Source organism: Tamandua tetradactyla, chromosome X (assembly GCF_023851605.1).
Source record: "Tamandua tetradactyla isolate mTamTet1 chromosome X, mTamTet1.pri, whole genome shotgun sequence".
Taxonomy (NCBI): domain Eukaryota; kingdom Metazoa; phylum Chordata; class Mammalia; order Pilosa; family Myrmecophagidae; genus Tamandua; species Tamandua tetradactyla.
The window spans coordinates 58,745,498-59,015,050 of NC_135353.1; the positions used below are offsets into that span (position 1 = coordinate 58,745,498).

The following is a 269,553-nucleotide window of genomic DNA, read 5'->3' on the forward strand; positions in this document are numbered from 1 at the left end:
CCTTACTGGCTCCTCAGTCTCAGTCTTTATAAAAATACAGCGTTAAAATTATCAAAGCACTTACATGTAAAGCCCAAGCCTGGGTCATTGTACCCTACCTGCCATCCCCAGTCCTTCTCCAGGACTGCAGCACCCTGCTGAAGACAACAATACCAGCATGTGCACTGGGGCCACATTATCCCCAAATTCAACTTAATTCTCAACATGGAACCATCCCTCTATCTGTCTCACCTCCTCAGCAATCTCTTTCATTCTCCACAGCCTTTTAAACTTTGTTGAACCTTTGTTAGTCTCTCTACCTCACTGCCATCCTCTCTCCCTCACAGACTGTCTATAAGTTTATCTGTATCTGTTTTCTTCTTTGCATCTGATTTTTTAGGAAAGGGGTCCTTTCTCCTGCACAAACCTCATCATCACACCTGTACATGGAATGCTTCCTTTTCATATTCTGAGCATTCTGTTCCATTCCTTTTCCCTTCTTTCCCTGGTAATTTCAGCCACTGCCTCTCTACTAGCTCCTTCTCATTTAAACATGTCCATATATCTACTATCTTAAAAAATGCTTCACAGTTGACACTTTGTTCTACTCTAGCTCCTACCTTTTATTTTCTTCAGATGAGTTTTCTAAAAGAAGCTCTTATTCACCTCTCAGCCACTTTATCTTGTTTTTACAAGATCACCAATGACTTCATTTTGTAAGGTCACCAACGACTTCCTTGTGCTGGACACATAGGATAATTTTATTTTTTCATGTATTTATTCATCCTTTATGTGACTCTTGGTCAAGAAGAGGAAGAAAAGTAGCTGATATTGCTATCTCCATGTTACGAAAGAGGAAACATTGAGGCTTAGTGAGGTTAAGAAATATACCCAGGGTCTGGTAGGTGTCCAAAGTAACAGTCAGGATTTGGACTTAGATCTGTCTCCTGGGTTTCCTACTACCTCATAGGTCACTCTTTCTTGGTCTCCTTTGTTGCTTCATCTTCATTATTAGAGTGCTCCAAACCTCAGCTGTCAAACCTTGCATATCTGTCTAGACCCTCTCCCTTAGTTATCTCAGTCAATTTCATAACTCTAAGTATTATGTTGGATCTTTGTCTGCAAAGATGGTGGAAAACACCTTTTCCTCCTATGCATATTGTTACTCCTTTCAGGAGGTGGAGTCTATTTCTCCTCCTTCTTGAATCTGGGCTGGTCTTGTAACTTGCTTAGACCCATAGAATATAGTGGAGTCTGGCAAAATTGGAATGTGCCAGTTTTGGGACTAGGCCTTAAGAGACTTAGCAGCTTCTGCTTTTGCTCTTCTGGAAGCCAACTTCCATGTTTGAAGCTTAGGCTGCATAAGTAAACAATGAGAAATGATGTGGAGAGAGAGAGGCTACATGGTGGAGAATGGAAGTGCCCCAGCTGACAGTGAGCACCAAAATCTTAGAAATGAGAGTGAGGACATTTGAGATATACCAGCTACTGCTGAGTTCCCAGCTAAATGTAGCCACAAATCATGAGATACCTAAACATTTATGGAAATAATAATTCATTGTTGCTTTACACTTCTAAGTTTTAGAGTGTCTTTTAATATAGCAATAGAGAACTCAAAACAAATGCCATCCATATACTGATGATTCTCAAATTTATATGTGCAATTCCAATCTCTCCCCTGAATTCATATATACCTGTTTACTTGTCATCTCCACTGGATGGCTAATAGGTATCTAACATGTTTAATACCGATTTTTTTTTTCCGCATGGGCTGGCACTGAAAATTGAACTCGGATCTCCGGCATGGCACTGAGATGCCATGAGCCATCACTGAGTGATGCTGCCACTGAGCCACCATCGCACCATCCTACAGATTGTTTTCTAAACAGATTTATTGAGATATAATTCACATACTATACAATTTCCCCTTTTAAAATTGAATAATTTTTTGAATGTTTACAGAGATAGGACACAGACTCCTGATTACCACTCCACCACCCCGCCATCCAAACAACACTACTCCTATTTTCACTCATCTAACCCTGTTTTTTTAAGCCCCAAATCTAGGAATCATCATTGGCTCTTATTACTTTCTAGCCCTCACCCAGCAAGTTCTGACAGCCTTAACTTTAAAACATATTACATATCTACTTCTACTTCCACCTCTCCCATCCTAGTCACGCCAACATTTCTTCTTGCCAGGACTACTGCAATAACCTAACTGGTCTTCCTATTTCTCCTTGTATACCCCTCAGTCAATTCTCCATAAAGTCGAGTGGTGATTTAAAAACATAGATCAATAGTGGTTTTATTCACAATGGCCAAAAGATGCAAGCAAATCAAGTGTCCATCAGCCAATGAATGGATAAACAAAATGTGGTATATATATATATAAACAAAATGTATATATATATATATATATATACACAACGGAATATTATTCAGCCATAAAAAGGAATTAAGTTCTGAAACATGCGATGACTTGGATGAACCTTGAAGATATCATGTTAAGTGAAATAAGATCCAGACACGAAAGGACAAATATTGTATATTTCACTGATATGAAATAATTAGAATAACTAAACTCAGAGTCAGAATCTGGAGTATGGGTTACCAGGGGCTGGATTGTGGGTAAGGAATGGGGAGTTAATGCTTGAGTTGTACAGAGTTTCTACTTGGGTTGATTGTAAATTTTGGTAATGGGTGGTGGTGATGGGATCCCAATATTGTGAATGTAATTAAGAGCACTGAATTATATATGTGAAAGTGGTTAAAAGGAGAAATTTTAGATTGTATATATGTTCTGGAATAAAATTTTAAAAAAAACAACATAGGACTATATAACAGAAGCAGTGAACCCTATTGAAATGATGGATTATAGTTAATAGCATAATTATAGCTAATAGTACAATTTTTAAAATGTTCCTTCATGAATTACAACAAATATAGTATGCTAATGCAAAGTGCTAATAATAGGGAGGTATATAAACTCTGTATTTTATGTATTTTATACACAGCTTTTATGTAAACCTACAACTTGTCTAATAAACAAAATGTACATAATGTCACATCCCTGCTCTAAACCTTTCAATGACTTCCAATCACAGAATAAAATCCAAACTCCTTGCCATAGCCTAAAAGTCCCCTGATTATATTTGACTATTTCTCCCTCCACATTCTCCCTCATTCAGCTCTAGGCACCTTTATTTTGTTTTATCATTCCACCATGTCACCAAACTCATTCTTGTCTCAAGGCCTTTTTGCTAACTGTTCCCTCCACCTGGAGTGCTATTTTCTCAAAGTTTTCCCATGGCTTGCTTCTTTCCTTAGTCAGATCTCTGTTCAAATGTCACCTCCTCAGAGAGGCCTTCCATGACCATATTATCTAAAATAGAAGACTCCCACACACTTCCAAACAAAAGTTGTTTTTTATGACTTTACCCTGATTTATATTTTTCTCTAGCACTTATCTGACATTATATTCTACATTTAGTTTTCTATGTATTTGTTGCCTATTTCCCCCATGGTGGTGGCTATGGAAATGATTTATTCAGATCTCCTTCAAGAGAATCTGCTTCATGCAGCTGACATGCCTCTGGATACACCACTGTGTTTTTGCCAAGGCCATACCTCTTCTAGGTGGCTCCTAGCCACTGATTATGTTAGGTATGCTAGTACTGGCCCATTCCCGAGGGATGTAGGATTCCTCTAATAGGTGACTTTGGCTTCCCCTTGGACCTGGCCCAAACTTTCTTAGAACTGTGCTGCTGTCAGAAAGCCTTTTTCTTCAAGTTTTCTTCTTTCCCTGTTTCCTTTCACAGGGGTCAGATCTGCTCTGGGGTCTGAAGACTCTTCTTGCCTACTCCTGCTCCCTCTTCTTTGGTTCTCCCAATAAATCTCTTGTACGTTTAAGCCCCTCTTGGAGTTTGCTATTTGAAATGTCCAAATCAACTCATCTGTCAAAGCCTCAGAAAAGGGACATGGAGATGCTACTAGGAGCAGTGAACTAGCAGAGGCCTTACTAAAGGGACCTTACTATCTAGAGGCAATACAAGAAGCAGCAGTGGATGTTATTTCATGTCAAAATGTCAGATGGAACCACTTACACTCAGGGTATGCCAGTCCAGAAACCAGATCAAACCAGACATCCAGCAGCAAAGACCAGAAGAGGCAAGCAGAGAGGGATGACATTGAGAACTGGTTATCCCTCCAATTTTTAGGAAGATCTGTAAACTTCCCCCTACTTCGCCCTATACTACTGGAGTGGGAGCTCCTGAACAAGATGAGACCACTTACAATAAGGAAATAGGCCTTATGTTCTCTGTATATCTATGTCTAGTATATAAATTATTCACCGTACAGAAAAGTGGAGATCAACATTTTTAATTCACCTATATCATTCCAAGCCTCTTTGTGGCCTCTGGGTCAACTTTCAAGCCAGTTAATTGATACAGATTAATTGAAAGACCTAATTCTAATACTATATTTGATTTTTAACAGCTTTATGACCTGAAAACCTTGGTAGCCTCTCAAAGCTTGTTTCCTCATCCATAAAATGGGATAGTATATCTCTTATCTGGCTCACGTTATTATGGTGAGGAAACATCAAATATTTAAAAGCCCATAGTAAATTTATTTTAGCTTACATTTTGCTAATTTTATAAATTATTATATGAGCATAATGCTGTTTAAAGGTTCATTACAGCTTGAAATGCTGATCTATTCTTTAGACTGCTTTTTCTCCCTTCTGTCTACCTTTTATAAAATGATGCCCTCTGCTGTTTTCTTGTATATCTTAACTTCAAACCATACATGAGACTTGTTCTATATGAGCATTCAAAGATTATTAGAGAGGGGATGATCTTTGAAGATGTGAAAGTAAAGCACAGACATATAGTAAGTTATATAAAATTAGCCAAGTCAGGACAAAGTTTCTTGACTGAGTTGAGTGCTCTTTAATCAGAATTGCCAATATAGAAGTATACAAATGAGAGTGAGTCTGACTTAAATGCCCAAATAGACTTCATTATCGTGTCCCTAAATTTATTCTTCCTTCTAAATTGATTATGACCATTAGATGAGTGTTGGTGCCACCTGCTTACTCAAGACAGAAACCCCAAAATCAATTTTAATTCTGTCTTTTCCTTTGTCCACCACATAAAATATGTTACAGGATCTTGTTAATTCTACCTTCTAAGTCTCTTTTGCCCTCCTCTCCATTTTGACTGGAAAAGCTATATCTTATTTATTTATTTATAGTGGTAATACTTATATAACACGAAATTTACCACTTAACCATTTTTAAGTGTACAATTCAGTGGCATTAAATATGTTTACAATGTTGTACAATCATCACCCCCAGTTTGCATCTTTCTTAGCCTTCATTATTTCAATAACCTAAGTGTTTTACCAGCCTCCAGATTCTCTCATTCATTCATTTATTCATTAAAAAATTCTTTTAACCAAGAAAAACCTTTACAATGTTCACGCAGTATACTAGATATGGAAAAATTTTAAAACAAAGCATACACAATTTGTGTTCTCAAAACGCTTGAACCTACAGAGGAAGACCAACATGTAAACAAATGTGGAATTCTGGTTCTTTCAAAATATCACCACAAAGTCCATTGATAAGTCAAAGCTGAGTTTATTCTCTCTGCATTAAGAGGACATTATTTCAACAGAGACTTGGTATCATCTATAGGTAGAGAGGGTGAATATATATATTCTGGCTACAAAACCCTTATCAGATATATGATTTACAAATATTTTCTTCCATTCTCTGGTTTGGTTTTTACTTTATTAATAGTGCCCTATGATGCAAAAGCATTTTTAATTTTGAAGAAGTTCAAGGTATCTATTTTTTCTTTTGTCACTTGTACTTTCGGTGTCATATCTATGAAACCATTGCCAAATCCAAGGCAATGAAGATTTACTCTTATGTTTTTGTCTGAGATTATTATAGTTTTTGTTTTTACATTTAGGTGTTTGATAGAATTCTAGCTAATTTTTGTATGTAGTGCGAGGTAAGGATTGAGGTTCCTTATTTTTTTCTTTCTGTATATAAATATCCACTAGTTCCATCATCACTTCTGGAAACTAATAGGATTTTTTTTTCAGTTTGGAAATTTTTTTTTTAATGGACATTAATACTCAATATTTATTTACATCTTAAACTATCACACAATTTTGTGAAAACAAAGTATACAATAGTACAACAGCAGCAGACACTGTTTATTAACTATTAAGTATTTCGTGAAGCCATATCCTTCTATCTAAACTATGAACAAAAGAGTTTAAATTAACTAAAGTTAATAAGTAAATGATAAGACTAGTTATAAATACCAGATCTTAAACAGTTATTTGCAAAAGTTTTACTACATGAGAATTTTCACTCAAAGTAGACAAAATACCTGGTAATCCTAAACTTGGAGGGTAAAAAGTTAATAGATACACTTTCTTAGTTGAGGCCTATCTAACTTCAGTAACATTATTTCTGGGTGAAGCATAAAATTACTATTGTATATTTAAAAATAGGATGTCCGGTTGCATTTTGTCTAATTTTCATTCCTCCTCTACATTTACAATTTTGGCAGCAGTATTATTTTGTAGATTGCCAAGACTGTCTTCATTTAACCCATTGACTCTTCCTCTTTGTGATTTTCACCCGTATGAACCTCTTCAACAGTCAATGTTATTTCCTATGGACTGACGGTTACTCATTGTAATGCTGCTTGTTTATTTCTCCCAATGCTTTGTTGCGCTCCTCTTGTGAAGCTTCTACTTGACTCAGAAGCAAACTGCTCACTTTCAAATTAGTTTGACAAAAAGGGATCTAATTTGTTAGCAGTTACATCACGGCTATTACCTCCCCTACCTCATCATTATTGCTAATAAATTCTTCACGAATACTAGGAAGAACAAACCAAATTCATTTTAAACAGATCTGAACTTCCTTTTTATTTCCCAGGTTTCAGCTCTGTTAATAAAATCCTTAAATTGCCATTAAGGGGATGCCTTATGTGCCCAGTGTTCCATGTGTCTGATTAACGACTTCAAGTCTTCAGTCTCATGACCCCTAACTTCGAATTTTGCTCTATCAAATGAATGCCTTAGGGCTGGAAGCTCTCTTTCTGAAATTAATCTCTGAGCATTCAGTTAGCATATGTTTCTTTTACCTATTCACTTTGGAGGTACAGGAAGGGCTGGTCTTCTCTCTGAAACTTCTTCAGGTTCAGCTCCTTCAGCATTCTCTGTCTCTCCAGAGTCTAGATGTGGGAAAAGTGGAAAAGTTTCGTCTTTTCCATATTCATAATCTAGAAAGTCAATCAAGCTGTTCTTCTGTAGTTCAGCATCTTTTTCTCTCACCTAGACTGCAGAAGACACAGACTGGTGCTTGCTGTAGTGGGCAAGGAACCCCTCACATGAGATTCTGGAGCTTCTGGTCTCTACTAGTATTTTGCTTTCCATCAACCTTGTGCCCATCATTCCACTAAACCTGGTGTAGTCTGTAACATCAGTGTGAGGGTGTTGCTCAGAGAGGTTAACTTTTGCATCATGTTTTAGGAGAGTACAGTTATTTGGGAGAAGCCTTACTTTTTGAGTGAACAAGGTAGGATATATTGGCATCTCCCTCAGGCTGAGCCTCAGGCCAGAGTGCACAGGTGCTGGGATTCCTCTTCACAGTAGATATTTAGGGTGTTCATGCTGCCCTCCACCTGCCCAACATTTACCTAAGGTGGAACAATTGGCTGGGACTGGGGCCTGGCTGCTCTGGGCCCAAGCAAAGATCTGTCCCTTCTCTCCCATTCCATTCTTTCAGAACTCTATTCTCTGCTTTCCAAAGTAGCTGCAAATTTCCTGAGATCAACCAAGATATTATTGATGATAGGGTGGTAGTAGTAGTAGTAGTAATAATAGCAGATAAAAGAGATTGGGGGAAATAAAGAAAATGGAGTTTGCAGGAGGTGAAGAGGAGGGAGGAATAGAGAAACTAGAAAGTAGCTAGGAATGAAAAAAAAAAGAGTATCCAGAAACCCAGCTAGGAGGCTTTTACTTTTTGCAGAGAAGAGATAGAAAAGAACTTCAGTATTGCAACAGCTGGTCACGACAACATTGAAGCTGGAGAGTGTTGCAGCAAGGAAGAAAGCGCACTCAAATATATTAATGGAAGGGGAGCAAAGAAAGGGAATCTCTCACTGTAGAGGAATTTGAGAAATATGAATATATGTGAGCAATAGAGTTGGTTCTCTCATCTGGTATACATTACCCACAATCCCTTGGGGCCTGACCTCTATCTATTAAGCCTTGTTAGAAAACCAAAGACTCACCGATACTCTTGCCCCAGGTAAGGGCTGAGAAAGATGTATCTGGCCCCTGCTCAGATAACATATGCAGTTTATTGGGGACTGAGATAATCATTTGGAGACGAGTGTGCAATTCAACAGTATCATTCAAATTGTGCTCTGGGAGGAAGTGTGGTAGAGTTGAAAGAGCACAAGATTTGTAACCAGACATAGATCCAAATCTTGACTCTGCCACTGTACTCCTTATGTGTCTTTAAACAAGTTATTTAACCTCTCCAAGTTTTGTGTTTTCTCTATCTAATATCTATAGAGATTTCATAGAATTATAATTCTATGGAGAATTATAGAATTATAATTCTCTATAATGCAGATTATGCTTTCTGCCTGGGTTTTTATGAGAATTAAATGAGAGAATGTAGACAAAGCACTTAGTACAAAGTCTGGTACATAAGTTAGGTGCGTAATATATGCAGAGCCTCCCCCCAATCACTTATCACTGATCACTGCATTCTAGGCACAAACTGAAGTTGTCACTTCTTTTTAAAGTCTTTGATCCGATAATCCTACTTCTGAAATTCTATTAGAAAGAAACCACCCAAAGAGCATAAAATATTTTCTGGTCAAGTATGGGTTTGTTAAGAGTAAAATAAGCATATATATTTGTCTCCTGAGCAACTCAAATGTCTAAATGTAAGGGAATGTTATTAAGGATGACATTCATAAAGACTTTAAATAATATAGTAAAGTATTTAATATTATAGTGTTAAGGTAAAAAATTTATATATACAATTCTTTATTCAACTATCTTAAATACATTGAAAAACAGATATAGAAACAAAATAAGAAAGAAATATGCCAAAATATTAATGATTGTAGCCTTAGGATGGAAGGCTATGAGTAACCTTTTTGTTTCTTTTTACTTTTCTGCCAAGCGCATACATTATTCTTATACTGAAAAAATTAATAATTAATTTAATTACAGAATAATTTTTAAAAGGCTATCGAGGAACACTATACAGAATGAGAATATGGATGGCTTTCACAAGCATAATGTGCAAAAGGAGGCAGAAACAAAAAATATATAGTGTATGATTCCATTTGTATAAATACAAAAACAAGCAAAACTAATCTATGCTATTAGCAAACAAGTTAGTGTAAATCTTGGAGGTGATGCAGGTAGTGACTTTTGCATCTGCTTCCTTTTCCTGAATGTTTGCTAATGTTTTGTTTCATGATTTGAATCCTAGGTATGCTTAGGTTTTGAAAATCCATCACCTTCACAAATGGTGCACTTTTATGTATGCATGGTATACTTCAATAAAAAGAATTAAATGGCATAAATACACATATATATCAAAAATGTACAGAGTGAATGCAAATCATTGGCGCCTTATCTGGAGAAAATCATCTTTAGTACAATGGAAGATTTTGGCCACAAGATGGCAGCATTAGACGCTTGGAAATCACATTACAAGGTGCTTTAACATTTTATGAACCAGACATTTGATGTATTGCCTTAGAAGAAGAGAATTTAGACAGTTTATAGTCTAGCTTTCTCTAATTGTCCACATAAGGAAAATAAAGTCATAGAAGGATAACTTGCCTAAAGTCACACTGTCGATTAGAAACCTAGGCCTAACACCCAGGTGTCTAGGCTGTCAACTTGCTCTGCCACACTTAGCTACTTAAAAACTCCTATTTTTCAGCTCTGGCTCCCTCCTACCATGCCCTGGAAGAGTTTATTTGTAAAGAAGTGCCCCTCCTTTTTGAAATTCAGAAAAGAGAATACTCGAATGTAACAGAAAATTCGTGACTAAAGTTAGCTGTATTGACAGGCTGTATGTGAACTTTCTTTATATTGACATTTTAAAAAATCATAAGGCCTATCTGCCTGAGCTGGCTTAGGTTTCTTCTTCTCTAGATGTGGGAGATAGGCCAGATGGTGTCCTCTCTCTCCCTTTCTTTCTCTCTAAGGTTTTTTTTTTTTTTAATCTCTATTTAAGTCACTGGAACCACCAATGTTTCCCATGACCAAAATAACAAAATCTAAAGCAATGGCTCTCTTGAATAGACTACACAGCACCTCTGTGTCATGATTCCTTTGTCACTGTTTCAGAGGACATGCAGTAGAGACCCCATGTGGGAGATGAAAGTGTTAAGCAAAGAGGAACTTTGTCTTTGTAACCTGTATCTTATGAGAGGCGCCGTGATGGATGCGGACATCTGCAAGCAGAGAAGGAAGACCATTAGCAGACTCAAAGGTATGCACAGCAATCTGCTTTGATAATCTTTAATTGGAAGGTGGGCTCATTATAAGGGGGCCAGATGGGTTGAAACAATGGGGAAGTTATTTGCCCCCCAGGGCCATTTGGCCATGTCTGGAGACATTTTTGATTATCACAACTGGTGGGGGGGGATGCTATTGGCATGAAGTGAGTAGAGGGCAGAGATGCTGCTACACATCGCACAATGCAGAGGACAGTCCCCCACAATCAAGAGCTATCTAGTCTCAAATGTTAAAAGTCCTGAGGTGTTCTTGCCTGTCATGCCAGAGACCCAGGTTTGATTCCCAGTGCCTGCCCATGTAAAAAAAAAAAAAAAATACTGAGGTATTGTAATATACAATAATGTGGCACTTTCAAGGATATTTCTCATTACTCACATTAGCTAGGTACAAGAAAACAAGGAAACAAATAAATGAGGCAGTGTCTGCAAAGAAGCCAGGGTGAGGATTTATAGAGAGATGATGCAATTGGATTAGGGTTAATTAATATTTTATTACGTAATTTTGCTTTTTAACTTCTTCTTAGGCAAGAAGCATTCAAGTCAGTTCGTTAAAAATTATTGAGTGCCTGCCATACACAGTTCTGGTTCACCAAGGAGACTCTCCCAAGGTCTGAGTTACAAGGTAAGGGAGCTGACCTCAGCCTGATACTTCCCTCTCTTCTGCTCTTGTTCTGAAATGACAATAGTTTAATTTGAATCTGAATATCCTTTGAGAAACCTGATAACCCTTCCTGGCCTTGCTCATATTTTATATATGAACAATGTCCCTCCTGACACCTAATAATAAAACATGATTGTCAACCCACCCTGTAGTCCACTGTGTCCAGACTCCAGTTATTCCTACTTCTATCCGTAATACTGATTCTTTTCACTAACAAACATAAAGGACACAGGCAGAAAAGTTTATCAGAGGTAAGTCCTAGTTTACCAGAACTCTTGGTGGCTGAGAGAAGCATTCTGGTTATTTTGTTTTCTTAGATAACTGAGGAATAGCCAGAAAAAGCATCTTTTTCTTTTTTTAACCTTGGTGGCTAAAAATCTTTCTAATATATGTGTCCTGATTTTTACTTTGGGAAGTAAGAAAATCTAAAGAACATGGTTCAAGCAGATGTTTTCACAGCTTAGACATTGTCTTGATCGTCAATGACCGCTATCCAGGCCTGGAGATCATAATTGGAATACAAGAAGTTTAGAAATATTCCAGTTTCTTATTTTACAAATGAGGAAACTGAGGCCCAGAGAGGGAAATGAATTATCCAAGATTACAGGGATCATAGATCCTGCATGAACTTATTTCTTCAAAAACTGGAAGGAAAGGAACCTTGCATATTTTGAAAGTACTGTATAACTTTAAAAGAAGGCATGTATTTCCCTGTTCCTCATCTCCTCCTTTTGAAAGTACCAGCCAGAACTCTACTGATGAAGTAAAGGATTGAAGCAATTTTCTTAATCATTTGGGCAGAAACCCCATTGCATTGCTATAGCCTTTAAATAAATATGGTCTGGCTATAAAGCAACGTGACCAGTTTCCACAAACCACACAAGAAAACTGAACACACTATTATATATTTCATACTGCATGCTCTGGATTTTCCATGAATACATGGGACAGGAAATCCAGAAATAACCCCTAATTTTTTTCTGAAGCCAGTTTCTACCTCCACCTTCAATAAACCTTGTGCAATAGGCCATTAAAGAGAAGTAGAATTAACTTAACCATGCCCTTACATTTCTTCTTCCTTTTTCTCTTGTCTGTTCATCATCTCCTGTTGTTAATACCAAGGCAGGTGGCAAAAAGATTTAAAGAAAAAAAGAAAGGGCGTAATAAGGAGGTTGCAAATGAAAAATATTCTGCTCGTGGAGTTAAAGATTTAAGTCACATAACACTGCCTGTGATAACTACTTTAAGAAATAAAGGCTTTGTTGGCTTCTCCCCTTAATTATACTTAATACTTTTCCTACACAAGGTGTAGTGTGAGGACAAGCAGCATTGGCACCACCGGGGAGCTTATTAGATACGCAGACTCTCATGCCCCTACCCAAGGTTTGAAGTTAAACAAGATCTCCAAGTGGTTTGTGTGTACATTAAAGCTTGTGAAGTATAGAGAGAATAACTCTGGATTAGAAATTATTACTCTTCCTGCTCCTGCCATTTATTGGTTTAATAAATTTATTCAAACCATTTCCCCTTACTCTTAGATTTCTCATAGGTAGAATGAGGGGATTGGACTAGAAGACCTCAAGGGTCATTATACCTCAAAATTCTGTGTTTTCGTGGTTCTGGAGTTCGGGCAGGGTTTGGTAGGGTAATTATTTTGCACTTCGTAGTATCAACTGAAGTCACTCAAGGGTATTTAAAGTGATGGATGGGATAGTCTGAGAATCCAAGATAGCTTCACTCCAATTTCTGTTGCCTTGATTGGAAATGGTTGGAAGACTGAATTTAGCTCAGATTGTTGCTTAGAGCACTTATATGTGGCTTCTCCAGCATGACAGTTTTAGGGTAATTGGACTCTTTTCGTGGCAGCGTAATCTCAGCGAGATTATCCCAAATGAACCAAGTTGAAGCTGCATGGCCTTTTATAACCCAGCATCAGAAGTCATATAATGTCACTTCTGCCATATTTTATTTGTTGAAGCAGTCAGAAGCCCACCTTGATTCCAGGAGAAAGAGCACAGTTGCCACTTCTGGTTGGGGGGGAGTGTCAATTAATGTGCAGACTTTTTTAAAAAACCCCTACAGTAAAAACATGGATGGAACACTCTTTACTTTACATTGGAATATATATGCTCAGAATAACTTCTTTTTCCCATTTAGCTTGGGGCTCATACAAGAGGCCAAGTTCAGTAGAATGCTCTTTGGTCCTTTTCTTTGCAGGCCACACTGTATTTGTTCACTGGATTTTAGAACTTTGGCCTAAAAAGAGGAAGTGAAGCTATAGGGAGAAAAAAAACTCTCTCTCTCTCTCTCTTTATGAGAACTGAAGCTTAGATGGTCTAAACCACTCATTCTTTCTTATTCTTAGAAAGAATAAAAACAGCAAACTATGCATAAATGAAGGGAACCAAAGCAATCGTGTGTTTACCTTAGGGCAGTCCTATTTGTATTTCCTAAACACCACCCTTGCATGGTGGTCTAATTGTATGGCCCTATGGACTCCAGAAATCCATTTTATTCTTAATCTGCAGTACAGCTCTTGCTCTGATTGGGAGGATGGAGTTTGAGCCTCACACTTCTCTTCCTTCAGGAATTACACTATGTGCCACTAAACTATCTATTGTTGGTCTCTTACACTGTGCCAGGCACTCTGGCAAATACTTTACATCCATTACCCCATTTAAGCTTCATGACAACCTTATGAATTGTATCATATTTTTCTTGAGTTGCAAGTGAGGAAATGAAGGTTCAGAGACCTGAAATAACTTGTTCTGTCTCACAATATTAGTGAAAAGCAGAACTTAGTTTGAAACCTAAGCAATCTGACCCCAAAACCTGGAAAGTGGCACTCTCTTGGTGTTTTACTCAGCTGAACAACAGGGGCAATCACAGTTACCACAAAGCTATAAAACCAATGTATTTAAAGTCAAGAAGACTGTTACTTAAGGGTTATGTGCAAGTAAACTAGTATAAATAATCATTATCAATATGAGAAGTTGTTTAAGGGGGACTGGGTTAATAATAGCAGCTCACATTTACTGAAAATTTATAATGTGCCAAGAACTAATGAAAGTATATATTCATTCGTTACTCACAAAATCTTGGGTGGTAGGTATTTAGGACTACATTTTATAACTGAAGAAAATGAGGCACAGAGAGGTTAAATTGCCCAAAGTCAAATGGTGAGTAATTGTCACAGCAAAGATTTAAACACAGGCAGTTTGATTCAGGAGTCTGTGTTCTTAGCCATTATGCATACTACTTCTCTTGATTGTATCTGCCTTTGAAAGTTGAAATCATAGACATTATTAAGCTTTCTGGGAAGGTGAAGTTAGGTAGCCAACCCCAGAGATACAACATATTAAGCATCTAAGAGCTGTTTTGGTTAAGGTTTTGCATTACCCCTGAAATAAATGGTTGTGTGTGTGTTTTTTTAACAAACTCAATACCAATACTTTGTACATAGTAGATGATCAATAATCAATATCTTGATAGTCTTATTTTACCCAGTCAACCCTACTCTCAGAGCTTCAAGATCATATGAATCAGTAAGCTATGTAAAAGCAAATAATTTCCTTTCCACACAGATTTTTTGAGCATTTTCTAGGGCACAATTTGAAAGACACAAGTATTAAATCAGTCATTGATAGCTCCTTAAAAGTTTTTGGTCCTAGGTGGATCACTATCTATCAAATAGACTCCATATTATTATTTAGTATATCTTGACAGAACTACTTGTTTCCTCTAGAAAGATTATCTTTCTATTATGACCCCTGAATCCTGGAGTTTTACACCACCATGAGTTACTCTTGGTCCAGACTCCTATTCCTACCACTTCTCTAGGCATGATCTCTGTGTCAGTTTGAAACTGCTATGTACTACAGAAAAGCCATATTCGTTACCTAATCCAATCTTGTGGGGGCAGACCTATTGTTTAGGGTAGGACCTTTTGATTAGGTTGTTTCCATGGAGATGTGACACATCCAATTGCTGGTGAGACCTTTTGATTAGGTGTCATGGCCAGGTTCATGTGTCAACTCGGCCAGGTGGTGGTGCCTGGTTAACAAGCACTGGCCTGTCTGTTGTTATGAGGACATTTCAGGAACTTAAATCATGATCACTTTGGCTGTATCCACAGCTGATTGCATTTGTAATCAGCTAAGGGGAGTGTCTTCTGCAATGAGCTGCACTTAATCTAATCACTGGAAGGCTTGTAAGGAGGACTCAGAAGAAACAGTCATTCTTCCTGCTTCAACCAGCAAGCCTCTCCTGTGGAGTTCGTCCAGACCCTTCATTAGATTCTCCAGCTTCACAGCCTGCTCTACACATTTTGGACTCTTCCATTCCCATGATTGTCCAGCCAGCCTCTCCTGAGAGTTCATTGAGGACCTTCATTGGAGTTGCCAGCTTGTGGCTTGCCCTACAGACCTTAAGGAACTTCATCAGAGTTGCCAGTGCTTGCAGCCTGTCCTATAGACCTTGGAATCTATATTCCCATGGGTACATGAGACACTTTTATAAATGTTATATCTACAGATATCTCCTGCTGATTCTGTTTCTCTAGAGAACCCTAAATAATAGTTTGGTACTAGGAGTGGTTCTTAAGAAACAGAATCTTAAAAATGGGTTTTTACGATTGGTTTTCTATTCTGAGTGGACTCAAAGGCACTAAGGACTCTGTTTCCTGTAATCAGAATAACACTTCCAATCCATGGGGTGAGCTGGCAAAAGAGATAGTCAAAACATCACCATTGGATTCTTCTAACGCTTCGTCTACATGAAACCAGGCTCTGGAGGATAATGTTTCTGGCACCTTTAAAGAGTTTTGTAGAAATAGAAAGTATAGAGATGTTGGCTGGTTATTGTTAGATACTCTGTATACATTGATGAGGGGAAGGGATGAGCTGAAGGCTTCAAATGAGAAGCTTATGTGCCACATGACAAATGTAAACATTTCCATGAGTGCCCTGAAGGAAAATCTTTTTTTCTATAGCCGCAGACTTGAGATCTCTGAAAATCAGACTCAGAATCCCATTGTTACAGTAGCAACTTTACAACATAAACTGAAATCTCAATCTTGGCATGGTGTCTGCCATTAAAGTGAGAGCATTAGTTTGAAAGGAGTGGGACCCTGAAAAATGGGATGGCTACATGGATTGATAATGATGGTGGTGGAGAGGTTGAAACCCTAGATCATGCTATGTCTTTTTTAGATAACCCTGTAATAGTCTGCCCTAAGGACATAACCACCCCACCTCCAGCCTTCCCTGAGGAGTTGGCCACCCACCTTCCACTTGAAGGAATTAACCCTGGAGTGATTAATCCTGTTTCACCAGATGAAACTGCAAGTGAATGCCCTGAAGTAATTGGCTTGGAAGATATTTCTAATTCTTTTCATGCCCCACCCCCACTACCCCTCATTTCTTCCAGACCTGTAACTAGACTATAGACCCGACAGGCCCCAAAAGGTGTGGTGCAAAGTGTCGCCCATGAGGAGGTACGTTATACTTCAAAAGAACTGCATGAGTTTTCCAATTCATATAGAAAGAAATCCAGGGAATATGTGTGGCAATGGATTTTAAGGGTGTGGGATAATGGTGGAAGGAACATAAAGCTGGATTAGGCTGAATTTATTAATATGGACCCACTAAGTGGAGATTCTGCATTCAATGTTATAGCTTGAGGGGTTAGAAAAGGCATTAACAGGTTGTTTGGATGGTTGGCTGAAACGTGGGTCAAAAGGTGGCCAACATTACCTGAGGTTGAAATGTCAGAACTGCCCTGATAAAATGTAGATGAGGGGATCCAATGGCTTAGAGAGATGGAAATGTTAGAGTGGATTTATCATGGAAAACCTGCTCATACCCTTGGAATGTTCCAGAGGATACACCTTTTACCAGAACTGTGAAAAATAAATTTGTGAGACTAGCTCCATCATCCCTGAAGAGCTCTGTGGTTGTCCTCTGTAGATCAGATATTACTGTGGAAACTGCTGCCACTGAGCTGGAATCCTTAAATACAGTGGGGATGATTGGATCCCAAGTTGGCAGAATCCAGTGACAGCACTTAATCGCCAAAGACAAAGTGGACATGGCTATCATAATGGACAGCAGACTCAAAGCAGGAGTCAAAATAATCTGACTGGCAGAGATTCGTGGTGTTGGCTACTAGATCATGTGGTTCCTAGAAGTGCAATAGATGGGCAGTCTACTAAATTCTTGCTTGAGCTATAAAAGCAGAAGAGTTCTAGGTCAAGTGAACAGAAGTTTAACTTGAATTACAAAAACAGAGAGTCATGCCCTTTAATCAATTTCCAGATTTGAGGCAATTAACAGGCCCAGAGCCCCTTGAATGAGGGGAAGGCCAGGTCCCTTTGGGGGAAGACTCTGTTACATTGCCATGAATTTATACTGTTAATTTTCCTCCTAGCCTTCCCCAAGGAGACCTATGGCCTTTTACCAGGGTAACTGTCATTGGAGAAAAGGAAATAATAAGGTATTTCAGGGATTACTTTACTGGCTGGGGTGATTGACCCTGACTATCAGGGGGAAATAGGACTACAACTACACAATGGAGGCAAGGAAGAGTTTTCCTGGAATATAGGAGATCCCCTAGGGAATCTTTTAGTACTACCATGCCCTGTGATTAAAATCAATGGAAAACAGCAACAACCCAATCCAGGCAGAACAACCAATGGCTTTCAAACTTCAGGAATTAAGGTTTGGGTCACCCCTCCAGGTAAAAAAAACATGGCTATCTGAAGTACTTTCTGAGGGTAAAGAGACGGAATGGGTAGTAGAAGATGGCAGTGATAAATGTGAACTATGACCACATGATCAGTTACAGAAATGAGGACTGTAATGCTATAGTATTTAAGTAATAAGATATCACGTTTAAAAGGGAATATTACCCAAGGACTTGACCCCATTCTGGATAGATTTAATGCATTTCCAGTTGTATGTGGGACAGCTAAATATTGTTAGATGGGGAAAAAATGTGTCTGTCATTGTTTTCTATTTAGAGAATAAGTGTGGTTTAAGGTGATGTGTATAGCTGCCAAGTTGACAAGGGGTGGAATGACATGGTCAGGTTCATGTGTTAACTTGGCCAGGTGGTCATGTCTGGTTGTCTGGTGGGGCAAGGGCTGGCCCGTCTGTTGCTATGAGAATATTTCATGGACCTAAATCATGATCACGTTGACTGCATTCACAGATGATTTGTAATCAGCTAAGGGGAGTGTCTTCTGCTATTAGCGACACTTAATCTAATCATCAGAAGGCTTTTAAGGAGGATTCAGAAGAGACAGTCACTCTTCCTGCTTCTGCCAGCAAGCCTCTCCTATGGAGTTCAAACAGACCCTTCATCAGAGTCGCCAGCTTTACAGCCTGCCCTACAGACCTTGGAACCTTACATTCCCATGGTTGCCCAGCCAGCTTCTCCTGAGAATTCATTGAAGACCTTCAATGGAGTTGCCAGCTTCCATCCTGCCCTACAGACCTTGGACTCTACTTTCCCATGGTTACATGAGACACTTTTATAAATGTTATATCTATGGATATCTCCTGCTGATTCTGTTTCTCTAGAGAACCCTAGCTAATGCAGGAGTTTTTCATGGACATGTGTCTCCATCCATTCAGGGTGGGTCTTAATTCACTTACTGAGTTCCTTAAGAGGGAACCATTTTGGAAAAAGCTCAGAGCTGATGCAGACAGAAATGTTTGGAGATGCAGAAAGAAAACACCCCTTGGCAAAGCTGTTACAAACCAGAAACCAAAGGACCAGCAGATGCCAGCCACATGATGGTCAGCTGACAGGGGTGTTCCATACAACATGAGCCTTTCTTGAGTCAACGTATCTTTTCTGGATACCTTAGTTTGAATATTTTTATGACCTTAGAACTGGAAACTTGTAACTTAATAAATCCTCTCTATAAAAGCCAACTCATTTCTAGTATATTGCATTCTGGCAGCATTAGCAAACTAAAGCAGTCTCCCACATGGAGATGTCTCTACATCTAAGCCTTGCCATATTCTACCTGCTAAGCCTTGGGAAGTTGCATCTGCCAACAAGGTAGTTATTAGAGAGAATGTGGAAGACCCAAAAAGGATGCAGCCTGGCTTCTCTTTCATGTGGTCATGTGGCCTCTCCAAAAAATGCCAACTCATCAGCCACCACATTAAGTGCAAATCCTTCTTTCTGATTTTCCAGGTCCTCTAAATCTGGCCACACCCTAATCCACCAACATTATCTCTCCCTACTTGTGTAGAAAGACCGTCTATCAGGAAGACAGGCCCAAGTCCCCAGAAACTCTGCTATACTCATTTCCACCTTCTTGTAGTTATGCACTCAATCTTCCTCTCCTTCTGCCACCAATAGTGCTTGTGCCAGCTAAGCTAACACTTAAGAGCATTCATATAACAGAGACCCATTATTTCATGAATCAGTTCTTACTTCCCAACCATATCATCAATCCCTTTAAAGCTCATGCCAACCTAATGTTGCACCTCTATTTCTTTATCTTCTGTGTTCCCAATCTTATCTTTCTTTCAAAGATGTCTCTTTTGTTCAAGAGACAGATTTATGGGATCTACCTCCAGAACTACTAAATTAGAATCTCTGGGGAGGTATAGCTGACTCTGCAATTCTCAGTTTTAGTAAGGTTGTCAGAGGATTCTGATGCAGCTAGTACAGTCCTTTCTCCCTGATCCACTTTACTCAGAAACCTTCCATCAACCATCTTTCAAGATTTTGTTTAGGTATCATCTTCTTTGGGATATATTTCCCTGATGATTCAGACAGCACCTGGACCAATGAAATCTCCTTGGTCCAGCAGTGGAGATATGATTTACCCAGGCCTATGCTTGCAATCTTTCTGCATCTTCTTGCTCTGGATTATACCCTGGATCAGTGTCAGTTCTAGAATATTTTATAAGGTGGATCTTAGGAGCAATAATCTGGGTGAAGCAGACAAGTGCTAGCAAGGATGCTGAGAAACATGAACACTAGTACATTGTTGCTGGTGCAGCCACTAAAGAAAACAGTTTGGCATTTCCTCAAAAAGTTAAAGGTGGACTGCCATATGACCTGGCAATCCAACTTCTAGGTATGTACTCAAAATAATTAAAAGCAGGAATTCAGATGGATATTTTTATACCAACGTTCATAGCTAAAGGTGAGCAACACAAATGTCCATCAGCGGATTAATGGATAAAACTAAAAAAGGTATATAGATACAGGCATAACTTGATTTTTTGTGTTTTCTTTTATTGCACGTCACAGATATTGTGTCTTTTACAAATTGAAGGTTTGCTGTAACCCTGTGTCAATCAAGTCTATTGGGAGGGCTTTCTACACTGCATAGGGAGGCCCTGGTTGAAAAAGTAGAAAAATTGAGATGTAGGGAACTGGCGACCATTCAGCTAGTGAAAACAACCTAATGCCCCCCTTTCAAAACAGGAGCACTCAGTAGGGCATGGTCAGGGAGATGAGGACAAGGAAGTTTCTTGAACACCCTTCCCTCACGCATGCACCCCCCATCCTGTGATTACCCCCACACATTGTGCACCTGAACCTCATAAACCACCCACCCACCATGTTCCAAGTACCCCCAGACAAATTCCTATCCCCATGTATCTCAGCCCCACACCCTTGCCTCACACATGTGTGCAAGCCTGTACTACCCTGAAACACTTCTCCTGTGCAAGTGCACAGTCTAGCCCTACCCCTCCCAAGACCCACACACACTAGTCCAGTCCCTTGACTTCCACCACCCCCTCCCTGCCCCCTGCAGGCATTCACCTGTGCATCCAAGTTGCAGGTGCTCAATTTCACACCTGGGTCCCACCTGCACCCAGCCCACGCTATCACCCAGCCACCCCCACCTCCCTGAACTCTGCACATGTACACATCAGTATCCAACCCCCCAGACCCCTACACCCCCAGACCCGTGCATGTGTCCACTCATGCCACACCCCTTCAGCTCTGGGTAAGTGCTGACCTGTGCATACAGGCCACACCAGCCCCCAGCCCATGCAAGAGCAAACCCAGACTGCTGCCCCTGAGCTCTGCGCATGTGCACACCAGGACTGTGCCCCCACCCCCTAGATCTGTGCACACCAGGTTAATAGCCCTCTGACCCATACACTGGCACAGAAACATGCTCCCTGTTGGGTACCCATGTATCTGTGCACTGATATCTTGACCAGAGCACCCAAACGCCCGCCCTACACACGTGCACATCTTACCCCACCTCCCAGCACAAGTACCCTAGTTCCACACCTGGCAGGTGCTCTCATGCACAGCTGTGCCACATAGCCCCCTCCGTGCACACATGTGCAACCTTACACCCTGCTGAACCTGCACACACACATACACCCCTACCCACTGCTGTACCTGCATGGGTTCCAGGGCTCCACCTGACATCACCCAACTCTGACACATGTCCTGCAACTTTTGTGACCTGTGCCCCATCTCTACAAACTTGCACATCTGCATTCCAGCACCCTAGACCCCTCCCACTGTGCAAGGACACACCCATGACCTACCATCCCTGTATCCAGACTTCTGTGCTCTGTACCCCACACCATGACACCCATGACCCACATGCCCCATGTGTCCATCCACATTCTGCCCATGTACCCAGCCCCAGCACCTCTGCTTAGCCCCCACATCGCCTAATGCCATGCCCTACCTCTGTTTTCCACATGCCACACCCTGCTTCTGTGCTCCAGGGTCTGCCTGAGGTATACCTCACATCTGTGGCCTCCCACTGCACCTCCCTGTAACACACACTCCAGTCTCACAGGCACCAGCATAGAGCCCCCAAGCTGTGCCTATCCTTGTACCAAAACTGGTCACCACACAGCTGTTGTCCTCCCCATGCCCTGCATCCTGTTCCAACCCATCCTGCAAATGCAAAGCTTTAGACTACAGAAGGAAATCAACATGCAAAGTAACCCTATCAAGATATTGACATGCCATGAAGACAACAGAAGATCACTAACCATATGAAGATGCAGAGAGATATAGCCCAGTTGAATGACCAAATTACAATGCCAAAGGAATAAAAACAATGGAAATAATAAAAAGATTTTTAAAAAACACCAGAGGAGAGTCAGACTTTGGAACAATTAATCAAAGGTGTTTGTATAACTCTACTAAATAAAATCAGTGGGATGGCTAATGACATAAGGGAGATCAAGAAGAGACTATAAAAACAAAAGGAGGAATTTGAAAGAATAAATAGAAAGATAGCAGATGTCACAGAGATTAAAGATGCAATAGACCAAATAAAAATATACTGAGACACACAACAGCAGATTTGAAGAGGCAGAAGAAAGAATAAGCAAACTAGAGGACAGGACAACTAATTTTGAACACACAAAAGAGCAAATGACAAAAAAGATGGAAAAATTTGAAATGTCCCACAGGGAAATGATGGACAAAGCAAAGTGCACAAATATAAGAATCATCAGTGTTTCAGAAGGAGAAGAGAAGAGTAAAAGGCTAGGAAGATTAGTCGAAGATATAATGGAGGAAAACTTTCCAACTTTTAAAATAGACATAAATATGCAAATCAAATAAGCCCAACCAACTCTAAATAGAATAAATCCAAACGTGGCTACTCCAACACACATAAGAATCAGTCTGTCAAACGTTGAAGAGAAGCAGAAAATTCTGAAAGCAGCAAGAGAAAAACAATCTACTATGTCTGCTATGTACAAGGGAAATCACACAGAAGACTGAGCTCAGACTACTCAACTGGCACTATGGAGGCAAGAAGGCAGTGGTATGATATATTTATGATCCTGAAAGAGGAAGACTTCAAGCCAAGAATTCTGTACTCAGCCAAATGTCCTTCAAAATTGAAGGAGAGATTAAAATTTTCACAGACAAACAAAGGCTAACAGAACCATCAACAAAAGGTTGGCCCAACAAGAAATACTAATGGAAATTGAGCCAGACAAAAAAAAAAAGATGGGAGAGGGAGGTGTGGAAGAGGGCACAGAATTGAAGAGTACCAGCAGTAAGGGTAACTTAAAGGATGAACAGAGAAAGACAGAAAAGAATTTATAGATCTGACAAATAAAATCCAAAGAATAAGATGGTGGATTCAAGAAATTCCTTTACAGTAATACCCTCGAATGTTAATGGCCTAAACCTACCAATTAAAAGATACAGATTGGCAGAATGGATAAAGAAATATAATCCAGCTACATGCTGCATACAAGAGACTCATCTTAGACACAAGGATACAAATAGATTGAAAGTGAAAAGAAGGAACAGGATGTTCCACACAAGCTGTAACCAAGAGAAAGCAGGAGTCACTATGATGATATCACACAAAATAGACCTTAAATGTAAAGACATCATAAGAAATAAAGAGGGACACTATATATTAGTAAAAGTACAATTAACCAAGAGAAAATAACAATCATAAATGTCTATGAACCAATCAAGGACTACCAAAGTACAAAGACAGTACTTCAATTGGCAAAACTGAAGGGAGTGATAGATGTATCAACAATAATAGTAGGAATCTTCAATATACCACTCTCCTATATAGATAGAATAACCAGAGAGAGGATCAACAAGGAAATAGAATACTTGAACAATTTGATATATGAATTAGACCTAACAGACATATATAGGTCATTATACCTTAAAACACTGGGATATAGATTCTGTTCGTGGAACATTCTACAAGATAGATCATATGTTGGGGCACAAAACAGGTCTTTAGAAATTTAAAAATATTGAAATTATTCAAAGCACTTTCTCTAATTACAATTGAATGTAGTTGGAAATAAATAATGACCAAAGAACAAGCACTGGCACAAACATGGAAATTAAATAACACACTCTTAAACAACCAGTGGGTCAAAGAGGAAATTGCTAGAGAAATCAGTAGCTATCTGGAGACTAACGAAAATGAGAATAGAACATGACAGTTCTATTCATGCATCAAAGGCTGTGCTGAATGCATCAAAGGCTGTGCTGAGAAGGATATTTATAGCCCCAAATGTCTATAGTAAAAAAGAAGAAAGCAAAAATTGAGGCCTTAACTGTTCACCTGGAGGAACTAGAGAAAGAACAGCAAACTAACCCAAAAGCAAATAGAAGAAGAGAAGTAACAAGGATTAAAACCGAGTTAAATGAATGTGAGAACAAAAGAACAATAGAAAGAATCAATAAAACCAAAAGTTGGTTCTTTGTAAAAATCAATAGAATCGATGGGCCACTAGCAAGACTGACAAAGAAAAAGAGAGAGAGAATGCAAATAAGCAAAATCAGAAATGAGAGAGGGGATCATTACCACAGACCCTGAAGAAATAAAAGAAATCATAAGAGGAAATATGAACACTATATGCCAACAAACTAGACAACTTTAGTGGAAACACACTAACATGCTACACTGACTCAAGAAGAAATACAAGATATCAACAAACCAACCACAAGTAAAGAGATTCAAACAGTCATCAAAAATCTACCTCCAAAGAAAAACCCAAGGCCAGATGGCTTCACAGGGAATTTTATCAAACATTCCAGAAAGAACTAACACCAATACTGTTCAAAATTTTACAAAAAATTGAGGAGAAAGGAACACAACCTAACTCATCTTATAAAGTTAACATCACTTTAGTACCAAAACCATGTAAAGATGCTACAAAAAGGAAAACTACAGACCAATCTCTCTAATGAACATAGATGTAAAAATTCTCCACAAAATAATAGCAAATCAAATCCAACAACACGTTAAAAGAATTATACACCATGACCAAGTGGGGTTTATACCAGGAATGCAAGGATGGGTCAAAACAAGAAAATCAGTTAATGTAATGCAATACATTAACAAATCGAATGGGAGAAATCATATGATCATTTTGATTGAAAGTGAAAAAGCATTTGACAAAATTCAACATCCTTTTCTGATAAAAACACTTCAAAAGGTAGGAATCAAAGGTGATTTCCTCAATATGATAAAGGGTATATATGAAACCAATAGGAAGCATCATACTCAATGGTGAGAGATGAAAGCTTTCTCCCTAATATCAGGAATGAGAGAAAGATGCCCCCTGTCACCACTACTATTCAACATTGTATAGAATTCCAGCCAGAGCAATCAGCCAGGAAAAAGAAATAAAATGCATCCAAATAGGAAAGGAAGAAGTAAAACTTTCATTATTTGCAGATGACATGATAGTATACTTGGAAAATCCTGAGAAACATACAACAAAGTTTCTTGTGCTAATAAACAAATTCAGAAGGTGGAAGGTTATAAAATTAATATGCAGAAATCAGTAAGGTTTCCATACACAAACAATGACCTAAGTGAGAAGTCAATTAAGGAAAAAATTCCATTCAAAATAGCAACTAAAAGAATCAAGTATTTAGGAATGTCCTGCCATGTGGGAGACCCAGGTTCGATTCCCAGCCATGCACTTCCAAAACAAACAAACGAGTGAACAAACAAATGAAAACCAAACAAACAAAAATTCAGCAAATGGTACTGCAATAAGGGGATCCTCACATGGAAAAAGAATGAAATGTGACCCCTGCCATACAGCATACAAAAAAAGAAAAAGAATCAAGTATCTATAATGAACTTAACTAGGGATGTAAGAACTTGTACACAGAGAACTACATAACGTTGCTAAAAGAAATCAAAGGAGATCTAAATAGGTGAAAGCCTTCCATACTCATGAATTGGAATGCTAAATATAGTTAAGATGTCAATTCTACCCAAATTGATCTACAGATTCAATGCAGTACCAATCAAAATTCCACAACCTGCTTTGAGAACTTGGAAAAGCCAGTTACCAAATTCATCTGGAAGGAAGAGACCCTGAATAGCTAAAAGCATCCTAAAAAAGAAGAAAAAAAACAAAGTGAGAGGGCTGACACTTCCCAATTTTAAAACTGATTATAAAGCCACAGTGGTCAAAACAGCATGGCACTGTCACAAAGATAAAATATTGACCAATGGAATTGAACAGAGACTGCAGAAATAAACCATCAAATCTCTGGTAAACTAATCTTCAACAAGGCGTCCAAATTCACTGAACTGGGACAAAATAACCTTTTCAATAAATGGGCATGAGAGAACTGGATATCGATAGCCAAAAGAATGAAAGAGGACCCTTACCTTACATCCTATACAAAACTTAACTCAAATTGTATCAAACACCTATGTGTACTACAAAGCTCTAGGAGAAACTGTAGGGAAACATCCTCAAGAACTCATCATAGGAGGTAGCCTCCTAAACTTTGCACCCAAAGCACAAGCAGCAAACAGAAAAATAGATAAATGGGAACTTCTCAATATGCCTCCATAAACTTTGGCAAAAAGGTGAAGAAGGAGCCAATTCAATGGGAGAAAATATTTAGAAATCACACATTGGATAAAGGTTTGATATCCTGCATACATGAAGAAATTATACAATTCAACCACAAAGAAACAAACAACCCAATTATAAAAATAGCAACTAAAAGAATCAATTATTTAGGAATCTAAGGTTGTGAATAGACATTTTTTGAAGAGCAAATACAGATGGTTAGAAAGCACATGAAGAGATGCTCATTCTCATTAGCTATAAGGGAAATGCAGATCAAGACTACAATGAGATACCACCTCACACCTATAAGAATGGCTGCTATTAAACAAACAGGAAAATTAAAAAATGTTGAAGAGGATATGGAGAAATTGGGACACTTATGCACTGCTGGTGGGAATGTATAGTGGTACAACTGCTATGGAAGACAGTCCAGGGTTTCCTCAGAAAACTAAATCTCAAGTGGCCCTATGACCCGGCAATACCACTACTTGGAATATACTCAGAAGAGCTGAAAGCAGTGACATGATCAGATTTGCACAACCTTGTTCATAGCAGCATTATTCACAATAGCTAAAAGATGGAAACAATCCAAATGCCCATAAACAGATGAGTGGATTAACAAAATATAGTATACACATGATGGAATATTATGCAACAGTAAGACAAAATGACGTCCTGAAGGACATGGCAAAATGGATGAACCTTGAGGATACATTGCTGAGTGAAATAAGCCAGACACAAAAGGATAGATACTGTATGATTCCGTTTTTATGACCGTGGTAAAGGTAAAATCAGAGGCTTAAAATACAGAATATGTGGGACCTAGAGATACACGGAAGCTTGAGATGGGTGAGCAGTTAGATAATGAGGTTGAAATCAATTGTAAGGGAATAGATAAAAGTGGAGATGGTTCACTAGTGGGTTGTTAAGGAATATTAGCATATTGAAGGTGAACATGTTTGAAAGAGGTTGTATAGACCTACATGTCCCACTGATGAATACTACAAATATAAATGAGTCCTTGCGTGAACTACTGCAAAGGTATGAATCTTGTGCAAAGAGTTTATAATTTCAGGGTATGGGGGGGTGCTATTGCATGCTCTGGGCTATGTTTAACAGGAATATATCAACAGTGTGCAGCAATGCCAAGGGTACAGAATGGGGGCAGAGACAAGAGTTAGGGGAAGGATTGGGTTTTGTATTTGGTGAGGCTGCATTTATTGGTTATTTCCTCTTGGGAACAATGAAATAATCTAAAATGGAGACTGATGATGGATTATTGACTTTAGACATTATACATGAGGCCCAGTAGATGGAGGTGGCTGAAAGGCGCACTGACCGAGAAGTAGAGTGGTGAACAATGGCGTATACATATGATTAAAAATTGTGCTCCTACAAGAAAAGGAATGAAGTTGTGAGGCATACAATGATATGAATGAACCTGTGGGACATTTTGAGGCAAAATAAATCAGAAACAAAAGAGCAAATATTGTATGATCTCATTTAGAAACTACTTATAGAAAACTAGATTGTATGCTCATATAGCAGTCACATTTATTCCAGAGTGCTGATTGTTATTTCTGGATTTTGAGAGGCTATACATACATATGTATAATGTGGTATTTAGAGATAAGAATGAAGCCAACCAGGTCAGGATTAAGTTAATTCAGAATACAGGGGTAAGGAAGACATTGTCTGTATTTTAGAACTTCACCTACTCTTTGAGACCAAAGGAAGAAAGCTTTATGTCCAGAACCTAAATTTTTTGTAGCACATTATCTAACACAACCTGTCTGGATAGATTATTTAAACAATCTAAACACAGGGCGACCAGACTAAGAATGAAAGCCTTAATCCTGTATAGCTTAATGTAAATCCTGGATGCATCTCAGAGTGTATTAAGAAGGTAGTCAAAAAGTATTGGCAAAGTCCCTTGATGGATAGGATAAAAAATATGGAACTATGAAACTTTACCACTGGGAAAACCTCTGATACTGTGTCAAATATTAGGGGCCCCCAAATCAATAGGCCAAGCCCTTGATCTTGAAAGCTTGCTCATATGAAGCATCTGCATATGTGGAGAAGCTTGCCCTACCTATAGGTATGCCTTAGAATCACCTCCAGGGGATGTCTTGTTGCTCATATGTGGTCTCTGTCTCTCTCAGTCCAACTCTGCCATGGAAACCATTGCCTTCCCTGCTGTGTGGGAAATGACATCAAGGATGAAAGCCTCCCTGTTGGTGTAGGAGATGACTCCCAGGGATGAGCCTGGCCCTGGCACTGTGGGGTCAACCGTGCCATCCTGACTAAAAGTGAGGAAAGAAATAACAAGTAAGTTGTCTGTGACTGAGAGAGTTCAAATAGAGTCAAGAGGCTACTCTGGAGGTCAGTCTTATGCAAGCTTCAGTTAGATTTTGCTACCTATCATAACTTGCCAAATCCCAGCCCAAACCATTCTTGCCAATCCTAAAGAATAGGTATTATTCTTTATATATAAGTGCAACAAATAAGATTCTACAAAGGTTCCATGCACTAGAGTAACTTTCTAGAAACCTACAACCTCCAGATGGCTCCCTGGACAAAGCAAGTCCTGAAATGCAGAGGGGTCGGGGTCAACCTTTCCAGAGCATCAGCTAGTCCTATCCTCCTATCCCATATTATCAACAGCCTCGTCCAACATGAATAATTTAGAAGGGGCATAGCCCAAATACCCCTAAAGAGTGTAATAGAAAGATCAAAGATGATGTTTGAGCTGTACAGAGAAGGTAGGATTTAACAAATGGGTATGGTGAATCATTATATTGATATTTCTTTTAGTCTCAAGTACCTTAGAACAGCTAGAACTAAACTCCTAAAATTGTAGAATTATAACCCATACTAAACTCTAAAATCTGTTCTACAACTAATTGCTGTGAAGTACTTAGAAATTTATTGTTTTTTGCATATATGTTATTTTTCATAAAAAAGGAAAAAAGAGGAGTATAACAGAGAAGATAGGATTTAACAAATGAGTATGACTGCTGAATCATTATAATGACATTTCTTTTTGTCACCAATGTCTTGGAGCAGCTTTAAGAAAAAACAAAAAGTCATGGAACTGTAACCCATACCAAACTTTAAAATCTGTTCTATAACTACTTGTTAAAATAGACTTTGGAATGAATTGATTTTTTGTATATATGTTATATTTCCCAATAAAAAATTTTTTTTAAAAAGCTAGAAATGATTCAGCTTAGTGAGGAAGGCATGTTGAAAGCTGAGATAGGCCAAAACCTAGGCCTCCTATGGGAAACCATTAGCCAAGGTGTGAATGCCAAGGAAATGTTCTTGAAGGAAATTAAAAGTGCTGCACAAGTGAACACATGAATGTTAAGAAAGTAAAGCAGTGTATTGCTGACATGGAGAAAGTTTTATTGGTCTGGACAGAAGATCAAAATGCCTGGAAATGTAGAGCTGTGTTCCAGTAGCCATGTTTCTTGATGATTGTATAATGATATAGCTTTCACAATGTGACTGTGTGATTGTGAAAACCTTGTGTCTGATTCTCCTTTTATCTACCTTATGGACAGATGAGTAAAATATATGGATTAAAAATAAAATAATAATAATAATAATAGGGGGCACAAATGTTAAAATAAATTTAGTAGATTGAAATGCTGGTGATCGGTGAGGGAGAGAGGTAAGTAGTATGGTATGTAAGGATGTTTTTTCTTTTGCTTTTTCTGGATTGTTGCAAATGTTCTAAGAAATGATTGTGGTGATGAATATACAACCATGTGATGATATTGTGAGTTATTGATTAGATACCAAGAATGGAATGATCACATGGTAAGAATGTTCATGTTTGTATGTTGTTATATTCAAAAATAATAATAATAATAATAATAATAATAATACCAAAAGCCTAGTAGTGAAAAAAAGTTGTAGCAGATTACCAGGTGTGAGAGGGGAATGGGAAGTTAATACAAAATAGGTGTAGGGTTTCTGTTTGGGTGAAGAGAAAGTAATGGATGGTGGTAAGGGCAGAAAACATTGGGAATATGAGTTATTTCATTGAATATGTTTGGAAATGGCAGAGATAAGAAATTTTATGTGTATGTCTATTTCCACAATTAAAATAAAGGTAATGACAGAGACAACGGTAATTAAAAGTAAACTCTGATCTTGAACTGGAATTAATAATGGAGGAAAAAGGTCCTAAAAGGACATTACTGAGAAATATGAAAAAACTTGATGAGAGACTGATAAATTTCTTGAGCTTGATAACTGTACTTAAAGTGGTTACAGAAGTGAGTATCTTTGTTTTCAGAAAATGTACATGGAAGTATTGTGTTTAAAGAGTATGAGATATACAAACTTCTCTCAAAATTTTAGAAAATAGATAGACATACATGGATAGATAGATGGATGAATCAATAGATAGATAGATAGATACATACATACATACATACATACATACATACATAGAATGACATGGCAAATATAGCAAAATGTCAAAAGTTGGTAGATCTGGGTGTCTGGTTGGGAGTGTGTTGGAGTTCTTTTTATGGGTTTTGTATAATTTTTGCAGCTGTCTTGGAAGTTTGGAATTACTTCAAAGTAAAAAGTTGAAAATGTTAAATAAAAATACATCAAAAAGAAGGAAAATTTAAAAAGTATGCCAATGTTTGTGACTCACAGCTAAAGCAGTGATGTCAGAGAAATTTTTGTCACTGAATGTGTACATTAAAAAAGAGGAAAAATCTCAAATCAATAATATAAGCTCTTCCCTAATGAATCTAGAAGAGGAGCACAATAAACCAAAAACAAGCAGAACTAATAAAATAATAGAGAAGGCAATGAAATTAAGAATAGAAAAAAGTAGAAGAAATCAATGAAACACATGCTTCCTTGAAAGGATCAATAAAATTAGCAAGCATATAGCAAGACTGAGAAAAAATAGAAGACAGAAATTACATTATCAGGAATAAAATAAGATATCACTACAGACCCTACAGACAATAAAAGGATAATAAGGGAATACTACAAACAATTCTTCATATATAAATGTGACAACTAATATGAAATAGTCCACTTCTTTAAAAAACACAAAGTACCAAATTTCAATAAATATGAAATCATTTGAATAGCTCTACAACTAGTAAACAAATTGAAGTAATAATTTAAACACTCCCCAAATAATCTCCAAGCTCAGACGGTTTTGCTGGAGAATTCTATTAAATGTTTTAAATTAACTATTTTCTACACAATGTCTTCCAGAAAATAGAAGATGAGAGACCACTTACCAACTCACTTTATGAACTAGTATTATCCTGAAACTGAAAGAAGACAGCAACAGTAAAAGCAAGAAAACATAGACTGATATGGTTTATGAGTATAGATATAAAAGTCCTTTAAAATATGTTAATAAATAAGATTTATTATATCCAGATTATTATTGAGGGGGTCTTTATTAATTAACAGAAATAGTTACTCCAAAATCTCCACTAGTTCCTATCACTGGGTTCTGGCAGTGATTTAAGTGCCAAAGAAGAAGCAGGCTAGCCACAAGGGCAATATATATAAAGAATTATACACCATACATCATGTCTTCATCAGTCAGAAATCTCCAGAGAAACAGAACCAATGGGACACAGATTTATTTAAAGGAATGGGCTTACATTATTGTGGGAGTTGGCAAGAGTGAAAGTTTTAGGGCAGGGTGGTAGACTGGAAATTCAGGCAGAAGTAAATGTTACAGTCTTAAGGCAGAATTTCTTATTCTTCAGGAAATTTCAGTTATTGCTCTTAAGGGATTCAATTGATTGGATGATGCCCAACCAATTTATTGAGGTTAATCTCATAAATTGAGATTGTAGTTGTTAACCACAGCAACACCTAGATTAATATTTAACTAAATAACTGGGTATAGTAACCTAGCCAAGTCAACACATGAAATTAACCATCACAGTGACTGTGCTGGTTTTGAAAATTTATAAACCCCAGAAAAGCCATGTTTTAATCCTGATTCCATCTTGTGGAGGCAATTTTCTCTTTTAATCCAGATTAAATAATCAGGATTGGAATGTTTGATTGGATTATATCCATGGAGATATGGCACACCTGATTGTGGGTATTAACTTTTGATTAGATGGAGATATGACTTCACCCATTCCAGGTTGTTCTTGATTAGTTTATTGGGATCTTTTAAAAGATGACACATTTTGGAGAGAGTCAGAAATGACAGAGCCAACAGAAACTTCAGAGCAGAGCCTACAGAAATGACAGAGCTTAGAGAAATGACCAAAGCCTCAGAGCTGACAGAAACTTCATAGCAGATCTGACACAGATGCAGAGATGTGGAGAACAGAGGCACAGATGTTTGGAGGTGCTTGGACCCTAGTAGATGTCTCCATGAGAAGTTAAGTAAGCCAGAACCTGGAGAAGCAGATGCCAGCCATGTGACTAACCAGCTGACAACTCCACCTAAGTCTCACACCTTTAACAAAGCAACAATTCAAAATGGCCCACAGACTTCAAGGTAAAACATGAAATTATATAATTTTTAGAAAAAAACAAGCGACCATTTTTGGGAACTAGGGCTAACCAAAGAGCACTTAAACTTGATTCCAAAATTGCAATCCATAAAAGGAAAAATTGATAAATTAGACTTAATCAAAATTTAAAGCTTTTGCTCTGCAAAATACTCAGTTAAGAGGATAAAAAGTCAAACTATGGAGTGGGAGAAAACATTGGAAAACCACATATCTGGCCACGGACTGATATCTAGAATATATAAAGATCTCTCAACATTTAACATAAAAAAACAAACAATTCATTTAGAAAATGAGTGAGAATTCCAGTTCTGCGATGGCAGTGTTAGGAGCTCCGCGGACCTGCTCCCCAGCAAAATAAGAATAACAGTGAAAAGCATATTAAAATAATACACAAGAAATAACTATTTGACATCTCTGGAAATTGTTCTAAGAACTTACAGAAAATGAAGAAACATTTTTTCAAAAAAAATCTGCTAAGATCAGTGAGTGTTTGTGATGCTTAAGTCACAACCCACTCTTTCCCTCCTTCCATCCCCATCCAGGTCAGCTTAATGGAATCTCTACTCTGGCCAGGTGTGGAAAACAAAACAGAGCTTCCTCTCTCCTCACCTCCAAATTAATAGATATAGTATATCAATGAGAGTGATTGGCTGCCAGTATTTCTCATCCCCTCCAATTCCACATTGAAAAGAGTAAATTCCTGGTGAGGGATTTTAAAAACGTTAACAAAATGACAAGGAAGAGTTATAACAGAGAAGTTAGGATTTAACAAATGAGTACTACTACTGAATCATTATACTGACATTTCTTTTTAGTCATCAATGCGTTGGAGCAGCTAGAAGGAAAAAATTGGAATTGTGGGACTGTAACCCCTACCAAACTTTGAAATCTGTTCTAAAATTACTTGTTAAAATGTACTTTGAAATTTATTGCTTTTTTGTATAGTTTGTATTTCATGATAAAAAAAAGTTAAAAAAAATTTCATGGTGAGGGCAGCCAAGAAGCCTGGGGATACCTTTCTTTACCAAGCCACATATAGGATGCAGGGTCTACCTTAGGTACAGTAGGTTGAGAATACTAGGGGCATAATCACCCTCACACCTGCTCCCACTTAGGGCAGTGGTTCCATGTAGGAGGAGCAAGCCAATAAGTCCAGAGGTTACCATGCCACCCAACTCCAAGAGTAGTGGTTCAGAGATTTTGCCCAGGTACAGAGAAACTGGGAAGAACAGAGAGTTCTAAAGCATTCCCTAAAGGAACTGAATTATTTGAAACAGAATTTGGAGACATAAAAGCTTATGAGTGCTCTTGAAAGAAATGGAGAATTTTGTGATAAGCAAATAAGAGGAGTTGGCAGCAAGTTAAGCTATATGCTAGCTACTGAACCAAACATAAACAGGGAATGAGAGAGCTAAGAAGAAGAACCCTCCAATGGTCAGAACAAATTTCAAAGATTGACTGCAAAAACTATCCCCACAGAATTTAATTGGATCAGAATGCAAAGCAATTTATGCCCCAGGGTATTGTCAAAAACAATAGATCAATCAGCCATCAGTTAGTAGACCTTAACAGCACAAAACAAGCCCCTGGAGAATTCTGTACATTCTGAATGATGTTTCTGTAAACTTACAACTGCCCTACTACTACTACTAAAAATAATAATAAAAAAAGCCCCAGAGAGTGGGGAAGAAAATCACTATTTGCATTGCTACAATATATTACCAAAAATGTCCAATTTTCAACAATAAATTACAGCTCATGTAAGGCAACAGCAAAGTGTGACACATACACAAGAAAAAAAGGTGGCAAGGGAAACTGCCTATGAGAAAGTCTATATGTTGAATTTAGTGGATAAAGACTTCAGAAAACCATTATGAATCTTTTGAAATAACTAAAGGAAACAATGCCTAAAGAAGTAATGGAAGCTATGATGACAATGTTTCATTAAAGAGTATTAATAAAGAGATAGAACTTTTTTTTCAAAACAGACATTCTGGAGGTGAAATTTACAATAAGCAAAATGAAAAATTCACTAGAAGGGTTCAACAGTGGAGTTGAACTTGCAGAAGAAAGAAAGTAAACCTAAAGATAGATCGATAGAGATTATGAAAACCAAAGAAAAGAGACAAAAAGAATAAACAGAAAATGAACAAATCTCCAGAGAGATGTAGGACAACCTTTTAAGTACCACAACAAGTGTGCTAACATATATACAATTAGACTAAGAGAGAAAATGAGAAATAAAATGGAGCAGAAAAGATATTTGAAGAAATGATGCCTGAACACCACCCAAATTTTATGATAAACATAACCTCCACATCCAAGAAGTCCAACAATTCCAAGCATAAAAATTTTTTTAAAGAATCACCCAGACACATTATAGTAAAAATGCTGAACACCAGACAAAATAAAAATCTTAAAAACAGCAAGAAAAACATGACACATCACTTGCAAGGCCAGACAAATAAAAGTAACAACTGACTTCTTACCAGAAACAATAGAGGCCAGAAAGACACTGGAATATCATATACAAAGTACTGAAAGAAACAAAAAAGTTCAACTAAAAGTCCTATATCCAGTCAAATTATCTTTCCACAATGAAGGTGAAATAAAGGCATCCAGGATAAACAAACCTGTGAGAAATTGTTCTAGAGGAACCACCTGTTCTTGCTTGCTAGTTGCCAGAATGCAATATTACCAGAAATGGAATGGCTTTTAAAAAGAGAAATTTAATAAGTTACAGGTTAACGGTTTTTAGTCCGTGGAAATGTCCCAATTAAAGCAGGTCTATAGAAATGTCCAATCTAAGGCATCCAGGGAGAGACACCATGATTCGAGAAGGGTGATGAAGTTCAGGGTTTCTCTTTCAAATGAGAAGGTACATGGCAAACACAGTCAGGGTTTCTCTCTCAGCTGGAAAGACACATGGCAAACACAGCATCATCTCCTAACTTTCTCTCCTGGATTCCTCTTTCATGAAGTTGCCCAGGAGACATTTTCCTTCTTCATTTCCAAAAGTTGCTGGCTGTTGGAGTCTCTGCTTCTCATGGCTATGTCATTCTTCTCTGCTCTCTCTGAATCTCCCCCATTCTCCAAAATGTTTCATTTTTTATAGGATTCCAGTAAACTAATCAAGACTCACCTGGAATGAATGGAGACATGTTTCCACTTAATTCAGCTTAACAACCACTCTTGGTTGAGTCACATCTCCAGGGAGATGATCTAATTACAATTTAAACACACAGTACTGAATAGGGATTAGAAGAAATGACTGCCTTTATAAAATGGGATTAGGGTTAAAACATGGCTTTTCTAGGGTACATAAACCTTTTCAGACTGGCACACCACCTTACAAGAAATACTAAAGGAAGTTCTTCAGGTGGAAAGCAAGTGACAACATATTGTAATTTTAATCCAGATGATAAAAAGAACACCAGTAAGTATAATAATGTAATTATAAAAGATGGTATAAATGCATATTTCTTCCTCTTTCTTCCTTTAACTGACAAAAGCAATTTTTTATGTTTCTCATCTGCAAAATAATTCTACTGCAAATACTATTCTAATTGTGAGTACCTCTGAAACTTGAAGAGAAACAAGAAAGTGGGTGGGAAAGTTTGCCATGAAATAATACACTGAATTATTTAAGAAAAAGGTTTATAAAGCAATTGTATAATACATTATACATGTATAATATCCTATAACATATAGAAATTCACTGTCAATAACAGCAAGAAAGAGACTGGTGGGAATGAATCTTTTTTGGAGGAAGTTAATGACAGCAAATGGTAAATAAAAGTCACAAGAACCAATTTAAAGAATCAGAAATGACAAATGAGAAGATTAATATAACAAACACTATAAATATATACTTGCTCTCTTTTTTCTCTGAGATTCTTTAGAATACATAAAATTATATAAATTAATAATTGTAACAATTGCATTATGACATTTGTAGCACCTTTAGATGTACTATGTACAACAATGATGTCACAAGAAAGGAATTAGGAATATATATATGAATAACATTTCCACATCTCAGTGGAATGAAGTTAAAATAAACCTGAAGCAGATTCTAATAAGTTAAAATATATATGGCAAGCTCTGGAAAAACCATTGAGAAAATGACTAGAATGTAATTGGGGTAATTGAGAATTCAAAAACAAACTCACATGCCTATGGCCAATTGTTTTTTGAAAAGGGAGCTAAACTCACTCAATGGAGGATGAATATTCTCGTCAACAATTAGTACTGGGGTAATTATATATACACATGCAAATGAAGGGAAATGGACCCCAGCCTCACCCCATAGACAATAATTAATTCAAAATGGATCGATGACCTAAATATCAGAATTAAAACCATAAAACTCTTAGAAGCATTAAGAATTAAAGGAGAAGGAGGAGGTATAACAGAGAAAATGGGATTTAACAAATGAGTATGCCTCTCCAGTTTTTTGGAGTAGCCAGAAAGAAAAATCTGAGATGATGGAATAGTAGCCCATGACAAACTCTGGGAACTGTTCTGTAACTATTTGTTGAAGTGTGCTTTCAAAATTGTCACTCTTTATTTCTTTGCTTTGCATATATGTTAAATTATATAATTAAAAAGTTTAAAAAAGAAAAACAAACAAAAAATAACCAATTAAAAAATAGGCTGTCTACCTGATAAAAAGGGAGAAAAGAAATATAGCAAAATAGGGTATCAATGGCTAAGAGATTTAAGATCCCTAAACTGACCATAGTGTTGATGAGAGTTCCTAAGTCCTTTTAATTGTTTCCAATTATTAGATCTATTTCACTTAAAGCTGTGGCCCTGACAATTGGAAAAAGACTTTTCCTTTTCCTGAGGCAGCCCTCTGGGAGCCCTCTGCTGCCTTAGGGAAATCCTGAAGGCGACCCTGTGGATCTTGGGCCTTTGCCCATCACACAAGTTTGGCCCCAAAGGATTATTATAGTTAGTCCAGTTTTGATAATAGTTTGAAACTAAGACCCAATTCCTGATGGTAACTGACTAAAAAGATAGAAAAATAGAATAAAAGTAGGTAGGCGAGTGTCCAAGACTTTAATCTGTTTTGCATATGATTTAAAAGTGTAGAAATATTAGTAAATTCATTGGGGATATAGATGCAGAATTCAGTTTTGATTATAGTCAAGGTTCTTCCTTGGGATGCTGTCAATATTTAAAGTCAGGCAATTCTGTAATACAGCTTTTACTCATTAGGTTCATTTTGGTATTTATTAAGGTAATACTACACAAGCTATCATTTAGCGCTTGAGTCACAAAAGTATTCAGGGCTTCTATCTTAGTTATAACATCTTCTATTTCAATAGAGAGAATAAAGGTTGCAGCAAGGTGATCATACCACTGGAACACTGAATGGTTTATTAGCTCAGAATAATGGTATGTTGGCTAATTCAGATGGAAAGGAAGAATGCACTGTTCCGTGAGCCCACAATAATCCTAAAGTACACAGTCTTAACCATCCTGGGGGCAACTAGAGCCAAAGATTGTGCCAAATATCCACTGAATATCATTTTGGGCTGACCAATATATACCAGGATACATACCAGGTCTATTGATCCAATCTGTGCCACACCAGTCACTAGTAGCTAAAGATATAGTTTGATGGCATCGTTCTGGATGTAAATGACCCATTATCCTTGTGTTTGAGAGATTATGTTGTTGAGGAGCTATTTGGCTTAACCATCTATATCTAGGTGGTAGCCACACTATGCCATCCTAAAGCTGTAAGTAACCCAACTTTCATTTGGATAGTTAAGTTTTCAGATTCATTGTCAAAAATATCAGCACACTGAAATTCCTGGACATTTCTCTGGGTCTACCTTAGTAAGGGTTATAAAATTCAAGGTTCCTTGTTGAACTTGTATTTCTTTAATTAAGTTTTTAAGCATTCACCAATCTGTTCCTTGAAGGGAAGACACCCACCAAGGCTATCTAGAGACACTAGACATGGAGAGCTGACCACAGTTTCCAACAGTTTGACTTATTTACTGTTGAAACATGTGTGTGCCCATGGAAGAAATAAATTATCTTGAGTCTTAAGTAGATTAGAGAGGAAAAGCAAGCATGTACTTGTGTGGAAAAACACAAGATTAGTCATTATTCTTTGGAGTTAACTACAATTCAACTATGACATATATTAAAAGTAAATAAGGTACAAACAAGAACTAATAGATAAATAAATACTACTGATGGCCAACTATTTTCAGGCAATTTTTTTATTGCTTCTTAAAACATATTTCAGTCCATCTAATGGTTTATAGGTATACTTGTGGTCTACAGGAGGGGTGACTGTCAAAACAGCCTTCTGGCTCAGAAGTGGTGCATCTCCTTCCTTGAAATGTTGTGGTTTAACATGAGTATGATGAATCATGGCTTAATTCTCTGTAACTTGAGGGAAGAATGAGTGACAAGTAACAATAAATATGGGCACAACCATTTAGGGTTAAGCTGAGCTTGTGGATGCTCATTTTTCCAAGTTTGAAACTATACCCAATCTCCAGGTTTGTGGTTATGGAAAGGGATGTCTGTAGGAAACTTAGTATAGTTAGAGACATAACTATTAATTTCATTTAAAGTAGCTCCTAAAGATCAAGCATGTTGTATAGTAGCAAAGTCAGAACTTGGGTGCATAGTCTCTGCATACTCAAACTTCAGAAATGGCTTCCCATATGTCACTTCATAAGGTAATTAAACCAAGTCTGCTTCTGGGTGTGGTTCTAACTCTCATGAGGGCAATGGAAAGAGCCTTGTCTTCTTTAAGGTCAGTTACCAAACAAATTTTAGCTATTACTTCTTTCAGAGTCTGATTCATCCATCCCATTTTCCCACTAAAGTGGGGTCTCCAAGAGGAATGTAGTTATCAATCAGTACCTAAAAGTCTGGACACATCTTTAACTGTTTTAGATGTGTAGACTGGCCTATTATCATTCTTTATAGAAAGTGGGAGATCAAATTTAGGAATACTTTCTTTAAGGAAAGCTTTTATCCTTTTTGTGCTTTTTCTGTTTAGCAGGGAAATGTTCCAATGCATCCAGGAAAGGAGTCTGCTAATTTGAGATCTTTGTAGTTTCCAGGCGCTCAGGACATCACTCTAAAATCTATTTGCCAGTCTTCACCACCACCCAGGTCCCAATATTGTACTGCTTTAGTTAGGTTAGGTGTTTTTGGTTTTTGTTTGGGATGTACTTTGGCACAAGTAATGCACTGGTCATTAACAATTTGAATGACTTGGCATAAATCAGGTGTTATGAGGAATTGGCTAAGATTTTTATGCAGAGTATCTTGTCCATAATATATTATTTGATGGAAATGAGAAACAAAGGATTTTACAGAGTTTTTAGGGATCAGTGTTTGTGATGATCTTCATATTCTAAGGCTCCATTTTCCCTATGGAGTTATCCTTCTTTAGTCATTTTAAGTGTACCCTCATTCTTTAGCTCTTGCTAAGTCTTATTTATGAGTAACTAGGTTGACCAAATGAATTAAGGTTTATTTCCATCCAGTTCTGGGCTAGTAGAGGGTGATTAGAGTCCTTAGGAGAAAGTACAGTCATAATCTGCTTTGAGGGCAAAGTCTTGACCACAGCTTTGGTGGCTTTATTTGCCAAGTGGTTTTCTTCAGCATCTTTGTTATTAATTGCACGGTGTCCCTGACAATAAATAGCTGCTAATTATTTTGGTCAGTGAATAACTGCTACTAATTTTAAAATTAAATCAACATGTTTTACATGCTCATATTAATGCAATCAGTTCAGCTCTTTATGCTGATGTTCCTGGGGGTAGGAACTTGGCTGCCAGAATTTCATTCAAAGTAATATCCCACTTTAAATTTACCATGGTCCATGTAGCTACTTTCATCAGTGAACAATTTCATTTGGGTTAACAAATGCTTAGATCTGACTAAAACATAAACATTTGATCTGGAGACCATTTGGCTATTTGGCCAGGAGAATACCTGATGAAGGCTTAGTTGTCTGCTTACTGTTCAGGATGATCAACCCTCCCTTTGTGAGAAAGACTGACATGACTGGGAAAGAGTAAGATTTAATTCAGTCTAATCTGCATAGCCAAGAACTGAGAAACTCAAGTGCAAAGGGTTTTACAAAGAATAAGAAAGATTTACTGCTCTGTTCCCCTTATCAAGGATAGGAAGTACTCCCATTATCAAAGATGTGAACTGTAAGACCCAGTTGCAGGGTCTTTTTCAAATTAACTATAAGGCCTAGTTGCAGGGACTTTTTCAATTCCAGAGGTGATTTCTTTCTAATGTCCAGGTTTGTTTATGGTTTTTAAGGTACAAATGCTTTGAACCTTGGTGTCTAGAGGACTTTTTTCTTCTTTTCCTCTGGGATTCCAGGAGTACTAACATATATATATATATATATAACATTTATCTTTGAACAATTTGAATAGAGCTCTTTAGGAATATTATTGTTAATTTGTTATTACCATGTGGAATATGAAAATATACATTGATGAGGCAGTCAGACACAAATAGAAAGTCACACACACAAAAACCAGAAATACACTTTTGAGAGGGACAAATAAAGGATTGAATACACATTATCTCATCCCATTTCTGCCCTCTTGTAGAGCTTTCTTTTGTAATACGATGTCCTACGTCCTATTCTATAGAACCATTTTCAGGCCATTTCTTTCCTATTCTAAATCATATAGAGGTTACAGAAATGAACTATTTTTTGTTGTTTTCTCACAGGTTCATAACCAAAATCTTTCCAATTTTTCTAAATAGAGCAGAAAGGGCTATATTCAGGAATGCTATTAAAATTGGAATTTCCCATTTTAAAGAATTTCCACAATCAGTAACTGTGCTGGTTTGAAGCTATTATGTATCCCAGAAAAGTCATGTCCTTTACTCCTCATTCAATATTGCTGAGTGGAACCCTTTTGACTGCTTCCATGGAGATGTGATCTATCCAGTTGTGGGTGGCAACTTTTGATTAGATGGTTTCCATGGGGATGTGTCTCCACCCATTCAAGGTGTGGTTCCTTATTGGAGCCCTTTAAAAGGGAACCATTTTGATAAAAGCTACAGAGCCACAAGAGACACCAGAACTGACAGAGCCAACAGAATGGACAGAGCCCCCATGGAAGCCATTGAAGATTCCTGGAGAGAAAGCCAGCAGATGTTGCCATGTGCTTTTCCATCTGAGAGAGAAACCCCAAACATCATCAGCCTTCTTGAACCAAAGTATCTTTCTCTGGATGCCTTAATTTGGACACTTTTATAGCCTTGCCTGAATTTGGACATTTTCATGGACTTAAAACTGTAAACTTGCAACTTAATAAATTAAATTCCCCTTTTTAAAAGCCGTTCAATTTCTGGTATATCACATTCTGGTAGCTTGCAAATTAGAATGGTAATCAACTCAGAACACTTGAACAATATATAATACACCCATTAACAAATTTAAGCAGACACTTGACATTTACTCTATATTTAATTAACATGCCAATCAATTAGACTGAACACACTGATTAACAATTAAATAGGCATTAAACACTTACTATACCTAAGTAACACACCAATTAACAGTTAAACAGGCACTGTACACTTAATTTCATTAAATATCAATTAATTGCTGGATTACTTATTTTCTAGGTGTGTACTCAATAGACAATTCCAGTCTAGGAGTATAATCAATAGTCAAACTCCTTGAACTCAGTGTAGAATGATACCCCCAAAACAGAAAGGCATAGAGGTCAAAGTAAAGGGGGATCATTCTAGAAGCAAGGAGTGGGCCTCTAAGCCAGGCCCAGAAACTTTAACCACCATACTGACTTCCGACCAACCTTCACCTCAATGACCCACTCACCCAGACTTGGAATGTTTTCACTCTTTGAAACTTTTGAAGGCACCGAGGATGTGGAGTGCTAGCAGAATAGAGAAAAACCTGGTTGCCAAGCCTCTAGACTAAAAAGAGTTTAGCAGCCACAAGAGGTTCAATTATATGTTTACCTGTCCCACTGGGGCTCCAGAACTTTAAGCAGGAGACTTCTTTTTAGGAATCTTGATCTGATCTGGGTTACTAAATTGATTCCAACCAAAAGCAGTGAGTTTTCTGCTTGATGCATTCAAGTAATCAATTCCTGAGACACTGGGGCTTCAAAGAGAGATAGAGTTTACTGCTAGGCATGAAGGAGGAGATCACTAGCAGCCTAAAAATCTGTCCCCCAAACTTCAGTAACTCTGATGGCTTTATATCACCAAAAGATGGCCATGTTTTAGGATAATTAGCACAATGACTCAAGATGATGAGCTAAGAGATGAATTGGAATTGGGATGGGTTACTTCTGAGCTGACTGAAGGCCTTTCATTAATAAATATTATGGGCTGTCTTTAGTGCTCATAAGACTCTAAAGTTGAAAAGCAGAATAAAGTGATATAAATGAAGGTCAGTCACAAGGTTTTTACAACCACAAGATAAAGGCTATATAGTTACAAAATCATTGGCAGAGATCAGGGCAGCTGGATTACAGTTCAGAGATTTAAAGCATTTCCCTCTGTCTATTCTAATATACCAGAAGGCAAAAAGAAATATCTATATAATGATTCAGTGGTCATAATCATCCCTTAAATCATAACTTCTCAGTTAAAATAATAGCCAGTAACTGAAAATAGCCCATATGTCCTTCATCAGGTGAATGTTTAAACAAATCATGATATATCAATGCCACAGAATACTATACATCAATAAGTAGGAAGGAGCATCGTTTTGGTTTGCTAAAGCTACAGAATGCAATATGCCAGAAATGGGTTGGGTTTTTCAGTAGGGGTTGTTAGGCTACAAATGTACAGTTCTTATGTCTTGAAAATGTCCAAGTAAGGCATCAAGAGGAAGATACCTTTTCTGAGGAAAGGCTGCTGGTATCTGGGTTTCCTCTGTTACATGAGAAGGCACGTGATGATGTCTGCTGAACCTTTTCTCCAAAATGTCTCTGAGTTTCTGTGGATGTTGTTATTTCTTGGCTTCTCTGAGCTCTCTCCAAAATATCTCAGCCTTTTAGCCCCTATAAAGGATTCTAGCAAGAGGAGTAAGACCCACCATGAATAGGCTGTGTCACATCTCCATAGAAACAATCTAATCAAAATGTCCTACCCACAGTATGTCTGCACCCACAGGTGCAGACAGATTCTTTTAGCAGGACTAAAAGAACATAGGCTTTTCTGGGGTACATATCAGATTCAAACCAGCATAAGCATTGATAAAATCAACAGCATAGATGAATTTCCAGATTTATGCTGAGAGAAAACAATCAATCCCAAAAGGCTATGTACTGTATGAAATTTTTTATTTCTGAAATGGCAAAGACTATAGAAATGAAGAACAGATTAATGGTTGCTAGAAGTTAAGAATGGGGTGAGGCATGAATGAAGTGGATGTAGCTAAAAATGTGCAACATGAGGGATTCTTGGAATGATGGAATTGTTCTATATCAATGTTAATATCTGTTCAAGTTTGCTAGCTGCCAGAATGCGATATACCAGAAACAGAAGGGATTTTTAAAAGGAGAATTTAATAAGTTGCTAGTTTATAGTTCTAAGACTGAGAAAATGTCCCAATTAAAACAAATCTATAGAAATGTCCAATCAAAGGCATCCACAGAAAGATACCTTGGTTCAAGAAGGCCAGTGAGGTTCAGGGTTTCTCTCTCAAGTGAGAAGGCACATGGCAAACACAGCCAGGGCTCCTCTCTTGGCTGGAAGGGCACATGGTGAACACAGCATCATCTGCTAACTTTCTCTCCTGGACTCCTGTTTCATGAAGCTCCCCAGGAGGCATTTTCCTTCTTCATCTCCAGAGGTCTCTGGCTGGTGGACTCTCTGCTTCTCATGACTGTGTCAATCTTCTCTGCTCTCTCTGAATCTCCAGCTTTCTCCAAAGTGTTTCCTCTTTCATAAGCTTCCAGTAAACTAATCAAGACCCACCTGGAATGGGTGGAGGCATGTCTCCACATAATCCAGTTTAACAACCACTCTTGATTGAGTCACATCTACAGGGAGATGATTTGATTAAAATTTCAAACATACAGTACTGAATAAGGATTAGAAGAAATGGCTGCCTTTACAAAATGGGATTAGGGTTAAATCATGGCTTTTCTAGGGTACATACCTCCTTTCAAAGTGACACAATATTGTTGTAATATAGTTTTGTAAGATGTTACCATTGGAGTAATCTGGGTAATGAGTACATACGATCTCTCTGTATTCATTCTTATAAGTGTATCTTATAAGATAAGAATCTACAACTATCTTAAAATAAAATGAATTAAAAATAAGGATATAGAAGTAAAAAATCATGATGGCAATATACAATATCTGAGTGATAGGATTATGGCTGGTTTTTATTTTATCCTTTGGCTTAAAAATATTTTAAAATTGTTGAAAATGAACTGAATTATTTGTGTTTTTTTTTTTTCACAAAGTCTTGTCAGAGGAGATGCAGTTAAGTGTGGGAATCATTGAAATTGTCCTCCCCTCCTCCTCCTTCTTCTTGCCTTCTGTTCCAAGACACTCAAGTTAATTAAGTGGTGTCCCCACCAACCCCCCACCATCACCCTATGCTTATCTGCATTTAGACAGGGTCTTTCCAACACTTAACAAGGATCAAAGTTTTACTTTAATGCTGGGCTCTTAGAATGGATTGCAGGCTTCAGTCTAGGAAAAATTACAGGGGCAGGATATTTAATATTTCAAAAGGGGATCTGAGGGCCTTTGCTAACCCCCTGATAAAATACACAATACACAAGCTGGGAAATGAGAGAAGGACTCCTTTAGCGAGAACCTGGGAGGTTTTTTTGAACTCACTCATACAGTTTTACTTTTTCCTTTCCAATTTGGATGCCTTTTATTTCTATGTCCTGCCTGATTGCTCTAGCTAGAACTTCTAGTACAATGGTAAATAATAGTGGTGACAGTGGGCATCCTTGTCTTAGTTCCCAATCTTAGGCAGAAAGCATTCAGTCTCTCTCCATTGAGTACAATGCTGGGTATTGGTTTTTCATATATTCCCTTTATCATACTGAAATAGTTACCTTTGATTACTATGTTTTGGAGTGTTTTTATCAGAAAAGGATTCTGAATTTTGTCAAAATGCTTTTTCAGCATCAATCGAGATGATCATGTGATTTTCCCTTTCGATTTGTTAATGTGCTGTGTTGCATTAATTGATTTTCTTGCATTGAATCATCCTTGCATTCCTGGTATAAACCCCACTTGGTCATGGTGTATAACTCTTTTAATGTGCTGTTGGATTTGATTTGCTAATATTTTATTAAGAATTTTTGCATCTATGTTCATTATGGATATTGGCCTGTAATTTTCCTTTCTTTTAGCATCTTTGCCCAGTTGGTATTGAAATGATATTAGTTTCATAAAATGAGTTAGGTAGACTTCCTTTAGCCTCAATTTCTTTGGAAAAGTTTCAGAGGATTGGTGTTAGTTCTTTCTGTAATGTTTGATAAAATCCCCCTGAGAAGCCATCTGGCCCTGGGCTTTTCTTTGTTGGAAGATTTTTGATGACCGATTGAATTTCTTTACTTGTGATTGGTTTGTTGAGATTTTCTGTTTCTTCTTGAGTCAGTGTAGCTTGTTAGTGTGTCTCCAGGAATTTGCCCATTTCATCTAAATTGTCTAGTTTTTTGGTGTATAGTCATTCATAGTATCCTCTTATAATTTTTTTTTTTCTTCAGGTTCTGTGGTAACGCATCCCTTGTCATTTCTGATTTTGTTTATTTGCATCCTCTCTCTTTTTTTCTTTGTCAGACTTCCTAATGGCCCATCAATTTTATTGATTTTCTCAAAGAACCAATATTTGTGAATGTTCTCATTCTTTGGTGGTTATTGAGATCTAGCTTCATCCCATTGTGATCAGAGGAAGTGCCTTGAATAATTTCAATGTTTTTAAATTTATAAAGTTCTGTTTTGTGCCCCAGCATTTGATCTATCCTGGAGAATGTTCCATGAGCACTAGAGAAGAATGTATATCCTTGTGCTTTGGGGTCCAATGACCTATATATGTCTATTAGCTATAATTCATATATCAAGTTATTTAACTCCTCTATTTCCTTGTCGATCTTCTGCCTGGTTGTTCTATGTATAGAGGAGAGTGGTGTATTGAAGTCTCCTCCTATTATTGTTGAAACATCTATCACTCCCTTCAGTTTTGCCAATGTCTGTCTCATGTACTTTGGAGCTCCTTGACTGGGAGCATAAACACTTATGATTGTTATAATTTCTTGGTGAATTGACCCTTTAATTAGTATATAGTGTCCTTCTTTGTCTCTTATGGTGTCTTTACATGTAAAATCTATTTTGTCTGATATTACTATAGCTACTCCTGCTTTCTTTTCGTTATAACTTGCATGGAAAATCTTTTTCCATTCTTTTACTTTCCATCTACTTGTATCCTTGAGTCTAAGATGAGTCTCTTTTAAACAGCATATAGCTGGATTATGTTTCTTAATCTGTTCTGCCAATCTGTACCTTTTAATAGGTAAATTTAGTTTGTTGACATTTAAAGTTATTACTAAAAAGGCATTTCTTGTTTCCTTCATATTATCTTTTTAATTTTATTTGACAGATCTATATATTCTTTTCCCTCTTTCTTTATGTATTCTTCAAATTATGCTTAGTGGTACTCTTCAATTCTGTGCCCTCCTCCAGACCTCCCTCTCCTGAATTATTTTTTTCAGCTAACAAAACTCCTTTTAGTATTTCTTGTAGGGCCAGTCTCTTATTCACAAATTCTTTCATGACTTCTTTGTCTGTGAAAACTGTAATCTCTCCCTCAATTTTGGAGGACAATTTGGCTGGGTATAGAATTCTTGGCTGGAAGTCTTTCTGTTTCAGGATCTTGAATATATCCTACCACTGCCTTCTTGCCTCCAGGGTTCTAATTGAGTAGCTGAGTTCAGCCTTATTTGGTTTCCCTTTATGTAGTAGTTTTTTTTCTCTTGCCACTTTCAGGATTTTCTGCTTCTCTTCAAGGTTTGATGGACTGATTAGCATGTGCCTTGGAGAAGGCTTATTTGGATTTATTCTGTTTCCAGTTCATTGGTCTTCTTTGATTTTTTAGTTTACATCCTTTGTTGAGGGTTGGGAAGTTTCCCCCATTATATCCTCAACTACTTTTCCTAGCCCTTTACTCCTCTCTTTTCCTTTTTGGGGCACCAATGATTCTTATATTTGTGCACTTTGTTTTGTCTATCATTTCCCTGAGTTCCAATTCAATTTTTTCCATCTTTTTGTCATTTACTGATTTGAGTCTTCAAAGTCAGTTATTCTGCCCTCTATATCACTTATTCTTTCTTCTGTCTCTTCAAATCTGGTGTTGTGTGCCTCTAGTATGTTTTTTATTTGGTCAACAGAGTCTTTAATCTCTGTGATATCTGCTGTTTTTCTATTTATTCTTTCAGATTTCTCCTTATGTTCTTCCACTGTCATCTTGATCTCCTTTATGTCATTTACTATCCCACTTATTTTATTAACTAGAGTTGTATGAACATCTTTCATTAGTTGTTCCAATGTCTGTGTCTCCTCTGGTGCTTTAATTTTGTCATTAGACAGGGTTACATCTGCCTGCTTTGTGATATGCTTGGTGAATTTCTGCTATGTTCGTGGCATGTAAACATCTTGATTGACTTATTTTGATAGTTGATTTCTTTCAGTAGTCTAAGGCCTTGTGTTTGTGGGAGGATTGTACAGCAGGGATCATGGCACAGGATGGGGCACTCAATACAGAAATTTCTTTCAGGTCAGGTATAGGTTCAGGTTGGGGATGTTATGCTATGCTTGTGAATGTGGGCACCCAATGGCCAGGGTGGATGTAGCTGTGTGGGTGCACTGGCCTGGGATGTGCAACCCTGGTGTGCACTGGCCTAAGGCATGGAGCTCTTTGTGTGCATGTGTAGAGCTGTGGCAGCAGTTCAGTGTTATGCCTTCATGGATTGGGGCCAGAGTGCCCAGGTTGTGCACATGCACAGTTGTAGGACAGCTGTAAAGTGTGGTTACCATAGCTGAATGACATGATTGGGGGCCCATGTGCATGCACAGGCTAGGGAGTGCAGTAAATGGATGTGCTGAGCTCAGGGAGGGCTGGATGAGGCTGTGCGACAGTTTGGGTAGAGGGCAGGGGTAGCCTAGGTATGGAGGTTAGTGCCCACAACTTTTATGCACTGGCAACTGTCTGCAGGGAACAGGGAAAGGGAGGTAGTGTTTGGGAGGGGTGCAGAAGAGGTGGGTTGGGTTACACATGGGGTGGGGTGTGGGGCAGGTCATGCACAGGGGACTGGTGTGGTCAGAGCACCTGGAGCATGGGGAATGGGAGCAGGTGATGGGGTTCAGGTGCGTAGGGTGTGGGGTAAGTTTCATTCAAAAGCCTCCTACTTTTTAATCAGGAATGCCATGTCTTCAAAGAACAGATATTCCCCTTCTTTCTTGTTTGTCTTTTCATCGTTACATCCCCAGTACCTAGCACAGAACCTGGCACATAGGAGAATCTCAGTAAGTATTTTGTGCAATGAGTTATTTTCAGTACGTCCATCATGTGGGTCAGTTTTCTACCTGCTTTAACGTCATGGGTCACTTTCACTTTGCTCCATATAAAGATATTTTAGACAAGGAATGATCCTTTGGACTGGCTGTTGATGTGAAAATCCTTTCTTGAAGCTGTTCCCTCATCTTAAGTAGGCTTAAAGTAAGCCAGTGACCACAAGCATCCTTCACACTCTCACTTTTGAAAAATCAAAACAAAACAAACAGTCACCTCCACTTTTTTGATGTAGAACAAGAATGCTATGTTTTGCTTGGTTCAAGTAAAATTTATGGGTAACTCCTTTCACTGCCCTTACACTTACCAAACTTTCTACCAGATGGGAGAAAGGTTATATCTCATATTTTAAAAATTAATTGTTAATTATATAAGTAATACATAAATAAGTAAAAATTATTACTTCACATCATTACTTTCCACAAGTTAGTCTTCTTTTTGCTAAAGTATATTTTCTAATAAATCTTTCTAAGAGTTTCTATGGGTGGTAAATCTTCTGGATTCTTATGTGTCCAAAACTTCATGTCTCCCTTCCACTTCTGTAATAGCCTGACTTAGCATTAAATGAAAGGCTCAAGGTTATTTTCACCCAACATTTGGAAGCTATTACTCCATTGTTTTTCTGAAATTGTTATTGTCAATGAGAAGCATGATGTCAAACTGATTGCTGTTTCTTTGTAAGTGGTCTTTATTTCCTCTCAAAGTTTTTAATATTTTCTTGTTATCCTTGATGCTCTAAAACTTCACTGTGGTGTGTCTATGCTTAGGGGTTTTTTTTTGTTTGGCTTGTTTTATTGTTCTTGTTTTCATAAATCACACTCTTTAGCACTCAGAAAGTCTTTTAAATCTGAAGATACATGACAATTCTGGGGAATTTGTCACTATTATTTCTTCAAACATTGCCTTCCTGCTATCATTTCTATCTTCACTTAATGTAACTTCTATAAGAAAATGTGGAAATTTCTCAATTGGTCTATTCTTCATGCCTCTCACCTTTCCTTTCATACTGTCAATTAATATCTATCTTTTTACTATCCTCTGGAAGAATGCATCCACCCAAGTTTCCAGCTCACTGACTTAATCTTCTTTCATGTCTGTCTTGTTGTTCAGTCTATCTACTGAACATTTTAATTTCACCTATACTGTTTATTTTCAAAACCTTTTATTTTCCATGTTTACTATTATTGTTCACAATTAATTGTTCTTTCATGAATGTGATATGTTTTCCTATCATTTTGAGGATATTATCATTTTTGTATTCATGTTCTCTGGGATCTATTTCTCTGGAAAAAGTATTTCATTTGTTAAGCTTACTGTCTCTATTTCATGGTACTTGCCTTCATCAAACGTTTTGTGAGCCTCTTATTATATGCTTCCTTTTGTAGTTGATATTTATTATTAAACTGTCTCCTCCTTCTCTTTATGCAGCTTATTTCAGAGAATAGGGAAAACAGAAGTAGATGCTATTTTTGGTGCGAGTGGGGGATATGAGAACACCATCAGGAAAGGTAGCCAGGCAAATTTGTGTGCCTTTCTATTTCTCTTAAATACTATAATTCACTTGGGCATTTCCTATTACCCTAGAAACTACCCTTTTATTTGCAAATAGATCCTTCTGTTACTGGTAGCTGGCTCATGTGGTGTGGGGAGGGGTGAACAAAATGTGAACTTCTGGCTTTTCTTACTGTGATATAGAGTGGTTGCTTCTAGGTCCCCTTCATGGTCCTCATTTTCACCAATTGGGATAGAGAATTCTTATGGTAGCTTTCATCATCTATAACAAAACTCTATCATATTTTCCCATACATGTCCTGGGTTGCAGTTTCCTTCTTCAATCTGGTCCCATCTACTTCCCATCTTTGAAGGATTTCTCTTAGTTTTTGGCTCATCAAGAGTTTTTAAAACAAGACTATGTATTGAATCATTTTTCTGTTGTATCAGATAGATAAAGCAAGTGAAGAACTGTAAATAACAGTGTTTCAAGTAAGTAAATGTAAGTAACAGTGGCTCAAAGAAGGTGTAAACTTATTTCTCTATTACTTACAATTTGTAACGAAGCTGTTCAGAATTGGTATGTTTGTTCCATGATCATCAGGTTCCTCAGTATATCTTATTACTCATCCATTCTCAGTATTTCCTCATCCTGGATCACTTCCTGGTTCAAGATGGCTGTTTGAGCACAAATCACCATATTCACATTTCATCCAGTAGGAAGAGAAAAGGTGAAAGGAGGTATGATGCTCCATCTATGCATACTTTCAATGAATTGTACATGGTACTTCTATATTCTGGGAATCTTATAAATGTGTTTTATATATAACATGCATACTACATTGTATTTTACATATGATGTTTAATTTACTCCTCAAAACTTCCTTTATATCATCCATATTTATAGATAAACTCCACTAACTTGATCAAGGTGATGCAACTAGTGAGCTATGGAACTGGAATTTGAACCCAGATCTAACTTCAAAGTCCACATTACTAAGTTCTTTAAACCTAATTAAAAGGTCTTCAACCTTTGCTGAACTTTAGAATCAACAGGACTAGCTTTAAAAAATACTAATGTTTTGGCCTCTCCAGATCAATCAAATATTGAGGATTTTGTACAAGTTTTCTATGTGATCCTATTGTGAATCCAGGTGTTCTAGTTTGCTAGCTGCCAGAATGCAACACACCAGAGATGGATTGGCTTTTAATAAAAGAGGATTTATTTTGTTAGTTCTTCAGAGGAAAGGCAGCTAACTTTCCACTGAGGTTCCTTCTTATGTGGAAGGCACAGGATGGTCTCTGCTGGTCTTCTCTCCAGGCCCCTGGGTTCCTCCAAAGGCCTGGGCTGAGCTGGGAGTGCTGAGATGAGAAATGCCGAGCTGCTTGGCTGTGCTACCTTGTGCTCTCTCATTTAAGCACCAGTCAATTAAGTCAAATGTCACTCATTGCAGCAGACACGCCTCCTAGCCGACTGCAGATGTAATTAGCAACAGATGAGGTTCACGTACCATTGGCTTATGTCCACAGCAACAAAACTAGGTATCCTCACATGGCCAAGTTGACAACTGAATCTAACTAACACACCAGGTTTGAGTAATACTGCATTTATTATTTTTTTCTCTTTCTGACTGTATGTTAGATGCCCTTCTGTCACATATTTTCCTGATTTCCTGATTATTTATGATCCATTGTTTATACTTGCTTGTGTAACTTTTAAAAGGTTTAAAAGTGTCTTATTTTTTTGTTTGTGTAACTTATAAAAATTATTTTGAAGAAATACTTAGAACTAGCTTATTTCTTGTTTGTGTCAAATTAAGAAAAAATGTTATAAAGGAATATATCAGGCGTATGAATTTGTACAGATTTAAACAATGCCTAAAAAGCATTTGAAACAAAACTCAACACCCACTCATGATTTTTAAAATACTCTCAGTAAACCAAGGAAATAAGGGAACTTGCTTTACTTGGCATAGATCATCCACAAAAAACCATATAGCTAATGTCATACTTAAAGGTGAAGTATAAACTACAAACTGGAAGAAAATATTTGCAAATCATGTATTTGACAAAGTACACATACCTAGAATGTTTAATAGAGTGTCAAAACACAGCATTAAAAATGCAAAAATTCCAATTACAAAAAAGGCAAAAAGCACAAAGAATCACTTAATATACAGTTAGCAAATAAGTGCATGAAAAAATATTCAGCATCATTAGATATTAGGGAAATGCAAATTAAAATCACAAAGCTATATCACTACACACATAAGAGAAAAGACAAAACGTTAGGGACAATTCCAAGCATTCATAGGACAGAGAGAAACTGAACCTCTCATACACTGCTGGTGAGAATGTAAATTATTACAGACACTTTGAAGAACAATTTGACAGTTTCTTATAAAGCTAAATGTGCAAATGCCATATGACTCCTGGGCATTTATCCCAAAGAAATGAAAACTTATGGCCTCATAAAACCTGCACTCATTGTTCATACAGCTTTATTTGTAGTCACAAAAAATTGAAAGCAACCAAAATATCTCTCAAATAAGTAAATGGCTAAATAAACTATGCTATATCTAGACCATGAAGTACTACACAGCAATAAAAATAAACCAACTCTTTAAAATCTGTTTAAGAGGATAAACAAACAAACAAAACAAAAATATTACTATAAAGAAAATTAAAAGATAGCTTGGGGGGAAATCCAACAGCTATAAAAGAAAAAGTGGCTAAGTCTTTACTAGACAAAGATCTCTTGCAAATCAGTCAGAAAACAAAAATAATCCCCTAGAAAAATGGCCAAAGGAAATGAACAGTTGTGATAAAACTAAATATAAAATGCATTTGAATAAGTATAGATAAAGATGCTGGCTGTACAGAGGATAACCACAACAGTGAGGTGAAAAGTACGAGTGAAAAAGGCTTTGTGACGTCCAGCAACTGAGGGCATGTGCATCAAAACACCAGTGATGGTTATGTAATAGCTTTTTGCTGGTTTGAAACTGTTGTGTACCTCAGAAAAGCCATGTTCTTTAATCCTGATTCAATATTGTTGGGTGAAATCTTTTTGATTAAGCTGTTTCCATGGAGATGTGATTAGGTGGTTTCCATGGAAATGTGTCTCCACCCATTCAAGGTGGTTACTCACTGGAGTCCTTTAAGAGGGAACCATTTTGGAAACAGCTTTAATGTTCATGCAGCCAGAGACCTTTGGAGATGAAGAAAGAAAATGCCCTTGGGGAAGCCTTTTAAAATGAGAGCCCTGGAGAGAAAGCTAGCAGACATCACCATGTGCATTCTGAAATGAAAGAGGTGTTTTGGAATCTTCAACTTTCTTGAGCCAAGATATATTTCTTTAGATGCCTTAGTTTGGACATTTCTATGGCCTTTTAACTGTGACCTTGCAACTTAATATATTCTCTTTTTAAAAGTCATTCCATTTCTGGTATATTGCATTCTGGCAGCTTTAGCAAACCAATACAAGGCCCCAGTGACAGAGAGGGCCTACACAGGGTAAAAGTGATCATATCTGCTGTGACTATGGCAGGATGTAAGAGGTTGTGCAAGTGGAAGACATCACAGGAAAAGTGGTTGATGATATTAGGGCTACAGTAAGAAAGGCAAGAAATGAGAAAACTTTGAACATGGAATGTCAAAATCTCCAGGTCAGGAGCCATGTGTTGTTTGAACGCATAGCAAACCACTCAGAATGAGAGTAGTGGAGAGGATGGCAGATGGCCACATAGTGATCATAGGTCATAACGATGAAAAGGACACACTCAGTGCATCCCAGGCCCAGGAAAAAGTAGAGTTGTGTCATGCAGCCCTCAAAAGAATGCCCATTACCCTTTTCAAGTCCACAAAACAGCAAGCCTCTTGGGGATATTAATGGTTAAATCCCAGATCTCCAGTAAGGACATATTAGACAGAAATAAATAGATATGTTTTGGGAGTGTGGAGTGGTTCTTTTTTGTCCACTTAAAGTTTAGGGAGCTCCAGAACTCAGTCCTTCCACCAAAACAACCATTAAATGGGCAGTAACTGTGTGAAACAATGATTTTTGAAACTCCATAGCTCAAAAGAACATCCAGGGAAGAACAGATGGAAGTCTGAAGAACAGTAAATTCCTCTGCATGCCCTGCAGCTACCAGTGCCCATCCTCCACTCTTGAAGGAGCCCACTGCAGGATCCAGTCCCTGGTTAGTTTGCTGGTGACAGAAAGGAACATAAATTCCTCTTTCCAATACCAAGGTGAGCACGGCTGATCACTGATCACAGCTTTTGATTAGCAAATTTTGATCACTTGGAGCCTAGCTCTAAGGGCAGACATTGTTTCACTCTCCCAGACAATGGAAACAGCAGCCATTATTCCTACCTGTCCTGGACAAGGGTGGTGGGTGGAGACTTTGAGGAGCCATTGGAGAAGCAATTGCCACCCATCCTGATCCCCTCCCCAGGGTGCTTTATCATGAAAGTGAAATGACAACGTACACAATGGGAGAAAATATTTGGAAACCACATATCTGATGGTTTAATATCTAGAATATAAAAATAAATCCTTCAACTTAACAACAAAATGTCGAACAACTAATTTTAAAAATGAGAAAAAGACTATACAAATGGCCAGAAAGCAAGGAAAAGATGCTCAATATCATTAGCCATCAGAGAAATGCATTAAAAATCACAATGAGATATCATTTCACACCTATTAGAATGGCTGCTGTTAAAAAACAGAAAATGAGAAGTGTTTGAAAGGATGCATAAAAATAGGAACACTCATTCAATGCTGGTGGCAATGTAAAATGGTGTAGCCACTGTGAAAGACCATTTGGTGATTCCTCAGAAAGCTAAGTATAGAACTACCATACGAACTTGAAATCCCACTAGGCATATAACCCAAAATAATTGAAAATAGTGACTCAAAGAGATATTTGTATACTAATGTCATGGCAGGATTATTCACAATCATTAGAAGATGGAAGCAGCACAAGTGCCCATAAACAAAGTAATGGATAAAAAATGTGTTATATACATGCAATGGAATGTTATTCAGCTGTTAAAAAAAGGAATGAGGTCCTGATACATGTGACAACTTGGTTGAACTTTTGAAGACGTCCTGTTGTGTGAAATAAGCCATACACAAAAGTTCAAATATTATATGATCTCACTGTATTGAAACAACTAAAATAAGTGAATTCATAGAGTCATAATCTAGAATATAAGTTATCAGGGGATGTAATGGGGATAGGGAATTAGAAGGTAAGGCTTAAAATGTGTAGAGTTCTTATTTGAAATGATGGTAATATTTTGGTAATGGATGGTGGCACAACATTGTGAATGCAATTAACAGCCCTGAAATATATATCTGAATATGCTTAAAATGGGCAATATCAGATTCATATTAGGGTAATGGAATAAATTTTTAAAAAGTCCTTGGAACTGCACTACACAAACAGTGAACCCTAAGTAAACCAAGTACCACAGTTAAACAATATAATTATAAAAATATGCTATCATCAATTGTAACAAATACTGCACATTAATGCTAGATGATGGTGATGGGGTGGTGTATGGAAATCTTGTATTTTATGCATGATTGTTCTGTAAAACTGCAACTTCTCTAATAAAGAATAAGAGAAAAAAGTTTGCAAACATTAATTCATTTAACCTTCACAATTCTGTGAGGTAGTATTATTATTAGTCCAATCTGACATCTGATAAACTGAGGCTTACAAAGAGTAAGTGATTTGTTCCAGGTCACACAGATAGTAAGAGAGGTAGAACCAGGAAGAGTCAAGACCTCAAAGCTTTCAAAACATTCAGATGACATGAAGGAGGGACTCTAGGATATAGCATGGATTTACATCAATGAAGGGGATTAAGGCTCATGTTAGGGAAGCAGTTCCTTCCTGAAAGGAAGAGGGACCAACACAGAACTCAAGAATGTCATAGCCCCTGTAGAGTGAAAGCTCCATTAACCCAGTACTTAAGAAGAGGACATGGGATTCACCTGGAAAGTAAGTGAGTGGCCGAAGGACTGAAGATTGCAATGGTTCTGAAAGTTGTGCTAACGCTACTCTCTTTTGGAATGAGAGTGGATCACTGTCCTTTAACATCAAGACCAATTAAAAAAGCTTAGATTTAGTTGGGTGCTCTGTTTGGTTTACCTTGCTATTAAAAATAAAATTTGCCTTTTCAAAACTTCAAGCTTCCTGTGGATCTAATATGGGTTAGTAGTTGGCATTTCCAATTGGGAGATTACATGCATAAGTGGTATTGTCAGCCCAATATCCTCATACGGTTATAGCTTTGGGAAGGAGTATAGAGATTAGAAAGGAGAAAGTACTGGAGTTAGCTGACCATATAGGTGTTATTTCATCTCAAGAGATAAGTAACTATTTGGTGTTAGATCTATTCCTATGTGGTGAGAAGAGGCAGAATGTACTGAGGCATCAAATGTCAACCTGCTATGTTTTTATACCTGAGTTTCTCTTTTCTTTCTTTATCTTCTCACAGCAGTATATGACCACTACTCAATGCTTGAGCCCTAGGCATTTCTCTCAATACTAGAGTACATTAATGTAACTGCAAAATGCCCATATTCCTGTTTTGCATTCTCCATCACTCCCATACTTACCATTCATACACACCATTTGATTTATTTCAAATTTTATGATGGATCAACTATGCTCCAAATCATAGGCTAGGACTTGTGGTACATTAGTTAAATAAAATATGCACTCAGTCTTTAAGGAGTTCATAATCTAGTGATAGGAATGTATCTTCATCTTTTCACCCATAAAAGTTTATTTTGCCATGACTATCCCTGCATCATACACTAGCCCTCTTAAATCAGAACCTCAAACCTATACTTGTCATTCTCAGCTTTATCCTTGATACTTTCTCCTCCATCCCTGTTTCATGTGCCATTCATAGACCTTCCTGCTTGTCCTTTAATCTTTGTTTATGCACCTTAGTGTTTGATGCTCTGGATTAAAAAAAAAATTAGCTTCTCACACATGGATTCTTAACTGGTCTCATCGACTATACTCTCTCCCCTAAAGCTCAAGTCTGACCATATACTTCCCTACTTGAAACCTTCCATAGTCCCCCACTATCTATTCAGTGGGGTCATGCTCTTTAATGAGGTATACACATACTTCATGACTGCTGCTGCAATTGGAAAAGCCTCATCTATTATATCAGCCTACATTGTATTGTGTGCCCTGCATCTCATAGAGAATGTGTATCACCTCTGTAGCTTTGCTCATGCTGCAATCTCCCTGGTCATGGCTAACTCCTACTTACCCTTAGAATTAAAACAAAAGAAACAAACAAAAAAACACCCCAGACTTTTGATAACACAACAGCATGGATGGACTTCAAGAACATTATGCTGAGTGAAAAAAAAAGCCAATACTTTGGTTGCATATTGCATGGTTCCATTTACAGAGCTTTCTCAAAATGACACAATTATATTAATGAGAAACAGACTGCTGGTTGCCAGGAGTTAAGAGTGATGAGGGGTAAGGTCTATGAGCAATTCTTATACTAATGGAGTAACTTTATATCTTGATTAAGGTGGTGTTTAGATGTGATAAAATGACATTGATTTATATACATTGTACCAGTGTCAAATTCCTGATTTTGATATTATACTATAATTATGTAAGATGCAACCATTGGGAGAAAAACTGGGTGAAGGGTGCAATTTTGCAACTTCTTATGAATCTAGAATTATTTCAAAATGAATAGCTTTTGAAAAATGTACAGAGGGCAGGCCATGGTGGCTCAGCATGAAGAGTTCTTGCCTGCCATGCTGGAGACCCTGGTGCCTGTCTATGCAAAAAAAATAAAATAAAATGTACAGAGAAAACCAAATGGAACACTCATATTCTCGCCACACAGTTCTACCCAATCACAATATTTTGCCATATTTTTAAAAAATTACCATACAGTAAAATTGAATTATTTGTTATTTATTATTTGAGTTACCACCATTATTAGAAATCAGAACAGTTTTGTCAACCACAAAACTTCCCTTGTGCTAATCCTTTATAATCACACCTTCCCCCATTCCTAACATCTGGAAAACACTGATGTGCTCTTTGTCTCTATCGTTTTGCCTTTTCCAGAATGTCATATAAATGAAATCATGCACTATATAGCCTATTGAGATTGACTTATTTTCCTCAGTATAAGGCATTTAAGGTTTATCCAAATTGTTTTATATATCAAAGGTTCAGTAATGTTATTGATGATTAGTGGTTTATTGTATGGATGTACCATGGGTAGCTTATCCATTAATTTGAGATATTGTAGGATGTTTGGGCTGTTTTCAATTTTTGGTGACTTTAGATATAGTTGCTCTAAACATTCATATGTAATTTTTAAAATTTTTATGAATTTTTTATTAGGGAACTTATAGGATTACAGAAAAATCATGCAGCAAATACGGAGTTCCTGTGTACCTCCCTCACTATAACAAAGTGTGGTATCTTTGTTACCATTGATGAACAAATATTATTATTACTGCATTATTAAATATAGTCCATAGTTTACATTAAGGTTCATTGTGTTTGTTGTGCAGTCCAGTGAATATTTACAAAATTTTAATTTTAGTACCATATATGTAATCTAAAATTTCCTCCTTTCAATCTCATGCAAATAAATAAGTGCTGTTAACTATTGACACAATGTTCTACTACCATTACCACCATCCGTTACCAAAATTTCTCCGTAGTCCCAGATAGAAATTCTGTATGAATTAAGCATTAACATCCCATTCCCTATTGACACCACAGCCCCTGTTAACATGTATTTTAGTTTTTGGCTCTATGAATTTGCTTACTCTAATTACTTCATATTAGTCAGGTCAAACAATACCTGTCCTTTTGTGGCTGGCTTATTTCACTCAACATGATGTCCTCAAGGTTAATCCATATTGCTATAGGCATCAGAACTCACTCCTTTTTACCGTAGAATAATATTCCATTGTATGTACATACCATATTTTGTTTATCCATCTGTTGGTTGATAGACATTTGTGTTGCTTCTATCTTTTGGAAATTGTGGATAATGCCTCTATGAATATCAATGTGAAAATGACCTGTTTGAATCCCTGCTTTCAAATTCTTTGAGGTATATACCTAGAAGTGGGATTGCTGGGCTATATAGTAATTTTATACTTAAGTTTCTGGAAAACTGCCAAGCTGCTTTCCACAATGTCTGCAATATTTTACGTTTCTACCTAAAATGAATGAGTGTCCCTATTTTTCCACATCCTCCCCTACACTTTTTTCATATTTTTTAAACAATAGCCATTTATGCGGACATGGTATCTCATGGTGGTTTTGATTTGCATTTCCCTAACGGTTAAATTTTGCTGAGCACCTTATGAGGTGTTTTTTTCTTACCATTTGCATATTTTCTTTGGAGAAATGTCTATTCAAGTCTTTTACATGTTGATTAATTTGTCTTTTATTCTTGAGTTGTAGGATTTCTTTATATATTCTGGATATTAAACCCTTATCAGCTATATGGTTTCCAAATATTTTCTCCTAATATGCAAGTTGTCTTTTTATTTTCATGATGAAATCCTTTGATGCAAAAAAACATTTTAAAATTTGAAGAAGTACCATTTATCAATTTTTTCTTGTTTCTCATGCTTTTGTATAGTTTAACACAAATTACTCAAGATACATGCCTATGTTTTCTTCTAGGAGTTTTAATGTTTGGGTTCTTATATTTAGGTCTTGGGTCCACTTTCAGTTAATTTACGTTTATTTTTTATTGAGATATATCATAAATTCACATACCATACATTCATCCAAAGTGTACAATCAGTGGTACCACGATATCATTGTATAGCTGTGCATTCATCATCACAATTGATTTTTGAACATTTTCATTACTAAAGAAAATAGGAATAAACATAGAATTGAAAGTAAAAAAGAACACCCAAAACATCCCATACCCCCTGTACCCACTACTGTTTATTTATTTGTCTTCTTTTTTTTTTACTCATTTGTTCATACACTGGATAAAGGGAATGTTGGTCACAAAGTTTTCACAATCACATGGTCACACCCTAAAAGCTCTATAGTCATTCAATCATCTTCAAGAATCAAGGTGATTGGATTATAGTTCAATGGTTTCAGGTCTTGCCCTCTAGCTCCTCCAATACACTGAAAACTGAAAAGAGATATCAATATATACTGCATAAGAATAAACTTCAGAATGACCTCTCGACTCTATTTGAAATCTTTCAGCCACTGAAGCTTTACTTTGCTTCATTTCTCTTCCCCATCATGGTCCAGAAGGTTTTTTCACTCTCACTTTTCCAGAGCCAGGCTTATCCCCAGTAGTTATGTTCTATGTTGCCATGAAGATTTACACCCCTGGGATTCATGTCCCACATAGAAGGGCCAGCAGTGAGTTCACCTGTGGCTTAGAGAGAGAGGCAACTCCTCAACAACAAAAGAGGTTTTCTGAGGGTGACTCTCAGGCAGTTATTTTTTAATATGATGTGAGGTAGGGGTCACTCTTCATTTGTTTGCGTGTGGATGTTCAGTTTTCCCAGAATCATTTGTTGAAGACACTATTCTTCTTCACCAAGTGTACTTGTCATCCTGGTCAAAAAATCAATTGGCTGTAAGTCAGGAAGAACTACTAGGGAAGATGGTAGAATAGTGAGCTCCAGTACTCACTTCTCCTCCAAAATAGCTACTAGACAAGCAGGAACTGTCTGAAACAACTGTTCTGGGTCTACAGAACCCAGGGGAGCACTATACAGAATCCAGGGAACAGTGGGAAGAAAAGGCCATGAAATTGTGGTAAAAAACAGTGAATAACTCTGTCTGTGGTGGCTGCCAGCACCAATGCCCCACTCTTGAGGTGGGCCATCTGGGGGTCCAGTTACTGCTGTCAGACAGAGAGGGATACAGAAGTCCTGTTCCCTAAGAACTGGGTCGGGGGACATGGTTGAGCACTGATCATATCTTTTGTTCAGTTAATTCAGATTGCTGGGTCTTAGATCCAAGCTGCTCTTTCAGCCCACACCAGGTAGGGACAGCCATGGTTATTGTTTCACCCCACCCCTGACAGAGGTAATGGAGATGGCGGAATTTAAAGACCCAGGGCCTAATTACAGCTATGGTGAAGAATTTGCTAAAGGGCACCATCTATTGGAGAGGCCAGGAATGAGTAACTCGGGGAGGAGGTCATCAAAAAAACTTCTGGTGCCTTTACTGACCCTCTCTTGAGGGTGTTTTGGAGCTTGTCTGGCCCCCTTCATGGGTCCCTGTCCCTATTTTGGCTGGGAAATAGTGACATGTGAAATTCTTCTTTGGGGTGACCCTTCTCCTAGAATTTACTCTCCAGACATAAACAGCTAAGGGAATGAAAGGGGTGTTAAAAAATAGAAATTATAGAGGCTGTGATGGTTAGGTTCTGGTGTCAGCTGGTGTCAACTTGGCCAAGTGATGATGCCCAGTTTTCTGGTCAAGCAAGTACTGGCTTGACCATTGCAGCAGCTATTTCATGGCTGTTTGATAAACCTGAAAGCTGGTGTATTAAGTCATCAGTCAGTTGATTATATCTGTGGCTGATTACATTTGTGGTCGACAAAAACATGTCTCCCACAGTGAGATAATCTAATCAGTTGAATGCTTTCAAGGAAGAAGAGAGATTTTTTTTTCACTGTTTCTTCAACCAGCAAGACTCTCCTGTGGAGTTCATCCAGACCTTTCACTGGAGCTACCAGCTTCAATGGTTGCCTATGGAATTTGGACTCTTCCATTCCCGTGGTTGCATGAGATACCTTTATAAATCTCATATTTATGAATATCTCCTGTTGGTTCTGTTTCTCTAGAGAACCCCGAATAATACAGCTTGTTACTGAGAGTGGCTCTTGAGAAACAAAATCTTAAAAACAGGTTTTTATAATTGGTTTTCTACTCTGATTAGACTCAGAGGCACTAATGACTCTGTTTCCAATAATAAAGATGGCATTGAGAGTCCATGGGGTGAGTTGGCAAGAGATACATGCAAAATATCACCATTAGGTTCTGCTAATTGTATGTTCATATGAAGCAAGGCTGTGGGTGAGAGAGTTTTTTTTTTTAACATATGATCATTCCATCCTTGTTATATAATCAATAACTCACAATATCATCACATAGCTGTATATTCATCATCATGATATTTTTTAGAACATTTACATCAATTCAAAAAATGAAATAAAAAAACAGAAAAAAATTCTTACATACCATATCCCTTACCCCTCCTTTTCATTGATCACCAGCACTTCAATCTACTAAATTTATTTTAATATTTGTGCACCCTATTATTTTTTATTTTTAATCCATATGTTTTACTCATCTGTCAATAAGGTAGATAAAAGGAGCATCAGACAGAAGGCTTTCACAATCACACAGTCACATTGCAAAAGTTATGTCATTATACAATCATCTTCAAGAAACGTGGTGTTCTAGTTTGCTAGCTGCTGAAATGCAGCACACCAGAGACAGATTGGCTTTTAATAAAAGGGAATTTATTTCATTAGTTCTTCAGAAGAAAGGCAGCTAACTTTCAACTGAGGTTCTTTCTTACATGGCAAGGCACAGGGTGATCTCTGCTGGCCTTCTCTCCAGGCCTCTGGATTCCAACAACTTTCCCCAGGGTGATTTCTTTCTGCATCTCCAATGGCCTGGGCTGAGCTGTGAGTGCTGAGATGAAGTAGGCTGAGCTTCTTGGGCTGTGCTATGTTGTGCTCTCTCATTTAAGCACCAGCCAATTAAATCAAACATCATTCATTGCAGCAGGCATACCTCCTAGCCAACTGCAGATGTAATCAGCAATAGATGAGATTCACACACCACTGGCTCATGTCCACAGCAATAGATCTAGGCACCTTCACCTAGCCAAGTTGACAACTGAATCTAACTATCACACATGACTACTGGAGTACAGCTGTACATTTTCAGGCAGTTCCCTCCAGCCTCTCCATTGCACCTTCACTAAACAAATGATATCAATTTAATGCATAAGAATAACCTCCAGGATAACTTCTCAACTCTGTTTGGAATCTCTCAGACATTAACAGTTTATTTTGTCTCATTTCACTCTTGTTGGTTGAGAAAGTTTTCTCAATCCCTTGTTGCTGAGTTCCAGTTCATTCTAGGATTTCTGTCCCACATTGCCAGGAAGGTCCACACCCCTGGGAGTCATGTCCCATGTAGAGAGGAGGAGGGCAGTGAGTTTGCTTGCCATGTTGACTGAGAGAGAAATGTCACATCTGAGCAACAGAAGAGGTTCTCTTGGGGGTGACTCTTAGGCCTAATTTTAAGTAGGCTTAGCCTATCCTTTGTGGGTTTAAGTTTCATATGAACAAAGCCCAAGATTAGGGGCTCAGTCTATCAGTTTGGTTGTCCCCATTGCTTGTGAGAATATCAAGAATTCTCCACTTGGGGAAGTTGAATTTTCCCCCTTTTGCTGGGTGAGAGTGTTTTTGATGCTACTGTGGAGTTTTGTGGAATTAAGAGATATAATGATGTTGGTTGGTTGTTGTTAGCTATGCTGGATATGGTGATGAGGGAAAGGGAAGAGCTGAAGGCTTCAAATTTACAACTTAAGAACTGTATGAATGATTTAAAAGTTTCCACGTTTACCTGGAAAGAAGATCCCTGAAACATTCAGTGAGTAACAGATAACAATGTAAACTAAAATTTCAGCCTTGTGGGGTGTCAGCTTTTAAGGTAAGGGCTGTTGTTGGAAAAGAATGGGATCCTGAAATGTGGGATGGTGATATATGGTTTGATAATGATGGTGAAGGGAAGAAGAAATACCTGGAGTCTGCTGAGCTTCTGCTAGACAGATCTGTAATGGACTGCCCAAGGAAAGAGATTCTGACCTCTAGCCTGCCTTGAGAAAACAGCCTCCCAGCTTCCAGTCTTCCCAGAGGAGTCTTCTTTCCAACCTCCACTTAATGAAATTAACCCTTCAGTGCCTGCTAACCCTGTAAACACCTCTCCTGAGGAAACAGCCCCCACTGCTCTATGTGGAGTGACTAATCCTGTTTCACTAGATGAAACTGCAATGGAATGCCCCAAGTTAATTGGCTTGAAAGACATTTCTTTTTCTTTTCATGACCCACCCTCACCACTCTTTGTTTCTTTAAGACCTATAACTAGATTAAAGTCTCAACAGGTCCCAAAAGGTGAGGTACAAAGTGTGCCCCATGAGGAGGTACACTGCTCCAAAAGAACTTCATGAGTTTTCCAATCTATATAGACAGAAAATATAGGAATATGTGTGGGAATGGATATTAAGCATATAGGATAATGGTGGAAAGAATATAAAGTTAGATCAAGCTGAATTTATTGATATGGACCCACTAAGCAGAGATTTTGAATTCAATGTTGTGGCTCAAGGGGATAGAAAGGGCATTAACAGTTTGTTTGGAAGGTTGGCTGAAACATGGATCAAAAGGTGGCTGACATTACATGAGGTCAAAATGCCAGAACTGCCCTGGTTTAATGTAAATGAGGGGATGAAATGTCTTAGAGATATGGGAATGTTATAGTGGATGTATCATGGAAGACCTGTTTACACACCCCAGGAACGTCCAGAAGACATATCTTTGACCAGAACCTTGAGAAATAAATTTGTGTGATCAGCTCCATCATCCCTGAAGAGCTCTGTAGTTGCCCTTCTGTATAGGTCATGTATTACTGTGGGAACTCCTATCACTGAGTTGGAATCCTTAAACACAATGGGGATGATCAGATCCTGAGTTGGTAGAAGCCATGTCATGACAGTTATTCACCATAGACAAAGTGGGCATGGCCACCATAGTGGACAGCAGACTCAAAGCAGCAGTCAAAATAATCTGACTTGCAGAGACTTGTGGTGTTGGCTAGTAGATCATGGGGTACCTAGAAGTAAAATAGATGTGCAGTGTACTAAATTCTTGTTTAAGCTATATAAACTGAAGAATTTTAGGTCAAGTGAATAGAAGTCTAACTGAATTACAGAAACAAAGAGTCATGGCCCTTTAATAAATTCCCAGACTTGAGAAAGTTTTCAGACCCAGAGGCCCTTGAATGAGGGAGGGACCAGGTACTCTTGGGGAAGGACCATTTCGTAGAGCCCAAAATTTACACAGTTAGCTTTTCTCCCAGCTTTCCCCAAGGAGACCTATACCTCTTTACCACAGTGACTGTGCACTGGGGAAAAGGAAATGATTAGATATTTGTGGGATTATTAGACACTGGTTCAGAACTGACACTAATTTCAGGTGACCCAAAATGTCACTCTGGTCCAGCAGTCAGAGTATGGGCTTACAGAGGCCAAGTGATTGATCATGTCTTAGCTCAGGTCCATCTCACAGTGGGTCCAGTGTGTCCCTGGACCCATTTCCAGAATGCATAATTGTAATCAACATACTTAGCAACTGACAGAAGCCCCACACTGGTTCTCTGACTCATGGAGTCAGGACTATTATGGTATGAAATGCCAAGTGGAAGCCACTAGAATTGCCCCTGCCTAGCAAAATAGTGACTCAGAAGCAATACCATATTCCTCAAGGAATTGCAAGGATTAATGCCACTCTTAAGGACTTGAAGTTTTCAGGAATGGTAATTCCCACCACATCCCATTCAACTCTTCTATTTGGCCTGTGCAGAAAACAGATGTGTCTTGGAAGATGGCAGTGGATCACTAAATTTAACCAGGTGGCAACTTCAATTGCAGCTGCTGTTACAAATGTGGTATCTTTGTTTAAGGAAATCAGCACATCCTCTGGTACTTGGTATGCAGCTATTGATCTGGTAAATTCTTTTGTCTTGGTAGCTGTCAGAAAGGACCACCAGAAGAAGTTTGCATTCAGCTGACAAGGTCAGCAGTATACCTTCACTGTCCTGCCTTAGGGTATATCAACTCTCCAGCCCTATGTCACAATCTTGTCCACAGGGATCTTGATAATTTCTCCCTCCCATAAGATGTCACAGTGGTCCACTATATTGATGATATGTTGATTAGACCTAGTGAGAAAGAAGTAGCAACCACTTTAGACTTATTGGTGAAGTGTTTGTGTGTCAGGGGATGGGAGATAAATACAACAAAAATGCAGGACCCTTCCACCTCAGTGAAATGTCTAGGTGTCCAGTGGTGTGGGGCATGTCAAGATAGCCCTTCTTAGGTGAAGTATAAGGTGTTGCATACGGCCCCTCTTACAACCAGAAAGGAGGCACACTGCTTAGTTGGCCTCTGGATTATGAAGACAACATATTCCTCATTTGGGTGTGCTACTCTGGTCCTTTTAACAAGTGACCAGAAAAGCAGCTTGACCTGAGTGGAGACCAGAAAACAGGAGGCTCTATAACAAGTCCAAGCTGCTGTACAAGCGGCTCTGCCACTTGGGCCCTATGATCCAGCAGATTCAATGGTGCTGGAAGTGTCAGTGGCAAAAAGGGATGCTGTCTGTAGCCTTTGGCAAGCCCCTATAGAAGAATCACAATGCAGACCCTCAGGATTTTGGAGCAAATCCTTACCATCTGCTGCAGAGAACTACTCTCCTTTTGAGAAACAGTTTTTAGCTTACTACTGGGCCTTAGTAGAGACTGAATGCTTAACCATAGGCCACCAAATTACCCTGAGCCCTGCATTGCCTATCATGAGTTGGTGTTTGACCCACCAAGCCATAAAGATTGACAAGTGCAACAGCACTCTATCATAAAATAAAAATGGTATATTAGAGATAGGGCACAAGCAGGTCCTGAAAGCATAAGTAAGTTACATGAGGATGTGGCTCAAATGCCCGTGGCCCCCACTCCTGCAACATTACCTTCTCTTTCCCAGTGCAGAGCTATGGTCTCTATGGTCAGTTGACTGAGGAAGAGAAAACTCAGGCCTGGTTTACAGATGGTTTTTGAACGATAAGCAGAGACCACCTGGAAGTGGGCAGCTACAGCACTGCAACCCCATTCTGGGATGTCCTTAAAGGACAGTGGGGAGAGGAAATCCTTCCAGTGGGAGGAACTTTGAGCAATGCACCTGGTTGTTCATTTTGCGTGGAAGGAGAACTGGCCAGAGGTGCATTTGTATACTGACCCATGCGTTGCTACTAATGGTCTTCCTGGATGGTCAGGGACTTGGAATAATCAGGTGGATAAGATGACCTGTCCTGTGGATACAATTCATCCTCTTTCCTCAGCCACTCCTACCATTGCCCAATGGGCTCATGAACAAAGTAGGCATGGTGGTAGGGATGGAGGTTATGCACAGGCTCAGCAACATCGACTTGCACTCATCAAGGCCAATCTGGCTATAGCCACTGCTGCGTGCCCAATCTACCAGCAGCAGAGACCCACACTCAGTCCCTGAAATGGCACCATTTCCTGAGGTAATCAGCCTGGTACATGGTAGTAGGTTGATTACATTTTACCACTTCCATAATGAAAGGGGCAGTGATTTCCTGCCTGGAAAAGACACAATACACCAGACATGGTGCTTCTTCTTTGCATGCAAAGATTCTGTGGAAACTACCATTCATGGATGTATGGAATATCTTATAAACCCTCATGATATTTCACATAACATTGGTTCTTATCAAGGAAACCAGTTCACAGCAATGAAGTGTGGGAATGGGCACATGCTCATGGCATTCTCTGTTCTCTTACATGTTCCCCATCATCCAGAAGTATCTGGGTTGATAGAATAGTGGAATGGCTTTTTGAAGACCCAATTAGAGTGCCAACTAGGTGGCAATACCTTGCAGGGCTGGGGGAATGTTCTCCAGGAGGCTGTGTATGCTCTGAATCAGCATCCACTCTATGGTGCTGTTTCTCCCATAGCCAGGATTCACAGGTCCAGGAATCAAAAGGTGGAAATGGGAATGGAACTACTCACTATCACCCCTAGTGATCCACTAGGAAAATTTTTGTTTCCTATCCCTGAAATCTTAAGCTCTGCTGGTCTACAGATCTTAGTTCCAAAAGGAGGAGCATTTCTACCAGGACAAACAATAATTCCATTGAATTGGAAGTTAATACTACCACCTGGCCACTTTGACCCTGACATGCCACTGAATCAACAGGCATGAAAATGGATTACTGTTCTGTCTGGGGTAATTGATCCTGACTATCAAGGGGAAACAGAACTGCAACTACAAAATGGAGGTAAAGAATAATTTTCCTGGAATATAGGAGAACCCCTAGGGAGTCTCTTAGTACTACCATGTTCGGTGATAAAAGTAAATGGAAAACTGTAACAACACAATACAGGCAGGACTACCAATGACCCAGAAACTTCAGTAATGAAGGTTTGGGTCACCCCACCTGGCAAAGAACCATGGCCAAATGAAGGGCTTGCTGAAGATAAAGGGAACATGGAATAGGTAATAGAAGGTAGTAATAAATATGAACTATTACCATGTGACCAGTTACAGAAATGAGGACTGTGATTGTATGAATATTTCCTCCCTGTTTTGTTGTGAATGTTTACATTTGTACAAAAAAAATCTTGTTTTCTTCTTATATGACATAAGTTGTATTGTTCATTATAGTATTTAAGTTATAGGATATGAATTCTAACAGTGAATGTTACCTAAGGACTTGCATGCTATTCTGGAGAGATGCAGTTCATTTCTTGTTGTATGCAGGACAGTTGAGTATTATAAGACAAATCATATGTCTGTTATTGTGATCTACTTGGAAATTAAGTGTGATTCAAGGTGATGTGTATAGCTGCAATGTTAGCAAGGGGTGGACTGTCATCGTTAGGCTCTGCATCAATTTGGCCAAGTGATGGTGCCCAGTTGTCTGGTCAAACAAGCACTGGTCTGATCATTGCTGCAAGCATATTTCATGGCTGGTTGACAAGCCAGAAGGCTGGTGTGTTAAATTATCAGTCAGTTGATTGCATTTGTGGCCGATTACAACTGTTATCAACTATAGTATGCCTCCCACAGTGAGATAATCCAGTCAGTTGAAGTCTTTTAAGGAGGAAGAAAGACTTTTTCACTGCTTCTTCAACTAGCAAGCCTCTTTTGTGGAGTTCATCCAGGCCTTTCCTCGGAGCTGCCAGCTTCATAGCATGCCCTATGGATTTTTGACTCTTCCATTCCCTTGGTTGCATAGGGCACCTTTATATATCTCATATTTACAGATATCTCTTGTTTAGTTCTGTTTCTCTAGATAACCCTGACTAATACAGAGCAGCAACAACAACCACCAAAAATAAAAAAAAAAGTAATAGAAGAAGAGATTAAGATTCCCAGAGAAGGAATAGAAGAAAGGAAGATTTCTTCTTCAGATGAAACAATTGCACAAATAGTACTATCTTAAAAAATGTACCCCATTTCCAGGGCAAGAATCTGATAGAGCAGAGCTGAAACAATCTGAACAGTTAAGCATAGGCAATTCTAAAGGTCAAGAATAAATTGAACCAAGAATCAAAGAACAGCCTTAACACAAAGCCAATTGACAATAAAAACCCAACTCAAGGGTGAGAAATTGATCTTCGGAGTAAAGCCATCAAGATAATCAGAAGCTTAGATATCAGAAAAAAATTACAAGGTATACTAAGAAACCGGATGATATGGCCCAATCAAAAGACCAAATTAAAACTTCAAAGGAGACACAAAAATTTCCCAAAGACCTTCAGAGAAATCTCCTAAAACTATTCAAGAAGATGAAGGAAAATATGGCTAGAGATAAAGGATATTAAGAAGATGCTGCATAAGCATACAGAAGACTTTGAAAGTATAAAAAGAAAAATAACACAAATTATGGAAATGGAAGATTAAAGATATATTAGGGGCTTATGACAGCAGATTTGAAAAGGCATAAGAAAGAATCAGTGAACTAGAAAATAGGACAATTTAAATCTTTCAAACAGAAGAACAGATAGAGAAAAGGATGGAAAAATTGAACAAGGTCTAAGAGAATTGAATGACAGTACAAAGTGCACAGAAGTATCTATCATGTTCATGCTATAAAGAGAAGAGAGGGGAAAAGGGACAGAAAAATTTCTGTGAAAATAATGGCACACAATTTCCCAACTCTTATGAGATACATAAATGTATATGTCCAAGAAGTGCAACATACTCCAAGCAGAATAAATCCTAATAGGCCTACTCTGAGATGCATACTAATCAGAATGTCAAATGCCAAAGATAGAAAACCCTGAAAGCAGCAAAAGAAAATGATTTGTCACATAAAAAGGGAATGACATTAAGACTAAAGGCTGATTTTTCATCAGATACCATGAAGGCAAGAAGGAATTGGTATGATATATTTAAGGTACTGAAAGAGAAAATCTTCCAGCCAAGAACTCTTTACTTGGAAAAACTGTCCTTAAAAAATAAGGAAGAATTTTAAATACTCACAGATAAAAAGAAACCAAGAGAGTTTTTCAATAAGAAATAATCAACGGGCCAAAGAAGGAATTGCCAGAAATATCAACAAATATCTTTAGATGAATAAAAATGAGAGCATAACATATCAAAAGTTATGGGATGCTTTGAAGGCAGTGCGAGTGGGAAGTTTATAGCACTAAACACATTATTACAGAAAAATAACTAAAATTAAAGAACTAACTGCACATATGGAGAACTAGGAAAAGAACAGAAAATTATCAAAAGCAAATAGAATGAAAGAAATGACAAAGATTACAGCAGAAATAAATGTAATTGAGAAGAAAAAAATAAAGAGAAATAACAAAATCAAAAGTTGGTTCTTTGAGAAGATCAATAGTATTGACAAACCCTTAGCTGGAAAACTAACAGAGAACAAAAAAGAGAAGATGCAAATACATAAAATAAAAATGAGGGATGGCGGTGCTGTAGTGGTGGCTCAGTGGCAGAATTCTCACCTGCCATGCAAGAGACCTGGGTTCAGTTTCTACAGCCTGCCACAAAAACAAAAATAGAGGGGGCATTACTACTGACCACACAGAAATAAGAAAAAATCATAAGAGGCTAGGATGAACAACTATATACTAACAAATTAGAAAACTTAGATGAAATGGACAAATTCCTGGAAACAAATGAACAACCTACACTGACTTTAGAAGACATAGAACACTTCAGCAAACAAAATAAAAGTTAAGAGATTGAATTGGTCATCAAAAACCTCCCAACAAAGAAAATCCTAGGACCAGATGGCTTCACAAGTGAATTCTACCAATCAATCCAAGAATAATGATTACCTGTCCTGCTCAAACTCATCCAAAAAAGTGGAAGAGGAAGCAACACTACCTAACTCATTCTATGAAGAAAACATCATACTAATACCAAATACAGGTAAAAATACTACAAGAAAAGAAAATTACAGACCAATTTCTCTAATGAATACATATGCAAAAATCCTCAATATTTGCAAGTCTAATCCAGCAGCACATTAAAAGAAGTATGCACCGTAATCAAGTGCATGATATCCTAGGTATGCAAGGGTGATTTCACACAAGAAAATCAATTAATGTAATACACCATGTTAATAAATCATAGGGGAAAACCATGTGATCATTTCAATTGATTTAGAAAAGTAATTTGATAAAGTCCAGCACCCCTTCTTTTTTTTATACTGTGTCATGGGGGTCACATTTCATTCCTTTTCCAGGTGAATATCCATTACTGTAGCACCATTTGTTGAATATGTTTTTTGGGGGGGAATAGGAATTGAACTTAGGTCTCCCACATGGCAGGGGAGAATTCTACCACTGAACTCCCCTTACACCCCCCCAGCACCCTTTCTTGTTAAAAAGGTAAGAATAGAAAGAAATTTCTTCAACATGATAAAGGATGTATAACAGGGTACTCAATGGGGAACAGACTGAAAGCTTTCCCTCTAAGATCTGGAATAAGGCAAGGATGTCCACTGTGACTCCTGTTATTCAATACTGTGCTAGAATTTCTAGCTAGTTAGGCCACAAAAAGAAATAAAACACATTCATATTAGAAAAGAAGTAGTAAATCTTTCACTATTTGCAGATGATCTTATACAGAGAAAATCCTGAAAAATCTACAACAAAGCTACTAGGGCTAATAAGATCAGCAAAGTTGTGGGATACAAGATCAACACACAAAAATCAGGAGTGTTTGTGTGCACTAATATGGAACAATCTAAACAAAATAATTCCATTTTACAATAACAAAAGAATCAAATACCTAGGAATAAATTTAACCAAGGTGTAAAGGACTTGGGCACAGAAAACTACAAAACATTTCTAAAAGAAATCAGAGATGACCTATATAAATGGAAAGACATCATGTTCATGGGTTGGAAGGCTAAATATTAAGATGTCAATTCTAACCAAAATGACTTACGGATTCAAAGCAATTCCAATCAAAATCCCAACAGCTTACTTTCCAGAAATGGAAAAGCCAATTTTCAAGTTTATTTGGAAGGAAAGGGAATAGTAAAAAAAAAATCTTGAAAATTCGGAATAGCTAAAAAATCTTGAAAAATAATGATGATGTTGGAAAATGTTCTATTTTGCCAGCTGCTGCAAAGCAATATACCAGAAACAGAATGGCTTTTTTTTTTTTTTTTGGCACAGACAGGCTCCAGGAATCAAATCCAGATCTCCGGCATGGCTGACGAGAATTCTGCCACTGAGCCACTATTGCACTGCCCCAGAATGGCTTTTAAAAGGGGAGATTTATTATGTTGTAAATTTACAATTCTAAGGCTTTGAAAATGTCTGTTAAATCAAGTCTATAAAACTGTCCAAATTAAGGGACCAACAAAGAGGTTACCTTCACTCAAGAAAGGCCGATGAAATTCAGGATTTCTCTCTCAACTGGAAAGTCACATGGCATACATGGTGAAGTCTGCTATCTTTCTCTCCTGGCTTCTTATTTCATGAAGCTCTCTGAGGGGCATTCCTTTTTCATCTCCAATGGTCTCTGGCTGCATGGGCTCTTGTGGGTCTTGTGGCTCTGTCACTTTTTCCAAAAGTTTATTTTTTAAAAGGATTCCAGTAAACTAATCAAGACCTACCTGGAATGGGTGGAGTCACAGCTCCCTCTAATCAAAGGTCAGTACCCACAATTGGGTGTGTCACATCTCTCTGGGCTACTCTAATCAAGTTTTCAACCTACAGTGCTGAATAGGAATTAAAAGAAATGAATGCTTCCACAAGATGGATCAAGATTAAAACACAGATTTTCTAGAGTGCATGATCCTTTCAAATCAGCAGAGAGGACTCACACTTTCTGACTTTAAAACATATTATAAAGGTACAGTGGTTAAAACAGCATTATTCTGACATAAAATAGATACATTGACCAATGGAATCAAATGGAGAGTTCAGAAATACCCCTTAACAGCTTTGGCCAATTGGTAATTCACAAGGCTGCCAAGTCCACTCAACTGGGATAGATTAGTCCTTTCAAGAAATGGTGCTGGGAAAACTGGATATCCACTTGCAAAGAATGAAAGAGGATCTCTATCTCACACCTTGTACAAAAATTAACTCAAAATGGATCAGACACCTAAGTATAAGAACCAAGACCATAAAAACTCCTGAAAGAAAACAGAGAATTATCTCCAAAATCTTTTGGTAGGCAATTGCTTCCTAACCTTTATACCTAAAGCACAAGCAATTAAAGAAAAAATAGATAGATAGGACTTCCTTAAAATTAAAAACTTTCGTACTTCAAAGGACTTTGTCAAGAAAGAGAAAAAGCAAACTACCCAAAGGGAGAAAATATTTTGGAAACCACATATCCAGTAAGGGTTTAATATCCAGAACATATATAGAGAAGTCTAACAAAATCAACAATAACCCAATTAAAACATGAGAAATAAAAACATTAAGTTAAAAAATTTGAAAAAATACTTGAATAGACATTTTTTACAAAGAGAAAATATAAATGGCTAAAAAGCACATGAAAAGAGGCTCAACATCACTAGCTATTAAAGAAATGCAAATCAAAACCATAATGAGATACCATCTCACACCTACTAGAATGGCCACTATTAAAAAAGAAAAGCTAAAAGTGTTGGAGAAGCTATGGAACACTCATTCACTTCTGGTGGGAATGTAAAATGGTGCAGCTAGTGTGGAAGACAGTTTGGCAGTTCCTCAGAAAACTAAAGATAGAATTTCAGTATGATACAGCAATCCTGCTACTAGTTATATATCCAGAAAGTAGAGACTCAAACAGATATTTGCACACCAATGTTCATAGTGACATTTTTTGCAATTGCCAAAAAATGGAAGCAACGCAAGTGTCCATCAACCAATGAATGGATCAACAAACTGTGGTATATACATATAATGGACTATTATACAGCTGTAAGAAGGAATGGTGTCCTGTTGCATATGACAACATGATTGAACCCCGAGGACATTATATTGAGTGAAATAAGTCAAACACAAAGGATACATTGTATGCTCTCACCGATATAAACTCATTATAATAAGAAAATTAATACAGTTAGGACCTAGAATATAGATGAATCCGCCCCTGGCAGCATGGAATTGAGAATGTCTTCCTGACCAAAAGGGGAAAAAGATGTGTAAGAAATAAGATATGAGTGGCTGAGAGTTCAAATAGAGTTGAGAGGCTACTCTTTTCCAAGCTTCAGTTAGGCATTGCTATCTATCATAGTTTACAAAAACTCCAACCAAAACCATTCGTGCCAATCCTAAAGAACACCTAGGGAATTAGAAAGTTTCTTCAAAAGTTCTGTGCACTAGGATAACTTTCCAGAAACCCGCAAGCTCCAGATGAGTCCCTGGTCAAGGTAAGTCCTGAAATGCAGAGTGTCCAGCCTCTCCAGAACATCAGTTAGTTCCAACCCCCTATCCAATATTATTGACAGCCCTTTCCAACATGAAAAATTGAGAAGGAGCATAACCGAAATACCCCCAAAGAGTGGGAGAAAGATCAAAGGTGATGGGGTTATACAGAGAAGGTAGGGTTTACCAAATGCATGTGATTGCTGAATCATTATATTGATAGTTCTTTTAGTTACCAGTATCTTAGAGCAGCTGGAAGTAAAAACCTAAAATTGCGGGATTGTAATTCATACCAAACTCTGAAATCTGTTCTACAACTAATGTTGTGATGGACTATGAAATTTATTTTTTTGTATATATGTTATTTTTCAAAGAAAGTTGACTGTGATGATTAAAAAAAATGAAATTAGACCCCCCCCTTTTCAACCTGAAAAAGTTAGAATTGGCATAGCCCAAACATTCCTAAAGATTGGAAGAGAGATGAAAGGAGAAGGAGGAGTTATAACTGAGAAGACAGGATTTAACAAATTACTATGACTGCTGAATATTTATTTATATTGATATTTGTTTTAGTCTCCAGTGTCTTCAGCAGCTAGAAGAAAAAACCTGAAATTGTGCAACTTCAACCCATACCAAAGTTTGAAATCTGTTCTATAACTACTTGTTAAAATGTACTTGTAAATTTATTGCTTTTTTGAATATATATTATATATCACAATAAAAGTGCTATAAAAAACAAAAACAGACAAACAAAAAACAATAAAAAGAACACCTAGGATTTTATATGAGACTTTACAAGGGTGCCATGCACTAGGATTACTATCCAGAACCTGCAACCTCCAGATGTGTTTCTATAGCAGATAAGTCCTGAAATGCAGAGGGGCCAAACTCTCCAGAACATCAACCAGTTTCATCCCCTGTCCCATATTATCGACTGCCCCTTTCAACATGAAAAAATTAAACAGAACATGGCCCAAATACTCCTAAAGAGTGGGAGAAATATCAAAGGTGATGGTGGAGTCATACAGAGATGGTAGGGTTTAACAAATGAGTATGATTGCTGAATCATTATATTGAGATTTCTTTTAGTCTCCAGTGTCTTGGAGTAGGTAGTAGTAGAAACCTAAAATTGTGGAATTGTAACCCATACCAAACTCCAAAATCTGTTCTACAACTAATAATTGTGGTGTGCTTTTTTTTTGGGGGGGGGTGTTTGGCCTATGGCCATTTTCCCTTTTTCATATTGGAAGGGTCTGCCACTAATATGGGGTAAGAAGATGGAACTATCTGATCTTCTAGAGAGGCTGGGCCTCTAAGTTTCAGGATTTGTCTGGGCCAAGGACCCATCTGGAGGTTGTAGGTTTCTAGAAAGTTACCTTAGTCCATGGAATCTTGGTAGAATCTTATATATTGCCCTAGGTGTTCTTTAGGATTGTCTGGAATGGTCCTGGTTGGGGGTTGGCAGGTTATGATAGCTAGCAAGGTCTAACTGAAGCTTGCATAAGAGCAACCTCCAGAGTAGCCTCTTGACTCTATTTAAACTCTCTCTGCCACTGATACTATATTAATTACACTTCTTTTCTCCTTTTTGTCAGGATAGAATTGTTGATCCCATGTTGCCAGGTCTGGATTCATCCCTGGGAGTCATCTCCCACATCACCAGGGAGACTTTCACCCCTGGATGTCATGTCCCATGTAGGGGTGAGGGCAATGATTTCACTTGCAGAATTGGGCTTAGAGAGTGAGGTCACATCTGAGAAACAAAAGTAAGCCTTAGGATCAAAGGCATGACCTATTGATTTGTCTACCTCATTTTTTAAAGAAAGCTTTTCCAGATATAAAATTCTTACTTGGCCATAGTTTCCTATCAGCACTTTCAATATTTTGTTCTCTGCCTTCTTGCTGCCATGATTCCTGATGAAAAATTGGCATTTAATCTTAATGGGACTGCTGTCTACATAACGTGCTGCTTTTCTCTTGCATCTTTTAGAGTTCTCTCCCTGTCCTTGGCATTCAAAAATTTGACTGCTATGTATCTGAGCATGGTTCTCTTCAAGTTCATCTTGTTTAGGATTTCTTGGGGTTCTTGAATTTGCATATTCATATCTTTCATTAATTTGGGGATGTGTTTTACCATTATTTCTTTGACTATTCCATCTTCCCCTTTTTGTCTTCTCATTTTGGCATTCCCATAATGCATATATTAGTATGTTTGTTGTTATTCTACATGTTTCTTAAGTTCTCTTCACTTTTTATGATTTTTCTTTCTTCTCCTCAATGTGAATCATTTCAATTGCATTGTTTGAGTTCACTGACTCTTTCTTCTGTCAGCTCCTATTTGCTATTAAAATCCTCTTGGGAATTTTTTCATATGATTATTTGATCATTAACTCCAGTATTTCTGTTTGCTTCCTTTTTAAAATTTATCTTAACTGAGATTGTCATATCATTCAATCCTCGCTTTCCTGATATTTTTCATTTTCTCTCCATGTTTTCCTTTATTTCCTTGAGTACAATGATGACATATCTTTGACATGTCCAAAGTCTAGTCTTCATTAAGGATTTCTAGATTTTTTAATTGTACATTTGAATGGGCCATCGTTTCCTGTTTCTTTGTTTGTCTTGTAATCTTTTGTTGCACATTGTACATTTTAGTATTTTAAAGGGCTACCTTAGGGATTTAGTCCCTGAGCTATCTGCTCCTTAAGTTTGTATCCAAATAGTGACATGACAGAGATTTCTTTGATTGTCAGAAGCTAACAAAAGCAAACCAATGTTCTAGGAAGATGGAAGAATAGAATAGATTGAGTTCACCTCTGCTCCAAGGAACAGTTTGAACAATGACAGAAAAATGACTGGGAGAGGGATTTCAGGGTGTAAGTACCTAGGAGGGTCTTCTATGCCACATAGGATGGCCCTGGTTGAGATGCAAGGAACTGGATACTGGTCAAATAGTGCAAACAGCCTAATGCACCCTTTTCCAAATGGAGACCCAGAGCCCTCAGGAGTGCATGGACAAGGAGATGGACACTAGGAAGTAAGCCAAGCTGTGCTCCTTGAATGCACTACAGTCAAGCACACCATCCACACCCATGACCCGTGACTCCCCCCACACCCCACGCACCTGAACACCATCACCTGTATGCTCAACACACTCCACACACTCCCAACCCAACCCTACTGCCCGTGCATCCCCATCCCACACACACACCCCATACATGCACATGAGCTTGTTCCAGCCTGACCAACCATTCCCATGCAGGCACACAGTCCACCCTGCCCAAAATCTGCAAACCTGTGTCCAGCCCCTCAAACTACCACCTAACTGCCTCCTGCAGGCAGTCACCTATGGATACGGACTGAAGACATGCACCTTCATACCTGGCCACAGCTGCACCCAGCCCATACAGTTGTTCAACTCCACCTAGGCCCCTCCGAGCTTTACACAAGTGCACAACAGCAGCCAGCCCCTACAGACGCATGCATGCACATGTACCCACTCATGCCATGATCCCTTAGCTTTGGACAAGCACTGACTTGTGCATATAGGCCACACCAGCCCTGAGCCCACATAAGCGCAATCCTGCCCCACTGCCACTGAGCTTTATGCATGTACACACCAGGGCTCTGCCCCCAACCCAGACCCACACACTGGTACAGTCACTTCCTCCTCACTGGGCACCCACATATCTGTGCACTGATGTGTTGAACCTTGTAGCCCAATCCCCTTGCTCCACACATGTGCACACTTGCCACACGCCATAGCACAAGTGCCCTGCTCACACAACTGGCAGGTGCTCTCATGAGCATCTGTGCTACATAGCCTCTGCCTTGCACATGTACACCCCTACTCCACGACCCCTGCACCTATGCACACGTGTCAGGGCCCCACTCAGCCATCATCACTCACCCCTGGCACACATCCTGCAACCTCCGTGATCTGTGCCCCAACCCTACGCACTTGTGCATCTGCATCCCCCTGAACAGGACAAACCTGTGCACTGCCTTTCCTGTGCCCCAATTTCTGTGCCCTATATCCCTGTGCTGGTTTGAAAAGAAGTATGCCCCCCAAGAAAAGCCATGTTTTAATATAAATCCCATTTCATAAAGGTAGAATAATCTCTATTCAATGCTGTATGTTTGAAACTGTAATGAGATCATCTCCCTGGATGATGTGATTTAGTCAAGAGTGGTTGTTAAACTGGATTAAGAGATGACATGTCTCCACCCATTTGGGTGGGTCTTGATTAGTTTGTGAAGTCCTATAAAAGAGGAAATATTTTGGAGAATGAGATTCAGAGAGAGCAGAGAATGCTGCAGCCCCACGAAGCAGAGAGTCCACCAGCCAATGACCTTTGGAGATGAAGAAGGAAAGTGGCTCCCAGGGAGCTTCATGAAACCGGAAGCCAGGAGAGAAAACTATCAGATGACGCGGTATTCTCCATGTGCCCTTCCAGCTGAGAGAGAAGCCCTGACTGTATTCGCCTTGTGCCTTCTCACTTGAGAGAGAAACCCTGAACTTCATCGGCCTTCTTGAACCAAGGTGTCTTTCCCTGGATGCCTTTGATTGGACATTTCTATAGACTTGTTTTAATTGGGACATTTTCTCGGCCTTAGAACTGTAAACTAGCAGCCTATTGAATTCCCCCTTTTAAAAGCTGTTCCCTTTCTGGTATATTGCATTCCAGCAGCTAGCAAACTAGAACAACCCCATACGCTGAAACCCATGATCCACACACTACATGCACCCACCCACATCCTGCCCACATACCAGCCCAAGCACATCTACTCAGTTCCCCTACCTCTGTGTTCCCAATACTGCACCCTGCTCTTGTGCTTCAAGCTTGCCTGAACTGCCCCTACCCCTACATCCCCCCCACCACACCTCCAGAACCACACAACCCACATCATATGTTCAAAGGCACCAGCATAATGACCCCACTTCATGCATATACATGTGCTGTAGCCCGTCACTGCACTGTTGTGCCCCTCTCCACATGCTACATCCTGCTCCACACCTATTCCACAAATACAAAGCTCTAGATTAGTGAAAGAAATCAACTTCCAAAGTAACCATATCAAGATATTTACATGCTTCAAAGACAACAGAAGATCCCTACCTATATGAAGATGCAGACAGATATAGCCCAGGGTGATGACCAAATTAAGACACCAGAGGAGACACAGATTTTGGAACAACTAATCAAAGAAGTTCATATAACTTTACTAAATAAAGTCAGTGGGATGGCTAATGATATAAAGAAAATCAAGAAAGCACAAGAAGGGAATAAAGAGGAATTTGAAACAATAAATAGAAAAATGGCAGATATCAAAGAGATTAAAGATGCTGTAGACCAAATAAAAAATATACTGGAGACAAATAATAGCAAATTTGAAGAGGGAAAAGAAAGAATAAGTGAACTAGAGGACAAGTGAAGAGATTTTGAACACACAAAAGAGAAAATTACAAAAAAAAGATGGAAATATTTGAATTGGATCTCAAGGATATTGTGGACAAAACAAAGCACACAAATATAAGAATCATCAATGTCCCAGAAGGAGAAGACAAGAATAAAGGGCTAAGAAGATTACTGAAAGACATAATGGGGGAAAAATTCCAAGCCTTTATGAGAGATATAAATATGCAAATCAAAGAAACTCAATGAATGCCAAATAGAATAAATCCAAATAGGCCTACCCCAAGACACATACAAATTAGTCTGTCAAATGTTAAAGAGAAGCAGAAAATCTTGAAAGCAACAAGAGAAAAGCAATCTACTATGTACAAGGTAGACCATATAAGACTGAGTTTGGACTATTCAACTGGCACTATGGAGGCAAGAAGGCAATTATATGATATATTAAAGATCCTGAAAGAAAAAGAATTCCAGTCAAGAATTCTGTCTCCAGCCAAACTGACCTTCAAAACTGAGGGAGAGATTAAAATTCTCACAGCCAAAGGCTGAGAGAATATGTCAACAAGAGATCAAGAGATTGGCCAAGAAAGAAATACTAAAGAGAATTCTATGAATTAAAAAAAAAAAGAAAGAAAAAAAAAGGCAGGACGGGGAGATTTGGAGGAGGGCACAGAATTGAAGAGTACCAGTAAGGGTAACTTAAAGGATAAAAAGAGAAAGAAGGAAAATAATATATATATTTGAAAAATAAAATCCAAAGGATAAGATGGTAGAGTTAATAAACGCCTTTACAGTAATAACTTTGAATGTTACCAGGCTAAATTTACCAGATAAATATACAGATTGGCAGAATGGATTAAGAAATAGAGTCCAGCTATATGCTGCTTTCAAGAGACTCACCATAGACGCAAAGACACAAATAGATTGAAAGTGAAAGGATGGAAAAAGATATTTGTGTAAGCTGTAACTAAAAGAAAGTAGGGGTAGCTATACTAATATCAGACAAAATAGACTTTAAGTGTAAAGACATCATAAGAGATGAAGAAAGACACTATATATTAGTAAAAGGGATAATTCACCAAGAAGAAATAACAATCATAAATGTTTATGCTCCCAATCAAGGAGCTCCAAAGTACAGGAAACAGACATTGGCAAAACTGAAGGGAGTGATAGACGTTTCAACAATAATAGTGGGAAAAAAATAATAGTAAGAGATTTCAACACACCATTCTACTCCATAGATAGAGCAACCAGACAGAGGATCAACAAGGAAATAGATAACTTAAACCATTTGATATATGAATTAGATCTAGCAGACATAGATAGGTCATTACCCCCCAAAACACCAGGATATACATTCTTCTCTAGTACTCATGGAACACACTCCAAGATAGATCACATGATGGGGCACAAAACAGGTCTTTATAAATTTAAAAACATTGAAATTATTCAAAGCGCTTTCTCTGATCTCAATGGAATGAAGCTGGATATCAATACCCATTAAAGAATGAACTTTCACAAATATATGGAAATTAAATAAAACACGCTTGAACTGTGAGTAGGTCAAAGAAGAAATTGCTAAAAAAAAGCAGCAACTATCTGGAGATGAAAGTGCAGCATATCAGAACTTATGGGACGTGGAAAAGGCTGTTCTGAGATGGAAATTTATTGTCCTAAACACTTATAATGAAAAAGAATAAAGAGCAAAAATCAAGGACTTAACTGCTCAACTGGAGGAACTTGACAAACAGCAGCAAACTTAAACCCAAAACAAATAGGAGAAGAAAAATAACAAAGAAGAGTTAAATGAATGGGAAAATAAAAGCACAATAGAAAGAATCAATAAATCCAAAAGTTGCTTTTTTGAGAAAATCAATAAAATTGATGGGCCACTAGCAAGAATGACAAAGAAAAAAAGAGTGAGCATGTAAATAAACAAAATCAGAAATGAAAGGGAGGTCATTACCACAGACCCTGAAGAAATAAAAAAAAAATCATAAGAGGCTACTATGAACAACTATACACCAACAAATGAGACAATTTAGATGAAATAAACAAATTCCTAGAAGCACACAAACACACTACACTGTTGCAAGAAGAAATAGAAGATCTCAACAATCCAATCACAAGTAAAGAGAGTCAACCAGTCATCAAAAATCCTACAAAGAAAAGCCCATGGCCAAATGGCTTCACAGGAAAATTTTATCAAACATTCCAAAAAGAATTAACATCAATCCTGCTTAAATTTTTCCAAAAAAAAAAAAGAGGAAAAAGGAACACTACTTAACTCATTTTATGAAGCTAACCTCACTTTAATGCCAAAACCAGGTAAAGATGTTGCAAGAAAGGAAAACTACAGACCAATCTTCTTAATGAACATAGATGCAAAAATTCTTAATAAAATATTAGCAAATCAAATCCAACAACATGTTAAAAGAATTATGCACCACAACTAAGTGGGGTTTTACCAGAAATGCAAGGATGGTTCAACACAAGCAAATTGGCTAATGTAATACAGCACATTAACAAATCAAATGGGAAAAATCATATGATCATCTCGATTGATGCTGAAAAAGCATTTGACAAAATTCAGCATCCTTTTCTGATAAAAATACTTCAAAAGGCAGGAATCAAAGGTAACTTCTTTAATATGATAAAAGACATATACAAAAACACTATAGCCTGCATTGCAAACAATGATGAGAAGCTGAAACCTTTTCTCCTAGGATTGGGAATTACACAAGGATGCCCTCTGTCACTACTATTATTCAACATTGAACTAGAAGTTCTAGTTAGAGCAACCAGGCAGGAAAAAGAAACAAAGTGTATCCAAATTGGAAAGGAAGGAGTAAAACTTTCATTAATTGCAAATGACATGATACTATACCTGGGAAATCAACAACAAAGTTACTTGAGCTAATATACAAATTCAGCAAGGGGACAGGTTGCAAAAATTAATGTGCAAAAATCAGTAATGTTTCTATACACAAAAAATGACTTAATGAGGAGTCAATTATGGAAAAAAATCCATGCAAAATAACAGCTAAAAGAATCAAGTATCTAGGAATGTAATTAAGTAGAGATATAAAGGACTTATACACAAAGAACTACATAACATTGCTAAAAAAAAGCAAAGAGGATCTGTAGGTGGAAAGACCTTCCATGCTCATGAATAGGAAGGTTAAATGTAGATAAGATGTCAATTCTACCCAAATTGATCTATAGATTCAACACAGTACAATCAAATTCCAACAACCTACTTTGAAGACTTAGATAATCTAGTTACCAAATTCATCTGGAAGGGAAAGAGACCCTGAATAGCTAAAAGCATTCTTAAAAAGGAAGAACAAACTGGGAGGATTAACACTCCCTGATTTTAAAACTTATTATAAAGCCACAGTGGTAAAAAAAAAAGCATGGTACTGGCACAAAAACAGAAGTATTGACCAATGGAATCTGATTGAGAGTACAGAAATAGACTACCAAATCTATGGAAAACTGACCTTCGACAAGGTCCCCAAACCCCCTGAACTGTGACAAAAATCTTTTCAATAAACAGGCTTGAAAGAACTGGATATCAATAGCCTGAAGAATGAAGGAGGACCCTGACATTACACCTTACAGAAAAATTAAATCAAATTGGATCTAACACCTAAATATCAGAAGCAGTACCATAAATTCCTAGAAGAAAATGCAGGGAAACATCTTCAAGACATAGTAATAGGAGGTAGCTTCCTAAACTTTACACCAAAGCACAAGAAACAAAATAAAAAATAGATAAATGGGAACTCCTCAAAATCAAATGCTTTTGTGCCTCAAAAGACTTTGTCAAAAAGGTGAAGAGGCAGCCATTTCAATGGGAGAAAATATTTAGAAATCACACATTGGATGAAAGTTTGGTATCCTGTATACATAAAGAAATCATACAATGCAGCAGCAAAAGAACAAACAACTCAATTAAAATTGGGCTAAAGATATGAATAGACATTGTCTGAAGAGCAAATGCAGATAGCTGAAAAGCACATGAAGAGATGCTCCTTCCATTAGCTATAAGGGAAATGCAGATCAGGACTACAATGAGATATCACTTCACACCTATAAGAATGGCTGCTATTAAACAAACAGGAAACTACAAATCTGGAAGAGGATGTGGAGAAATTGGGACACATGCACTGCTTATGGGAATGTACAATTGTCCAGCCACTACAGAAGGCAGTATGATGGTTCCTCAGGAAACTTGCCTTATAACCTGGGAACACTCGGTGTGATGGTCAGGGTCATATGTCCACTTAGCCAGGTGGTGGTGCCCAGTTCTCTGGGAAAGTGCTGGTCTGTCTGTTGCTGAAAGGACATTTCATGGACTTAAATTATGACCATGTTGGCTGCATCCACAGCTGATTGCATTTGCCATCAGCTAAGGTGTCTTCTGCAATGAGCGATGCTTAATCTAATCACCAGAAGGCTTTTAAGGAGGATTCAGAAGACACATTCACTTTTCCTATGCCAGCCAGCCAGCCTCTCCTGAGAGTTCATTGAGGACCTTCTTTAGAGCTGCCAGTTCATGGCCTTCCTATAGATCTTGTATTTTTACATCCCTATGGTTGCCCAGCCAGCCTTGCCTGAGAGCTCATAAAGGACCTTCATTGGAGCTGCCAGTTTGTGGCCTGCTCTAAAGGTCTTGGACTAGTACATCCCCATGGTTATATGAGACACTTTTATAAATTTTGTATTTACAGCTATCTCCCACTGAATCTGTTTCTGTAGAGAAACCTAGCTAATACAGTTTGGTAGTGGGAATGGTTCTTAAGAAACAGAATCTTAAAAATGGGTTTTGACAACTGATTTTCTACTCTAGTTGGGCTTAAAGGCACTAATAACTCTGTTTCCCATAATCAGGATGACACTTCAAGTCCATGGGGTGAACTGGTGAAAGAGATAGTTAAAATATCACCATTCAGTTCTGCTAATAGTATGCTTATATGAGGCCAGGCTCCAGGTGATAATGTTTTTGACACTTTTACAGAGTTTTTTGGAATTAAGAGGTATAGAGATGTTGGCTGGTTGTTGTTACAGATGCTGGATACATTGATGAGTGAAAGGGATGACCTGAAGGCTTCAAATGAGACACTTACATGCCATATGACAGATGTAAAGGTTTCTATGAGTGCCCTGAAGGAAGATCTTATTTCCTGTAGCTGCAGACTTGAGATCTCTGAAAATCAAACTCAGAGTCTCGTTGTTAGAGTAGCAACCTTACAACTTAAACTGAAATCTCAACCTTGCATGGTGTCTGTGGTTAAAGTGAGGGGCATTGATTGGAAAGGAGTGGGACCCTGAAAAATGGGATGGCAACATATGGATTGATAATGATGGCTGTGGAGACATTGAAACCCTAGATTGAGCTGAGTCTTTTCTAGATAACCCTGTAATAGTCTGCCCTGAGGACATGGCCACCCCATCTCCAGACTGCCCTGAGGAATCAGCCACCCAACCTCTGCCTGAAGGGATTAACCCTTCAGTGCCTGTGAAGCACGTAATTGTCCCCCATGGGAAACAGCCCTTGCTCCTCTGCCTGGAGTGATTAGCCTTGTTTCACCAGATGAAACTGAAAACAAATGCCCTGAAGTAATTGGCTTGGAAGATACTTCCAATTCTTTTCATGACCCATCCCCACTACCCCTCTTTTCTTCCAGACCTATAACTACACGGAAGTCCAGACAGACCCCAAAACGTGAGGTACAAAGTGTTACCCATGAGGAGGTACAGTATACTCCAAAAGAATGGCATGAGTTTTCTAATTTATATATTTTGAGATCAGGGGAATTTGGAATTTATGTGGGAATCAATTTTAAAGGTGTGGAATAATGGTGGAAGGAATACAAAGCTGGATCAGGCTGAATTTATTGATATGGGTCCACTAAGCAGAGGTTCTGCATTCAATGTTTTAGCTCAAGGGGTTCAAAAAGGTATTAGCAGTGTGTTTGGATGGTTGGTTGAAACATGGATCAAAAGGTTCCTGACATTACCTGAGGTTGAAATGTCAGAACTGGCCTGGTATAATGTAGATGAGGAGATCCAACATCTTAGAGAGATTGGAATGTTAGATTGGGTTTATAATGGAAAGCCTGCAATACACTCCTGAAATGTCCAGAGGATGCACCTTTTACCAGAACTGTGAGAAATAAATTTGTGAGACTAGCTCCCTCATCCTTGAAGAGCTCTGTAGTTGCCCTTCTCTGTAGGTCAGATATTATTGTGGGACTGCTGTCACTGAGCTGGAATCCTTAAACACAGCACAACATGGGGTATCTAGAAGTACAGTAGATGGGTAGTGTACTAAATTCTTTTTTCAGTTGTATAAGCAGAAGAGTTTTAGGTCAAGTGAACAGAAGTCTAACTTGAATTACAGAAACATAGAGTCATGTCCCTTAATCAACTTCCAGATTTGAGACAATTAAGAGACCCAGAGCCCCTTGAATGAGGGGAGGGCCAGATTCCTTTGGAGTAGGACCCTGTTACACTGCCATGAATTTATACCATTAATCTTCCTCCCAGCCTTCCCCAAGGAGATCTATGGCCTTTTACCAGGGTAACTGTACACTGGGGAAAAGGAAGTGCTCAGATATTCTGGGATTGTTAGACACTGATTCAGAAGTGACATTAATTCCAGGGGACCCAAAACATCACTATCATCCAATACCTAGCAAAATAGTAAATCAGAGGCAATACTGGATTCCTGGAGGGATTGCAGAGATTAGTGCTACTCTTAAGGACTTGAAGGATGCAGGGGTGGTGATTCCCACCACATCCCCATTCAACTCTCCTATTTCACTTGTGCTGAAAACAGATGGTCTTAGAGGATGATGGTGGATTATCATAAACTTAACAGGTAACTCCAATTGTAGCTGCTGTTATGGATGTGGTATCATTGCTTGACCAAACCAACACATCCCCTAGCACCTGATATGCAGCTATTGAGCTGGCAAATGCTTTTTTAAAAAAAATAGCTGTTAGTAAGGATGACCAGAAACAGTTTGTTTTCAGTTGGCAAGGTCAGCAATATACTTTCACTGTCCTACCTCAAGGGTGTATCAACTCTCCAGCTCTATGTCATAATCTTGTCCGAAGGGACCTTGATCGTTTCTCCCTTCCATAAGACATCACACTAGTCCTTTATATTGATAATATCATGTTGATTGGACCTAGTGAGCAATAAGTGGCAACTACTCTAGATTTATTGGTAAGGCATTTGCATGTCAGAGGATGGGAGATAAATCCTACAAAAATACAGGGGCCTTCCACTTCAATGAAATTTCTAGGTGCTCAGTGGCATGAGGCATGTCAAGATACTCCTTCTAAGGTAAAGGATAAATTGGTGCATCTGGCCCCTCCTATGACCAAAAAAGGCATAATGCCTAGTTGGACTCTTTGGATTTTGGCAACAACATATTCCTCATTTGGGTGTGCTACTGCAGCCCAATTATCAAGTGACTACAAAAGCAGCTAACTTTGAGTGAGGACCTGAACAAGAGGAAGCTGTGTGACAGGTCCAGGCTGCTGTACAAGCTACTCTGCCACTTGGACCATATGATCCAGCAGATCTAATGGTGCTGGAAGTGTCAGTGGCAAATAGAGATGCTGTCTGGAGCTTTTGGCAGTACCTCTATAAGGGAATCACAATGCAGACCATTAGGATTTTGGAGCAAATCCTTAACCATCTGCTGCAGATAACTGCTCTCCTTTTGAGAAAAAGCTTTTAGCCTGGCCAGGCCATAGTAGAGACTGAATGTTTAACCACAGGCCATCAAGTTACCACGAGACCTGAATTGCCTATCATGAGCTGGATATTGTCTGACCCATCAAGCCATAAAGTTGGGTGTGTGCAGCAGCACTCAATCATAAAATGGAAATGGTATATATAAGATAGGGCCATAGCAGGTCCTGAGGGCACAAGTAGGTGTCCATGGTTTTCACTCCTGCCACATTACCTTATCTTTCCCAGACCAGAGCTATGGTCTCCTGGGGAGTTCCTTACAATGAGTTGACTGAGGAAGAGAAAATTTGGGCCTGGTTTACAGATGGTTCTGCATGATATGCAGGTACCATCCAAAAGTGGAGAGATGCAGCACTGCGACCTCTTTCTGGGATGTCCTTTAAGGACAGTAGTGAGGGGAAGTCTTCCCAGTGGGTGGAACTTCGAGCAGTGCACCTGGTTGTTCCTTTTGCATGGAAGGAGAACTGGCCAGAGATACATCTGTATGCTGACTCATGGGAATTGGAAGTTCGGTGACAAAGAGGTCTGGGGAAGAAGTATGTGGATAGACTTCTGAGTGGGTTAAAAACATGAAAATATTTATGTCTCATGTGAATGTGCACCAGAGGGTAATGTCAGCAAAGGAAGGTTTCAATAATCAAGTGAATAAGATGACCTGTCATGTGGCAACCAGTCAGCCTCTTTCCCCAGCAACTCTTATCATTACCCAATGGGCTCATGAACAAAGTGATCATGGTGGTAGGGGTGGAGGCTATGCTTGGACTCAGCAACATGGACTTCGACTCGTCAAGGCTGACCTGGCTACAGCCATTGCTGAGTGCCCAATTTGCCAGCAACAGAGACTCACACTCAGCCCCTGATATGTACCATTTCCTGAAGTGATCAGCCAGCTACATGGTGGCAGGTTGATCACATTGGACCACTTCTATCATGGAGGGGGCAGTGATTTGTTCTAACTGGAATAGACACATACTCTGGATATGAGTTTTCTTTCCCTGCATGCAATGCTTCTGCAAAAACTACCATTTGTGGACTTATGGAATGCCATACCCATCATCATGATATTCCACACAACATTGCTTCTGATCAAGGAACTTACTTCACAGGAAATGAAACACGGGAATGGACACATGCTCATGGAATTCTCTATTCTTACCATGTTCCCCATCACCCAGAGACAGCTGAATTGATAGAATGGTGGAATTTCCTTTTGGAAACTCAATTATGGTGCCAACTACGTGGCAATACCTTACAGGATTGGGGTGATGCTCTCCAGGGGGCTGTGTATGCTCTGAATCAGTGTCCACTGTATGGTGCTGTTTCTCCCATAGCCAAGAATCAAGGGGTGGAAATTGAAGTGGCACCACTCACTATTACCCCTAGTGATCCACTAGGAAAATTTTTGTTTCCTGTCACTTCAACCTTGAGCTATGCTTATCTACAGGTTTTAGTTCCAGAAGGAGGAGTGCTTCCACCAGAAGAAACAAGTATGATTCCTTTGAACTGGAATCTAAGACTACCACCAGGTCACTTTGGGCTACTTATGCCTCTGGATCAACAAGCCAAGAAGGGGATTACTTTACTGACTGGGGTGATTGACCCTGATTATTGGGGGAAATAGGACTGCAACTATACAATGGAGGTGATGAAGAGTTTTCCTGGAATATAGGAGATCCCCTATGACGTCTGTTAGTACTACCATGCTCTGTGATTAAAATCAGTGGAAAATTGCAACAACCTAATCCAGGCAGGAATACCAATGGCTCTGAAACTTCAAGGATAAAGGTCTGGATCATCCCACATGGCAAAGAATCATGGGCAACTGAGGTGCTTGCTGAGGGTAAAGGTAATGTGGAATGGGTAGTGGAAGAAGGTAGTGGTAAATATGAACTACGACCATGTGATCAGTTACAGAAATGAGGACTGTAATGGTATGAATATTTCTTCCTTGCTTTGTAATTAGTATCTATGAATTCATCCATAAATCAAATATCTTTTTTCCTGTTTATTTTATCACCTTTATCATATGACAAGCTGTTTTGTTCATGTTATTGTATTTAACTTGTAAGATACCAAATTTAAGAGTGGATATTAACCAAGGATGTCTACCTTATTCTGGAGAGATTTAATGTGTTTCTGGTTGTACACAGGACAGTTGAGTTTTGTCAGGTAAGGGAAAAATGTGTCTGTTACTGTTTTCTATTTAGAGATTAAGTATGTTTTAAAGTGATGTGTATCACTATCAAGTTGACAAGGGGTGGACTGTGATGGGCAGATTCATCTGTCAACTTGGCCAGGTGGTGGGGGCTGGTTGTTTGGTTGGGCAAGTGCTGCTTGTTTGTTGCTCTAAGGACATAACATAGACTTAAATCATTACCATGTTGGCTGCATCTACAGCTGATTACATAGGGGAGTGTCTTCTGTAATGAGTGATGCTTATTCTAATCAGTGGAAGGCTTTTAAGCAGGATTCAGAAGAGACGATCACTCTTCCTGCTTCAGCCAGCCAGCCTCTCTCAAGAGTTCATTGAGGACCTTCATCGGAGCTGCCAGCTTGTGGCCTGCCCTACAGATCTTAGACTCTTACATCCCCAAGGTTGCCCAATAGCCTCTCCTGAGAGCTCATTGAGGACCTTCATTGGAGCTGCCAGCTTCCAGCCTGCCTTACAGAACTTGGACTCTTCCATCCCCATGGTTATGTGAGATGCTTTTATGAATTTTATATTTACAGATATCTCTTGCTGATTCTGGTTCTCAAGAGAACCCTAGCTAATTCACTCAGTATATACTCAGAAGAGCTGAAAGCAGTGACACAAACAGACAATTGCACACCGATGTTCATAGGAGCATAATTCACAATCGCCAAAAGATGGAAACAATCCAGGTCTCCATCAACAGATGAGTGGATTAGCAAAATATAGTATATATATACGATGGAATATTATGCAGCAGTAACATGAAATGACATCCTGAACTACGTCACAAGATAGATAAGCCTTGAGGACACAATGCTGAGTGAAATAAGCCAGATATAAAAGGACAGAAACTGTATGATTCCATGACCAGGGTAAGGGTAATACCAGAGGCTTACAGTACAGAATATAGGGGACCTAGAGATGCACAGAAGTTTGAGATGGGTGAGCAAGGTTTATTTTGTCCAAAACCTAAGTTTTCTATAGCACATAATCTAACTCAACCTGTCTGAATAGATCATTTAAACAATCCAAACACAGAATAAGAATGAGGGCTTTTAATTCTGTAGCCTAATGTAATGCCTGACTATATCCCAGAGTATATTAAGGAGATAATGAAAAAGTATTGACAAAGTTTCTTGAGCGATGGGAGAAAAAATATGGGACTATTAAACTTTACCACTGGGGAAACCCCAAATACTGTGTCAAACATTAAGGAAACCCAAATCAATAGGCCAAGCCCTTGAATTTGAGGCCTATTCTTATGAAACTTATATAGGTAGCAGAGAAGCTTAGCCTACCTATAGGTGTGCCTATAAGTTACTTCAGGAGGAACTCTTTTGTTGCTCAGATGTAGCCTCTCTCTCTCTAAGCCCAACTCTGCAAGTGAAATTGTTGCCCTCCCCGTACATGGGACATCACATCCAGGAGTGAAAGTCTCCCTAGAGACATGGGAGATGACTCCCAGGAATGAGCCTGTCCCTGGCACCATGGAATCAACAATGCCATTCTGCCCAAAATGGGGAGAAGATGTGTAACAAATAAGGTATCAGTGGCTGAGAGAACTCAAATAGTTACAAGGATACTCTGGAGGTCACTCTTACACAAGCTTCTATTACACATTGTCAGTTGTCATAACTTGCCAAATCCCAACCAAAACCATTTCTGCCGGTCCTAAAGAATACCTAGGGCAAAATATACGCTCTACAAAGACTCCATGCACTATGGTAACATTCCAGAAACCTACAACATCAAGATGCGTCCTTGGACCAAGTAAGTCCTGAAATGCAGATGGGTCAAACTTTCCAGAACATCAAGTATTTCCATTCCCCTATCCCATATTATCTACAGCTCCTTTCAACATGAAAACGTTAGATGGAGCATAGCCCAAATACCCCTGAAGAGAGGCAGAAATATCAAGGGTGAGGATGGAGTTATACAGAGAAGGTTGGATTTAACAAATGAGTATGAATGCTGAATCATTAAATTGTAATCTTCTTTAGTCTCCAGTATCTTAGAGCAGCTAGAAGTAAAAACATAAAATTTTGGTTCTGTAATCCATACCAAACTCTGAAATCTGTTTTGCAACTAATTATTTCAATGTATTTGAAATTTATTGCTTTTCTGTATATATGTCACTTTTCACAAAAAGGAGAAAAAAATAGAAGGAGGAGTATAACAGAGAAGATAGGATTTCACAAATGAGTATGACTGCTGAATCATTATATTGATATTTCTGTTAGTCTCCAGTGTCTTGGAGCAACTGGAAGAAAAAAACAAAAGATCATGGGACTGTAACCCATACCAAACTTTAAGATCTGTTCTATAACTACTTGTTAAAATATACTTGGAAATGTACCGCTTTTTTTGTATATATACATATATATAGCTTACTGGGATCCTTTAAAAGAGGTAATATTTTGGAAAAAGCAACAGAGACATAAAAACCATGAGAGCCCTCACAGCCAGAGACCTTTGGAGATGAATAAGGAAAACACCCATGGGGTAGCTTCATGAACCAAGAAACCTGGAGTAAAAGCTAGCAGATGTCACCATGCTCAGAGAAAAACCCTGAACATCATCAACCTTCCTTGAGTGAAGGTAACTGTGCTGATTTGAAAGGATATATGCCTCCTAGAAAAGCCATATTTTAATCAAAATCCCATTTCATAAAGGTAGAATAATCCCTATTCCATATTACATGTTTGAAACTATAATCAGATGATCTTCCTGGATGAAGTGATTTAGTCAAGAGTGATTGTTAAACTGGATTAGGTGATGACATGTCTCCACCCATTTGGGTGGGTCTTGATTGGTTTGCTGGAGTCCTATAAAAGAGGAAACATTTTGGAGAATGGGAGATTTGGAGAGAGCAGAGAATGCTGTAGCACCACAAAGCAGAGAGTCCATGAGCCAGTGACCTTTGGAGATGAAGAAAACGCCTCCCAGGGAGCTTCATGAAACTGGAAGCCAGGAGAGAAAGCTAGCAGATGATGCCATGTTCGCCATGTGCCCTTCCAGATGAGAAAGAAGCCCTGACTGTGTTCACCATGTGCCTTCTCACTTGAGAGAGAAACCCTGAACTTCATCGGCCTTCTTGAACCAAGGTATCTTTCCCTGGATACCTTTGATTGGACATTTCTATAGACTTGATTTAATTGGGACTTTTTCTCAGCCTTAGAACTGTAAACTAGCAGCTTATTAAATTTCCCTTTTTAAAAGCCATTCTGTTTCTGGTATATTGTATTCTGGCAGCTAGCAAACTAGAACAGTAACCTTGTGCCTTAATTTGGACATTTTTATATACTTGCTTTAATTTGGACATTTTCACAGCTGAAAATTTGCAACTTCATAAATTCCCCCATATAAAAGCTGTTCTGTTTCAGGTTTATCACATTCTGGCAGCTTGCAAACTAGAACAATATCCATATGATAAATTTTTCTCATGCTTAAATTACGTTCCATTATACTTCAGAATCTATTTATTTACTGAGTTTTAGTTTATGACCAATATAAAATGATTAAATTTTGTAATGTTTTAGTAGGTAAGCCTTCTCTTCTTGGGCCAGAGTTTGACCATTTTCCAAGGGGCCATACTGAGAGTAGTCCCTAATTATAGATCTGGAGGACATTATATTGTTAGAGTGTAAAACGAAGAGAACTAACATCCACTTCCAAGATAACCACTTCAAGGGAAGTCATTAGCTCGTTTCCTATTAAGCAGCACAGGTCTCATAAAACATGGGAGAAGGAGCAAGGGAGGCTCAGCAGTACTTGAGAGTTCAGAATACTATTTAATTTCATCCAAATAAATGCAAATGCCTCTATTCTTATTTTTAAGGTCTCTGCTTTTCCCAATTAATGCCTTAACTTTCACATTAGAGTTTGGTGAGACCAGAAACAACTGCAAGATTATACTCTGAGTCTGATTTTCAGATATATCAGCTCTGTGGATACAGGAGATAAATTATTTTAGTGAAATCATAAAAGCCCTCTATTCTTTTGATTGTGCCTAGAGCTAAAAAGTTAAAACCTAACCTTACTACTTTCTTTAATCTCTCTAGCACAGTCTGAAACACCCAGTCCATTCCACAATTCTTATAGTTATCATCCTACTGTAACACTCTATTGAAGCAGTGACTTGGTCTGTCAAAAGATGGAAACAACCCAAGTGTATATCAACTGATAAATGTATAAACAAAATATGGTATATACACACAATGGATTATCATTCAGCTGTAAAAAGGAATGAAGTTCTGATAAATGTGACAAGAATGGATAAACTTAGAAGAAATCATGCTGAGTGGAATAAGCCACACACAAAAGGACAAATGTATGATCTCTATGATATGAAATAATTAAAATAAACAAACTCATAGAGTCAAGGTATGGGGTGGGGGTAGGGAATAGGGAGTTAAGTCTTAATATGTACTGAGTTTCTATTTAGAACAATGGAAAAGTCCCAAAGGATGGAGGTAATTATGTGAACATAATTAACAGCACTGAGTTATATATTTGAATGTGGTTAAATGGGGGAAACTTTAGATTTTGTACATATAGTAAAAACAACAACAATAACAACAACAAAAACCCATTCCTTCAAACTCAACCAGTCAGATAACCCAATCGAAAGTTACATTTTGATGATTTGTTGCCTGAAATCATTCGGTATAAATACATTATTACTCAGGAATCAGTTGCAGTAAACAGAAATCATTCAATGTATTATGAGAAGAATGACATTTAATACAGAAAATTAGGTTTTACAAAATTTATAGAAGAGTAGAAGGAGTGGACTCTGCTGGCCTTTGGCATACCAGGGAAATTGCTACCTTTGCTGCAATTAGGAAGGTGATGAGTCAGGAGGCCACCACCGAAACTACTGAGATCAGAAATGCCTCACAGCAGCTATGATCCAGGGATCAGACAGTCACTGCTGTCACTCAATGACCTCTTGACATTCATAAAATTAATGACTGAACACTAATTCATTTATAAAAAAAAAAAATGCTCACCATGATTTTCCTTACTAGTAGTAATAACAGAAGCATCAGAAAGATGGCCTCTGCCTCACTTCTACCTTTTAAACCTCATGCACTTGTATATAATTGGAAGAACCTAAGTTGCCTGAGAAATGTAGTTTTCAACTTTCCAATCTCTGCAATTCAGGAAGGTGCACTTAGAAGGAGGCTGGAATGGATGCTGAGGACCAATTCGCCATAACAACTATTTACCCTTAACTCTCATTTATTAATTTTCGCTACTGTATAGCATTCCACATATGAATAACAACTAATGAAATCATTCACCTGTTACCCTAATTATGGACATTTGCGTTATTTTTATTTTTTCAAATTTCAAATAATGCTTAATGAGTGTCCTTGTGACTGTCTCCTTGAGCACATGTGAGCATTTCTCTAGGATAGATACCTAGAAGTGGAATTGCTGGGTCTTGGATGATGTACATTTTCAACTGTACTAGTCATTGCCAAATAACTACAAAATTGTGTCAACCTACATTCCTGCCAACAGCGTATGGGTGTTTTACTTGTTTTTTGTCCTTGCTTATAGTTTGTATGTCATTCTGTGAAGTTTCTATCAATCTGATGGTTGTGAGATATTTAATTGCTAAGTTTGATTTCCCTTTTTATGTGTGAGATTGAGCATATTTTCATGTTTATTTGCTATTAGGGTTTTGTCTTCTATGAGCAATCTATAGATATCTTTTGTGCATTTTTTCCTATTAGCATTTTGCCTTTTTCTTATTGATATATAAGAATATATAAATATATGTGTGTGTGTCTATATATAACATACATTTTAAAGACAGCCTACTACATTTTATTCTAATAATTTTAAAGTTTTGTTCTTTAGATTTAGGTCTCTAAAACAAATGGAATTTTTTTGTGTGTATGGTATGATATGGAACTAATTTAATTTTCTTTTTTTTTTTGTATGCTATATGGTAGGGTCACATTTCATTTTTTTTCTATGTGAGTATCCCATTGTTGCAGCTGCAGCACATTTGTTGAATTTTTTGTTTGTTTTTGTTGGTTTCTTTGTTTGTTGAGAAGCGTAATTTAATTTTTTATTGTATGAAAGTTAATTGTCCCAATACCATATATTGAATACGGCATACTTTCCTTACTCTATCCAATTCAACAAATACTCAAGAAGCATCTATTATGTTCTAGGCATTTTTCTAGACATTCATAATGCAGCATTAAAAAACATATATGAAAATATTCCTATGAGTGAATTATATGATATATGAATTATATCTCATTAAAGCTATTAAAATATTCTTGCCTCTATGGAGCTTATATTTTACTTTAGGGAAATAGATAATAAACATAATCAATAGATATATTATACAGTATGTTGTGAGATGATAAGTATTACGAAAAAATCAAGCAGAATACAGGAGTCCCAGGTTGGGTGGCAGATCGTAACTTTAAATAGCTTGTCTGAGTTGGTCTTGTTGAGACGTTGACATTTGAACAAAGACTTGAAAGAAATGAAGGTGTTAGCCATGTGTGCTGGTTTGAAAGGATGTACGGACGCTAGAAAAGCCATGTTTTAATTAAAATCCCATTTTGTAAAGGTAGAATAATCCCTATTCAATACTCTATGTTTGAAACTATAATCAGATCCTCTCCCTGGATGATGTGATTTAGTCAAGAGTGGTTGTTAAACTGGATTAGGTGACGACATGTCTCCACCCATTTGGGTGGGTCTTGATTGGTTTACTGGAGTCCTATAAAAGAGGAAACATTTTGGAGAATGGGAGATTTGGAGAGAGCAGAGAATGCTGCAGCACCATGAAGCAGAGTCCACAGCCAGTGACCTTTGGAGATGAAGAAGGAAAACGCCTCCCAGGGAGCTTCATGAAACTGGAAGCCAGGAGAGAAAGCTAGGAGATGATGCCATGTTCGCCATGTGCCCTTCCAGATGAGAGAAAAGTCCTGACTGTGTTCACCATGTGCCTTCTCACTTGAGAGAGAAACCCTGAACTTCATCGGCCTTCTTGAACCAAGGTATCTTTCCCTGGATGCCTTCGATTTGACATTTCTACAGACTTGCTTTAATTGGGACATTTTCTCAGCCTTAGAACTGTAAATTAGCAACTTGTTAAATTCCCCCTTTTAAAAGCCATTCCGTTTCTGGTATATTGTATTCCAGCAGCTAGCAAACTAGAACACCATGTGAATATTGGGGGGATAATAACTAATATTCAAACCATACATATTATGTGCCAGGACATGTTCTACGTACTTTACATATGTTAACTAATTTAAACCTCACAACAACTAGTATAGATACTATTATTATCATAACCCCATGTGATAGGTAAACAGAGGCACAGAGAGGTTACTACCTCATTCAAGTTCACCAACTAACAATCAGAAGAGTCGGAATTTGAGTCTAGTCAGTCTGGCTCCAGAGCCCATGTGCTTACCACAACTCTATATTTACCAAGTTCCCATTTATACTTGTATTTATTTCTGGGCTCTCTATTTTCCTCCATTGACATTTGTCTGCCCCCCCTCCCCGCCTCCACCACCTCTCAGGCCAACACCACATTGTCTTCATTACCATAGCTTCCCAATAGAACTTAGCAGGGAAAATATCCCCTTCTAAATTTTCTTTTTCACAATTTTTGGCTATTCTTAGTTTTATATTCTTTCATCAGCATTTTAGAATCAATTTTTCAGGTTTCACAAAAATTCCTGTTGGAGTTTATTGGAATATTTTCACATACTTAGATTACTTTGGGGAGAATTTTGATACCTTTAAAATATTGCGTTTTGCTATCTGTGAGCCTGGCCCAGTCCTACATTTATTCACTGCTTCTCTTATGTCCTTAAATACAGTTTTATGATTTCCTCAATGAAGTTCTTGCATATATTTGTTGGATGCATTTATTTCAAATAGTTTTGTGTCCCCTATAAACAGTATAAATATATTTTCTAACCTCACTTCCGGTTTGCTTACCTCACCCCACCTGATACCCTGTTCTCTGTACTTCTGATATGTAACAAACTAACAATTGCTTCCTTATGTGATGAATAGTCTTGTTTTCTGACCCTGTTCTTTAAGCTCGGTTTGATTAATCCAGACTGCAGGATATCAAGAAAGATTAACCCTTCTTGTTCATGATTTTTGCAGGCTGTGTTGTCTCCTCAGATGAGTCTTTAGGACCCTCAAGTTCTGTGATAGAAATCTTCTACCCTACATCTTGCCTGTGGTACTGGGTGCGTCACAATTGCTGAAAGAGCCATATTGCTATATTTCCCACAATAAGATTACTTTGCTCTTCCTTCAATCTCTTTATTCTATGGAATCCTCAACCACGATTCCCCTTTGATCTTCAAAAGTGACTTCCATACTTAAAGATGCAGCTCCCCTCTGGACTCATGCCTGAGACCTTGTCTTCTGCCAGAGGATGTGAGGACTAAGATCTTGGTTTGTAGCTGAGAGTTCTTTCAGAAGAAAGATCTTTGTGAAAAGTTCTAGTCCTGTTTTAGAACGAGTTTTATCCCCACAGACCATTGGTCTACGAGATGCTCATGGAAAACAAAATGTTTTTTAATAGTGTGAAGCCCAGAAAATAAAATGTTCTGAGATTTTTTAATTGTGTGAAGCCCTTTATAGTAAATTGTATTCTTGGAGATTTACACAATATTTTAGGTGTGTTAAAGGTTTTAAAATTCTTCTAATAAAGAAAACTGTTTAACTTTGTTTATACCACTACTTTTCAAACATTTTTGGCCATAGAACTTTTTTTTTGAGTTTTTAAGGGACACATTAACATCCACACACCTCACATTGGGAAATACTGATCTTGTCTATCCCTCTGTTTTCTGGTGTATATAAACAAACAAAGCTATCTATTCTAGCCTGTGTCTTAAAGACATTTTGCTGCTTCCTGGATAGTGATGCAAAGCCTATATCATAAGGAAGATTACTTTAAGATCCATTTCAAATTCTTGATGTTTAAATCTTAGCACCCATTCATTCTTATATCCTCACCAGAAATAAAGTGATTTTGGGTTCTGTTACAAATTTAGGTGTTGTAAATATACTATATACTTATGATTTGAAAGTTTTAAGACATTGGTCTTGCTGAACAAGGAAGTTGGTACCATTTCTATATCATTCGTTGGAATTTCCATATGTTCTTGATATTCCTTTACCCCTGACCTGAATCACCCTGATTAATCAAGAGGTGTTCACAGCATAAGGCAGAAACACATGGAAAAGAACCAGGCAGACAAATGCACTTCCTGAGACACTTTTTTAGAAACCGGGAGAATAGTAGCAAGATGTTGAGAGTATTTGACTGGGCAGGTTGCTCATTTGAGGTTGTCCACCTAGCACATATCTGGCTTAGGCTTTGATGAGCCATGACTTAACAGAGAAGAATGACAATATTTTTATCCCACTTTGAGGCAGTTTACATTAAAACACAAGTACATGAAGTATTTAAATATGAGACCAAGAGCTGGTTGCTCTTATCAGATATAACAAATTATTGAATATGCTGTTACCTCTCAGCTGCCTGAAGGCCAAACAAAAATGGAACCATGATAGTTCAAGGTTGCTACTTATCAATTCCCGTAGCCTCAATTGTAAAGATAAGAGTCTGCCACTCTTCACTTTCACCTTCCTCTTCTTTTGTTCTATAATTTAGCCTGATCTAATGAGCTCTGTGTGTATGCTTCAGTGCCCTTTATTACATTAATGGTATAAAGAATTCAAATTGTGGCAAGTAGGCAGTTTGAGGAGAGATATGTTAATATTTTCCTTATAGCCATCATGCCTTCTTCACATTTGATTTGAACTCATAAAGCAGAATTAAGCATCATATATCCCATTAATTAAATGTTTACACCAAGCTAAAAGGTATTTGGGGTAGGTTCTTTTTCAACCCCATCCTGCATGAAATTCTAGAACTATTTTGCCTTTCCTTATCCCTTTCTTTTTTCCCTTTAGTCTATTCCACTAAACTTCCATTTCAAAAACAACCAGTTGTATGATGCCTGAACTAACATGTCTTTAAAATTTTTACAAATTTGATTGCTTTCTCTCAAGGGAGTGATAGGAAGACAACTACAATTTCTCAGAAGTCTGGTTTAGCTGTCTGAGTCTAGCCCCTATGCAGATTAGGCCAAGGGTTTGGTAATGTGAAATTTCCAATTCCCTAAAGGAAAACGATAGCACATTGCTCATTAGAGCATTCTGAACTTGCCTGTGCAATCTTTATGCTACCCTGCAATTTCCTGTTGGTTATAAATGAAACCTTTCTGTTAATGCTGCTTTTGAATTGAAAAAAAAAAACACATGTAATTAATCATAGGAGGTTGGGGGGATTCACTGAACCTGAGTTACAGAGGAGAAGCTGGACAAGGCACTAGGACCTAGCAGGCATCTATCCACCCTGGCAGGAATTTCTTGCTTGGAGCTCAGACAACAAAGGCATAGAGAGATTGGTTTTCTTTCTCTCAGCATCTCCACCCAACCAGCAGAAAACCGGTGAGTGGGGCTTTCAAGAGATTTTCAGGCAGAATGTAACAGATGTCAAACGGGAAAAGCACAAGAAGGCAAAGCGTCTCTCTCTCTCTCTCTCTCTCCCTCTCCCTTGTTGCTTTATTCTAGTGGATTTTTTCTTAAGTCTCTACCTGGGATTTGCCTTTGGAAAAGTGAGTTTAATGTTTCTTTGTTTTCAATGTGAGGCTTATTTAGAATAATACCACCCCGATCCTAAATGAAAACGAGATGGTACTGGCACGACTGGAGAAATGCTTGCTCCTTGTCTTTAGGAGGTGGGGTCTTTTACCACTGCAGGTTATTTGACACAGACAATGCTGAGCTCAGCACAGGTCATGGTGACATTGGAAGAAAAGGGAACAGAGCCTGGCAAACCTACTAAGCACCAGCCCCCTTTTATCTCCTGTCCTCCTGATCCCTTGCAAAGATCTCGATGGGGCATTATGTAGCAGCCAAGCCCTGCTTGTTTGTGAGTCCTTTTATCCCCATCTGTGAGATGCATGTTAATAGTTTGGTTCCTAGGATGTCATTACCTTTGCTAGCATTTGGGAGTTTGGGTTGTATTTGGTTTCATGTTTTGAATCTTTTTTTCTTTTTTTTTTTCTGATTCGGCAGGAGAGAGGAAAGCAAAGACTGACAGATGACCATCTTTTGCCTCAGTTAATGCACCTGGGCAATAGACATATTTGGAATGAATTGCCCACTGTGAGGACAAAATACCCCATCAGTCAGGGTAGAAACCCAGAACAATGAAAGGTGTGCTTGCTTCTAAAGGTCCCATATGTTGTTCAGGGACTCATGTGGGAATCTTTCAACAATTAAATTATTCCATTATGAGGTTAGGTTGCAGTGGTGGGGAGGGGATGGGGCAACTTAAAAAAAAGAGAGAGAAAAGAAGAAAAGGATTTTGTGACCAAATGGCACAGGGGAAAGCAGACCTAATAACTTGTTAAATAACGGATTTTTCTAATCCTTTTCTTCCAGCTTATTTCTTATGAATGTTGGATAGCTGCACCAGCTTGGTGGGGAAAGGGTTTGATGAATAGCACAAAGACGCTGGCTAGTCCCTGGAGGCTGTTCCTTTAAATGAGAATCCTGGTTTATTCTGGGGGGAGGGGATGCACACATTAGTGCAGGGAAGAGGGTTTGGAATAAAATTAAAACACTCTCCTTCTCAGTCATTGTATTGAGATGCAAAGACTGCTTCCTAAACTAGAGATGCTAACCTTGGCTAACTCTTGTTCTCTTCAAAGGGAATTTTGTTAGAATGTGGATTCATTTACAATTGTTAGTCCTGTGGGCATGTGTGAGGAAACAGATGCCAGTTTAAACGTATTTAGCCCGAAGTTACATTTTGATAGGAGCCACTGTCACTAAGTCTCAGGGTTTTAAGCTATTTCAAAATCCTTCCCTTTCCTCTGCTTGGAACAGTGCCAGAAGTGCCTCCCTCCCTATCTCTCATCCCAGCCCCCACAACCACCAACACCCCCTAGCTCCTCCTTCTTCTCTATTAAGATCCATATTCCTGCAGGTCAGTGGCAAGTAGCAGATGGGTCACAGGCTTTTTCCACCAGTTCTTTTCACAAGCAGCTGATCTGAATCTGGATCTGGCTAATATTTAAATTCTATTCTTTTTTTCCTTCTCATACCCTTTTCTTTTCCTCTCTTTACCCCTCATTCCCCCACCCCTTTCTCCAACCCTCAGGTCTCTGAGATTCCACCAAAATATGGAACTTGATTTTGGACACTTTGACGAAAGAGATAAGACATCCAGGAACATGCGAGGCACACGGATGAATGGACTGCCTAGTCCCACTCACAGTGCCCACTGTAGCTTCTACCGAACCAGAACCTTGCAGGCACTGAGTAATGAAAAGAAAGCCAAGAAGGTACGTTTCTACCGCAATGGGGACCGCTACTTCAAGGGGATTGTGTACGCTGTGTCCTCTGACCGTTTTCGCAGCTTCGACGCCTTGCTGGCTGACCTGACTCGATCTCTGTCTGACAACATCAACCTGCCTCAAGGAGTGCGATACATTTACACTATTGATGGATCCAGAAAGATTGGAAGCATGGATGAACTAGAGGAAGGTAATTCAATGGGTGGGTGATGGTCCTTGAGGGGAGGGTGACACCATTGTTTATAGTTACATTTCTTGGATTACATCAAAAGAAATTAGGAAATATGTTTGTCAATGAGTTAATGCTCAGATTTCTTATTCTGCACGTATTAACAGCACTATCACCATTTATATCCTTAGTTTCTTCTGGGGTGGAAGTGATAATGCAGTGTGCTAATCCACCAGAGTATACAAAGAAAAATCTGAAATGTGGCATTTACGCTACCTCTTGTTCATAATTAACCCTGAGTAGCATTATTGAGGCAGACCACAAAATAATTAGAGGTGTTATAAGGAAGAAACGTTGGTTGGGTTAGCAGAGAGACGGAATTATGGCCAAGTTTCCTTTGAACTGCTGAGACTATTTTGTGAATTGCAACTCATTGGAAATATGTACCTTAAAAGCAGGACTTACTGGACATATTCACAGATGATTATACTTTTAGGTAATTGGCCAATGCTCAGCTGTTGCTTCTAAAAAGCCCACTTCAGGGTGTGTCCCTTAGGCTGAGGTCACTGGGAGAAATGCCAAAGAAAGCTGTAGGTATGTCTGGTATTTTAAAAAAGACTTTTCTTATTAGAATAGGAACTGACACACTGTATCTAAATTCCTTTCAAACCTCGGTAGATTGTGGTTTTGGACTCTATTTTCTAACTAGATTGCTGCAAATACGTCAGCCTTTGTACCCACCAGCAAAACAGGGAAAAATCTAAGCTCTTGCCAAAAGTTCCTCAGCCTTAAAGTCTTCTTGATTATCTAATAAATAGATCTTGGGAAATGTTCTTAATATTCTATCTTATCCAATCAATTATATTGAGAATACTTCCCTACCCCTACTTTTAAATTGATGGTTATAACATATATGATCAGTTTAACCTGAAACAATGATTTAAAAGACAGCCTAAAGGAGTGGTGATAATGAAAATATTCACCCGAACCCCCTCCCACACTCTCCAGCCCTTCCTCATCACTCTCTCCATTCCCTAAGCAAAGATGAGTTTGGAGCAGGCAGTTATCTAGGGAAACCAAATTTTGAAATGGCCAAAAAGGAAGGAGCTAGAGTATATTAAATAACTTGGTATGAGAGTGTCCAGCCTCCGCTTTACTGCTTCTAGGTTTCTTATGTTCCTAGACAAAGGAGAACGCAGGGCTTCCTTTGTAAAAGACCACAGTTCTCTCAAGTAGCTGCTATTTCCCAAGTTGGGCCAAGTGATTAGTTCCGGTTACTTATGAGAGACAATGAGCATCCAATTGCTGTATCTAGGTCTCAGACCTTAAGGCTAAGGTTTTTCTGCATAATTGACCTTGAAAGGCAACCTCAAGGAGGCTTAAGTTACTTGATCGTGTGTTGGATGGTCAGACAGAGGTTAATTCTAGACCCTTCCTGACCTGTCTGAGCACATATCTTAATGTAAAGGAGAGCCAGGGTAAACGAGGGCGTGTTGCGGGAGCTGTCCAACAAAGTTATCAATTGGGTGTGTTTCTTTTGTCATTGTAAAATCCATTTCTCAGTTGAGTTTCAGGGTTTTTTTTTTTAATAATTTTTTATAAAAAAGCACCCTGAGTCACCAGTTGTGATCTTCTGAATGCTACAGTGTATTCTAAGGCAGTATTTTGAACCAAACAGCGTTGTATTAGGAACAAGGATTAGAATGCTTTCTTGTGCCTGATATGAGAAGTATCATGTATAGATTTCTCCAACAAATCCATTTTAATATCTCCTGCTCAAAGGCAAGTCCTTGATCTTGATTTTGATTTTTCTCCCTGGATTTGTGTATACGTGTATGTGTTGAGAGTGTGTCTGGTGATAAAGACACACTTCATTTTAACTAATAAATGTAATTTTGAAGAGACTGCAGCTTTCTTTTCCCTTGGGTCTTGCCAGACTGTACTCCACTCATCAACCACTTCTGGAAACAGTGGTACATCCTAGTGACTATATGGTACATCCATGTGACTCGGCTTAGTTGCATTTGTTCATTTCTCATCTACAACAGGCAGTAGGCCTTGATGCCCTACTAATATTGAGTTCTGCCCATTCAGTCAAGGAAATCTCTGAGAAAATGTTGAGAAATGTGAACAATTTTCCCACTACCACTGGGATGAGGAAGGTAGAGAAAATGTTTTTTTATCCTATTTTGTCCTTTGGAACCACTCAGTATATATAGGGATGGGTCAGAAGTCCCCTCACTTCACTTGTTCACCTTTGAAAGAGGTTGAATGAAAGATCAAAAATGTATACACTTTGCTTCCCATGAGGTTTAAAGTTGAAAGCAGGTGGAAAGTTTGGAAAGATCCCACAGTGAAGAATCAGAGTAATTGAGTTGTAGTCACAGAAGCAGGAGATTGTAATGGGAAGAGAAGTCTTTGGAATCAGACAAACCTAGCTTCAAATCCATGGTCTGCTACCGGCTATCTTTGTGCGACCTTGGGAAAACCATTTAGATTTCCTGAATCTCACTTTTTCATCCATAAATTTGGAATAGCAGCATTGAGTATTAAATAAGAGAATGGATATGAATTGCTTAGCCTTCTGCTTGGCACACAGTAGCACTCAGTAAAAAGTAGCTATTATTTTTTGAGTTGTCCTAGTTTATAGCTGGCTATTACATGATCATTGGGTTGTTCTTAACATCACTGTGACTAATGTTCTCTCTTTTACAAAATGATTTTATTAAGGTAGAATCTGCATTCCATAAAGATCACTCATTTTAAGTGTATAATTCCATGATTTTTAGAAAATTTGCCTGGGGGTGCAACCCTAACCGTAATCTATTTTTAGACCATTTTATCAATCCCAAAAGAAATCTTGTAAAAACTAACCGTCATTCATTCACTTTTTCTCCTTAACCTCTCCAGAACGTAGGTAATCACTAATCTATTTAGGTATCTATAGATTTACATTTTCTGGACATTTCAATAAATTGAGTCGTACAATAAAAGAGCCCTTTGTGAGAAGGCTCTTTTACTTAGCATAATGTTAAGATTTATCCATGTTGTAGTGTGGATTAGCATTTCATTCTTTTATTGCTGAATAACATTCCTTTGCATGGATGGGCCACATCTTGTTTATCCTTTGTGACTAGTATTCTTATCTGTAAAATGAGACAAGTAAAACCCTCCTTCTCTGTCTCTTAAGATAGGGATAAAATTAGAAAATGGATATGAAACACATTGACAAGGGAAAATTACAGCTACAAGGTACTATTATTATTAATGCTATAAATTTAGTAATAATTTTATTCTAATAATACCAATGATGATGCTGATGAGGGGCTGGAACATCCAGTGGTTCCCAAATCTGTCTGCCTTTCAGAATCTTTCAGAACTTTAGAAAAATATATATGCTTGGGCCACACCCCAGATTTATTGAATCATAATCCCCAGGGCTAGAACTCAGGAATCTGTCTTTTTAAAAACTCCCCAGTTAATTGTTATGAGCATTTAGACTTGGGAAGAATTGAATTAGGTGATCTCATGGACCCATTCAGCTAACTACAGTGGTGGGTGTTCCTAGGAATAGAGAAACCCTGGTTTTTGTTTTTAGATTTTTAGTTCTTGAAGGAATAATGAGCATGGAACATGTTTCCAAATGGCCATATTAATAAATATTATGCCTAAAATGAAATTAAATGAAAAGCAATTGGGTAGTAATCACTCTGGCTTTGTGGCACCCCTTTTTCTAATGCCTCTAATCTAGTGTATGCTGCTGGATACTAGAAGTAGCAAGGGCGCTTTCCCATAGCTCCAGAGGAATACTAAAACTCTTAGCAGGCCATATAGGATATGGTACTCATTAACTGTATTCTCAGTAGTTCACTGAATTAATTCACTGATGGCTTTTCTTTTGTCTTGCTTAACTCACCATTTGCAGATTTTTTCTCCTTTCCTTCACATCCTCTCCATTCTTCTTCCCACTTCCTTGCATACAAGTACCCACATCAATCTTAGGGATATCATTTATGACTAGTCAAGCCTTTGTGCACAAATTTAAGCATTATTACTCAGACCACAGGGCAGAGCATTTACCATTGGGACAGTCATGGAAAATGTGAGGTGTATGGTGACACTAGCTATGATCCAGGTCCTATTCCATAGCTCATTTGTTCCAATGAGAGGAAACCACTTCCTCATTAATTTATCCTCTAAATACTGAAGCAAGTGCATTGCCAAAGAAAAGAATTTTAAGATACCTTGGAGGGATGCATTGTTAATTGGTATGATAATACAATGAAGTAGCATTTAATATCTTCTTTCTGGAGTCAGGAAGCCCTAGAGAAGAGGAGATAGACCAGGCCGGAGGGTATTGCGCTGAGAAGCTGTAAATATGTTTATTGCTTTTGAAAATGGAGCTCTCGTGAAACTGAAATGAGGTAGACATTAGATCATCTTGAGCCCACAGCTCCTTCCCTTCCTGCCCTTTCAGCTGCTCTTCCATGACTTCATTTCCTTACACCCTCACCTTGAACCACGTTGTCAATTTCAGCAAATTGTCGCCATGCTTGGCTCTGAAACCAGCATTCCTTCCAGGCTCCTAGTAGGTGGGAAACGGTTCCTGGAATCTGTGGCAGGATGGGAACCCAGAGCAACACATCTCACCCAGTTCCAAGTGCCAGGCTGCTGCTCAGATGTGCAAGAAGCATGGAGTTCTAACAACAAACATTTGCAAGATCAGAACAAGGAAGCCTTAGTCTAGAGAAGCAACACATTTGATGGCTTTCCAGTGGTAGAATTAGAGAGTCCTTGTTAGTGGGTACCTAATTCTTCTGTTTCTATAACCTCTATTTAAAGCTGTACCAGATTTGTTATATTGTTTCTCAAAACCTATATGAGATGGAAAAGAGAAGATAACTCCTTCTTACAGACCTGGAAAATCCTTCATATAGGGCTGGAAGGGACTTCATATATCACCTTGTACAATACCTTCAATTTATAGAGGGAAAAGCTGAGTTTCAGATAGATTAAGTGATTTGTCTGAGATCACATAGCTCATAAATGCCTGACTGGAATTTGAATCCAGTAATTCCTGAGTTACTGCTTTTAAGCACCATGAATACCCTAACCTCAGTTGGCATCAGCAGTGACAGTAATGGCTTTGCTGGGTGTTAGCTGTAGTACTCCCACATTTGGCATTTGCAGCAGCAACTGGAGGCCTCCTTTCAACCAGCAGGAGTTCTTTATTTGAGGTGTGGGCAGTGCTCAAGTTAAGAGAGTGATCAGAGCTCAGTTCCTAAATGGCTGTCCTTGCTTCTTTCTCTTTTCTTTCCTTCAAATTCTACTTTTTCCCCTTTCATTTCTTTTCTCTTACCTCTTTCTTCCTCATCTCTTTGCTCATTTCCTCTTGATGTCATCTCTATTCCTTCAGATTAGGGCTTAAATAATAATGATAGCTAGAATTTATTGAGTGCCTACAATGTGTCAGGTTCTGGGCTCAGCACTTTATATCCATCATATGATTTATGCCTCAACACAAAATTATAAGGTAAGTATTTTTATTATCATAATCCCCATTTTTTAGGCAAGAAAACTAAAGCCTAGGGAGGTTAGGTAACATATCCAAGGACACACAACTAGGAAATGTTGGAGATAGATCCAGGATCCATTTCTGACAGACAGCACATTAGCTGCCTTTTTTCACTATTTTGTATTGGGGCCAAAAGGAGAAAGTGGGGTGACTAAAATGTACCATCAGAAGGTGCTTAACAAAAATTTGGCTGAAGGTTGAGCTCTTTGGAAAGTTCTTGGGTGCCATATGATGCTATCTGCCATTATGCTCATTTTAATCTGGGGGTGGTTATTCATGCTCAGTTCAGAGGCTTAAGTGGTTTAGGAGATGGAAGCAAAATCGTCCAGAATCCTAAGAGGGCTACACAGCTGACTCTCATGAAGACTGGATGAGTAAAAGCATAAATATATAACCGTACACATTTCCACACCACCAGTTGTCTGACAGGGTTTCAAAGTACTTGACAAGTTCTGGAGAGAAAACTCCTGACTCAAAGGCAGTGACCTCTTAAAAAATGCCTGTGAATCTGGTGAAGTTCTAAGGCAAGAGGGCATTTTGTGTGAGATATTGGTTATGAACATATGAAAGAATTGAAAGCACGCTTTCATCCTTTTCTGGTACAAATTAAAGACCCCAGCCAAGAGAAACTTAATTTCTCTGGTTCCCTTGCTGGCTAACTCAACCCAACCCAGGTGACTAGAGGCAGCAGAGAGAAGCTTTGACTAACTTATCCTGTACATGTCTGTGTGTACCAGGTGGGCAAGGATTTCTGTGTTTGCCTACAAACCATCCCTCAGTCCCCTTGTCAAGATAAAACACTAGAGACTCTGGGATTCAGAGAAGCTTACGAAGCCACTTTTGTGCTTTGGAAACCATTTACCCTGCCCTTCCACACACACATAAATGTCCTCAAAACTGCCCTAGACAATCTGACCGAATCTTCTCTTGATACTGGCTGAGAAATGTATTCATTAACATGACTTAAAGGATTTGGTGCTGCAGCAAAGCAATCAATATTTGCAAAGTTAGTGAGTTATCAACCCAGTGTTTCTGAATGTCTCTGTGTGGTTCTCCCGCTGAGATCAAGGGAAGGAGAAAAGGCATCAGGGTATAATTGTGTTTAATGCTTTCTTTGCACAGGCTAAGGCTTATTTATTTATTTAGAGTTATTACTGATGACTTAAGCCTGATTAAATCACACTAGTTTTCAGAAGCTCAACCTCTGAATGAACTTCCTTATACCTTGAAGCTAATATGTTTTACTCAACAAATACAACATTTTCCAATATTCTCTCCCTCAGTCTAAGTCTACCCCTCTTCCTATATTCTCCAGCTTTTAGTTCCTAGTGTTCATTCCCCTTCTCTTGCTTCTCGTCCCTGTGTTTCTTCTGCTATATTATTTCCTCCAACCTAAGGTAAATGTGAAAATTATGCTAAATCCCTCTAGTCCATAAATCAGGCTATATAATGTATTCTCACATCTCTATCTCATTACTTGTGGCAGCCAAGGGTGAGAACTGGTGAAGACAGCCCTGGATACATAGATACAGTATGCAGAATTTGAGAGTATGGAAAGATGAGGAGTGGGTGGTGGAAACATGGGAAAGTATTTTTCCAGCTTCAGGCAGGGTGTAAGGTTTGACAGTTGATTTATAACCATGAGCCATACTTGCAAGCAAAATGAATGCTGTGTGTGTGTGTGTGTGTATGTGAACAGGTTGCTATTCAATAGCTTTTCCTCCTGGATATGGGGGTAAGCAGTGTAGGTCACAAGTATAGACACATTTACACATTCACCACACACACACACACACACACACACACACATACACACAAAGACACTTACATTTCATATTTCAATATTCTGTCACTTAGCCACATTCCCTGTACTAAGAACAGCCTGGCTTCTTGTGACCTCCATACTGTATATGTAGGGTTACTTGGGTCATTTTGAATTGGAGACATTTTTAGTCTTACCTCTGGAAGTTCTCCTTGGTTCATAATGTAACAAAAGGATGGGGCTATGAGTCCAAAACCAGGACAGGAACGTTAAAAATCAGGGACAAATTTAAAATGCTTCAGTAATGCCTCTAGTAGTCCATAAACATATAAAATGAAAAAGGACTTCTGGAATCTTAGAAATTGACATAAACATTTCAATTCCAATAAAACCATATCAAGTCTTAGAAGCCCACCTGTTAGGTTATTTTTATATGTGTTTATTATCCTTAAGACCCTTATCTTTACAGGGTTCTTCAACTAAGATGCCATTATAATGAATAATAGTTTGCTGATCACTTCCTCTTGAATTTGAATGGACAAGTTGTTAGTGAGACCAGATAGGAAATATACCTTAACTTGATTCTTATCACCAGTTCTGCAAAAGTCCTATTCTAATGTTTGTGTGCATTAGTTTGGTTAGAATAGTCCATATAACTGCTATTAAATAAATCACTTGACCATCTCTTTCTTCCCATAGGGGAAAGCTATGTCTGCTCCTCAGACAACTTCTTTAAAAAGGTGGAGTACACCAAAAATGTCAATCCCAACTGGTCTGTCAATGTGAAGACATCTGCCAATATGAAAGCCCCTCAGTCCCTGGCTAGCAGCAACAGTGCCCAGGCCAGGGAGAACAAGGACTTTGTACGCCCCAAACTGGTGACCATCATCCGCAGTGGGGTGAAACCTCGAAAGGCTGTTCGTGTGCTTCTGAACAAGAAGACGGCCCACTCATTTGAGCAAGTTCTCACAGATATCACTGAAGCCATCAAACTGGAGACCGGGGTTGTCAAAAAACTCTACACCCTGGATGGAAAACAGGTATGTTCCTTTGCAGAGTAGCCCTTCTTTCCCACTTGTTCTGACCCCTGGATGACCATCTTGTACCTAAGGCATCATTTTTAGTTGGGGCAGTCTTCCTCCACATCTCATCACTCCTATCTAATACAATATACTTTATTTGGAAGAAAGGTATTTTGAGGGGGGCAAAGCAATGGAAGAGGACTTTGATGCTTTGAAATCCTATCTGTTTCTGATTTACCAAGTAGAATGGTCACTTAGCCTCAGCTTCCTTATCTACTAAGAGAAGAAGTGTCAGAACCTAGACCCTATATAGTCTTATGAATATATCCTTAGCTATTACATGATGCAACCTTGGTTTTTCAATACATGTGACTGTGATTGAGACTTGCCCACTCATTACCTATTATATACCCTCTCTTTGGTGTTCAGCACCCATGTTGGTGAAAAGAGGATAAAATGGCTCTCATCTGCTATGAAGGAGCCAGATATAGGGGAAGCAGTGAAGTCTCTGGTTCACTGTCTTTGCCTCAAAATAGGCCACATTTTTCTCTCTCCCTTTTCCATGTGACATAACTCTCTTAATTTGGTTCCACTGATGGTTTGTGTGAGAAAGAAACTATTTTAGGATCTTAAAGTAAACCCAAGAAAGATGCTGCCATCTGTTCCCCCTCCAAATGAGGTTCTTCATGTCATTGGTTTTGCTACTAAAGTGCACCTATATTAATATCTGGGGAAGAATGCAGCCAGGCGTCTGCATCCAACAGATGCACCATTCTCTTGGGCATCGGGAGCTGTAAATATACAACAAAAAATGTTCCAAGGGAATTGGAACAGGGGTTGGTTCTGTTGTCTCTAAAGAGAATCCTGGTCCCCTGTCAGAGAAGACAAGTGTGGATTCTTATCAGTCCATGCTTTCTATCTCTTAAAATACTTTGGTGTTTGACCAAACACCAAAGCTATTTAGATTCTAAACAAGCAGATTCAGTATACATTAAAATGACTGACAAGTGTTCAAATGCAGAATTGTGCCCTCTCTCATAATTTCCAGTATATTCTATGTAATCCACGTTTTAAGGTGCAGGGTGAACCCAACACGTATGCTTTGCAATTTTAATAAATTTGCAGCTTCTGTATGTCCCCTGATCATTTTGTGATCAAGAGACATCTGGAGGCATTGGTTATTATATGTTATTTGTGTTTGTTGTACCAAAGCAATGGGTTTTACCCATGATGTTGGGAAATTTCCTACTCCCAAGCATCTCTCTTAAGGTTATCTCTATTCTGAGCGTCAAGTATATAATAAGCAGGGCTTGACTAGGAACAGACTTAATTGCCTAAAGCCTCATCTGGTAGAAATAGTACCCAGGAATTTTAAAATCACTGTATCTTAGAGTTGAGAGTGACTTTAGAGGCATGACATTTAAATTTCCACTTAAGGCAGAGTTATCCTGCACAACCATCTGATAAATCAACCTATTCCAATGTTTAATAGCTGTTGATTTTCCTTATACTGGATATAAATCTACTTCCCTATATTTTCAGCCTCTTGAAGTAATAAGAACAAATACAAATCAAGGACATAGAAGGCTTGATTTCTAGTTTTCGTATTCACTTACTATGTGACCTTGTGCTGACCACTTAACTACCTTAAGCCTGATAGTCCTCTCTACCAAGGGACTGATCACATCTGCCCTGCCAATGCTCACAGGATTCTTGTAAGGATCAAATGAAATAATGAATATGAAAGCACTCTATAAATTACAACATACTATGTAGTTATATAGGCCTACAATTATCATGCGATTCATCATTAAAAGAGATGATATGTGTAAATTGCCTGGCACATAATAAGTGCTTAATCAGTGTTAACTCTCTTCCCCCTATTTTACCCCCACCATCCTTAACATGAATTTCCAGCATTTTGTGGAGATATAACTCCCTGGCATTCTGTGATCTGTTAAGTACTAGGTGACTGCAACTAATAATATATAAAGATACATCTTCATCTCCTAGGTAAACAAGTTCTAGTCCTGTGATGGGTGGATTTTCTTTATTACAACAGATCATGCAGAGTGGCAAGCCTCCCACAGCTCCTTCAAGCAGTGGTTCCCATTTCTTTAGGAAACACGTCATAGAATTCCACTGTATGATGTGTGTGTGTACAAAAATATCAGGGAGTGAACTATACCCTTTCAGGTCTCTGTGCCTCTATAACATATTGTTCCTTCTCTTTAAAACATATCCCTCTACCCACTCTAATTCACGGAGGGTCATCTTTTAAAGCCTGGTTCAAATGTTACTTCTTTTCTGACAACTTCTGTGTCTCTACTATGCAGCATTAAAGCAGTCTTAATTTTTTTTAATATTCAGCTTCTGGTACATTGTGGATGCTTTATAAATGTTTGTTAATTGAATTAACTGAAATAAAGAAATTCTCACATGGCTGAGGTAGATATTTTGAGAAGTCCTCTGTTTTCAATACCCCACACACTATCTATCAGAGGAGTTAGGGGACTTCCAAAAGAGTATCTTGGCCACCCAGACACGTTCCTATCTGTTGCTTACTTGGAAGTCAAAGAGAGCAGACATTCAAAGAAATGTTTCCTAAAGTATATTCTAAGGAGAACTATTCCCATCTTCCCATCCCCAGAAACTCTTTATAAATAGGGTACTGTGATCAAATAAGGTTGTGAAATGCTCCAAATTATATGCCTTTCTTAGAGATTCTTAGACATTCACAGAACTCATTGGCATATTAAATGTTCTGAGAAGTCCTGTAGAAAGGAAACACATTTAATTTAGACTCAGAATTTCTCATTTACTTAACTAGAACTGTTCTTATAGAAATTATATATACATACATTTATGTGTGTATACATACATACACACACATGTGCACACATACACATATATATCAGGAGAGAATCCCAAGAAATACAGTTTAAAGAAGATGCTGAAGGATTGGGAACTGTCCTAACGTCAACGGTAAAATCGGTATATGTGGGGCAATCTACAAATCATACGTTGTATGATTATACCATAAAAATTAAATAATAAAATTTGGGGCTACAGGGACGATCTACTGATGACAAAATAGGTACTGAATTTGGTGCAAATTTGAAATTTTGGAGTGCAGGCTATTTTCAATTCTAGTGATGACAGTTCCAATTATAACACCTGCCTAACACTTTGATTACTGGTGAGTATTCTTACTACTTGAGAATATGATATTCCTCTATGGAGGTTGAAGCACATGTGCTGCAATGTCCTGGACTTGCTTGGATAAAATTCCATGCTTGTCTTTGGCTAAATATGGCAGCAGGCACTAAGTTGGAAAGGACAACTATGGATAAAAGCATTTGCTATGGAATGGTTTAATCATGAAATCAAGGCCATTACTTTAGCAAAGCAATTGTTTTTCCCCCAGGTTTATTTTTGCTTCTGCTCTGTTGCTTTGACTGATTGGCTTATGTTGATTGACAAGCATCTGCAGATATAGCTCTCATCTCTTCCTCTGTTTTTATTTTGTTTGGATGTACTTTTGGAGCCCTTGATCTTTTCAGGAGTTATGTTTTGCCAAGGTAGAATACTTTCCTAACCTCTTGTCCCTTAGATATTTGTGGTCTGTGTAGACAGGGAAGTTAACCGTTACCAGTAGGAAGGAGTCCCAACTTATTCCTCATCTCAATAAGAAAGTCTTAATGGAATAAGGAGTGTCTGGTAGGACTCTATTTACTCCCAGGGTTTGAAATGGATTTCTAGGAGGTCAAAGAGTGCCTAATGAAGGGCTGAATGACAATGCATTCACTCTCAGGTGAGATTGTTCTTTTGATTCTTTGGAAACTGGAGTGGTTGTGCTGTCAATAAAATTATCCAAGTATTCATTTCCATAATCAAACCTCCACATTGACCTCAATGTATAACGGTCATGGATGTATAAAAACTGGAATCCAAATTTCTGGTTCAATTGGTGGTAGTGGCTCAATTAGATAGATAGTGAAGCCTTAAGTTTGATCCTGTAAAGCAGTGAGCATGGTGCTTCTGTTAGAACTGCGAGATTTAATAACAGACTTCCAGCTAATTGGCATCATACACTGGGGTGCAGCTGGTCCTCACACCATCCTTTTTCATGCTACACTGATTAGCATGTCTGGTGCAGTTTTTTCCCTACCCAAGGTCTGTGCAGGCAAAGATTAGCTATTGCCTCAAAATACATTCCTAGAGGATAATAATTGGCTTTGTTAGGCCAATTTTCAACAGGATGAATTTATTTTAGTTCAGCCTGTACCTTTCTAGTACCAATTTCTTGGACCAGGGAGTTTTGGCTTCAGAATAACAGAGGAGAGACCTCTTTCAGCTTCTCTGGACTTAGAGGCCAGAACAGATTTTTTAAGGAAACGTTTTGAAGTATAATATGATGGAATAGGAAGATAAGAGCACGAAGGATGTTTGAACTGCTGAAAAGTATTCTAGGAAAGCCTTGTACCTTTCATCTCGCCGTTCTAAATAACTGGGTTCTGCAAGTAGACAGGCACTTGCAGGAAACACAGGAGGAGAGGTTGATTTAACCTTGGAAATATTGGATGAATTTTCCAAGGTGGATGTGTTTTTCCTTTGCCTATGTAGCCAGTTTTTCTCTCCCCGACCATCTCTGCCCCTCCAGATACATCTGGTTTGACTTTTATTCCCTAAACTTCAGCTCTTCTAGAGCCAACCTCTCTATGCAACTAATGTTATGTCCCTGTTTGTCATGATTGGGCTCAATAGAAAAGGCCACATGCCCGTGGATTACACACATACACACACACACACACACACACACACACATACACACACACACCATGAGGGTAGACATTGACCATTGACTTTCACTTAAGAAAATCAAGTTTGGAAGATGATGTTTGTATTGCCAAAAGCTCCCCCTTTTCAACTTTACACAGATTGCTGGAGCCAGCCTTTGGGAGGATTGACTTGAGCATGAAATAGAAAAGAGCTGAGATGGAAAACCAGGCTGAGCTCTTTGAATGGACACCACTTGCAAACTGTCTCCCCATATGTGGCCTGTATTTCATGATGCCTAATGCCGAGATATATTTTGCACTTTAAAAGGGGGTTTCCACACCAAAAAAAAAGAGGGTTTATGACAGAGGCAACCAAACAAAATACAACATCCTTCCAGAAGGAAAAGAGCCTGGTGATCTATCATTCCTTCAGTATGTATCCTCTTAGAGTTTTATTGTTGATGAGATGCTTCTGGCTCTGAGCAGTGAAAGAGGAGAGGCTGGGACAGAAGGATGATTTCAATCAAAAGCTTTGTTTAGCATTCCGTTCTTCTATACTGAATAGTCTGTGGATATCTAACATTCCCGAAGTAGAAAGAGCCTGACACTGGGATACTGAAAGCCTGAATTCTAGTCTTAACTTTACTCTCTATCAGCTTCTCTGGACCTTAGTTTTTGAGGGGATTAGTATATGACCTTTAAGGGTATGTCTAACTCTGTGACAACAGAGTAGTTTTCTTACAGTGTTGGTTCTGTCTAGACATATTTTCACCAAGCCACTATTCTTTTCAAAGTGCCCTCCCTCCCCTCTCTATGTTCCTGGAATCTCCAACATGATGTACAACTCACTTTGGTGGATATATTGTTTGCTAGAATGGTCACTAAATGATATTTTCACAGTTCTTATATGCACATACATCTCTCTTGCTGCCTATAATGACATGACCAAGGAATATTTTCAAACTTATAAGTTCGATTTGACCTCTTTTTCTTTCCAGTGTGTATTGCATGAGGGGTAGATGGTAGGGGACTCATAAAGAAAGCAAAAATTGTGACAAGTGCCATTATTAAGGTGTCTCCACCACAGTGATACTATTTTCAGTGCGGGGAAAGGATCATTGTCAAATGGAGGGTTAACAGAAGAGCTAAATTAATTACTATTTCTTGAATAGATTGAAGAGGCTCATCAATTAGGGATTTTCCATTACCAATCTGCAAAGCAACTGCCCTTTTTTACTTAGTTTCTTATTTTCATCTTTCTCATTGTTGTTATTCATTCAAAATGACATAAAAAGCATTGTTTCCGAAAACAAGCTTTTTTTTTTTTGCATAGGCAGGCATCAGGGATCAAACCCCGGTCTCCAGCATGGCAGGTGAGAACTCTGCCTACTGAGCCACCGTGGCCTGCCCCCCAAGACGGTTTTTAAACAGCTTTATTGAGATAAAATTCAGCCATTTTGAGTGTACAATTTAATAGCTTTTAGTACATTCATAGAGTTGTCTATCCATCACCATGATAAATTGTAGAACATTTTCATTAACCCAAAAAGAAACTCTGTACCCTTTAGCTATCACCTCTGAAACACACCCCAACCCTCCTCCCACCCAGACCTAGACAATCATTAATCTACTTTCTGTTCCATATAATTGCCTTTTCTAGATACTTCATATAAATGGAATCATACAAAATGTGACCTTTGTGTCTGGCTTCCTTTACTCAGTATAGTATTTTCAAGGTTCATCCATGTTGTAGTATGTATCAGCATTTTATTTATTTGTATTGCTGAATAATATTCCATTGTATTGATATACCATTTTATTTATCCATTCATCAGTTGATGGACATTTGAATTGTTTCCACTTCAGGCTATTATGAATAATACTGATATTAATGTTCATGTACAGGTTTTTATGTGGACATATATCTTCATTTATCTTGGGAAGATTCTTAGGAATGGAATTGCTAGGTTATATGGCATGTTATTCTTAAAATTCTAAGAAACTGCCAAACTGTTTTCCGAAGTGGTTGTATTATTTTACATTCCCATCAAAATGTATGAAGGTTTCAGTTTCTCCTTGCCAGTACTTGCAATTGTCTGTCTTCTTTTATTTAAGTCATCCTAGTGTGTGTGAATTGGTATCTCATTCTGGTTTTGACTTGTATTTGTATTTCCCTAATGATTAATGATGTTGAGCATCTTTTTATGTGCTTATTGGCCATTTGCTTATCTTCTCTGGAGAAATGTCTATTCAATTCTTCTGCCCATTTTAAAGTTGAGTTATTGGTCTTCTTATTATTGAGTGTAACAGTTCTTTATATATTCTGAATGCAAGCCCTTTGTCAAAATAAGATTTGCAAATATTTTGTCTAGCTTATAGTGTCTTTTCATTTTCTTGAAGGTTTTCTTAATGTTTCAAGAGCAAAAGTTTTCATTTTGATTATGTCCAATTTACTAATTTTTTTCTTTTTTGGATTTTGCTTTGGTCTCATATTTAAGAACTCTTTGGCTAGTTCATTGCCCCAAATATTTTTCTCCCATGTTTTTGTTCCTAGAAATTTTATAATTTTGGCTCTCATATTTAGTTCTCTGATCCATTTTGAGCTACTTTTTGAGAGTGGTATGAGGTAAGAGTGTGGGTTTTTGTTTTTAGCATATGGATGTCAGTTTTTTTCCAGTACTATTTTTTGAAAAACTTTCTGTGAATTTACATTTAATCTGACAATTAGAAATAGCAATGGTCCATATCATATCAAGAGGGTACCTTTAGCAGCAAACGTTAGTAACAAAATCCTTTGAGGGTGTCTAGAACTTCCAAGAGCTGTGGGTGTGAACTATCATAAAGCAGGAGCTATTCAGATATTCTGGAATATTAACTTATTCCAAAGTTACAGCAGTGAGGTTGTTTTGTTTTTTCATTCAGTAGGAAAAAAACCAAAAGGGCTTAGTAAGAGAGGCTAAATGGAACCATTTTTCTTTGACAAAGTGCCCCCACTCCACTCTAGACTCCTAGCATACTCATCACAGATTAATCCAAACTTTCTTTGTCTCATGGTCTATACTGGCAGTGAGAGTCATGGAGGAAATGGGGAGACTCCCAGAATTAATGGGGTTACTTTTTTGTAACAGCTTTATTGAGATATAATTTACATACCATAGAATTCCCTCATTTATAGCATATAATTCATAATTCAGTGGCATTTAATACATTCATAATTTTGTGTCACCATTACCACAATGTATTCCAAAACATTCCCATCACTACACAAGAAACCTCTTACCCATCAAGCAGTCATTCCCCATTTTTCTATTCCCCCAGACCCTAACAATCACTAATTTGCTTTCTATCTCTATGGATTTGCCTATTCTGGACATTTCATATGAATGAAATCATATAATATGTGGCCTTTTATAACCCATTTTTTCACTAAGCATAATTATTTTGAGATTCACCCATGCCATTGTCAGTATCACTTCATTCCTTTTTATTGCCAAATAATATTTCATTGTATAGAGATACCAGATTTTGTTTATCCATTCATCAGGTGATGGACATTTGGGCTGTTTCTACTTCTGGGCTATGAGAATAATGTGGTTATGAACATTCATTTTTTGTGTGATCATATGTTTTTATTTTTCTTGGATTGATTCTTAGGAATGGAATTGCTTTCTGTTGGGGTTTCCTATCTTCCTGTCCCCTACCCACCAAACTCATATTCCTAAAATATGAATTTCAAGGGATGCTCCAAACAAACAAGTGCATACTCTATTTTCTCGGCAGGGATTTGGCCCATAGTTCTTACCTGAACAATATGGAAAGAAACATGAATGTCACGTTAATACGTTTTCTTAAAACTAGAGCAAATCTTAAGCAGACAGTTTTCTTCTTTTTATCTGAGTGTCACCCTGGCCCTTCTAACCCTTGAGAATTAAAGATGCTTTCTAAACAGATGGGATCTCCAGTCCAAAGGGTTATAGATTCTCCTTAAACCATCAAAGCGTCCTTATAAATAAGAAAAGCATACCAAAGGGGGCTTTCAGAATCCTAGTCCACCTAGCTTTCCTAGATTTAGACTACTTCTGTTTTTGGTAGCATGGATTCTACCCCTCCTTGGCTTTATGATATTAGCTTCTGAGATAAAACTGTTTGGTGTTTAGTGCGAGCCACAGCAGTTCTGGATCATTAGTCCAATGGTCTTCAATTTTTCAACCCAGGGGACATTTAGCAATGTCTGTCATGACTTGTGGTGTGGGAGGGGGAACAGTGATACTACTGACATCTAGTGGGTATCCAGGGATGCTGTTAAACATCCTAAATGTGCACAACAGTTCCCAACAAAAAGAATTATCCAGGCCCCAAATATTAATAGTGCCACTGTTGTGAAATCCTGCATTAGAGGATAAAGTGCAAGGCAGAAGTGGCAGAAGATAAAGCTGAGAAGAAAGCAAGGGCAAGATCCAGGAAAGACATTGTAAACCATTTTAAGGAGCTTAGATGTTATCTTATGGGGGATAGAGACCACTGAAGGATTTTAAGCAGGGGAATAATATGATCAGACTTAAAGTTTAGATAGATTACTCTCTTGTGGATTTGAGAAAAACAAAACTTGTAAGAAGCTATGTGGTAATACAGGAAAGAGAATAGAGGGTACAAATCAAACAGTTGTAGTGGAGACAAAAAAAGAGAAAGATTCAAAAATTATTTGAGAAGTAGAAACTAAGAACTTACTGATGAATAGAATTTAGAGGTATATTCATTTCCTATTGCTGTGTAATAAATTACCACAAATGCAGCAGCTTAGAATAGTATTCATTTATTATGTCACAGTCGTGTAGTTAAGGCAGGCTTGGATGGGTTCTCTGTTCAGGGTCTCACAAAGCTAAAGTTGATGTGTCAAGGCTTATAACTGGAGACTCTGGGGAAGCGTTTATTTTCAGGATCATTCAGTTTGATGGCATAATCCAGTTGCTTGGGACTGTAGGTCTGTGGTACTGTTTCCTTGCTGGTTTTCAGCCATGAGTTGTTTTCAGCTTCTAAAGACCACTAACATCCATCTCACATAACCCTCTCCATCTTCAAGCCAACAACAGTGCATCAAATCCTATCCCTCTCATGCTTGAAATCTCTCTAACTTCCCCTTCTGACCCAGCCATAGAAAACTCTGTTTTTAAAGGGCCTCATATGATTAACTTAATCTGACTTGGATAATCTCTCTCTTTTTTTTAGAAGACAGTAATATTTTATTGAAAAATTTTGATCATCAATATTGTAAAACTTGAATTTCTCATTAAGGTACCTAGGATAGGAATATTCACAAGAATGGATGCCATAATTTAAGCTAAGGAATCCACCAAATAGCCTTTGTAAATTAAATTTGTAATGTGAAAATAATTTTGATACAATGGAAAAGATAAAACATTGAAAATGTGTATTAGGTCCCTAAAGAGCATGGGGCAAGAATATACTTTGTATACTTGTCTAGATAATATGCCTTTTGATGAACCCAAAGTCAACTGATGAGCAGCCTTGTATCTGAAAAAATCCCTTTGCCAATGGGTCCCTGAACCAGACAAGTCCTGCAATGCAGAGGGGCCAGCCTTTCCAGAACATCAACTAATTCCATCCCCTATCCTATATTATCAACAGCCCCTCCAACATGAAAATGTTAGAATGACCATAGTTCTAATACCCCTAAAGAGTGGGAGAAAGATCAAAGGTGACGTTGGGATTATACAGAGAAGGCAGGCTTTAACAAACAAGTATGATTGCTGAATCATTATATTGATATTTCTTTTAGTCGCCAGTAGCTTAGAGCAGCTAGAAGTAAAAACCTAAAATTGTGCAATTTTAACTCATACCAAAATCTGAAATATGTTCTACAAGTAATTGTTGTGATATGCTTTGAAATCTGTTGCTTTTTTGTTTATATGCTATTTTTCACAAAAAAGAAAAAAAAGTCAATTATGATGATAAAAAAATATTTTTAAAAAATCCCTTTGCCATCTTACGTAACATATTATGGGAAAGATATTTCACCATAATCTCAGATTCCATCTGGATTGAAGGGGAGAAGACGTTCTTACAATTTTGCCTACCATGGTGATGGAGAGAAGGGGAGGAATCTGGTGACTCAAAGGTTTATGGCTAAGACATGTGAGTGGATGATGGGGCCACTCACTGTGGCAGGGAAAGCAAGTGAAGAAGCAGGGTTTAGAATATATTGAACTTGGTTTATCTGTCCTATAGCTAAGTGGAGATTCCAGAAGGTAGTGGTATATGTTGAGTCTGGAGCTCAGGAAAGAGGTCTGGACTGTAGATATGGATTTGTGAATCATCAGCAAACAATAGTAGTTAAAAATCATGAATCATGCAAATGGATGAGTTCACCAGGATGCCTGTGAGAAGAGAAGTTGCCCATGGGAAAGACCTTTGCATTAGTGGGGTGGGTAGAAGGAGGAGCCAAGGAATTCTTAGAGAGAACCTTGGAGAACTAGATAAAGCTGGTGAATATTAAACAATTCAAGTCCCAGGCAGTAGACGGAGGGTAGGGTCTGACTCAGAAAGCCCCTCTGAAGTGGCTAGGCAGATGCAGATGGACCCATCACTAGATTAGGCTATGGCATTTAATATTTCTTGGCAGCTCCCCATGCTCCAGATCAATCAAAACTTACCAGTCAAGTGTCCTATTTTTCTAAGGCCTTATTCTCTAAAATACTCTTCCTATATAACTTATGCCATATATGCACTTTAATATATAGGATATCCCTTAGTCCAGTTGTGCTTTTGTTCTACCTGATCTCTTAAACTCCTACTCCAGATAGATCAGATGTTTTCTAGGTATGATTTTCTCAGGGCACTGATCTCTGAACAGGGGTTCACTTGGTAAGGTTCTAATGAATCAATCCTCACCACAGCGTTAGTTCCTATCAATTTAGATCTCATTTACCAAATTGTTTTACATGTAACACTTGTCTGATCAGATGTTCTTTCATGAAATAAATTTAGTAACATTGCTTAGTATGTTCCTCTCTTGAAAAAAGACTGCATAAAGTCCTCCATAAAGAAACTTGCTTGATTTTGTTTAGTTCGGTGCTCCCCAAGCTTGTTTGAATACCAAATCCTTTTGTAAAATATAATTTCTATGACCATATGGTAGAATTCACTTTGGCAATCATTGACTTCTCCTTCAGTTTATTTGCATTTTATTTAGAGAATCTTGAGAAAGGCAAAACATTTCAAGGCCCAAAGGAAAAAATAAATAGAAAGAAAACAGGCATAATGACATTTGACACACTGGTAAACTAGGACAAGAAGGTCTTTTTTGGATTACCAAAAATCACTACAAAGGTAACACCTATCCACCCATGGTCAGGGCAGGGCCTAAAAGCATCAGTTTCTGTTGCACTCTAGAAGAGTGTTGTAAGAGATTAGGAGAATCCTTGGATTACAGGCATTTAACATTAGTTTCTCAAACCAAAGCAGTAAGTAGGCAGCAACATCAATTCCATTGCGAGGTTCAGACCTTCACAATAGATATACTATAGAAACCAGTGCTCATTCCACTATTCCATGCTGATTCTGGAGGAATCAGAGACAAGTTTACTAATTAGACTGAACTGCCCAAAGTAGTGCTTGCTGTTTAAATAGACTGCATACTTTGTATTGCACAAGTCCATGCTACTCTAGCTGGCAACAATTTGCCAGGAGTCTGAGTGACTCACCTAGCATATTAATATCCCCTTTAAAGAGGTTTTGGGCCAGAGACCATTACATTCTGAAGTCTCTTTGTGTCTGCACACGCGCACCAGTGCCTCTGTTTCTTTTAAGTATTAGCTGTCTCATTTGATGAAGTCCTATATAAATATTTATATGTCAGGATATTTCTGGTCTTACTCACCAGAGATGTTACAGCATTGATAAAAAGCTTCCCTCTGGCAGTCTTTGCCTCCACATTTATTTAATATGGCAGTTGATAGGTGAACTTCCTCTTGCTGTTTGTCTTGCCTTGCTTGGAGTTACAAATGTTTGGCTTGTGGCCTGCTGGGAATTGATGTTTGTGCCCTCCTGATTAAAAGACATGTGGGTTCTCTAGTGGGCCACCTGCCCTTTAGATTTTAGATCTTCACAAAAAGTTGATATATTTAAAGATGATATTTGTGAGCCCTATACACTTTTACCTTTGTGGATCTGTTCTCCCCCCCTCCAAATGTGAGTATGTTGGTATAAAGAAAAGTATATTAATGTTATATATTTAAACATCTTCTTTGACCTAAAAGTTCATTTGCTTTTCTGGTTTTTGAAAGAAATTAAATTATCTTCATGGACCCCTTTTAAAGGTACTGTGAATCCTAAGCACTATGCCTACTCTACCTAATGGATAGTTGGCCCTACATATATTCAGCTGTCTGATTCTTGGGCTGTTATTGTGAGCTCATGTGGGCTGATTGGTGAATAAGAATTCTGTGACCAAGGACTCAGTTTAAGAGGGGGTTAGCTTCATAGCTCTACCAACTGTGAATTGAGAAGTACCAGGTAGGACCATTTCCCTACCTTAATTCCAACATATTTTACCTACTGGGCTATCAGGACATTATAGTATCAACAATTTCATCAATAGGACTCTATTCTTTGATCTCCACTGTAGTGCTCTTATAGTCTATCCTGAGCCTTCCCAAAGTGGACTTCCTACTGTGGGGGAACATGGAGATAAATTAAGCTATAGAGAAAAGTCACATATTTCATATTTCTGCTGAGAGCAGATCCCACATCCCAGCTCTGGCCCTGCACCAGAATAACTTTAGTCAAGAAGCTTGGCCTTTCTGTCTCCACGTGGATATCTCAGGGTCACTGAAAGAATATTATATAAAGCATGATATAATGCTTGTTGATAGTCAGCATTTTCTTTGAATAGGGATCTGTCTTCTCAGCATCTTCAAGAAGAGTCATCTGGAATTGATGGGTGGGATTATTCACCTCCAGGCTGGAACTGCTGTTTTCATTTAGCATCTCTCATTTAAATCTGTTTAAATCAATTGGTTTCCATACCCCAGCTGCAAAAGGCAGCTGAGATAAGGGGAGTGGAAGTTGATTAGCAATGAGATTGACTCCTGGCAGCTCATCCAGAGAGAAGGTGGTGAAGGCTGGTTTCAATCCATGTCTATTTTTAGTGGTAGGCAACAAAGACAATTCTATCTCAACCCCAATGGTAATCATCCTTAGCAACAGCCATTACACCCTGGAATGGAGTTCTGAATGTTACTACTGCTGTCACGTTGGCTGCTAGATAATTTGTTGATAAAAGGTTTTCCAGTAACCTTCAATTGCAAGTTGGTGGTGGCTGGGATTGGGGATGAGCTGATGTAGAAGGTGAGTTTAGAATGGAGCCCCCCCCCATTAGGGCGTTATCTTACATAGTCACCCTTGTTTTTAGATTTTCCTCACAAAGGAGATTGGGTCTAGGATCCACACTCCAGAGACAATGGCTGTTACTGAGCAAACTGAAAAATTCACACCTCTCCCCCCACCCTCCACTCTCGGCTTAACATCCTTGGCTCTAGCTCAGCTCACGTAAAAGATTGGAGTTTGGCTACTCTACAGGGACCTTGACAAGACCTTGATATCAGAATGAGCAATCTTTTACTCAATACCTTCTTGCAAAGCAAAAAAATCTGTTTAAATCAATGGGTTCTCATATCCTGGCTGGATATGACTTTCAAGGATGACAGCAATTGCTCCATACTGCCCTTGCCCTTGTCAAGTCCAAGCTGAAGCAGAACAGAATGGAGTGGGGTAGCTGGGTTTCTGTTTGTAACACATAAAGCATAAATGCAAATATAGAGACCCTGGAAATCTTCACACAAAAGCCAGAGCTAGTGGGGAAACAAAGCAAGAGTAATCAGCGTGAAATGTAATTAGAAAGAATCAAGGCAGAGTGGCGTTTGCAGTCTCTAGGAAACTCCCCTTTGGAATACAAAGAACTTGATTTTCCATTACTCACAATACAATTGTGAGGAGCCCACAAACTACAGATTTTTTCTTTAAAAAGAAGAATATGCACAACAGAAACCATATGTGGCCCACAAAGTTTAGCATATTTATTATATATAGCCCTTTATAGAAAACATCTGCCAACCACTATGATACAGGAAGGAGTAGAGCAAAAGAACCTCAGACAAGAGGACCAGGAGACTTTTGCTCTGTCACTAAATAGCTGGGTAATCTCACACCCTTCTCTGGATCTCAGTTTCTACTTTGGTAGAATTGATTATCCCCAAATTTCCTTCCATAATGCGAGCATTCTGCATACTTCAGTCTTCTCTATACATAAATGTTCCATAGTTCTATAATTCAAATCTGGAAGATCCAAAATAGGCAAGCTTAAGCTGTTTCCTGGCAATGTCAAGAGATAACTCCACGCTGGCAGGAGTCCCAGACATCAGTAAATTTTAATTACCTCCAGCATAAAGAAAAAAATATAAAATGCCTGGCCTTTCCAATTTATTAACAGCTTTCTTAATAGTAGTTTCTATTAAAGATAACTGACTGTGACAGTCTTCTATTGCCATTAAATAAGAGTATGCATCTGCTATTTGTAGAGTGTTGAACTAGACATTTTGAGGGCTCTACTGGTAACAGAAAACACAGAATCTAGTCTTAAGGTGCTTACAGTATAGTTAGGGAGATATGCTCTATACCTAAGATATAGCTTTAATTTTTTTTTTGCAGTAACATATGAGCAACTATTGAGGGCAGGGACATGTCTTGTTTGTGAATGTATCCTCAGTACCTAAAACTATGCTTGGAACATGGCATGTGTTTAATGTATATGTTGAGTGAATGAATGAATGAATGAATGGAGTGTAACTTAGTGAGCAGTAATTACTAAAGGAATGCAGACAAGCTTCGATCAGGGCCAGGTAGAGGTAATGGAGGAGAGGCTACGGTGAGCTCCACAGATGAGGGCATGGCCCAAGAGTAATTGCTGTGAGTTGAATTGTGTCCCCCAAAATATAAATTGAAGTCATAATCCCTAGTAACATAGAATGTGACTTTATTTGGAAATAGTGATGCTGGACAGCCCTGGGAGTTCTCAGAGAAATCGAGACCTCAACCAAGGGCTGGTGTCCTGAGGGTTCTTGATTCAGTCAGTCACAGGAAAGAATTCAAGGTGTAGTCAGTGTGTACAGCCAAATAGTTTAATAAGCTCAATGCAGGAGTTCTCAGCTCGATGCTGAAGAGCCCTGGGAATTCTCGGATGTTTGCCAGAGAGTCCTGAGGGTTCTAGGCTGGATGCCGCATAGCAGGAATTCTCCACTGGGTGCTGGAGAGCTGTAGGAATTCTTAAAGAAGTCTAGACCCTGACTAGGGGCTAATGCCATGAAGATTCTTGACTCAGCTGCAGGAAAGAACTCAAGGACTAGTCAGTGCATACAGCCAAAGAATCCAAAGAATAGGCAGTGTGTACAGCACAAACTTTAATGCCTAGAAAAGTACATGCCTGAAGGTAAGCCTGAGCAGGCATTCTCCAAAGGAGGAGAAACAGTCTGAGATGGGGCACCTTGCATTATGAGGACTTGGAGAGGCCCTTTCTCCTCTGGCTATGCTAATAAGGGATTAATGAGCTGTATTTATTACTGGTCCTTTTCAGGTGCCAACCTGAGTGAGGGCTGCAGGTGTGGGGGCTAGGTGTGTGCACGCCAAAGGGAACTTTTTGTTATGGGTCTTAGAGTCACTTTTCCTACCCTCCTCCCCTATTTAACCTGATACAATAAGATCATTAAAGATGGAATTAGGCAAATTAAAATCAGATCATACTGGTGTACATGTGCCCTTAATCTAATATGATTGGTGAGCTTAGGGGAGAAGAGATACAGGGAAGAATGCCATGTGACAATTGAGGTTGAGATTGAACCCCAAGATTGCTGGCAAATCACCAGAAGCTAGGAAAAGATAAGGAAGGTTTCTCCCTTACAGATTTCAGATTTCTGGCCTCCAGAACTGTTAGACAATAAATATCTGTTGTTTTAAGCCATCCAAGTTGTGGTACTCTGTGACAGCAGCCCTAGAAAACTAAGACGATATTTCTGAAATGCTGGTTTTCTATAGATAGATATACAGGGTAAAGTCAGGGTTAAGGACCATGCCAGTTTGGGTATTACTTAAACTAAAGACATCTTAAAACAGAGATCTAATCTTTGACATAGAAGACATTAGGTTTTAACTCCCACCTTAGAGTTGACATGGTGTTTTACCTTTGGTAGTCATTTAGCTTCTCAGTGCCTCAGTTAGCTCATCTGTAAAATGCAAATGACGTCTAAACTGGTAATGCCAAAGCTGGAAGAGTCTGTAGAACTCATCGTTCAGTCCATGTTTTAACTCTTGGCAGCCCATTAGAACCACTTGAGTTTGAACCTTGAGTAACGGACTGCAGACCAATTACATAAGAATCTCTGGAAGTGGAAACCAGAGATTGGTATCCCAGCATTTCTAAAATTTCCCAGGTGATTCAGTGTTCAGTCAAGATTGAGAGCTACTGTTTTAATCCACCCCTCTCATGTTATAGATGAATAAACTGAGGCCTAGTGCAGACTAGTGTCCTTTATGTCATAAAACTTGAACAAAAACAGATTCTAGATATAAAAATATCTGTGAAAGTGCTTTATAAAACATAAGCCATTATTTGTTAGTAAGGAACTATTATGCCTATTATGAATTGGCAACCAGGCAAGGCATGCCCTCTGTCATTAAATTTCACTAGTAGTAGGACAATGGATAAAACCCAAATCATTTTTAATTTTCCAGGTCTCCTTAAATTAGTAAATGAGTAAGTCTTCTATCCCAAAAGCTAGAATATAGACTATTGGGCAAACATTTGGGCAAATAAATACAACATACATTGCCCTGAAAATTCACCTTTTTTCAAGAAGAAATATAAGCAGATTGTAAATGTACAAGGGCATGAATCCATAGCTGAGGGTGCTGGTCAAATTAATGCTAGCAAATTTCTGGCCTAATACCTAACATCATCTGTGTGGGGCATAGTCATACCTGGAGACAGAGGGATGAGGTTTGGAAATTTTAGCATGATATCAGGCAATTTTGGTTAGGAGAGCCTTCACTTGCCCCTGATGTGAGAGACTTCTGGCTTACACTGAACTTGCAGATGGTGAGCTGTGCAGAGAATGAAAAACCGGGTAATTGTCATTCATGTTCCATTTCCCCATTCCCACCCTCTCCTTATTTAATCAAATCCACTCTTTGTGATTCATTCTTCTATACAAAACATGAGGTTGGGTGTTAAGTGATTTTTCTAGTTCCCCTGTTTAGCTCATGTTCTTGGATTATATTTATTATTTATCTCAGAGTCTATTTGTTGGATGATTTGCCAGGGAAAAAAGTCATAAAATCTAAAATTTTTATATACGCTGCTCACCACTTTTGTGAGGTTTTCTAGATTACTCCAGTTTACTTCCTTTCTTTCCATATCTCTTATTTATTTTGTAATTACTTTAATGTGTTCAATAGAGCCTTTTGTACATTACCCTGCATCTCCCTCTACCCCGGTATTTAGCATACTGTTTTCATAAAATCAATACATGAGGCCTCACTTGTCTGAGGTGCAGGAGATTTCCAGCTGCTTGAGGCCATTCAGAATCACAATAAAACACTTCAGCTGAGCTCATTTACCACCCGCAGAAATTGCTGGGAGGTTAAAATATGGCTGTGTGTACGTATGTATGTAGAAGATGTGGTAGAGCAATGTTTCTCTATGTGTATCAGAATCACCTAGGTATCAGAATCTCCCAGAGAGGAGCCTGGGAATCCATGTATTTCAAGTCTCCCCAAGTGACTCTGATAAGCAGCCTGATCTGGGAACCACTGGCCTCAATGTCTTCTACTTCTTCTCAAACTTTAATGTGTATACAAGACTCTGCATTTCTAATAAGTTCTAAGGTAATGCTGATGCTGCTGGTCACAAGACCACACTTTGAATAGCAAGGCTATAAAAAGCACTAGTTCTCAAAGTGTGGACCCTAAGCCAGCAGCAACAGCATCACCTGGGAACTTATGAAAATGCAAATTCTCAGGCCCCACCCCAAACCTACTGAATCAAATACTCTGTGGATGGGGCCCAATGATCGTTGGGGTTTCAACAAGCCCAGTCATGATTCTGATGCTAGCCAAAGTCTGAGAACCACTGCTATTAGCAGCACTAGTAATATGGTACAGGGAAGTGGTGCAGTGAATTTGAAAAACCTGAATTGAAGTCTCAGCTCTGTCACTAAGCTACACTTTACTTTCTCTGGACCTCAGCTTTCTCATCTGTACTATAGGGATAGTATTCACATTAATTAATTAGTGTTCAGCAGACATTTATTTTGCCAGGCATTTCATTAGATGTTGGAAGTATCATAAGATGAATTCAATATATTCTCTGCCCTTGAAGAACTCACTGCCTTGCCTAACCCATAAGGTTATTGTGGGTCATAAATGAGATAGTGTTTGTGAAAGTGCTTTCTTTGTGAACTATAAGGTATTTTGCAAATTGTAGCTATAGTTCTGATTAAAACAATCAAATCCTGCCCTTTTTCTTACGTCTTGTGTTAGTACTAGTTCCCTGTAGTCCCTAAGCTTTAGCAGACATTCCACTGGTAAAAGCTGGAAGAACTGAATTGAGCAGCAAGAAAAGTATTTTACACCTTTCTTGCACTTCATACTTTTAGAAGACCTTGCGCCTTTATTATCTGCTTTGTTTATCACAACAACCCTGTGAAGTAGTCTTGGTGGATATGATTTTCACCATTTGTCTGATATAGAAGCTAATATTCAGTAAAGTGTAGGGACTCATCCAAGGACATGCTGACCAATGGCACACACAGAACTAGAATCCAGAGCTCCTGACTTCAAGGTCAATGCTCTATTCCCCATACCATGCTGTCTGATCTAGTAAAAGACATTTCACATATTCACTGCATGGTAATTAGTTACTGCAAGCACAAATATGAAACAAGCTGAAGCCTTATTTAAAAATCTTAAATCTGTCCAGCTCTTATTCATCCATTTGAGTTAGAGTATATAGCAATAGACAGACATAGTTAAACACTTCTGTTTTGAATTTGTTTATATCAGAAGCCTTATCAATTTCTGGCAGGCAGTGGGATTACATGCACATTTCAAGAATCAAAGGTTTGCATAAGATAACTACATGAGGAAACCAGAATAATATTCTTTCATCCCAAAGCCCCTCAAAAATGGATTCAAAGTATGAACCTATATCTTTTAATAGAAACTGAAATTTGAGTCACCCTCTACTCCATTGAGGTTGTTTTTTAAAACACATTAGCCTACTTTTCCAAGTAAGTGGATGTTAAGGAACTTCAATTTTGGATAACCACTGTTACTGGGACTTAACTTAATGTCTTAAAATAGACATTGTGATTTGCAAGGAAGTGCTCAAGAATGGCATAATCTGCTTGAATGGATAAAATTGAAGGTAAAACATGCTTGTTTCTAAAGAGTATACCTTTGCAAATACGTTCTGGACAGGATTGTGTTCTTCATGGAATAAGTAGACCAGATGGCTGTCTACTTGAGTCTTGAGAGCAATTTTGCACTCTTCACTGCCAGCTTCCCCACCCTTTCTCATAAAAACCTTACTACCAATACCACTACTCACAAATAATTCTCTACCACGAATATATATAGATGTATTTTCCTTTGGGGTTGCTTTGTCGTGAACTGTCCTTCATTGGTACTTTCATTTCACATTATGTCCTGCACCCAGTCTTTACATTGTTTTGGGTTCTCCAAATATCTTTTGATCTAGTAGACAAATGCTAAGCAAATAGTTCAACCCTGATACATTCGGCTAAAATATATAGCTTAAAATATGAGGAAATAAAACTGGCATGGTAAAGAGCTCTAATTGCTTGGACATGGGGAGAAAGGGGAAAAACTATTATGTTCCCAGCAGACACTTAAAATTTTTTCCAAAAATATCATGTCTACCATTTTAAGCTACTTTAAGAAAGAAAGAAATAATGGTCTGGTGAAAATATCTTTGACTCTTTGGGAGTCATAAAAGCTGATTTTAGTCCATGGAAAAATTAGAGAAGGGACAGGAGGGCGACTGAGGAGGCGATTCGGGAGTGCGGCTGACCTGGGAGAGCCTTCTGCACCACATGTGGCAGCCCTGGTTGCAGAGGTCGAGGAACTGAGAGGTAGAAAGCTGGAGCATGGCATGGAGGTGTGGAGCCGTGGAACCTGTGGAAGTGCACGGACAGGAGCCAGGGACTAGGAAGTAAGCCAGGCCTCATTCCTTGGGCATGCTAACCTCACCAGCACAGCCCTGTGACCAGCGACTCACCCCACACTCCACACGCCTGAACCCCATCACCCACTCCCATTCCCCATGCTCTAGGCGCCCCACCCCACCAGCCCCCAATTCGTGTACCTGCCCCACATACCACCCCAAGTGCAGCCCAACCCACCTCTCCTGCACCGCTCCTGACACTACCTCCCCCTCCCTGTTCCCTGCAGGCTGTTGCCAGCACATAAACGTCACAGGCACTGACCTCCATACCTAGACTGCCCTTGCCCACTGCCCATAGTGTCACTCTGCCTCACCATGCCCTTCCTGAGCTCAGTACTTCCATTTAAGTCACTTCCAGGCCTATGCATGTGCATGGACCCCCAATCATGTCATTCAGTTCTAGGAACTGCACTTTATAGCAGTCCTAGAACCACACATGCGCACAGGCCTCAGCCTCATTTCCCAGCTCTGAGAAAGTGCTGACCTGTGCAGCTGGGTTACATCTGCCCCCAATCCATGTAGGCATAATGCCAACCTGCTGCCACAGATCTACACATTCACACAAAGGGCCCTGTGCCTTAGACCAGCGCACACCAGGGTTACTCCCCCAAGACTGGTGCACCCACACAGCTACATACTCCCTGGCCACTGCATCAGTGTAACATACCCAATGTGCACTCATACCTGCCCTGAAACAAATCACCGTACTGAGTACTCCATCCTATGCCCTGCTACCTGCTGTACAACCATCCCACAAACACAAGGCCTTAGGCAACTGAAAGAAATCGATTCCCAAAGTAAATCGATCAAGATATTTACATGTGATGAAGACAGCAGAAGTTTACTAAGCCTATCACAATGCAGACAGATATAGCCCTGCCTAATGACCAAATTAAAACACCAGAGGAGACACAGACATTGGAACAACTAATCAAAGATGTTCATACAACTCTACTGAATAAAATAAGTGGGATAGAAAATGACATAAAGGAGATCAAGAAGACAGGAAAAGAGCATAAAGAGGAATTTGAAAGAATAAATAGAAAAATAGTGGAAGTCACAGAGATTAAAGACTCTGTTGACCAAATAAAAAACATACTAGAGGCACACAACACCAGACTTGAAGAGACAGAAGAAAGAATAAGTGATACAGAGGACAGGATAACTGACTTTGAAGACTCAAAACAGAAAATGGCAAAAAAGATGGAAAGATTGATTTGGAACTCAGGGAAATGATAGACAAAACAAAGTGCACAAATATAAGAACCACTGGTGTCCCAAAAGGAGAAGAGAGGAGTAACAGGCTAGGAAGTGTAATTGAGGCTACAATGGGGGAAAACTTCCCAACCCTCATAAAGAACATAAATATACAAATCAAAGAAGCCCAATGAACTGCAAACAGAAAAATCCAAATAGGCCTTCCTCAAGGCACATACTAATCAATCTGTCAAATGTTAAAAAGAAGAAGAAAATCCTGAAAGTGGCAAGAGAAAAACAATCTACTACATACAAGGGAAATCAAATAAGACTGAGTTCAGACTACTCAACTAGCACCCTGGAGGCAAAACGGCCATGGTATGATATATTCAAGATCCTGAAAGAAAAAGACTTCTAGCCAAGAATTCTGTACCCAGCCAAATTGTCCTTCAAAATTGAGGGAAAGATTAAAGTTTTCCAACACAAAGAAGTCCTGAGAGAATTTGTCAACAAGAGACTGGCCCTACAAGAAATACTGAAAGGAGTTCTGCTGGCTGAAACAAAAAGTCAGAAGAGGGAGGTCTGGAGGAGGGCACAGAATTGAAGAGAACCACTAAGGGTAATTAAAAGAATACAAAGAGAGAAAGAGGGGAAATAATATATAGCTCTGACAGATAAAATAAAAATGATAAGATGATGAAATCAAGAAATGCATTTTCAGTAATAACTATGAAAGTTAATGAACTAAATTTACCAATTAAAAGATATAGATTGGCAGAATGGATTAAGAAACATAATCCAGCTATATGCTGCTTACAAGAGACTCATCCTAGACATAAGGATACAAATAAATGAAAAGTGAAAGGATGGAAGATTTTCCACACAAGTTGTAACCAAAAGGAAGCAGAAATAGCTATATTAATATTGGACAAAATAGACTTTAAATGTAAAAGCATCATAAGAGACAAAGAAGGACACTATATACTAATTAAAGGGTCAATTCACCAAGAAGATATAACGATCATAAATGTTTATGTTCCCAATCAAGGAGCTCCAAAGTACATGAGACAGACATTGGCAAAACTGAAGGAAGTGATAGATGTTTCAACAGTAATAATAGGAGAATATTATGCAACAGTAAGACAAAATGATGTCCTGAAGCACATGACAAGATGTATGAGCCTTGAGGACATAATGCTGAGTGAAATTAGCCAGACACAAAAGGATAGATACTGTATGATTCCACTTTTATGACCAGCATAAAGGTATAATCAGAGGGTCATAATACAGAATATAGGGGACTTCTAGAGGCATAGAAGGTAGAGATGGGTGAACAATTATCTGATGAGATTAAACTTCAATGTAAGGAAATAAATAGGAGTGAAGGTGATTCTCTGGTGGGTCTAGATGTAATATTACCATATTGAAGATGAACAAGATTGAAAGTGGTTGTATAGACCTATGTGTCCCACTGATTCACCCTAGAAATATGAATGAGTTCTCATAAGAATTACATCAAACATATAAGTGTTTAAGTCTAGGGTACAGGGAGAAAACTGCTATTGCATGCTATGAGCTATGTTCAAAAGGAAACCATCAGCACTACCACTGCAACAGCAGAGGTAAATAATGGGGTGAGGGACAAGAGTTAAGAGGAGGTTTAGATTTCCTATCTGGTGAGGGTGTGTTTATTGGTTTTCTGTCTCTTGGGAACAATGAAATTAGGTAAAATTGAGAATGTTGATGGACTGTGGACTTTGGGCCCTCTACATGATGCCTGATGAATACAGGTGGCTGAAGGATGCATTGTTGGAGAAGTAGATTGGTGAACAATGATGTGTACTTATGAATGAACATTTTGCTACAAAAAGGAAGAATGTTGTGAGGCATGCAATGATGTGAATGAACATGTGAAACATTTGGTGAGGCAAAATAAGCTAGAAACAAAAAAACAATGGTATGGTCACCTTTAGAAAATGCTTATAAGAAAACAGGCCTACATTGTAAGTTTCAGAGCAGACACATTAAGTCCAGAGGGTGATTATTATTTCTGGATTTTGAGAGGTTGTTATATATATACATAAATTGATATTTAGAGATAAGAATGAAGCTTAACAGGTTGGAGTTAAAGTAATTCAGAACATAGGGGTAAGGAAGACAGTGTCTATATTTTAGAACCACACATACTCTTTGAGGCCAATGGAAGAAAGTTTTATTTGATGTGGAACTGAAATTTTCTGTAGTGCATAACCTAATTCAACCTATCTGTATAGCTCATTTGAACAACTGAAACAAAGGAATCACAGAATAAGAGAGAGGTCCTTTAATCCAGTATAGATTATTGTAACACCTGGAAACATCCTGGAATATACTTAGCAGGTAAAAAGTATTGGCAAAGTCCCCTGAGGAGGGGAGGAAGACTATGGAACTTTTAAACCTTACCATCAGGGAATCCCCTGATACTGTGTCAAACTTTAGGGATACCAAAATCAATAGGCCATGCCCTCAATCATGAGACTTAGTCTTGTGAAGCTTATGTAGGTAGTGGAGAAGCTTAGACTACCTATAGGCATGCCTAAGAGTTACTTCTGGAGGACCTCTTTTGTTGTTCAGATGTGGCCTCAGTCTCTCAAAGCCCAGCTCTGCAAGTGAAATCATTGCCCTCCCCACTACATGGGACATGACATCCAGGGGTGAAAGTCTCCCTGGCAATGTGAGAGATGACTCCCAGGGATGAATCCATCCCTGGCACCATGGGATCAACAATTCCATCCTGACCAAAAGGGGGGAAAGAAGTGTAATTGATAAAGCATCAGTGGCAGAGAAAGTACAAATAGAGTCAAGAGGCTACTCTGGAGGTTGCTCTTAATCAAGCTTCAGTTAGCCCTTGCTACCTATCATAACCTGCCAATCCCCAACCAGGACCATTCCAGCCAATCCTAAAGAACACCTAGGGCAATATATAAGATTCCACAAAGGTTCCATGCACTAGAATAACTTTCCAGAAACCTATAACTTCCCAATGGATCCTTGGTCCAGATAAGTCCTGAAACCTAGCCCAGCCTCTCCAGAACATCAAATAGTTCCATCTCCCTACCCCATATTAGTGACAGACCCTTCCTATATTAAAAATTTAGAATTGCCATAGCCCAAACAACCCCAAAGATAGGTGATGGTGGAATTATACTGAGAAGATAGGATTTAACAAATGTATATGAATGCTGAATCATTAAACTGTTATCTCTTGTAGTCTCCAATATTTTAGAACAGCTAGAAGTAAAAACCTAAAATTGTGAAATTGTAGCCCATGTCAAAGTCTGAAATATGTTCTACAACTAATTGCATTGCTATGCTTTGAAATTTATACCTTTTTTGTTTATATATCATTGTTCACAAAAAAAGAAGGAAACAAAAATCGATTGGGATGGTAAAAATGTGTATAAGCCCTCTAGCCTCCTGTATTGTGGAGCCGCTAGCGGGAAAAACATGAGAGGATTGTATGGTAACCCATGACAAACTCCGGGATCTGTCCTGTAAACACTTGTTGAAGAGTGCTTTGAAAACTGTAGCTTTTTTACTTCTTTGCATTGTATATATGTTATACAACACAATAAAAAAAGTCAAAAACTACAAAAAAAATTTTAAAAATTAAAAAACTGATTTTAGTTCCAGCTCTTATCCCTAAGTTGCTGTTCAACATATAAGCCAATTAGCCTCTCAGAGTGTGTTTCCACATCTATAAAATATGGAAAATACTGCTTCTCTAATTAAATCATAGATGTTACAAGATAATTTTCAAAAATCATGACTCTTATAAGACGTAAACATGTTTAAATATTTAATTAAACTCATAATCAATAAGAAAACCCACACAGATGTTATAAATCTGTTCAAAGGAGAATTCATAATATTATTAAGACGGCAATACCCCCATTTTGATGAATCTATAGAGCCAATGTAATCTATATCAAAATCCCAGCTGACTTCTTTGCAGAAATTGATGAACTGATCATAAAATTCATATGGAATTACTAGAGTTCCAGAATAGCTAAAACAGCTTGAAAATGAGGAACGATGTTGTAGTACTCAGACTTCCCAATTTTAAAGCTTACTACAAAATAATGGTAATCAAAACAGTGTGGCATTGGCATATGGATAGACCTGTAGCTTGATGGAATAGAATTGAGAGTCCATAAGTAAATCCACACATCTGTAGACAATTGGTTTTGACAAGGGAGCCAAGAAAATTCAATGGGTAGAAGAATAGTTTTTTCACAAAAGGTGCTAGGACAACTCAATAGCCATGTGCAAAAGAGTGAAATTAGACCCCTACCTTAAGCCTTATGTAGAAAAATTAACTCACAATTGATCAAAGACCTAAATGTAAGAGCTGAAAGTATAAAACTCTTAGAAGGAAACAGAAATGTAAACCATTGTGAACTTTGATTAGGCAATATTTCTTAGATATGACACCAAAAGAGCAGGCAACCAAAGAAAACATAGATAAGTTGGATTTCATCAAAATTAAAAAAATTATTTTTTGTGCAAAGACATTATGAAGAAAATGAAAAGACAACCTATGGAATGGTAGAAAATATTTTCAAATTATGTATGTGATAAGGGTCTAGTATCCAGAATATATAAAGAACCCTTACAACTCAACAACAAAAAGACAGCCCAACATATATTTCCCTGAAAAAGATATATAAATAACCAACAAGTGCATGAAAAGATACTCAACATCATTATTCATTAGGGAAATGCAAATCAAAACCACAATGAAAAGCAATTAACACCCACCAGGATGGACAGATTTTTTAATAGGAATTAACAGTGATGTTGAGGAAAATAATAGCGTTATTGAGGATATGGAAACATTGGAACGCTCATGTATTGCAAGTGGAAATGTAAAATACTGCAGTCACTTTAGCAAACAGCCTGGCAGTTCCTCAGAAATTTAAGCAAAGTTAACATTTGACCCAGCAATTCCATTCCCACGTGGTCTAGTTTGCAAGCTGCTGGAATGTGTTATACCAGAAACAGAACGGCTTTTAAAAGAGGGAATTTATTAAGTTGCAATTTTACAGTTCTAAGGCTGTGAAAATATACCAATTAAAGCAAATCTATAAAAAAATGTCCAAATTAAGGCACAAGGTTACCTTCACTCAAAAATGGCTGATGACATTCAGGTTTTCTGTTTCAATTGAAAAGGCACATGGCAAACATGGTGACATCTGCTAGCTTTCTCTCCAGGCTTCTTGTTTCAAGAAGGTCCCCTGGGGGCATATTCCTTCTTCATTTTCAAAGGTCTCTGGCTGTGTGGGCTCTCGTGGTTCTCATGGATCTTGTGGATCTCATGGCTCTGAAGGTTTTCCTGAAATGTTTCCTCTTTTAAAGGATTCCAGTAAACTAATCAAGACTCACCTGGAGTGGGTCGAGTCATATCTCCCTATAATCAAAGGTTAATTCCAACAATTGGGCATGCCACATCTCCATGGAGATAATCTAATCAAGTTTCCAGCTGACAGTACTGATAGAGATTGAAAGAAATGGCTGCCTCCACAAGATGGATAAGGATTAAAACATGGCTTTTACATAATCCTTTCAAACCAGCACACTATATATATACTTGAAAAAAATGAAACCATATGTACACTCAAAAATGTGTATGCAAATGCTCATAGCAACATTATTCATAATAGCCAAAGGATAGCAACAACTGATGATTGGATAAATAAAATGTGGTACATCCATACAATGAAATATTATTCAGCCATAAAAAGAATGAAACATTAATATATGATGCAACATGGATTAACCTTGATAGCTGAAATAAGCCAAAAACAAAGACCACCTATTATATTATTCTATTTATCTGAGATATCCAAATTGGCAAATTCATACACACAGAATATAGATTAGTGACTGTATAGGACTAAGGGGATTCAAGGTAAATGGGGAGTGACTGCTAATATATAATGGAATTTCTTATGGGGGTGATGAGAATGTTCAAAAATGACACTGGTGATGCACAACTCTGTGAATACACTAAAAGCCACTAAATTGTACACTTTAAATGGTGGATTGTATGGCATGTGAATCATGTCTCAATAAAGCTGTTATTATTTAAAAGAATAGTTTTTCGTTTTAAAGATATTCAAATTCAGTTATATAGTTCATGCACGAACTAAAATGCGCACTTAAACCAAAAATATTATATCTCATGGTTTGCAATGTTCACTGTTTTAAATTTTAAACAGAAAGTCTCCAATTAGTCATATAGAATGTCAGAATTAAAGTTTAAAAAGGAGTGAGAGTAAACAGATCAGATATTGGAGAAGTTAGAGAGTTTTTCTACTGCTGGCAAGGAAGAAGTAAACTGGAGTTGAGCCTGTGAACAGGTGGCTTCTAGGAGCTGAGAGTACCTCCTGGCTGGCAGTCAGCAAGAAAACAAGGACCTCAGTCCTACAACTGCAAGAACTAAATTCTGATAAACTGTATGAGCTTGGAAAAGGACCCTGAACTCTAGGTGAGAAAGGCAAATAGCTAACATCTTGACTGTACCTTGTGAAACTATAAGCAGGGGATCCAACTAAACTGTGCATGGGCTTCCGACCCATTCAGTTCAATTATGGATTGGATACTATCTCTCCACCTCACCCCACAAAATGCACACCAAACTTATTATATACTAGGTAGGGTTGATAGAATTAGCAAATTAAAATACAGGATGCTCAGTTAAATCTGAGTTTCCCATTGATTATCTGATGTTCTAATTTAACTGGGTGTTTTGTATTTAATCTGGCAGCCCTAATTCCAGGAAAATGCTGGGTAGTTTGAAGAAACAGAGCTAACTTCTCAGCTCCTGGTTCAGCTGGTGATGCCCTCCATGGGCCAAGTATTAAAGAGGCTAAGGAACACCTGACCCCTCCACCTCCTGCCTCCACTTTCAGCCTGCCAGGCTTGTTGTTGGCTCTATTGAACCAGAGTAGAAAGGCTGTAATTTGAAGAAAGGAAAAAAAAAAAACCAGCAGCAGCTGAATTGGTATCCTTCAGCATTTCTCATTTCTATGAAGAGTTTGATTCTGGTTCCATGCCCTGTGATTAACCAAAACAAGAGAAAGACAAATAAAAATTCTGTACAGCTGTTTCACACTGACAGACTTGACCTTCCCAGCTGAGGGTTCTTTGTGCTGAGAAAATTGTTACCTAGCAACCAGGCTTTGCAGCTGCCAGACTCCAAACACTGAAAGCATAGCTTATAGAAAGGAAGCCAGGAGAAGAAGGGTAGGGTGGGGTGGGGACTGCATCAATCTGAGCTTTGTCTTGGGGTCTAATACTACATTCGAGTGAGAAAAAGTAGAAATTGAAGCCTCTTCCTGTTTAGTATCGATTGCCAAATCAGGCTGCTTGAGCTAAGCTTTCTGTCACCTTCACCTGCTCTAATAGTCACCCCTTGGTGTGAGGGAGGAATAGGAATGAAAATGCTTCCAAGAGACTTCAAATATTCTGTGTAGTGCATGCGGCTCTTATTGTTTGCCAGTGGGTTCCAATCTTCAATCTTCAATACACATCTTCCCACCCTCCTCGAGGATTTATTCCAAATTGGTTTTATTTGGGGGATCTATTTCAAAGTGTAGAGATGTTCACCTTCATTTGTCCATGTAGCCTTTCTTGTTTTCATAAACCTCTCACCTACTTAGGCAGCTTTGGCAAGGACTTCTAAGGTCCATTTGCCAGGAGGCCAGAGTCAATGTGTAGATTTATGCAAGGGCCAGCAATGTCCTGACTGCTGCATACATGCTCCACCTCACCACTAGACAAAGGACTTGGTCCAGAGGAGTACTGGTTTGCAGGAATAACTGACGAAGGACACATTTTAATCCACATAAGTTGTTTTGAAACGTAGCTGCCTTCAGCTTTAAAAATATGATATGCTTCCAAAAGCCTCTCTCCTCACCGAATTCATGATTATTTACATGAAACACTGCTTCATAACTATCCAATTACTAAAGTGAGAGAAACAGGAAAAAGAGGGAATCCCAAGGAGCTAATGAGCCCCACAGCCTGTTTTTCAGAGTGTGCTTCCCGTGGTGTTGTCCATGGTGCTGAACTCTGTTGCTCCTAATTTTTTATAGTTGTCGGAAATGTAGGCGAAGAAGGGTGTGGTAGTTAGATTCATGTGTCAACTTGGCCAGTTGAAGGTGCCTAGTTCTATGGCTGTGTACATGAGCCAATGGCATGTGAACCTCATCTGTTGCTGATTTCATCTGCAGTTGGCTAGGAGGCGTGCCTGCTGCAATGAATGATGTTTGATTTAATTGGCTGGTGCTTAAATGAGAGAGCTCAATGTAGCACAGCCCAAGCAGCCCAGCCTACCTCATCTCAGCACTCACAGTTCAGCCCAGGCCTTTAGAAATGCAGAAAGGAATCACCCTGGCGAAAGTTGTTGGAACCCAGAGGCCTGGAGAGAAGGCCAGCAGAGATCGCCCTGGTGCCTTCCCATGTAAGAGAGAACCTCAGTTGAAAGTTAGCTGCTTTTCCTCTGAAGAACTACACATTAACTAAATAAATCCCCTTTTATTGAAAGCCAGTCCATCTCTTGTGTGTTGCATTCCAGCAGCTAGCAAACTAGAACAAAGGGGAAGCTGGATTGCTCTATTAGCCTGTCCATTGCTTGTTCGATTTCCCACTGGAGACAGTCTAATGCATTTGATAATCACATAATACCACTTGGTCAAGATAACCTGGGCAATCATGTTTTTTTTATAGACCTGTGCCTTTTTCTGATTGAGTAGGATGTAAAGGTTCTCATAGCTTGGGATGTAAAAATATATTTTATTCTGACAGAAAGGGCACAATATAAAGAATGCGCTTAGTAAGAGCAATGGACTATTCCACAAGTGCTGAACTGTAAACATGAATTAGTGAGGAGATCACTAAAATATAAAGTTAGCCATCAGGGGCCTAGAGTAGGGCTTACAAATCACCTTAAGCATCAAACAACCTTAAGGGTGAGGAAACCCAAGTGTGTTTCACTACTGCTGACTAAGCTACTCACAGAAAGTTTCTGAAGGCTACTTTGGGTATTTTTGTGTAAGTGGATAGTGGGACCCAGAAAGTTAGAAGGAAATAGCCCAGACCTCCAATCCCTCCAGCCCTAACCACTATATCTTGGATTGTATCTGTGCTGGTTTGAAAGGAAGCATGCCCCCTAAGAAAAGCCATGTTTTAATATAAATCCCAGTTCATAAAGGTAGAATAATCTCTATTCAATACTGTATGTTTGAAACTGTAATGAGATCATCTCCCTGGTTGATGTGATTTAGTTAAGAATGGTTGTTAAACTGGATTAGGGGATGACATGTTTCCACCCATTTGAGTGGGTCTTGATTAGTTTCTGAAGTCCTATAAAAGAGGAAACATTTTGGAGAATGAGAGACTCAGAGAGATTCAGAGAGAGTGACGCTACGAAGCAGAGAGTCCATCAGCCAGCGATCTTTGGAGATGAAGAAGGAAGATGCCTCGCAGAGAGCTTCATGAAACAGGAAGCCAGGAGAGAAAGCTAGCAGATGACGCTGTGTTCGCCATGTGCCCTTCCAGCTGAGAGAGAAGCCCTTACTGTGTTCGCCACGTGCCTTCTCACTTGAGAGAGAAACCCTGAACTTCATCGGCCTTCTTGAACCAAGGTATCTTTCTCTAGATGCCTTTGATTGGACATTTCTTTAGACTTGTTTTAATCGGGACATTTTCTAGGCCTTAGAACTGTAAACTAGCAACTCATTAAATTCCCCTTTTTAAAAGCCATTCCGTTTCTGGTATATTGCATTCCAGCAGCTAGCAAACTAGAACAGTATCCAATTCCAAATTTCTTTAAAGTGTATCTTTCACTTCTATTTTGTGATAAGGAATTTACTAAACCTCTTTGAGCCTCAGTTTCATCATTTGTAAAGTGGGTACAATAACACTTAATATGTACTATATTGAATATTTACTACATGCCAGACACTATATTCATGTCACAGGGTTCTTTTGTAATTAGATATAGTTGTTTTAAAGTACCTGGTGTATAGTAGGCATTCAAAATGGCATCTATTAATATTATTATTAACAAAGACTTGGCTCCACTTTTCAGAACCCTGTATGAATCTGGGCTATGCCATGGTGGATAAGACTCCCATGTTGGCCAGAAGTTGTTCCTGCCAAATGGTAGCTCTTAGCATTTCTAGCAGATATGTCCCTGAAATCACAGTTCATTATTCTTGGAGCAAGAGTTAATATAATTCTTCTCATTTCTTGGCTCAGAAAGCACCATTTTTGTGTGCTAATAACTCTGGATAAAGACTTGAGCTATCCACCAAATATTTGAATCTTTAGGTTGAAAATCAAAGTATCAACACAGGCAAAATTTCCTAAATGGCTGAGCCAGTCATTGCTGGTCAATATTCACAGATCTCTTGAATCTTTTCTGTGGAATCAGGAACCAGGACAGGAATTTCTTAAGGGTTGAACTTGGTCCCTCAGTTTCTATGGCACAGTATCTAAATGGGGTGCTTAGCTCCTCTGATGTAGAAGGATAATGATGGGAAGGGCAGCTCTGCTGTTTTTTTTTGGGGGGGGGCGGGGCAGTGGATGGTCCAGGACTTGAACCTGGGTATCCTGCATGAAAGGCGAGCCCTCTACAACTAAACCACCATGCACCCGCTTTGCTGTGTTTTGGCCACAAGTCCAGTAGTTGATAGCATCAAATCATAATAGTGATTACACTGGGGACATTGACTCCACAGCCATTACGATAATGGAACACTGACCTTCCTAACAGAGAACCTCATTTCATTTCATTGTGATTCCAGCTTTCCTCTATTGGAAAGCATCCCTTGATTGCTGACTTTATCATAAACCCAGGCACTTGTTTAGCTAAATTGCCAGCTATTTCCCTCCCATTGTGGAAAGGTCCCTAATAGCATTCACATGATTAGAAGCCTGGCCATCTGAGATTCCAAAGGAGGCCACTGAGCATGAAGGGTTCAGCACACCCTCCCCTTCCTCTTCCCATGCTCTTTGCTGCCTGCCTGCTGAACTGAGGCTTCCAAAGCATTGAAATTAATTTACCAGTGATTCATTGTCTTTCTGATGGTGAAAAAAGAAGTACTGTTCCATTTTCAGCTGTCACCATGCTTCTCCTTAAGGCTCAGCCACAGAGTTTACTGCTAGATACCCATCTGCTGGGTGCCACTCTCCTTTCTTTGCCAGCTAGCATCATCTAGCCTGTGAGGGCAGGCTGTTCGACTGTGGCAAGATGGCTCCGTGTGATGCTGCCTTACTTGGGAATAAAGGAACCTTGACATGCATAAACAGTCACCTAGAATAGTGTTGACTTATTGTACAATTTAATGAGATTTTCATTAAGGAGTTGGGTAGCGTAATGTAGGCTGAGTGAGCTGGAGCCCTACCCCATTCTCATGTTCTGTGGAGATGTTAATCATGCTGCGCCTGGTGAATCTGACAGCTGAAGTCGATGATGTAACTCATTTTCCAGCCAGCCCTTTGTTTGAGCGACTGCAGTTCAGCTGCAGATCAGGGCGCCAGGGAGCTGGATGTGTTAATGGGGGAGAAAGCACTTCCCCACTTCTCTTTTCCTAAGGGATGTTGTCACTGGGAGTTTAGTGTTTTTGTCAGCATGGTGTCTGGTCTCTTTGCTGGTGTTTCTCAAATACTTGATGGGGAAGGCATTGTTTTGTACACAATAGATACAGATGCTCATGCCAGTGTGTGGACCAGCAACACTGGGTTGCTGAGATTTCTAAGCTTTTCAGAGTTTGAGTCAGAAGCCCCATGCCTTCATCTGGACACTGTAACTAAATAGCGTATATAAACAATAGGTAAGTGTGTGTGTGTGTGTGTGTGTATGTATGTGTGTAATAAAAATATAGCATTTTTAGCTCTTACTATACATGTTAGTCTTAGAAAAAGAAGTGTGGTGGTTAACAGTGTGAGCATATAATCCAAAGAATCAAACCCTTTGAGATTATATTTTAGATCTTCCAATTATTAGCTTTATGATCTTGGGTAAATTATTTACCTGTTCTAAACCTCTTTTCCAATCAGTCATGGAGAACATAACAGTAGGGAGGATTAGATTAGATAACCCCTACAATTAGCTTAGTGCTTAATAAATTTTAAGCACTTAATAAATGTTCACTTTATTATTAGTTTACTTAAGTTATTTAAGTCTCCCAAGCAATCCTGTGTGGCAAATACTATTGTGATCCCTATTTTATAGGTGAGGAAACAGGTTTACAGAAGTTAACTTGCCTAAAATCCCTCACATAGCAATTGATTGAGTTGATATTTGGCCACAAGCTAGCTGACTGCAGAGCTGTTAATCAGCAGGCTCTACTGCCTGAATTATGAAGGATAGGCTGGCAACTACCTCTCTCTAAGTGGTTCTCCCTGGCTGCAAGTTAGAATCACTTGGAAAAATTAGAACAGAACAGGAATTACCTCTCTGGAGGGTGGTGGTAGCTGTTTACTGAGAAGATGCATGATGGAATTTTCTCTATCTTGATAGAAGTTTACTTTATACCAACATATACATTTGTCAAAACTCATCAGACGGTACACTTACAATTTTTGCATTTCATTGTAAATGTTATCTGAAAATAGGAGCTGTAAACAAATATTGAGCTTTATTGACTAGCCTTCTGAATTGTTTAAGGGTGAAGTATACCAATGCCTGCAACCTATTTTGGAATGCAACAAAAATGAGAGGAATTGATAGAGGGATGGATAGAAGAATATATGTGATAAAGCAAATATAGTAAAATGCTAATTGTAGAATATAAGTGATACAGATTTTCTATATGATTGAAAATGTTCATTATAAAACGTTGGAGAAAGAAATTGGGATCACCTGGGGAGCTTTAAGAAAATTGATGCTTGGGTTCCCTTCTGAGTTTCAGAATAAATAGAGTGGGGTAGGACCCATGTATGATTACTTTTAAGGGCGCATGGGCGGTTCAGTGGTAGAATGCTTGCCTTCTATGTGGGAGACCCAGGTTCGATTCCAGGAACATGCACCCCCGCCCCCAGGAAAAAAAAAGCTCCCTGGGTGTTACTAATACATTCTAATACAGCTGAGGTTGAGAACCACTGGTTAGGTTGAGCACTAACCAATTTTGGTGTGTGGCCTTGCTAATGAGTAACATAATTTAATATGATAGTAATAGATAATTTAAGCCTTCAAAATCAACACAGTATACTCTAAGCTCTCAAAGCCAGGTCACAATAAGTGTCCCTGGGTCCCAAAATGAAAGTGTCTTGATCACATGTCAATCAGTGACAGCCCACCCCTCCTCAATTCTGCTCTCTGCCCCTTGCTTAAACTCTTCTTCTAGCTGAGAGTAGCACTGGGTAAAAGTTTAATGAACAGTGCCAGAGAAATTACAGGTGGAAGCCATCTCTCTGTCCCACCCACTCCCAGCCACCTGATCATTGCCTCTGATCCTACCCCACCTAGGCCTCCAGTTTGAAGCTTCAGGACCAGTGGGCACTCTGATTCTTTGGCTAAGTGACTGACTAGACAGAACTGAATGCAGAATATGGTGTTATGGAATCTGAATCCTGGTTCCCAGGTACCTCAGAGATTGGGGCCTGTAAGAGAGAGCTCAGGATTGCCTGGATTTTGGCTTCTGTCTTGTTGCCCCTTGTATATAAGGAACTGGTGTCAAATAAACACTATCTAGATTTCTTCAAGGGGAAGAGGAACTCCCAGGGGCCCAGAGTTTTAGCCTCTCAGTTGTTCTAGGGTCAGGTACTTATATTTTTTCTGCCAACCCAACTCAGATCTTCATGCCCTCTCTCTCTGCCCCTCAATTGCAGTGTTGTTAATCCATAATGGCCCATATGTGGGAAAGACCTCATGCTGCAAATGACCCATTAGTTAAAGTCACATAGAAACAGCCCCTTCTGCAATCAGTGTGTTGGAGGTCACAGACTGCTGATTAAACGAGAGTTGGTGAACAGGGTTTGTTTTCTCATTGATGTAATTCAGTAGGAGGGATTGTTTATCCCCTACATATGAAAGGCAGTTCTGCCAGGAGAAGTAGGGCCTCCTTAGTTGGACTGATATAAGGCAAAAAAACAAAAGGTTATGTGAAATATTTGTCAGAATATAGTGGAGTCATTTCAGGAACTGGTACAGTCATCTAGCACTATGCACAGTGCCTTGCTTAAAAGAAGTGCTCAAAAAGTGTTTGAACCAATTGACAAGTCACTTATTGCTCTGTGGACAGTCACTAGAGTAACTAAGCTGGATAAACCACTGAGGCAGGAGGACTAAAAGACTGTCATGGATTCCTGTGAGCCAGAAAAGAATGCCCTTTAGCTTCCCATTTGAATGGGTAGTGCTAAATTCATGTATCCTCTGGGAATGTATTCCTCACCCCCTCAATGGCAGCAGGGCCAGATAAAATACCTGTGCTTCTCACGCTCTTTTGTTATAAGTAAGAAATGTATGGAGAAGATAAATGTGGTTTGGTACTTCAGGGTACTTCACCTGCTCCTTTGTCAGAAAGGAAACTTTGTGGTAAGGACTAAAGGCCCAGGACTTGGGAACAGGAATTGGCCTGTCAAACAGGAGAATCATCCAGCAGTATTGTCTTAATCTGTTGTAAGTATACCTCTGCCTTTGACTTTTGGAAATGTGTGTTAATAGATGAGGTGATTTGAGATGTGCCAGCCATAAGGCTACCACTGCTCTACATGTCCCCTTCCATGGGCTGCCACAGTACCTGAAAGCACCCCTTTTAGGACCATTTTCTTGGATCATGCAGGTTTCCTAAAGGTCCCTGTTAAGATCTATGGATTACTACAGAGACAGAAAGTAGTTTGGTGGTTACCTAGGACTGCAGGTACAGGTCAGTGAAAATAGGAAGTGATTGCTAGTGGATATGTGATTTCATCTCGGGGTGATGAAAGAATCCTAAATTTGTCTGTGGTGGTGATGGCTTGCACAACTCTGTGAATATGTTAAATCCACTGAATGTATACTTTAAATGGGTGAATTTTATGGCATTTGAATTTATCTCACTAAAGTTGCTATAAAAATATGTGATATTAGGGGATTCAGATTAATTTAAGAGATAAGGAATTCTAGAGTCACACATGGTAGAGGAGGTGGGATGGTCCCAACAATAGGGAGGGAAGTATTGAAACAAGAGATACAAGGGCAGCAAATGGGACTCTTCCTATATTTTTTAATTTTTCATAACCCCATTTCTGCCCTTTTTAATCCAATTGGGAATGATGAGAATGATCCTAAGTTATCAAGTTGTTCAACATTAGATTCTTTGCTTGGAAAAGCTGCCATGAAATGACTGAATATAGTGAATAAAGAGAGCCAGGTCACCTAATATAATCATGGCATCATTAATAAAGCATAGAGTTTTGTGCCATCACAGGGTTCAGGAATCTCTCTAAATTGGATCAAGCCACTCAGACCACTGTTGATTTCTCAGGACCTGAAGCTTGAGAAAATTGTTTTTCCATTGAAATGGATACTATAGTTTTGGGGTAGGTTATATTAAAACCATGATTTTCTCATGTAGCCTTGTTGTCAAAGCCTCCAAAGCCATAGAAGGAGAACTCCCTTTCTACATGTGACTTTCTATAAACCTGATATAATTTCAGGAGATTAGTATTGCACTATTGGAGCAGAAATGGCAGGGGTACTTCAATTAAGCCTTTGAAAAACAGAAATCAAAGAGTCTAAAACTGAGTCCCTCTGTTTCTAGGGCTGAGCTCATGCTATTTAAACACTCAAGTAGTATGATTTCAAACATGGTAAAGAGTTCTTCCTTTACCTCCTAACTCTTGACTTAAAATGCCTTGAGAGGAAAAAAATATCACATTTAGCTATTATCTGTGTCAGTGTTTATGTTTTATTATGAATGAAGGCTCTCAGGTAGGAGACATGATAGTTTGCCTAATCTGGGTGAAGAAAAGCCTACCACCGGGGCAAGGGAATGCAAAATAGGAGATAGGGGGTTAACATGGCAAAATTTGCCCTTTTTCTCAATTTTTCACTAGACTTCCCCTGTCTGTAACTTTGACCAGCAACTCCTGGATTTGGAAATATATATTGGGATGGCCTACCACAGGGATCCAGAATTGTGACATCTGCCCTAAAGGGCAGCTCAGTACTATAATACACAGCACATTATTTGTAATTTGTTACTCCTTTAGGCCCTATTAATGCCAGAGAAGCCAAGGACATAAAAAATAGACCATAGGAAGACAAAAAGGATAGCATTGAGTAGTTATTAAATATATGTTAGACAGCAAGCATTGTCTCTAATGGTTGCCAACTAGGGGTATTTCAGCATTTGGCCAGTGACTGACCCTTTCTGTGATAAAACCCCAATTTTCAAGAAACCATTCCAATGGAACCTCCTCTGATTGAATTCATCTTGCTCTTCAGAGGACAGTGTGGTATTTGCAAGGCATAATGATATCCTGCAATGCTCCCTTTCCTGCTAAGAAGAGATTTTATCATCTCTCCAGATTTCACACCAGGGTCAGTCTCACTTGGCTCCATTTTCCTTGTCTGCAGACCTCAAATTGTCAATGAACATCTTGTCAGGAAAAGACCAGATGGGCAGGCAGGGAAGCGATCCAGCCCATGAGGAAATAAAGTGCTCAACCCATCTCAATTCCCTTAGGACACTGGGGAGTGAGGGGCCAGAAAGACAGAGATGCCAGGAGGGGGAACCTCTGACTTAGAGCAGAGCTGCAGAAAACTGGGCCAGATGAGCATTTTTGGAGTTAAGGTAACAAGAAATTCAAATTTCTAATTTCCAGGTTGTAAGCTCACACGATGATACCTTCCTTCCTATACACCGTAAATGAACTCAGCCCTTTCTTTGAATTGGAGTCTTGAAGCCACAGATTCTCACAATGCAATTTTTACTTCCCATACCCTCTGGGAGTGGAAGGTAAAGTGAAATACTAAGGACCTAGGCATGGAGTGTGACACATGGCCTAATTAAGCTCTCAAAATGAAGGGCCTTCTCACATTTTCTTTGGAGATTATGGGGTAAATAGGTTTTAGACAAAATCATTCCAGAGTCATCTTTATATTTCCACCACCTAGTATAGTGCTTGTATGTGGTGGCAGGACAGACACCTGGCATTAATCTCCCTTTATCCCTCTGGGATATAGGCATTGGGATCTCTGTCTTTTGACCTTATTGGGCAAGTGCCATCTCTTCAGTGGTCTATGACTGATCTCTGGAATTGACCATGCCCTAGGAGCCCAGACAATGGCTACATGAAACAGGCAGGGAAGAGGGAAGCATTGTCAGCCAAGCAACCATGTTTTTTATTGTTCTGAAGGTCAGTCCTGGGGTGAGCTCTGTTTGGCTTCCTCTACTGTCTTGACCCTTGACTCTATGGCTTTGACCCATAGTTGTGTCCATGGACTTATTACTTTTCTAGAGTTTCATTGGGTTTCCTGGTTATTATCCTTATTCTCTGACCCATGATCTGAACACAAGCCTATAGATGTCATGGGAAAAGGCTTGGCTTTTACTGTTTCATTGCTTTAGCAGTGATGTCGGAATATAGTTTAGGGTTAAAGGATCCCAATTCAACTTACCTAGAAAAGGAACAGTCAGAAAGTGTGGTCAGTTTATCAAGTCTGGGATGAGATATCCACAGACCAGGATCTGAGGGTAAAACAAAGACCACACACTGACCTTAAATTTGGAAATATTAGATTAATTTTGAAGACTCTTAACATCATGCCATTATGTTCATGATGTATTCAACCAGTAGTTTTCAACCAGTGGTGATTTTGTCCCCCTTTCCCTAGAAGATATTTAGCAATGCTTAGAAGTATTTTTATTTTTTTTTTTGGCATAGGCAGGCACTGGGAATCAAACCTGGGTTTCTGGCATTCAGGTGAGAACTCTGCCTGCTGAGCCACCATGGCCCACCCTGGAAGTATATTTTTTAATTGTGAAATATAACATATATACAAAAAGCAATACATTTCAAAGTACATTGTAGCAGTTATAGAACAGATTTCAGAGTTTGATATGGCTTACAGTTCCACAGTTTTAGGTTTTCCTTCTAGCTGCTCTAAGACACTGGAGACTAAAAGAAATATCAATATAATGATTCAGCAGTCATACTCATTTGTTAAATCCTATCTTCTCTACTAACTTCTCCTTTGATCTTTCTCCCATTTTTTAGGGATATTTGGGCTATACCCATTCTAACCTTTTCATGTTGGAAAGGACTGTCGATAATATGAAATAGGGAGATGGAACTTGTTGATGTTCTCAGAGAGGCTGGACCCTTTGGGTTCAGCACTTATCTGGCCTAGGAACCCACCTGGAAGTTGTAGGTTTCTGGAAAGTAATCCTAGTACATAGAACTTTTGTAGAATCTCAGATGGAATCCTACATGTTCTTTAGGGTTAACACGAATGGTTTTGGTTGGGATATGGCAAATCATGATAAATAGCAATATCTAGCTGAAGCTTGCATAAGAGTAGCCCTCAGAATACCTGAATTATTTGAACTCTCTCAGCCACTGATACCTAATTTTGTTATAATTCTTTTCCACCTTTTGGTCAGGAAGGCATTATTGATCCCCCAGTGTCAGGGGCCTGTAAGCATTTTTGATTGTCATGACTGAGGGATTGTGGCTGACATCTAATGGGTAGATTCAGGGATACAGCTAAACATCCTACAAGGCTCAGGACAGCTCCCCACAACAAAGAATTATCCAGCCAATGTCAGGTGCCAAGGTTGCAAAACTCTGCATTGAACAGAGAAGTAAGATACAAGTTATAGATCACAACTATATAAAATATGCATGTCAAAAAAAAGACTGGAAGGACATATATCACAGTTATATGTATTTGTGGATTGTGTCTGGGTGGCAGGATTATGCATGTCATTTTACTTTACTCTGATTTACAAATCTTATTTAAATTTCTTGATTTTTAAGAATTTTAAATTACATAAGCAAAATGTGAATGTATCTTGCTCTATTAAAAAATACTGTACTATAGATAAAGCTGAATGAAGCCTTTTTGATCAACCTGACTCCCCCCATCTCTGTTCCCTTCCCAGGGGTAGCCAGTTCTGTGGATGTAGCCTTTTGAGAACTTTATTTATACATTTATACAGCTACTATATGCAAGAGTAGAAAATATATATCATTCTTTTTCACAGCTTTATAGCATTCAATAGTTTATCTATTCCCCTACTGAAAAACATTTAGATTGTTTCCAGTTTAGGACTATTACAACAGATCCTTCATTCTATATGCCTCCTTGAATATACTTGCAAGTGTTTGCTCAAGTGGGTATGGGAATGTAAAATTACCAGGTTATGGGTAATGTATATTCAAGATTGTAGCAGCTACTACCAATTGCCTTCCAAAGTACCCACAAATTTAATTTCCTGACACCCTCACCAATATTTGATAGCTATCTTTGTTTTTCATATTTGTCACTCATATGGTTGAGAAATAGGATCTTGTTGTTTTAATTTGTGCATCTCTTGCTACTAATGAGGTTGAGCACATTTTCATGTATTTGTAGAATCTGTAATATATATCCTCTTCTGTGAACATATCCCTTGTTCATTTTTCTGTTTCTATCCCAAAATGATCTTATGAACAAAAGAGAGCAGGATCAGATTTGTATAAAAATACAGAATAAATCAGGTTACCCAGTGTTTCAGTTTCTGAGACTGCTTAAAGCAAATATTATGAAATGGATTGGCTTTAAACAATGGGAATTTATTAGTTTACAGTTTGAGACTGAAAATGTTCAAATGAAGGCATCAAGGTGATGATTTCTTCCTGAAGTCCAGCTGCCAGCAGTCCTTGGCTCTTCTGCCACATGGCAAGTCACATGGCCGTGTCAGCTGGTCTTTCCCTTCTCTTCCCGATTTTGTTACTTTCAGCTTCCTGCTTCCATGGATTTCTCCCCCACCCCCAAACCCCATATTCATCCTGTTTATAAAGGACTGCAGTAAGAGGATTAAGACCCATCTTGAATGAGGTTGGTCACACCCTCATTGAAGTAACCTCATCAAAAATCCCTACTTATTATGGATTGATGTCCATAGGAATGGGTTAGGTTTAAGAACATGTTTTTCTAGGGTACATACAGCTTCAAAACACCACACCCAGCATCTTGCATGTCCTCCCTAAGGCAGCTCTAGAGTCTTGCCCAGACCATTACTTAGAACCCAAGAAAGAAGATGTACTAGGAGACAAATTTTGCTGAGCATATTCCTGCTACTACTCCATGTTTCCCTGTACTGTGGCCCTTTGCCATGTCCATTTCATGACACTGAATAACCAGGAGGTACTGCCAGTCAGATTTGCTCCAGTCAAATACAAATCTGATATGTGGTAAGGCGTAAGGGACCATGAAAGGTAGCGTGTGAACTTGATAGTATCTGCAGCCATGCAAATGGCAATTAGGACCATTAAATTCCAGTTAACTTCATTAAGAACATCTGTTATCTCACCCTCATGAGAAAACAAAAAATGGTGTTGGGTGATCATGACCACTGCAAGTAAGTATATTCATCAACTTGTACCTCCCTTGCCTCTTAAACATAAACCTGAAGAGTTGTGAAGATGAAAATACATAGTATGTAATATGAAGTGGCTAAGGAATAAAACCAGATGGAAAGTTTCCTCTAGGCTTTTGAACATTATTTGAAACCATCTAGATGGCTTGTAGATCATTTCCGTTTGGGGTGAAGAAGGATTAATTTAATCATGGTGAGTTTCAGTATCAGAAGAATGGGTTCCAAGGACTCAACCAAAACTAGCCCTTGACTAAATTGAACTGTACCCAATCTGACCTTTCTGGCCCTCTCTAGCCCTTTAGGTTGCACATGCTATATGCCCTCTTACTCTTATTTCCTTGGGGTCCTGATCTCTGCTGGAGAAAGGATGATTGTGGATTTAAAATGCTTCACTTCTCTACTGACAGTATGGTGCCTGTCTTCCATTCACTCTGCTACCAACCCCAGGTTGGGTACATCTTCTGGCTGATTACATTCCCAGTTGGCTTGTATCTCTGGTGGTACATGCAGTCTCAAAACTGGTTACACTGTTTCAGCAGAGATGTTAGGAGAAGAGGAAGCCTTCTACACCTTTGCCTGAGTTTAGACAGGTAGGCCCTTTCTGAGTATCACCAAATATAAGGATGGTCTTTTTTCTGAGTGGGGAGTGGGATGGGGAGTTAGGTAGGTAGGTGGTCTAAAACACATTCCTTTGTTACATGCACTGTGTGTCTTGCCTTTGTAGCCTAATTATAATTGATTTCACATTTAATTGTGTGACTATTTGGCCAATATCCATATTCCTTACCAGCCTGCAAGCAATGTAAGAGCAGGAAGCACATCTGTTTTTGTTCATCAGTGTTTCCTCAGCACCTAGCACAGTGTCTGTCACAAGATAAAATGCTAAGTAGGATTTGTTTACTAAATGGTTGGAACTCTGATGCTCTTATAATGGAGGAAAGCTGTGTATTCAGGCAGGAGACTAGGAGAAGTTGTTTGTGAGAAGAGTATCATCATCTCCCTGCTTTCACTCCAGAGAGGCCTGTGACTGCACAGTTCACCTTTGCATGAGACATCCCCTGAATCTGCTAACAGCTCCTTCATCTAGGAAAGTTGCTAATGACCAGGGATGAATCCTGCCTTTGATGGTTGGCTATTTTCCTATGATCTCAAAACCACTTTTTTTCTCTAGGAGAGATGCCCATTAGCAGATACAGACCCATCTTGCCCCTTAGGACCACTGGGGAAAACTGCCAACAAATTATGAAGCCGAGCTGGGATGAACAGCTTGAGGACTGCATTTCCATTAAATATCAAAGAAGGTCATACTGGTACAGTTCTTGTATCTTAATAGCTTCAGGAATCTGAGAATCTATCACTCATACTGCCTGTTAAAGAGAATAGACATGGAAGTTGGGGGGATGAAGGGTGTTTCAAAGGTGCTGGAAATGGAATAAAAACAATGTCCTGAAAAAACTTTGACATAAGCTTTGGTTTTGGAGAATCCCTATAACTGACCTGAAAGAGTGATTCTTTCACTGCCTCTTCTGACCCATCCCACTTCACCTTTTCCTAACTCCCACTGTTTCCTCTCTCCTGCTTTTATCTAATGCCCTTATTTTTTGCAAGGCCATACACCTTTGTGCATCAATAACAAAATAAGATACCAACTGTATCCCCAACCTTTTCTATATGACCCCGAATCCTGGTGCAGAAACAACAAGCAAGTTGAAACCACAAATCCTTTTACCACATCAGCTCAACAGTTGCTACTAATTGAAATAGCTCTGATTCATAAAACCCAGAGATTTCCAGTGAGACCATTGCTAATCCAATAAACCCAGGAGCTAGATAAAGCAGTTGGCTTGGGTATCACTAATTTCATTTTCATGCTTATGTTTGCCATCATTCATTGAGGGACAAGAGCCAGTCAGTTACGGTAAGGGTAAACCCTGAATTATTATTGTTCATTGCAGTTGTAAATTTTACTGTTAATGAGATGTACAGATGATTTAAAGCCAGTTGTAGTGGAAGTGAGAAGCTACAAATGAGACTTTGATGGAAAATAACATTGTTGTTTCTAACTGAGTATTGAGTATTTAGGATTTGTTTATTTTTTATATTTTATGAGGAAATAGTTTCCAACAGGCATGTAGATTGGATTTATAATAATAGTTTAGGAGCTTAGATGAAATTGATAAAACCAAACTTTAAAATGTGTTGAAATCAAAGTAAGAGTCTGAGGTCTGGTTATTTTAAATATATTGATGCCTTCTCCTCAGAGAAGCACAAAATTTTTTAGGGACAAAAAGTAAACTTTATGGGGTCACTCAGTCTCATCTCCCACACAAAACAAAGCTACTTACTAGTGATCCTTTAAACTCAGCATCTCCAGAGACAAAAAGCCCATTGCTTTTCATTGTCTTCAAAAAACATACGTATCATATTAGTCCTTTATAATTTTAGTAAAACCTACTTTTGAATAAGAAAAATTTCAAACAATAAAATTACAAATTTGAACTTAAAAGAAAATGTACTTTTGAATCCCCCCCCAAAAGAGTCACCCCCAAAAAGCCTCTTTTGTTGCTCAGATGTGACCTCTCTCTCCGGCCCAGCTTGACAGGTAAATTACTGTGCTCCTCCTTATGTGGTACATAACTCCCAGAGTGGTAAATTTCCCTGGCAGTGTGGGACAGAACTGGTGAGATGAGCCAGGACCCAGCATCAAGTGATTGAGAAAGCATTTTTGACCAAAAGGGAACCATCTGGAAGTTGTAGGTTTCTAGAAATTAAGCTTAGTGCATGATACTTTGGAGAATGTCAGATAGAACCCTAGATGTTCTTTAGGATTAACAGAAATGATGTTTGTTGGGGTTTGGCAAGCCATGGAAATTAGCAATATCTAGCTGCAGCTTGTATAAGAGTAGCATCTAGAATAGTCTTAGGCCTAATTTTAAGTAGCTTAACCTATCCTCTACAGAAATAAATCTCAACGGGTAAGCTGCAAGATCAAGGGCTCAACCTATTGACTTGGTGTGATCACCACTGCTTGTGAGGATATCAGAAATTCTTCAAATGGGAAAGTTGAATATTTCCTCCTTTCTCCCCAGTCCCCCAAGGGGACTTTGCAAATATTTCTTTATTCACTGCCCAGATTACTCTGGGATATATTGGGGCATCACACTAACCTGGACAAACCAACAATATCTTATGCACTATTCAAGATTCCATGTGCTTATGCTGTTCAACTAAACTGACCATAGAAGTTAAATTAGGAAATGCACTACCAAAAATATAAATTTTGCACCAAATAAACATCTCTTCCTTTGCTCTCACACAGAAGTTGACGTTTTAAATATAGATGATATCATCCTTTACCCTGTATTCTGATCTACCCCAATCCTATCCAGATCAGCTTCATTCATATTTCTACTCAAACTCTGATCAATTTTTCAACTTTTTAAATAGTTCCTGCCTGGAGTGCTGCTGACTTTCATAGCTTCAGAGCTCTGACTCTGAGTCTCAGGTGTCACATAAATGGCTGAAGTTCCTGGAAATGACCAGGTTATAAACAAACAACTCGTTATCTCAGAATTTAGAAATAACAGTTACAACTCCTGAATTTATGTGACTGCTGTGTAAGAGCTTACAATCTAGAATCACTTACAATAGGCCCCAACCTGATAAACCATGTTCTTGACTTCAGTTTACTGAGTTTTTATATTGTAATTAGTCCATCTGATTGAGGCATGATGCTATTTGTCTTTTTGTTCCTGACATTTCATTCAACATACAGTCCTTAAGGTTCATACACCTAGTTGCATGCCTCAGAACTTCATTTCTTCTTGCAATCAGTGGTCAAGTGGTCATTGTATATATACACCATAGTTCCTCCTTCTATTCCTCAGTCGTTGTACCCTCAGGCCACTTCCATCCATTGTGGATAATGAACACTGCTGCCATAAACACCAGTGTGCAAATGTCCATTCATGTCCCCAGACTCAGTTCCTCCAAGTATATACTGAGCAATGGGGTTTCAGGATCATATGGCAACCCCACCCCTAGCCTTCTGTGGAACCATCACACTGCCCTCCAAGGGGCTGCACCTCTCAGTTCCCCTTCCAGTAATGAATAGGTACATCTCTTCTCCCCATTTTTTCTAGGACTTCTCTCTGTTCATTTTTAGACAGTTTTATTAACACATCACACAATCCAACCTGAGTTCATAGACATGCCTTCACCACCATAATCTATATGAAGACCTTTCCTTTTCTTCCACATATCCCTCTCCCATGCCCGCCCCCACTTGTTGACATTTAGTTTTGTCATAATGCCTTTGTTACATTCAGTGGAAGCACACTAAAATGTTACTGTTGACTATAGACCCTAGATCGCATTGATTTGTATATTTAATCACCATCATTGTCCACTCTAGGCATTCCTAAATTATACTGTCTCAGTCTTTAGCCTCTATCTTGCCTTCTGGTTTCATACATGCCCCCAGCCCTTCTCCCTCAATCATACTAATATTCAGCTTCATTCAGTGTACTTGTGTTATTGTACTACAATCAGGTAGTATTGTGCTATCCATTTCTGAATTCTTACAACCAGTTCTGTTGCACAATCTGTATTGCTTCAGCACCAATTGCCCAATCTCTACCCTATTTCTATTTCCTGATAACCTGTGTTCTTACCTTCAATTCTCAAAATTCACTCATTAATGTTAGTGAGACCATATAGTATTTATCCTTTTGTTTATGGCTAGTTTCACTCAGCATAATGTTCTTAAAGTCCATCCATGTTGTTATATGCTTTATGACTTTATTCTGTTTTACAGCTGCACAATATTCCATTGTATGTATATACCACAGCTTGTGTAGCCACTCATCCATTGATGGGCATTTGGGCTGTTTCCATCTCTTGGGAATCATAAATAATGCTTCTATAAACATTAGTGTGCAAATGTCCGTTTGTGTCCTTGCCCTTAAGTACTCTGAATGTATACCTGGTAATGGGATTGCTGGATCACATGGTAATTCTATACTTAGCTTCCTGAGGAACTGCCAAAATGCCTTCCAGAGCAGTTGTACCATTTTACATTCCCATCAACAGTAGATAAGTGTGCCTCTTTTTCCACATCTTCTCCAGCACTTGTCATTTTCTATTTTTTTGATAATTGCCATTCTAGTGGGTGTCAGATGATATCTCATTGTGGTTTTGATTTGCATTTCCCTAATAGCTAGTGAAGTTAAGAATCTTTTCATGTGCATTTTAGCCATTTGTATTTCCTCTTCTGAGAAGTGTCGGTTCATGTCTTTTGCTCATTTTTTAATTGGGTTCTTTGTCTTTTTGTTGTAGAATTGAAGAATCTCTTTATATATTCTGGATACTAAACCCTTATCTGATATGTGGTTTCCAAATATTGTCTCCCATTGCCTAGACTGCCTTTTTACTTTCTTGACAAAGTTCTTTTATTCACAAAAGTTTTTAGTTTTGAGGAGTTCCCATTTATCTATTTCTTTTTCTCAATGCTCATGCTTTTTGGGTGTAAGTTCTTGGAAACTGCCTCTTATTGCAAGTTTTATAAGATGTTTTCCTACATTTTCTTCTAAAAATTGTATGGTCTTAGATCTAATGTTTAGGTTTTTGATACATTTTGAGTTAATTTTTGTATAAGATGTAAGATATGGATCCCCTTTCATTCTTTTGCATATGGATATCCAGTTCTCTAGGCACCATTTATTGAAAAGGCTAGTCTGTCCCAGGTGGGTTGGCTTGACCACCTTATCAAAGATCAATTGTCCATAGATGAGAGGGTCTATTTCTGAACACTCTATTCAATTCCATTGGTCAATGTATCTATCTTTATGAAAGTACCATGCTGTTTTGACCACTGTGGCTTCATAGTATGCTTTAAAGTCAGGCAGTGTTTGACCTCCCACATCATTTTTCTTTCTCAGGATATTTTTAGCTGTTCAGGGCACCCTCCCTTTCCAAACAAATTTGGTTATTGGTTTTTTTGTGTGCAAAGTAAGTTTTTGGGATTGTAATTGGTATTGCATTGAATCTATAAATCATTTTGGATAGAACTGACAACTCAACTATATTTAGTCTTCCAATCCATGAACACATAGTATGACTTTCCATTTATTTAGGTCTTCCATGATTGCTTTTAGCAATTTCTTTTAGTTTTCTGTGTATAGGTTTTTTGTATTCTTGGTTAAATTTATCACTAAATATTTTATTCTTTTGGTTGTCATTGAAAATGGATTTTTTTTCTTGATTTACTCCTCAGATTGCTCTTTACTAGTGTGTAGAAACACTACTGATTTTGGGGTGGTGATCTTGTACCCGACAACTTTGTTGTACTCATTTCTTAACACTACTACCTTTCTGTGGATTTTTTTAAGAATTTGCAACATATAGTATCATTATCCTCTGCAAACAGTGAGAGTTTTACTTCTTCCTTTCCAATTTGGTCGCCTTTTATTTCTTTTTGTTGTCTAATTGCTGGAGCTAGAACACCCAGCACAATGTTGAATAACAATGGTGACAATAGGCATCCTTGTCTCGTTCCTGATCTTAGAGGGAAAGTGTTCATTCTTTCCCCATTGGGGATGGTGTTAGCTGTGAGTTTTTCATATATTCCCTTTATCATGTTGAGGAAGTTCCCTTTATTATCATGGACTTGGTTTTGCTTGGTTCTGGCTAAAACACCCTAACTTTTTTTTTTTTTAACTTTTTACTGTATAATATAGCATAGAAAAGAACAGTTTTCAAAGCACTTGTCAAACAGGTAGTTACAGGACAGATTCAAGAGTTGTCATGAGCTACCATATGATCCTCTCATATTTTTCCTTCTAGCTGCTCCAGAATATAGGAAGCCAGAGGGCTTAAATATTTTTTTATCATCACAAGCAACTTTTTTCCTTCTTTTTCTGTGAAAAAGAACATGTATACAAAAAAGCTATAAATTTCAAAGCACAACACCACAATTAGTTGTAGAACATATGTCAGAGTTTGACATGGGTTAAAAATTCACAATTTTAGGTTTTTTACTTCTAGCTGATCTAAAATACTGGAAACCAGGTGGGCCACGGTGGCTCAGCAGGCAAGAGTGCTTGCCTGCCATGCCAGAGGACCCGGGTTCGATTCCTGTTGCTTGCCCATGAAAAAAAAATAAAAAGGTAAAATACTGGAGACTAAAAGAGATAGCAATTTAATGATTCAGTATTCATATTCATTTGTTAAATCCTATCTTCTCTGTATAACTACACCATCACCTTTGATCTTTCTATCCCTCTCTCTAGGGGTGTTTGGGCTATGGCCATTCTAAATTTTTCATATTGGAAGGGTCTGTCACTAATATGGGGTAGGGAGATGGAATGATCTGATATTCTGGAGAGGAAAACCACATCCTTGCCAAATAAGAAATCTAAACGTCCTGTTAATTCTTCTCCCTCCCCCCTTTTATTTACCTCTGCTGTTGCTGTGGTAGTACTGATGGTTTCCTTTTCAACATAGCTCATAGCATGCACTAGCACGTTCCCCCCTGTACCCTAGACTTAAACACTCTTTGTACAAGAATCATATCTTTGAAGTAATTCTTGTGAGAACAAATTCATATTTCTAGTGTTACTCAGCAGGATACATAGGTCTATGCAGCTCCTATCTTGTTCATCTTCAATATGGTACTATTACTTACAAACCCACTAGAGAACCACCTTCACTCCTACCTATTTCCTTATATTGGAGTTCTACCTCATTAGCTAATGATTCACCCAACTCTAGCTTCTATATATCTCTAAGTCCCCTATCTTCTGTATTATAAGCCTCTGATTATACCTTTATGCTGGTCATAAAAGTAGAATCATACAGTATCTATCCTTTTGTGTTTGGCTAATTTCACTCAGCATTATGTCCTCTAGGTTCAGCCATCTTGTCATGTGCTTCAAGATGTTATTTTGTCTTACTGCTGCATAATATTCCATTGTATGTATATACCACATTTTATTGACCCATTCACCTTTTGATGGGCATCTGGTTCACTTCCATCTTTTGGTGATTGTGAATAATGCTGCTATGAACATCAGTATGCAAATGTCTGTTTGTGTCATTGCTTTCAGCTCTTCTGGGTGTATACGAAGTAGTGCTATTGCTGAGTCATAGGGCAACTCAATATTTAGTTCCCTAAGGACCCACAGAACAGTCTTCCATAGTGGCTTCACCATTATACATTCCCACCAGCAGTGCATAATTGTCCCAGTTTCTCCACCCCCTCTCCAACATTTAGTTTCCTGCTGGTTTAATAGCAGCCATTCTTACAGGTGTAAGGTAGTATCTCATTGTCGTCTTGATCTGCATTTCCCTTATAGCCAATGAAAATGAGCATCTCTTCATGTGCTTTTGAGCCATCTGTATTTGCTCTTCAGAAAAATGCTTATCCATATCTTTAGGCCACTTTATTATTGGGTTGTTTGTTCTTTTGTTGCTGAGTTGTGTGATTTCTTTATATATACAGAAAATCAAACCTTTGTCCAATATGTGATTTCCAAATATTTTCTCCCATTGTGTTAGCTGCCTCTTCACCTTTTTGACAAAGTCTTTTTAGGTGGAGAAGCATTTGATTTTGAGGAGTTCCCATTTATCTATTTTTTCTTTTGTTGCTTGTGCTTCTGGTGTAAAGTTGAGGAAGCTACATCCTGCTAATAGGTCTAGAAGTTGTTTCCCTACATTTTGTTCTAGAAACTTGATGGTGCTAGATCTTATATTTAGGTGTTTGATCCACTTTGAGTTAATTTTTGTGTAGGGTGTAGGATAGGGTCCTTTTTCATTCTCTTGGCTATTGATAGCCAGTTCTCCCATGCCCAGTTATTGAAAAGACTATTTTGTCCCAGTTCAGAGGATTTGGGGGCCTTGGTAAAAATCAATTGACCATAGATTTGGTGGTCTATTTCTGCACTCTTAATTCGATTCCATTGGTTAATGCCTCTGTCTTTGTGCCAGTACCATGCTGTTTTGACCACTGTGGCTTTATAACAAGTTTTAAAGTCAGGGAGTGTTAATCCTCCCACTTCGTTCTTCCTTTTTAGTATGCTTTTAGCTCTTTGGGGTGTCTTTCCCTTCCAGATGAATTTGGTAATTAGCTTTTCAAAATCTTCAAAGTAGGTTGTTGGAAATTTGATTGGTACTGTGTTGAATCTGGGGAGAATTGACATCTTAACTATATTTAGCCTTCCTATCCATGGGCAGGGAATGTATTTCCACCTATTTAGATCTGCTTTGATTTATTTTAGCAATGTTGTGTACTTTTCTGTGTACAGGTCCTTTACATCACTATTTAAGTTCATTTCTAGGTACTTGATTCTTTTAGTTGTTATTTTGAATACAATTTGTTTTCCCTAATTCACTCCTCAGCTCAATCGTTGCTTGTGTCTAGAAATGTTACTGATTTTTGCACATTAATTTTATATCCCGACACCTTGCTGAATTTCTTTATTAGCTCAAGTAACTTTGCTATAGATTTCTCAGGATCTTTTAAGTATAGTATCATATCATCTGCAAATAATGAGTGTTTTACTTCTTCCTTTCCAATTTGCATGCTTTTTATTTCTTTGTCCTGCCTGATTGCTCTATTAGAACTTCTAGCACAATGTTTAATAATAATGGTGACAGTGGGCATCCATTTTGTTCGTGATCTTAGGGGGAATGCTTTCAGACTCTCTCCATTGAGTACGATGCTGGGTATTGGTTTATCGTATATTCCCTTTACCATATTGAAGTAGTTACCTTTGATTCCTATCTTTTGGCATGTTTTTATCAGAAAAGGATGCTGAATTTTGTTGAATGCTTTTTCAGCATCAATCGAGATGATCATGTGATTCTTCCCTTTTGATTTATTAATGTGCTGCATTACATTAATTGATTTTCTTGTGTTGAACCATCCTTGCATTCCTGGTATAAATCCCTCTTTGTCATGGTATATAATTCTTTTAATGTGTTGTTTGATTCAATTTGCTGATGTTTTATTGAGAATTTTTGCATCTATGTTCATTAGGGAGATTGGCCTATATTATTCCTTTCATATTGCATCTTTACCTGGTTTGGGTATTAAAATGATACTAGCTTTATCAAATGAGTTAGGTAGAGTTCCTTTTCCCTCAATTTTTTGGAAAAGTTTGAGAAGGATTGGTGTTAGTTTTTTTTAGAATGATTGATAAAATTCTCCTGTGAGGCCATCTGGCCCTGTACTTTTCTTTGTAGAAAGATTTTTGATGACTGATTGAATCTCTTTACTTGTGATTGGTTTGTTGAGATCTTCTATTTCTTCCTGAGTCAGTGTAGCTTTTTCGTGTGTCTCTAGGAAATTGTCTGTTTCATCTGTTTGTTGGCATGTAGTTGTTCATGGTATCCTCTTATGATTTCTTTTATTTCTTCAGGGTCTGTGGTAGTGCACCCCTTCTCACTTTTTATTTTGTTTATTTGCATCCTCTGTCTCTTTTTCTTTGTCAGTCTTGCTAGTGATCCATCAATTTTATTGATTTTCTCAAAGAACCAACTTTTGGTTTTATTCTTTCTGTTGTTCTTTTTTCTCCCATTCATTTATCTCTGCTTTAACCTTTGTTATTTGTCCTCTTCTATTTGTTTTGGGGTTAGTTTGCTGTTCTTCTCGAGTTCCTCCAGGTGTGCTGTTAAGTCCTCAATTTTTGCTTTTTCTTCTTTTTTAATACAGGCATTTAGGGTAACAGATTTTTCTCTCAGCACAGCCTTTGCCACATCCCATAAGTTCTGATAAGTTGTATTCTCATTTTCATTCATCTCCAGATAACTACTGATTTCTGTATCAATTTCTTCTTTGACCCATTGGTTGTTTAAGAGTGTGTTATTTAATCTCCATATATTTGTGAATGTTCTCAATCTTTGGTGGTTATTGAGACCCTACTTCATCCCATTGTGATCAGAGAAATTGCTTTGAATAATTTTAATGTTTTTAAATTTATAAAGATCTGTTTTGTGCCCCAGCATATGATTAATCCTGGAGAAAGTCCATGAGTGCTAGAGAAGATTGTATATCCTTGTGTTTTGTGGTGTTATGACCTATATATGTCTGTTAGGTCTAATTCATTTATCAAGTTATTTAACTTCTCTATTTCATTATTGATCTTCTGTCTGGTTGTTCTCTCTATACAGGAGAGTGGTAATTGAAGTCTCCTGCTATTATTGTTGAAACATCTATCACTCCCTTCAGTTTTGCCAATGTTTGTCTCATGTACTTTGTAGCTCCTTCATTGAGAGCATAAACATATATGATTGTTATATCTTCTTGGTGAATTGACCCTTTAATTAGTATATAGTGTCCTTCTTTGTGTCTTATGATATCTTTACATTTAAAGTCTATTTTGTACAATATTAGTATAGCTACTTTTGCTTTCTTTTGGTGACAACTTGCATGGAAAATTTTTTCCCATTCTTTCACTTTCAATATATTTGTATCCTTGTGTCTAAGATGAGTTTCTTTTAAGCAGCACATAGCTGGATTATGTTTCTTAATCCATTCTGCCAATCTTTATCTTTTAATTGGTAAGTTTAGTCAATTAACATTCAAAGTTATTACTGAAAAGTTATTTCTTGAATCCACCATCTTATCTTTTTTATTTTATTGGTTAGATCTATATATTCTTTTCCCTCTTTCTCTTTGTTTTCTTTAAATTATCCTTAGTAGTACTCTTCTATTCTGTTCCCTCCTCCAAACCTCCCTCTCCTGTCTCGTTTTTTGTTTATTTTTTCAGCCAGCAGAACTCCTTTAAGTATTTCTTGTAGGGCCAGTCTCTTGTTGACAAATTCTTTCAGGACTTCTTTGTGTCTGAAAACTTTAATCTCTCTCTCAGCTTTGAAGGACAATTTGGCTGGGTACAGAATTCTTGGCTGGAAGTCCTTCTCTTTTAGGATCTTGAATATATCATACCACTGTCTTCTTGCCTCTAGGGTGCTAGTTGAGTGTTCTGAACTCAGTCTTATTTGATTTCCCTTTTATGTAGTAGATTGTTTTTCTCTTGCTGCTTTCAGAATTGTCTGCTTCTCTTCATTTGACAGACTGATTAGTATGTGCCTTGGGAAAAACCTATTTGGATTTATTCTGTTTGGAGTTCATTGTGCTTCTTTGACTTGTATTTTTATGTCCTTTATGAGGGTTGGGAAGTTTTCCCCCATTATATCCTCAACTACTCTTCCTAACCCTTTACCCCTTTCTTTTCCTTCTGGGACACCAATGATTCTTATATTTGGGCCCTTTGTTTTGTCTATTATTTCACCTAGATTGAATTCAAATTTTTCCATCTTCTTTGTCATTTGCTGTTTTGAGTGTTTGAAATCAGTTATCCTGTCTTCTGTTTCACTTATTTTTTCTTCTGCCTCTTCAAATCTGCTGTTCTTTTTCTCTAGCATGTTTTTTATTTGGTCTACAGAATCTTCAATCTCTGTGATATCTGCTATTTTTCTACTTATTTTTTGAAATTCCTCTCTGTGCCCTTCTACTGTCTTCTTGATATCTCTTACTTCATTAGCTATCCCACTTATTTTATTTAGTAGAGTTGTATGAACATCTTTGATTAGTTATTCCAACATCTGTGTCTCCTCTGGTATTTTAATTTGGTCATTAGGCAGGGCTATATCTGTCTGCATTGTGATATGCTTAGTGATCTGCTGTCTTCATTGCATGCAAATATCTTGATTGATTTACTTTGAAAGTTGATTTCTTTCTGTAGTCTAAGGCCTTGCATTTGTGGGATGGTTGTACAGCAAGTAGCAAGGTACAGGTTGTGGCACTCAGTGCGGTGATTTGTTTCAGGGCAGGTATAGGTGCAGGTTGGGGATTTTATGCTCATGCTTGTGAATGTGGGTGCCCAACAGCCAGGGAGTATGTAGCTGTGTGGGTGCACCAATCTGGGGGCTTAACCCGGGTATGCACTGGTCTAAGGCACAGGGACCTTTGTGTGCATGTGTAGAGCTGTGGCAGCAGGCTGGCATTATGCTTTTGTGGATTGGGGGCACATGTACCCAGCTGTGCATGTCAACATGTTCTCAGAGCTGGGACGTATGTCTGAGGGCCGTGCGCATGAGTGGTTCTAGGACTTCTATAAAGTGTGGTTCCCAGAGCTGAATGACATGATTGCATGTTGTGCACATGCATGGGCCTAGGAGTGCCATAAACTGATGCACAGAATCCAGGGTGGGTGGTATGAGGCTGCGCGACCCCATGGACTGGGAAGCTGGGGCAGCCTGGACATGGAGGTCAGTGCCCACAGCCTCTATGTGCTAGCAACAGCTTGCAGGGAACAAGGATGGGGAGGTAGTGCTTGGGTGGGGTTCAGGAGAGGTGGGTTGGTCTACATTTGGTGTGGGGGTGTGGGGCAAGCACATGCACTTGGGGCTGGTGAGGTGGGAGCACCTGGAGCATGGGGAATGGGAGTGGGTGATGGGGTTCAGTTGTGCAGGGTGTGGGGCGAGTCTCCAGTCACGGAGCTGTGCTGGTGAGGGTAGCGCACCTGAGCAATGCAGTATGGCCCACTTCCTAGTTCCCAGTTCCCATCCATGCACTCTCATGGGCTCCTTGCCTCTGCACCATGCTCTAACTTTCTGCCTCTCAGTTCCTCGGCCTCTGCAACTAGGGCTGTCTTACTATGTGGTACAGAAGTCTCTCCCAAGTCAGCCGTACCCCTGAATCACCACCTCAGTCACCCTCCTGTCCCTTCTCTAACTTTTCCGTGGAGCAGGGCTGATGTCGAGCTACTCTATTTGGCCATCTTCTTGGAAGTCCCTATAACCTGTTTTAAATACTAGCTTTATAGTCTATTTTAGTGGGAAGTATTGTAACTTCCCAGTTCTTGTGATTATTTTTCAAGATATTATTGCCACTTCTTGTATATTTTTCTTCCATATGAACTTTATAGATGGACTGTAGATTTTTATAAATATCCTGTTGAGATTTTTATTTCAATTGCTTTTAATTTTCTAGCTAAATTGAGGGAAAAATCAAATCTTTAAAATAATTAGGTGTTCTATTATTATGTTCCATAAATTGTAAAAAAAATTGTAAATAATTAGAATTATTTCTTATAAATTTCTTATAAATTTATTCCTAGATATTTTATTATATCAGTTGCTATTATGAATGGGATTTTTCCATGAGTTATTTTCCATATTCGGCTACTGCTGGGGTATAGTAAACTATTACTTTTTAATGTTGATCTTGTACATGGCTATCTTGCTGAAATATTTTATTAGAACAAATGGGTTTTTAGTTCATTTAAACTTTTTTCTGAGTAGACAATTATAGTATGAAAATAGTTAAAATTTTTTTCTTTTATTTTTCAAAATTTATACTTCATTCTTTGGTCTTCTTGCAAGTTCATTACTTTTAAGACTACCTGTTAAAAAGTTCCTTTTTATGTTGAGTCCCAATCTCTTCTGAAAATTTTCTGTCCAGTAGTTTTAGTTCAGTTTCCTAGAGCTAAAGAGAATAAGTCAAATTCTTCTTCTACATGATAACCCTTCACTTATTTAAAATAGCTCTCATGCCCCCCCTCATATGTTCTGTTGTCCAAGATAAACATCCCTGTTTCCTTAATATATGGTATGACTTCCCAGACCCTTTCCCCTGGCCATCTTTCTTTATATGCACTCCATTTTGTCATTTTCTCTCTCAAAGCATGGTTTCCAGAATGGAATAAAGTCCTTAGACATTGTCTGACCATTGCAAAGTATGGACAAAGCCAAAGCCAAAGCCATTTCTTTCATTAAATACAAACATTGCTCTTGTGAAAGTAGTCTAAGACTGCAATAATAGGGTCAAATGGTTTTAAAATTTCTTTTTTAGAATAAGATCCTAGCCAGAACCCTGATCCTTAAGAGAGGCAGGAGCAGAGGGTGCATGGGTGGTTCAGTGATAGAATGCTCACCTTTCATGTGAGAGACCCAGGTTCGATTCCTGTATCATTTACCCACCCCCACCCCCCCCAAAAAAGAGGTAGGAGTGGAATTTCTTTGGTTGAAATGGAAAGAGGGAGAGAAGCTGAAGGACCTTTATCATTTCTACTTTCTTCTTGCCCCTCAGCCAGCCCAAGAGGAATCCTAAGAATCTGAAGAATACAGTTTTAAAACCACTAATTGAGTCCAACTTCTTCAAAGGACAGTGTGGCACATAGAAAAGAAGTGATTTACCAAGGTCACACAGTTATTTAGTGGGAAAGATAGATCTAGATCTTGATTCTCCTAACTCCCATTCCAGAGATCTTTTCATGTGTCATGCCATTGTTCACTATTAACCAATTACCTTAATGACTCATAATAACTTTGGAAACAATTAAAACCCTAGGGCTACTGTTAATATCCATTTTGCTCCATCCTATGCAAAATGAATTTTATAAATCTAAATGTGGAAATTTACATTTATTAAATATATTGTATATAATCTTTCCTAGAGCTGAAAGGAGCATTGGGAATCTCACTTGCCTTGACTAATCATTTCTGCCTTTTGAAAATTTTCTGAATCTTGACTCTGTCATCCAACTTTAATCATTTTTCTTTTGGCATGGCTGTTCAATTAAGGATATAATTCATTGTACTGCCTTTCAACCCCAACTCTTCAGTTTGTGAGCAAGTATATAATCAACACCTAATTTAAAACCTTGAGACTTGCATTTTATGGCATACTTTTTCCTTTACCTGGATAATTTACACTCAACTATTGAGACCCAGGTCAAACATCACCCCCTCTATGAAGTGTTTCTAATCCCAGTCCCCATCCTTGAACCAGAATTGATAGCTCTAATTCATATGTCATAACAGAATTATAATACCTAACACATTTCCCTTGCTATTTTACGAGTTCCTTAAAGGACTTATGTATACTGTGTATCCTAGATCCTGAGCATGGGATGGCAGGTTGACTGTGGTGACTGCCAACTGAGAAGGACTGGGAAGTTAGGTAGGACTCAGTGGCAAACAGTGCTGTTAAGGGTTAATGATATCTGCCATGGGCTCAGGAGGGAAGTATTTTGCCAATCCTGGCCCAGAGCATCATTATTGCTCAAATAAATGTTTTTGTGAATGGGCTTTTAACTCTTACTTCCCCAGATATCTAGCAACTTTGTCAAAATAAAAGTTATCTGGACATGGTTTGTGTGAACCCTTGTTTATATCTACTGATTATGATTTCTCTTGAGTGCTCCTAAACAATATTCTGATTATCCTTTCTAGAATTTTTTTCTGAGGAACAAGATCAAGTTAATTATTGGTTTATATTTTCTGAGACATATGTCTCCTTTTCAAAAAGTAGGACAACATTTCCTTGTCTTTAGCTTTCTGGCACCTCTTCCATTTTCCAAGAACTTTCCAGGTGGTGGTGACTCATTTGGAGAAAATGGCCTCTTTCACTCGGACCTTTCAACAGTATTGTTTGTAATGGTCAGGGGCCATGACGAAGAGAGCTGTTTCTTGGAAAAAAGTATGTTTGAATTGGGCAAATCAGAAGCTGAAATCAGGATGGCCAATAAATGTATTATTGACAGAGGCCTGGCCTAGAAAAACAGCCAAGTCTCAGGAGGCAGTTCTCTCTGAACCATGGCCCAGTAAGCATTTTGGATGGGCCTCCCTGTCTCTCTTCACTTCCCCTTCTCTTGGCTCTATGTTCTCCCTGTGACTGTAGTTTATCTCCTCTGATCTGAATTTGGATGACTAAAGTATAGCCTCAGCACAAAAATGACCAGAGGAATGCACATCTGCCCTTGAGTTCCAGGTTAGGGGATGGGCCAGTGACTGTTAAGGACAGAGATAATAAAACAAAACAGGAAACAATTTCAAGAAATTAAAGATATTAAGTTAATATTAGATGCATTTCAGACTGTAGCTATTTGCAAAAAAGAGGAGTCATCTATGCAGGCATAAAAAATACAGTAAAGGCATGACTCATTGGAATCCTAACAGCAGTGGATTTTGTGGACCTACTGTGTACCCTGTCCTGTGATGAAAAGACATGATCCTAAAAATTCTGTAATAATTAAAAAAAAAACTGCCTTAATGAGAATGGCAAATATCAAAAACTTGGGGTTCACATAAAGAAAAAAAACCTTTTCATTAACAAGATTTGGAACCAAAGTATAAGTGAATATAAGCTTAACTTTCAGTGACCAGAAATGAAATTCAGCTAATCTCTCTGTTTCAACTATGTTTTAGTTAAATGACCCTCGATTCTACAGTGAAGGCAAAGACAAGTAGATGGAAAAGACTGCAGATTCTTTCCCTACCCAATGCTGTGGGTTGCTCTGTGGAGATTGCAATAGGCCTTGCTTTTATTGTGCCTGGGAAATCTTATTATGCATATTCAGTCCAGTAAAGTTCCTGTCCCTTCAAGGCAGATCCCACCACTCATTTGAGTAATAATTACAGTAAGAACAGGATTTCTCGCACTCCAAGAGGTTTTCCTGCTGCTATAAATCATTGAGAGCAAGATTCCCAATTGCAGCAGCCCATGAAAATGACAACTGTAAATAGGGGTTGCTTTGCTTGCAGTGGATTTATTTTTAATTTATTCTCAGCTTTTTTTTCCAGGCAATCATACTGGCTACCATTTTATACAGTCTATTTTTATCTTCCTGTACACATCCCTCAATTTGCATTCCTGCTGAAATTTTCCACGTGTCCTGCCTCTCTGTGTGGGAAATGGAATGGATTTTAGTGGGAGGGGTGGGAGAGAATGCAGAATTTGACTAGAAGTTCCTTTTGGATGTGTTTAACCCACAGCATTGGGTAGTACTATGTCCTGTGTCCTCCTGGAGGGCTGACACAGAAGCTCTCTATTAGCACAGACAACAGCCTTAGTTCTTTGTGTGTTTGAACCAATTCAGCTCATTAATAAATGGTGCTTAACATGATGATAAGATGTACGGAAAGGAGGTGGAAAGAGAATTCTAAAGATTTTTACAAGCAGAGGGTGATTTGAAGTGGCCATCAAACACCCTCCCAGGTCTTTCACCAAATTTTAAGGGATATGAGATATCTGCTATTAGAGATTTATTCTTTAAGGTTCAGGATCCTCTGTAGGCATGTTCTTCCCCCAGGGCAAGATGCACATTAAGTTATGAAGAATGTAGCATGAATGAGCTTATTAGAAATTTGCAGTTGACTCATCCTTTTCCAATTACATGAAAGTAAGTGTTCCTTGCCAATAAATGTAACATTTGGACTTTTTCCCCATTCTTAAGGGAAACAGTCTTAATTGTGTAAGTCCACAATCTTAGGCTCCGAAAACCATCAGTATGAGTCAAAATTTGGAATGGTCAGTTTAGATGATTATGTAAACAAAGTCCAAAAGTCCATTTTTGGATCATTAAATGTAGGTCAGATACAAGAAAATAATTCAATTGTGTCAGGACTCATACGAGTATTTCCACCAGACTCAAAGCACCTTGAGGACAGGTATTGTGTTTTATTCTTTCCTGTACCCTAACAGTTAACAGGATGACTAAATTATCATGAGCACTCAGTGAATGTTATTGAATAATTGAACAAATTCAGAAGAATTTCTTGACTGAAAGTTTGATTCTGGAGTATATTACCCAGTAAGGTTGGGGAGTCTTTTTTGTAGAGATTTTGTAGAAGATAGGTACTATTATACCAGTAATATGGGAGTATAGTGCTCCATAGGGGCAGAGAGAGACAGTGAGTGGCTTATCCTTCTAGTCCTCGCCTATGATCGTGCAGCAGTGGGTGAAAGAATCATAACTAGCAGCCAGTTTCTTTTCAAAATACTGCCCTACAACTCAAAATTCAGTAGTGGAAGTTTGTTAAAAGAACAGAAATTGGTCTTATGGCCTTCATGCATGTAATATTCATACTTTTTGTTGTTTTTCTTTCATTTTCCTTCTTTGTACCCCTTTCCAGGCATATAGGGCAGGCATTTGAGAAATGGCCAAACCAGACATTATCTCAACTGTGGGGGTCACAATTTATTCTCTGCTTTTCTTTTTTTATGAAATAAGAAGTGGATGCTTAATTCATTGTAAAACACCATTGTGTAGGACATCTTTCTGTCTCTGCTTAATCCAGCTGACACAGAAGTCTTCTGAAATGTTTCCTTAGAATACATATTCTCTTTCTCTTGCAGCTTTTTTTTTAACAGCCATGGCAGGAGGACCTCTTATGCTAGTTGATATTTCATTGAGTCGTTTCCTTCCTGGGCTGGCAACTTTCTAATAAGGATGCAAGAGGCAGCCAGTCTTGTGTAATTAGCAGCTTAAACCTTACTTGGTGTCCCAGAATGGAATTAGTAAGGTAGTGTTGTACTGAAACCATGGATGAAGCTGGACCTCAGAGCCTGGGAAGAATGCCAGGACTAGAAGAGCAAGGGCTTTGCAAAAGCCAGAGGTCCAGGCAGGCTATGAGTCATTAAATAGAAAAACAGTTAGGAACTGGGAAATAAGTTTTTATCAGGGTTAAAGCAAGGCCAGTGTCTAAAACTAAATAGCAATGGACAATAATAATAACAATTGCAACAAAATAACATAAAAAAAGATAAATTATGTCTTAGCCATGAAGACTGCTAAAATGGAGCTAATTCTAGGGAACTGTCAAACTGGGACCCCTAGGTAGGAGCAAGGAAACCATCATTAGCATGGGGAGTGTAGAGTGTGGTGTTCATAACTAAGGAAACATCTTAATAGTCACTAAAAACCCTAGAGCAGGATTTCTCAACCTCAACAATATTGACATTTTGAGTCAGATAGTTCTTTGATAGTTCTTTGTTGTGGGACTGTCTGTGGATTGTAGGATGTTTAGCAGCATCCCTGGCTTCTATCTAATAATTTCAGTAGCACATCCTCCCTCCACTGGTTGTGACAACCAAAAATGTCTTTAGACATCGCCAGGTGTCCCTTGAGGAGGGGAGCCCAAATGAACCCTGCTTGAGAAACACTGCTCTAAAGGCTATAGATTGTGAAAGTTTATTGTTCTTGAATCTTCTAGATTTGCTAGCTTCTAAATTACCTTCAGAGCAGGGAGTCTAAAGGTGATGATAAAAATGAAGAGTAACATCTGCAATCTCATCCTTCTCAAATATTCTTTCACACCTAGTGCCTGTTACATCTCCTCCATTAGGCGCTATTGCAATTCCTAAGGACACTGAACCTTCAGAATTTTCCTCAAATCTCAATTAGTTACAAATTTAGACATTGAGCTTTTCATGGTCTTCATTCTTGAAAACTGAATAGATGGTTTACATGCTAGTTGGGTCAGATGAAATGTGAAAGTACTTTTTATTTTTGCAATTGAATTCTAAAAGATGTTTTAGGTTTCTATTTTCTTTTTTTTTTTTTTTACCTTCAATCATCATTTCTATTTTATTTCCCTGCTTTCATTCAACCATATCCTTTACATTGGAAATTCATAGCTAATGAGATGGGACACCAAAAGGCCAGGAAGGGAGAAGAGAGTGAGAGGATTGGGAAACTCGGTCAGGCCATTTTGACTAAAACTGCAATTAAAAACTGTTGTTGAAAGTAGTTGCAAAGAATATTCTACTCACTTATCTATCTTCCAGCTCAGCCTGTTCTTCACCATCCAGCATACTTACCCTTTCCTAAAAATGTGAGGAAGAAGTCTATGCGTTTTTTTTCTCATTATTGCCTTTTTGGCAGATTTTCATGTCCACTGGAACAGCTTTGTGGACTGTTGTGAAACATGATATAGAAGAGACAATATGATACCGGGAAAATGACCCTGTACCACATGAGTCCAAACCAAAGTTCTTGTCTCCATTCTTCTCTTTATAAACATTTAATCTTATAAATCACATAAACTTTGCTGAAGCTCAATTTCCTCTTCTGTAAAACAGGACTATTTGTTTGTCTACGTGGTAACCATTTGGATCAGATGAGGCAATGGGGTAAAAGCAGCATGAAATGTTTAAAGGCTTTTGCAAATGCAAAATTATATTATTATTGATAGATTGCCATTCATACCTCTTCAATTATTCTTGCCAAAAATGTCAGTCTCCACTGGATAGATGTCATATTCTAGGCTACAGCAAGAGTCTCTTTCTCTTTTCCACAGTGGCAGAACTAATCTCCAGACCTTCCCCTCCAGGCCTACTCTCTATTCTCTACCCTAATCCACCCTGCTTTGTGCCCTAGAAGGCGTTCCATATCCACCGGCTCCCTTGCCTTCTGGCTTCCAGTTATGTTTGGCCAAGGTAGCACCAGTGGGGAGGAAAAGAGAAATGTTAGGCTACTCATTGCCTAGCACACTGCCTGAGGGGTTGGGTACAGGCTGCCTACATCCCTTGACTGAAGGTCACAGCTTCTATCAGGGAGTCCTCTCCATGTAGTTTTCATACTCTTTGTCTTGTCCTCTGGGTTTTAATAACTGTTCCTTCTCCTCTCATTCAGGCCTAAGGATGGTAATGGACCCCACTATTACTAGTCTTAGGGTACTACAATCCTTTTGTGGTTTCGCTATACCCTGCCCATACTTTTCTAACCAGTTCCCTTTATTAAACTTTAGTTAATTTGTCTACTCTAAGTGGGTCATGTGTTTCTTACTGGGACCCTCAATCATATACCCACCAAGACACTTTCTTTTCTTCTCCTCCAACCACTTTTCTGTGTGAAAATACATATTAACAAAGGAGAGGACATTATGTAAGGAAATGCAGTAAGCATAAGACCATCTGTATTTTGTCCAACCATGTTGAGAATTAGCTCCCAAGTCACCACCTCAGAATATCTGCAATAGACATGCATGTAACTTACCAACTGGGTAGCCATGTTCTTTTTTCCTATCCCTATCAAACTACTGAGGAAAATTTAGGGGCCAGGACTCTCATGTTCTACTCTCCCCCACAAAGTTAGTATCCTTGCTAAAATCCAGTGATCTAGAAGGCAACTGTCTGATGAACACTCCAGTCTCTGGTTTGCTGTAAATCAGTTTGCACCCCTTTGCTTCCTTTAGGCTCAGTTTGCAGAGAATGAGCTTACATCCTTTTGCTTCCCTTGGACAGCAGTCTCAGGAAGCCTGAGAAGGGGGGTACAGTTAAGCCTCTGGGATTCCATGACAGCTGCCAGCATTCTGGCCCTGGTGTCTCTGCTCATTAACCATGTCCAACATGGAATGTTTCATAGACTGCCATAGTTAGAAGAGGGCTCAGAAATCAAATAGTCCACAGGTTCTTAACTTAAGATCCATGAATGGGCTTCAGGGGAATCCTTAAATCCCCTGGATTATATAGAAAATTAGGTAACTGTATGCACATAAGCTTTTTTTTCTGGAGAGAAGATCCATAGCTTTCGTCAAATTCTCAAAAAGGCTTGTGACGCATACACAAAATGACATAGTCAAAAGGCTGTAGACCAACACTCTCACCTTATGCCAGAAGAGGCTAAGGCCTAGAGAGAAAGTAACTTAAACTAGATTCCACAGTGAGTTAGTCCCAGAAGTTAACTTTCTTCTTCTTCTCTTTTTTGGGGGGGTGGGTGGGTGGGGGGTGTTGGGTGCATGGTCTGGGAATTGAACCTGGGTCTCCCACATTGAAGGCGAGCATTCTACCACTGATTAGCACTGAAAGCACACCCAACTTTCTTCTTTTAACAAAACTTTCCTTCTTGTACTGAATTCCAAAGCTATAGCCTCACTATGCTTTGTGCATAGCAGGCACCAGATAACTTTATTAAATGCAATCGGTAACTACAGTGGGCCTTACAAGCACACTCTTTTATTTTAATTTACCCTAATAAACAGAACTTACAGTTGTGTGTGGCCCATGGCCAACCTTACAACTTAGTGGTGCCAAGGGATCAAGCAGGGTTTTTCCACCACAGTTCTCTCTGATGAATGGAGTTCTGTCTTGTCCTTGTTTCACTGAGCCAACTTGTCCCAGGGACCCTGTGGAGGGACAGGTGTTGGTCCTGGGCATGGACTCAGCAGCCCAACTCCAATGCCTCTGCAGCTGTTCTCATCCCAGAGAGGCCCCCAATGGGGGCTGACACAGAGACTTGGAAAATGGGAAATGAAAGTTAAGGGAAAAATACCCTTGAACACTGAGGGGTTGCCAGCCTTCCAGGGGAGCTGATGTTGCCTAGCTCATGTTACTAAATCACAGCCAGTTCCTGGTACAATAGGTTAAGAGCATCATCTTCCTTACTCTCGCCACTTCTGTGCCACTTTCCCAGACCACTGCTCTTTTCACATGCCACAGAGCTCCCTACTCTATTTCCTCACCCAGGTCTTACCTAACTAGAGAATTAATGCCTTTGCTGGATACCTTTGGCACCCAGTTTGTCAGTATCAAACAACCTAGTATGTTGAGTTCTAGTTTCAGATTTGCCACTAACTAGCAAGATGACTTTGAAAAAGTCACAGTAACCTTTATGGGCCTTCATGCTTCATGTGCAATAAATGGGGCTAGTGACCCAAATGAAGTAATGGAGGTGAGAGCATTTGATAAACTGTAAACCAACAAAAGCTATGTGGAGTCATTATGGCTTCTCACTATTCAAAGTTAAATTATTTTAAAGATTAAAAAAAATTGGCCAGTATTACAGCTAAAGTCTAGCTACCTACATTTCAATCTATCTAGGTTTTCTGGGAGGAAATTCCAGAATCAGCTGACAGTACAATGATTTCCTGGAATTTTACAGCTGATAGGCATAGGAGAAGAACTTCTGGGGATCAGTCATTCTTTTTCAGACAACAATAGAGAGACCCAACCACGTCTAATTCTTGAGCATCAGAGGGAGTCAACCTCAATATGACTTGTCATAGGAATGGATAGACTGGCTGTAGAGGACCTGGGAGTTCTCAAAGAGTGGCAAGATGGTGGGGATGGAATATCAATCTGTCCCTCCACATTCAGCCAGTCAACCCTGTTTTCTAAGGTCCTGGGATGGGCCACACATTAAGCTAAGTGCCATAAGGCATGATAAAGGGAACTAGAGACATGCTCAGTGTCCTCAAGAAAAGGATGCTTTGATGCATTAAGGAGGGAGAAAGGACAAACTTCATAGGGCAAGTGAGGCACTTAAGCGAATGGTCTTTAGTGGGGCAGGAGGTCAATACAACACTGTTTTTAGGCAAATAATTGCAAAATAAATAGATTCAGAATTATTGAACAACTGAATCTTTTTATCTTATGATTTTCTTTCCAATATAGAGCAAAGGACAGTGGTCACTACTGGTCTAGAGATGTTTTTATATTGCAATATCTGTAATTATGAAACTATGATTTAATTAAAGTTTTTAGATTATTTTTACTCTTGCTATTACTGCTGATAATATTTTTTAAATATCCCATTCTTTATCTTTAAACTTCATGGGGATACAGTGGTGGACAAGGCAGATGAGGTTTCTGCTATTATGTAGCCTAGATTTTCATGGCAGAAGTGGTGGTATTAGTATGGATTGGGTGGTCAGGAAGACTTCTCTGCATAGGTGAAATTTGACCTCATATTCTGCAGTATGACAAACTAAAAATCCTTCCCACTACAATAAAACTAAATCCTGGGTAAATTGTAACAAACATGTTAAATGCAAACATGTTGACTGCAGAATAAAAGGCAGAGAAAATGAGGATGGACAAGGAGTTGAAACCAGAGCGGCAAGCAGTATGTAAAATCTTGGGCTATCCTATAGGAAAAAACCCATAACTGGAAACCAGCACTTTGGATCTTCATACCAGAGCAGGCCAAGCAAGGTCTTTGAAAAGTGTGGGACATGAAGCTGCAACCTCCAAATTAAGCCAGGACCCTTAATAAGGACATATATCTTTAATGAGATGGTAGGAAAAAATGCCTAACAGTAAAAGAAACCTACACGTCAATCTGTTTGTCTCTGCCATAACTCCAGGTGCAAAACAAAAGAAACAAGACTACCATTATTGCTGCTTCTGTGGCTGCTGCTACTGCAAGTATCTCCTTGAAAGTTTGCAGTTGAAAACTTGCCCTCACATAGATCTGGAGTTCAAGTTTATATGGCGCATGCCAAAAGGGAAACCACAGCTGAAAAATTAAAGTGGTTTTACATTGTTAGTGCTTCTTGGCACCTTGCGGAAGCAAATTCACCCCTTTTTGGAGGGAAAATATCCCCAACTCAGGTCTGTTAGAATTCCTAAATATTTAGTTTAGTTCAACCACATAAGAGCTCACAATAACAAAATATCAAAAACACACAAGGAAACAAGCCACCATGAATGAGAGTCAGCAGAAACAGCAGATTTAGATTCCCAAGGACTTTGAATATTATAATTATCAGATACAGAACATAAAATAACTATATATAGGTTGTTTCAATAAATAAAACATAGAATCAAAATAGAATGAGAAAATGTGACTATCAGTTATGTCTAGGCAAATTAGAAAGAAGATGAAATAGATTTCTCAAAAATAAAACATGATATTGAAATTTGAAACTCAATGAGAAAAAGATAAAACCTCAATGAAAGAGTTAAACAACAAATTAAACAAATATGAAGAGAGAATTAACAAGATGGGTGATCTAGAGATACTTCCCAGAATGCAGCAAGAAGAGACAAGATGGGAAATTTCTATGTGAGACTATGAGATGTAGAAGATACAATGGAAAGGTCTAATTTCCATTTGACCTCCTAGTCAGCAATGACTCCCAGTCAATAATGCCTTTAATATTTCTGCATTGTGCAACTAGGAGAGTCGTGGTTCCATTTATTGAGATGAGGAAAGGTGGGGGTGGGTAGGATTTGGAGAGGATGAAATAGGAGTTTGGTCCTGGTAATATTAAATTTAGGATGCCTATCATATAATCAAGTGGAGATGGCAAGTTGGAAGGTACCAAAGTCCATTGTAGTTTGCAAGCTGATGGAATGCAATATATCTGAAACAGAACAGCTTTTTAAAAGGGAACTTATTAAGTTGCAAGTTTACATTTCTAAGGCTTTGAAAATGTCCAGATTAAGGCAAGGCTATGAAAATGTCCAAATTAAGGCATCTGGGGAAAGATACCTTGGTTCAAGAAGGCAGATGATGTTCAGGGTTTCTCTCTCAGCTGGAAAGGCACATGGTGATGTCTGCTAGCTTTCCCTGCAGGAATCTTCAACAGCTTCCCCAGGGCTTGGTCCATTCTGTTGGCTCTGTGGGTTCTGGTGGCTCTAAAGATTTTTCCAAAATGGTTCCCTCTTAAAGCACTTCAGTAAGTAACCCCACCTTGAGTGGGTGGAGACACATCTCCATGGAAACCATCTAATCAAAAGTTACCACCCACAACTGGGTGCATCGTATCTCCATGGAAACAATAAAAATATTCCACCCAGCAATATTGAATGAGGATTAAAGAAGTGTGGCTTTTCTGGGGTACACAACAGATTCAAACTAGCACATGAACTTAGAGTTCAGAGGTAAGGAGGACCTGAAGATATAATGTATGAGTCAGTATATAGATGGTGTGTAAAGCCTTGGACATAGATGTCATCATCTAGAAAACAAATGTGAAAATTATACCTAATTTTCACATTTCATACCCCAGAAGAAAGGTCTGAGATATAAAAAGAAATAGCAAATAAACTGGTAAATATGTAGATAAATAAAAACAAATATTGACTACATAAAATAATGAAAATAATAATGCCAAATGTGGAGCTAGAAAAAAGACAGAACTAAAATTTTAAAATACAGAAATAAAATACTAAATAACAATGACATGTAAGTTGGGGATATTCAGACTTAAGTATGTGATACTTTAGATTTGATTGTGAAGAAAAAGAGAGCCCTATAAACATTTAGTAAAGGTAATATCTAGTTAAGGTAATATACAGGTAAGTAGAACTGCAAGTGCAAAGGCCCTGAAGAAGGAAAAGTCTTGGTGTATTTGAAGAACAGAAAGAAAGTCAGTGTGACTGGAGCTAGCTAGCAATCCCTTGTGGTACAAGGAATTGGATAATATAGAGCCAATATAAGAAGTTTGGGTTTTCTGATTTTATGAAACTCTGTGATTTCAGGCATAGGAGTTTCAAGCAGAAAACTTATATGGCCTGACTGTAAAATAGTACTCCAATTACTATATGGAAACTAAAATAGGTATAATGTGTGTTTGGTGGGGTGGGGAGTGGGGGCTGCTGCCAAGAGTAGAAGATGGAGACCAGTTGTAAGGCTTTGGCAGTATATTTTGAACTATAACAGTAACAATAGGAGAAAAATTACTCCCAGTCAACAATGACTTTTTTATCTGGATTGTGCAACTAGGGTAATTGTGGTTCCATTTATTGGGATGAGGAAACTTGGAGTGGGAGTAGGTTTTAGAGAGGAGGAAATAAGAATTTGGTCTTGGGAATATTAAATTTGGGGTGCCTATCAGATAACCAAGTGGAGATATCAAGTGGGAAGTTGGATAAATGAGACTAGAGTTCAGAGGTAAGGAGGATCTGAAGATAATAATGTGTGAGTCAGCAATTTATTATATATATAGTATATAATATATTAGCTGTGGGTTTTTCATATATTCCCTTAATCATGTTGAGGAAGTTCACTTCTATTCCTATCCTTTGAAGTTTTTTCAACAAGAAGGGATGTTGAATTTTGTCAAATCCCTTTTCTGCATCAATCGAGATGATCATGGGGTTTTTCTGCTTTGATTTGTTGATATGGTGTATTACATTAATTGATTTTCTTATGTTGAACCATCCTTGCATACCTGGGATGAATCCTACTTGGTCATGATGTATAATTCTTTTAATGTGTTGCTGGATTAGATTTGTTAGAATTTTGTTGAGGATTTTTGCATCTATATTCATTAGAGAGATTGGTCTGTAATCTCTTCTTGTAGTATCTTTGGCTTTGGTATGAGGGTGATGTTGGCTTCGTAGAATGATTTAGGTAGCCTTCCCTCTTCAATATTTTTGAAGAGTTTGAGCAGGGTTGGTACAAATTCTTTCTTGAATATTCGGTAGAATTCACATGTGAAGCCATCTGGTCCTGGACTTTTCTTTTTTGGGAGCTTCTTAATGACTATTTCAATTTCTTTACTTGTGATTGGTTTGTTGAGGTCATCAATTTCTTCTCGAGTCAGTGTTGGTTGTTCATGCCTTTCTAGGAAGCTGTCCATTTCACCTGTATTGTCTAGTTTATTAGCATAAAGTTGTTCATAGTATCATCTCATTACCTCCTTTATTTCTGTGGGGTCAGTGGTTATGTCTCCTCTTCCATTTTGATATTATTTATTTGCATCCTCATTCTTCTTTTTGTCAACCTTGCTAAGGGTCCATCAATCTTATTGATTTTCTCATAGAACCAACTTCTGGTTTTGTTGATTTTCTTGATTGTTTTCATGTTCTCAATTTCATTTATTTCTGCTCTAATCTTTGTTATCTCTTTCCTTTTGCTTGCTTTGGGGTTAGTTTACTGTTCTTTCTTTAGTTCTTCCAAGTGAACAGTTAATTCCTCTATTTTTGTTTTTGTTTTTGCATGGGCAGGCACCAGGAATCAAACCCAGGTCTCCAGCATGGCAGGCAAGAACTCTGTCTGCTGAGCCACCATGGCCCACCCTCTTTTTTCTTTTTTGACATAGGCATTTAAGGCAATAAATTTCTCTCTTAGCACTGCCTTTGCCGCATCCCATAAATTTTGATATGTTGTGTTCTCATTTTCATTTTCCTTGAGATATTTACTGATTTCTCTTGTAACTTCTTTCTTGACCCACTGGTTGTTTAATCATGTGTTGTTGAGCCTCCGTATACTTGTGAATTTTCTGGCCCTCTGACTGTTATTGATTTCCAACTTCATTCCTTTATGATCTGAGAAAGTGTTTTGTATGATTTTAATCTTTTTAAATTCATTCAGATGTGCTTTGTGACCCAGCATATGGCCTATCCTTGAGAATGATCCATGAGCACTTGAGAAAAAGGTGTATCCTGCTGTTGTGGGGTATAATGTTCTATAAATGTCTGTTAAGTCTAGTTTGTTTATTGTATTATTCAAATTCTCTGTTTCTTTATTGATCCTGTGTCTAGATGTTCTGTCCATTGATGTGAGTGGGGAATTGAAGTCTCCAACTATTATAGTAGATGTGTCTATTTCCTTTTCAGTGTTTTCTCATGTATTGCCTCATGTATTTTTGAGTGCTCTAGCTCCATGCATAAACATTTATGATTGTTATGTCTTCTTGTTGAATTGTTCCTTTTATTAATACATAGTGTCCTTCTTTGTCTATTTTGTTTTATATTTGAAGTCTAATTTGTTGGATATTAGTATAGCTAATTCTTTCTCTTTTCTGATTGTTGTTTTCATGAAATATCTTTTCCCAGGATCTCACTTTCAACCTATATTTATCCTTGGGTCTCTTGTAGAAAGCATATAGATGGGTTCTGTTTTTTAATCCATTCTGCCAGTCTACGTCTTTCGATTGGGGAATTTAATCCATTAACATTTAGTGTTATTACTGTAAGAGCAGTATTTTCTTCTACCATTTTGCCTTTTGGATTTTAAATGTCACATCTAATTTTTCTTCTTTTTACCTTTACTGACAGTCTTCATTTCTACACTCTTCTCCACACCACTGCCCTGTCTTTTCCTATCTATCTCTAGTGCTCCCTTTAGACTGGCTCTTGCAGAGCCAGTCTCTTGGTCACGAATTCTCTCAGTGATTTTTTTTGTCTGAAAATGTTTTTAATTCCCCCCCTCACTTTTGAAGGACAGTTTTGTTGGATGTAGAATTCTTGGTTGGCTGTTTTTCTCTTTTAGTATCTTAAATATATCATACCACTGTCTTCCTACCTCCATGGTTTCTGCTGAGAAATCTATGCATATTTTTATTGGGCTTCCCTTGTATGTGATGGATTGCTTTTCTCTTGCTGCTTTCAAAATTCTCTCTTTCTCTTTGACATCTGACATTCTGATTAGTAAGTGTCTTGGAGTACATCTACTTGGATCTATTCTGTTTGGGATACTCTGCACTTCTTGGATCTATAATTTTAAGTCTTTCATAAGAGTTGGGAAATTTTCAGTGATAATTTCCTCCATTAGTTTTTCTCCTTCTTTTCCCTTCTCTTCTCCTTCTGGGACACCCACAACATGTATATTCATGTGCTTCATATTGTCATTCAATTCCCTGAGTCCCTGCTCATATTTTTCCATTCTTTTCCCTATATTTTCTATTGCTTGTTGGATTTCAGATGTCCCATCCTCCAATTCACTAATCCTATCTTCTGCCTCTTGAAATCTAACATTGTAGGTTTCCATTGTTTTTTTCATCTCTTCTATTGTGCCTTTCATTCCCATAAATTCTGTGATTTGTTTTTTCAGACTTTCAATTTCTTCTTTTTGTTCATTCCTTGCCTTCTTTATATCCTCCTTCAATTCATTGATTTGATTTTTGATGAGATTTTCCATGTCTCTTCAAACATCTTGAATTAATTGTTCAACTCTTGTATCTCTTTTGAATTGTTGGTTTGTTCCTTTGACTAGGCCATATCTTCAATATTCCTAGTATGATTCATTATTTTTTGCTGGTGTCCAGACATTTAATTTCCTTAATTAGTTTAATCTGGAGATTGTTTTCTCTTTTTTACTTACAATTTTCTTGCTGGATGATTTTGTTGTCTATCTATTGTTTGACATGCAGTTCAGCTTATGTCAGCTTAGGTTTTGTTTAACAGATCAGAATTTTTCAGTTCTTGTTTTCTTGTTTATTGCCCTGCCTGTATGGTGCCTTTTTTTTTTTTTTTTACCTGAGGAGGGTCTACTTAGGTGTTATAGACCCCAGTAATATTTTCCCAGACCAGATTGGCCTCCTGCATCAATTTTCCCTGAGGGTGATTCTCAGCAGGTTGAAAGATTTTCCTTTGAAACCTCTAGACTCTGTGTTTTTCCTATCCTGCCCAGCATGTGGCAATTGTCTGCCTGCGGGTCCCAGCAGCATAAAGTTATGTGGTACCTTTAACTTCATCAGACTCTTCCTGTTGGGGGTGTGGTTGAGACAGAGGAGAGGTTGTAGGCTGACTTTAATCACTTCAGTTATACAGAACCTGGGGTCTGAATTGTTTGATGGAGGGATTCCACCTGAGCTGGACCCCACCCCTCTCCTGGGGAAGGCACAGCCTCCAGGGAATTACTTCCTTTCACTTGACCAGCCTCTTAGTCTCTTAGACAGGCTTAATTCCACCCTTGCCTGGGGCTATTGGAGCCTGAGAAGACTTGCAGTTGTATGCAAACAGCAGTCAAGCCATAGAAACAGAGCCACAAAAAAGAAAAGAAAAAATCCTTTTTGGGCAGGACCGCTGTTCCTCCAGCTTGACAATTTACTCTATGTATCTCCAGGTCCTATGTGCCCCCGCTCCTTTCCTTCAGGGCCCAGACTCTTTCAAGTATTTTGTGCTGGTCCAATCCAAAAAAAAAAAAACCTGTTTTTTTCTTTTCTTTCTTTTTCTGTCTGCCATGCCCCCTCTGTGCTGGGGCAAAACCCAGCAATCTCAGCTTTTACTCCAGGTTCAGCTCAGCAGGGGGAGTGTTTTTAGTAGTCAGAATTTATAAATTAATTCCACAATTGGAGCTTTGTTGAGCTCAACCCCTTGCTGTTAGTAAAGTCTCTTTCCTTTCCCCTCTGGGAACCAGTCTGTCGGGGAGAGGCACTGGCCTCCACAGCTTGGGGGACTCATGGTTCTGGATGGGTTTGCAGCTTGTCCAGCTTGTCCAGCCTGGTGTACTCTGTGTGCCCAGGCACTGATGTGGCCCCAGCAGTTGTTCTGTACTGTTCCTGGCTATTTATTAGCTGCTGTGGAGGATGATCTAAATTTCACACCTCACTAAGCCACCATCTTGGACCCTCCTCCATGAGTCAACAGTATATAAATAGTGTGTAAAGCCTTGGACATGAATGTGATCACCTAGAAAATATATGTAAATAAAAAAGAGAAGAGTTCTTTCTTCTAGGCTTGCAAATATTGAGAAGTCTAGAGTGGAGGAGGATCCAACAAAGAAGATTAAGTGAGGTAGGGCAAAATCCAAGATTGTGATATCCCAGAAGCTAAGTGGAGAAACTACTTAAAGAAGAAGATTTTCTCAACTTATGTTGGATGTTACCAAAGGGTTGAGTAAGATGAAGTCAGAGAAGTGAACATCGGATTTGACAATGTGGGAGTCATTGTTGAATTGACCAGAGCAACCTTTGTAGTGTGATGAGTATGGAGCCTGACTGGATTGGGTTTAGAGAATAAGTAGAGTTGTGTAAGAGAAAATAAGATATTCTAAATGTTGAAGTGTTTTGTGAACAGCAAAAGTATTATATAAATGCCAGTGCCATTGTTAGTATTTCAGCAGATATATTAAGGAATATAATTGATTAAACAGAGATATCTGTGCCAAAAGCACCACAGAACCAAGGAAATGCTTTGCAGGAAAGAAATGTTGGTATGAGAAGCCCATGGTAGAATTTCAAGATAACCCCAGGAAGAGAAGGTTGATAAGAAAGTTGTCGTCTTAGAGGCATTGCTGCAGCTTACTAAGCCAATTCTATACCAACTTTCGCTGGAGGCAGTTCAAGGTCTAGAAAGCAGAAAATGTTCCAGAGTGAGAATAGAAGTAACTTTTAGAAAAAGCCTCATTTGTAATATTTACTGCATCTTTCATGAATTGATGTTGTTACTCTTGTCAGCCACTCTTTATGGTCAGGGCACACTCCTGTCAAGACTGGGAAGTTAGTGTGGTTTACCTTCTGTTCTAGTTTGCTAGCTGCCAGAATGCAACACACCAGAGATGGATTGGCTTTTAATAAAAGGGGATTTATTTTGTTAGTTCTTCAGAGGAAAGGCAGCTAACTTTCCACTGAGGTTCTTTCTTACGTGGAAGGCACAACATGGTCTCTGCTGGTCTTCTCTCCAGGCCCCTGGGTTCCAACAACTTTCCCTGGGGTGACTTCTTTCTGCATCTCTGAAGGCCTGGGCTGAGCTGCTAGTGCTGAGATGAGGTATGCTGAGCTGCTTAGGCTGTGCTACATTGTGTTCTCTCATTTAACCACCAGCCAATTAAGTCAAACATCACTCATTGCAGCAGACACGCCTCCTAGCTGACTGCAGATGTAATTAGCAACAGATGAGGTTCACGTACCATTGGCTTGTGTCTGCAGCAACAGAACTAGGTATGCTCACCTGGCCAAGTTGACAACTGAATCTAACTAACACACCTTCCTTGCCACAGGGTCCCTCTTCTTCCTCATTGGAGGCCCTCTCCTCCCCATAGACACTCTATGCCCTCATCTTCACTGTGAATTCCACCAGTAGGCAACTGTATGTTTTGTCTGTACAGAATGCTGTCAGATGGGTCTGGGCAATTGAGCTGTATACAGCTTTGGAGGGTCAGAATCTCTGTGACTACAGTGAATACATGAAGCTCTTTTTCCCAGGTCTATTAAGAAAACCTATATGCCACCCATCTTTCATGAGATTTTGTGTGCTCTTCTCTGAAGCCTTCCCCAATTCTTATAATTGTTCTCTTTATCCTCTGTGTGCCCCTTGTTTTTTTTTTTTTTGGTGAAAAATAATATATATACAAAAAAAGCAATAAATTTCAAAGCACATCACAATAATTAGTTGTAGAAAAGATTTCAGAGTTTAGTATGGGTTATAATTGCACAATGCCCTTTGCTTTTCATGAATCTACAATAGCACTATCAATAATGTGCCTTATGTTCCAATTATTTGTGTAGTTTTAACTTACTTATTATGTTGTCAGCTCTTTTCTTTGAAGACAGGGGCTGTTTTAGTTTCCTTGGCTGCTGAAGCAAATACCATGCAGTGGAATGGCTAAAACAATGGGAATTTATTAGTTCATGTTTTTGAGACTAGGAAAAAGACCAAATAAAGGTGTCATAAAGGTGATACTTTCTTCCTGAAGACTGGTGTTTTGGGACTGGCTTTGGTGGGCCTTATTCCTTTGTGTCACTATCATGTGGCAGACTCCTAGCCTTTCTCTTCTCTTCTCAGTCCCATTGACCTTCAGCTTCTTACTTCCCATGGCTTTTTCTCTATCTGACTGAATTTCACTCTGCTTATAATGGACTCCAGGAATAGAATTAAGACCTAGCTTGATTGAATTGAGCCACCTTAACTGAAGTAAAGTCATCATAAGGTCCTACTTATAGTGGGTTCACACTGACAAAAATGAATTACATTTAAGAACATGTTTTTCTGGGGTAGGTACATAGTTTCAAACCATCACAGGTTCATATTATTATACATTTCTGCATCCCTCACCTATTTCCTTTCCATTGTAAGTGAATAATGAATGAATATTAGTGGAATTGAACTTTCAGTAAAAATATTTTGCATTTTAAAAGTGAGTCTCAGGTGCATGAGTGGTTTAATGGTAGGATACTTACCTTCCATGCAGAAGATCAGGGTTCTATTCCTGAACCATGTACCCTCCCCCTCAAAAAAACGTGAGTCCCATAGATATACAGTTACAAGAAAGACATTACTTCCCAGGAGAGTATTTCTTTCTTAACAATTAAGTAATCAAATATAGAATCTGCTAGCAGCAGGATTGTACAAGAACCAATTGCTAATATCTGTAATATGTGAATGAGGAATCTAATAAAGTTTAAATAAAACCACAGAGTGAATTTTCCACTTGCAGCTAATAGACACTAAGTCCTCCCAGTTAGGAATCTTGTCTCTATTTCTCCATTTGTAGTTAGACCTTTAAGCCACCAGGCAGTCCATATAATCTATACATGCACTCTATTGTTCATGCTACTGCACAAAGCGATGGCCTCCCTTCCTCCAACACCTGCTATTATAAAAAGAGGAAGAGCATGGAGTTAATGGTTTAATGTTAATGTTGGAGCTGATTCTATTGATTGCTTGCTGAAAATTGATTAAATACAAAGGCAAGGCGTTATGCTTTCTTGTTCATTTCTCTGATTTAAATACCCAAGTATGACTCCTTTTCAAGCTGATGAGGTCAAGACCTTGATCTCTGAGAATGCTTTAAATGGTATCATAATGATTGTTATTTTTACCACTTCTATTACCACCTAATAAGAATCATTTTATCTCAAAAAAAGCTAATTTACAATGTAAACTAAAATGGACTTCATGTCACATAACCTCAGTGAAATTTTAAAAAGTAGGTGTAAGTGGGTATGAGTTTCATGTCAGAATTATTTCTTGCACTCCATTTTCTTCTACTAGTTTTCCTTCTCCACCACATACTTAGTTGCTAACTGCAGTAATGAATAGGAGTTTTCTTGTACACAGATTAATGATACAATCCATAAATACACTTAGCTTTTTCAATCCAGTAAAGTGTTTGAATATGCCAAATCATGAATAAGGCATTGATTAGGACAAATGGGGACTCTCCTATCCAGGCTATAAGCAAGACATTGAAGTAGGAGCTTTAGGAAAGCATGTTCTCTCAGGCACATAAATTGAATTGCCCTGAATTGAAGCATGACACTTGAGTGCTAGTTCCAACTCTGCCATGGGCCAGCTGTGTATCCTCGGCAAGCCACTTTAACTATCTGTGCTTTTGGTTCCTCACCGCTAACAGGGAGATCATTATATTTTCTCAATCCTATAAGAAAGAGGAGGGCTGGTATGTCTAAATACCCAACACATTTGGGAGAGCTGGTTATCCACATGCACAATGTGAAGTTGTCTGCTTTGGGGAGACAGTAAAATGTGTAGTGGTATCATAAAAGAAACCTGATGCTGAACAGCTGGATTGCAAAATTGAACATACTTGAAGCCAGCTACACCACTGTGAATATGTCAGAGCATAGGCATCTTTGCCTTTCTTAGAAGCTCCCAAATTGAGGGTTATCCAAAGGCTTTTGCCAAAGACTTGGTGGGAGCAGAGAGGATTTGGGTTGGAGGAGATGGGTAATAGCAGCCCCCACAGCAAACATTGCATCATGTATAACTACAATGGTGATTTTTCAACTTTCAGTTTTGTCTCTTGGGGAGTGATTCCAACACATATCTCCTAAATGGATGCTCTACTGCCTTGTGGGGAGAGGACCAATGATTAAGAATTTCATAATGTATAATATGGCTATTAGTTTGTCTGGATTTGTAATATATTTTTTAAACTTTTTATCTTGGTAACATATATACAACCCAGAATTTCCCATGTAAACCACACTCAAGTGTACAATTCAGTAGTATTAATTACATTCACAGTATTTTATTCTGATCGCCAATATCAGTTACCCCAATATTTTCATCATCTCAACCAGAAATTGTGCATACATCTGCAATAACTACCTCAACCCAAACACACTCACGCTGGCCACTGGTAACATATTCTACCATCTATCTCATTAAAACTTACCTTAGGTAATTCCCATAAGTGAAATCATGCAATATTTGTCTTTTTCTGCCTGGTTTATTTCACTCAGCATGATATCTTAAAGATTCTTTCATGTTATAGCATGTATCAGAATTTTATTCCTATTGATTGCTGAATAATACTACATTGTATGTACATACCACATTGTTTTTATCTATTTATCTGTTGATGGACTTATAGGATGCTACTATTATGGGCTTCTGTGAATAATGCTGCTATAAGCTATGGTGTACAAATATCTGTTCAAGTTCCTGCTTTCTGTTCTTTGGGATATATACCAAGAAGTGGGATTGCCAGGTGAGATTGTTATATTTCAACTTTCTGAGGAGCAGCAAACTGATTTCCACAGTGGCTGTACCATTTTACAATGCCAGCAGCAATATATAAGGCTTCCTATTATTTTTCAACCTTGTCAACACTTATTATTTTCTGTTTGTTTTTTAAATAGCCATGCTTGTGGGTGAGAAGCAGTATCTCACTGTTGTTTTCATTTGCATTTCCCTGAGGACCAATAATATTGAATATATTTTCATGGGCTTACTAGCCATATTAATTTCTTCTTTGTAGAAATGTCTATCCAAGTCCATTGCCCAGTTTTTCATTTGGTTCTTGTCTTTCTGTTGTTGAATTGTAGCACTTTTTACATATTCCATATATTAAACATTTATCACATATTTAGCAATATATTCTCCTGTTCTGTAGGATGTCTTTCTGCTTTCTTGGCAGTGTTCTTCAACATTCAAAAGATCTTAATTCAGGTGCAATTTTACCATGCTTTTATTGCTCATGCTCTTGGTGTCATATCTAAGAAGCCACTAGCAAATCCAAGGTTACAGAAGGTCTCCAAACTGGGTTTTCTTCTAGGAGTTTTATGGTTTTAGCTCTTATGTTTAGGGTCTTCAATGATTTAGTATTAATTTTTGTGTATGGTGTGGGGTAGGGGTCCAACTTCATTCCTTTGCAAGTGGATACCCAATTTTCCCAGCACCCATTTGTGGAAAGACTATTCATTCTCCAATTAATGTGTTTGGCACCCTTGTCAAAAATGAGTTGGCCATATGGATGGTTTTATTTTTGATCTCTTAATTCCCTTCTCTTGATCTATATGTCTCTGTTTATGCCAGTACCACACTGTTTTGATTACTGTAACTTTGTACTAAGCCTTGAAATTGGGAGATGTGAAGACCTATAACTGTTCTTCCTTTGCATATTGATTTGCCTGTTCTTAGGATCCTTGTGATTCCATATGAATTTAAGGATGGTATTTTCCATTTCTCCACAGAAGGTTGCTGGGATATTGGGAGGTATGGAGTTCAATCTGTAAATCACTTTGAATAATATTGACATCTTAATGATATTCAGTTTTTTTTATCCATGAACAGAGGATTTCTTGCCATTCATTTAGATTTTCTTTAATTTCTTTGACCAGTGTTTGGTCATATTCCATAGATCAGTCCTTAACCTCCTTGGTTACATTTACATCTAGGTATTTTATTCTTTTAGCAGCAGTGCTGAGTGGAATTGTTTTGGTTTTTTTTTTTTAACTTTTTTATTTTATAATATAACCTACCTATAAAGCAGGGAAAGAAAAAAAAAATGGTTTTCAAAGCACTCTTCAACAAGTAGTTACAGGACAGATCCCAGAGTTTGTTATGGGCTACAATACCATCCTTTTAGATTTTTTCCTTTTAGCTGCTCCAAAATATAGGAGGCTAGAAGGAATAAATATTTTTTATCATTACGATCATTTTTTCCCTTTTTTGTGATAAATAACATATAAAAAAGAGCCATAAATTTCAAAGCAAAGCACAACAATTAGTTGTGAGCCAGATTTCAGAGTTTGGTATGGGTTACAATTCCACATTTTTATTTTTTTTTACATGGGCAGGCACCAGGAATCGAACCCGGGTCCTCTGGCATGGCAGGCGAGCATTCTTGCCTGCTGAGCCACTGAGGCCCGCCCTAATTCCACAATTTTAGGTTTTCACTTCTAGCTGCTCTAAGATACTGGAAACTAAAAGAATTATCAATTTAATGATTCAGCAATCATATTTGTTTGTTAATCACTCCTTCTCTGTATAGCTCCACTATCACCTTTGATATTGCTTTCCCATTCTCTAGGAGTATTTGGGCCATGGCCATTCTAAACTTTTCATGTTGTGAGGGGCTGTAAATAATATGGTGTAGGGAGATGGAACTAGGTGATTTCTGGAGAAGCTGGGCCTTCTAGGTTTCAGGGCTTATCTGGTCCAGTATCCCATCTGGAAGTTGTAGGTTTCTGGAAAGCTACCCTAGTGGATGGAACCTTTGTAGAATCTTTATAGAACACTCTAGGTGTTCTTTAGGATTGGCAGGAATGGTTTTGGTTGGAGTTTGGCAAGTTATGATAGGTAGCAATGTCTAACTGAAGCTTGCATAAAAGTGACCTCCAGAGTATCCTCTCAACTCTATTTGAACTCTCTCAGCCACTGATATTTTATTAGTTATACTTCTTTCCCCCTTTTGATCAAGATGACATTGTTGATCCTACAGTGCCAGGGCCAGGCCCATCCCTAGGAGTCATCTCCCATGTCGCCAGGAACACTGTCACCCCGGATGTCATGTCCAACATAGGGAGGATGGCAATGATTTCACTACAGAGTTGGCCTTAGAGAGAGTGAGACCACATTGAGCAACAACAGTGGTCCTCCAGAAGTAACTCTTAGGCATGCCTATAGGTGGTCTAAGCTTCTCTGCTACCTACATACGCTTCACAAGAGTAAGCCCTGTGATCGAGGGCATGGCCTATTAATTTGGGTGTCCTTAAAGTTTAACACAGTATCAGGGGATTCCGTGATGGTTAAGTTTAATAGTTCCATATTTTTTCTCCCATCCCTCAAGGGACTTTGGCAATACCTTTTGATTATCTGCTTACTATATTCTAAGATGTATCCAGGCATTACATTAAACTGTACAGGATTAAAGGCCCTCATTCTTATTCTGGGCTCCATGTGTTTCAGTTGTCAAATGAGCTATCCAGACAACTTGAGTTAAATAATGTGCTACAGAAAATCTAGGTTCCAGACAAAAGAACCTTTCATTCTTTGGTCTCAAAGAGTAGTTGCAGTTCTAAAATACAGACAATGTGTTCCTTACCCCTGTATTCTGAATTACCTTAATCCCAACTGTATCAGCTTTGGTCTTATCTTAAATACCAGGTCATAGAAATACAAAACAGCCCCTCCAAATCCAGTAATAATAATTACTACTCTGGACTAAATGTGTCTGCTATAAGAGCTTACAATCTAGGCCCCTGTTTTCTTATAAACATTTTCTAAAGGAGACCATAAAATAATTGTTCTTTCATGCCTGGCTTATTTTGTCTCTCCAAATGTCCTGCAGATTCATTCACATCATTGCATGCCTCATGACTTTGTTCCTTTTTGTGCACCATCTTTCATCAATCTACCTCTCAGTCAGTGCATCCTTCAGTCATCTGCACTCATTAGGCATCATGTAGAATGCCCACGGTCTACAGTCCATCAACACTCTCAATTCTGGATAATTTCATTGTTCCCAAGAGAAGGATAACCAATAAACACACCCTCACCAAATAGGAACTCTAAGCCTCCCCTTAACTCTTGTCCCTTTCTCCATTACTTACCCCTGTTGTTGCTATGGTACTGCTGATGTTTTCCTCCTAAACACAGCCCACAGCATGCAACAGCAGCCACCCCTACCCCCGCACCCTAGACCCGAACACCCCCGCACATGAATCACACATGAAGAAGTTCTTGCAAGAACCCGTTTATATTTCTAGTGTTAATCAGTGGGAAACATGGGTCTATACAACCCCTTTCAATCTTGTTCATCTTCAATAGGGTAATATTACTTATAGTCCCACTAGAGAATCACCTTCACTTCTATCTATTTCCTTACATTGGAGTTCAACCTCATTAGCAAACAGTTCACCCATCTCTAGCTTCTTTGTATCTCCAGGTCTTCTATAATCTGTATTATAAGACTCTGAGTTTATTTTTACCATGGTCATAAAAGTGGAATCGTACACTATCTATCCTTTTGTGCCTGGCTAATTTCACTCAGCATTATATCTTTAAGGCTCACCCATCTTATGTGCTTCAGGATGTCATTTTGTCTAACTGCTGTATAATATATCCATCATTTGTATATACCACATTTTGTTAATCCACTCATCTGTTGATGGGCATTTGGATTGTTTCCATCTTTTGGTGATTGTGAATAATGCTGCTATGAGCATCAGTGTGCAAATTCTGTTTGTGTCACTTGTTTTCAGCTCTTCTGGGTATATACCAAGTAGTGCTATTGCTGGGTCATAGGGTGACTCAATATTTACTTTCCTAAGCAACTGCCAAACTGTCTTCTGTAGTGGCTGTACAAATATACATTCCCACCAGCAGTGCATAAGTATCCCAATTTCTCTACATGCTCTCCAACATTTATAGTTTCCTGTTTGTTTAATAGCAGCCATTCTTATAGGTGTGAGGTGGTATCTCATTGTGTACTCTTGATCTGCATTTCCCTAATGCTAATGAAAGTGAGCATCTCTTCATGTGCTTTTCAGCCATCTGTATTTGCTCTTCAAAAAATGCCTATTCATATCTTTAGGTCACTTCATAACTGGATCATTTGTTTTTATTGTTGTTGAGTTGTATGATTTCTTTATGTATACAGGATATCAAAACGTTTGTCCAATGTGTGATTTCCAAATATTTTCTCCTATTTGGTTGGTTGCCTCTACATTTTTGACAAAGTCTTTTGAGGTACAGAAGCATTTGATTTTAAGGAGCTCCCAATTATCTATTTTTTCTTTTGTTGTTTGTGCTTTGAGTGTCAAGTTTAGTAAGCTACATCCTATTCCTAGGTCTTAAAGATGTTTCCATACGTTTTCTTCTAGAAGCTTTATGGTGCTAGTTCTTATATTTAGGTGTTTGATAACTTTGAGTTATTTTTTGTATAGGGTGTAAGGTAAGGGTCCTCTTTCATTCTTTTGGCTATTGATATCCAGTTCTCCCATGCCCATTTATTGAAAAGACTCTTTTGTCCCAAGTTAATGGATTTGGGGGCCTTGTCAAAAATCAGCTGACCATAGATTTGGTGGTCTATTTCTGCACTCTTGATTTGGTTCCAATAGTAAGCAGTTCTATCTTTGCGCCAGTACCATTTGACCACTGTGGCTTTATAATAAATTTTAAAGTCAGAAGGTGTTAATCCTCCCACTTTGTTCTTCTATTTTAGGATGCTTTTAGGTATTTGGGATCTCTTTCTCTTCCAAATGAATTTGGTAACTAGCTTTTCCAAACCTTCAAAGTAAGTTGTTGTAATTTTGATTGGTACTGCATTGAATCTGTAGATCAATTTGGGGAGAATTGACATCTTAACTATAATTAGCCTTCCTACCCATGAGCAGGAAATGGCTTTCCACCTATTTAGATCTTCTTTGATTTCTTTTAACCATATTATGCAGTTTTCTGTGTACAAGTCCTTTACGTCCTTAGTTAAGTTCATTCCTAAGTACTTGATTCTTTTAGTTACTATTTTGAATGGAATTTTTTTTCCTTAAATTACTCCTCAGTTAGGTCATTGCTTGTGTATAGAAACATTACTGACTTTTGCACATTAATTTTATGTCCTGCCACCTTGCTGACTTTGTTTATTAGCTCAGGTAACTTTGTTGTAGATTCCTCAGGATTTTCCAAGTATAGTGTGGTAGTTAGATTCAGTTGTCAACTTGGCCAGGTGAAGTTACCTAGTTCTGTTGCTGTGGACATGAGCCAATGGTATGTAAACCTCATCTGTTGCTGACTACATCTGCAGTCGGCTAGGAGGTATGCCTGCTGCAATGAATGATGTTTGACTTAATTGGCTGGTGCTTAAATGAGAGAGCTCAATGTAGCACAGCCCAAGCAGCTCAGCATACCTCATCTCAGCACTCACAGCTCAGCCCAGGCCTTTGGAGATGCAGAAAGAACTCACCCCTGGAAAAGTTTTTGGAACCCAGAGGCCTGGAGAGAAGGCCAGCAGAGATCACCCTGTGCCTTGCCACGTAAGAAAGAACCTCAGTTGAAAGTTAGCTGCCTTTCCTCTGAAGAACTAATGAAATAAATCCCCTTTTATTAAAAGCCAATCCATCTCTGGTGTATTACATTCCAACCGCTAGCAAACTAGAACATATAGTATCATGTCATCTGCAAATAATGAAACTTTTACTTCTTCCTTTCCAATTTGGATGCCTTTTATTTCTTTGTCCTTCCTGATTGCTCTAGCTAGAACTTCTAGTGCAATGCTGAATAATAGTGGTGACAGAGGGCATCCTTTTCTCATTCCTGATCTTAGAGGAAAAGCTTTCAGTCTTTCTCCATTGGGTATGAAGCTGGCTGTTGGTTTTTCATATATGCCCTTTATCATATTGAGGAAGTTACCTTTGATTCCTATCTTTTAAAATGTTTTTGTGAGAAAAGGATGTTCACTTGGTCATGGTGTATAATTCTTTTAATGTGTTGGTGGATTAGATTTGCTAATATTTTGTTGAGAATTTTTGCATCTATGTTCATTAAGGAGATGGCCAGTAATTTTCCTTTCTTATAGCATCTTTACCCAATTTTCCTATTAAAATGATATTACCTTCATAAAATGAGTTAAGAGTTCATTTTTCCTCAATCTTTTGGAAAAGTTTGAGCAATATTGGTATTAGTTCATTTTTGGAATGTTTGATAAAATTTCCCTGTGAAGCCATATGGCCCTGGGCTTTTCTTTGTAGAAGATTTTTGATGACTGATTGAATCTCTTTACTTGTGATTGGTTTGTTGAGATCTTCTATTTCTTCCTGAATCAATGTAACTTGTCTGTGTGTTTCTAGGAATTTGTTCATTTCATCTGAGTTGTCTAGTTTGTTGACATATAGTTGCTCATAGTATCCTCTTATGATTTATTTTATTTCTTCAGGGTCTGTGTGAATGCACCCCTTCTCATTTCTGATTTTGTTTATTTGCATCCTCTCTCTTTTTTTCTTTTCTTTGTCAGCCTTACTAGTGGCTCATCAATTTTATTGATTTTCTCAAAGGATCAACTTTTGGTTTTATTGATTCTTTCTGTTGTTCTTTTGTTCTCCCATTCATTTATCTCTGCTTTAATCTTTGTTATCTGTCTTCTTCTATTTGCTTTGGAATTAGTTTGCTGTTCTTCCTCAAGTTCCTCCAGGTGAACAGTTAAGTCCTCGATTTTTGCTGTTTTTTATTTTTTAATATAGGCATTTAGGACAATAAATTTCCCTCTCAGCACAGCCTTTGCCACATCTTATAAGTTCTGATATGTCATATTCTCATTTTCATTCTCCTCCAGATAGCTTCTGATTTCTGTAGCAATTTCTTCTTTGACCCACTGGTTGTTTAATAGTGTGTTATTTAATCTCCATATATTTGTGAATGTTCTCATTCTTTGGTGGATATTGATATCCAGTTTCATCCCATTGTGATCAGAGGAAATGCTGTGAATAATTTCAATGTTTTTAAATTTATAAAGAGTTGTTTTGTGCTCCAGTGTATGATTTATCCTGGAGAATATTCCATGAGCACTAGAGAAGAATGTATATCCTTGTGTTTTGGGGTGTAATGACCTATATATATCTTTCAGGTCTGATTCACTTATCAAATTGTTTAACTTCCCTATTTCCTTGTTGATCTTCTGTCTGGTTGTTCTATCTATAGAGGAGAGTGGTGTATTGAAGTCTCCTGCTATTATTGTTGAAACATCTATCACTCCCTTCAGCTTGCCAATGTCTGTCTCATGTACTTTGGAGCTCCTTGATTAGAAGTATAAACAGTTATGATTGTTATTTTTTCTTGGAGAATTGTTCCTATTATTAATATATAATGTCCTTTTTGTCTCTTGTGATTTCTTTACATTTAAAGTCTATTTTGTCCAATATTAGTATAGCTACTCCTGCTTTCTTTTGCTTACGATTTGTGTGGAACATTTTTTCCCATCCATTCACTTTCAATCTATTTGTATCCTTGTGTCTAAGATGAGTCTCTTGTAAGCAGCATATAGCTGCATTATATTTCTTAATCCATTCTGCCAATATGTATCTTTTAATTGGTAAGTTTTATCTGTTAATGTGCAAAGTTATTACTGAGAATGCATTTCTTGATTTAACCATGTTATCTTTTTTTAATTTGTCAAATCTATATATTCTTTTTCCTCTTTCTCTTTTTATCCTTTAAGTTACAGTTATTGGTACTCTTCAATTCTGTGCCCTCCTCCAGACCTCCCTCTTTTGTCTTTTTGTTTCAACTAGCAGAACTCCCTTTAGTATTTCTTGTAGGGCTGGTCTCTTGTTGACATATTCTTTTAGTATTTGTTTGTCTCTGAAAATTTTAATCTCTGCCTCAGTTTTGAAGGACAATTTGACTGAGTACAGAATTCTTGGCTGGAATGCTTTCTCTTTCAGGATCTTAAATATGTCATACCACTGCCTTCTTGCCTCCATAGTGCTAGTTGAGTAGTCTGAACTCAGTCTTATGTGGTTTTCCTTGTATGTAGTAGATTGTTTTTCTCTTGCTGCTGTCAGGATTTTCTGCTGCTCTTCAGCATTTGACAGACTGTTTAGTATGAGTCTTGGTGTAGCCCTATTTGGATTTATTCTATTTGGTGTTCGTTGGGCTTTGATTTGCATATTTACATCTTTTATAATGGTTATGAAATTTTATCCTGAACTAATCTTCCTAGCCCTTTTCTCTCTTCTACGTCTGGGACACCAATGTGGTTTGTTTTGTCCATCATTTCACTGAGATCTATTTCAAATTTTTCCACCTTTTTTGTCATTTGTTCTTTCTTGTGTTCAAAATCATTTGTCCTCTCCTCTAGTTCACTTATTCTTTCTTCTGCCTCTTCACATCTGCTGTTGTATGTCTCTAGTATATTTTTCATTTGGTCCACAACATCTTTAATCTCTGTGATATTTTCTGGTTTTCCATTTATTCTTTCAAATTCCTCCTTATGCTCTTCTAGTGTCTTATTGATCTCCTTTATGTCATTAGCCATACAATTGACTTTATTTAATAGAGTTTTATGAGCATCTTTGATTAGTTATTCCAAAGTCTGTTTCTCCTCCAGTGTTTTAATTTGTCATTAGGATGGGCTCTATCTGTCTGCATCTTCATATGGTGAGTGATCTTCTGTTCTCTTTGTGACATGTAAATATCTTAATAGGGTTACTTTGAAATTTGATTTCCTTCAGTAGTCTAAAGCTTTGTATTTGTGGGACAGGTGTGGAGCAGGATGCAGGGTATGTGGTGGGCCACAACAGTGCAGTGACAGGTTGTGTCACAGGATTAGGCACAAGTCAGGAATGCTACACTCATGCCTGTGAGCATGGGGTGCAGGGTGTGGGTTTTCGGATATGTGGTCTGGGGGCTGTGAGAGTGGGGTGCAGTTCAGGCAGGCCTTGGACTGCAGGAGCAGGGTGCAGCATTGGGGTAGGGTGAAGCAGGAAGTGGATTAGGTAGGGCTCTGTGGATGCATGGGGGCTGGTGTATCGGCAGAATGTGGGTGGATGCATGGAGCATGGGGATCATGGTTATCAGGGTTTGTAGTATGGAGCACAGAGCTCAGGGCACCAGGAGGGCAGGGCCAGGTATATCCTTGCACAGGAGGGGTCCCACAGGTGGTTGGGATGCAGGTACACGAGTGTGCAGGGGCCAAGCACGGGTTGTGGGGATTGTGGGACAGGGTTTGTGGTGGTGATGTCAGGTGGGCAGGGCCCTGGTATGGGTATGCAAGTGCAGGGGAGGTGGGGCAGGGATGCACGTGTGTGCAAGGTGGGGGCTATATGGCACAGATTGCATGTGAGCACCTGCCAGGTGCAGGAGCAGAGTGGTTTTGCCAGAGTGTGCCCTGCACACGTGCACTTGCAACCCAACTACCTGTACCCCTCCTCCTGTGCAAGAACACACCTTGCCCTGCCCTCCTGGTGCCCTGACCTCTGTGCCCCAGTTGGGACCAGTGTGTGCATATGCACAGTTCAAGGGGGATAAGTTGCAGTGGTCAAAGGTCAGTGCATAATGCATGGGTGCCTGGTGGGGAGGATGTAGCTGTGTGTTTGTGTGGGTCTGGGGTTTGGGCCCAGTGTACAATGTGTGCAGAGCTCAGAGACACCGGGGCTGGGTTGTATCTGGATGGGCTGGGGGTGGGTGTGGCCCGGATGCACAAATTAGTGCTTGCCCAGAGCTGGGGGTGGTGTGGCTGGGGTACATGTGTGTGTGGGTGTGGTCCTACCAAATGCTGATGTATGTGTGTGCAGAACTCAGGAGTGATGGGGTGAGGATGCGTGATTGTGTGGGTTGGGGGAAGGTGTGGCCCAGATATGAAGGTGAGCACCTAAAGGGGGCAGTGAGGGGGAGTTGGGAGTCAAGGGCCTGGGTGCGGGTGCTCAGGTCTTTGGAGGGGTGGGGCAACACTCTGTGTCTGTGCGGGAGAGGTGGGTTGGGCTGGGGCACGTGTGCACATGTGTACAGGGCAGGGTTGTGGGGTGGGGTACACAGGGGCAGGTCGGGTGGGGGTCCTTGGAGCATGTTGTGGGGGCTGGGTGACGGGGTTCAGCTGCATGGGATGTGGGGGGAGTTGTAGGTTGCAGGGCAGAGATGACCTTCGTGGGTGTATAATGCATTTCAATGAATGTGTATTTGTTACAATTCATAAAAGAACATTTTTATAATTCTACTGTTAACTATAATTTTATTATTGACTATAGTACCTCATATACAATAGGGTTCACTGTTTGCATTGTACGTTCTATTTTTAAAAACAGTATTTTCTTTAAGATATATACAATCTAAAATTTCCTCTTTTAACCACTTTCATATATATAATTATGTGCTGTTATTTACATTAACAGTGTTGTTTTACCTTCACCACCATCCCTTGCCAAAACTTTACTATCAACCCAAATAGAAACTCTGTACAGTTCAAGCATTAAATCCCTTTTCTCTACCCCTACCCCTGACCCTGGGAACCTATACTCCAGATTCTGAGTCTATGAGCTTGCTTGTTCTAAGTATTTCCTATCAATGAGATCATACAGTATTTATCCCTCTGTATATGGCTTGTTAAACTGAACAAGGTTTATCCACAATCATCCATGTTGCCACATTTTTTTTAATATTAGCCATTCTAGTGGCTATGAAATGGTGTAATATCTCTTTGTGGGTTTACCTTACATTTCCCTAATAGATAGTGATGTTGAGTGTCTTTTCATATGCTTTTTGGTTATTTGCATATCCTCTTTGGAGAAATGCGTATTCAAATCTTTTGCTAATTTTTAAATTGGGTTCTTTGTATTTTTTATTGTTGAGTTCTAGGTTTTCTTGATATTTTCTGGGTATTAACCCATATCAGATATCTGGTTTCTACAGTAGAGGCTCTCTAGCTGAAGATGCAGTTAAAGAGTCTCTCTTCTCCATTAAAAACCTTCACCTGATTGGAATATCTTGTTGTGGGAGACTACTCCTTAGTTGATCACAGATGAAATCAGCCACAGACACAATCAACTGACATGATGATTTTAATCAACCAGCCATGTAATATCCTTGCCACAACGGTCATGCCAGTGCTTGCCTGACTAGACAACTGGGCATAATCATTTGACCAAGTTGACACCAGAACCTAACCATCACAGTTTGTTAGGTATATCATTTATCATATTATTCAATTTCCCTCTTTTGTTTTTGATCCTATCTAGATATTCTATCCATTGATGAGAGTGGTGTATTGAAGTCTCCAACTATTATTGTAGAGGTGTCTGTTTTTCCTTTTAGTTTTCCAGTGTTTGCCTCATATATTTTGGAGGTGATTAGGTACATAAATATTTATGATTGTTATTTCATCCTAGTGGATTGACCCTTTATTAATATGTAATGTCCTTCTTTGTCTCATAATAGTTTTTGGCTAAAGTCTATTTTTTTTTCTGATATTAGTATACTATCCCAGCTCTATTTTGGTTACTATTTGCATGAGTTATTTTTTGTCATCCTTTCAACTTATATGTGTCTTTGGGTCTAAGATGAGTCTTTTGTAAACAATGTGTAGCTTATTCATTCTGCCAATTTGTATCTTTTGACTGGGAGTTTAAGCCATTAACATTTAGTATTATTATTGTAAATGCAGTACTTACTTCAGCTATTTTGTTCTTAGTTTTTATGTGTCTTTTATCTATTTTGTCTCTCTATACTTTTACTGCAACCTCGTCTTCAGTATAGTTGATCTTTTGAAATCTGTTTGATCACCTTTTTACTTCCATTTCTGTATATTTTGGAGTACATTTTTGTGGTTTCCTGGGGGTTTGTATTACACAATCTACATCTATAACCTACTAATTTGAAGAGATGCCAACTTAAATTCACTAGTATACATGTTCTTTGCTCCTATATCCTTCTGTTTCTCCTGTTTATATTGTTTTTGTTCCATATTACCTCTTTATATTTTGTGTCCATTATCAAGGAATATGACTATTTCTTATTCAATTGTATTCTAATTCTTATAAGAAATAAAGAATAGAATTATATATTAAGCATAAAGTACTTTTGGGTTTTGCATTACCCATTTAGCTATCTTAACAGAAGATCTTCACTTCTTTACACTGCTCTAAGTCACTGTCTCCTGTCTTTTCCTTTCAATCTGAAGAACTTCTTTAGCAACTCTTGTAGGGCAGGGCTTTGGATACAAACTCCTTCAGTTTCTGTTTACCTGTGAGTATTTTCAACTCTGCCATTTTTGAAGCACAGTTTTACCATATAAAGAATTTTTGGCTGTCTGATTTTCTCTTTCAGTACCTTAAATATATCATACTACTGCCTTTTTGCCCCCATGGTTTCTTATGAAATTTTAACATTTAGACATATTGAGGATCCCTTTTATGTAATGAATTGCTTTTCACTTGTTGCTTTCAGAATTCTCTTTATCTTTGGTATTTGGCATTCTGATTAGTATGTGTCTCAGAATAGTTCTAATAGGATGCATTTTGTTTGAAGTATGTTGCTCTTCTTGGACATGATATGTCTTTCATAAGAGTTAGAAAAGTTTAATCATTATTTCTTCAAATATTCTCTCTGTCCCTCTTCCCTTCTCTTCTCCTTCTGGGACACCCATGATGCATATGTTCATCTGCTTCATGCTGTCACTCAAGTTCTTGAGACACTGCTCAATTTTTTCCTATTTTTCTCTATCTATTCTTCTAACTGTATAATTTGGATTGTTCTGTCTTCTGGCTCACTGATTCTTTCTTCTTTCTGTTCAAATCTTCTGTTATATGCCTCCAATGTATTTTTAAACATTTTTTTATTGTAAAATATACCATGTATGCAGAAAAGTGATAGATTTCAAAATACATTTTTACACGTAGTTATAGAACAAACTTCAAAGTATGGTATGGGTTACAATTCCACAGTTTCGAGTATTTCCTTCTAGCTGCTTTAATACACTGGAGACTGAAAAGAGATATTAATATAAGGATTCAGTAGTCATACTCATTTGTTAAATACTATCTTCTCTGTTACAACTCTTTCCTCTCATTTGATCCTTCTCTCAATCTTTAGGGATATTGGGGCAATGATCATTCTGACTTCCTCATGTTGAGAAGGGGTGTCGATATAGTGGAGCAAAGGAATGCAACTGGTTGAAACCTCTGGATTTTAGGGCTTCTCTGGCATAGGAACAATACCTTCAATGTATTTTTTTTTAACATGGGTAGGCACAGGGAATCGAACCCGGGTCTCCGGCATGGCAGGCGAGAGTTCTGTCACCGAGCCACCATCACATCACCCCTCCAATGTATTTTTAATCTCTTATTATTGTGTTTTCATCACCATGATATCTGTTATGTTTCTTTTTAAACTTTCTGACTTTCTTTTTGCTCATTGTCTCCTTAATATCCTTTAACTCTATATCCACCATTATTTTATTTCCATCTATATTTTTCTTCATTGCCTTGAAATGATTTAAGAGATTTGTTTGAACTTCTTTGATTAGTTTTCCAAAATCTGTTTCTCCTCTGGAGTTTTAATTTGTTCCCTTGAGTGAGCCATATCTTTCTCTCTTAGTATGGCTTCTAATTGTTTGCTGATGTCTAAGCATGTGATTATTTTGAGGTACTCACTCTGAAGTTCAGCTTCTCCTGCATGCCTATGGTTTTATTGAAGATTGGCTATATATTAACGCTCTTTGATTCTTTTTCCAACTTATACCAGACCTTTTCTCTGGTCTTCCACATCTGATTTATGCCCTTATATGTGATACCACTTTTAAGATTGCCACTTTATGTGTAATTGGCTCCCTTTTCTCTATTCCTTCTCTGGAAATCCTGATCTGTTCTCTTTACTTTTGTGCAGAATTTTCTCCCCAGCTCCTAAGATTTGTTTAATTTCTTTCCTTCACTCAGGCCCCCATTTTATTACACTTTCCAGTTCTGGGGCCTGTCCTGCCTTATAGCAGTTCAGTTTTCCCCTTTTTCCTGTGAGACTTTTTTGCCTCCTATCACTTACCCGTTAGGATATATCACCCTGGTGAGTCAGAATGGGTCAATCCAAACAGGTCAATTTTTTTTTTTCATTTATGTGATCCAGCAACTAGAGACTGGACTGATCATGTGCATGTCTTGCCAACAATTCTGCTGTAGTCTTATTTATTTCCTCGGGACCATTTTGTATGTATGTGCTAGTAAGCCTCATATGTTCTACCCTGGGTCTCTACGGACTTGGGTCCCTGTGCCTGTGTATGCATGGGGTTCTAATTGCTGCTGTTAGTGTCTTTATGATCTGAATCATAGCAGGAGATAACTGGGCCATGCTGTCTATGTGTGACTCTTAAGCTATGCAGGAATAAGTGGGGAGGAGGTGTCTAGACTAGCAGGTCAGGGTTATAGATCTACCTTTTGTTGTTGCTTTCTTAATTTCTTTGATTCAGCTCCAGTCTGTTATCCTCCAGAGTTCCAAGAAGGTGGGATTTTCCTTTTATTGGTTTTTATTCTGAAGGGAGACTTTTCCAGGTTATGTCTTATGTCACCATGTTGATGACATCACCTTATGAATATTTCCATCCTTTCACTTTCAATCTATTTGTGTTTTTAGGTCTAAGGTGAGTCTCTTACAAACAACTTAGAGTTGGATCATGCTTTTTAAATCCATTTTGGCTATCTCTGTCTTTTGAATCAGAAAAGAATTCAATCCATTTACATTCAGAGTAATTAGTGATAAGGCTGGACTTGCTGTCCTTTATTTATTGTAGGTCTCATGCCTTTTTTTTTTCCTCTCACTTCCTCCATTCCAGACTTCTGTTTTGGGATAGTTGATCTTTTGTGGGAAATGATTGATCCACTTCTCATTTCCAATTCTGTATATTTATTTAAATACTTTCTTCATAGTTACAGTAGGGTTTTATTTAATGTCCTCTGTCTATAACAAATTAGGCTGAAATGATAACAACTAATTTTCAATAGTGCAGACAGCCTCAGCTCCTATATCCCTCTGTTCCTCCTCTTTATGTTGTTTTGTCACACATTACTTCTTTATATTTTGCATGCTCATTTCTTGTAGTGAAGGTGATAAACTCTGTCAGCTTTTGTTTATCTGCATATATCTTAAACTTTTCCTCTTTTTTCTTTTTTTTTTTAACATGGGTAGGCACCAGGAATTGAACCCAGGTCTCTGGCATGGCAGGCAAGAATTCTGCCACTGAGCCACCATTGCACCACTCAAACTTTCCCTTATTTTAAAGGGTGGTTTTGCTGGTTATAGAATTCCTGGCTGACAATTCTTCTCTGTTAGTACTTTAAGTGTATTATACCACCTGCCTTCTTGCCTCCATGGTGTCTAACGACAAGTCAGCACTTAATCATATCAAGGACTTCTTACATGTGATTTGTTGTTTACTACTTTCTGATACTCTATCTTTGAAAGTCAACGTTTTGGTTGTGAAATGTCTTGAGGTAGGTCTCTTTGTTTATATTCTGTTTGGAGTTCCTTGAACTATTTGGATGTATATATTCATGACTTTCATCAGTTTTGGGAAGCTTTCAGTCATGATTTCTTCAAATATTCTTTTGCCCCTTTCTCTTTCTCTTCTCCATCTGGGACTCTCATAATGTATTTGGTGGTATGCTTCATGTTTGTCCTACGGGTTCTTAGCCTTTGCTCACTTTCTTTTTTCCCATCTGTTCTTCAAATTAAATTATTTCAATTGTCCTGTTTTCCAGTTTGCTGACTCTTTCTTCTGCTTGTTCAAATGTGCTGTTGAATGCCTCCTTTATATTTTTATTCTCTGTTATTGCATCTTGCATCCACACAATTCTGTTCGGTTCCTTTTCGTTATTTAATATTTTTAATTTTTAATTTTATTCTTGCTTAATGTTCTTGGTTTCCTTTGGTTCTCTGTCTATGCTTTCCTTTAGCTATTCAACTTATTTAGGGGAATTGACTTAACATATATAATTAATTGTACCAACGTCTGTACTTCTGTTTATTTTGTTTCTTTGAATGGTCATCTCTTCTTGTTTATTTGTATGTGTTGTGATCTTTTGTTGAAATCTGGGCATTTACTATTTTGGTGCACTCACTCTGGAAATCAGATTCTCCTCTTATTTAAGGTTATAATGTAGATTGGCTGTGTTTCAATGCTCTTCTTCAAACCTTTGCCCAGTTTAAACTGAACTTATATAACAGATGAAGGTTAACAGGTTTTTCTCAGGTGTCTTTGAGACTATGTCTTGCCCCAGGCATAACTTTCAACATTTGCCCAGCATGTACAACTGTTCCCCTTCAAAGAAAGGAATTCCTCTCCCTATACACTCCTCCCTGATCCCTGGTTTGTGCTCTTTATTATTGTTGCAGTTTTTCTTCCCTGGCAACTGTGGTCAGCTCTGCTCCACTCCCATACTCCAATCTGTATTTTCACTCCTGTGTTTAGAACTGGGTCCACTCTGCAGTTCTGTAGTTCAGATTCCCCTTTCTGCATAACTTTTCTGCCCCAGCCATTTCCAGATTAGAGGACCCAGACCCAAAACCATGAGTTGTCTTCTATCAAGCCAGTTGGGGTCTATGTACAGAGATACCCAATATTTTGCTTATATGCACCAGTACTCAGGCCCCATGGATCCAGGTTGGGAAAGTGCATGGACCATCAACGACCTCTGTGGGTTTATCAGTCTTCAGGGACCCACATTTCAATGTTTCTGGGCTTCTAAGCCACAATTGTGAGTTGCACAAACTATCAAATGGATCCAGGAATACAGGGCACACTGTCAGTGGGTAGTGGTAGCTAGACTGGTAAATTTGTCCAATGTTCACCTGCCATTTTTGGATGTTTTTTCCCCCTCCAATTCAATGTTCATTGAGCTATTCTCTAGTTTCAATCATCTTCTAGTATTTTTAGAAAGATGATTCTGCCCTTTTATTGCTTTTTGAAAGGGAGAACATTCACCAGGAAGTTTTACGCTGTCATCTGGATGATATAATTCTCCTCTTTCTTTTTGAGGTTATTTGATTATTTAGGTTTCCTTTAAAAATCACCCATTTCATCTAAGTTTGCAAATTAATTAGAATAGTTGTGCAAAGAATTATTTCTGAATTCATAGTCATTTCTTATTATTTCTAAATTTGTGTATTTGTGTTACCTTACAAAGCCTTTGAATTCTAATCTCTGCTGTCACTATGAATTTCTTCTTTCTTATTCCTACTATTCTATTTTTGTATATTCCCACAAATTCTCTGATTGTTTCTCCTTATTCTATTCCTTATATGCAGTTGAGGCCCAAATAGCTGTGGTTTTATTCTCTTGTATGCAATAAACACTCTACCAGGAACCATGAGGGAATAGAGAGGGAGGGATAAACTAGTATTGAATTTCAGGAACCTGTGGTCTAATGGGAAGAAATAGGTGAGTACACTTAAAAATATAGGTAGGTCTTGAAACAAAGCTGGTTTGGAAGTATGCCAAATCCTAGAGCCCTTTCATGGAGGGATAACCAAGGATCAGGCTTCCCTCACTCATGACCAAAACTAATAGCAGTGAATCAGGGTCAGGCTGCAGCCTCGAACATAAGGGCATGGCAGAGATCCTCAGGGTCAAGGAGGTGGTGGAGGTAATCAATTCAGAGGCACGGTGCATCAGAGGTAAGGGCTCCAAATTTTAATGAGCCAAAGTGAAAGATGTTGTAGGAGTTGCAGCTTCTCTTGTTGTATCTGCTATCAGGAAAATATGCAGGGTGTTTATTGAACTAACGGTGCCAGCTAGTTACTGGGTCACTTGGATGTGGCAATCAACAGCTCCCATGGCACTTGTATATACTCCTATCCTAGCATTCACAGAACTAAATTGAAATGCTTTGTTTCAGTGTCTCTCAACCTATCAGACTGTGAGCTCCATGAAGTCATGACTTGAGTCTTATTTATCTTTGTATCCCCAATGCCTGAACTATACACATGTACTTTGTATTATTGTGTGTTTAAAAGTGCAGGCTTTGGAGTCAGATAGTTCTGTTTTGTTTGGCTTTACCACTTTCCACTTATGTAATTCATTTATTGTATTTGGGCCTCAGTTTTCTCATCTGTGATAATACCAATCTCTAGGATTTGTTGTGAGGAAAAAGTGAGATGGGATGGAAAGACTTAGCAGTGTGCATTTCACGGAGTAAGCCTTCACTTAGTGGTAGCACTGATTGACATTACATGATTGGGGCTGAAGAAGCATGTTGATCTATTTTAATGAGTTTGGGACCAGGGCTGGGAAGAGTCTTAATAGGAGCAATACTGGTAGTCCTCCAAGTCTCCCTCCCTCTCTTGGCCTCCCTTGGATGATTGCGAGACTGAAAAAATGAGGATAATCTTTAAGCATCTCTCCCTTTGTATAAGGCTTGAAATCATCTTGGCTGGGGGAACATGGATTGAATAGATTCTGGGTGGTGGACATTTATTAATATAAACCTTTTCCAAGTGTAACATATTGCTCTCTGTGCCCAACAAGCTGTTAGTGAGCCTTGTGCCTTTGGAAAGCCATTGCTGGCAGCCTGAATGGGAATCATAGAACAATTAGAGGCTTTGAACACTTTCAGGCTAAGGACTGGGATAAGCATGTTTTGACTCTATGATTTCTCCTGGGGTTTTCCTGATGTGCTGGACTAATTATGAGATGTAATTAGGAAAACCGAGAAGTGGGAAGACTACAGGGAACAGCGTACTTTCCCAAGGACCTGTTTGTGTGTGTGTGTGTGCAGAAAGGGAATAGAAGAGATTGTCTCTTTATTGTGAAGAAGGTACAATGCATAGGGCATTAGAGGAAGGAAAGAATCCTGAGAACATGGCTTTACCCAGAAAAGCCTTGAGACAATTGAAGCCCATTGTTCTTGGTGAAGTTTGAAGTGGTGGACACAGCTTTCTCCTCCTTGTTCTTGAGGGAGGAATGCTATTCTGGGCTACAACTGGGTTCTTGGTCCATTTTTAGCAAAAGTTCAATTTTTGTGTGCCCAAAAGGAACAGTTAAGAACTGGTGTCCTTCTTTGAGAACTCATGCAGAAGAAGAGAAAAACTTTTTCCACTGGGCCAGCCACAGAATCTATCCACTATTGGATGCAGATTTTTCTCATCTGTCTCAGCCTAGACCCTTGGCCCAGATTTGGGCCAGGAGCACATTTCTTTGTGGCTCTGAGAAAAGGTGGCATTTGTAGGGCCATCTGCCTTTTATCTTTACTTCAGAATGGAGAGGGCAGTTCATTTAGACATAGTCTTAATTTTAGCCTTGATGCAGTGGAAATAAGATTACCACACTTGCAACATTGAAAGCCAGTGGTACTGCATACTCTGAGTGTAGTAGATATTTTGAGAAAAAGAGATCCTTGGAGGCTGAATATGGTGGACAAGATGTAAAGTTTTTTTTCCTTTGTCAGCATGGTTTGAATTTCACTGTCACAAGATCATCAAATGCTAATCTGATGTTTCTGCTTTCTCTGTAGGTAACCTGTCTCCATGATTTCTTTGGTGATGATGATGTGTTTATTGCTTGTGGTCCTGAAAAATTTCGCTATGCTCAGGATGACTTTTCTCTGGATGAAAATGGTAAGTAAAACCATTGGATTTTATTGCTTCATTGTTCAACCTGCTTCTATCCCTTAGGATTTCCCTAGAGAACTTCTACGCATGGTCCCTCGAGGGAAAATATTGTTAGCCTTTCTCCCAACATTTTTGGATATGTATGTGGGCCATTAAGTGTAAGGTTGAAGGGTATTTCAGATGCTCAGCCTACAAACTCAATAAAATGCCTCTCCTTCTGCTCCAACATTGACCATATTTCTTGAATAACATATTGTGTCATATGGGCTGGTAGGCACAATAAACTACAGCAAGAAAAATTTAGAAATAAAACTTGGGGATGTTGAACTGATACAGTTTTCTAATCAAAACTTTCCAGCTATTTGGCCCATGATGATGGTTCCATTGTAGAAAGATTTTTCCATTGTATTCCTAATATCCATACCTCTTCTCACCCTGAGGCTTGTTGCTCCATTCCCCCTACTCTGTGATTCAAGATTCTAGAGGGTTGTTAATCTCAGAAAGGAGCTGAACATCTGCCCATCTACCTTTGCTTGAGTCTAAGCTCTAGGTGTAAGTTAATGGCAAATTACCTCACACAGTAATAAGGTTTAGATGTGATCCTAATAGAAAAGTACATTCAGAACATGTTTTCTTATTAAGATGGGTAGGAAAAAAAAGGGAATTTTACTAACATAAACTTTACAAACAACTTAAGTGACCAAACGCCTAAAAGATGTGGTCTTTTTGCTATGTTTCCTTTGAGAAGAGGTAAACTGCTAAAAAAAAAAAAAATAGCTAAACTAATCACAGGCTGTATCCAATTTCCTATACTTGCTACATCTCCAGCTCTGGACAATGATTAGTAACACTCTATATGATTCTTACTCATCCAAAATGGGAGGTGAATCAAAGAAACAAAACAAAAAAAAACTTTCTGCTTAACTCTGCTTCCAAAATAACTATCCAGGGAAAGATACCTTGGTTCAAGAGAGGGGATGAAATTCAGGGTTTCTCTCTCAAGTGAGAAGGCACATGGCAAAAATGGTGAGAGTTTCTCACTCTTTTGGAAAGGCATATGGAGAACATGGCATCATCTGCTAGCTTTCTCTCCTGGCTTCCTGTTTCATGAAGCTCCCCGGGAGGCATTTTCCTTCTTCATCTCCAAAGATCACTGCCTGGTGGACTCTGCTTCTCGTGGCTATGTCATTCTGCTCTGCTGTCTCTGAATCTCCCTTTCTCCAAAATGTTTCCTCTTTTATAGGATTCCAGTAAACTAATCAAGACCCACCCAAACGGGTGGAGACATGCCTCCACCTAATCCAGCCTAACAACCACTCTTGATTAAATCACATCTTCAGGGGAGATGATCTAATTACAGTTTCAAACGTATAATACTGAATAGGGATTAGAAGAAATGGCTGCATTTACAAAATGGGATTAGAATTAAAACATGGCTTTTCTAGGGTACATACATCATTTCAAACCAGCACAGACACCCAAGAAATGTCAACCCACTTCAAAACAGGGGTTAGAGTTACCAACAACTGGATGGAAAAAAATATTACTCACACAGACAAGAGACAAAGCAAAGTTAGCTTCACTAGTGGACATCAGTTCCCCATGGCCAGCAGTCTTGATCTATAGCCAATGCAAGGAGATAATCTACACACACCTAGTATTAGTGTCATAGTGGAGGGACATTGCTTTCTTCCTCCCAGGAGTAGATTTACCAGCGGGGATTGGCTGAGTGCCATAAACGTGCATTCTTTAGCCATACTGTCTTCAGAAAATATTTGTTTACATATGCTCAGGGAAAAAAGGGAAGGAATGTGCCAGTAGGCAATGTGCCATTATCTGCTAAGGATGTGTTTCACCTCAGGGCACCTAAGGAAGGGAATCGGCCTATATCTATCATCCCATTCGAGGAGCCTGGCTAACATAGTCTGAAGCACAAGGTTTATTTACAGGTCACAGGGAAAAGCATCAGTCTGTACATGGACCATCCCCTACCATAGAAATAGCAGTAGACAGGGACTTAGGAGACCTGGCTTCTAGTCCTTGTTCTACTTTCTTGAGTGTGGCCCTAAGCAAAGGTTTAAAGATCTTTGTACTGTCATCAGCAAAATGGGTAATAATAATCCTCTTGATAAATTATCAGTGCCTAGATTTGTCTTTGTAGGGGATGCTGAATGGACTCAGACTGGAACTGGGACAACTAGCAGGGATATTTGCTGAAATTACCTATATACCCATAAGATTTCTATATGTTTGTATACATGGCAGAATCAATACTGGCCTATTTATTCATTAAATCAGCATAAGGGATTATGATAACATGCCTTGAAAACTAAAAGGACTTCTATAAATGCAAGATGGTGGTGGTGATAGTGTTTATATTACATAAAATGACATGATATCCATAAAACGCTGATGACAATGTGTGACATGTCATAGGCAACAAATGGTAGCTCCTTATCCCTCCTTTAAATTATTCATGAATGTTTCATCTGTGTAGCTGTCAGTCTTTCCTCCGAGGAAATTAATTAAGCATTATGTCAACAGGTGTTATACTGAGATATGGTTAGTTTTTTCACAAATGATTGAATTGACTATTGAGTTAACTGTTTGACCTGCTTTTGAATTCCTCCCCTTGTTTTCATAATCCAGGGATTTAAATACCTGGTTTAGACCAGTTGACCTCTGAAAGTTTCCTCCATGTCCTCCTCCCCAGAGCCATTGTTCCTAAAAACAATAGGGACCACTCCTGGGCCATTTGGGTGTTTTGGTTTGTGGTGGTTATTCCAGTTTCTGGAGAACTCTGTTTTCCTCTGACTCTACTAAGCTGCCTGTGTCCTTTTCTCACAGAATGCCGAGTCATGAAGGGGAATCCATCAGTTGCAGCTGGCCCAAAGGCATCCCCAACACCACAGAAGAGTTCAGCCAAGAGTCCTGGCCCTATGCGCCGGAGCAAGTCTCCAGCTGACTCAGGTAACGACCAAGACGGTGAGTACCCTTCTCCTAACTGTGCATGCTGAATTCATTTATGCAGTCAGAGACCCTCTGCATGCAGAGGAGTGAGTTTCTCATGAATGCCACTGTCTGTCCATGATACCAGTTTCATCAATTCTAAGAATACAACAGTCAAACTTATTTGGAATCATGGAGACATAGCCAAAACCTTTATTCTACTCAAACGGATGTAGACCAGAAATCTGGCCTATTTGCCATGCTTGCTATAATGCCTGTTGTCATGGTTGCCATCATTGTCATCATCTTCAACATCATCCACCAAAAATATATTTAATGAAATAAGCAAGTCAAACATAAATTAGAAATAGAAATTCAGAATGAAGAACAAGAATGTAAAAAATGCAACCCAAAATTGTCAGCATAGTTGATGCACTTGAGCTGAAAATTTGACTTTCAACTTCCTAGACACCCAAAAGAAGAAGGGAAACAAGATAAATTGCATGATTCTCACAATAGGAAAAGAAAGCATAGACCAGGTTCTGAAAGGAAGCAAAGAGGTTTGTCATATAGGATTTTATTTAATGGATAGTGAGTCATCTAAATCAGTGCTACTCAAAGTAGTGTGGTTTATGGACTACTGCCAGTCCATGGATTATTTATTATCAGTCTTTGTGAGGAGATTAGGAGCTTGTGTCAAATATAAATCAACTATACCACTGAGAAAATCATTTAGTTTGGCTGATTTTTTTTTTCATAGCAAGATTTTATTGATGAAGGAAGCAGTGTATTGGTTTACATTCTGGCACACACTCTTTTCTTGTCTTGGACCTGCCTTTTGAGTGACACTCATATAAAAGGTAATGTCCATCATTTGACAGCAAATGTTATTGAAAACAAAAGTCAACAGAAGTCCAAATTCAAAAGCTTTGTAGATTCAGGCACAATTTGTGGTCTTCACACTAATATGGTTGAAAAGACTTGCAATTTTTCAGGTTTAATCATGACAATTCTTCAAACATGAGAACTTTGGGGCAGAGCAGAAGAACTATTTATCTCTCCTTCAATCTGGGGTGGCTTGATCAGCCTGAGTCTTTTGTTGACTTTAAATTGCCTGTGCCTAGAAAACGAGACTGTCTGGCCTGCCTCATGCTGCCAGGTGCATGTATATCACAAGGCATCTCTTTATTCTCAAGCAGGAAGAATTATAGTGTGAAAAGACATCCTATGCTTTTCATACTTCCATGTCTTTACACAGTCTGTTCTCTACCCCTGAAATACTATCCATCTACCCCACAACTCTTCTTTGCTTGAAAATGCCTATTCATCTTTCAAGACCTCATGTGGAGACAGTTTTTCTATTCTCTACAATACCATAATATTTTATTCTTGTCTGTGGGGTAATGTTCACTACACTGTGTTGTAAAGTATCTGTTTACCTGCCTATGCCCCCAACAAAATACTGAGCCTCTCAAGAGCAAAGTGTTATATTCATCTTTGTATCCTCAGCACTAAGCATAGTGCTTGATCCCAGTAGATGTTTGTGATGAATAGATGCATAGAAGAACCTAATTCACACATAATGGTGCTGGAGACCTAGTAAGCATTTATGTAACATTTGTTGAAGGAAGAAAAATGCCTGTGCTTGGTTGACATTTTGGTTAAGTGTGCAGAACAGCAAATGAATCCATCTAAGCAAATTCATTTTTTCTGAAACTATAAATATCTGTGTTTTAACACTTGGATTGAGAGTGGTACTGTCTATACAGTTTCTTAGCAAGATCTTGCAAAAAAATTGGACTGTGGAACACTTTGCCAAGATTCATAAAGTCTTAACAGTCCTTTAGCTAATCATTTTTCAGAAATATCACTGGTTATTATGGAACTTTAAAACTGTATTGCTTATATCTTGCTGAATGACAAACTACCTCCAAACAACAAACACATGCTATCTTATGATTTCTTTGGGTCAGGAATTCTGAAGCAGCTTAGCTTGATGGTTTTGGCTTAGGGTCTTTCATTTGGTTGTATTCAGGGTATTGACAGAGGCTGCATTCATCTGAAGGTTCAGCTTGGACTGGAGAATTCTACTTCTAAGATGGTTCACTAATATGGCTGTTTGCAGACTCCTCCCCCAGAGCAAGTGTTTCAATACAGTGTAGTAGGGTAGAGTGTAGGAAGTCTGTGAAGTTGTACAGTCACATTTGATTTATTTTATTCAATAAAAGCAGTTCTAAGTCTAGCCCACACTCAAATGCAGAGGAATTTAGGCTTCACCTATTGAAGGCAGGAGTATAAAAGAATTTGTGGACCAATTTTTAAGCCACCACATAACCCATCAGTTAGAAATTCTCAGGTAGTAGCAGCTTAAGATCATCAGATTCTCTTTACAGACTCGAACCAATTTGACATTATCCATCACACTTGAACCCAACCACCTTGAATTAAATAGTTTGATTCCAAATCATTGATCTCTAGGACACTACCTATAGAATTTTCCTTCTTTTACAAAATATTCACTTCATTAATTCTAAGGTATAAGACAGAGCAGGAATACTTAGTTAAATTTAACAGCATTATAAAAGATCCCAAACCAGAGTTAGGCAGGTGAGATTTGTTCTTATTGCATCAGAACTCTGTCTCCAAAAAGAAGGAATGAGAACATATTCACACCAATAAAATAAACAGTACTATCAATTTGAAGGGGAAAAAGGTTTACTTGGCATATATAAGAACTGCAAATAGTCCCTACTTTCTAGAAGCAAACCATCTAGTGTCTTGTTCTCAATACACAGATAGTGAACAGAAATGAAGCCAGACTCTAGCCTAGACAGCCTTCATTGCAATTTCCAGAAAGTTTGGGCTCATGTCACCTGATGTTTCTAGAGGAACTAAAAGAGTCTCCACATTGTTTCAGTCACAGGGGGTGGAAGGATTCATGTAACATGACCTTACCCACTCCATGACACTTTGTCTAGAGCCCAGTCCCTAGCAGTCACTCAGCCAATATTTCTTAGAGGCAAAGCTGATATCAAGTAAAACAGTACTTTAGTTAAGATGTGTATTTGACATGCTTGTTTTCACCTCTCCACACCCACCTTCAGTCTTCACTCAGGAACCATTACAAGCTGATGGGTCAGGAGGAGTACATGGAATAGAAGAGAGAAAGAAAGAGATCTTTCTAAGAAGGCCAGCTATACCATTTCCTTGAAGTTCATTACCTTCTCTAGGTCTTGGTTTTCTCCTTGGACAAGACAGAATTCACGTGTCTTTGGATGAAAATCATCTTCAATTGTTATCAGTTATTTTCAGTTTATTGAGTTGTAAAGTAGCTCCTGCAAAATCAGAGTCAGAAAACCAGAAAGTTGAACCTAGGCAATACATAGTTTTCCACTAGTACAAAATTTTCTCTACAGTTATTTGAGATATAAGAAAACAGAATATTTTCAAAGAATGGTGACATTTTCCTGAGCTGCTAACAAGGAACATATTCAGGTTAATACACATTTAACCAGGGAATGAGTCATCAAGACAGCAGAGTAAGACTTGCTAGTGTACATTGCTCCTTAATATTAGCAAAACAAAACAAAACAAAAACAAGAAAAAAGGGTAGAATCAACTTCCTCAAAACTGTGAAGACTATTGAGAATAGAAAACAACTCAACAAATGCTGAATTAAGAACCAAAAGCACCCAGAGCAGTAGGAGAGCAATGGGACATATTTACTGGTTTGGACCCCTTCTCCATGTTAGGATCAATGTGGCAGTTTGTGCAAAGATAGCAGTGGCTGGTGCTCATTCAATTAAATGTGGGTCCTGGGAACTGATTGACCCAAAGTGATGGCTAGGCTGCTCACCACATTCAAGTGCAGTTCTGTGAGGCCCAACCAAAATATACTGGGGACAGAAAAGCAGAAAGGAAAGAGAGAGCTAAGAAACAGAGTTGCAGATAGACCCAGAGCTGAAGCTAGAATGAAAAGGCAGACCAGGGAGTGGATGGGTTATGGAACTGAATGCAACTGCCAGGGAGAAAAAACTTTAATAAAAACATAGAACACAGCCCAGGACCCTGCAAGGAGATGCTGGGGAGAGGAACTCCTTTCTTGGAAGGGAAACAGATATACCTTTTGGGGAAAACTTGAAAAGTACTGTGCATACCCAGGGGAAGACATAGGCTCAGAGAGACCTGGAAAAGAACTGAACTATTAGCCACAGTTGTTCTATAGGTTCAGTATAAACAGGGAAAATCTTTGAAGAAGATCCTGAACATAGTTAATCTGCACTAAAACTTGGATAAGTGAGAGAATCTGACTTCCAGAATAAGCACATCAGAATATTCAAATGTCCAAATTTCAACAAAAGTTCACAATGCATACCAAGAAACAGAAATAGATGACCCATTTAAAGGAACAAAATAAAACAATAGGGAAGCACAGACATTCGGACAACTGATCATAGACATTAAGGCAATTCTCCTAAATAAGTTCAATGAACTAAAGAAAACATAGACATAGAACTGAAGGAAATCAAGAAGAAGGTACATGAACAAAAGGAGAAGGTAGAACTTTTACACTGGAAGCAAACAGAATTTGGCAGATGAAAATCATGATAATGCAGATTTTAAAAAACCTAGAGGTTTCCAACATCAGACTTGAACAAACAGAAGAAAAAAATCACCAAACTAGAAGATAGGAAAATTGAAATAATTAAGTCTGAAGAGAAGATGGAAAAAATAATTTAAAAAGTCCCCCATCCCATATTATTGACAGTCCTTTCCAACATGACAAAGTTAAAAAGGCCATAGCCCAAATATCCCTAAACAGTGAAAGATCAAAGGTGATGGTGGAGTTATACAGAGAAGGTTGGGTTTAACAGATGGGTATGACTGTTGAATCAGTATATTGATATCTCTTTTAGTCTCTAGTATTTTAGAGCAGCTAGAACTAAAAACCTAAAATTGTGGACTTGTAACCCATAACAACTCTGAAATCTGTTCTACAACTAATTGTTGTGATGCACTTTGAAATTTATTGCTTTTTTTGTATATACATTATTTTTCACAAAAAAAGGGGAGTGATTCAACATAAGAAAATCAATCAATGTAATATGCCACATTAACATAATAAAGGGAGAAAAATCACATGATTATCTCAAATGAGGCAGAAAAGTCATTTGACAAAATGACTCAGGCTTTCATGATAAAAACACACAGAAAAATACAAATAGAAGGTAATTTCCTAAATGAATAAAAGGCATATATAAAAAAATCATAGCTATCATATACTTAATGATGAAAAACTGAAAGTCTTCCCCTTGAGGCTAGAACAGTACAAGAATGTGTGCTATTCAACTTTGTCCTAGAAATCCTTGCCAGGACAGTTAATGAAGAAAAACAAATAAAAGGCCTCCAGATTCAAATGGAAGAAGAAAAATTACTTCTATTTGCCATAGAAGTGATCTTATATATAGAAAATCCCACAGAATTTACAAGACATATAGAAATAATAAACGAATTCAGCAAATTTGCAGGCTATAAAATTAACAAGCAAAATTCAGTTGCATTTCTATATACTAGCAAGGAATACTCTCAAATGGAAATTAAAAAACAAACAAAAAACAACACTATTCCACTCAGCACTGCTGTTAAAAGAATAAAATACCTAGAAATAAATATAACCAAGGAGGTAAAGGACTTATCCATGGAAAATGACAAAATGCTGTTAAAAGAAATTAAAGAAAATCTAAATGAATGGCAAGAAATCCTCTGTTCATGGATAAGAAAACTGTATATTATTAAGATGTCAATATTATTCAAAGTGATCTACAGATTGAACTCCATACCTCCCAATATCCCAGCAACCCTTTTGGGGAAATGGAAAAGCAAATCAGTATCAAAAAAGGAAGCACAAAGTTACAGGTTTTCACACTTCCAGATTTCAAAACTTAGTACAAAGCTACAATAATCAAAACAGTGTGGTACTGGCATAAGCATAGACATATAGATCAATAGAAGGGAATTAAGAGATCAGAAATAAAACCATCCATATGGCCAACTCATTTTTGACAAGGGTGCCAAATACATTAATTGGAGAAGGAATAGTCTTTCCACAAATGGGTGCTGGGAAAATTGGGTATCCACTTGCAAAGGAATGACGTTGGACCCCTACCCCACACCATACACAAAAATTAATACTAAATGATTGAAGACCCTAAACATAAGAGCTAAAACCATAAAACTCCTAGAAGAAAACCCAGTTTGGAGACCTTCTGTAACCTTGGATTTGCTAGTGGCTTCTTAGATATGACACCAAGAGCATGAGCAATAAAAGCATGGTAAAATTGCACCTGAATTAAGATCTTTTGTATGTCAAAGGACACATCAAGAAAGTGAAAAGATATTCTACAGAACAGGAGAAAGTATTGCTAACCATATATCTGATAAATGTTTAACATCCAGAATATGTAAAAACTGCTACAATTCAACAATAAAAAGACAAAAACCAAATGAAAAACTGGGCAATGGACTTGAATAGACATTTCTCCAAAGAAGAAATTAATATGACCAATAAGCCCATGAAAATATATTCAATATTATTGGTCCACAGGGAAATGCAAATTAAAACAATGAGATACTGCTTCTCACCCACAAGCATGGCTATTAAAAAAACAAAACAGAAAATAGAAAGTGTTGACAAGGTTGAAGAATAATAGGAACCCTTAGACATTGATAGGGGCATTGTAAAATAATGCAGCCAATGTGGAAATCAGTTTGGCTGTTCCTCAGAAAGTTGAAATATAATAATCTCACCTGGCAATCCCACTTCTTGGTATATACCACAAAGAACAGAAAGCAGGAACTTGAACAGATATTTTTGCACCAATGTAAACACATTATGGTATGACCATATAAAGTAATATTATTCAGCCATCAAAAGGAATGAAGTTCTGATGTATGCTACAACCTGAGTGAACCCTGAAGACATCATCCTGAGTGAAATATGCCAGACACAAAAAGACTAATATTGTATGATGTGCCTTATATGAAATACCTAAATCAAATTTCATGGAGAAAGATGGTGAACCATATGTTATCAAGGGCTGGTGGATGTGTACAGGTAGGAAGAAGGAATTTGGGAGTTATTGCTTGATTGGTGTATAGTTTTTGGTTAAGATAATAATAATATCGGGGTCATTGATATTAGTGTCCACAGTAGAATACTGTGAATGTAATTAATACTGCTGAATGGCACACTTGAGAGTGGTTAAAATGGGAAATTTTGAGTTGTATATAGGCAATTTCAATAAAATCTTTTAAAAGTTTAGATTTCAGAAAGTCCTAGTGATACCTTCATTGCCTTGTCTCTTAGTATATCAAATGCCCTTGTTGACATAAGGTGTAACTTTGTGCTTCGTGTAACTTTGCGCCTCTGCTTTTTAAGTTCTAAACTAAGGATATTAAATCTGCCCTTACATAATTGATGGGAAAATTGTAGGAATAACAAGATAAAAAAGTAGACTGTTTTGGTTATGAAACACCAAAGATTGTGGTGTTTCATAAAAATTGGCAATTGTTTTAGAATATGTAGATAATTAATTTTAGTTAATTTTGACCAACATACCATCATGTGGTATTCACATTTTATTATTACAAATGTATTTTACTGTTACACATATGAACCAATGAAATTCAAGTAGCTAGTATAATGGAAAGGGCCCAGAATATGTGTTTGAATCCTAAGATTTTCTTACCTGTCTGTGTTTAAATATGTCTGAGCTTTAGTTTTCTCATCTTTAGTATAGGGGTAACAATGCCCATTTCCCAACATTCCCTGATTCCTTGAGAATTAAATGAGATGATATATATTAAGAGCATATCAAAAAGTTTGACTATGGGCCACGGTGGCTCAGCGGCAAGAACGCTTGCCTGGCATGCCAGAGGATCCGGGTTCGTTTCCCGGTGCCTGCCCATGTAAGAAAATAAAAAAAATAAAGTACATGTATTAAAAAAAAAAAACAAAAACAAAAAGCTTTAAAAAAAAAAGTTTGACTATAGTAGGGGCTCAATAAATGAACTTTCTTTTTTATAATGTATGCATATCTTAGCCAAAGAATAATGATGTTGGGTAGTGCTGAACTTCTTTGTTCTTTTCTAGCATATGTTCATACAATCCTGTTTCCTTTGTGTGTTGGTCTTTCTTGGATCAGGGATCTGTAAATGTATATACATACTTTTATTCAACCTGAGTAACTGAAGCTTGTGGAAAATAGGCCGTTTCCAGGAATTAGCTACCTTCCTTTGAAGGCAAAAAAAAAAGCCAACAATGTCCTCTTTACAAGACTTCAATCCAAAAGAAACATTGTCTCAATTCATTTTGAATGCAAATAATGTTTTGATGCTCTAATTCATTAGAAAATATGCAGGTTTGATTCTGGATTGTAAAAATGCGTGTTTGTGTGTGTGTGTGTGTGTGTGTGTGTGTGTGTTTGCGTATTCCAATGCATGATTTAATTACTATCTGGGTTTAGTTTGCCATGAGGTTTAGTACATTGATGCAATTTGGTCTGTTATTTGCATCATAACTTGATTCCTTGAATTTTCTCTTTCTTATTCTGAATAAATCAAATCCTTCTCCTTTACCTTCAAGTTCCATTCCTACTCCACTCAATATTGGGTTTGTCCCTAATGGAATATCTGTTGTTAAGCAGTAAACTCAAGGAAGGATTTGGTTGTCCACATAATATTGTTGTAGGGAGCTCCCTCTCACTAGGCATAGCTGATGGACTGTTAGAATCCATGTGTCATTAACCAGTCTGTTTTCAAACTAAGCCAATGGACTTTGGTAGGAGCCCAGTAGTTTCCTATGGAATTGAGGAAAGCTTGTGCAGTGCCACATTATTATTAGCCCAAGATTTGCCATCATGATAGGTAAAGGTAAGTGTTGCTTCAGCAGAACTTAAGGAAGGAATTCCCAGTGTCTTTCTCTGTGTCCATTTTAGTCATAAATGTGTTAATTTTTCTCTTTATGTGACTACCTACCCCCAATTGAATTGAATTGAATTAAAAGGACAAAGTAGTTAGTTGCAAGGAAGGAATCTTTTCTCTTTCTTTCTCCATTTCTCTTTCTTTCTTTCTCTCCAAGGAAGCGAATTGCCCATTCAGGTAAGCTGAAAGTATTATAATGTATAATTAGCTGCTATTCTTCATAAGTTAATCATTGCTCTAGTAACTCAGTGTTCCCCACCCAGCTTCCTCCAGCCTATGTTCAACTATAAATGAAAGTCAAACCTTTCCTGTTCCCAAACTCCCAAGAAAGAATGACCTCTCTACCAAAATATATAGCCTTTAGAGGAGAGATCAAGGAACACAAAACAGCAGGGGGTCCATTGGAGAATTGTATCCTGGGGTTCTTCACTTCTGACCCAAACGGGCTGCTTCAGAGGGACCTGCTTGTTCTGACCTTCCAGAACTTGGCAATCTAGACCTACTCTGTCTAATAGAAACATTATGCATACCATATATGAATTTTAAATTTTCTAGTAGCCACCTTAAAAAGAAAAAGAAATAGGTTTAATTTTACTTAATATTAATTAATACACCCCAAATACTATCATTTCAGCATGTAATCAATATATGAAATCAATGAGATATTTTACATTCTTTGAAATCGGGTGTATATTTTACACTTACAGGACATCTCAATTCTGACTAGCTACACTTCAAATGCTCAAAAGCCACATGTAAATAATGGCTACTGTATTAGGGAGTACAACAATATCTTTCATTTCCAGCTTGGAGAGTTTCAAGATAATGATGCTTTACATGCATCGAATGCTCTGCATTTCCAAATTCATCATTTCAGTCATTCCATAATAAAACACCATGAATTAGGTGGGAAAAGAAAAATTATTCTTTTTTTTTTTTTGACCGGGGAACTAAGATACAAAGAGATTCAGTACTTGCCAATGTCCCAGTACCACACAACCATTACATATCCAAGACCCAGATCCCAGCTCTCCTGTCCTTAAGGCAGAAATTCTTTGCAGTATCCCCCTGACTTGAGGCAAAGTGTGGGATCTCCAGTATGATGAATGCAAAGATCTCTACTGGATGGACTTTGCTTCTTTTCTTCCATTTCCCCCATCCCCACACCAGGGGGGGATGCGGAAGTGTCTATGTAATTCTCTTTGTGCTGCTTTGAGCAGAGTTGTATGAGTAATCAGGCACCTTTGTTTTTAGACTTTGCACTAGACATTCCATCAGCTCCCGACTGTCACTACAAGTGTGAGTTGTGCCTTTGGTGGAGCTGTAGGAAGAGAAAAATTTCCCATGTTCTCCACTGCCATTTTCTTAAACATTTTTTATTCTGAAATATATATATACCGAAAAATGATAAATTTCAAAATTCAGTTTAAAAAGTAGTTATACAGCAAATTTCAAAGTATATTATGGGTTACAGTTCCAAAATTACAGGTGTTTCCTTCTGACTGTTCTAATACACTAGAAACTAAAAAGAAATATCTATATAATGATTCAGTAGTCATACTCTTTTGTTAAATCCTAACTATCTGTTAAAACTCCTCCCTTCTCATTTGATCCTTTTTTCAAACTTCAGGGATATTTGGGCAATGATACTCTAACTTCTTTATGTTGGAATGGGGTATAGACATATTGGGGTAAAGGGATGCAACTGGTTCATGTTCTGGAGAGACTGGCAACTCTGGGTTTCAGAACTTATCTGGCAAAGGAACATTCTGGAGATTTTAGGCTTCTGAAAAATAAACTTAGTAAGTAAAACTTTTATTAAGTCTAAGCATACATAAAAATAACCAGCAGAATGACCTCTGAACTCTATTCGAAATCTCTTAGCCACTGATACCTTATTTTGTTACATTTATTTTCCCCCTTTTGGTCAAACAGGCATCTTCAATCCTATGATGCCAGGGCCAGGCTTATCCCTGGGAGTCATGTCCCACATTGCCAGGGAGACTTTCACACTTGGATGTCATGTAATGATTTTACTTGCAGTGTTGGGCTTAGAGAGAGAGAGAGGCCACATCTGAGCAACAAAAGTGGTTCTCTGGAAGTAACTCTTAGGCATAATTATAAGTAGGCTAAGCTTCTCCTTTGCAAGAATAAGTTTCATAGGGGCCAGCCCAGTGCTGGAAAGAATATCAGGACTTTTCCAGTTGGGGAAGTTTAATAGATCCATATTTTTCACATATCCATCACGGGACTTTGCAAATACTTTTTAATTAACTGCCCCAAATACTCTAGACTGTATTGTAGTATTATATTAGGCTATACAGAATCCTCAGATCTCATTCCTTATTCTAGGTTCCACTTATGTAGTTGTTCAGATAAACCGGTCAGACAGGTTAAGTTAGATTCCCCATCCATTCTGATTCTTTCTAAAAGTCTATGTCCAGCTAAGTGGAAGCACTGCCCTATATTATATCTAAAGCAACCTTTTCTTTGCCATTGGAAATGGTTGTAGCTTAGGAAATGGTTGGAGCAAGAAGTATAATGGGGGCCACTGAGTACCCCAGAAGGGATGGGATAAGGTGATATTGACTCATCTTACAACAGGATTCCTATCAGCCTGCTCCAGCCTGGGAATTGGGCTTAATACAATCGAATCTTCAAAGTTTTCTTGAAATGCCTAGTAGTGCTAGGTGCTATGAAAAAAAGTAATGAGAAAGCCCCTGTTTTTATATATTTGTTTATTGGAATCAGCATATATGAAAACTTTATTTTTTTACAATTTTTTTCACAAATAATTTTATAGTTATCCTTATGGTCCAGGAAACTGTTTTAATCACATTACATGCATTAACTAATTTAATATTTACATTAACTTTATGAAGTAGGTAGTTTTATCCCATTTTGCAAATGAAGAAACAGAGGCATATGTAAGTTAAGTAACCTGTCCAAGATCTCATAGCTAGCATATGGTAGAGCTAGAATTTTAACCCATGCAGTCTGGCTCCAGAATCCACAATTTTAACCACTCTACTCTGGTACTAAATAAGAGTTAATGGTAATGATTTGTTTAAATGCCAAATGAATGAAAGATATAGGCAGTAAGTACTATTGGAATTATTGTAGTTCATAGAAAAGAGAGCTTATCAGGGGCTCGGGTGCTAAGGGAAATTTTCTTGGAAGAATTGACACCTGATGGAGGGTTACATTTGGATTAATAAGGAGATGGAAATTTCTGGTAGAGGGGAAAGCATGAACAAAGGAGTAGAGGTGGTGATGGTGGTGATGAGAATATAGGATATTACGGTACAGGAAAGAAGCTCCTAAACCTACATTTCCAGCCCCAACCTTCCTTCTGAATGCCAGACTCATGAATGCCTACCAAGCAATCTGCTTATATGTGCCAAACATAACATGGCTAAAAATCAAAATCATTTCCCCCTCCTAACTTCTTACCTATCAATAGATTCATCATCCTTCCCAGGCTGAACACCATGGCATACTGTCTTTGACTATTCTCAGTTTTTATTCTTTCATATCCACATATACATTACCATTGAACCTTGAAAGATTTCCTACATTACTCACATGGCAGCCCCTTCCTTTCCCTCCTCATTTGATGCTTGGATTACTCCCCAGACTCCTAACTAGTATCTCTGCTTCAAATCTCTGTCCCTTACCCCTTTCATGTGGTGCCACCATATTTCTCTACCCAAAACACGATTTTTGTTATGTTATTTCCTTGCTCCCAAACCTTTGATGGCCCTTTATTGTGATCATTGACTCCAGTGGCAATGCTGAGAAGGTGTAAAGAGAGAAGAGAGCTGGACAAGTTCTGTGTTTTGGGGAGCACAACTATAAAATGCAAGAATCAAAAGTAATGGGCTTCACTCAGGAAAGTTTCAGTCCCCTAATGCCTGATCTGCAGGCCGAAGAATTTGTCCTTAGCTTGTATAGATTGGTGCCCCATTCCTAGTGGAAGCGGTGTCCCTAACCCAGTGCCTATGTATTGCATAGTTTCTTCATTTCTTCCATCTCTAGAAGTAGTGTTAGTGAAACCAATAGAAAATATCGTTTATTGAGTGCTTCCTATGTGCCAGGTACTTAGTTAAGCATTTTAAGTATAGACTCTTATTTAAGCCTCAGAACAACAAAAATTGAGATATATGATATTATTCATGTTACAGATGGGAAAACTGAGGCTCAGAGAGATTAGGTTATTCAGAAATGGCTGAGCCAAGATCTAAAACCTTGTTGTCTGATTCCAAAGCCAATGTTCTTTCTACAAATTAAGAGCAGTGTATTTTGTTCTAGTTTTTTCCCCCAAAAACCAGTAGTAAGCATCAACAACAGCTTTGTCCCGTCAATAACAAGTTCTGAGAAGAATTACTTTCAACAAGACATAAATATTGTCAGCAGTGTTAGGTCTGAGAAAGCAATACTGGCACTTCTGTTAGCCTTGTTATAGATGTTCTATTCTTGAGCAAAACTCATTTGTGTCAAAACATTGCAGAATTAGGTACATATATTTGTTTTGCAACAGGGAAGACGCTTACTCTCCCCTTATTTAAGGGATTCACTACTGCATGTCATTTATGACACTGGAGGGAACAGATTTAAAATTCAAATTAAATCTTCCTAAGCTACAGTGTCTCACAACCCATGATTGGATTTGGCCTGAGAACCAACCTTATGATGAAATCTGTGAAGGGCTGTTTCTGGGCTCTGAATTTTTGTTTCCCTAATGGATCAATCTGGGGAGAGGACAAAAGCTTTTCCAGCCTGTAGAAAAATTATCCAAACCAATCAAGACATTCTGCCTAGGGGCTCTTTGGAATGAAAGTGTGAAAACCACAGGCTCAGTTTTTTGACCTTGCTCTGAAGTAAATTGAAACCGCCTTGGTTCCCCTTGGTTTTTCTTCCAGAGAAACTCCCTGTATATGTGGGGAGAAAATGAAGCGCCTTTGGACTGGAATATGAAAAATATGAGGACGTGGCTGAATTATATATTGAGATCTCATTCTGTGAAATATTAGGGTGTTAGAGAAGGCAAGACAGAGAGCCAACCATAAAAGGTCGCAAAGGGAGGTATGTGATATGCTAACCTTAACAGATTTTTTAAATGAATTCTTCAAGCAAATCCCTGCAGCCCCCATTTACCAAGGAGAGGCAAAGTTTACACTTGTTAAGGAAGTCATACCCTTTCAGGAGAATCATATATGGTAAAATACTTTGAAAAGAATTGTAGAAATAATTCCAGCTATTAAAGGGGTTCTGAAATCATTACCATGGCTTTCTTGGTAGATTGGAGTTGTTTGCAGTGAGCAGTATTTCAAATTAGACCTCAAACCAAAACCAAGAGGCTTGATTTCAATTTGGGCTCAAGAGTTGGTAATAGAATGGTCTAAGTGGATGAGTATCCAGGCAAAGGTTTGGAGAAAAGCAAATGCCAAGCTGGCCCTTTTATCCCCATGCCTCTGTAAACTTGACCCCAGAATGTGTAATAATAATGTGTCTAACTCTTAATGGTACACCTGGGGCCACTTATATCCCACCTCTCTGCAGCTATATACCAGACTCCAGGGATCAGTTCAGTCTCTAGATAAGGGAAAAACACTGCAGTTTGGTTACATAAATTGGGAGCATAGCATTAACTTTGCCTGGTTGGTGACTCCACTCTGTCCTTGACCACCCACTCCAGAAATGGAACTCTCTCCTTGTTCTCTGAGAACTGACCCCACACACACACCTTATTCCTTACTCCTTGGAATCCATTTTCTCCCCTTCAATTTAGATCCCCTTAAATCTAGGTAAGTCACCCTATTTGAACGTGACTTTCTGTGTGGGCCTGTCTGTTCAATTCTTACAAGAAAGGCTGACAGAGCCAGAGAGCTAAAGATGAGCACTGGGGCAAAAACAGGCATAATCATTTCAAAAAAAACCAGTGAGCCAAGATTGCAGGGCCAAGCTTGGCAATTTTGTTGCACAGATGAAACACACCAGCTGAGGAGGGTGACAGACAGGGCAGAGATACCATTTTCCCAGAGAGCTCTGTGACGTATGAGAGTAGTTACATGCCTCAAGGGTAGTTACATGCCTCACTGGCTGCTCTGTCTACTATTGTTCCATGACATTCTGTGTGATACTCAGTCGATTTGGTGAATGAAAGCTCTCACTAACCACTTTCTAATCTAAAACACATCAAAAAAGGATAGAAACCCAGCAGATGGGTATAAGCTTTGGTGTCTGCCTATACTTTCTTTCTATTCCTTTCTCTTTTCTCTGCCACAATTTTTCTCTCTCATTTCCTCTCCCCATCAGAATGTTGTCATAGGAAAGAGTTCAGAAGCAATTTATTTTAAAAAGGAAGGGTGTTACAGAAAACAATGAAATCAACAAACAAAAAACACGTAAATTTTGGAATCAGAGAGATCTGTATTTGAATATTGATTTCCCTACCCCTAACTAGAACAAGCCTCTTTTTTTCATCTGAATTGAGACCAAGACTAAGTGAGACCATGCATGCATGCTAGGTGTGGCTGTGGGTATGTAAGGAAAGAGAGATAGAAAAATAGCCTATCATAAACATTCTATAAACACTAATTATTATCCTATTTTTATCAGTAAGGTAGCCTTGACATTAAAAGGTTCCTGACACACCTTGCAGTGGGGTGGGGGTGGGGGGCATGGAGAATTAAGCAAAGAGAAGAAATGAATGAAAGGTTTTGGATTAGGTGTAAATAAAAGGTAACAACAGTAAAACAGTACTGTGGGTCTCAGGGGGAAAGCTGAAAAGATAGATGAGTCAAAGAGAGAATAATCCCAAGGCATTTCCAAATTGCAGTTGAAAAATGGAAGCTCAGAGACAAGTACTAAGGACATTTAGTAAAGAAGAATGAAGAAAATGAGGTATATCAAATAGTGGTGCTAATTCTGTAAATTAAATGTGACAGCCTTCCACATCTCTTTACCAATCCAAGACCAAGCCCAGTTCATCAGACTCTATTTTCATTATTCCCTGCTGTTCCATATACTTGAAGTTGATATGAATTGGCTCCAAAATCCATATCAAAGGGTACTCTCCTAGATTTTTCTCACAGAAGCTTTAGATAAAATAAGTCGATGAATACATTTTTGTCTGATCTGTAAATGTAGGGGCTCCTTCAGCTTATAAGGAATCGACATTTGCCTGTATTTATCTACATTTTCTCATTTCTCTAGGCTCACCTTTGGGTTTCATTTTACCGGGGAAGTCTGGGAAAGTGTATTTTTTTTTTAACAGTGCAGTAAATGGCAGTTAAATCATTAAAAACTGATTTCCAAAAGTTCTTATTGAATGCTCATGACAAAGTCCTTTATTTACAGACAGTTTAAGATTGCTGGGGTGGGGGTGTGGGAGAATAGAGCGAACATATATAAACATATAAATATATACAGAGAATATATGGAAAGACATATATGGAATATGTATTTCAGTATTTCCCCCAGAGTTTTTGGGTGAAAGATTTTCAGAGGATTTGAGAGTAGAATTTGAAGTTGCAGAAGAGCCTATCTATTCAGATCAATAGCCAATAGGTGGAAACTGACTCACACGCAATTTTCCATATTTTAGCAAAGCCAGTGAGAATGAGAAGGTCCATTCTCAGCTAGACAACTTTGCAGATTAAAAAAAAAGACAATTTTCATATTTGGAATGTAGTAAACAAATGCTGGGAAACTAGGAACTGGAAGCTCTATGATACAGTGATCAAGTGGAACAAAATGTCAGAGGAATTTACATGTGGACTCCTACAGCTATTAGACCTCATGGCCAAGGTCAGAACTCTTTTGGAAGATTTCCATTGTGTTAGCTCTGACATGTCTCCCAGATTGCTCCTTACGCTGAATGCTAGGGGCAGGTCCTGCTTGGGAGGCTCTCCGGCACTGTAGGTGGCACACTGACTTTTTCAACTATTAACTCCTTCCATTTCCTACAAAGAGTAATTGACTGATTTGCTTCATGGTGGCTCTGAAGACTCTTTTGCCTTTCCCAATGTGCCTCCTTTATGCACCAGAAAGCCTAGTGCCTTGGCAAAGCCTAGTTTCCATATTCTGTGTACTGTTTTTCACATCACATTCTTCTTTTAGTGGCTTACATGTATGTGCACATGGCACACTAAGCTTATTTGGCCTCTAGATCCCTATGCACCACTGTGTCCTGAGCACAGTACTGGCTGCAAAGGTGGAGCCATTAAGTCCATTCCCTTCTCTCTGTCACCACTGCCTTAGTGCAAGCCATCATGACTTCTTGCCTATACTAATACAATCATCTTCTAGCCAATTTCTTTGCTTCTACCCTTACTCCACCCCTCCACAGCAGCTGGAGTAATAGTTTTAAAATGCAGATTTGATCAATTCACTTCCAGCTTAAAATCTTTCCACGGCCAGGGTCTGACCCTCTTTTTCTGTCTCCAGCCTCATTTCTTAGTATTTACTGCTATTAACCTATGATTGAACCATAATGAGCTATTTGCACTTGTGCCCATGCTATATTCTTTCACATCTCCATGTCTTTCCCTCTGTTACTGGAATTCTAATGTCTATAATATCTTTTCTACCCTCTCTGCCTAACCATCATTTTTTAAAACGACTTTATTGATATAAAATTCACATATCATAGAATTCACTCATTTAAGGTGTACAATTCAATGGGTTTTTAATATAGTCAAAAGGTTGTGCAACATTCACTGCTACATAATTTGGAACATTTTTCTTCCCCCTAAAAGAAACCCCATACCCATTAGCAGATTCCATTTCTCCCCAAGCCCCACTCACAACCCCCAGCTACCACTAATCTACTTTCTCTCTATATAGAGATTTGCCTATTCCTGATTCATCTTTCAAGATTTTTTCATATGCTGCTTCCACTTGTTCATCTCCTCAGTGCCCTGATTTCAAAGCCTGACTCTGAGCTCCCATAACACCCTATGCATGGCACTGCCGTAGCATTTTTTCCACTGAATTCTTGTCTGCTTCCTCCATAAAGCAGCCTACTCATCCCTGGAACCCAGTGTTTCATCCTGAAACCCTGACTCAGAGAAAGTGCTCTGTAATTACTGGCTAAATGAATGAATGACATCCACGAAACCCTGACAGAGAGGAAGGCCTCTCAATGATTGAATGCACAGACAGAGCCAGACAGTGGATGCTAAGTGCCCATTTTTTCAGCTCACTTGAACTTGGATAAATTCGGCAATCACCACACTGATGTGTCTTCCTTCTGTGCAGTTGAAGTGAATGTTACAGGGCCTAGGGGATCATTACTGTAAGTGGTGCAAAAGAAGAATACCCTCAGGAATATTCCTGATACAAAACTTTAAGCCTCACTTGTGGGACAAATGGCAACACTCTCACACCATCTTTCTGTCTTATTTTCCTCCTACTTTAATTTTTTAAATTTATTTTCTCTCTCTCTCTCTCTCTCTCTCTCTCTCTCTCTCTCTCTCTCTCTCTCTCTCTCTCTCTCTCTCTCTCTCTCTCTCTCTCTCCCTCCCTCCCTCCCTCCCTCCCTCCCTCCCTCCCTCCCTCCCTCCCTCCAAAAGATTACTTTAGTATGAGATGTCTGAACACAAATCCACTTTGAAAGCTGTTAAATTGTTTCATTTCAATGCACTGCATTTCTTTTTCATGATTTGATATTTAAAAAAACCTCATTATCAAGGGAATATAAAGTAATTTGAAAATACAATAGAATATGAAAATGTTAAATACTAAGTGATCTCCATAAACAACCTCATGGGCTCGCATTTTCAGCATTGTACTGATTCTGAGAAAAATGGAGGAGTACCCTGACTCTGGCCATCCTTATCTGCCCAACTCTGTCTCTTCACCTTTCTCTGTTTCAATTTCCTCATTCTTTTCTTCTCCTAATCTCTTATCCTGCAATCATTGTTTCCCCTCTCCTCCATTTCTGATAGCTTTCTTTCTCTTTTCCAACTCTCTTTTTTGCCCATTTTGCTGTTTTAGCTTGTCTTCTCATTCATTCTTTTTCCTGACTAGCTGCCTTTATCTTTCCTTCTGTTCTTTTCACACAGGAGAAGGAATGGAAGAGAGTAGGGTAGGAGGACAGGGGAACAGATGAACAGGAAGGGAGGGAGGAGATTGACAGTGGAGCTGTCCCTTACCTGCCACGTCATCTTCCACCCAAGGCGATGTGCCCTGGGCTAAATCACCCATATTTCTTTCCCTTTCTTATTCATGCCTCACTCTTCTCTCCTATACAATTGAAACCAGATAATACTTCCCCAGACTATTTCCAGAGATGCTTTTAGGGTAAAATCTGAGAATGAATATGCAAAGTTTTGAAAAGAAAAAGAAACAGACCCCTGTGATTTGGAAGCACTCAGGGAAAGGGTGGAGGAACTACCACCTTGCACTGCTCAAGGATTCAATTAATTGAATATTGCAGTTCTACCCTCTGAGGAATGCATTTCTTTTCACCTTTGTTCTATTCATCAAATCACCGTGGCTGTCTGTGTACCTTGTTTGAATGTTCTTAGTGTCTTCAGAGGGGAAGGATAACTTGTTCCTTTGTATGCTCCTTTGTATACTGTTGATTTTTATCCCTTACTTTTCTCTTGCTTTGGGTTAGCAAACGGAACCTCCAGCAGCCAGCTCTCTACCCCCAAGTCTAAGCAGTCTCCCATCTCTACGCCCACCAGTCCTGGCAGCCTCCGGAAGCACAAGGTATTATGTCTCTTATACCTTACTAAACCCCTTTGAACTCTGGCCCCAGTCCACTTCTCATAAGTTTCTTCAAGGTCCGGTGAGGGTTTTCTTTCCCATTCGACTCCAGTAACACATACAGGCCAAAATTCTCCTTCATCTAGCTTGATTAGCCTGAAGCCCTGGAAATTTCAGCAGTGACCAAGCTTCCAGTCAGTTTTATCTTTTCTCTGACCTCTGTTTTATTTGCTTCCCAATATGTTTAGCCAAAAAAAAAAAGAGGTCCCAATGTCCCAAATACTTACTCTGAGTCAATGATATCCCCAAGCAATCACTAGGGGGTGGTTTAGCACTTGCCCACCCCTCATTTTCAGAGGCATAGCAAAGAGAGTGTTGAGGGCAACTTATGTCCCCAGGAACCAGTTAATGGAAGTCACTTAAAAATAGTAGACAAAGAAATTTAGCACTAAGTTGCCTTCTTTAGATTTGCAGAACATCAACAAATGAACATACCTAGTTTGACTCTGTATTTTTACCTAACAAGGCAGATTTTGGGACAGTGTAGGAAGAGAGGTACACATATATTTCATTGGCCCTGGACACCATTTTCATTCCTTCAGCCATCACATATAGATATAAAATTAAAATAATAAAAGTGTATAAATTTGCTAGGCCCACTTTTCAGTTTCCAACCCAAAAAACTTTCTTGTATAGATAATTTGGAATGGTCACTGCCTTGAGCTCTTTATCCTGGCAGAGATGTAGATGTGGTTTCAGCTTTAATGACCATACTCTAGAGTAGCTTCTTCTAGGATTCTCTTGTGTCCTTGCTGCTAATGAGACATGGTGTGAGATGAATAACGTGAAAAGCCACCAATATGGCCAACTCAGTCACAGAGATAATCAGTTAGCAGAGACCTTAGATGGAGACAGACTAGTTTCATTTGATTCTCTCAATAATCTTGTAAGGTTGACATTTCATAGACGGGGAAATTGAGATCAAGAAAACGGAAGTTAGTCACTAGAATAAGATAGCTAGGCAAGTAGCAGAACTAGAATGATGCATATAGGCCAGTTATTTTTTAGAATGTCCTTCAATGTGAGTTTGTCTGATGTTCCCTAATGATTACATTCACATTATGCATTTGGAGCTGGAATACCATAGAAATGATGTTGTGTCCCTTTCAGTGCCTCCTATTTGGAGGCAATAGCCTCACATTTAAACCACCATTGTTAGAGGTTGAACTATTTTTTCTGAATAAGCTAAAAGTAACTTATGGCTCTGGCTCTCCACCTGAAGCTCGGGTCCCAGCTTCTCGCTCCTCTTTTTGCACAGCTATCTGGGCCTTAGCACAATCTAGGTCCCTGGACAGTAGGTCTGAAGAGATTATATTTGACCTTCAGTCCATATGGACCTGAAAGGTGTGAATCATGGTAGAGACAGGAAGCAGGTGGCTAAGGACTGGACTTTCCTTCTGAGCAGTTGGAAACAAACTTGAAATTCCAGCATCCCTTTGGTAACTTTTGATGACTGGGGTGGGGGCTCTAAGCTGCACTCAGCAACTTGGCTTTTCCCCCTAAGCAGCTAATGCAGAATCATTTTTAATGCAGCTGTTGTGGGGTTAGCCAAAGTGCGCATACTCAAGTGCTACAATATGGACACAAAGTAAATCCTTGCATAGTCAATGAGAAGAACATTCTGTATTTATATACTGCTTTCTTCATTTGCATAGCCATTTTCTCATTTACCCTCCTAATAATCCTGTGAAAATGGGCGAATAGCACTCTCATTTTACAGGCAAGAGAAAGGAGGTACAGAAATTAAAGACAACTAGTATGATTCAAGAACGAAATTTTCATGACTTCCTTTGGAGAAGGAATGATATTAAATATGTTCAAAAAGTCTAGAAACATAAGGAAAATCTTTCATTTATTTAACATTTTTCCAAAGTAATGATTTCCCATGGTTTTAAATTTGGAGACACAGCTTAGAAAGTTGACTGTGGATAAAAGGAAAATATATTCAAAATATCAATTTAAAATAGAACTAATAATATTTAAATATACATTTCTTCTATGTTTAGACATTTATGTCACCCTCATAGTACTTGGGAAGATGTTTTGATGAATAAAGCAAAGTACTGACCCTTAAGTCATGAACATTAGTACAGACATGAGTGAACTATAGTAAAGTGTGATCAAGAGATAAGGAAAGGATTGCAGGAACAATCTTTTATGGAGGAAGTGACATTTTGGTGGGGCCTTGAAAGCTGGGTGGGCTTTTGATGGCTGTTGAAGAGAATGGGTATTCCAGCTTAAAACTAAAAAGCAGGAAAAGCAAACCACACCATTAAAGTGCAGGGCACATTTGGGAAATAAGAAACCCAAACTAGCAGCCAGATTTCTTAAACATCCTTTGGACTATAAGTTCCTTGGACCAGAGACCCACTTTTTGTTTTCTCTAATGCAATAGCATTGCCAGCGCAGCTGTATTTGTTACAAACATTTTGTTCTGCAGGGCTCCAAGGGACTAAACAAATGAATTTCAGGTGCACATTACTTGTATTGCTAAGCAATATGTGTTTCTGTATTTCCACATACTAATCAACAAAAACAGAATGTTGAGATAATTCCTTTCCTGAACATTGTCCTACCCATACAAAAAATGCATTTTGAATTCTAGGTAAATTGATGGAAGTAGAGAAGTTCATACCTAGGTCTAGACATATGAATTTTTTCCATTGCCTGCAGCTCAGTCTGCCCATTCCAAGTCACAGCAGCTGAAAGTGGAGTCCCCTCAGGATTTACCCCTAGGCCCACCCCTCCTTCCTCTGAAATAAAAGTCTAGAAGAGTCTTCTCAGGTAATTATAGTTGTTTCCACCAACCAACTACACCGACAAGTCTGTTATATAAATAAGAGCAGGGGTGAATGCTGAAGTCCAGTGGTTCAGTACGGTGGGACTCAGAGTGGTCACCATATTAGAGGGCTCTTTTGTACTGCCTGAAAAATAACAAGGAATTTCACTAATTTGATAGTGTCTGACCCATTTATCTTGCCTTGGTGCAACTGAGGAAAAAAATGCCATGATTGGACTTAGAGAATTTTAGAGAATTTTTGAAACTTCTAGGTCTTATAGTTGTCACCTTCCTCATTTTCCAGGTGTAGTTGCAAAGATGCACAAAGGAGAAGTTAAATGGCAAAGCTAGGCCTAGAATCTACATCACCTGGCCTCAATCCTGTGCTCTTTCTACTACAATGGAATTGCAATATGTGGAAGTTTAGCTTATATGATTCATCCATAATCAGAATATGGTAATAGAGTAAAACTGCTACAAAACTATCTCTTACGTGTATAAACATCATTACATACTGAATATTATTATATACCTTTGTACGTTTGTGTTGTTCTTTAGGGTTATCTGCACAGAAATTACATTAAAAGTATTTAGTTGTACTTTTTAAAAAATAATAGCGTTATTGAGATAATTCACACACCATAAAATCAGCCTTTTAAATGTATAATTCAATGGTTTTAGTATAATCACAGAGCCGTGCAGCAATTGCCACTAAGTTCAGAACATATTAATCATTCCCAAAAGAAACCCCATACTTATCAGCAATCACAGTCCCTTTTCCTTCCACCAAGCCCTTGACAATCTACATTCTGTTTTTATGAATTACTATATTCTCAACATTTCATATAAATTTCCTTCTTAGCATGGCTTTATCTACATCCCATGAGTGTATCCCATGGATGGAGTCCATGTTGTGCTTCCATTTTCTTTATCACAGAATATCTTCTAATTTCCTTTGTGATTTCTTCTTTGACTTACTGGCTATTCCACAGTATGTTGTTTAATTTCCATATATTTCTGAATTTCTCAAAATTTCTTTCTGTTATTATTCTCTAATTTCACTCCACTGTGGTTGAAGAACATACTTTGTCTGATTTCAATCTTTTAAATTTATTGGGGCTTGTTTTATGGCCTATCATATGGTCTATCCTGGAGAATGTTCCATGTGCACTTGAGAAGAATGTGTTCTGCTGTTCTTTGGTGGAACAGCATTATTATATATATATATATAATGTTGTTAAATCTTATACTTCCTTGTTAGTCTCCTGCCTAGTTATTCTATCCATTATTGAAAAGTGCAATTCTGAAGTCTTCAACTGGTGATTTGTTGAGAAGTGCGTATATTTGATAAAGTTGCCTTTGTTGTTTCTTTAATCATTAAACATTCCTCTGAGAGTACCAAATTATGGTTTCAGAGATGGAAGAAAACTTACATATTATCCAGTTCAAAGTTTTCATTTTAGTCATGAACAAACCAAGATTCAAATACTTGTTCAGTATCACAGTACTGATTAGCAAGGACTAAAACCTCATATTTCCAAATATGGTTCAATCCTCTTTCCATTCTAAGCAACCTAAATATTTTCCTGCCCCTTTTTTTTCACCAAAATTATATTTCTCTCAAAAAATATACATTATTTTTCTAATACAAGTCCCTTTCCTCCTTTCTTCGCCTTCTCCTTTATCTCCATTTTTTCTTCTACCTCAGGGAAAGGCTGTGTACTTCAGTTTTCTTGGGCTGTCCTCTACTATATTCTTCAATTATAACAAAGGAGATCTCTAAAAGATCCACAGAGCTGACCCTAAATTTTGTGGTTCTTTTTATCTTGCTCATAATGTGAATTATCTTTGTTGTATCAGTGGTTTTCATACTGTGCTTCATTCGGGGTTGGGAAGAAAGACAGAGCTGGGTGAGACTCACCTCTAGTTCAACCAGAATGTCTCCATGTTGATTTGTTTCACATATTAGGTTTCTAAGCAAAATTTCCTTTGAATAGAGGGATTAAAGGGAAGAAGTGAGGGAGAGAGACAGAGAGGGAGATTTGAAAACCACTGATTTAGATCATGGATGGAGTCCAAGAGAAGTCACAAGGATCTTGAAATCGAGCTCTAAGAACAATGAGAAAAACAGTTTCATATCATCTTCTCATATCCTGGATACACAGACAAGGCTTGGGGCAGTATTGGAGCTGTCAATCTCAATTCTTGGTGGGAAATAGAAGCATCAGGTAATCAGTTGGAAGTAAGTAGCTATGGCATGTTTTTCTGGGTTAGTCATTGTTTAGGACCTGGCAGGTCTCTGAGTTCCTGAAATGATCCCACATATATATGCAGAACCGATTTTTGACAGAGGTGCAAAAGTCAGTTAATGGAGGAAGGATAACCTTTTCACAAATTGTGCTAGAGCAATTGAACATTCATAGGCAAATCAATGAACTTCATCCTCAACTTCACACCTTAGGCAAAAACCAACTCAAAAAAAACTATAGACTTAAATATAAAATGTAACACTGTAAAAATATTATGAAGGAAACATAAAATAGAAAATCTTCAGATATAAGGTTAACCAAAGAATTTTTAGACATGACACCAAAGCACAATCCATAAAAGGAAAAATTGATGAATTGGGTAATTATGTGTCTTAACAAAATTAAAAACTTTTGGGCTGGTCCGATGGTAGTGGGTTATCAGAACTTATTAACATTAGTGTCATTAAAGTTGGTATACCAACCCCCCACTGCTAAATTTGACTGGAAAAAAAAAATTAAAAACTTTTGCTCTGCCAAAGACTATGTGAAGGATATGAAAAAATGGGCTAAAACCAGGAGAAAATATTTGTAACCCACATGTCTGAAAAAAGGACTTATATAGAGAATATAAAAATACATCTTAAAACTTAACAGTAAAAATTAATATAATCAGAAAATGGGTAAAATACATAAAGAGACATTTCACCAAAGAGCACATGCAGATGGCAAATAAGCACATGAAAAGATGTTCAACATCATTAGTCATAAGGGGAATACAAATTAAAACCACTATATACCTAACGGACTGACTAAAAATTATTTTTTAAAAGTTTTAACAGCAAATTCTCACAAGAAGGCAGAGAAACTGAATCACACATACATTGTGGGAATATGAAATGGTACAGCCACTCTGAAAAAGTTTGATACTTGCTTATATAACTACCATATGTCTTAGTAATTGCACTCCTGGGCACTTATCCCAGAGAAAGAAAAATTCATGTTCACACAAAAATCTGTACACTAATATTCATAGAATCTTTGTTTGTGATATATCCAAACTGGAAACAGCAAGATGTCCTTCAAAGGGTGGGTGGTTACACTGAGATCCATCATTACCATTGAATATTACTCAACAATGAAAAGGAAAAGACTACCGACTCAAGCAGCAACTTGGATGGATCTCAAGGGAATTATGCTAAGTGATGAAAGCCAGTTCTAAAAGGTTACATACTGTATGTCAACATTCTTGACATGACAAAGTTATAGAGCTGGGAAACAGAGTTGTAGTTGCCAGGGTTTAAGGATGGAAGAGAGTGGTGGATGGAGGTGTAAAGGGATAGCACAAGGAACCCTGTTTTAATTGTGACTTTGAGCGTGGTCATATGAATATACATGTGATAAAATTACATAGAATATGTACACATGCAAGTAAGTGCATGTAAAACTGCAAGATGTAACCACTGGGGAAAAATGGGTGAAGGTTACATGGAACCTCCCTGTACATTTTTTTAAATCTTGTGAATTAATAATCATTTCAAAATAAACAATTAGAAAAACATAATTAAAAACAAAGCCAGCAATATGATATTGTCCATTCCAGGGCCCAAGGTATCAGGAAAAAAGAGAGTTAACTTTGTTTCTCCTCTTCTTACAGGACCTGTACCTGCCTCTATCCTTGGATGACTCTGACTCTCTTGGAGATTCCATGTGAAGGAGAAAAAAGTGTTCAGAGTCCAGAGTGCAAATCCAACCTTACCATTACATTAGAGTACTTCTGCTCAAGTATCTAATAGCACTATTGGTGCTTTCAAATTTTTATCTTTTTTGTTTTTGTTATTTAAAAAAAACACTATAATATGTTGGTTTTATTTTCCTGTGATTTCTCCTCTGGGCCACTGATCCACAATTACTAATTATGAGATAGATTGATAACCATCTTTTAGGTAACACTACAGGGGTGTAAAATGTGCTTGTCTATGACTTTTCTACTGAATGCTTAGGCACGTGCACTATTTTTCCCATCTTGCTTCACTCATACAATAGTCTTCCTTCTGTAGATGGTTCTTTATATACACGGTACTTAAAATGTGTGTGTGGGGGTGGGTGGGGGAAGCTCATTGATGGATCCAAGAGTGACAAACACAAGTGTCCCTTGTCTTTGGATCTCAAGAAAGCTGGAAAATCCTGGGAGTAAGGTGAGGCAGCTCCCCAACCTCCCTATTCACTCCTAATTGAGCCCCCAGTTTCTTGTCTAGCACCAATTCTGGCTGTCAAAGGGGAGAAACACCAGCAACTTGCAATTCTGACACCAGATGCTTAGGACCCCAGTGCAGGGCTAATTTTAAAAGACTAGGTATAATTGGGAACTACTGCAGATTTTTCAGTAGTTTATAAAGCACAGTGAATTCCTTGTCAAACTCCACTGGGGCAATTTGGAACCAATAAGCAATTGATATGAGTTGGAGGGGGGGTGAGGTATTTTGTATACCTGATTCCTCTAAGAGGCTAACATGCCAACTTATTAATGCAATTGTATGGTATCAATCTATCTCTGTTCTATTGAATGCCTTGTAAACAGCCAACACTGAAAACACTGTGAGAATTTGTTTTCAGGTCTGATACCTTTTGGTCGCCTTTTATAGCAAGAAACCAATATCCTTTTTATAAAAACTCGTGTCTGTATTTTAGGAGCAAACTCTTCAGGCTCTTTTTATAAACTGGTGATTTTTCTTTTGTCTAAAAAACACATGCAGAAAATTTACCAAAAAAATGCAGAAGAATAATGTAGTTTAGAAATCATGCTGTCACTGCCAAACAGAAACCTCCAGGAGAAAACAAAACGAGTAGCAGAGGCCAATTCAATAGAATTAATCTTTTGATAGATTTTTAACAGTTATGGGTACATTACTAATTTCATTGTGGACCAGACATTCTAATTATATTTTAAATGAAATGTTACAGCATATTTTAAGCAACTCTTTTTTATCTATAATCCTGGTATTTCATACAGAAGACGCAGAAACCTTTCATTTCTCTTTAACACTAGCAAACCATTTCTCTTTGCTAAGGACTGATCATTTGAAATAGTTCTGTCTTTGAGGTACAGAGTCATAGCACTGCTTTTTGTCAGTAATCATAGTCATAATGGCAAAGATGACTAAATTAAGTGAAAGCCATGCATGCCAATTCTGTGTTTGAATTAGCAGATATGAAGATTTCCTTATTTGTTTGTAATTGTTCAGATATTTTGAAAGGTGCAACTTTAGAAGCCAAGCTGCTGTTTGGCTACTGAATGACTTGCAGTCATTCTTGCACTCTAACTGGAATGAGCTTGCTGTGTGTATGTGTGTGTATTTGTAGCTGCTTCATAATTAGGAGATTCTATAAAACACCCTGACATGGATTGGTGGCAACTTGACGACATTGCTGATGTGTGCACTGTGTAGGGGGGACCTAATGTGGAAGGGGTCCTCAGCTTGCCAGGATCACTTTTGTTTCAGGAAAAGTCCAGAGGCTAGTAGTACTGGATCCAGTTAAATTGATCTTTGAGAAATCTAAAATTTATGAGGATTTCTTTTTGCTCACCCTCCTTTAGTTGTAGGCTTGTTAGAAACCATTAAGAAACCTGTTTTACTCACCTCCTAATTCTTTCTGGAAGCTCTGGTTTTCTTAGTGCCTCCCAGAACAGTCTGTAGTTAATTGGGAAAATTTGGCACTTAAGATATGGAAGTGGAGGTGGAGAGTGGGAGGCCTGTTTCTAAAGCACCAGAGTCTGTACCCATGGTCTCTCTCCAAATCTCTTACTGAGAGATCATTGCGTCCAATACCTTCATTTTAAGATGAGGAAATGGAGGCCTAGGGAAGCTAAATGACCTGATGTTAAAAAGCAAGACCAGGGGAGGAATTAAGATTTCCACATGCCCAGCATTCATGCTAGCTCTCTGAGCATTTCCTTGCATGTGGAATATGTGCCCCTAGAAGATATTAAATGGATATATTTTCTTTAAAATAATCTTTGAACCAACAGTCTTCTATGATAGTATTAAAATTTTCATCCTTCTTCAAATTAATTATAAGGAAATGTTTCTATATAGCCACTTCAGGTTGTCTTGGGGTAGTTCAAATTTTAAGCCTCCAATAATCAGATTTTAAATTGGCCCATTTTTAAGGCTTTTTTTTTGTAACTGAGCTCCTTCATCCCTGTCAATCATTCCTGATTTTACCCAATCCACTTTTACCATTACAGTCCCATTGTGGTACATTTTGCACAGTCAGCAAATATCAAATCCTTCAGCAAGAATTTGTCACCCTTGTCCCTTCTTTCACATGCACACTCACACACTCAAACACACGTATAATCCATCTGTGGCTTGTTCCTACCTCCTGATTTTTCTCCCCTACAGAAGTAGAACAAGGGACAAAGAAGGGGAAAATGTATATATAGGGCTGGGCTGGACAACTTCGTAAGTAGTGTTGATTAGGGGTAAATTGAGAGAAAATTTCCTTTTCTCCTCACTGTTTTGGAAAGGATAGCCATTAGCATGACTGCTTTGTGTCCTTATGGACTTTAGAATTAGTCTAGATTGAATCACAGAGTTTTCTAGCTGGAAGGAACTTTAAAGATCACATCATCTATTCCAAATACCTCATTTTTCAGGCCAGGAAATAGAGACGCAGAAGTAAAGTAATTTCCCCAAGGTCATACAGCTGGCTAGGGGCAGGGCTGGGATTAGAACCTGCATCCCCTGGCTTTTATTCCAGTGTCTTTTCCCACTAAACTGCATTGCCTTCCACTGGGCTCCTGAGAATACTTTCCCAGGGTCATGTTGCATCTTGGAGCCATATGCTGCTACCCTGGTCTCAGGGGGAAATCCACCCAGCAACCTAATACGGCTCTTTCTCCCCATGTTCACATGATTCCCATCCACATGGACTGAAGATATCCCCAGGGAGAGGGAGGCATTGAGGAGTAACAAGGTCCCCAGCCTTGTCTATCCAAAACAGGGATCACTGCACACACACCCCCACCTTGGGTAGCCCTCAGAAGACCCTTCTGAGCTCCTGCTCTGTCCAAGTGGAATGGAAGAAGACTTTCTCCTTGTCAGCTCACCTCAGGTCATCTCATACTGGTTGGTCTTCCCAGGCTGAGGGAAATGTTTCTTGTTCCCAGAGCAGGGGAAGGAAGAAAAGAAAATGGAACAATTGCTTTGTTCATCCTGATTTTTTTGAGGTGGATTTTCAGCATTTTTTTAAATGTTTGTGGCTACTGTTTGCTGGCCATTATTTCTTTTGAAATATGGAGGCAAGATAGCTAGAAAAAATACCCTGGTCTTTCTGTGGTTGCCCCCTTCTACAATGTCCCCATAGCCATCCTGCCCTGAGGGGGTACAATTTCACGGTATAAGCAATGGGCTTTTTTACTAAAATATACCTTGGTTGATGTGAAACATTGGCTCCTTGTGTTTGCAACAAAATAGTAAGCTGTGTACTCTACATACCATATGCATCTTCTTGTGTACACTGCTACTGTGGCCTTTCACAGCAGAAAGTGGGATAACAAGGTCTAAACACATTTTCCTTGCAGCAAAGCTCATCCTAGGAAATAGGGGGTATACATTAGTTCCAAGAAAAATCCTTCCAGGCTTACCCTGCTTCTCTCTCCTTCCTTCTCCTTGCCCCCTTAGGAAGTAGCTAAAGACCCTTAAAGTATATATGTAGCTATCTGAATAAGGAAAGAAGAGAGTCTGTACACCCTAGATTCTTCTTAGAACCAGTCACCTGACCTGAGTTTTAGACCAACAATCCAGTGCTTGCCTTGGACAAAGTTGTGTCTGCTTCACCAATTCCTTCAATACATCTGGGTAGAGATGCCCCCTGAGTACACTCATGTTTTGTACTAAATTGATATTCTCTTTTTTTAATCACATCTCCCTGAGACTGGGAAACAAGCATACCTGTATCTCCAAAATGCGCTCCAGCACACTGATGGGAAGGTTCCAAAGATCAGCCAAGCTCAGAATCTATGTTAAGAGACTTTCCTAGGGTGTGCAGGGAAGAAAATGCATTTCTAAACCCACAGAACACTGATTCCAGTAGGAAGCATGCTAGGGGCTGGGACTCTTAGGGGTTTCTCTTAGCTCCTTCCATTTTTTTCTTCTCAGAAACTAGAGAAATCGCTTTCCATCAGCCTGTCTTTTAGCATGCCTGGCTACAGAATTTTGCCCCTCTTCCTATTCCTTCAGAAAAGGTCTTTTCTGTCTCCTCCACCTGGTCTCAGAGCTGGTCTCCATCTTTATACAGAGCCTCTCAGTATTGTTTCCCTATTAGGAACTAGCTTGTGCCAGCTACCCTGGAAGGCACAGAAAGGGAAGTCCTCATATTGTCTTCTTGACCCATACAGTCCCATCCTGGTGCCTTTGAGCTCATTTTAGCTATACTTTCCAATGGAGTGGCCTGTCCAGGAAGTAGCAGCAGGGAGCAGTACAAGACTAAATACTAGTCATCCATCCTTTCTGGCTGTTAGTAAAGAAATACTCCCATGTGGTCACTCCATTCACATGTCATCTTCAGACGAATGTTATGGAATCAAATGCACTGCTAATGGATGAAATAAGACAGATGTACTGAAAAAGCCAGAAATACTTAGTAAATTCAGTTGTCACACTACTTTCCCCATTCATTATAAGGATCTATACAGACCTCCCACTTGGCCTAGTTAGTGTGACACTGGTTATCATTTGAGAAGACTCTTGGGCCACCTATTATCTGCTTAACTTTTCATCTCTTAGTTTATAGGCTTGAACTTCTTTGGGAATGAGAACAGTTTTGTCTTACCTTTGATGCCTGAAGCTAGGGGAAAGTAGACTTCCCATTGGGAATTAAAGCATCTTCCTGCCCCTGATAAGTAGGGCAGGCTATTTGAGAGAAGTCAAATGGCAAAACAGAAGTCAAAGCAAATGCCTTACAACCAAGGCAAACATTTGAAGGTATTGGAACTTATCATTTCTGGGTTATTAATCTGAAGAAGGGTTTTTGCCTCTCTCTGTCTCTCCTGTGTATCTCTTTTTCTATCTCTAGTTCACTATATTTGCTATTAGTTTTATACTGTGTTATCACTCTCTCTTTTTGCAGTACAAACATCTTTATCCTCTACAATTCTTCTCTTTCTCTCTCTCTCAACTCTTTATTTTTTCCTCCCCCCACCCCCCCCCCCCCCCCCCACATACACATCTAGGTATTAGGCATATGCCTCTTTATGCCCTCTAATTTTGCCTTGGGACTGATGAGAAGTTATTTCCAGACTCAACCAGCCCTGGCCCTATCACATTCCAGTCCAGTCAGAAGTATGTTGGTGGAAATCAATTCTGGCCTTTCTTCTTCTCCACTCTCAGATTTAATCTCCCTTAGAGATCCTCCCAAGAATTTTCCTGATAGCTCATGTATCTTTGAGTCGTTACCTTCTAAGCATTGTACAGAATTCTTTGTGGTTCCTTTTAATTCTGCTATTTTATGGAGCATTGAAGCATGCTCAGAGAAATAATCAGTTGAACAGAAAAATCCACTCATGGATTCATGTCAGCAAAATACTATTAACTGACTTTGTTTAACTTCTCATAGTTAAGAAAGCTGCAATATAATATAATGAGGGACCACAGGTATGTTCTCCTGCCTTTGGTTTGGTTGGGTAGGGTGGGGGAGGGGGGAGCATTTGTTTATAGTTTTACCATTACATATTAGACTCCCCAAAATAACCTTATGTTCTGGGCTTGCCAATTGTTAAGTTGTTTCAACTAACTTAGTCAATGGGATTGATTTAAATGAAAACAATATTCAATGGTCTGTGCTATGAAAAGAAACATTAGTTTGAGATGTGTTTTTCCTTCTGTTATTAATTCACCTAAACATTTCATTTTGTCACCAATCTTCCATGATCCTATACAGGCAGTCCATATAAGAGTAAGTCGTGGCCCTAAAGAAGCCACTTTATAGGTACTAATTTATTAAACAGATACAGTTCTTGGGAATGTCTGCTTGGCAATACCATTTGGAATGCCCCTTCCAATTACTTTTCTTTTTAAATTACCTTAAAAAATTTTGTGCAAGTAAGACGTTATACCAAAATGTCTCCAATATATGGTCCTGTAATATATTGCAGCTTGAAGCCAATGATCCCTTGTACACAACTAATGCATGTTTTGAATGAATTTTGCATTTTTCATGTGTGGTGAGATCTTTAAAACATTTTTGGTCACCTTTTTGTGCCATTAAACTTGTACAGAAAACATTTTTATGGTCATTTTGAAAGGGAGAAATTTTAAAAAGGAAGCAGCCCACCCTTTCTGCCCTATAGCTGTAGTTAGAACTCAGTAACTGTAGCAAAACAGCTGTAATTGGTGGTTGTAGTGTTAGAGGAGTTAGCTTGCTAGTGACTAGCTTTGGAGCGTAAATGCATGGTATTGTACATCATATTTCTTAAATAACACATTTTAACCTCTGAAAAGAATATATTCTTCCTTGTGGTCCCTCTTCCCTCCCTTGCTCTCTCCCTCCCCCTGCTCCCAGGTGTCTTACAGTTGTAAATAACTGATTTGGGTGCCAATAATTTTTGCCAACTAAAGTTAGCAAAGAACAAACCAGAAAGGGGAAACGAGCATTCTCAATACTCTCTCAGCAGTTATTGACCATTTCATAAGGTATGGTATTTTGATCAAAGACTCAGCTCCCCTTGCATAAAAATCAGTAGCAAATTGGGAGTATTTTTGGTCATTTTATTACATTGCATAATTTAGTAGTTCTCAGATATCACACATTATCAATAGACAATAATATCTTTTATTCCTGTAGCAGTTTTGAGGTATTTGGAGACCTCAGAAGGCTCTGCTTGACCAACAATCATTTAAAGAAAAGAAAAGAAAAAAAATAGAGAAAGACAGATATTTAGGGATTTTAGCTTGCCCTGTTAGAATAACACAGCTGAAAAAATCAAGAATGTGGGTGTATATGCATTACTGTTGCCTAGGTAATGCCTAGCCCACTCTTAGACTGTGTTCCATGAGGACTTTCTCCTTTTTGGTTTTGCTGTTCCCATTTGGATTGTGGAATTTGGTGAGGCCCATATAAACCAGCTGGAGCTGATCCCTTTCATCTTCTGTGCCTGTTAACATCCCTCTTCCTCCCTCTACAATTTGATGAGGGCTTTCTTTGGTCAGAGGACTTCAAGGTCTAGAGAAGTTACCCATGTAAGTAAGGTGTTGTGAACTGTGAATGCTGTGGATTTACAGTGTTCAGTACTTGGCAGCCAAGGAGCTGCTCTTGCAATCATTTTGGCTATCAAGCTATGTTCTTCATTGCATTTTCATTTCCGTGTACACTTGCAAGATATGTGTAATGTCATTTTCCAAAAATAAAATTTGATTTCAATATTTCTGGCTGACTTACTCTTTTTTTAACCATCAACCAAAGATCTTATAGCCGCAAAATGTCCAAGCTAGCAGGAAACTTAGACATTATGTTTGTCTAACCCCTTAATTTATAGATGAGGAATCTGAGGATCAAGGAATGAAGGAAACACCATAATTAACACCATAGCCCATTTGTAACATTTATAAGATCTCCCTCCCTGAGTTGAACAGGAATCAAATGATCTCACTTATGTTTAAGATTTTTTGGCCAAGGTCAGTCTGTGGCATCAGAATAAGTGGTCACTTCTAGTACTGTGTTTTCAGAGGCCCAAGGAAAACTCCACTTTACCCTAGCATACCTCTACCTGCTCCCTGATGCCTGAAATTCTTTTAACAGTGTGGTTAATTTTCCTCAATAGGGTGATGGTGAACCACTCTCTAAGCATCTTACCCTCAGGCATAAACAAATAATTAAATATTTTTCTCAGATCAGGTTTTAACAGGAGAAGGAACACAAGGTACTGGATTTTCAGGAAGAAGTTTGTGGAGAAGGAGGGAGAAAAGCCCAGAAAGAGGAAGCTGAGATCTTGGAGAAGAGTTTGGCTAGCCTCACAAATATTTTGAGAGCCAGTCCCACAGTTGCCACCTCATATGTGTTTGGGGAAGCAAAGGAGCCAGCCTCCCTAGGTATTCCGAAAGACTGAGATGATTGGGATTTCTTCCCCCATACAGTATTTTATCAACCAGCCCCATGACCATCATTTCAGTAGAGACAAAACTGATAAAGCTGGGACTTCTTGGTGTTATTAAATCCAAAGAGAAGTTGGATACAATTGGACTGGCCAGTCTTAATCCCTACTGCCATCAGACCCTTATCCCTAATTTCTTGTGACTTCACTTTCTCCAAACTTGGTTCATCCTGGTTTCCACTGCAAGTAAGATCTTTCTAAAAGATCATTTTGATTGTGTCATTCCTCTTACCAAGAACTTGTAATGATTATCTATTGCCTATCAAGTCAAGTCTAATTCCTCTTCATAGTTTCCATTAAAATATCTGTGGAGAACTAACAATGTTTCAAGTATCCCCCAATTTCTGGGCCTTTCTCCTAGGCTTTCAAGAGCTCCAGTCCAGTGAACACAGACCCATAAATAAATGAGTCTGATGCAAAGGAGCAAATGCTATGGGAACACCAATGCTGGAATAATTAATGCACCATGATGATGAAGGTCAGGAAAACTTCACAGAACTGGCAGCATGTGAGAGCAGGAGTTTTCCAAGTGGGTAGGGAGTATTCTGAGCAGAGAGAATAGCATGGGAAATGGCTGAAAATACAAGGCCCTCGCTGAGAACTGAAAATTACCCAGCGGTAGCTAGGGGAAAGTCCAGTACACAGGCTTCTTGGAGGAAAACACAAGTGCAATACTCTGGGACTTATAGTTTGTGTAGATTAGACCACTCATTTTTAAATGCTAGCATAGCCACTGGTGGTGGATGTAATAAAATTTTCACCAGACTGTGGCAGAAAAGTGAAAACTAAAGACATACAGTGTCCTTTATCATTTAAATAAATGTGTTCAATTTAGAGGACTATCTTTTGTTTTGAGATCATATACATTTTTACCTTTTTATTACTAAAATTGTTTCTTTTATGAAATGTTGGTCATGGTGGAATGTAGGTGTGTTTGTTTATAATGTCCTAACAAAGCAAAATAAAAAGTTGTTCTCGGAGGGGCTGCAATCAAATATCTATCTATTTATGTATCTATCTAATTTCTTTATTTTTTAATGTTAATGATCCTTGCAGTCTAGATTTATACTAAAAGGATGGAGAAATGGGAAACCAGTATGGAATGAGTTGCAAGAAAAAAGGAGTTTGATATTTGAAGAAAATTCTTTCTAAGAGCACTCAATTTTCTCTCTTTCTTAATCCCTATCTTTTTCTCTGCCCTCTTTATAATTCAACATTTGGTGCTGAAAGCATTCTACACTCCAGGCCCTATGCTAAGGCCCTACGGATACAAGATGAGACTAGGTTTCTGACTTCACCATGCTAACTGTACAAAACAGTGATTCTCAAAGTGTGATCTCTGGAATAGCAGCATCAGTAACATGTAGGAACTTGTTAGAAATGAAAATTCTTATCTCCATCCCCACCCACTGGATCAGAAACTCTGGGGGTGGGGCCTAGACAGCTGTGATTTAACAGGCCTTCCAGGATATTCTGAGGCCTTCTCTATCTTGAGAAACCTCAGTTCTTGTGGACTTCACTACCTTTTCCCCAGGAGTCAGTGAGGGGTTAAGAAGTGTATCTGGGGCATTGGGGTTAGCATTTGCATCTTGCTCAGAGGAACAAAGTCTTATAGCACTGTTAATTCTAGTAAGATTCCTATATATTTCATTTTTTGAGAGAAAGACAACATTTTTCAAGCTTGAGAAAAAAATTGCATAAGTAAAAATTTTTAAAAAGTGGGTCTTCACAGCTTTTGCAAGAGTCCAGATGCAGAAATAAGGGGACCGTGAACTAAGACCACAGCAGTGGTGGTGGAGAGGATGGCTTGGGGCAAGGAGCTGATGATATAGATGTCAGAATTTAATGGACAGAGAGAAGGTAGGGAGGGATGTAAGCAGGGAGTCCCTGACTTGAGAAATATAGCCTGAATTTCCTCTAGTCCCAGACATGATCCTCTGCTCTGGATGTCTCAGCAGCCTTTCTCTTATCCCCCCTTGCTGACTTCAGCCCTGGCTCTGCAATGCTCTTTCTCACTTCATTTTTGCTGACAGAGTCTCCCCTACTTTCTCTGCCTAGAAAAATACCCTCTGAATGCCCTTCCACATTCTCTCCACCTGTCTAAATCTCAGATGTAGCCAAAATCTAACAGCAACGGAACTTCAGGCATATTTATAGGAAAAACAAACCCAAACATGGAGAATAACTGGCAACTTTCTATCCTAAACTTTCCAAGGCAGTCCTGGTCTTAAGTAATTATTTTTTTCCTTTTCTAAATAAAGGTGAATTTGTTAAACATATAACTAAATGTGATTTAGTTTTTTTACCTTTCTCAAAAAATTCTGTAAGTACACAAATAGTAAAATACCCATTGTCAATCCACATATCTATACTGAGGGTTTGGAAAATATGATTCCTTTCAGGGAAAGGTTTTCCCCAAGTTTTCTTGTAAATTTGTTTGAATCCCGTAGTCTCACTCTCCTTACCACTATGGTGGAGACACTTCCCCTTCCATTTCTAATTCCCACTTCTTGCATATCCCTCACTAGTTGCATATATAATTCCAGAATGTGAAAGCTGGAAGGGCCTTTATAAAACACTTGCCCAGTGTTTCCAAAACTTCGATGGGGTTATGAATCACTTCGGGTACTTGTTTAAAGTACAACTTCCCAGTCCCACTTCTATAGAAACACAAGGACAGTGGCCTGGGAGGTGTTATGTTTAGCAACAGCTTTCAACTGGGAAGTATTCAGCACTCCCGAAATTTCATTGTGGAGAGAATCAACTGGTGATCCTGTTAAAATGCAGATTCTAATTTAACAACAATCTACTGATACTCTGTACTCATGGTCCGTGGGCCCTAAATGAGCAGCAGAACACTAAGTTCATATACCTCATTGTTCAGAAGAGGAGGAAACTGAGGCCAAGGGAAGTAACTGATGTTACTCACCTACAAGCAGTTGGTTAAGAACAGAGATGCACTAACACTGGGGACTCCTAACTCCTGGACGGATACTTTTTCAAGGTGATTATGCTGCTCATCAACAGCAGGCACTAAAACAGCCCAGCTGCAATGGTACTGTTTCCAATCAAAGGCTAATTGAAAAAAAGTGATGTTTCTGAAAGGGAAGTAGCCCCGGCTTGTCTCAGTAATGAGTGGGCACACTGGCAGGAAAAAGACAAAGGGTAAAGAGGGGACAGAATTTATGCCTTGTTTTAATTGAAAAAATGAGACAAGCTCCCCTTACAAGGAGTCATGGGGTTCAAGGTCATGAGAGGTCTCCCTAACTCATACATTAAAAAACTAAACTAAACAAACAAACTAAAAAACATCAACTAAACCCTTGCGTAAGAGGTACTGCAAAGAGCCAGGAGAGCTAGAGGAGGGATACTCTAACTGTTGGGGTGGGGTGAGGAAGGCTGCTAGATATTGGATTTAGCATAATAAAGCATTAATGATGAAGGATGAGTTAAGAATTACCTTGCTAGGAATAAACTCTATTTTAATGGTCCCCTTCAAGCCCAGGGCTTCACTAAGGAGGTGAAACTTGAGCTGAGGCTTAAATGAGTTGGAGTTTGTTCAGTGAAGAATGGAGGAGGGAAGGACAGGGACATTCCAGCCTGAAAGACTGATATGAACAAAAGCAAAGAGTATGATCGATGTCTGATGTGTTTGGGGATCAGAATGTCCACCAGGGGTGGAGGAGCCAGGAGTGTGGAGTGCAGGGAGTTGAGTGGATGAAGACAACATTGGAAAGGTAAACTAGGATACATTCGTTTGACGGACATGCAATATGCTATGTGACAGACACTGTACTAGGCTCTGGGAGGTGTCATACAGACATGATCTCTGGCATAAAAGAGTTACAAGTCTAGCCAAGGTAGACAGTAATTATAACACATTGTGTTGACTACAGGGAAGCAGATGGCAGGGAAATCACTCAGGTTACCCAATTAAGCCTGAGAGCAGTAGGGAACCCATCCCAGAGGGAAAAAAAACATCTTAGCTGGAATATAAAGGTGAATAAAACTTAGCCAGGGGCAGGAAGGATATTCCAGGTGAGGGGGAAAAATGTGTGAAGACTTTGAGAAAAAGAAGCATTCATTGGAGAAACTAAAAGAAGGCCAATATGGCTGAAGTGTGGAGTATGATGAAGGAGAAGTGGTGAGAGATAACTTTGGAGAGGCAGGCAGAGGCCAGAATACGTGGAGACTGTAAGCCACATTGAGGTTAAACTTCCCCCCCAAGAGCACTAAGGAGTCATTAAAGAGCTTTATTAAAGCAGGACAGTGAGATGAGTATATTAAAGCCGTCTGCTTTTAACTGCTCACTCCTGCTGTTGCCATGTGGAAGCTGGGCTGGAGGGATGCAAGACCAAGAGAGAAGGAGGGCATTCGGGGGCTGCCACGATCCGGGCAAGAGCTGATAACAGCTGGGACTAAAGTAGTAACAGTGAAGGTGAGGAGGTGACAAACTGCAGAGACTTTCTAGAGGTGGAATTGACAGGGCTTGGCAATGGATTAAATTTGTGAGAGAGTGAGAGGGAAAGGGTTTAATTTCTGGCTGGAGGGAGATGAGTCAGAAGTTAGGAAGAACTCCAGGCCAGGAATTGTTGAGTGTCACTGAAAGGTGTTCTCCAGGCAGGAAGGGATGTTGGGGTCCTCGTGGTAGGCAGTGGCAGGTTCTCAAAGAACCTGGGCTGTGGGCACAGGGCTATCAGAGGAAAAGCTGATAAGGGACCTCAGGGATGAGCTGCCTGTGAGTGGAGTGCACCCTGTTCTGGTGGAAGAGTGTGGGCCCAATGGGAGAAACTACCAATTGCTGAGCTCTCAGTGGTGTGCCAGGCACTGTGCTAGGCACTGCACACTTCCGCCTTGATTCATTCTCATCACACCCTGCCAGGGTGGCTGGTACTCTTCTCATGTTTACAGATAGGAAACTGGAGCTCAGAGAGGAGAAGTCACCTGTTAGAGGTTGCACAGTCAGTAAGTAAAAACAGTTCAGTGGTCTTTCCACTAGATCAAGTTGTCTCTCAGAGAAAGTTTGAAATATCAAATAGGCTCTAAGCTCAGTTCTGCCATTATGGCTATGATTAACAGCAGAGTTTAGCTTTTATTCTGCCTGGGTTGGCAAAGAGATTTCCAGTAGATTTGAGGCTGTTGTGTTGCTACACCCCAGACAGAAGATGTCATGGTCTGAAAAGGTAGATGGCACAGGCAGGAAAGTTGTGGGGTGTTAAAATTGGATGGTATTAGAATGGAGGCTGTTCTCTCTAGCAGCAGCCTAGAGCTACTAGGGTAAGAGGAAAACACTGCCCCAAAATCTTGGAAGGGGCCCTTGAGGAGCATTATCAAGAGGCCTGGGACTCAAACAGCACTGAGCTCAAAGAACTTGTTCAAATCATCTAATCTGGCCTCCAGCCCATAAGTATATTCTTGATGGGTTCTTTGTCCATTTTAGCACATATTCCATGTCTTTAAAACTGTGGGCTGGGGTCAATATTCCTGGGCGTTCCTTTTCTCTCCAGAAGTCTCAGCCCCTTTCCCTCCCCTCCTTTAAGTTTTTCTGAGTTCTCCTCTTAAATCTCTTCCCCAAAACTTTTTCAATCAATCAGAAGAGTGGAAATGATTCTCTGACCCGGCCACTTCCAAACCTTCTTCCGGTCTCCCCGCTGCGTAGTCCCTCCTTTGCTTATATCCAATGGATGCTCTTAGCTTATTTTCTTTGTGTTCATGGAGGTATTCGGAGGTACTGGATGAAGGTTGTTGATCAGAAGGAGAAAGGTGTGGACAGCTTGTTCCAGCTCTGTAAATTATAAGGTGCTCTATCCTTGTCCGGTAATAACATAGCTTTGTAGATTTCAGGCAAGCCTGTGCTTCCTCTGAATCGTTCTTTCACTGCAGGTACAAAAACACAGTAAACCGCCATCCAAAAAAAAAAACCTGTCTGCTCGTGAATGGCGCTTTGTAAGCAGGTTAATGTATAACACTTTAGAAAACTGGGCAGGGAGCATGTTTGCTTTTCCAATAGGAACCACATCAGGGTTGTCAGATGCCAATAATCCCAGGATTCTGTGGTCATAGGCTTTGAATCTGAAGCCAAACTTGGCATCCAGACATGGAGAATAGTGATTTCCAAACTTTTCACCACCAAGGATCCCTTTGATGACTTTTTCCCCTGAGGGCCTCATGGTTGGAAAGATTTGTATCTAGCAAAGCTACATTTACTATGGAATAATTCATTTTCCCAATTTTTACTCACTCGGAGCTTCTGATCTGCATGAGATAACCACACTAAACTAACATAATTTTAGTCAAAAGCAAAGAAACCTGATATTGTACTTAGTTCTCTGTGGCTTTGACTTGGCTGAATGTACAATTTCTATTAGACTATTTTAAATAATGAAAAATAGTTTAAGGCCATCAGTTACTATCATTAGAGAGCTCTAGATTGAGAGCTATCAATATAAGGTAGTGGGACATTGACAGGATGACTGTCAGTTGAAGAAGCTCTGAAGCCCATGAACTAAAAGCAGAACAGAATTTGTTCATCAGACCCCTCTGCTTCATTTCACCCATATTTCACTAGCCTGAGTTTATTTTCCCATGTAGAGAGAATGATGAAAGACATTTTTCCCAAAACAAACAAACAAAAATGTCTAGCTAGCGCTTACCTAGATGACTGGTATTTTAAAAGACACAGGGCAAGTTTAAGATACAAACAAGCCTTGCCTTCCCCCAGACACTCCCCCTCCCCAATTCTAAGGTATGATCCCCATAGATCACAGATCTTAGGATGGAAGGCATCTTAGAGACTCATCTGAGTCAAATGTCTCGCACCACACTGAATGGAGATATACATGTCTATGTGTCTGTCTGTCTGTGCTACCACATGGGAAGCATCTGGAAGTCAGGAACCTCATCCATTGTTTTTTCTGTATCTCCACCAATCAGTGCGGTGCACAGCACTCAGTGAATGCTAGTGGAACAAATGATGGTGAGTTTTGGGCTAGATGATTAGTGGAATTAATGGGAATGTAAACTAAATTGTGGGCTTCATGAAGGTAGAGTCTGTCTTATTCATATCTGTGTTCCCAGTGTTTGGCAGAGTGTAGTCAATCAACAAATGTCTGAGTGAATGAAGGACCACAGGCACACCCTTCTCTTTACCCTTTATTTTTGTAAGTTGTCACCCAGTCCTGCCCTGTTTGACTAAGAACCATCCAGCACATCTCTTTCTGTGAGACTCAATCTAGTCCTCCTCTCCCCCCTACCTCACCATCCTCTGCACTTTGCCACTGGTTGCATATGTGAACCCACACGCACTCGTCTGGGAAAAGAATATGGGTCAGAACCTTGACACTACATGTTCAAAAGGGCCCTGACCCTTGCTATAAAAGAAGTTCAGAAAGGACTGAGAATGAATGCAACCTAGACATGTCTCTCCCTATGGTGTCACTGGGTGTAATTTAAGCAGAGTCATTCCTGCAGTTGTTACACCCAGGCAAATGTGGGGAATGAAACAGTTGTCTGTGACTGATTTAAACTGTGTTTTTTGACAACTGTGTCCTGGATTGAAGTGTCCCATCTGTTAATTTCAGTGTCAGAGGGAGTTGTGAATATGAGCTCTAATAAGATCAGCTTCAGTTCTGTGGGGTCCTTGACAACTCAGGAAGAGTTTCTATCCCCAAACCAAATTGGACATGTTGTCTGAATCTAAATGCTGTTTAATTAATGCAATTATTCCTGGCAGGATCCTGGAATGCAGAAACAAGGTGGGAAGAATGTGCAGGAAGCAGTAAGGAGAATGAAAGGAAGCCTCTTTTCAAATATTTAAGAAATAGGGTCCCTGGAGCAGATAAGTCCTGAAATACAGAGGGGCCAGCCTCTCCAGAACAACAACTAGTTCCATCCCCCTTCCCATATTACTGACCCCATTCCAACATGAAGAATTTAGAAAGGGCATAACCCAAATACCCTTAAAGAGTGGGAGAAACATCAAAGGTGATGGTGAAGTTATACAGAGAAGGTACGGTTTAACAAATGAATATGAGTGCTGAATCATTATACTGATATTTGTTTTTTGCATCTAGTATCTTAGAGCAGTTAGAAGTAAACTCCTAAAATTGTGGAAATGTAACACATTCCAAACTCTGAAATCTGTTCTACAACTTACGGTTGCAATGTACTTTGAAATTATTGCTTTTATGTATATATGTTATATAAAGAGAAGGAGGAGTATAACAGAGAAGATAGGATTTAACAAATGAATATGACTGCTGAATCATTATATCGAAATTTCTGTTGGTCTCCAGAGTCTCGGAACAGCTGGAAAAAAATTAAAAATCATGGAACTGTAACCAAACTTTAAAATCTATTTTATAGCTACTTCTTAAAATGTACTTGGAAATTTATTGCTTTTTTGTATATATGTTATATTTCACAATAAAAAAAATTTTAAAAAAAGAAAGAACCAGCCTTATCCCATGCAGAGGTCATCAAAAGGCCCCTTTATCAAATTCCCACCCCTGTCCCCATTTTCAACCCATGCCTGTCCCACTTTCTCTAAGTCTGAAGTCCCATGACAACGCCTACTTTTACCAAAGGTATTATAGGCCCCCTTTCAAATTTAAACGTTATTAAGACATTATCAATCATGAACATTTACTGTGAATGTGTATATCAGATTTGTGCTAGTAACATGAGAAAGAGTGGCATGTTTTGGATGGAGGAAGGAAAGGAGAAAGAAAAAGATGTTTCCCAGAGAAGGTGGTCTAGGGTTAAATTCTGCCAGTAATAGAAGGTGAGAGCTCTGTATACAGAATAGCAGGATGGAGCTATAAAAACTTAAGGCGGGGGGCCAAAAGTGGAGGTGAGGGGACCCAAGGCACACAATTTTGCCACGGGGGGGTCCTTGCTTACTACTGCACCATTGAAGAGGCTAAGCTTGATTCAAAAGAAGTTTCAATTATATTACCCACTCACAGCAGCAGCCTTTCCACCTGCCCCAGTCAACTAATCCATGACTGTCTCTGCGGCTATATTTGGCTAGGCAGACTCCTGTGCCTACACATACCAACTTGTAGAACTCACGTAAACTCTTGACTTCTCCCAATTTAGACTCTACAGTGTCTGATCCTCCATTATTTGCCAACACGAACTCTCTAGCACAGCCCCAACGGTCCTCCTCACCATTCTTCCCTTAACCTCATATCCAACACACACTACATTTCTACCCAACTCAACAGCTTAAACTCTACAGATCTCTCTACCCTATACCCCATCCTAAAATACCAGCATGTTCTTGAAGCACTATTATCCTTCCAGGCGCAGCCCAAGTCTCATCTATCCCACAAAGAAGTTTCTGACAATTATAAACTCTAAAAAGCAGGAAAAAATGAACTATCTGGTGGGGGGTTATAGTATTCAAATAGATAATTACAGTAAAGTATGATAGATGGAGTACTTAAGCACAAATCCTGGTCCTCTTATTTAATAGCTACATGACTATGGATAAATGTCTTGGCTTCTCTGAACCTCAATTTCCTCACCTGTAAGATAGGTAAAATAAGGGTTCCTATCTCATTGGATCAATGGGGAAAATCAGTGAAATAATTCCATAAAGCACCTGACACAGTGCGGTTCCATTCTTCTCTAGGGCCTGAGGTCTTAGACATGATCCAGGGGGCAATAAGGACTGACAAAAGGTTTGTTCCTCATCCTTTAGGCTAATGAATCTGTGGGGAAAAATTATGACTTTTCAAACAAAGTGCTGTGAAAGGAAGAGGGCTGACATCCTAGTGGACGTAAAACTGCAAGAGCCATTTGAAAATGAATGGAGCACCATATTGGTTTAGGGTCAAGCTGGAGAAGGTACCACTTGGTAGATGACAATATGTCCTCAGTTTCTGAAAAAAAGAATGAGGGAGAGAGCAATGTCCCCCACACTCCACATAATATTTTGTAAGGCAAAAACTACAGCTCCCTCTAGGATATTCCTTACTGAAAGACAGATATCACTGCTTACCTCAAGGAATGCAAGAAACTCATTGTTGTAAGCCCAAAGGAGAGCCTCCAAGTAAACATTTTCTCTTGACAATTCCATTACGAAGTCCTTGGTACTCTCACTCCCATATTCCTTGCCACCCTCTCCCAGCATTAGGCAAAGCAGTCTTAAGTCCTGGACCACAGAAATCTGTACCAAGGATTGGAGTAAGCACAATAGATGCCTTCACAACCTGACATCCCTAGCATAAGTATTTGGCTTCTTGAGTGTTCTTGCTCCTTGGCTGCAGAATTTCTTCCCATGGTTCTCTGGCTTTAGGAAGCTTAACTACTCCAAGCACAGTTCTAGTTAAATAGGAAACAGCCACACTGAGTACCTTTCAGTCATAGGAAGCTGGGCCATTTCCCAACTTCAAATCTACAACTTGTCTTCTCCTAAAGTCCCCGTTCTTGGTAACTGGTACTGAGTGGCACCAAGGTAACAAGATAAGCTGACTTGCGTAGTGTTCTTCCTCACACCTCATAATTCAGCTTCACTTGCATATTTCTGATATTAAAAGGAACTCCAAAAGGATAAAGCACCAGCCTTTTATAGCCAGTTCCCTGACAACTCTCCAGAAGAACCCTTGTGTCTGGATAAAATTGTTAAACCATCTTGGAAGTGTTTGTGGATGCTTCATTTCTAAGCATGTCCATATTCTTCTGTATGGCATGACTTGGGATCAGAAGTTCTTAGAGAGGGAGGAAGGGAAGGAAAGAAGAAACTCCCTAAGTATTCCTCCTGATCCCAAGATTGGTCCCACCTAACTGTGGGGTATGACAAAATGGAAGTGGTCAGGTCTTAATGTCAGAAAGCTTGGATTTGAATCTCAGCTCCACCACTGAAAGACCCATCTTATTGCTGTAAAAACTAATCAAGACAGTGTACTGGAAGCACAATATATACAATAGGTGTTCAAACAATGTGAGCTGAATCAGAACTTCTAAGGAAGAGTTTTGCTTCCTATGCTTGTAACATCAGCTCATTTTGTGTGTGTGGGGGGGGTGAGGGCAGTATGCCTGTGTTCATATTCTGAACCTGTTACTCCCAGTACCCTCCAATAGTCCAGAATTCCTGTAACTCCTGCAACACTTTCCCTTTGTTATCTGTTTAAAGGAATGAAAATTTAGCCAGACCTTGGGGTGTAAACAGATCATCTATGCAACATGAAGCTGATGTCAGGCCTATATTCTCTGGGATATGATTTTCTCACTATCTAGTGAGTGTAATATGCTCTCCTATTCTTTTTCACCTTCATCCTTTAGCTAATCATCCCTCCCTTTCCTATATTATCAATGCCAGGCTTATATTTCAAGGCCCAGTTCAATTTTTTTCATCCTATAAATCCTCTTCCTATTTCCATTAAGTGTGACCATATATGGGATGTACTAAAAATGATACATCTCATACATACTCACTCTTAATGCCTCCATAAATCGGGTTGTATGTAGTATAAATGTTTCATTTTTGTTTGTCTTGCTTACTCTAGGCACAATGGCAGCAATCTGAGTGCTAGGGCCAGTCACGTGTTCTCTCTTTCCTGAACCTTTTCATTCCTTCAAGGAGCTGGAACAATACTAGGCACTGGGGCTACAGAGATGAACCTGACACAATCCATTCCCTACAATTGGGAAAAATACCTTTAAAAAAGGTTTTAAAGAAATGCCATGCCATTTGAGAAAACTGGCCAGGGGTAGGGCATTCAAGGTGAAGTAAACGGCATGTGGAAAGGCCTGGAGAAAGGAAGGAGTGCAGTACAATGAAAGCTTCAGCCACATTGCAGGAGATAAGGTTGGAGGTGGAGAATGAAGCCACTCTCTGAAGACCCTGGCTTTTGTACCTGAGGACTTCAAATCTTATTCTCTAAGCAATCAGGATCTAAGAGAGGTTTCTCCATTCAGGAAATTATCACATTTTATATCAATTGTTGGTCTACTTGCCACATTAAATTACAACAGTGATTTTCAACTGCAGCTGTTTTGTGCTCCCCAGGAGACACTTGGCCATGTCTGGGGACATTTTTGGTTGTTGTTATGGATGGGGGTGGGGGTGGTACTGGCAAATAGTGGGTACAGACCAGAGATGCTACTAAACATGCTGTAATGCACTTGACAGCCCTCACAACAAGGAATCATCTGGCCCCAAGTATCAATACTGCTGAGTGCGAGAAACCTTATCCTACAAGATGGACTATTTGATACTTGAGGGTATAGGGTAGTGACTATGTGAAGAGCTCAGCAAGCTTTTGGACATTGTGAGTACTTGAGTGCTCAATAAATAATGAATGAATGAATGGGTGGTTGTAAGGTCCTTTTCCGGGGAAAGTATCTAACAAAATAGATACTGCTTTATTTAGTTAGTCTCTTTCCCAAAACTTTCTCTGTGTTTCTCTCTATTAGCATGAGGCTTCATAAAGGCAGGGGCTGTTTTGTTCAGTGCTTTCCCAGCAGCTAGATAAGTGCCTGGTAAATATCAGGACTTGATAAATGTTTATTGAATCAGTTAACAGAACACTTGATATGTAGGACTGGGGATAGAATTTAGGGGGAGTCAGCATTTGAAGTTTGTGGGCCTCCTCCCTCTCCTTGCAAGATGCAAACAGAGGAGACTGACAGCTCTGAGAATCTTCAGTACAGAATTCCCCTCTTTTTTCTTTTTAACTTTTTTTATTGTATAATATAACATTTATAGAAAGAAAAAGCAGTAGCTTTCAGAGCGCACTTCAACAACTAGTTACAGGACAGATCCCAGAGTTTGTCATGGGCTACCATGCTATCATCTCAGATTTTTCCTTCTAGCTGCTCCAGAATATAGGAGACTAGAAGGAATAAATATTTTTTATCATCACAATTGACTTTTTTTTCTTAAATAACATATATATATAAGTAATAAATTTCAAAGCACAGCACAACATTTAGTTATAGAAGAGATTTCAGAGTTTGTCATGGGCTACAATTCCACAATTTTAGGTTTTTATTTCTAGATGCTCTAAGATACTGGAGACTAAAAAGATATCAATCATATTCATTTGTTAAATTCTACTTCTCTGTATAACTCCATCATAACCTTTGATCTCTCTCCCACTCTTTAGGGATATTTGGCTATGGCCATTCTAACTTTTTCATGTTGGAAGGATGGTCGATAATATGGGGTGGGGAGATGGAACTATCTGATGTTCTGGAAAGGCTGGCCCCTCTAGGTTTCAGGACTTATCTGGTTCAGGGACCCATCTGGAAGTTGTAGGTTTCTGGAAAATTACCCTAGTGCATGGAACCTTTGTAGAATCTTATATATTGACCTAAGTCTTCTTTAGGATTGGCAAGAGTGGTTTCAGTTTGGGTTTGGCAAGTTATGGCAGATAGCAATGTCTAACTGAAGCTTGCGTAAGAGTGATCTCCAGAGTAGCCTCTTGACTCTGTTTGAAATCTTCCAGCCACTGATTCTTTATTAGTTACACTTCTTTTCTCCTTTTGGGTCAGGATGGAATTATTGCTCCAATGGTGCCAGGGCCGAACTCATCCCCGGGAGTCATGTACCACACCACCAGGGAGACTTTCACCCCTGGATGTCATATCTCACGTAGTGGGGAGGGCAATGATTTCACTTGCAGAGTTGGGCTTAGAGAGAGTGAGGCCACATCTGAGCAACAAAAGAGGCCCTGCAGAAGTAACTCTTAGGCATACCTGTAGGTAGGCTAAGCTTTTCTGCTACATACATAAGCTTTACAAGAGCAAGCCTCAAGATCAAGGGCTTGGCCTATTGACTTGGGTGTCCCTTATGTTTGACACAGTATCAGGGTTTCCCTGGTATTAAAATTTAATAGCTCCTTATTTTTTTTCCCATCCCTCAGGGAACTTTGCCAATACTTTTTGATTATCTGCTTAACATATTCTGGGATATATCCAGGCATTTCATTAAGTTTTACAAGATTAAAGGCCCTCATTTTTATTCTGGGCTCCCTGTGTTTCTATTGTTTAAAATGAGCTATCTAGACAGGTTGAAAATTTAGGTTCTGGACAAAATAAACCTTTCTTCCTTTGGTGTCAAAGAGTATGTGTGGTTCAAAAATATAGGCAGTGTCTTCCTTATCCCTATGTTCTGAATTACCTTAATCCTGACCCGATTGCCTTTTTTTATTGCCTTTGTTTTTATCTCTGAATACAAGGTTATACATATATAAAACAGCCTCTAAAAATCCAGAAATAATAATTACCACTCCAGACAAAATGTGACTGCTACAAGAGCTTACAATCTAGGTCCCTGTTTGCTTACAAGCATTTTCTAAATGAGACCATACAATAATTGCTCTTTTCTTTCTGGCTTATTTTTTAATAGTTTTTAAAAACTTTTTAAATTGTATAATATAACATATATACAAAAGAAAGAAAAAAAAAAAGCAATAGTTTTCAAAGCATCTTCAACAAGTAGTTACAGGACAGATCCCAGAGTTTGTCATGGGCCACCATACCACCATCTCAGATTTTTCCTTTTAGCTGCTCCAGAAGATTGGAGGCTAAAAGGAATATATATATTTTTATCATCACTTTTTCTTGGGTGAAAAGTAATATATATACAAAAAAGCAATATATTTCAAAGCACAGCACAACAATTAGTTGTTGAACACATTTCAGAGTTTGGGTGGGTTACAATTCCACAATTTTAGGTTTTTACTCCTAGCTGCTCTAAGATACTGGAGGCTAAAAGAAATATCAGTGTAATGATTCAGCACTCATACTCATTTGTTAAACCCTATCTTCTCTGTATAACTGCATCTTCATCTTTAATTTTTCTCCCACTCTTTAGAGTTATATGGGCTATGGTCATTCTGCCTTTTTCATGTTGGAAGGGGCTGTCAATAATGAGGGGTAGGGTGATGGATCTAGTTGATGCTCTGGAAAGGCTAACCCCTCTGCATTTTAGGACCTACCTTGTCCAGGGACCCATCTGGAGGTTGTAGGTTTATGGAAAGTTACCCTTGTGCATGGAACCTTTGTAGAATCTTATATAATACCCAGGGTATTCTTTGGCATTGGCTGGAATGGTTTTGGTTGGGGATTGGCAAGTTATGATAGGTAGCAATGTCTAACTGAAGTTCGTGTAAGAGCAACCTCCAGAGTAGTCTCTCGACTCTATTTTAACTCTCTCAGCCACTGATACCTTATTCGTTACACTTTTTTCCCTTTTGGTCAGGATACCATTGTTGATCCCATGGTGCCAGGGCCAGACTCATGCCTGGGAATCATCTCCCACATCACCAGGGAGACATTCACCCCCGGATGTCATGTCCCACATAGTGGGGAGAGCAATAATTTCACTTGCAGGGTAGAGTTTAGACAGAGTGAGGCCACATCTGAGCACCAAAAAAGCCCTCTGGTGGTGACTCTTAGGTACACCTATAGGTAGGCTAAGCTTCTCTGCTAACATACATAAACTTTACAAGAGCAAGCCTCAAGATTAAGGACTTGGCCTATTGATTTGAGTGTCCCTAATGTTTGACATAGTATCAGGGGTCTCCCTGGTGTTAAAGTTTAATAGTTCCCTATTTTTTCTCCCATCCTTTAAGGAACTTTACCAATACTTTTTGATTATCTGGTTAATATACTCTGGGATTTATCCAGGCATTACATTAAACTATACAGGATTAAAGGTCCTCATTCTTATTCTGGGCTCCTTGTGTTTCTATTGTTTAAATGAGCCAATCTAGACAGATTAACAGATTGGGTTAAGCTATGTGCTACAGAAAATTTAGATTCTGGACAAAATAAATCTTTCTTTCTTTGGTCTCAAAGAGTAGGTGAGGTTCTAAAATATAGACAATGTCTTCCTTACCCTTGTGTTCTAAATTACTTTAATCCTGAGCAGATAACCTTCATTTTTATCTCTGAATACCAGTTTCTACATATAAAACAGTCTCTAAAGATCCAGAAATAAGAATTACTATTCCGGACAAAATGTGACTGCTACAAGAGCTTACAATCTAGGGCCCTGTTTTCTTATAAGCATTTTCTAAATAAGACCATACAATAATTGCTCTTTTGTTTCTGGTTTATTTTACCTCACCAAATGTCCCATAGGTTCATTCACAATGTTGCATGCCTCACAATTTTGTTCTTTTTTGTAGCAGCACAATGTCCAGTCATACGTATACATCATCATTCACCAATCTTCTTCTCAATCAGTGCATCCTTCAGCCCCCGTGTTCATTAGGCATCCCACTCTCTCTTTTGAACCATGAATTTTTGTTTTCAGAAATTTAATTTTGGTGTGTCTTCTCATGGATTTCTTTGGGTTTCCCCTTTGGAGCTCATTCAGGTTTTTTAAATATGTAGGCTTACGTATTTTGTCAAATTTGCAAAATTCTTAGTCACAATTTCTTCGAATATTTTTTCAGCCACATTCTTCCCTCTCTCTTTCCAAGACTCCAATCATATGAATGTTAGTTTTTTTGTTATTGCCCCACATGACATATTAATGACATGACATGTAAATTCTACTAATTGATTTCACTGATTCTATCCTCTATTATCTCTATTACTGAGCCTCTCAAGTGAGTTTTTTATTTTGAATATTGTATTTTCAAGTTCTATAATGTCCTTTATGTTCTTCTTTACCTTTTCTATTTCCTTGCTGACATATTCTAATTTTTCATTTGTTTCAAGAGAATTTGTAATTGTTTGTTGAAGCTGACTAGCCATGTTTGCCATTGCTTTATCTAGTGTTACTGCTGCTGGGTAGGAGTGGAGGCTCAGCTCTCCTATAGACCAGCTGAGAACATACTTTGATGGGGGAATTGAAGCACTGACTGTTTCTTCCATGCATGGAGTAGAGGATCAGATCTCCACTCATCACCTCTGAATCCACAGGGGAGTAATGTGTGTTTTTCCATTGGCTGGAGTAAGGTGGGTATATCAAAAATATTTTCTGTTGTTAAGTGACCATTTTTAACATTCTTTGGCTGGAGTAACAGACTTTTCTTGGAACTTTTTTCATCTGTGCCTGTTGGAGAGGCTTTTGCAGCACTCTCTCTGGCATGTATGGGAAGCAATAAAGAAGCACAGGGAGATTGCTGCCTTAAGTCTTGAGGTCCCTAGACTGTCTGTCTTCTTTTTTCTTCCTTTAAAAGTGTTTTTGAATTATATCCTGGTTTTTTTTAGTTGTAAGTAGGAGGACCTGGGAGAGAGGAATGGGACTGCTCTACCTTGGTTGGGACCTCACTTCTTATTTCAGATAATATATCAGGTCAGTCACCACCTAATAATAGAGACTTAGGGATGTGTGTATAATGATCATGTCTTGCATTTCTATACACTATGAGACCTTTCACAGTACTTTCATATCCATGAATTCATTTGATCCTCATGACTATTCAATGAGATAAGTTGTATTGTTATCACCTTTTTTAGATGACAAAACTGAGGTACCCAGACGTTAATTAATTTGCCCAAGAGTGGCAAAGCTGGCATTTAATCTCAGGCCTACAGCCCATAATTTAGTGCTCCTGTAATCACACATATTCAGAATGGCCACCAGCCTGATCTACTTCTCTGCAACTTCCCCTTTGCCGATAAGCATCCAGGGTTTTCCTGCCTGCCTTACCACTCTGGGCTTCACCCACCTCTCTTTCTTGCTCTAGGTCAGGTCTATAGTGCAGCAGTCCAATCAATCAATCAGCAGGGATTTTCCAAGTGCCTACTACCGTGACTTCAGAGTGAATAGGTCTCAAAGGACCACTTGGGCCTCAGTCATTTCAGTAAATCCAGACCAGCAGGGAGGGGCTAGGATGGAGGTGCTGGTCTGTTTTCACTGAGGTTTTGCAGCTGTGGGGATTTAGAAGCAATGTTAACCGGGACCAGGACCTGAGCTTGGTTTAATGCTACTGTTGTTATCTTGAAATTCTTAACAAATTTTGTAAAAGTTTTCCTGCATTTTCACTTTGTGATGGGCCCTGCAAATTTTGTAGCTAGTCCTGACTGTGGCCCATTATAATCAGATCTCCAAGTAGGGTCATTCTCTCAGCAAATAGACTAAAAAAAGAGCATAGGAACCTGGGAAGTTAAGGCTTTGGATGAAAGGCCCCCAAGCATGAAATCTGATCTTTCAAATTTCACACCACACTCCCTTTCCCTTGCATTCTGTCAGGCTCAGTGACCTGTGTTTGCCCTTGAGGAACACTCCCTGGGCCAAGTGCTACCATCTCTTATCCCCAAGTCTTAGTTTCATAGCTCAAACCTACTAAACCACTACATCTTTGTCCTTCAAAAGAAACTTCTGTCTAAATAGAGAGAACACATTTAATTTATATATAAGCCTTCTTGCTACCTATCAACTTTTTTATTAGAAATGTTTAAGATAGTTATAGATTCAACTGCAGTTGTAAGAAAACAATACAGAGAAATCCTGTGGACACTTTACCCAGTTTCTCCCAGTGGTAACATTTTGCAAAACTCTATTATGTTATCATAACTGAGATATTGACAGTGATACAGTTCACCAATCTATTCCAATTTCCACAGTTGAACTTGTACTTATTGTATATGTATTTTGTCCTATACAATTTTATCACATGTAGGTTCATATATCCACTGCCACAGTCAACATACCAAACAGAGTCACTACCACAAGGGTCCTTCATATATTGCCCCTTTATAGCAATACCTGCCTCCCTCCTGCAACTGCCCCCCATCCCATTCCCTGGCAATCACTAATCTGTTCTCTATTTCTAAATTAGGGTAACTGTGCTGTTTCCAGTTTTTGGTTACTACGAATAACACCACTGCTTTTGAACATGTGTTCTTCTCATTAATTCACAGCCACAGAAATGGCTCTATAAAGCAGGATTTGTCCAGAAAACTCTTCAAATCCCATATCAGTAGATGGCTATTTTCAACTTAGAGGCAACATGGTCCAGGTGAAAGAAGGAGGGCTTTGGAGTTGGAAGAACTGTTTTTTAAAACAGGGCTCCACTACTTCCTTACTATGTGGCCTGAGCCTGGTTATAACCACCCCACTCACTCTTCTCCACACTCCCCCTCCACCCCACTACAACCACCCCACCACCTTTGCCACACCATCCCCCCTCTCTGCTAACCAGGAAAAACAATACTTCTGTCTGCCTAAAGGTTTTTTGTGTTGTAGTTTTGTTTTGTTTTTGAAAATTAAATGAGATAGCACTTGAAAGCTCCCAGTACATTGGGTGTTTTCCATAATTATTTAATGCCTTCCTTCTTGGCACAAACTGAGGAGCGAGAACTGGTAGAAAATATTGAAAAGTCAGAATTGTGGATTTTTAAAATACAGTTTAAATACTCTTAAGTATTTACAATAAGGAAAAATAGGACAAGAATTACAATACAGCTGGGACTTATAATTAGTTTAATGAGGCTTCTAAAAAGCTTTAGGAGTAAACTGGGAAAATGTCTTTTAACAACGTCAAACAAGACTTTCTCCCATCCCCCATTCCCTCTTCCCAACTTGGAGGAGACCTAATTAGTTTAGCAACCCTTTTCTTTCAAGATCCAGCTATAATAAACTACAGCCTCTTAATCCAATTTTTCAAATATCCTTAATTAGCGGAGCCCAGATGAATGGCATTTTACTGAGATTGAATAAGATTCCCTTCCCACCATTTTGGGAAATTTTTCATAATTCTGTTTGTTTCTAACCCCCTTCCCATCTATAATTCACCTCAGGCTCAATGACAACTTAAGGCTACCTTCTTCCACTTTGTTCTAAGGCAATGCACTTTCCAAAGCCTCTCAAAAAGCTATTTATGGATGTGGAGACAAAGAGATTCTATCATTTCCTTCCAGACCTCTGCATTGCCTGAAATTTGAAATCCCAGAAGTTATTTCTATTTGATTTCATAAGCACTTTTTGCTGTGTGTGAGATGGACCCATCTCAGGGTCTCTTGCTAAATTAGACTTCCATTCTGAATGTCTCTGAAATTCATTGCCAAATATTTACTATACACTTACTTGATGCCC

The 269,553-nt window shown here is 38.6% G+C and overlaps 1 protein-coding gene and 1 pseudogene across 2 annotated transcripts; one reads left to right on the top strand and one right to left on the bottom strand.

The window, feature by feature from the left end:
• Positions 1–6,660: 6,660 nt before the first annotated feature.
• LOC143671845 (TIMELESS-interacting protein pseudogene) lies at positions 6,661–21,699 on the bottom strand (annotated as a pseudogene).
• An 81,884-nt stretch (positions 21,700–103,583) lies between these two features.
• On the top strand, positions 103,584–241,197 carry DCX (doublecortin). 2 transcript variants are annotated; one of them, XM_077145097.1, is made up of 6 exons: positions 103,584–103,965; positions 111,981–112,321; positions 211,561–211,663; positions 214,505–214,627; positions 234,216–234,310; positions 241,050–241,197. In XM_077145097.1, the coding sequence occupies exons 1-6, from the start codon at positions 103,602–103,604 to the stop codon at positions 241,104–241,106; spliced, it is 1,083 nt and encodes a 360-aa protein (XP_077001212.1). In that variant the 5' UTR covers positions 103,584–103,601; the 3' UTR covers positions 241,107–241,197. The 2 variants fall into 2 exon arrangements, with proteins under 2 accessions (XP_077001212.1, XP_077001211.1); XM_077145096.1 differs by having other exon boundaries at positions 103,602–103,965; positions 214,505–214,642.
• The last annotated feature ends 28,356 nt before the right edge of the window (positions 241,198–269,553 follow it).

Bases quoted from the DNA above. Each gene is read 5' to 3' on its own strand.
- DCX (XM_077145096.1), top strand. From the start codon at position 103,602: ATGGAACTTGATTTTGGACACTTTGACGAAAGAGATAAGACATCCAGG. The intron at 112,322-211,560 runs GTATGTTCCTTT...CTTTCTCTGTAG, and splicing joins ACACCCTGGATGGAAAACAG to GTAACCTGTCTCCATGATTT. The intron at 234,311-241,049 runs GTATTATGTCTC...CTCTTCTTACAG, and splicing joins GCAGCCTCCGGAAGCACAAG to GACCTGTACCTGCCTCTATC.